General features: G+C 44.5%; 4 protein-coding genes and 2 pseudogenes across 7 annotated transcripts; 2 read left to right on the top strand and 4 right to left on the bottom strand.

Annotated features, from left to right (window-relative positions):
- Positions 1–39,636: 39,636 nt before the first annotated feature.
- On the bottom strand, positions 39,637–135,177 carry NUDCD3 (NudC domain containing 3; the record flags this gene model as incomplete). Of its 2 annotated transcripts, XM_084248448.1 has the most annotated exons (6): positions 39,637–39,747; positions 43,284–43,472; positions 60,242–60,385; positions 80,199–80,331; positions 129,142–129,452; positions 134,986–135,177. In XM_084248448.1, 6 exons carry the CDS (start codon positions 135,175–135,177, stop codon positions 39,637–39,639), a joined length of 1,080 nt encoding a protein of 359 aa, XP_084104574.1. The 2 variants fall into 2 exon arrangements, with proteins under 2 accessions (XP_084104574.1, XP_084104575.1); XM_084248449.1 differs by lacking the exon at positions 60,242–60,385.
- Positions 65,758–66,179, top strand: LOC311180334 (small ribosomal subunit protein bS18m-like; annotated as a pseudogene). Its single transcript has one exon. The product of its transcript is annotated as a small ribosomal subunit protein bS18m-like (transcript).
- LOC311179353 (large ribosomal subunit protein eL43-like) lies at positions 105,920–106,277 on the top strand (annotated as a pseudogene). The gene has a single exon. The product of its transcript is annotated as a large ribosomal subunit protein eL43-like (transcript).
- A 9,942-nt stretch (positions 135,178–145,119) lies between the features above and the next one.
- On the bottom strand, positions 145,120–172,489 carry NPC1L1 (NPC1 like intracellular cholesterol transporter 1; the record flags this gene model as incomplete). Its single annotated transcript, XM_084247741.1, has 19 exons — positions 145,120–145,295; positions 147,400–147,562; positions 147,638–147,751; positions 147,906–148,137; positions 148,328–148,478; positions 149,169–149,224; positions 149,369–149,489; positions 150,022–150,131; positions 150,311–150,501; positions 164,240–164,329; positions 164,619–164,756; positions 165,181–165,308; positions 165,476–165,590; positions 166,135–166,317; positions 166,747–166,875; positions 167,107–167,279; positions 167,702–167,802; positions 169,969–171,491; positions 172,394–172,489. The coding sequence occupies 19 exons, from the start codon at positions 172,487–172,489 to the stop codon at positions 145,120–145,122; spliced, it is 3,990 nt and encodes a 1,329-aa protein (XP_084103867.1).
- Positions 172,490–189,705: 17,216 nt separating this feature from the next.
- DDX56 (DEAD-box helicase 56) lies at positions 189,706–199,733 on the bottom strand (the record flags this gene model as incomplete). Its single annotated transcript, XM_084247740.1, has 14 exons — positions 189,706–189,783; positions 190,182–190,252; positions 191,583–191,688; positions 192,306–192,395; positions 192,533–192,606; positions 194,218–194,321; positions 194,427–194,540; positions 195,161–195,280; positions 195,913–196,157; positions 197,048–197,138; positions 197,261–197,431; positions 197,553–197,713; positions 199,402–199,563; positions 199,674–199,733. 14 exons carry the CDS (start codon positions 199,731–199,733, stop codon positions 189,706–189,708), a joined length of 1,647 nt encoding a protein of 548 aa, XP_084103866.1.
- Positions 199,734–204,412: 4,679 nt separating this feature from the next.
- TMED4 (transmembrane p24 trafficking protein 4) lies at positions 204,413–206,038 on the bottom strand (the record flags this gene model as incomplete). Its single annotated transcript, XM_084246939.1, has 5 exons — positions 205,939–206,038; positions 205,664–205,764; positions 205,382–205,507; positions 204,979–205,125; positions 204,413–204,562 (listed from the first exon to the last, which is right to left on the bottom strand). Exons 1-5 carry the CDS (start codon positions 205,946–205,948, stop codon positions 204,413–204,415), a joined length of 534 nt encoding a protein of 177 aa, XP_084103065.1. The 5' UTR covers positions 205,949–206,038.
- Positions 206,039–215,707: the final 9,669 nt, after the last annotated feature.

The following is a 215,707-nucleotide window of genomic DNA, read 5'->3' as shown; positions in this document are numbered from 1 at the left end:
CACACGCACCCGAGCTCTGCACACGCTGCACCTGCTCCCGCTCTCGCACACGCTCCCTGCACACGCACCCGCGCCCGCTCCCGCGCTGTGCACTGGCACTCGCTCCCGGCTCGCGCACCTGCTCCCGCACACGCATCCACGTCCTGCATGCGCACTTGCTCCCTGCGCACGCACCGGCGCCCTGCACACACTGCTCCTGCACCCACTCGGGTCCCTGAGCCCTGCACACGCACACGCGTCAGTGCCCATGCGCCCCTGGCTGGCACAAGGGCACCGCTGGCCGCCCAGCCAGCTTTTCTACTCCCTGCTGGCGACCCCCTTGCACACACACACACACACACACACACACAGGGGACTGCACGCAATGAACGTCCTTCTTTCTGCCAAAGGCCCACCTGGTGATCCTAGACCGCAAGAGCAGACTCGGAGCTCAAGAAGTGGGGGTAGGTGGTGACAAAAAGTGCCACCCTCCACAGGACTCATTCCTCACACCACCAGGAGGAGATGCTACCAGCCAGTCCTGCCAGTTCACTGCTCCACCGCCGCCTGGTCCAGTTCCCCTTGGTAGAGCTGCAGGGGAGCCTCCCAGACCATGGGTGTACACTAAGAAGGCTGGTGCTGGGAGGTGAGAGGTGGGGGCTACCTGCTGGCCATGGCCCCAGCCCCTCCCTCATTGACACTCGGGTGTCTGGAATGAAGGTGCCAGGAACCAGAGTTTGGAGCTCAAGTTGAGGGGCTGTGAGCAGAACAGGGGTTTCTCCTCAGTGGTTCAGGGGTCCTGAGAGTTCACAAGTCCCCTTGGCCAGGCAGGGAAAGACATTCTCCCCACTCCCAGCTCCAGCCCAGCGCCTTCCCCTTCCCTGGCCTGGGAAAAGAGGGTCTCTCCTGAAAGTCGCCTGCCCTGGAGCAGCCCGGGAGGAGGAGAAAGCACCAGGGAGGCCAGGCGAGGCTGGCTTGACCCCATTTCACGCTAAGAGCCTTTCCTCCCCACCCCCGTCAGCAGGCCCCTGAGCTGCCATCTAGAACGTGAACATCACAGTGAACAAAGAGGATCCACTGGGTTCTGGCACCCCCACAGTCCTCAGAGGGCACAGGACTTGGGTCTGTCCTGGCAAGCCCAGAGGAAAGAAGTTTCCAGCAGCCAGCCCTGGATTTGGGTCAGGCTCCCAGCCTGACATGAGCCACTTACTGTGCTGCCGCTTCCCCAAGCATGGGTTCTGGGCCTGTCCTGCTCATCTCTTTTACTTTGGCTTCCACCCAGTGCTGACCTCAGAAGCTACAATGAATGTTTCATGAAGAAAGGATCAAATGAATAGATTTTGGGGAAGGGGTAGCCCGGGCCTTCCCCTCCAGAATATGGCTGTTGGGCAGACTAGCAGTCCATGTGGTGAGAAGTCTCTGCCTGGAGTGGTTTTACAGACCCAACTTGCACCCAGAAGATAGCCAGAGGACAAGGAACACTCCAATAAAGGTGGAAGTCCCCCACTCGGGGCAGAGAGGCCCTGTGGAGTGTGTGGTTGTGATGTCAGCAGGGCAGAATAGGAGGGGAGCCCACCTCCTCAGGTAGTGCTGTGACCCAAGCACGCATGCACTGTCCTAACAGCAGACACCCATCTCTCCCTGGTGACGACGACTTGAGGGCCCTCGAGACCAGCATTAACTTGCTCTCAGGATTGTGTTCAGCCCCACAGGAGCCTCTCCTCACACATGCTGGGCCATCTGCAGGCTCCTTTCTGAGCTCCAGAAGGAGAAGGAAGCAGTCCCACACATGGAATGGAACACAATTAGCAAAAGAGCAAAATTGTAACCCTCGGTAAATAAGACTCTCCAGACTGCAAACCAACCAGCACACTGCTAAGATCACGGACACTCCTACTTGCACAAGTCTACTTGATGATAAAAATGGCATTAAAATCATGATAAGACCTGACATTGATTTGTTTACACGCATTCTACATATATCTCATTTAATTCTCAAACAATCCTACCAGGCATGTGCTATTATTACCCCACTTTACTACATGGGGCAGTGGAGACAAAGAAGTAAAGTAACTTCCCCAATGTTCCATAGACAGGAAGTTCCTGGGACTCAATCCCCAATGCTCCGCAACGCCCCTCTTGTCTTTTTCACAAATATACACCTACACATTCACATACTCTTACATTACACACTCACACATATATACATACACAGAGACAGACCCGTATATACATTCCCACACACACTCAGAGGCTCACAAATACACACGTGACTTCCTACAACACCCCTTTTCTGCCTCCCCCAAGAACACAGCGACATTCTGGTGGTCTGTTTTGCGATCATGCCCCTTGTTTGAGGAGACGTCCCATGACCAAAGCTTCACAGAAAGTCAGGGTCCCTAAAAGGATGCTGTTTCAGGTCCCCATTCCATTCACGTTAGTTCCAGGATCCCCAAGCAGCCCCTCCACTGAGCTGAAACATTAAAGGATGATGTGAAGCAATGGTGAGGAGGGCAAGGAAGGTTGGGGTGATCCGGGCACCACTGTAGGGCACAACTGAGCTACCAAAAGGATGCAGACTGTCCCTGCCTAAACAGCATGACCTTTTCCCCTACTCTCCAAACAACCCACTCCCCACTTCCAAACACTGCATATTCTATTTGACCACTCTGCTGGTACCCAGCAGAGTGAAAAGGCTGAAAGGGAGAAAAGCTGCCAGCCATGACTCCTTCTGGGGTCCCAGATCTGAGAAGTCCTCTCATCTGGCTTTTGCCTCCCATCCCTCATTCAGGAAGGGCCCTCTTCCTTCCCACCCCCATGACATCTCCGCCTCCCACCCTATCCTTTCTAGATGGCTTTCGTCAGTAAGGAGGGCTCTCCCTCCCAGGTGGCAGCTGGGGCGGGTGTGGGGAATATCGGTTCTGGAAGGTTATTGTTAGGACGGTCACCATGGCAACAAGCATCACATCTGCAGAGCTAAAAGTGCTGCACATGGTGCTCATTCTCCCAAGGAAAGCCATACCCTCCCCTGACCCCCCTGCAGGGGTTGCTGACATGGGAGGGATGTCACTGCCATCAGACCCAGACATCTGCCTAGAAGAGCTGGCTGTGGCTTTCCACAGCAGGAAGACCCTAGTTCATCAATCTCTACTCATCTGGACCATGATGTGGCACCTGTGCAGGACTCTGTGGCAGGCATGTAGAGGGATGATAATGGTAGAGATGGTGATGCTGGTGATGATGATTGTGATGATGGTGATAATCATGACGACGGCGGTGGTGGTAGTGGTGGTGATAATGTAACCCATAGCTTCAATTTACTATGCAGTCACTATATGGTGGAAACTCTTCTAAATGTCCAACTATCACAACTTCATATAAACCTCATAGCAACACAAGATAGAGGCTACCATTAGCCTCCTTTTACAAATGGGGAAAAGGCACAGACTGTATGATCAAAAACCAACTGGGTTCAGATCTTAGAGCTAGTCAATGGCAAAATCAACATTGACATCTGGGTCTGCCTGACTTTATAGCTGGTGCTTTTAATCACCATACTCAGCTCAAGGGTGGCCATTGGTCTTCTTACTATAAGATATTGATGTTCTTTGGCTCTGCCCAGGTGCTGGGTCACATCAGGGAATAAGAAGGACAGAGTGCTTGCCTTCACAGGACTGTCCAAGACCAACAAGAAATACCTAATAATGCTCTACAAAGATTTAAAACAAAGTGATTTGCTAGAGAGTGTCAGGGTGACAAATTCAGAGTAGATGCTCAGAGAAGTCCCATTTTAAGAGGTGACATTTAAGCTAAAATATGAATGACAGAGAGAGGCTAGCCTTAAGGGAAAGGGCATTGCAGGCAGGAGGAAAGGCTGTGCAAAGGCCCTGTGGTTGGAACTGGGTGTGTTTGAGAAAAGAAGGCAGAGAAGAGAGGGTAAGCAAAGGCACCATGACACTTCGTTGTTTGTTCCTCTGCATATCCTATTTGGTACCTGAGTCCTCAAGGAACTTGAGTCACCTAAATGATTAACAAGTAAAACAATAAAGCTAACAAGTAAGTCCCTGAGAGTGTCCTCGGGCTTATATAAAGGCTTAGCCCAAGCACATGCAGGCACATGTCCTTCTTTCTCACTAGGCATTCAGGCACAAGGTGGGCACCACTGTCAGGAAAGTACTACATTCTTGGGGTAGAGGGGTCACACTCAGAGGGACCTAAAGGGACCCCCCACTAAGACCACTCCCAGATCAGGGCTCAGCCCTGCTTCCACCACCTCATGTGTTCCCCTCCCAGGTCTCCAATGGGCTAAGACTCTCCTCCTGACTACTAGACCAGTGGCTCCTACTGTCTAATTCTACCACACCTCTCCTGGGTGGTGTCACTGCTGGAGTGTTGTGGGCCTGGATCCCTCCTGGAGATGTTGTGGGCCTGGATCCCAGGATCTTAGGCATTGTCCTAATCCAGCACCCTCTTATCCAATGCTGGGCTCACACAGATATCTCCATGAGCCAGGCTGACAGGAGCAAGTAGCAAATCACCAGTGTCCCAAATGGCCAGAGGAGGCTAGGGAGCACCTTCAGCTTGAACTTCTCTCACTGTAGACATCAGGGACATGTCACCAGGAAACTGCCTCCTACAGTGAATCAGGAGGCCCTACACCAAAGCCACTTCCAATGACCACCTGCTTACCCTCCACCTACAAGCACCGTACTCTCAAGTGAAGGGATGACTACATGCCTGAGGCTCCCAACACAGCCAGAGAGGACCTGCATGCACTAGCCCAGGTGCTTACATGAAACACAGGTTTGCATCTTTCTCCCCAAGCATCTAAAAATAGACACTTGGAGTCACAGGTGCTCAGTTCCATGTAGCCCTCAAGAGCCCAGGCTGCTTCTAGCTTTCTGCTCTTCCATCAGGGGTTGGCCCTCCTCCTGGTGCTTTGACATGGAGATCCAACCATCATGTCCACAACCCTAGTAGCCAGATAGAGAATGGGAGGATAGACAGAGGGCACTTATCAATTTTTGAATATAACACCCTCCCCCTGATGAACCATTGACCAGAATTTAATCACAAGATTTCACTTAACTGCAAGGAACACAGGGAAAAGCTCTTAACCCAGCTGAAATGTGGGCATCTATCACTGTAGAGGATGTGGAGAATGCCTTGGGGACAAAGGTGGTCTCTGCTAAAATCTGTGAGTAGGAACCAATGTAACACCAGCTCTGGGCTCTAATTCTAACCCCATTAGGACTCTTTGCTTTGTGACAGGAGCTAATACCTAATAGTTGTCAGGATTTACAAGTCTTGACAGATATGAATGAAGCAGGGTCCCCAAATTGTTAAACCTGGACCCTGCCCAAATTGGACTGACACTCAGGTGAGATGAGAGAGGGCTCATGGGCTGGAGGGCTTCAAGAAACCACTGCCAAAAGTGGCCTCAGTGGGGCTGAAGTCAAACTGCTACCCAAGGACACTAAAGCTGAAACCATGCAAAGCTAGGAGCGCCCCAATGTCACAGATGGTGGGTTCTTGCCTGCGCATTTATGACTGCAATTGCAGGACATGACTCAGGCTCAAGGTTCAACAACAGCAGGGTTTATTTACAAAGGTGTGAGAGAGATAGAGAAGTCTGGAGGGAGGAAAGAGTTAAAGGCAGGAACAGAGGCAATAGCAATGGTTTGAAGGTCTTGAATGTCAAAGGTCACAAAGATCATAAAAGTCGAAGTTCTCAAAGAGCAAATGTCTTGAAAAGTGAAGGTCTCAAAGGTCTAAGGTCTCTGCAAATGCCTTTGCAGAGGTGATACCAGCAATCTGAAGGCCAGGCCAGGCAGCTCTGGACACCAGACTGGTCAGCACCTACAGCAAGAGCACCAGGAGTTGGTGCCAGATGTGTCAGAGGCAGGGGCCAGTGTTATAACTCTTAGAGATGCTGGGCATACAGTCAACAGCAGAGCTCTTTTTAGAGACACCTAGCACAAGGCCAATGGTGTCATTCAGCTGGCGATGTCAGATCGGAGGTCAGGTCTGTGAAGGTGTGGTGCCAGAGGACAGGAATCAGAGATACAGTCCAATGAAGGTTTTCCCTGGAGACAGTCCAGACATACCTGACTGACTTTCTTGAAGCTGGTTGGAGCTTAGCTTATATGTTCTTCAGCCTGCCTTTCAAAACTCATTGGTCCCTTTTAGTTGATTGGCACCCATGGAGCTCCAATCAGATTGGATTTTGTGCTCATTGCTAGATCACTCAGGTTCAGGAAACAACAATGGGGCTTATTTAACACAGAGAAGAAACAAAGACTTGCTAAGCTACAAGTGGCCAGCTATCTCACCCCAAATAAAAGGCTGCTCATGTAAGATGGCACTGTCCTGTTAATGAGGGCCTGGAGCTATTGGCACAGTAGCAGTCAGGGGGCTAGGATCCAACTCATGGTGCAGCTGGAAGTGCTAACAGGTGGGGCTGCTGAGATGACACTACAGCAGTGCACAGTAAAAGTCTGAAGGTCAGGATGGACAATACCAGATGCTGTAACAGACACCACCAGAGGCAACAGCACCAGGAGGAGGTGCTGGATGACCAGAAGTGGAGGGCCACTCTCAACAATGACCTGGACACAGAATGCTGGTTACCTGTCAACAGTACTGGATAGCACAGGCCATAATGCCAATAGTGCCAGTCACTATCAGTTACCAGGAGGCAGAGTCAGACACATCAGTGTTAACAGCTCTTTGTGAGCTACTAGAATGAACCAATAGCACAACAGCTCTTTGAAACACCAGGTTGAGGCCTAGGGTACTCCTTTCAGGATGTCAGAGGCAGGGCCGCAGGCAGTTACATCAGCCAGGATACTGTGATAGTTTTCAGCTGCTCTTCTTTCTTCAGAAGTTGACTGTTGATCATTCTTTCTTCTTTCTTTGGAGACCAGGAACAGAATGCCCTAAGCTGCTTCCTGCCCTGACTTATATCCTCTTTCAGGGTCCACATTCTACAAGTTTGAATGAACCATTTTCAATTTTAAATGACTGATTGGGCCATTTAGCACCAATCACCTCATTTCATATTTTCAATGTGAATAACTAACTAATAAGCTGGGCTTGAATTTGATTGGTTTATTTAGCTTGCACCTGATTGGTCTATTCAACAATCCAGGTGCCAAATATAAAAAGGAAAATATGGTGCCTGCACAGACCTGAACTGCCATGACCTCAGGGCAAGTTCATGGACTAGAACTGGTCTCTATCCAGTGCCCAGTGTAACATAAATTGGGCCCATAGTGGCCCAGCGTGACATAAATTGGGGTGGGGGGAGAAAGAGGAGTTTCCCGGTAGCTTGCTGCAGCACTTGGACTCAGGTCCCAACTGCTGCAGGGCAGGCTCCACTGGAAGCCCTCCACATTGGCCTGGAACTCCACAGGCCTAGCTACTGCCTGCAGCTCTAGGGAGATGCAGTGCTCTAGCTGGCCCATTGGAGCTCCAACCTCCTCAATACAGCCCTGAACCAGGGGCTGCAGAGCTAGTTGTTGATCCTCTGCCAGAGCATGCTCCAGCGCAGGAAAACCTTGCCACTGCAGCCCCAGTGGGCTGCATGCCCTGGAGCAGCATGGCAGGAGAATCATTGCCACCCGCATTACTGCCAGCCTCTGCCGACAGCCTGATCTCCAGCGGGGCCACTGATGGAGGGCAGCAAAATGCTTGCACCTGCTGCCACCCACTGTGGGTTGTGCTTCCTGCAAGCAGGTTGCTTCTAGGGCCAGGTACTGGAGCCCAAGCAGTGAGAGGGGGGCGGGGATGGAGGGGGAGAGAAGGGAAGGGGGAAGGGGGGTGAAGTGGGGAAAGGGGTAGTATACTGGCACTCAAAAACCCAACTAGCAAGAAGGCTGGCCATCAGGTCCAGCCCATCCAGGTGGGCCTCCATGTAGCCATCCTGCAGCCTCCCAATGCAGGGCAGCCCGGGTGCTGCCCAAAGGCAGCACTTCTGGGTGGCTGGTAGGGAAACTCATGCTGCTGCCTCCAGAGCTTAGGGGCTCAAGTTCTCAAACCCAGCTTGTGCTGGAGGTTTGGGGGGGTGGGGGAGAGGCTGCCTGCAGGCAGCGTGCTATTGGCTGCAGGAGCTTCCTACCCACTGCTGCCACTTTTAGAGCAGCGCCCTGCCCAGTAGAGAAGCAGGGCGGGAAACCACCAGTGTTGCTGCCAGCTTTTCAGCTGCCTGCACGGCCAGCCCTCCAGCTGTACTCACTGGGGGGCCCGGAAGCGGCAGCAGAGCCAGCACATCCCACCATTCAGGCAGCAGGAAAGAGCAGGTTTCTCCCATGGCTTGAACCAGAGGGGTCAAGACTTGTCCATTTACAATCCCACTTATTTGATTGGTGCAGGTCAAATTATACCAGCCTGTCCACCTGACCATAACCAAACACTATGAGCTAGGGGGCGGGGGAGCCTCCAATTTTAGCTGTTTGATTGGTGCTGGTCAAGTTCCAGTTAAATTGGTCCATTTTCAAGAACATTTTCAATCCCATGCTGTCCATTTTCACTGTGATTGGGCTTCAAAACTGAATAGTAGGAGCCCCTTTGGCACTGATGCAAGTTTGAGCCTAATTGGCCCATTTAGCCCGAATCTGAGCGTCTGATTGGTCCATTTAGGATCCTGGAGCAGATATCAAAGACAAAAGCCTGGCCCATGCCCAGACAGGACCAGCACTGAGATCCGGGGCTAGCTCATGGGCTGGAAGGCTCAGAGGAGCCACGCCAGAGCCGGCCTCAGTGGGACCAGAGGTAAACTGCACCTGACACCCCGCAGCACCACCAGGTTCAACAATTTAGAGGACCCTGCTCCATAAACATTATAAAAGAAAATGTACACAAATAGGGGACAGCCACTTCAGAGAACTGTTTGGCAGTTTCTTATGATGTTAAACAAATGCCTTCCCTGTAATCTACTAATTTTTCTCTTAGGTATTTATCCAAAAGAAATAAAAGCATATGTCAAAAATAAAAAAATTTTGTACAAGGATGGTCATAGTAGCTGATACTGCAAGCAATGTAAATGTCCATAAACAGGAATGTAACTAGTAAATCTGTATTAATAAACAGGAAAGAATAGCTACTAATACTCAACAACATGGGTGAATCTCTCAGAACTAAAGTTGAACAAAATAAAACACACTGCACGATTCCATTTCTACAAAATTCTAGAACTAACCCATGGTTATAAAATCAGAAAAGTGAATGTCACTGCATAGGCTTGAGCAGTGCTGGAATTGGCTTAGAAGGGCCCAAAGAAACTTTCTGGGATGGCAGAAATGTTCTCTATTTTTTATGGTTACACATGTGTACATTGTACTTGTGTATAAACTTCGGCAAACCACAATCATAAAATCAGCACATTTTCATGTAGTTGTCATTTCTATGTCATTACATGTAACATGTATATAAATTATACCTAATTTTTAAATTGCAGGAAAAGTACATTGACATTGGTACCAGGTGTGGAGAATAGGTGTTCTTCACAGCCACATGGAACAGTTTCAGTATTAGGAGACAAATTTTAAAACAGTCTACAAAAACAGGAATGGGAGACACATAATAAAAATACAAATAACTAATGAATGCCAAATAAATTCACTTCACTGGAAATCTAAATTATAAACCATGGGGAAGGCAAAAATGAAACAACCCCAGACCTAAACGAAACCCCATAGGGACGCAACCCAGCAGATCAGAAAAGCAAAGAGCTTGACTTATTAGGAAACACGTAGGACTGCAAATTAAGTAAGTTAACAGTTCAAGATGCTGGGAGTCACCTCAGAGAAGCAACAGGTAGTGCCTAGTAAGTCCAAGCAGAAATTAATGAAATACAAAACAACCATTAGCATAAATAATCAATATACCAAAAGCTAGATCTTTGAGAAAAAAAAATTAACAGTAATATAAGCAAATCTTTGACAAGTCTAGTCAATAAAAAAATATACCAAAAACGTAGGTACACAGAGAGGGACAAGAGTTTAAAAAAAGAAAGACTAGGACCTCCCTGGTGGTGTAAGGGGTGAAGCAATCCGCAGCCTCTGCAGCACAAGTTCGATCCCCGGCCAGCCAGGGAGAAACCCACATGGCACGGCAGACCTCTGCTGTCTCACCCGCTGCTCCCCTCAGCAGTGTATTTCAGTCCATCTGCCTGTTCTGTTCCCCACTCTGTCTCTGGTGAATGCTCTCAACCCCCTGCCTCTCTGGCCTGTATCCCAGCTCTTGTATGCATAAATAAATAAATCTAAAAAAAAAAAAGACTATTAAAGAACACTATGCACAAAACTGGTCCAACCACTATGGAGAGCTGTGTGGAGATTTCTGGACCTACTAAACATAGAGCTTCCATATGATCCAGCAATTCCACTCCTAGGTATTTACCCAAAGGACACAGAAACATCAATTCCAAAGAGCACCTGCACCCCTATGTTTATAGCAGCACTATTTACAATAGCTAAGCTTTGGAAACAACCCAAATGCCCAAAAATAGATGACTGGATCAAGAAGATGTGGTACATATACACCATGGAATATTACTCAGCATTCAAAACAGATAAACACATGCAATTTGCAGCAGCATGGATGGCGCTGGAAGGGATCATGCTCAGCGAAATAAGCCAGAAAGAAAAAGAAAAATACCGGATGGTCTCACTCATAGCAGGAATCTAGAAAACTTAAATAAGGGACCAGGAAATTGAATAACTATAAGAAAGTGAAAATCAACAAAAATTATGAACCAGAGACAATTTTTGTGGGGTGGGGGGAGGGAGGGGAGGGATTGGGGTCAGAATGGAGGGGTTGAAATTGTATGGGGAATATAAAAATAAAATTTATTATTATAAATAAATAAATAAATAAATGAAAAAAAAACACTATGCACAACATTTATCAATAAATGGAAAAATTTCACTGGAATAGAAACCTTTCTAGGAATATAGAAATTACTCATATAAACTGGAAAAAAAGGGAGTAAAATACCATCTTCTCCTACCTTGCAGCATGGTAGGTGAAAAAGCTGGGAAGCTGGTTACTGAAGAGAAGAAATCTGAAGCCGAGAAGGCTGATGCTGGTGGTGAGGTTAAGAAGGTAACCTCAAAGCCAAAAACGTATAAGAAAGGGAAGCCCCGCTGCAGCCGAAACCCTCTCTTAGAAGAATTGGCAGCTATTCCCCACCTGGTATGTATTCCAGAAAAGTCATGTACCAGAGCTACAGCCAGGATTGGGGAAAAAAAGAGAGCGAGAGAGAAGATTCTTGCTAGTGTCACAAAACCAGTTTGTGGTGACAAGAATGGCAGAATCTGAGTGATTCTACTTCACAAAATGCCTAGATACTGTCCTTTTACGGTGCCCCTCACAAGCTGTGGAGCCACGGCAAAAACACTTCAGTCAGCAAGTGAGAGAACTGCGAGCTGGCATCACTCCTGGGACCATTCTGCTCATCTTCATGGTGCCACAGAGGCAAGAGTGTGGTTTTCCTGAAGCCACAGGGCAGTGGCTTCTTACTTGTGCCTGGACCTCTGTCCCTCAATCAGCCCCTCTGTGCAGGAGGCACCAGAACCTTGTCATCGCCACCTCCACCAAATCTAATAATGGCAACGTGAAGCTCCGAAGCACCTCACAGATACTTCAAGAAGCAACTGCATAAGCCCCAACACCGGGAAGGTGAGATCTCTGACACGGGAGAATTCGAGATTACCAAGGGGCGACAGGTTGATGAGAAAGCTGTAGCCTCTCAAATTCTGCCAAAAATCAAGGCTGTTCCTCAGCTGCAGGGTTCCCTCTGCTCTGTGCTTGCCCTCACAAATCGGTGATCTAAATTTTCTACAAAGAATCTAATTCAATAACTGATCCATTAAAAAATAATGAAATACCATAGAAAAAAATATCAAAACCATGGTGAACTTTGCACAATAAGAATGCTTTCAGTTATTGTTTGTACTTTTAAAAAATGTCAACAAGTATGTGAAAGAAGGAAAACAAAATGAGCCCTAGAGCTCTGACAGGGGGTGAGGCCGCCTCCTCACCAGCGCGCCTCAGCCCAGGTGCACAGTGAGCTCTCCCTACAGTGAAAGGTATAAAATGTCAGGAGACACCAGTGCTCTTTCCTTTAGTTTTTGCTCAGTTTTGTTTATTCTTGTGAGCTCAGAAGAAGCCGCATTCTCATCCCCCAGGACCACTGTCCACAGCGAGGGTTGCTACAGGCAGCTTGACACCGCCAGGAAGCAAGAAAGGCTCTGAGTAAGATGTACTCGCTGGATACTGGGTGCCCCGTGGGGCTCAGCTATTCAGGGTTTGGGAGGAGAGAAGGATTTGTAATAAAGATATGCACAGCAGTGCTATTTATAAACCAGAAAACTGGAAACAGCCCAAATCACCCCCCCCCATCCACCCACCCACCACCGGGACTGTCCTGGCAGCTTTACAGCGGAGGGGATGGAGATGCAGCCACGTGGCATTCGAGGAGGGAAGACTCCTTGGAGACAAGAGCCTGGTTCATGGGGGGGAGCCAAACAGAATGCAATTTGCACGCAGCAACTATAATTATGGGGCACTGCGGGACCGCCTCAGGTACAGGTGCCAGGCCATAGCGGGCAGAAAACAGCCAGAGAAAGTCCAGTAGGGGCACTTCTGTATGTGACGCTTGTGTCCCCTCACCGCTTTGCAAGTGAGGATACTAAGCCCTGAGCAGTGAACACAGCCCACTGCTGGGTCAGCCTGGCCTGAGAGTAGGAGAAAGAGGGCTGCGAAGGACCACTAAATAGTGGCAACAGCTTTAGGGTCATGGGCCTTGTTCAGGGGGTACAATGCCTCCCCCAGTGGAAATGGAGCAGAGAGGGGAGGTGACACTTGTAAGTGGCCTTGGAAGAGTAGAGATCCCTTGTCCTGCTGGGACTTTCCCTGGCCCTTCTCTGAGATGCCCCCTATATTTGGGGTCTCCAATTCTAACAATCATCACATGGGGGTCTCCTAGATGGCTGGACTCTCTTCCACCCTAAAATCCCTGAAGGCAGTGAATGGAGGAGTAGGTGAGACCCACAGAGCGAAGCAGCCCTGATCTTGCATTGGTGCTAGCTGAGGGTGCCTTGGCCTCTGTAAGTTACTGTCTTCATTACGCCTTCCCCTTAGACTCAGTAGTTTTGCAAAATGAGCAGCTCTCCTGCTCCTTTCCTCAGTCCTTGTCCCCACCTGCCACATGCCTCTCAGCCTCGCAGACCAACAGCAGAGTCACAGAGGAGGGGGGCTTTCTAGAGGAGGCACCACAGGGGCCTCTGATGAGTCTTGGCACAAGAAACCCCTCAGTGGCTACATCCGGGCTGGGACATGTGTTTGTTAATTTCTCTCTGTGGCTCCTCTCTGAATTCCCCTCAATCTCTGCCTGGCCAGGGATCAGCGATACTGTTGGACCTTGGCAAGGCATGGGCAGACTGGCTGGGCATGGACCCTTGCAGTAGTTATCCAGGTGTTGGACAACAGCTCATGCAAGTTTCCCTCACACCAGGCAGCTACCAGGCTTGTGGACAATGCACAACCCCCTCATTCCCACCCAGCCAGGTCGCTATCAAAGTGGCTGCTGCCTAGGGCTTTCTGCCTAGTTGTATACTTTCACAGAGGGCTATGTTAATCCTCCCTTTGCACCCTGGGTCTCCTGAATCCCCCTCACGTTTGCCTTTCCTACCACTATAACCCACAACTCTGAAAGAACTGGAGGCCACAGCCTAGAAACTGTACTTCTCTCACTTGCTTCATGATGCTAACAATAGCTGCCATTTATTAATAGCTGCAGCTAACAATAGCTGCCATGGTCTTCCCAGTATCCATTTGGGAGGGTATTTTGGGATCAGGACTTGGTGGCCACTGCAAGTAAGAAGCAAGACTGTGGGACCAAAGCTGTGTGGCCACTCCTACTTTGAGTTGCAGGATTGATTAGGTAAAGGCTATAGGTCGGAACTCCTGGTACTGCCACATCTTGACCTGCAGCATCAGATGAAGCTGGACCTGCAGGCCAGGTACAGATAAGAACTGAAGGTACAGACCAGAGATCATCAGTAGATGCAGTGACGCCACAGTTTAGTGAATGCTACCAGGAAAAGAAAAAATTCCAGTTATATGTCTTCCGGAGAAAGCCAATATTGAGGGGGTGGTCTGAGGAAGGACTAATCAAGATATCAGAAGAAATGAAGAGGATTGTGGGAGTCAGGGTTGAGCTGTGTTCAGGCAGGAAAGTACGACTGGGTTCTGGGGCTAATGGCAGAGGCTGTAATAGGTCAAGAAGGGTATTGGGGGACCTCCCTGGTGGCGCACGAGTTGAGCGCAGTGCTGTGAAGCTGTCCACAGCCTCTGCAGCACCGGTTCGATTCCCGGCCGGTCAGGGAAATACCCACATGGCGAGGCAGACCTCTCCTGTCTCTCCCACTGCTCCCCTCAGCACTGTCCTCGGTCCATCTGCCTGTTCTGCTCCCTGCTCTGTCTCTGGTGAATCCCCTCACCCTCCTGCGTCTCTGGCCTGTACCCCAGTTCTTGTATTAATAAAAATAAATTTTTTTTTTTAAAAAAAGGGTATTGGGGAGGGCATGAAGACAGAGCATCATCCTCTTCATCAAGAAGCTTACTTGCAACTTCCACTTCCAGACATTACACCATAAACATGAAACTGGAAAAAATGTATGAGACCATTGTTTTCAGTCAGTGGACAACAGACAATTTAAGACTGGAACTCCTGAGAGAAGGAAAACTTACAATCTCTCAGCACTCACTTAGGGATACTTCCTGGCTGTGACATAGAGCTGGAATACAGAGGTCACATCGACCTGAGGTGGAGACTAGAAGTGGGACAGTAGAAGCAGGAGCGATGTGTGTGGTGGGGCACTAGAAAAGAGGGAGCAGTTTGCAAGGCCTCCAGACCACATGCAGCAGCTGAGCCCCATGTCCCAATGCACTTGCAGGTTTATACACACACATACACACCTTCTTGCATTATTATATTCCACCAGGCGCAGTCTGCCTCCGGCCTTACTGAGATGGGTTCCAGCTCACAAGCCTGCCCTGATCTCAGGGCAAGTCAGGTCTATGCAGGCACCCACTTATATTTGGCTCCTGGACGGTAAAATGGACATACCAAGTGCAAGCTAAATTGACTGATCAGGTTCATTGTTACTTTGGTATTTAGATTGAAAATGGAAAATGAGCTGATTGGTGCTAAATAATCCAATCAGATGCTTAGGATGGAAAACAATCCCTTCAGGCTAATAGGATCAGGGACCTTAAAGGGGATGTAAGGCAGAGCAAGAGCCAGCTTGGGGCAGTCTGTTCCTGGCCTCAAAAGAAAGAAGGCTCAGCAGCCAACCTCTGCAGACCTTCACAGAGACCCAGCCACTGCACCTGCCTCTGGCACTGCCTCTGGCACTGCCTCTGACATTGCCTGCAAGGAGCACCATTGGCCTTCGTCCAGTGTTTCAAAGAGCTGTTGTGCTATTGGTTCATTTCAACAGCTCACAAAGAGCTGTTAACACTGGTGTGTCTGGCACTGTGTAGGGGCAGGACAGGATGGGCACAGGGCAGGTTCTTTATGATTCAGCAGACCGGGTAAAGGAGAGTCCTGGAGCCCTCAGTGGCTTTCTCAGGCTTTTATTGAGCTTTTATATGTAGTGCAGAAGCAAGGTATATGGCAGGCAGGGGTGCCAAGGGGCCAGGAGGCCAGCAGGCCTCCAGGACCCTGGCAAGTCTTCACTCTGGGCTTCTCTGGCCTTCTTTCTCCCCTTCTCTCCAGTTCTCTCTCCTGCTTCCGATTCTCTTGGTGACTATCTCAATACTGAGCCATGGCCCACAGAAGTAGAGAACACAGCTTACAACAATGTAACAGCTGCAGGTGCCCCATCAGGCAGGGCAATCCTAATGGTGGGAGGGCAGAAAAGCCTGAAAACCATTTACCCTACACTCTGCCTCCTAGTGACAGGTGGTGACTGGCACTACTGGCCGGTGCTCTCCAGCACTGTTGACAGGTGACCAGCACTTATGTCAAGGTCACCTTTGAGATTTGTCCACCACTTCTGATCAACACTGACCGCCTCCCAGTGTCACTGACTTCATTGCTGTCTGGTCCAGAGTCTGGTGCTATCCAGCCCAGCCTTCAGACTGTAGTGGGCTGCTGCGGTGTTACCACTACAGTGGTCTCACCGCAGCAGACCCACCTGTGAGCACCGCCAGCTGTGAATTATGAATTGCATCCTGATCCTTTGCTTGTAGGTATGCCACCAGCTGTGGGTCCTCATTGAAGGGTAGTATCATCTTGCACAAGCAGCCTTGTGTTTGGGACTTCCGGACTCTGTGGATACTATCTGGGGTGAGATAGCCAGTTACTCGTGGCCTTAGAAACTCTTTGTTTCCCATGTATGTTAAATAAACCCCAATATTGTTGTTCCCTGAGCTCAAGTGGTCTTGCAGTTGAGCACACAGGTGAGAACCCATAGACAGTGACATGTTCCCTACCTTGAAACTGTCCCTTGACCCTACTTAAGCACTGTTTCACTTAAAAATACTGGTTGAAATAAGACATTTAGACAAATGATACTGAGATACTCCTTTGACAGAGGACCTGCAATATAGTCATAGCTATGGATGTCTTCTGGGTGAAGGGACACGACACAGGTGGAACTGTGGAAATTCCATCCACAGTAGAGACCCTGGCAGAGAGGATCTTAACCATGTGATGGAAGTGAACATCACCAGGAGTGGGACAAGTTGACATTAAAGCATTACCTCTTCGTAATTTATGAGGAAACACACAGGAAGTAAAACAAAAGAAACATTCTACAAAGTTGCCAACCTATGGTCTTCACATTTTCAAGGCCAATTGGCAAGGAAAGACTGAAGAATTGTTCTACATAAGAAGAAACTGGACACACAGGACAACTAAATGCAATATGGGGCCCTGAATGCTGAGCCAACACAGGACGTTAGGGCAAAAGGTTAGCTTTGCATGGGGCCTGTGGATTAGATGGTGATATTAGATCAAGATGAATTTCCTCATTTTGACAGCTGTACTGTGTTTATATAGTGGAGGACTCTAGTGTTGCCCAAGGGCACAAAGGGATAATGAAAAACCATGCTTGCAGCTTATCAAACAAATAAGTCAAGAAAAATATTTATAGAGAGATTGATAAGGCAAATTTAGTAAAATGTTAACAATTGGAGAATTTGGCTTAAGAGAACATAGGAGCATTTTATACTATTTTGCAATTTTTCTGCAACATGTTCTTAAAAAGGAATCACTTCCTTGGGGCAGGGAGCAGAAGAGGGCAACAGAATGGATCAAAGGTCAAGGAAGGATAGTTATTTTTGATAGTTATTTAATAAAAATATTGTACTGAGGTGACTCAATACACTACCTTCACCCAGATTACGAAACAGAACAATATCTGCATGTTTCATATCCTCTCACAGTCACTAATCCCCTCCCACAGTGGCAGCTGCCATTGCAACCTCTACAAACATATTCATAGCATGGTCTGTATTGTGAGGTTTAAACAGCTGGAATTGTAATATATTTTCTCTTTGTGTATGGCCTTTTCCCTCAAAATTATATTGTGATTTTCAAACATGTTTCTGTGTCTAACAATAGCAAATTTTCATTGCCTTATCCCCTTCAATCTTGTGACAATACTACTATGCATCCATTATGCTACTGTGACTATCCTTGTTCCTATCTTGGTGTTCCTATCTTGGTACACATGTGTTCTTTGGGTATGTGTGAAATGCTCACCTCTGGTGGAAACAATCAAAAGTTTCCCATTGATTGTACCAAGTCACATTCTCATGGACACAGTGTAAGCGTTCTGGTTGCTCCACAATCTGGGTCTATTTTTTTTAAAGATGTGTTTATTTATGCATACAAGAGCTGGGGTATAGGCCAGATGTGCAAAGGGGTGAGAGGATTCACAGAGACAGAGTGGGGAACAGAACAGGCAGAACTGAGGAAATACACTGCTGAGGGGAGCAGCAGAGAGACAGGAGAGGTCTGCTGTGCCATGTGGGTAGCTCCCTGGCCTGCCGGGGGATCAGACTTGTGCTGCAGAGGCTGCAGATAGTTTCAGTGTTGTGCTTAACCCCTTGCGCCATCAGGGAGGCCCCAATCTGGGTCTTAACAACTGGGATTGTTAAGTGATCTTAGCTTGCATCTCCCTAGTGAAGCTGAGAACCTTCTCATATGTTCTTGGACCATAAAGCTATCCTTTTGTCATAAAGAGCAGTTTGTGTCTTTTCCTTACTGATTTGTATAATCACTCTGGATCAGTCCTTTGTCAAGATATATGCACAGCAAATATCTTTCCCCACTCTGTGGCTTGCCTTTTCACCCTCTTGCACTTTATTAATAGTGTCTTTTGAGAAATACAAGTTCATAATTTCAATGTGATCAAATTTATCATTTCCTCAGTGTAACTTCTATTTAAGAGATTACTACCTTCCCCCAAAATCACAAAGATATTCTTCTATTTTATTTCTATAGTTTTATTGTTGATCCCTCAGATTTAGTTCTACAATTCCTAGGAATTAAGTGTGTGTGTGTTAGTATAAAGCAGGCATCAAGATTGAATACATGTATTCAATTCACCCAGCAATAATTTTGGGAAAGGCCTTTTTTCCCCTTAATGTACAAATAAGTAGTAACTGTGTCATACATGTGTGGACCTGTTTCTGGACTCTGCTCAGTTCCATTGGTCTATTTGTCGATCCTTGACCAAGATCACCTGGGTAATTACTGTACCTTTGTAGCAGTCTTGATGTGTGCTAATATCAGTCTCCAACTCTGCTGCTGCTGTTCATCTCCTCCTGTTCATCTTACCTGCTCTTTAAAGAGGTCATTAAGTTAAAATTAGGTCATATGGATGGACAAAACTAGCAGGCAACTATAAATTAGAGACATTCAGCAGGGGAGGGGAAGAGAGAGGGATCAGAACAGGGGTGGGGGAGCACAAGGGACTATGGCGATGGTGCACGGGTGAATTGGTGGTGAGAATTCTGTGGGGACTACACCTAAGAGGAGAAAGTAAACATTGTACAAAAATGAACAATGATGTAAAATATAGATAAATATAGTAATTATATATTTTAAAAAGATATCTCACACAGGTTGTCACACATTGTTTGGGCAAATTAAGAGTATCCCATAGAGGGCCTCCTTGGTGGCGCAGGAGTTAAGACGCAACCTATGAAGCAATCCGCAGCCACAGCAGCAGGAGTTCGATTCCCAGCCGGCCAGGGAGAAACCCACATGGCGGGACAGACCTCTCCTGTCTTGCCCGCTGCTCCCCTCAGCAGTGTATTTCGGTTCGTGTGCCTGTTCTGTTTCCCACTCTGTCTCTGGTGAATTCTCTCACCCTCCTATGCATCTCTGGCCTGTCCCCCAATTCTTGTATAAAAATAAATAAATCTTTAAAAAAAAAAAAGTACCCCCATAGAACTTCACTAGCAGGGGACATTAGTAGCCCATGCCTGGTTTTTCCTGAACTTTTTTCCCATACGCTTTTCCCTTCGCTGACCTAATAAACTGTAATTGTGAGCATAACAGCTCTTTTGAGTTTTATGAGTCCTTCTAGTTGAACCACCAAGACCAAGTAGCCTTGAGGGCCCATGACACCTTGTTTTATATTTTTCCACCTCTTTATTGTCAACTTATCTGTATCCTTTCATTTAAGATATGCTCCTATAGCAATATAGTTTCATTTTTTAATCTAGTCTATCTTGGTCTTTTTCTTGGATTAGTAAGTTCATTTACATATAATATACTTCCCAATAAACTTGAATTTATACATACTATGTGAACTTTTAAAATTTATCCCACCTGTTTTACATTATTTTAATCTTCTCCTTTGTTGTCTTTTTTTTTGGATTTAGTATTTTTTTAATGATTCCATCACTCCTTCTATTAGCCTGTCATACATTCCTTTACTATTTATTATTTTATGATTTACTGTTTATATTCATTTACTATTCTTTTAGTGGTTACCCTTTATGAAACCATCCATCCCTTATTCATTGTGTTCTACCATACATAAGAATTCTTTTTTAATCCCTTCCCTTAAAACATTCTGTTTCCATTTCCACCCTCACCTCTTCTTCTGTTATTATTGTCATACATTATATATATATATAAACAAAAATGCTTATATATACACTAAACTATAAATAGTTTATATATACTAACTATATATAGTATATATACTATATATAGCTTATATATATACTAAACTATAAAATATCTATAATATATGTATATGATACATATATATATACTAAACCACCATAAGCATTATTGTTGCTTTATATAGTCAATATTCATTTAGATTTTTCCTTCCCATCCATTGCTCTTTATTCCTTCCTGAACTTCCATTTTTCTATCTGAGGCTATTTTTTGCCTAAAGATTTTCTTTTCTTCCTTTTTATTTTTTAGTGCAGGTATCCTGTTAATAAAGACTATCATTTTTAATTTTTATTTTTCCTAGAACATCTTCATTTCAACTTCACTTTTGAAGGCTATTTTTCTACAAAAGTCCATAGTGTTCTGGGCCTCCCCGGTGGCATAGTGGTTGAGCACTGGGTTGCAAAGCTGCCCGCAGCCTCTGCAGCGCTGGTTCAATCCCCGGCCGCCGGGCGAGAGTCCCACATGGTGAATAGACCTCTCCTGCCGCGCCCGCTGCTCCCCTCAGCAGTGTACTTCATCAGTCTGCCTGTTCTGCTCTCCGCTCTAGCCCTGGTGAATTCTCTCACCCTCCCGCACTTCTGACTGTACCCAGTGCTTGTATAAATAAATAAATAAATCTTTAAAAAAAAAAAAAAAGTCCATAGTGTTCTAGTTTGGCCATTCATTTTTTTCCCCAGACTTTAAAAATGTTATTTTATTGCCTTTTGACTATTCATTTGTAGATGTTACTTTGTAGTACTCCATTTTACTCTGGCTCCTTTAAGGGGCATCTTTATTAATCTTGCTTTGGGTTCATTGAGTATCTTGGATTTCTGAATTGATGGCATTCACTTGTTTTTAAAATTATCAACTATTATGTTCCCTAATATTTCTTCTGCTTCATTATCTTTCTTTTCTCTCTCTAAAACTTCAGATATAAATATTTAGAGTTTTGCAACATGATCCATATATCTTTTACACTCTTTTCTGTATTTTTAATCTTTTCTACATCTTATATGTCACACTGGATATTTTCTGCTATCCTATCTTTTACTAATCCTATCAATCTACCTCCACTAGTCTGCTCTTGAATTTCATCTTAAACTCATCTGTTGTATTCAGACTATTGAAACTACATTCTAAAATTTGTATTTTTTTTCCTCCAGTGAAATTCTCCATCTTAATCTATTTTCTTTAAAACATTAATAGCAGTTATTTTAAAGTCTATGTCTGGTAATTCCAATATTTGTGTCACCTAAGGAATTTTTCCTGTCATTTTTTTTCTTGGCATGTCTATTAATTTGTAATTGAATGTTGGACATTGTTCACTGACAAATTATAGAGGTTCTGGATTCTATTACTTTCTCTACAGAGTGCTCACCTTACCCCCCAGGGACAGCTAAATGATGGGTAGACACCTTACCCCAAAGTGACATGAGGCGAGGCTGCAGCCCTGTGTCATTTCACCTTAAGTTCCTGCCCTTCCTAGGACATAGCCCAACTCAGAGCTTGAGCTCCCATATTTGGTTCTTTATAATCTTGGGATTTTTGAAAACATCACTCAGCTTTCCACTGACTTTATTAGTTTCTTAGCCATTCACCATGAGCATTTAATATATAGGGAAAATTTTCAGGGGAAACATTTGGATTTAGAGCTTCCAGCCTCTTGAATTCTAACGATTTTATGAGGCCTATAGTCAAATTTTCTCCCCTGCGCTATGACCTTGCTGAAAGCTGCTCACTTCTTTGCCACTTAGCAGTAGTTTGCCCTATGCTCAGCTTCCAGGCCAAAGCGAGAATTGGTAAACACTAGAGGAGTAAGTGCAGGGTACCAGCTCACTTCTCCCCCATTCCCTCCTCTCTGGAAACATCACTCCTCAAAACCTGATTGTTTGCAGCTATTTGATGTCTTGAAACCAATTATTTTTTCATCTGAATTTTCTAATTGTTCTAATTGCCTGGTGGAGGCAGTGATCTGCCTAAGTAGCCTACCACACCTGGAAGCACAAACTCAAGGAAGGGACATTTTAGAGATCACATAAAATTGCATGTGTCTAGCCAGAGTAAAATGAATGCATGAAAATGATGAGTTCCCTCTTATTATGTGCCAGACTCTGTGCTAAATGATTACATGTGCATGTCATTTGATTTTTACAGCAACCTTATGAGATAGGTACTATATCTGCTCCCACTTTAGAGAGGTAGAAACTGAGGCTTAGGGAAGTAAATTAACTTTTCTAGACAATATGTCTAATGCCTGGATAAAAGATACATGTAACATAAAATTTGGCTTTACAACCATTTTTACGTGTACAATTCAAGTACATTCACAATGTTGTATAACAATCTGCTATTTTCGTAATGTTTTATCACTGCAAAGAGAAACTCTGCAATTATTAAGCAATAACTCCCTGTCCTCACACCCTCCATCCCCTAGTAAGGTCTTACCTATTTTATGGTGATGAATTTGTCCTCTCTAGACATTTCAAGTAAGCAGAATCATACGCTGTTTGTCCTTTTGTGTCTAGTTTATTTCCTTTGGTATATTTTCATCCATGTGGCAGCATGTCAGAAATTCATTCCTTTTTATGGCTGAATGAAGTTCTATTACATGCACATGCCACATTTGTTTAGCCATTCATCAGTTTATGCATGTTTCAGTTGTTTCCACCCTTTGGCTAATATGAATAATATTATTATGAACAATGACATACAAGTACCTGTTTAAGTGCCTGTTTTCAGTGTTTATATCTAGGAATGAAAGTGCTAGATCAAATGGTAATTCTCTGTAATGTTTTGAGGAATCACCAAACTATTTTCCACAAAAACTACACCATAGCACATTCCCACCAGCAACACGCAATGATTCTAATTTTGCCACATCTTTGCCAGCACTTGCTATTTTCTTTAAAAAAAATTATAGCCATCCTAATGTGCATGGTGTATTTCATCAAAACTTTTATAATCCCTTATTGACTGATGATTGAGGATCTTTTCACGTACTTGTTATTCATTTCTACTTCAGAGAAATGCCCACTGAAGTCCTTTGCTTCAATAGTTGGATTGCTTGTCTTTTTGTTACTGGATGGTGAGAGTTCTTTCTCCATTCTGGATATCAAACCCATTCTTCCATCCTCTAAGTTATATTTTCACTTTCTTGATAATGTCTTTTCATACACAAAAGTATTTAATCTTAATAAAAGTACAATGATAAAATTTTCTTTTGTTTTTAGTGCTTTCATTGTCATATCTAAGAAACCATTACCAAACCTGAATTTATAAAGATATATGTTTTTTTTTAGAGTTTTATGGTTTTTGTTTATATGTTTAGGTAATCAATTGATTTTGAGCTAGTGTTTGTGTATGGTGTGAGGTAAGGGGTGCAACTTCCTCCTATGAAACGGGAAAATTCAGAGACAGAAGTAGATAAATTGTTGATTAGGCCTGGAGAAGTGGGTGGGGGTGGGAATGGGGAGTGACTTCTAATTGGTATGAGGTTTCTTTTTGGGGTGATGAAAATATTCTAAACTTAGTGGTAGTGGTTGCATAACTCAGTGAATACACTAAAAACCACTGAATTGTACATTTAAAAGGGTAAATTTTATGCTATGTGAATTATACCTCAAAAAAGCTGTTATTAAAACAAACAAAAAGAACAGCTGGTGGCCCGTAGGAGGGGACAGGCCTGGCACCCCCACCTCCTGCTTCCAGGGGAGCAAGCATGCTGCCCTCCTGTGGCCTTCTGTGGCCACTGGCTAAATTACTGCACTGCCAGGGTCATGTTATAAATCAAACGCATAGCCCAGGTCCAGTTTTCTTTCTCCTTCACACATTTTAGGCAATACAGGATATTCTCTCATCAACTTTTCTACCATTTTGGCCTCAAGCCCAAATGCTGCTTTGGCTCCTTAACCCTGGCAAATCCATCACAGGAATGAAATAGGCCACAGATGGCAACTCCAGCACCCACCTCTCTTCCTGGGGGTAGATAGGAGACCAAAAGTAAATGAATGAGCATGGGCAGTCCCAGTGGCATCCACCCATGGCACTGTTAACACCAGCACTGGAGAGGTGAGTTCATGACCTTCCTAGACAAAAGACCTTTGATAACAGGAGCCAAAAAAGGAGAAAGAGGCTGGAACTGGGAAGGACTATGGCTGACAGACCACACATGGGTTCCTAGGATAGCCACCCCCTGTGTGACTGAGACCCTGGGTTGGGAAGAGAGGGCTGTCCAGCAAGTGCTGCTATTGTGTGGCTCCAGTGGCTATGTTCCCCTCTCAATGTCTCCCCTCTCAAGGTCCTGAGAGGCCTGAGCTCTGAGGAAGCAGAGTGCAGGACTAGTAGGGGTAAAAGCAGGGTTGGGAGGAGGTTCTAAAACTGATGTCTCCAAGGCCATGAAAAAGTAGACCCAAATGATAAACTCCCCAGGAGGCTGCACATAGCCTCTCTATCCTGGCACAGGATTGGGTTCAGCACAGAGGCCCAAGGGATCAGCTGACCCTAGTCTCAAACATTTGCAGCCCCCACCTCCATCAACTAGCTACCAGCAGACCTGCCTGGGCATTTTAATTTCGGTCACTAACACGCCTCTGTTCACTGTGGTCACATCAGCTGTTCTCAAGCCTTTCTGTGCAGATCCCATGAGCACCTCTACTTGGGATACTCTACCTGACTCCTCAATCCTTTGCCTCCCCCTCCAAGCACCATAGACCTCTAGAGTTCCCATTCCACCCCCTGAGCTAACAGAGTGCATTCTAGGCACCCCCTGCTCTCCTTAACCCTGACCTCTTCCTTAGGTGCTGCACAGAAACCTTGGTGACAGATGGAGACACTTTCCCCTGGAAGATTCCCTTAAGTGTCTAGTCTACCTCTTGGCCTTATCCCCCCACCTAGGATGCATAGTCCCCATGACTGCTCACTGTGATGTTCCCTGGCCCAAGACCACCCAGCAGATCCCTGGGCCCTCCCCACTGGGAATGCCAGCCCTATGTGCTACCTTTGCAAATTCTCCATGGAGCATGGACCGCCATCTGCAGGCTGCCAGCCTCCTGCAGTTCAGATGTGATACGCGTCCTATCTGTCCCCTCAAGCAATGAGAAAGAGCCTGTCTCCCTGTGCCTTTGTGAATGCCTGGGCCTGAGGCTGAGAGTCTGATTCTCAGGAAAAACTGCTTAGCCAACTTAGCACAAAATGGCAATTCTGGGGTTGAACTCCACCTAGCAACAAGGTTAGAAGCTGATTTTGCAAATGGGTATTTTTAACCAAGACTATAACAGCTGAGAAAAGTGGCTTCGTCCTTGTACCACCTGAAGACCATGCCCCCAGACACTCCTCCTGGCCCTATGCCCAGCACTGCCTTCCCCTGTCACTTGTAGGGGTCCCAAAGTCCTGAGTGAGGAAAGGTGTCCCCGAGAAGCTCCAGAGACAAATGTCAGCACCCAGGTAGGTCCCTGAGGAAGCCCCAGTCAGCCTGTCTTCCACTCCTTCCTCCACTCCTTTTTTCCCCTCATCCTTCTGGCTCCATCTACTAGAGCCCGGGCATTTCCATGGTAGGTCTCAACAGTCCCTGCACTTTATGCCCCATGAGATGGAGGGATTTGTGGGGCTAGGGTCCATGTTCCCTGTGGGTACACAAAGGCTCTTGATGCTGCAGGATGCTTAGCACCACTTGCCCCCACTTGTCCCCACTCTTCTCTGCCTCCTTTCTACCACCCTCACGATGACTTGAACCTTCTGGAAGCTGAGAGCCATTGTGTCTTTTGTGTGGGCTGCCACCTGTCAAGCTGTCACATAGGAGTCACTATGGCCTCTGGTTTTATAGAGAAGACATTGTGATGGTAAAAGCCCCAGAACTGGACTTTCAGGTCCACAACAATGGCCAGTTCCTCCCTCTTGGTGATAACAGTCACCCATAAAAAGACCTTGAAAGTGGGAAAGAAGAGGACAGACAGGTGAGGGACCTGAGAACTTGGGAATAACAGAGCCCTACATCTCCCGCATTGCCTTTTTATCTCCCACAAAGCCCAGGCTAGCAAACTAGCTTTGACAAAACAGACAAATAGCAGGAATGCTATAGGCCAAAGAGGATGGAGAGGAGAGGCCCAACAGAGTTGGCAACCAGATGCTGAGATGAGGGAGTACTGTGTCTCCCCAGCCTCCACTAGCACCACATGGAGTACCGGCATCACAGAGCACATCTGCCCTCGCAGGCACTGCCACTACTGCAAGGACTCTGAAAACTAATCACTGGGGCTACAACTCACAAAAGTAAGCCAGAACCAACCTGTAAACCTGAAAAAGACGACTGCCTGCTAAAACAGAAGGCCTAAATAAGGTTGAGTTTCCTAATATAATAATAAAAAATTCCAGAACACAATAGAAAATCCTTCAGCATACCAATTTGAATGAAAAAAGACAATTCATGCCAGTGCTAAGATAAACCAGATGTTGGTATTATCTGACAAGGATTTTAAAGCAGTGATCAAAAAGTATTCACCAAGCAATCACAAATCCTCCTCAAATAAATGAAGTAGAAAAGTGCAGCAGTTTACAAGTTTCTTTTTTTTAATTAAAAAAAGGAAAAATTATAGAACTGAAAAATATACTAACCAAAGTATTACTGGATAGTATAAGTGGAGATGAAAGAAGACAGAATCAGTCAGCAAACTTGAAGAGTAACACAAGATACATCATTCATATTACCAGACTCTCAGAAGTCAGGAGACAGAATGTGGAGGAAAAAATAATTAAAGAAACAATATCTGCAAAAGTTTAAATTTTAACAAAAGACTTAAGGAAAACCTAAAGAAACACACAGGAAGAAACATGTATAAACTTCAGAAAACTGAAGACAAAGAAGAAAAAACAGCCAGGGAGAAATGACACAATATTGAAAGGAACATCATTTGAAACAGCAGATTTCTCACTCAAAACCATGGCAGGCAGAGGTGAGTTACACATTTTTTTTTCAAGTACTAAAAGAACTGTCAGTTGCAAACTCCTTTCTCAGTGAAACTATCCTCAAGAATGCAAGAATATTAAGATATTTTCAGATAAAGAAAAACTAAAGGGATTGTTAATATCAGATCTATATTTACAGAATAGCTAAAAGTTCTCTAAACAAAAAGATGATGAGGAGGGTGAGACCTCCATCAATAAAAGGGTGGAAATAAAAATAAAGATCACTGACTGTTTTACTTCACGGATTTCTTTAATCATATTTTATGGCTAGGCAAAAAACTGAACATTATCTGACTGGTTCCTCAATGTAAAGGAAAAACTAAGATTATCATATTTTAAAATTTGGGAGGATAAAAGGATATTAACAGAAGTAGGGTTTCTACTTCACTCAAAGTGATTAAAAAAAAAAAAAAACTATACCAGGTAGTATAAGCCTTGTATACAAGTATACAAGCCACTTTAGTATACAAGCCACTAAAAAACTATACAAGGCAATATCCTTTAAAAAGCATTACAAATAAAATAAAACTGCAAAAACAATTTCAAGAAATCCACAGGAAGGCAATGAAAAAGAAACAGAGAAATGAGAAACAAAAGGAACAAACAAAAGACAAATAATAAAATGACAGAGTAAAAGAGCATATCAATAATTAATTGTATATAGTCTAATATACCAGTTAAAAGATAGAATCTGACAGAAAGGATTTTTAAAAATTATCTAACTATATTCCGTCTACAAGAAACTCACTTTGAAATACATTTAAGGGTTAAAGAATGATAAAAGATATATCATGAAAACATTAATCAAAAAGTTATTTTTATTTTTACTATTTATATGCAGGAGTGGGAACATTAAATAAAGATAAAGTAAACTTCAGAGCAAAGAAAATCACTTAGGGACAAAGGTGGACATTACATAATGACAAAAAGGTCAGTGTACCAAACACATGTAGCAACCTTAAATGTATATGCACCAAACAACAGAACTTCAAAATGCAAGAAGCAAACTAGTAGAGCTGAAAGGAGAAATATACAAATCTATAATTAAAGATGGGCAAAGGTACTATATAAAAATGATATGAAAACTGAACACAATTATCAACCAACAGGATCAAACAATATTTATAGAACATTCTCTCCACCTAACAACAGCAGAAGGTACATTCTTTTCACATACCCATTGACATTCACCAATATAGACCATATCCTTGGACATAAAACAAACCTTAACAAATTTAAAAGAATTGAAATCACACAGAGTATGTCCTCTGAAAATATCGAATTAAAGTAGAAATCAATAAAAGAAAGACAATAGAAAAATATCCAAACACTTGCTTGGAAACAACATATTTTTGAAAGAGGAAGTGTTCAAGAAAATCAAAATATATATAAAACTGAATGAAAAAAAATCAGAAGTTGCTAAATGTATCCTAAGCAGGGCTGAGAGGGAAATATGTAGAGGATGAGAGCCAGGTCTCTGCTATATTGTTGGTGGGAATGTAAGATGTAAATTACTCTAGAAAATTGTTTGATATTTCCTTACCAAGTTACCCATGCACTTAAACATATGATGCAGGGGAGGTCCAGCAAGATGGAAGTGAAGATACCACCTCCAGATACTCACAACTAAACTGCTATAAAACAAAGCCAAAAACCTCTGAGGGTGAAACCGAGGACAGCACACACTAAGAGCATCCTCAGGCAGGAAGTGGTAGGGAAAATGTAAAGTGGACTTAAACCTGCTTGGTAGGGAAAATGGAAAGTGGAAACAAGCAGGTTTAAGTGGTAAGGGGCAGTACACCCACATGAGAGAGGAGCAGCTGCTGTGCAGGGCCCCCTATGGATATTGACTCAGCACATGACTGCAAAGGGGCTCCTGAGACCCAGCATATCACTGAATAAGAGAATGCACAGCAGGCACCCATGCCAGAGGGCACACTGTTAAGAGAGCTGTAGGGGTGGAGGCACAGAACAAGGACTGCTGGCTTGAAGTTGAGGTTCTTTTTATTTTTAAAAATATTTATTTATTTATTTATTTATGCATACAAGAACTGGGGTACAGGCCAGAGATGTGGGGGGGAGGGTGAGAGGATTCACCAGAGACAGAGTGGGGAACAGAACAGACAGACTGACTGAAATACACTGCTGAAGAGAGCAGCTGGTGAGGCAGGAGAGGTCTGCTGCGCCATGTGGGTCACATGGCGCAGGGATGGAACTCACAGAATAGCTGTCACCCAAATAGGGTCAGAGCTCCTGGGTTTCCTCCCAGATGAGGCTTCTACTTGAAGTCCATGTTAAGATATCCAAAACACCTGCCACCACCCACCCAAAGAAAGGCTTGAATAAACTAGAGCTCAAGCACCTATCAGTAATAGGAGCAAACACCCCAGGATAAGACTCTGTGTGGGAAAAGAGAACAATCCTGGCTTATGACCCCACATAAGCTACAATCCATGTCCAGTGCTGCATCTAGTATTTAAAAATTGTCTGGAGTGGAAGCAGACACAAGTCTCTAAGAGACACTAAGACCAAGGGGCTAGCCTAGAGGAGGGGATCAGTGTGAATCCCATCACACAACTCTACCACCCACAGCACAGTAGGAATTTCTAATTTCAGAATCTGCTGGAAGTGAATCTTTGGTGCCCTACTGCCCAGGTCCTCTTTTACATATACTAATCCTCACCAGTACTACGCTCCTATTATTTCAACAGGTGCAAAGACTACCGTCTGAAAATCTATCCCTATTTAAAAAAATAATAAAATAAAATAGCAATGAGAACTTATGTCTCAATCATCACTTTAAATGGGGTATCCCTGGTGACCTAGAGGTTAAGTCTCAACACTATCACCTCTATGGCCTGAGATTGATCTCCAGCCAGGGAGCTACCCACATGTTGCAGCAGACCTCTCCTTTCTGGCCCACTGCTCCCCTCAGCAGTGTATTTCAGTAGATCTGCCTGTTCTGGTCCCCTCTCTGTCTCTGGTGAATCTTCTTACCCCCTTACCTCTGGCCTAAACCATAGTTCTTCTATGCAAAACAAATAATTTTTTTTAAATCACCTTAAATGTAAATAGTCTGAACTTACCAAAGATATTGAGTAGTGACTGGATTTCTAAACAAAGTCCAAGCTTGTGTTGTTCACAATAAACTCACCTGACCAACAAAGACATGCACAGACTTAGAGTTAAAAACTGGAATACAAGCAAATAGTTACCAAAAAAAAAAAAATCAGAAACAGTTATAGCTGATAAAATCTCCAATTAAAAAGGTAATAAGAGAAAGAGATGTACCCGATTATGATTAAGGGTCTAATACATAAAGAAGAAATAAAACTCATATATGCACAAATGATGGAACATCAAGATACATGAGACAAATAACAGAACTTAAAAGAGATATTGATAACAACACAGTAATACTAGGGACCCTTAATACTCCACTTACAACAATAAGCAGATAATAAGACAAAGCATAAATAAGGAAATAATAGCTTCAAATGAGGAGCTACACTAAATAGGTCCAAAAGACATCTACAGAATATTCCACCCCCAAACTACTCCATACATATTTTTTTCAAGTGCACATGGAACATTTTCAAGAATAGACCATATCTTGGGACACAAGAGAAATGTTTTATTAACAAAGATAGAAATTATACTTACTACTCTGAGTAATCATAATACCACAAAACTAGAAAGCAACTAGAAGAGGGAAAAAGGAAATTATGAATACACAAAAATTAAACAACATGCTGTTTAACAGCAACTGAATAAAAGAGTAAATCAAAATATAAATTTTAAAAAAGGGATGAATGAAAATGACATAAGCTACCAGAATCTATGGGACAAAATAAAAGCAGTCTTAAAGTGGAAAATAATTGCAGTCCAGGTCCACATGAAGAATAAAAATCCCAAATAAACAATCTAATAACACACTCAAAACAACTTGTATAAAAGCAACAAACAAGACCCAAAGTTAGTAGAAGGAAGGAAATAACAAAAAATGAGAGCAGAAATAAATAGAGATCAAAAAGACTGTTCCCAAAAAAGTCAATGAAATGAAGAGGTGGTTCTTGGGAAGATAGGAACACAAAAAGAAGAGATAAAATGTTAATAAACAGAATCACAATGGACAAAGGAGCTAGCCCAGAAATACAAAAGACTGTCAAAGAGTAACATGAATTTTATGCCAAAAAATTGGAGAACCTTGGAGAAATGGATACATTTTTTAACCTCAATATAGTCTACCAAGGTTAACTCCAAAAGAAACAGATGAAATGAACAAACTGATCACAACCATGGCAATTGAAACAGTTACAAAAAATCATGTGAAAAATAAAAGCCCAGGACCAGATGGCTTTTCAAATGAATTTTACCAATTTTTTAAAGAACTAATGCCCACCTTGCTCACATTGTTTTAAAAATTAAAAAAGGAATGTTCCTTAATACATCTCATAATGCCAACATTACACTAATACCAAAACCAGACAAAATCAGCACAAGAAAAATTACAGACCAAAATCCCTGAAGAACGATGCAAAAATTTTCAAAAAAAAAAAAAATACTAGCAAATCAAATTCAGCTCTACACCATAAGGATCACACACTATGATTAAGTGGAATTTATCCCAGGGAAGCATAATTGTCTTAACCTATGTAAAACCCTCTTGAGTTCCTCCCCTGCCTTTATTCTGCTCTGTGTCCTCCAGACAAGCCCATTTGGACCACACCCGAGCTCCAAACTTCCTGAGGTGTCAGCCAATGGGGTAAGATAAGAAGGTGCTCAGGGCACCCTTCCCTCCATGCCCTGGGACCCCATGTGCCTGCAGCCCCCCTGGATAAGCCCCTCCTATACAGGCTCACACTCTTGCTCATCATCCCTCTGGATCCCCGGACCTAGCATACCTCCAGCAACACTTGCTCTGGGGTCCTCGGAATCTTCAGAACTCAAGTGTTATGGCACATCTTCCTGCCAGGACCTGATGGAACACAGTTCAAATTCTCCAATTGGGCCTCCCCAGTGGCACAGGGGTTAAAGACAGCCACTGCAGCACCAGTTCGATCCCCAGCCAGCCAGGGAGCTACTCACATGGTGCAGCAGACCTCTCTTGCCTCACCCACTGCTCCCCTCAGCAGTGTATTTCAGTAGATCTGCCTGTTCTGCTCCCCACTCTGTCTCTGGTGAATCCTCTCACCCCCTCCCCACCCCGCACAACTGGCTTACACCCCAGTTCTTATATGCATACATCAATCAATCTTTACAAAAACAAATTCTCCAAGTTGAGTGCATGGCAGGCTGGGACTAGAAGGGACTTGGCTAAGGCCACACAGGGAGGGAGGGACAGGGTAGGTTGGAACCTGGAAATCAGGCTCATGAGTCATATTGTGTCAGGGAAAAGGTACAGATGACCATACAGGCCATGCCAGCCCACTACTGGGCAAGACTCAGGCCAGGGCAGCAGTAATGTCCTGCGGACAATCTATCCACTACCACCAGGCAAACAGGATTGTCAGTGCTGTCTAGGTCACAAGTGCTGACGCCCAAAGGAGTACTCAACTGCTGCAGACTCGGTGGCTTCAAACAACACAAAATTATCATCTCTAGTTCTGGTGGTCAGATGTCTAAAATCAAGCAGGGAAAAACCATTTCTTGCGTTTCCCAGTTTCCAGAAGCTGCCTGTCCTCCTTGGTTCATGGGCTCTTTCTCCATCTTCAAAATGCATCACCCTGACTTTGGATTCTATGATCACACCTGATTCCAACCTTCTGCCTCCCTCTTCTAAGAACCCTTGTGATGACAATGAGCCCACCTGATCATCCAGGATTGTCTCCCCACCACAGGGTCATTCACATCTGCAAAGTCAAGTCACTTTTATTATGTCAGATGACACACTGACAGGCTCTGGGAGAAGGGCAGGACATCTTGAAAGGGATGCATTATTCGACCACCGATACTCCCCAGGCCCAAGCCCCTTCCCAAAGCTCCCATCCAATGGGCTGAGAAGACAGGGCCACCAGTGACTTCACCCTGGGCATCCCTTTGCCCTTCCTGGGTGGAAAGATTAGGATGAGAAGCCACCTAAAGGGGAGGAGCTCCCAGCTTCCCCTCTCACAGAGGGGCCTCCTTGCTAATAAGTTACCTGCCTCTGGCCAGCCCCTCTCGCTATGGAGGATCTGAACCCCAGAGCCTGCCTGGGGGCACTGTAAACCTGAATCTCCCACTGACCAGAGAGAAAGGAACAGAAGGACAAGGATGGGGAAGGCAAGAGGGGAATCAGAAGGGGGAGAGAAGAGTGGATTAGGCCCAGAAACATCCTCTAGAGGCCGGGGGTCCCTGATGGGAGGTTGGGGTGATGCTGTTTGTCAGGATCTCCAGTGGCTGCCACCACTGAGGATGCAGCCAAGGCTGGCAGGGGTCCAGGTATGTGCCTAACTTGGGAGATGGGTGAAATGTCAGCGGTGTTCCCCTTCTGTTGACCCTCTATGGCGCTGGACACCCAGAGAGGGCTGCAAACTTTGATGGGCACATCCTGCCAAAAGTTGGTCTTATCGCAGCCAAGGAGACTGATGGCTCTGGGGGAGGTTGGGAGACCGCTGGTATGCTTGTGCCCGCGGTGGAGGTGACAATGAGAGACGTAGTTCCTTGGTGGGAACTGCCACCCTGCATACTTGGGCTGGGGCCTCCGCCTGGCACTGCCCTTCAGTGCCTCAGGTCTGCAGAAGAGCAGGCTGTATGGCTGCTCTTGGACCTCAAGATTCCCATCTTGAGGCTGGGGAGACCAAAGGGAGGGAGGGGGTGGTGCAAGGCAGGGTAGGGCTTAGCCAGGGAGGGAAGGAACTCAGCAGGGATGGAAGGAGGTAAAGGAGGGGCTCTGTGGCACTGACCCTTGAAAGGACTGGCGCAGTAAAGAAAAGGAAAGTCAGGCTAAGTTTCTCACAGGCAGGACATTTATTGCGCTCCTGGGCAGGCGAGGTTCAACCACCCCAATCCCCGCGAGGGTCGGGGTCGTGCTGGGATAAGGGCAAGCTTTTATAGGGTGGGGTCTGGCCTTGGAGGGAGGTGGAGAATGCAGAGTCGAAGTTGCTTTTCAAAGAAGTTTTTTCTCTCAGAACTGGTTGTTCTTCCAACGCTGCTTATCAAGGCCCCTGCAAAGCGGGCAGAGCTGGCTCCCGGGATGCAGGTGGCAGCAGTTTCAAGCTCCCCCACTCTGAACCCCATCTCTGCCCGGGCCTCGACCTTACAGCCCTCTGTAGGTGCAGTCTCTGTGCACCTCTTTCCTGGCCCCTTCCCCCACCCCCCAGTTGTCTTCTCCACAGGTACAGGTCCAAACTTCTTCCTGGAGTCCCCAGGTTTGGGGTCTAAATCCAAAACCCGACCCTAGCCTTCAAGACCTGCCCTTGTCCCTCCATTTCTGGGTCCTGGAGGTGGGGGTGGGGGCTGCAAGCACTGCCTGGCCCTTGAGTCCATCCTCAAATCTGTCCACCATCTTAGTGTTCTATCTGATCACTAACCCGGTTGAAAATCCCTATTCTTTACATCAGTGGCAACACAGGGTGGGCAGTGTCGTCTGACTGGCACTGGGGGTGTGGGTCCATGCTGACTCTGAGAGGGTACCTGGAGTGTTCTCCCTGACCTCTGACATGACACTGCAGAAACACAGCCTGCCTCCGCTAATCAAAGGGGGTAAATGAGTGCCCACGTCCACCATGTGCAGACCCTCTGCTAGCAGGGATGGATCAGGCCATCCAGCATGGCTGGGAGGCTGCAGTCCAGGCCAGAGTCCACTGCCAGGTGAATCCTGTGAAGACAACTCCACAGAAGGTGGGATGAGACTGGATGGAGTGAGCATCCGGTGATGGGGAGAGTGAATCCTGTCACCTCCCCCGACCAGGGGCTCTCTGCTAGTATCCCCAAGGACGCCCACAGCCAAACCCTAGAGATAAGGTGGACAAAATCCCCAAATGCCTTATTTCCCTTTCCTACCCAACTCTTGAACACCAGTCTTCATGTTCAAATGCACGAGACAGCAGCCTCCCTTTCTGGGTAGCAAGAGACTTATTGGGGGCACCACCCAGGCCCCTCTCTGGGCGGGGTGTGGGACTCAGGGGGCTCGTCCATGGTCCTGTAGGGGCTCATTCACATGAAAGGCCAACACACTAATATCCTCACCCCCAAACTCATTGCTTCACTGCTGTGGAGCGCCGGTACCTTCGGTTTCCCCAGCTGTCACGCGAGTGGGTGCTTCTCAGAGCAACAGACCTGTCATTTCTGGCCTTGTGGACTGCACCCTCATGGTGCACATGCTGCCCGACATCCACCGACGTCTGTGCTCCAGAAACATCAGCCACTGGCATCCCCGTGGGCGTCGCCACAAACTCCACACCAGCGACTCAGGGGGTCCCTAGTTAATGCTCTTTCTGCTCCCAAGACACAGAAATGGAGACATTTATCTTGAGAACAGAGAGAACATATGGGACCCTCAGCAGGACTGCAAGAGCACAGTGTTCTAGTTCCTCCTTCCCATTTTGCCTTTGCCTCCCTCCGCAGCGCTCTGCTGCATCTTGGCTGTGACCTCCTGTCTCCGCAGCCCTCCTGGCCCTGAGGGTGCTGCTGTCAATCTTCCCCACCTGAGGCACTAGTTCGTCCACGACCCCTCCCCAGCAAGTACCCGGGGTTTTCCCGTTTGTATTTACACCAAACTTTGTTCACAACCGCGGCATATGTACTGTGGGTCAAGCACACCATCCCTGGGGCCCGACTTTCCTCGCAGCAGCTCGTTTCTGGCAGCCCTGGCCTGCCCTGGATGAATCACCCCCATCACTGGGACTCCGAGGAGTGCTCAGCAGATCGGTGGCCACACCCATTAAGAAATGGCCGAGCGCCCTCCAGGATCCTTCTCTTAGAACTTCTGGGTCACCAGGGTTTCGGTAAGTGGTTGACGTTTGGCGGCCTCCCTCTATCCCATTATTTACCCAAGGATGGTCCCCCAGTGCCAGGCCTGTTCTGGGAAGATGTGGACAGCAGAGGTCAGGGAAATCCTGCCAGGACTGGGGACACAAGGAACCCACTGGGCCTACCCCCACACCCCTGCCCCGCTCTCCTAGACAAGGCAGGTTATGGACCCAGTTGGAGTCTTGGGGGTACCACATGCCCGCCACGAGTGGGTTGGACCAATGAGGTCCCATCCAGCTCTGCTTAAGATTTCCTCCTGCGAGTCAGGACTAAGGCAAAAAGAGCCCCAAATGAATTCCCTAGAAAACCCGTGACTGACTCCAGGTGCAGTTGTGTCTTGCAACAGTCTCCTAATCCCTCCTCAGGGAAGATGGAGGTGTTCTCAGCAAGAGACTTCCACCTTGTTAAGGCCTCCTCAGGCCCACCAGGCTTGCTGTCTACAGGGGGCGTGTAACAATGTCACAACACACTGACCCCCTCAGCACCAGCAAGACCAAGTCACCAGGAGTCAGGCTCTCCCAGGATGGGCCCCGGTCCCTCCTGATGTCCTCCAAGCAGGCAGCAGCCCACCAGACCCCACAGGCCAGGGGGAGCTGGGGAACAGCAGGGGAGCAGCACGCAAGGAGGCATCTGACAGTCTCAGCACTTACTTTCTTCCTACTATAGGCAGGTCAGCTTTCAGCTATACAGAACAAAATCAAGAAAAAAAACAAAAACAAAAAACAAGACGGCCTGAGGACTGAGCTGAGTCTGAAATAGTAACTTTTTCCGTAGTCCTGGAATTCTGACAGGGTTTGGCAGGTGAGGGCCCCAGACTTCCTACTAACCATGTCCGCGTGAGCATCAGCAACACTGCCCCAGTACCCAGGGAAATGCGTGACAGAACCCAGCAGGAAAAAAACTCAGAAATCCTGCCTCCCAGACCCCCTCGGCATGGGCTTCATGTCCAAGGCACTGGCGGAGTAGGCGATCTGCTTCAGTGGCCACCCTCTGACCAAGGGAGAGAGCGTGTTTATCCAGGGCTGGTCAGTTTCTGCTCCAACAACCCCACTCTCTTTACACACAGAAAGGCGCTGTCCCACCCTGGGCTGAGCTCTCGGCCAGCTGGCCCACCACGGGAGCAGACTGGAAGTGGGTGAGGGTCTGTTTCCCAACTGCCACCTCCCAAACACATTTCCACACAGAACAGTCCTATCTGTTCTTCCTCCCCCACAATTTAGGGGGCAGGTTATTTCTGGCCCTAGGGGTTGGTTTGGTAATGCCACTGTTGAGCCACTGAAGTATTCTTCATTCACTCATGATATGTTTGCAATACCCACTGGGCATCTGCAGGGCTAGAGGTGGGAGGTGGGAGAGCCTGATAGGAGGAAGAGGTGTCTCTGCTGTGCCCAGAGGGGCAGCCAGACACCTGGCCTCGAGTTTTGGGGCGAGGAAGTAAGTGAGGCACCTGAGAGCGTGTGGCTGAAGCCCCTGAATCCTGCATCCATCCCGGATTTTTAGAACCATTTGGCAATCAATGTAAGCGCTACAGGTACCATTCTTTTTTCCTTGTCAAAAGCTTATCAGTCTTCTGAGCTGAGTGAAGGCTAACCATTGTGCAGGCCAGATGGGAAACATTTTTAGGAGACATTTAGGAATTCTCCCTTTTGGCATGTTCTGCAATGCGGGCAGCAACTTCATATTAGAGGTCACATAATGACCACACGCAGAGAATTCTCTCAGTAGCAAATATCACACACAGATCCCAGAAGTGCTTAAATACAGATTTATTGCAAACCAACACCGGAGACGAAGACGACGTCACAGGCGGATACCCCACTTTCCTCGAACCTCAGCTGATGGAGTTCAGTGGTCATTCTGCTGCTGTCGTGTCTAGAGAGAGAAAACAGGCAGAGGGCACCTACTCCAGGGTGCTGGGCTGGTCATGGGTGGCAGCAAGGAGCACAGGGCAACCAGATGACAGTGAGGATGGCACAGGTCAATCACGTGTGTATAACCAACACCTCTGCCGCCCCCGAATATGCTACTCCCAACACCTGTGTGCCACTGTTACAGCAGGTGAGGGTGAGGGAAATGCAACAGTGAAAATAAAATCAGGCGAAAGGAAGACAACTGACCACGGGAATCCACAGCTCCAAAGTCTCCCAAATAACTGAGATGCAGGTGGCACACCCTAGCCCGTCACTCGGGAAACCCCACAGGCATGGCCAAGGGAGCAGTGAGACAGAGACACGCGGAGAGCAGTTCTCGCCCAGATGCCAGCCATGAGACCTTCTGTTAGATGGGATGACAGACCTGCAAATCTTGGGGCCCTAAAAAGGGGTGCTGGTTGTCCCACAACCAGAGTAGGTGACAAGTGCAAATAACAGGTTTCCATATTTCCTTGACAGTGCTCCCACCAGTCACCTGTGGCCCGTGCCTCCCTTGATGGCATCAGTCAACAAATGCTTCTTAGAGGACTGGGGATGCTTCTTACAGGACTGTCACTTACTGCCTGTGAGTCAGAAACCTACCCCCAAATTATTTCAATAAACCAGCTTCCATCTATCCGGGTGAAGATGAAAGTCTCCAGAAGGACCACTACCCAGACATGGGTCCTCCTCCCCCAGTGCAGTGGGCAAAGTCCACAATGGCAGGCTGTGGAGATCTTCGAGGTAACCACCCAACAGAGCGGCCCCATGGTCCTGGTGCCAGGCACAAAGGGCCCTGACTGGGGCACAGTCTCCAGGTCCTTGGAGCATAGGGGAGGAGCTATGAGCTCCCTGCAGAGTGATCTTGGCTCAGCATAATGGGATGCTGTACTTCATGGCCGGAAGGGACCAAGGCTGCACACTGCCAAGGGGCTGCTATATGCCTGGTCTCCTGAGGGTGCCCAGCCATCAGTGCACCCAGAACCAGCCTGAGAGCATCCAAGCAGCGCAGTCGGCTCACTGATAAGAATGGGCCCACAAGAGGAAAGCACTAATCAGGCAGGAAGAGAACCGATGTCCTCCTACATGCACTGAGGCCGCAAGAACTTTCTCCCAACATCCAGAACCAGCAAGCAGGACCTTGGTGTTCTCTGCTACAGGACAAGGCTAGGGAGGCGGCGCACATTTACACAAGGAAGAGCACGACTGCATGTGAGCCATCAAGGGGCAAGGAGTTTCCCCAAACAGCCCAGGCACGTGGCCCACCATTGCACACCTGCCCGTGCTTCAACAACCAAACCCGGCACCACTCCCTGCCCTCAAGCACGAGAAAAGCAAGCAGAGGTCTAACAGCAGCAAGCAGAGAGCAGGGCAACAAAGGGCTGCAAGGCCCGGCCCGGCGGTCTGCTGGAACGTCCCTCCTATTTTCCAACACCCATGCTCAGCATCGCCGAACAACCCCCCCCTTCTCCGGAGCAGTCTGGAGATGCAAGGCCAGGGTAAAAGCCTGGTTCTCCCCTTGAAAGAAAGGATGGTGCGGTGAACCAGACAGACAGTCCCTAGCAGGCAGGGAGCCAAGGGGCATGGCTGAGGCCCCTGGCTCCCCACTGGCGAGGGTTTCGGTTCCTTCGGTCATTAAAACTGCACAGCCCCTGGGGAGATGTTGAACATGGCCGGGTCGAATCGCTGGCCTCGGAAGGGAGAGCCTTCAGCGTCCCACCCCTTCTTCAGCATCTCATGGACTTTCTACAAACAGAAAATAGACAGAGAGGTTAACCACAGTCACCAAGCCTGTGTATCCTCAAGCAGGATACGCTCTGCTTCCTCAGGAGGACCCCATCTGGGGTGACTACAGACCCTCCACAAAACTATGCTTCCACATGCTAACTCTACCCCCACCCCCCACCCCCATCTTGCCACCAGTGAAGCACTACCCATCTTCATGTTCAGCTGCTATCCCATCTCACCAGGAATTCCAAATGCCTGAGGGGCCTAGAGACCATGGGACTGAGGTGTTGGGATACGGGGGTTATCGCTACCCCTTGGGGCTGACTGAGGTGCAGAGAGGGTTCCCTGCTCCCCTTCTCCAGGGAGTAGGCTGGCAGCATTGAGGCCTACACCCTCAGATAATCTGGGAGTTACCCAGCTAATGACTGACAGGGAGAAACCCACCAGGATCTGTAGTTCCTGGAGGCAGGATCATTGCTGCTGGGCTAGTGGTGCCAGCATGTGACCAGACCAAACCATCTGCCACTAGAGTAGCAACAGGCCAAGATGTGTGGCCTAGGTCAGGGGACTGCAGGTGCCTATGAGGGAGTCTCTTTGTGCCACAGGCTTTTCCTTCCTGCCCACTTCCCCGTATCTGCCCTCCTCACCTGGCCACCCTCTGACACAAAGTTCTGCTGACCTCTTATCTCAAAGTGAACAGACTGAGAGGTAGGGAAAATTCCAGGTGTCTGACAAGGCTGCAGTACTCTCCCTCTTGACAGGGACCTTCTTCTTTTTTTTTTTAAGATTTATTTGTATACAAGAATTGGGGTACAGGCCAGATGTGCGGGAGGGTGAGAGGATTCACCAGAGACAGAGTGGGGAGCAGAACAGGCAGACTGATGAAATACACTGCTGAGGGGAGCAGCGAGCAAGACAGGAGAGGCCTGCTGTGCCATATGGGACCCTCACCGGCCGGCCAGGATCAAACCAGCACTGCAGAGGCTGCAGACAGCTTCACAGCGCAGTGCCCAACCGCCTGTGCCACCAGGGAGGCCTGACAGGGACCTTCTTTCCGTATTATTAAACCTAAGTGTACAGCAGCAAGCATGTTGTAGTACATGTTAGGGACTAATCAATACTACTCCCACTTTGGAACAGAGAGCATACCCCCATGACCTTGGGGAAAACACTTGAATGGGGCACTGCCACCCTGCAGGTTGGCTGCTCATGCCATGGGTTAGGAGGCCAACCCAGCATGAAAGGACCAAAAAGGGCAGGCCTCCTGCTCCTGCCTGGTACCACTTTGAGCTCCCACCCAGTTCCCTTTGGTCTCTGTGGTCCCCTCTCATCTCTTGCACGACACTCCCACTCTCAGCCCCATCATCTGTCCAGTGTCATGGGTGGTCTAACAGGCACTCCAGTGCCAACTCTAAAGCAGAGCCCTCAGCCTAATCCCCCGACAGGTCCTGACCCAGAGGCCCTCAGGAAATCACCTACTTTCTTAAATTGCCCCTTTCCTCCCTGCAGCCCTCATCTGAGGCCACTGGCAGTTCTGATGTCCCTCTGGTTCCCAATCTCCTTTCTTTTGGGGACCTATTTCTCCAGGTTAAACCATCCGTGGTTGTATAACAGCCACCAAGCTCCACCCCCTTTAGCTCGCTCGCCACCAACACCAGCTCCTCATGCAGCTCCTCACACCTCTACACTCTTCTCTTGGTCCCAAACTTGCTCCCCATACTGGGCTTTCTCAAGGCCTGTGCGCTGTGAATGTTCCACGTGGAACATTCCTGAGTGATCAGACCTCATTCACAGGTGCTCCTCCTTGAATCCTCTAAGGCCACGAGTGCCAGACAGCAGTGCTGGCTCCAGGCTAGGCCACAGGGCATACTTTCGTCTCCAAATCACCAGAGCCCTGAAACATTGGCCTTCACTATCTCCAGTAAGGGGTCATCCAGGAGCAGGCCACTGGGTAAAGGGTTACTTTTTGGTTTGGCCACATGCATTGCCAACCCTTGGTTCCTGTGTGTGCACTGATGCCCCCTTCCCTCAGGTCAGTATACTGCCCATCACAGGGTCAGTCCTTCCAGAATCCTTTGACTCAAACCACAGAAGTCTTTCCATCAGGCCACAGTCTTCAAAGCTCTTCTTCAGAGCCTTCCTGAGCACCCAACCCCATGAGCAGGGACCCTTTTGCACCCACTTGGGCTTCTGAAGAATGTACAACCTCCCCACCCCCCACTCCTGAATCACTGTTCAGACTGCTCTTTCATCCGGGGCCATAGGCACATGCAGTGTAACTGAAGTAAAACTGGTGCCCAAACATTCTCCACGTCCCATACCCTGTGAACTCAGAGATTATAAGCAGAAACCACTTTCCAAGGAAACAATCAGCAAGAGGCCCAAGAGCTTCCCTGATGGCTGGTGGGTCCTGGCCTCTAGTCTGGTGATCAGGGAGCCAGATCAGGAGAAGATTCACAACTTGAGGGAGGGATGAGAGAGACTCCCAGAATCAGCTCAGGGATCAAAACCCACCCCTGCTGCTTGACCAGCAACATTCTCTAACATCTAAAATTAAATAAGCCCTCTTCTCAGGAGAGCCATAGAGTCCACGACCTAGTCAGCCCAAGCTGGGCTGAGTGCAGTAAGGACTCACTGAGTGCTCCCCTCCACATCTCCTTAAGCCTCACAGGAGCATGTGCCATCTGAATAAAATGAAGAAGGGAAGGATGGAAGAATAGGCACACCAGCAATGTCAGGGGAGGGGGAGACGCATAGAGCTGAGGGGGCAGTAGCACTCAGCAGCTGTGGGAATGAACACTCACAGGAACTGCAAAGTTAAGCCCCCTTCCCCGCATGAGAAACATGAGGATATGAATGGGGATGGGATGGAGGGTGGTGGTACTGTGCTTAACCTTTAACATGAAATCCACGTGTCCAGCAATCCACTCTCCCCCAGGCTAGGGCTTAGAAAGGTCTTAACATGCACACTACAGTGTGGGGCACAGGGAGTTAAAAATAACCTGAAAAGAGCAACCCTTTCTTCCCTAAATATCCACTCCGGGGATTAAAACAGAAAGAAAAAGTACACATCTAAATACTCTTCTTCTCTACTACAGGCTCTGGCTGCTCAGGAGTAAACCTCCTCCTCCTGAGTCTAACGTCCTCCTACCGCCTCACAGTCACCACACATGCTGACTTCTTTGGGCTCTGATATCTGAAAGTGAGTTGGAAGTGAATTCTTCCCGCATGTCCTCAGTGGTCAAACCTGCACAGGTTCTTCACCAGGAGTGGGCCTGGGTCTCCCCTCTTATGACAAAGGCCCTGCAGGGGGGGTCAAAGGAGGGGTTGATCTGGATGGTTCCAACATGGGAGGCAGGAACACACACAGTGTTACTAAATGACTGCCTTGAGGCCCTGCCACCTGAGCTCTCAGTCAGGAGACTTCCCACATCAGAACCCAGCAAGCAACTGTGCCTTTCAGTGAGGCTGTCTACACCTCACACAGCAGGTTCCCAGCAGCCTTGTGCCAGCTTGGATACTGGGAAGGACTGGGACGGACAGGGAGCTCGTACCAGCTCGTGGCTCTGTGGCTTGCCCTGCAGCTTCTGGTGGTAGTCGAAGGTGAGCCTGTCCAGAACAGCATGCTCCTCCTCGTCCACTGTGGCCATGGAGCGCTCCTTGTTGATCTTGTCAATGTCGATGTGCTCTTCACCCTCCAGGATGGCACTCCACCAGTACTCGCCCACCTTGTTCAGGCTCACCTGGGAGAGAGGGGCAGGGATGGCACAGGTGAGGAGGAGGCAGTGCTATTCAGTGGGCCTGGAAGGATGAGGGTTCCCAAAGGAGTGTGAGGACATAGGGAAGAGATCCCAGAGAGGGACACTGGGACACAGGGGATGGAGTCCAGGAGGACACTGCATCAAGGACCCAACACCCCAAGAATGATCTGATGGCATCTGGGTCTTCTCCGCCAGACCCTCTCAGAGGACAGTGCTTATAATGGGCATCACCACTCCACACCCACTCAGCCACCAGCATCCCAGCCCACTCAGAGCAAGGGGAGCCATTTCCAAGAGCTCAAAGATATCCACCCAATACTGGCCTCATGGTCACCCATGCAGCCCCGGGAAGCTCAACCCCGAATGTGAGCATCTGTCAACATCCCCCCTCCCTCCTGCATACTAGCACAGCAGTCATTCTGCCTCCTGGAACCTGAGGAACAGTGTGCTCAGCCCCATGATGAACTCCCCTCAACCAGACACTCAGGTACCCTGTCTTGCTACCTGCCCTGGTCAGGCTGGCTCTGAGCTCTGTGATACCCTCCCAGTTGCCCATCCTTGCTGGCACTGTCTGCTTTATGATGGGATGAGACTCTCAGTCATGACTCTCAGTTAGCAGGGAGCTAACATGAAGATAAAGAGCCAGCCATGGAAAGCAGTGTTCACTCACATGTGTGCCATGAGGAGGAAGTTACTTAGTGGCTGGTAGGAAACTGTGAAAAAGTAGACTTGCAATGGGCCCACACAGGTAACACCTGTGATAACCTGTATGTTCCTGGCAGGTATCACTCCAGTCAGAAGCAAGCAGGGCCAGTGCTCACTAGCTATGGTGCACAGTTTCATGCTGCAAACTACTGCCAGAGCCTACTGCCCAGAGGGCTCAGTAGGGCTCAGCAGGGCTCAGCCCAGGGACAACTTCAAGAGCCTAAGCACTCCAGAGGGCCAGGTTACAGAACCTCCAGAAAATTGCAAGCGTGGCATTAACATCAACATCTCAGCTTCTTACAAAAGCAACCGCCCCACTTACGATCCACCCAGGTGGATGTAGTGTGAAGAACCCAGGGATAGGGTGAGCTGGCAGCTTCTGAGTACCCCTACTGCTCATCCCATCAGATGAATAGTTTCTACCCTGCCAGTGCATGGTTTGAGGATGCCATTTAGACAGCTTCTTGCTGACTTTGCTCTTTAGTTAGCGTGTGGTGTCTGACATGGCCCTAGGAGACTCCAACATCAAGAATTTGGTTCTGTCCTTACTGAGCTGTAGAAAGCTTCCAAGTGGGAAACACATTCTGGTTTTGCTATTCTAGGAGAGGACACAGGACTATAAATTTCTGGAAAAAGAGACCCTTAAAGTTTATTTTACTTGGGTCTTCATTAGTTGTTCTGGTTGCCCGGATCTCTATCACATGTATTTTAGGAGGCTTGTATTTCTAACCTCAGAAATCAGCGCGTCTTGCATGGATCATCCAGTGCTGCAGGCAGCACACTACTCAGGCGAACGGCCCACCGAACAGTGCCCCCAAGGGTCAACCCAAACACGGCCCAGGGGCTCCATCATAGGTCCTTTTCACACAAACACAACCCAACACTTGCTTCCATGATACCTGTGTCCAAGGAGCAACCCCATACATGCACTCTGCAGGCCCTAACAGTTGGATTTTCTTCCTGTAACACAAGTGCCTGACTTAAGCTTTCTGATACCAAGGCATCCATTTTAAAAGGGGCTAACTCAAGCACACTGGCAGTCACAGGACTTGATAAAGGGTCAAGACACCTCACACCACTGAGGTGCCTTTCTTTTTCAGATCCTTGATTTAGATAACTGACCATTTGGGAAGTCATATGGTTTTCTTTTTTTTATCTGCGTTTTAAATTTCTAGTTGTAACGTTTTAAAATCACCAATAGAGTCCATAAAACCCTTTACCCCCCACCCCCGCCCTCAACCACAATGACAGAAGAACCCCCAAGTCTGTACTCATGTGCTCCTCTCTCTCCCAGCAACCTTGACGGGTGGCCACAAGTTTTTAATTCTATTTATTTTTGCTTGGAAGACTTGGGGTGGAGGTGCACAGGTAGTGAGAGGAGTCACCAAAGACTGAACAGGTAGATTTACTGAAATACACTCAGAGGAACAGCAGACAAGACAGAAGAGGCCTGCTGTGCCGTATGTGGGCTAGCTTCCTGGCCAGGGACTGAAGTCAGGCTATAGAGGTGATAGCGCTGAGACTCAACCCCAGGCCACCGGGGAGTCCCTATTTTTTTTTTTTTTTTAAGTTTGCTGAAGATTATTGCTGAAGAGCATCTTGAAATCCTAAGCAGCACAAGGACCAGCCCAAACAAAATATTGGTTTATTGATATGCTGAAATGGAAACAAAACACCCCAAAAAACCAAGAAGAATTCAACACTACCTTTATACAATTTGTGAGGTGAAATTCACATAAAATTAACCACTTTAAAATGAATAATGCAGTATACTTAGCATACAATACAAATAGTGTTGGTACAATCACCAACTCTATCTAGTTCTCATCACCCCAGAGGGACACCCATGAACACTGGCAGTCACTCCCACTTTATTCTTTTTTTTTTTTTAAAGATTTATTTATTTATTTGTACAAGCACTGGGTACAGTCAGAAGTACGGAAGGGTGAGAGAATTCACCAAAGCCAGAGCGGAGAGCAGAACAGGCAGACAGACGAAATACACTGCTGAGGGGAGCAGCGGGAGCGGCAGGAGAGGTCTGCTGCGCCATGTGGGACCCTCGCCGCCAGCGGCCGGGGATTGAACCAGCGCTGCAGAGGCTGCGGGCAGCTTCGCAGCCCAGCACTCAACTGCTGCGCCACCAGGGGAGGCCCACTCCCCACTTTATTCTAAACTTTCCCTTATTCCCAGCCCTTGGCAACCGTTAGTCATTTGTTCGTCTGGACCTTTCACAAAAACAATCATGAAATAGGGCCTCCTCAGTGGTGCAGCGGTTGAGCGCTGGGCTGCGAAGCTGCCTGAAGCCTCTACAGCGCGGGTTCGATCCCCGGCCACTGGCGAGGGTCCCACATGGTGCGCAGACCTCTCCTGCCGCCCGCTGCTCCCCTCAGCAGTATACTTCACCAGTCTGCCTGTTCTGTTCCCCGCTCTGGCTCGTGATTCTCTCACCCTCCCGTGCTTCTGACTGTACCCAGTGCTTGTATGTATGTATGTATGTATGTATGTATGTATGTATGTATGTATAAATAAATAAATGAATGAATGAATAAATCTTTAAAAAAAAAATCATGAAATATTTGTCTGTCTGTGCCAGCTTTCTGAACTCAGTAGAATGTCCTCAAAATCTAGCATGTGGTAGAACATGAAGAAATTCACACCCCTTTCAGACCGGTTAATACAGAATGGAGCTCAAGGAGCCACACCTAAAAATAACAACTTCGATAAAGTAGTCTGATGGGCTAACATTTGGTTTTAGTTTAATTATCTTCTTACTTTTTAAAAATCAGATTTTTGGAGGCATAGTTTGCATAGAGTAAAAGTCAACCTTTTGAGGATACATTCAATGAGCTTTGAAAAATATGCAGCCATGCAGTCACCACTGCAATCAAGTTATACCCCCAAAAATTCCTGTCCCATTTGCAGACAGTCTCCTTCACCCCCAACACTCCTGTTGGTCTCTGTCCAAAATGTCTGAGGTTCATGGAATCACATGGCCTCAATCTTTCTCCATGTGATGGTTCCTAAGTCCAGCCACACTGCATGGGTGTGAGGAGTTATTCCTGATATGGTGGGCCGTGGCTCACTAGTCATGCACCTGCGAAGCGGTTAACTATGAGGCTATGTGCAGGCCTCTGTACGAACACTCATTCTCATTCTCCTGGGTAAATAAATACACAGCAGTGGACTTGGTGGGTCCTATGGGAAGTGTATGTTTAGCTTTATAAAAAACCATCAAATTATTTTCCAATTAATTCAGCATTCAGAAGTCCCAACAGAATGCATGAAAAGTTCCAGTGGCTCCAAGTAACTGGCTGCACTTGGCAGTGTAAACTCTTTCCAGCAGGCACTCTAACAGGTATGAAGTGATACATCACTGAGGTTAAAATTCAAGCTTTCTTGGCTCCTGGAGGAGCCAGAGGTGAGCTGGGAAGTTTGCCCACGCCAGGCCCCTTCTGGCCTGCAGTCCAAACCCAGAAGGGGAGCAGGCACCCAAGACCGGGGCAGATCGAGCACGCAGAGGAGTGTGAACCAGCATCATCTTTTGAAAACAGGGACCTTTTTCAGTAAAGCCAGCTTGATACCAGCAGATGGCTCCTGGAAAAGCCAGAGGTGAGCTGGGAAGTTCGCCCAAGATGCCGGCCAGTACCAGCAACAGTGTCCCAATGCATACAGCAAATTAGAAAACAGACAGTAGGGAGTAGAAAAACCACACACAACCTAGCAATTCCTCAGGAAAAAAGCGCACCACAAAAAGAAAACCACCCCCCAGATTGCAATGACAGTAACTTGGAAGAACTTCTGAGCCTTCCAGAAAGAGAATTTAAAATTGGCGTGATTAAAAAACTGACAGAAGTCATAAAGGAAAACAATGATAAGGGAAAAATAATCAATGATCAGAAGAATGAAATTCAGTCCCTAAAGAGGGAAGTAAAAGAAATGCAGGAGATCAAAGAATTAATGGAGATGCTAAAGAACTCTGGGAAAAGCAATGAAAGCAGAATAGATGAAATGGAAGAACGAATAAGCACTCTTGAAGACACAGAAATAAAAAGAACCAAAACAGAAAAGGACAGAGAAGTACAAAGGAAAAAGACTGAAGAAAGACTTCGGGAACTATCTGACTCCATGAGGAAAGGAAATATAAGAGTTATAGGAATCCCAGAAGGAGAGGAGAGAGATGTAGGAACAGAGAAAATATTCAAGGAGATAATTGAAAAGAACTTCCCAAACGTGAAGTAGAAGCTGAAAATTGATATACAAGAAGCAAGAAGAACACGAAACTTCCATGACGAAAGGAAAAATACAGCAAGACACATAATAGTAAAGCTCCCAAGAATCCAGGACAAGGAAAAAATAATGAAGCTGACAAGAGGGAAGAAACAGATAACATTCAAAGGAAAACCAATCAGACTGACATCAGACTTCTCCAAAGAAACACTATGGGCAAGGAGAGAGTGGAGGGACATAGTCAACAGACTCCAAGAAAACAGATGCCAACCAAGAATAAATACTCTATCCCACAAAGCTCTCCTTCCTCTATGAAGAAAGAATCAGGACCTTCCCAGACAAACAGAAACTCTGGAATTTCATTACGACTAAACCCCCACTCCAAAAAATACTACAAGGAGTCCTAAAGCCAGAACCTCAGAGGGACAAATAACAACGAAAGAAGGCCAAAAAAAGTTATTAAAAGAATAAATAAATAAAATCAAAGGAAAGACAAACACAATGGCAAATACAGATGTTAACATATCAATATTAACTCTAAATGTAAATGGACTAAACTCTTCAATAAAAAGACACAGAGTTGCAGGCTGGATTAAGAAACAAAATCCAACCTTTTGCTGTCTCCAGGAAACACATTTAGCTACAAAAGATAAAAATAGACTCAAAGTTAAAGGATGGAAAACAATTCTACAAGCAAATGGACCAAAAAAGAAAGCAGGAACAGCTATACTTATATCAGATAAAACAGACTTCAAACTCAAAAAGATAAAAAGAGACCCCAACAGTCACTACATTATGATCAAGGGGACAATACTTCAAGAAGAAATAACACTCATTAACATATATTCACCAAACGAAGGAGCACCAAAATATATCAGACAACTATTGTCATCTCTGAAAACAGACATCAGAGAAAACACATACATAGTGGGAGACTTCAACACACCACTATCAACAATGGATAGATCAACGAGACAAAATATAAGTAAAGACACTAAAGCTCTAAATAAGGATTTAGAGCACTTGGGCTTAACAGACATCTATAGAACACTAAACCCAAAAAAATCTGAGTACACATTTTTCTCAAGCACACACGGATCATTCTCCAGGATCAATCACATACTGGGACACAAGACAAACATCAACAGATACACCAAGATTGAAATCATACCAACCATCTTTTCTGACCATGAAGGCATCAAGCTAGAAATAAACCATAAAAAGAAGGCAAGGAACTCTCCTACCTCATGGAGATTGAAAACCACACTTCTGGAAGTCCATTGGACTAACGAGGAGATCAAAGAAGAATTTAAAAAATTCTTTGAATTGAATGACAAGGAAGACACCAATTTCCTAAATGTATGGGATGCAGCAAAAGCACTAATAAGAGGAAAATATATAGCAATAGAGGCTCACATCAACAAACAAGAAAGAACTCAAAGAAACAAGCTAATCTTGAAGCTCAAAGATCTAGAAAAAGAACAACAAAAAACCCCAAAACCAGTAGAAGAAAAGAAATAATAAAAACCAAAGCAGAAATATATGAAATCAAAACTAAAAAAACAATCCAAAAGATCAATGAAACCAAGAGCTGGTTCTTTGAAAAAATAAATAAAATAGACAAACCCCTAGCCAGCCTCACAAAGGAAAAAAGGGAGAAAGCACAAATAAACAGGATCATAAATGAAAGAGGAGAAATCACAACGGACACAGCAGAAATCAAAAGAATAATCAGTAACTACTATGAAGTTATATGGAAACAAGTTTAACAATCTAGAGGAGATGGACAAATTCCTACAACTCTACAATCACCCAAAGCTAGATAAAGAAGAAACAGAACACCTAAACAGACCAATTACAAGCAGCAAAACTGAAATGGTAATCAAAAACCTCCCCAAAAACAAAAGCCCAGGACCTGATGGATTTACAAATGAATTCTACCAAACGTTCAGAGACGAATTAGAGCCTATCCTTCACAAACTCTTCCAAAAAATTGAGAAGGAAGGAATAATACCAAACACGTTCTATGTAGCCAACATTACACTAATACCAAAACCGAACAAGGACAATACAAAAAAGGAAAACTACAGGCCAATCTCCTTAATGAACACTGGTGCAAAAATCCCCAATAAAATTTTAGCTATCAGAATCCAACAATGTATCCATAAGATAATTCACCACGACCAAGTAGGATTCATTCCAGGGACACAAGGATGGTTCAACATCCAAAAATCAATCAACGTCATCCAACACATCAACAAAAAGAAATATAAAAACCATATGATAATATCAATAGATGCCGAGAAAGCTTTCGACAAAGTGCAACACCCATTCATGATAAAAGCCCTTGAAATTCTTGGGATACAAGGAACGTACCTCAATATCATAAAGGCCATATATGACAAGCCAACAGCCAGTATCATTCTCAATGGTGAAAAGCTGAAAGCATTTCCATTAAGATCTGGAACAAGACAAGGATGTCCACTCTCACCACTGCTTTTCAATATAATACTGGAAGTCCTAGCCAGAGAAATAAGACAAGAGAAAGACATACAAGGAATCCAAATAGGAAAAGAAGTCAAACTATCACTATTTGCAGATGATATGATAATACACATAGAGAACCCCAAAAACTCCACAGAAAAATTAATTCAACTCATCAATCAGTTCAATAAAGTGGCAGGATACAAAATCAACATGCAAAAGTCAGTAGCCTTCCTATACACAAACAATAAATCTGAAGAAGAAGAAATAAAAAAAACCCATCCCTTTTATTATCGAAACAAAAAAATCAAATACTTGGGAATAAATCTAACAAAAGAGGTGAAGGACCTATACAAAGAAAACTATAAAACACTGTTAAAAGAAATAGAAGGGCCTCCCCTGGTGGTGCAGTGGTTGAGCGCTGGGCTGCGAGGCTGCCCACGGCTTCTGCAGCTCCAGTTCAATCCCCAGCCGCCGGCGAGGATCCCATTTAGAAACATCAATTCCAAAGAACAACTGCACCCCTATGTTTATAGCAGCACTATTTACAATAGCTAAGCTTTGGAAACTGCCCAAATGCCCAAAAATAGATGACTGGATCAAGAAGATGTGGTAAATATATACCATGGAATATTACTCAGCATTCAAAAAAGATAAACACATGCAATTTGCAGCAACATGGATGGCGCTGGAAGGGATCATGCTCAGCAAAATAAGCCAGAAAGAAAAAGAAAAATACCGGATGGTCTCACTCATAGCAGGAATCTAGAAAACTTAAATAAGGGACCAGGAAAATGAATAACTATAAGAAAGTGAAAAATCAAAATCAACAAAAAACTATGAACCAGAGACACTTTTTGGGGGGCGGGAGGGGAGGGATTGGGGTCAGATGGGGGGGTTGCAATTGTATGGGGAATATAAAAATAAAATTTATTATTTAAAAAAAAAAATAGAAGAAGACACAAAGAAATGGAAAGACATCCCCTGCTCAGGGGGTTGGAAGAATAAACATTATTAAAATGGCCATCCTACCAAAAGCAATATACAGATTCAATGCTATTCCAATAAAAATTACAATGCCATTCTTCAAAGAAATCGAACAATTATTGATGAAATTCATATGGAATCACCAAAAACCCGAATAGCCAAAGCTCTCCTGAAAAAAAAAGAAGGGAATGGAGGCATCACACTCCCAGACTTCAAACTATACTACAAAGCCATAATCATCAAAACTGCATGGTATTGGAACAAGAACAGACACACAGACCAATGGAATCGAATAGAAAATCCAGAAATATTGGACCTACTAAACATAGAGTTTCCATATGATCCAGCAATTCCACTACTAGGTATTTACCCAAAGGACACAGAAACATCAATTCCAAAGAGCACCTGCACCCCGATGTTTGTAGCAGCACTGTTTACAAAAGCTAAGCTTTGGAAACAACCCAAATGCCCAAAAATAGATGACTGGATCAAGAAGATGTGGTACATATACACCATGGAATATTACTCAGCATTCAAAAAAGATAAACACATGCAATTTGCAGCAACATGGATGGAGCTGGAAGGGATCATGCTCAGCGAAATAAGCCAGAAAGAAAAAGAAAAATACCAGATGGTCTCACTCATAGCAGGAATCTAGAAAACTTAAATAAGGGACCAGGAAAAAGAATAACTATAAGAAAGAAAATATCAAAATCAACAAACAACTATGAACAAGAGACACTCTATGGGGGGGGAGGGATTGGGGTCAAAATAAGGGGGTTGCAATTGTATGGGGAATATAAAAATAAAATTTATTTAAAAAAAAAAAGAAAATCCAGAAATAAACGCACAGATTTATGGTTAACTAATCTTTGACAAAGGAGCAAAGAATATGCATTGGAGCAAAGAAAGTTTGTTCAATAAATGGTGCTGGGAAAACTGGGTCGCTACATGCAAAAGAATGAAGCTTGACTACTACCTCACACCACACACAAAAACCAACTCAAATGGATTAAAGAACAAGACATAAGACCTGAAACCATAAAATACATAGAAGGAAATATAGGCGAAACACTACGTGATATGCACATCAAAGACATCTTTACAGACACATCACCCAAAGCAGTGATAGTGAAGGCAAAGATAAACAGCTGGGACTACATCAAATTAAAGAGCTTCTGCACAGCAAAAGAGACAATAACAAAAACAAAGAGAAACCCCACCGACTGGGAGAACATTTTTGCACACAACACTAATGATAAAGGACTGATCACAAAAATCTGCAAAGAGCTGATCAGACTCAACAAAAACAAAGAAAATAATCCAGTCAAAAAATGGGCAGAAGAGCTAAAAAGAAACTTCTCTGAAGAGGTTATGCAAACAGCCAACAGGCATATGAAAAAATGTTCAACATCACTTGCAATCAGGGAAATGCAAATCAAAACTACCATGAGATACCATCTTACACCAGTGAGAATGGCACATATTAAAAAAAACTAGCAACAACAAATGTTGGCGAGGTTGTAGAGAAAAAGGAACTCTCTTACACTGTTGGTGAGAGTGCAAACTGGTCCAACCACTATGGAGAGCTGTGTGGAGATTTCTTGACCTACTAAACATAGAGCTTCAGTATGATCCAGCAATTCCACTCCTAGGTATTTACCCCAAGGACACAGAAACATCAATTCCAAAGAGCACCTGTACCCCTATATTTATAGCAGCACTATTTACAATAGCTAAGCTTTGGAAACTGCCCAAATGCCCAAAAATAGATGACCGGATCAAGAAGATGTGGTACATATACACCATGGAATATTACTCAGCATTCAAAAAAGATAAACACATGCAATTTGCAGCAACATGGATGGCGCTGGAAGGGATCATGCTCAGCAAAATAAGCCAGAAAGAAAAAGAAAAATACCGGATGGTCTCACTCATAGCAGGAATCTAGAAAACTTAAATAAGGGACCAGGAAAAAGAATAACTATAAGAAAGTGAAAATCAAAATCAACAAACAACTATGAACCAGAGACACTCTATGGGGGGTGGGGGGCAGGAAAGGGAGGGATTGGTGTCAAAATAAGGGGGTCGCAATTGTATGGGGAATATAAAAATAAAAAAAATAAAAATAAAAATAAATTCAAGCTTTCTTAATGACTAATGATGCTGAATCTTCTACTGCACTTTTTGCTAACTCATTTTTAAGAAACATTTTGAGATAATTTCAACCTGTAAGTTGTTGCAATTATTCAAATACAGAGAATACCCCTCACTTCCTTTTCTAGATCACCTAACACCGGCATTCTACCACTGCTTACTACCTGAGTCTGCATGCTCTCACTCTGTACAAGCAAGCACATGTGTATCATACAGTAAGTGCCTGCATTCTCACTCCGTGTGCAAGCATACATGTAACAGAATGTGTCTGCACCCTCTTTCTGTATGTGCAAATACCTGTATAATGTTCAGTCAATCACAAATGCTTTTCTGAAACCTCTTACCACTTTTATACCTACTATTCCAATAAGCACCTTCTTCTAAAGCCAATCCAATACTTAAGTGTAACAAACTTAGCTCATCTTCCTTCCTGCACAAGATCCAGTCCAAGGTCTCAGCTACATTAGTGGTCCTGTTCCCTTTAATCTGGAACATCCCACAGTCACTGTCTTTTGTAATTCTTTTTCCAAAGACTGGCCTCATTTTAGGTTCACCCAGTATTTCCTCCTGATTAAACTTGGGAGCATGCCAGTGGGACACTTCATGGGTGATGTTGTGCCTCACCACCCTTCCCCAGGCATACATAGGAACCCATGCAATCTAGGGTGAGACATGCACATGGGATGCCTTCCACCTGACTTCATATAGGGTAGTGGTCTCGCACCTTTTACCCTGCAGTCTGTAAGGACATTCTGAGACCTCCACGTACTGCTCTTGCTCATAATCCTCAGGTGCAGTGTCCACCAAGGGTTTCTGTCTAACCCCATCTTCCCATGAAGGCTACAGTAATGCTGATGGCCAGCTCCAGCAGGCACCGTGCACTGCCAGAAATGGCCTTCTCTTTTGTGATGGGGCCACCTGTCTCTCTGTAGTCACAGTGGCTCCTGGAAGCCAAACATATCAATGGCTCTCATGCATTCAGGTCCCCGATTACAATCGTGTGCAGTGTTGCAGACTTGTTCAGTTGGGGGTCACTAAGACCTGGGGGCACACCCCTGCATTCCTTGACCCTCCCTCATTTTTGGCATAAGTCACTAAATGTTCCACTTAATGGCCAGGTTCCAGGCCTACAATTGGTTTCTCAGAGAATCTCCCAGACTGCTGGTTGAATAATTTTCCCAAAATGTCCTCACACAAACTTCAAATTCAACATGAATAAACTTACCTCAGCACCCCCAATCTGTGCTATGACTCACCAACATTTACATGTCTTTCCTTCCTTAGTCACAGAACCTTGTTTCTATTCAGGGAGGCAATGTGCCTGGTAAAGACAATGGCTCCTTACAGCTGCTCATGGAATTGAGTGTGGGGCCAAAGAGGCATGCAGAGGGTTGAAGAAGGAACTTCTAGGGAGGACATGGAACCACTGGAACAGACAACAGACCTCCTAGGACCCACCAGAGGCAGTACTAGGCAGTCTCCTGGTTAATGACATTGTCGAATCTTTTTTTTAACCTGAAAAACTGAAGTGCTCATGGGTGAGGCATGCCCTGCTGTGAACACGGCTAGGAAGCCCCACTGGCCTCTCTTCCTCAGAAGGCAGAAGAAGCCACAAACTCCAAGCATGAGATGACCAATGGCGCTGAGAAATGCTCTGTCTACTGGGAGCACCATGCTCTGACTCTGCTCAGCATACCCCTTCTAGTTGCTAGATGACTTCTGTAGCAAGGACCCTGTCCATGCCTGGAGATTCAGCATAAAAGGTGAAGGATTCATATTTCAGTCCAAGGACTAATACCCAGGGCATAGGTTTTTGGCAAAATGCTAGCACAATTAGTCTGTAGCTTCCACCCTGAATTTAGGAAGAAGGATGGTAATGCATAATGATGTTCTCACAGGGATGGTTCACCAGTGAGAATATGTAGACTGTGAACCACTTCAGGGGGAAGCGCACATCCTCACTAGAAAACCAAAAGAAAGAGATAAACCAGCAAAGTCAAGCTGAGATGAATAAATCCAGTGTTGGTGGGTACCTGGGGATCTAGGGAAACCACAGAAAGACAGCATCCTTCCAAGAGAGTCCACAGCAAATACTCAGAACTTCAGTCAGCCTGCAACTCCACTTTTGAGAACTATTAACTTAAGGAAATAATCTAAATAATTTAAATAAAATTTTCACAAAAATACAGGTTCAAAAACCTGTCACACACTGGAGTGAGCTCAGACTGGTCAGGTGAACTCTGCAACTACCATGCTGATTTTAACGACTTGTGTGTGTATCATGTCAACAAATGGATCAGCTCTGCCACATACAAGCACAGGCTCATATAAACCACATGCTGTGAGAGGCCAGCGGCCTCACCTGAAGGACAATGAGCAGACACTGGGACTTCTGGGACAGAGGGAGGCACAGGAGAAGGGACTGGGGCTGTTGCCACGGCTGACTTCACGAATTCGTAACCAAGACAGGAGCTTGCCTGACAGTCAAGAGCCTCATTTAACATTCTCAGTGTGGGAAGGAGGGAGGCGAGACTGTCACACGGTTTTAGCTGCCACCCCTGCCTGCTCTGAAAGCCTGCCCGGTCATGTCAGATGTGGATCCACAGTTCAGGAAAGAGGGAAGATGGCTACGAAGCGAGTGGCATCTTTGCACAGGTCTGATGGGTGGTCAGGAGGTCAGAGGTTCAGATAAAGGACTCTGGAGAGGCTGACAGGCCCTGAGTCACTCTTCCTATGGCACTCATGGTGAGCCTGCCACATGAGGCCTGTGCAAGAGACCCTAGGGCAGCCACAACAAACATGGCATATTGGGCACTACAGACAACAAATGTGTCTTCTCAGTGTGGAGGCCAGAAATCAGTGTTATGGGGTGATGCTCCCTCTGAAAGTTGTAGGGCATGGCTTATGAACACGCCACCCCCATCTTTGCCTGTATTCTGAAGTGAAGATGTGCCTGTTTCTTCTAATTTCTCCCTCATTTTTTCTAACAAAGACACTTGTTACCAGGTTCCAGGTCCACCTGGATAATCCAGGATGATCTCTTCATCTCAAAATCCTTCACTTAATCACATCTGCAAAGATTGCAAGATGGGCCCTTGATTTGTTTCCTTAACCACCCAGGAATCTGGCACATAACAGTAAGTCTGAGAGTCAGCTCCCAGTCTCAACTGAGAACAATAAGGAGAGCCTGGGAGGCTAAAGTCAAGTGGCCAGTGAATGTGAGCTGAGGTAGAAAGCCAGGCTGGTGGTCACGCTCTCACCACCAGAGACTTGAGGGAAGCAGAGCCTGTCCCTCACAGCAAATATAAACACTATCTTTGTATATCAAAGCAATATGCTCGCTGAACTACACTATCACCTCAGATACATGAGCAGAAGAAAAGTTTGCTCCGAAATGTCACCAATAACTAAGTCAAGAACGTACCAAATTTGAGTTTCATAAATAGCAACGTTTCTGTAACACATATATTCACTAAACAGAGGCTGGGTCAGGAAAGAAAAGCTCTGCTTTGTTGTGCAGGGTTTGTGCTGACAGGAAATCTCCAGAAAAGGACTGGGATGCTTTTAATTCGTCTTCCTTTTACAAGTGGTGAAAAGCTGTGTTAGAAATGAAATGCCATCTACTCATGATCAAAATGACTCTAGAGAATGTGTTAAGAACTTGTGCAGCACCTGCACTCTGAGAGGGCTCTGTGCAGGCCTGATGGGGTAAGCAGGGAGGCTATCTGGAAGCCACACTTAGGGCAACCAAAAGCAGGTGCACCTCTGGTTGCTGTCAGTGCTGCCTACTTATCCTCAAGCAGCAAGCTGTTGGCAAAAGCAAACCAGAAAACTAAAGGCAGTGAGGGCACACCAGAGGAGGTTAGTTAGCCACAGAACCCACACAGGCCTGCTCAATAAGACCAGCAAGAGAAAACCATGCATCTGTTTCCAGATATCCACTCAATGGGGCCGCTTCTCACATGCCAGCCACACTCTCCTCTCTCCTCACTCCCCTCTTCAGGGAGCCTTTCAGCTGGAAGGAAGAAGGGAAGTGAATGAGGTGAGTGGACTCGGAGTCAGGCTGTATCCTGGGCAGGCTACTTATCCTCCTGTGGCCTCAGTGTCTGCACAAAGAGCTTACAAAGAGTTAAAAAGCATTCCAAGGTGCTTCACAGATCCCAGCCCTGTGTGTTCAGTAAATGGCAGCCATATTATAAGGTATTAATGCTCTGGCCACATCCACATTCAGACCAAGTGCACAAAATATAAAAAAGATAACATGAAAACCAACTCAAAATGGATTAAAGAACTAGCCATAAGACCTGAAACCATAAAATATATAGAAGAAAATACAGGCAAAACACTATATGACATCCACTTCGGTAACATCTTCAAAGACACATCACCCAAAGCAATGATAGTGAAGGAAAAGATAAACAGCTGGGTCTACATCAAATTAAAGAGCTTCTGTACAGCAGAAGAGATATTAACCAAAACAGAGAAACCCTACTGATTGGGAGAAAATTTTTGCACACAACACTAATAAGGGACTGATCACAAAGATCTGCAAAGAGCTGATGAGACTCAATAAAAACAAAGTAAATAACCCAGGCAAAAAATGGGCATAAGAACTAAAAAGAAACTTCTCCAAAGAGGATATGCAAATGGCCAACAGGCATATGAAAAAATGCTCAACATCACTTGTAATCAGGGAAATGCAAATCAAAACCACAATGAGATACCATCTTATACCAGTGAGAATGGCACAAATTAAAAAAACTAGCAACAACAAATGTTGGCGAGGATGTGGAGAAAAAGGAACTCTCCTACACTGTTGGTGGGAATGCAAACTGGTGCAACCACTATGGAAAGCTGTGTGGAGGTTCCTCTATCTGCTAAAAATGGAGCTTCCATATGATCCAGCAATTTCACTCCTTGGTATCTACCCAAAGGACACAAAACCATTAATTCAAAAGGACACCTGCACCCCTATGTTTATTGCAGCACTATTAACAATAGGTAAGCTATGGAAACAACTGAAATACCCAAAAAATAGATGACTGGATCATGAAGATGTGGTATATATACACAATGGAGTATTACTCAGCAATCAGGAAAGATAAACTCATGCCATTTGCAGCAACATGGGTGAAACTGATCATGCTCAGTGAAATAAGCCAGAAAGAAAAAGAAAAATATCAGATGGTTTCACTTATAGGAGGAATGCAGAGGATCCAAATAAGGGATGGGAGGGAAGGGAGTAATTATAATAAAGTAAAAATCAAAATCAACAGGCAACTATAAACCAGAGACATTCTGCAGGAAGAAGAAAGCACCCCAGCAGGAAGAAGAAAGAAGTTGATCCAAACCTGTCGAGCCCCCCTATGCCATAAGAAGCCTCCACTAGACACTGTTTTCTGATGAGGCCAAGGCTCTGACAGGCGGGAGCTGGCACACAGAATGATTTTTCTAACTAGGGCATGTACACCATTCACAGAGGTTCAACCCCTCAACTGTGCCTAGTCCACTGAGAACCACTTCAGTGTCCATATGCCTGTCTGAACTTATTAACCGGCATCCTCTACACTGACATCCCTAAAATTAAACCTGGTAAATTAAACCTAATATTTAACTTATTAGTTTCTGCCTTGACTGTAACAGACCACCAGAGGCTCCTAAGCGACTAAGGGGACATAGCCTGCTTGGACACATCATACTCTCAGGATGACCCTCCATTCCAAGATCTCATCTGTGGTCACCACATGTGGCCAGACGAGTGTCCCTAGCTTTATGTCTTGTCTTTGTTCTCTAAAAAGTCAGCTTTGCTAGCCTTAGTTTGTGTTCTTTCCTCTGGGACACTTTCCTACTTGCTGCACTGGGAGTTACTGGACCAAGGAGTCTGTTCCTTTATGCCATATGCCAGCAGGATCCACAGCACTCAAGAGTCCCAAAGTTCTGGCTGACACCAGTCCCGCAAATAAACCAGGTGGTGGGATTCATGGGGCCAAGACTATAGCTGCACCTGTGACAGTCAGTTAATGCCCACAAAGGCACCCTTGTGGGAATGGTGCACAAACTGCCTGGGAAGCTGCCCATCTTCTGGAACCCACAACTTCATTACTGAGTACAAAGTGGGTGTACTGGTCACCACAGTATCAAGGTGGGTTTAGAACTTCCCTGGGAGCTCAGACACAGAGACCCATACTTACCAAGACACACTTTCCAGGCTCCAGGCTCCAAAGAGAACTCTCAGTGTTGATCTTGTGGGTGAACTTCCCTTCCATGAGGACACGCTCCCCACTTTCCTCCAGTACTGCCACTCGGATGGAACTGCTGCTGAGAGCCACTGAGACCTGGAAGATAGGAGTCATTTCATGTTGTAAAGGTGGCAACAAGAGTGTTCCAAAACAGGAGCGATCTATGGTTGCCCAGGGGCATGACCACACATGGCAGGACAACAAGATGCAAAACTGTTAGTGGGGTCATTCTCAACCAAGAAAATTGTATCAACCAATTTAAACTTGAGCAGCCTTCATTCAGCACTACTATCTCCTTCAAGTAAAGTTCTGACACAGGGATTGGTAACACAGGGTGCTATGTGGAAACTGCTGGCTTTGTATCAATATCCCTTTTCCAGCCAAAGAAGATTGATTCCCACAACAGAGCAAAGGCAGGGCCAGTGTAGTAGAGGAGTGTGGCCCCCTCAGTCCCATCCTGCTGTCCACAGTGACTGCACACATACACTGTTAGCCTTGGGTGCTTCCTGCCATGTTTTGCCACACTGTCCCTATGGCCACAGTTCAGTCTTACCCAGGAGAGCCAAGCCAGTTCCCTTAGTTTTATGTCTTGCCTTTGTTCTCTGAGAAGTCAGCTTTACTAGCCTTAGCTTATGTGCTTTCCTCTGGGACACTTTCCTCCTTGCTGCATTGGGAGCTACTGGACCAAGGAGTTTGTTCCTTCATGCCATATGCCCTAGCCAGCAGGATCCGTAGCACATGTGCCCCAAGAGGTTCATCAGATCAGTAATTGGAAAAGGAAAGAAAACAAGTTTTGCTTATATTTTGTTTCACTTCTTTTTAAATTCTAAAATCTATGCATTCTAGAATATACAAATCTTTTTATAATAGTATTTACATACTACATTGTTAATGTAATAGACTTTGGAGGTGAGAATTTAGGCCTTTCTATCTGGTGTGTGGGGTCAAAACAGTTTGGAGATGGCCCTCCCATGTTGCTTGGTAAAGTCAATGCTCATTAAATGTTTATTAAACGCCTGAAAAGAAAACATTCACAGTAACACATTTTTCAAACTAAAGTTGTTTGCCCATGGAATCTGATTCTGTAACCTAACTGTATTTTAAATATCCATAAATAAAAGATGGGTAGAGGAGAGATGGTGTTCCCAAGTTACCATCACTAGGTGGTTTCACAGAGAAACTCCTGAGCTGTGACATGAGGGGAGGAAAGACTGAGGCAGAGCTACCACACAGGAAAAGTGGTCATACACACATACATGTGCACTACTGTCAAAGATTCTGTGACCAGGGACTTAACAACAGGTTTCATATGTGGACCCTGAGGGGCTACCTATGAGCTATAGCTCCACTTGCACCCAATTTCTAGGAGGGCTATTGGCTAGTTCTACAAAGGTAAAGCAAAACCCAATTTCAACCCCAGCTGTCCAAGGCAACAAAATACCAGCAAACATGCCAATGCCCAGTGCAAACAGACCCAGACACTTACTGGCCCAATCAAGTTTCCCTGCCTGGAAGTTTGTGTGCAGTGGACACCTGAGAGAGTCCCTCAGGCTCATTTTAACAAATAATATTCTCCCAGTCTGTCTTACATAACATGATAATTCCAAATCTGGGCAAGTACCTCACACTGCAGTGTCTTGCACAACAGGGGGAGGAGCCAAACCAAGAGGGAAGTCAGACAGGAGGTGTTTCCAGGAGCTAGTGCAAGATGTCACTTTGGGATAGGCCATTTCCTGATCTACTGTGACTCACAGAGCTGACAGGAACAAAGCAGAAGGACAACAAAAGAAGAAGTAGAAAGCTGGGAATCGGTAAGCTTTCAACAACTCTGTGGAAATGGAAGAAAAGGCACATGGGGACAGACAGTACAGAGCAGGAACGAGTGACAGGTCAGGATCTGGGAACCCACAGCCATGAATCAGTCCATGAAACAGCTGGGCTGGTAGAAGCCCCATCAGGAGGGACTAGGAACCTACTATCTGGCATAAAGCAATGGGGGGGGGGGGGCAAGGAAGGAGCAGCAGTCTGAGGCAGTGAGGACACCCACTCTACACAATGGATGACCAGCTGACCCTTCAGATCTCAGCAGTGGTGAGAGAAGCAGACTTCAGACACATTAATAGAGAAAACCATCAACAGCATCACATACTCAAAAGAATGGAGGAAATATATTTTTTAGAAACAAACAAAAAACCCAACAACAAAACTGACAGGGAACTAAGTATTGCATCCAAGGAGAAAAACCAGCAGCACGAAGACAGGTTAGAAGACAAAGATTACAGAGGAGAACGGGATTTTCTAAAACATTCCAGACTTATCTTCAGATAAACGAAAGGATGCCATATAGAACCAAAGTAAAATATTGGGGCGGGAGGGGAATACACTTAGAATTAAAATACATCAGCCAAAATAAAACTCTCAGGAGAGGGGCCTCCCTGGTGGCGCAAGGGATTAAGACACAGCACTATGAAGCTGTCCGCAGGCACTGCCTCATGAGTTTGATCTCCGGCCAGGGAGGTAATCACATGGTGTGGCGGACCTCTCCTGACTCCCCTGCTGCTCCCCTCAGCAGTGTATTTCAGTCAATCTGCCTATTCTGTTCCCTACTCTGTCTCTGGTGAATCCTCTCACCCTCCACACCTCTACCCCAGTTCTTGTATGCATAAATAAATAAATCTTAAAAAAAAAGGAGATAAAGTCTAAGAAAATAGAAACAAAAACCAGTCCATACAATCAATATGACATTCCAGAAACTATGACAGCAGCAAGATTGCTTTCTAACTGAAAGCTTGCTTTCTAACTGAAAGCTGTGAGGACTGGAGCAGAATAAATTAAAGATGACTTAAAAAAAAACTCATGACATTTACTAATACTGTGTATTTAAAATAAGGTCTTAAAAGTTCCAAAGAAAGAAAAAGTTTATTCACAAATATCCTAAATGGAATAATTCCTAGACCATAACACTGTTTGTAAAGATGAGAGAGCAATGCCTTCAATCTTCTCAGGGAAATTTTTTATTTTTAATTTCTTTTTTAGGGTTATCTATAATGTTTTATTTTGAGAGGGACAGATTAGATGAAAATATGTTAAAATTTGTTTAATCTAGGAAATATAATGGGTGAATATTATTTTATTAAAAACTAAATAAAATATCAAATACCTCTGCATGTGTTTTAATATTTAAACATAATGGCTAATTTTAGTTTTTTAAGTTTTTTTTAATAAAGTATCATTGGGCCTCCCCTGGTGGCGCAGGCGGTTGAGCGCCATGCTATGAAGCTGTCCGCAGCCTCTGCAATGCTGGCTCAATGCCGGCCCGCTGGCCGGCGAGGGTCCCACATGGCACAGCAGACCTCTCCTGTCGTGCCCACATCTCCCCTCAGCAGTGTATTTCTTCAGTCTGCCTGTTCTGTTCCCCGCTCTGTCTTTAGTGAATCCTTTCACCCTCCCGCACATCTGGCCTATACCCCAGTTCTTGTATAAATAAATAAATAAATCTTTAAAAAAAAAAAAAGTATCATTGCTTTACATCATTGTTAACATTTTGACAGTACAGGATTTCAGGAAAGCATTTTTTTTTTTTTTCAGAATTCTGTACATCTCCAAACTATAATAGGTGTGGGAGATTAAAATAGCTAAATTTTAAGACATTCAAGAACTCTGTATTTATCACATAATTTGTGAAGCAAATTATTTGAGGATATACTACAACAAAATGAGAATGAAAACTAAAACTTCAAAGGAAGATCTTGATTGAAAGAAGTTAAAAGATATAAACTTCTACTGATAAGTCAGTCCTGGAACTGTAATGTATGGCATGAAGACTATAGCTAACAGTACTGTATTGTATATATGAAAGCTGCTGAGAGAGTAGATCTTAAAAGTTCTCATCTCAAGAAAAAAAATTTACGTACATGAGATAATAGATGCTAACCAGGGCCTCCCCTGGTGGCGCAGCAGTTGAGCACTGGGTTGCGAGGCTGCCCGCAGCCTCTGCAGCACCAGTTCAATTCCCGGCCACCGGCAAGGGTCCCACAAAAAAAAAAAAAATAGATGCTAACCAAATATGTTGTGGTAATCATTTCATATTTATATATACATATTACAAATAATTATGTTGTACACCTTAAACTAATACAATATTTCGTAGGTCAATTATGTCTCAATAAAACTGGAAAAAAGGGGATCCAATTGTGATCCTCCCTAAAATGAATCTAATCTAGAAGTATAGTGAAAGGAAGTTCCAAGAAGAAAGTTGTATAGCAAAACTGGAAAATATCAGTCCAGAATGGAGGCAGAGGTTAGAGGGCTTGAGGACGGAAGCAATTTCTAGACAACACTTAATATAGTATTGTTGAGAGCTTGGATAATTTTGGTTATGATGAAAGTGTGCTGTTTTTGACAAAATAAAAAGGTAGCAAGAAACTCCAGGGAAACAAAAAAACTATACATGAAAGTTCTGATACGAAGAGACACTAGTGAAAATAATGGCTTAAATACCTCCAAAAAAGCTTTCTTCCCAAAAAAGTAACAAGATCATTGGCAAAACTGTCAAAATCAACTTTTTCTGAACTCTGGAAATGAACCAAAGGTTTACAGGAAACCAGGGATCATTTATGCAATAAAAAAAGACTATATCAGTAAGTATAGCACACTTCATGACATTTTAACCTGCCCAAGACATAGTCTCACTTTGCAGCTTCTTGTTAGCTCACATTTCCATTGTACCCTGGTATCCATTATAGAGAACATTAGGAGTTGTAGTTCTTTCAAAGCTCAATTCCCAAAGAAGTGTCATTATTTGACCTAAGTGATGGTTCCCTCCCTGGAAGACACCACTTGAAAGGGTGTTTTTGACAAGGCTGTTTTCACCACTAAGGAATGTCTGTTGAAAACAATTACAGGCAAGAATTTTAACTTCAGCTGACTGAAATGGTGGATAACAGCTGAGGGGAACAAAAGGAAATGCTGAGGAACATAATATAAGACCTTGAGGCTTTCAATCACTCAGAAATTTTCCTGGGAATCTAGAAGGACCCAGGAATGTGCAGAGCTGTGCACCTATGCAGAAAAAAACTAAGAAGGCCCTCAGCTCTCACCACTAACTGACTTTGAGACTGCATGAGCAGGACATTGAGACTGCATGATACAGAATTTTCAGCTGGTAGACAGTGTTGAAAGCATGCTCCAACATGTACATGGAGCACCTCAGCAAAGACAGAGACTTAAGGTAGGTGCTTAAGAAAATCTCTGTCCAATCAATACCTGACCAATAAGCTATTACCAAGTAGCAACTTCACCAGTCATACATAATAAAGAATACAGGCTTTAAAGGGTAGTTCAGAAAAGTCATCACACATATAAGAACAGCTATATCAAGTACCAAAAACAGCAAACCATGGGGAAAAGGGAGAATCTGATTTCCAGAGTTGCCACATTGTCATTTAAAATAACCAATTTTCAAAAGCATGGCATCTGTGCTTGCTGTTTGTAGTGGTCTAGGGAGGACGCACTTTTTAAAGACTACTGTTCGTCTCACATATCCGGGGACTCACACGGTGTTTTGGAAAAGTTATTCACAGTATCAACAGATAACAAGTAATGAGGACATGCCAATTCCAATGGAAAACTCTTATAAGGAGCCTTTTAAAAAATGTATCTTGTGTGGAAATGTGTAGATTATAAGAATGTACAGCTTTTGTCCCAGGTTATTTCTCCATTTACTGGATGCATTTATGGAAGGCACATAACAGGTCTTTGTGGGAAGAAACAAAAAGAAATCACAAAGGCAATAAAGAGAGTTCAAATAATGGGAATTATGCCAGTTACATGCAAGGATCCTACATATCTCAAAGACCCTAAAGTTTGTAATATCAAATATAGGGAGTGAATTATGTTATCAATAAAATTTAACATGAAAGGTTGTGTGAGGCTAATAATAATTTAGAGTCTAAGATTTAATAAGCTTTGCGTAGAAAGTATACTAAATCTTCTCAAAGTAAGTTTTTTTTTAATTTAAATTTTATTTTTATATTCCCCATACAATTACAACCCCCTTATTTGACCCCAAGCCCGCCTTTCCCCACCCCCCACCCCTCATAGAGTGTCTCTGGTTCATAGTTGTTTGTTGATTTTGATTTTTACTTTCTTATAGTTATTCTTTTTCCTGGTCCCTTATTTAAGTTTTCCAGATTCCTGCTATGAGTGAGACCATCTGGTATTTTTCTTTTTCTTTCTGGCTTATTTTGCTGAGCATGATCCCTTCCATTGCCATCCATGTTGCTGCAAATTGCATGTGTTTATCTTTTTTGAATGCTGAGTAATATTCCATGGTGTATATGTACCACCTCTTCTTGATCCAGTCATCAAACTCAAACTAAGTTTTTAATTTAATTTGAAAACTTAGGAAAAAATGTTTCAGGAGTGAAGCTTCCTCTTCATACCAATGAATGTTAAGAAAACGTAATTTAAAATGTTCTTACTTTTGGGGCCTCCCTGGTAGCGCAGCAGATTGAGCACAGTGCTGTGAAGCGTCCACAGCCTCTGCAGCACAGGTTCGATTCCCGGCTGGCCAGGGAGATACCCACACGGCGAGGCGGACCTCTCCTGTCTCATCCACTGCTCCCCTCAGCAGTGTATTTTGGTCAGTCTGCCTGTTCTGCTCCCCACTCTGTCTCTGGTGAATCCTCTCACCCTCCCGCGCCTCTGGCCTGTACCCCAGTTCTTCTATAAAAATAAATCTTAAAAAAAAAATTTAAAAATGTTACTACTTTTTACATGTATGAATAAAAAATATGGTGCCATAAAAATAAAATAAAATAAAATAAGCAATTTTCAGCAAAAATTATAAGACTCACAAAGAAATAAGAAAGGATGGCCCATAGATAAGGGTTTTGGAAAAGCAATCATAAAATCAGTCCATGAGGGAGTTTAGATATAAACTTAATAGAAAGTCTGTAATGTTATATTATGTATAAATTTTTTTATTTTAAATATGCTCAAAGAGTTAAAGAAAGCCACGTATAAAGAGCTACAGGAAGTTTGAGAATAATGTCTCATAAATACAAAATATCAATAGAGATGGGTAGTTTTTGAAAAAGAATCAAATACGAAAGTTAGGAATTCAAAAGTAATTGAGAAAAAAAATGAAGTGAAAAATCCACTAGAAGGTCTCAAAAGCAAATTTCAGCAGTTAGAAGAATTCACAAATGTAAAGATAGGTCAAATGACATTACTCAGCCTAAGACACAGAAAGAAAACAGAATTTAAAAAATGAACAGAGGAGGGCCTCCCTGGTGGCGCAAGGGGTTAAGCACAGCACTGTGAAGCTATCCATAGCCTCTGCAGCACAAGTTCAATTCCCCAGCCAACCAGGGAGCTGCCCACAGGGTGCAGCAATCCTCTCCTATCCTGCCGGCTGCTCCCCTCAGCAGTGTATTTCAGTCAGTCTGCCTGTTCTGTTCCCCTCTCTGTCTCTGGTGAATCCTCTCATCCCCCACACCTCTGGCCTGTACCCCAGTTCTTGTATCCATGAATGAATAAATCTTTTTTTTTAAAGTTTTTTTTTTCAGCAATTTTTTTTTAAATAGAGGCATGTTTTATTTATTTATTTATTTGTTGTTTGTTTGTTTATACATGCACTGGGTACAGTCAGAAGCGCGGGAGGGTGAGAGAATTCACCAGAGCCAGAACAGGGAGCAGAGCAGGCAGAAGGACCGAAGTACACTGCTGAGGGGAGCAGCGGGCGGCAGGAGAGGTCTACAAGCCATGTGGGACCCTCCTCCGGTGGCCGGAGCAGCCGGGGATGGAACCGGCGCCACAGAGGCCGCGGGCAGCTTCGCAACCCAGCGCTCAACCACTGTGCCACCGGGGAGGCCCATGAATAAACCTTTTTAAAAAATAAAAATAAAAAATGAACAGAGCCTCAAAATCTGAGTGACATCATTAAGCATATGCATAATGGCAGTCACAGGAAAGAAAAGACAGAAAGAATATTTGAAATAATAATGGCTAAAACTTTCTAAACTTAACCCCCCCAAAAAAATTTAACATCCAAGAAACTCAGTAAATTCCAAATTGAATAAATTAAGAGATCTAGACCTAAATGCATCAAAAGCAAACTGTTAAAATAGCAAGAACATTGAAAGCAGAAAGGAAAAAAGCAACTTGTCATATACAAGGGATCCTCAGTAACAGTTGGTTTCTTTAGAAAACCACTGGGTAAAGAAAACATGAAAACTATAAGGCAGTGGAATGAAGAATTCAACAGATAAAAGAGAAACAACGGTCAACTATGAATGTCATATCCGGCAACACCATCCTTCAAAAATGGAGAAATTAAGATATTCCCCAATAACCAAAACCTAAGGGAATTCATCCCTAATAGGCCTATCTTTTCTGGCAAAAATCCTACAAGAAAAACTAAAAATAGTCCTTCAAGCTAAAATAAAAGGATACGATATAAAACCTGAATCCATATAATGAAAAAAAAAAGTGCTAGTAAAGGTAAAAATAAAAGCATACATGTAACTTATTTATAACTCTTTTCCTCTCCTATTCTTAAAAGACAACTGCATAATTCACAAATCATAGCACAAAAGCACAAAGACAGGAATTTTATGGGAGTCAATATTTTGTACACATGGAAATTAAGGTGGTATTAATCTGAAGTAGTGTGTGCAGATCTTGCAAATGGGGTTACATCCTTAGAAACCTATCATATATCTAAAACACCTAAGTTGAAAATGTATTTGACATACCTAAACCAACCTTGCATCACAGTTTAGCTTAATGCACGTTATATATGCTCAGAACACTTAAAGTAGCCCAAAACTGGGCAAAATCACCTAACACAAAGTTTATTTTATAATAAACTACTGACTATCTCAATTTATTGTACTAAAAGTGAAAAACAGAATGGCTGTATGGGTTATCACCATTAAGAAGAACGGCTGAAAGCACAATGGGCTTTCTATAATTTTCAAACCATCATAGAGTCAAAAATTTTAAGTCATACTATTGTAAATTGGGGACCATCTGTACAATGTACATTGTAATCCCCAGAATAAACATTAAGAAAAGAACTTCAAAAAATAGTTTAAAAAAATATGAGGAAATTAAAATACTAAGCTAGGAAGAACACAAAACAAAGTAGTAATAGAAGAACAGAAAAACAAAAATGGGGCAAAAAATTTTCAAAACAAAGATACAATAATCAGAACAGTGTGGAACTGGCATAAGGTTATACAGACGAATCAAAAAGAATCCTCTCACTCTCCGCTACCTCCCTTGCCACACTTCTGGCCTACACCCCAGTTCTTCTACGAAATAAATAAATAAATTAAAAAAAAAAACAAAACAAAACAGGCTAAGAACTACAAATCATTTCTCTGACAAGGACTAGTATCTACAATTAAAACCAATCTTACAACTCAACAATAAAAAAATCCAATTTAAAAAGCAGGCTAAGGGGCCTCCCTGGTGGCCTAGGGGTTAAGTTTCAGTGCTATCAATGCTATGGCCTGAATTTGAACCCTGGCAAGGAAGCTGACCCACATATGGCACAGCAGACATCTCCTGTCTCACCGGCTGCTCCCCTCAGCAGTGTATTTCAGTCAATCCACCAGTTCTGCTCCCTACTCTGTCTCTGGTGAATCCTCTCACCCCCTCCCCCACCCCCCCACACTCTGGCCTATACCCCCGTTCTTCTACAAAATAAATAAATAGTGAAAAAGGGCCTCTCCAGTGGCACAGCAGTTGAGCGCTGGGCTGCGAAGCTGTCCACAGCTTCTGCAGTGCCGGTTCAATCCCTGGCCCCCAGAAAGGGTCCCACATGGTGCTCAGACCTCTCCTGCCGTGCCTGCTGCTCCCCTCAGCAGTGCATTTAGTCAGTCTGCCTGTTCTGCTCCCCGCTCTGGCTCTGGTGAATTCTCTCACCCTCCCACACTTCTGACTGTACCCAGCGCATGTATAAATAAATAGATAGATAGATAGATAGATAGATAGATAGATAGATAGATAGATAGATAGATAAAGACAAAGGACCGATTTCTCCAATAAACAAGAACTACTAGAAATCAGTAAGAAGGAACAACCTGACAGAAAATGGGCAAAAGATATAACCAGTTCAAAAAAAGACATGTAAAAAATGTTCGAATGACTCATATGAAAACATATATTCACACTAGCCCTAATGTAATTTTTCACCTAACTTAAAAAAGCCAAGAATTTTTAAAGTGTCTGATAGTATAGTAATATACTACCATCAGTAAGTTTGTAAAAACCACAGTATTGTACATCATTGATGGGAACTGTAAATTAATACAGCCCCTATGAAAGGCAATTTAGCAGTACCTATAGAAATTAGAAATACCTTTCAATACCATATACAATTCAACCTAGCAATTGCACTTCTTGGGATTTATTCTATAAAGAATGTGTATAAGTGAAATTTCTTAAAGGGCATTCATTGCTTTACTGTCTATGATAACAAAAGATTGGAAACACCACCAAACAATTGGAAACAACACCAATTACCAAGGGACTAGTTTAGTAATTAAGTCTGTCACCTCAAGGGGGCCAAAGCAAAGACTGAGGCACTGGATGTAAGGGCTTGGTCGACTTTGGTGCACTTGCATTCTCAGGGTTCTGACAGCCTGAGCCAGAACACATGGAAAACCCTATGTCTACCAAGACTTTAAAAAGGGTACCCACTGGGTGGCTTAAACCCTGAAGTAGCAAGCAGAAGAGAGCAGACTGCCCTGTCCGACTGATGCTGGAAATGGGAATGAGAACACATTATCCACGTTAAAAGTGGGAATGTGATAATAAACATTATATATACAAAATATTCTTTTGCACTTTCTATATGCCAAAGAAAAATTTGCCAAAATATCCCAGAAACTTGCTACTTGATGATTTAGGCTGAGGAAATTGGTACACAATAGAAAAAGGACAGAGGCAGGAAAGACTTTATTATACATTTTTATATTTCTGAACAAGCAAATGTGCTATGCATTCAAAAATTTAAAAATAAAGTAGATAAATGCAGTCTATTAGCCTTTTCTGTTATGGAAGTTTCCTATAATAAAGAGTCTTCCTACATTGTTTCTAAACTCGTTCTATGAAGGGAACACCATGTTAAGGAGCTTTTAGCACAGATTTCATCAGCTGCATCAAGTTCTGGGGCAAAACATCATTGCACAAGACAATTCCAAGGGCTACTGTGCTGTTCCCAAAGGTTGTCAAGGTGGGGACAGAGGCAGCATGCAGCATGGTCAGGAGCACAACAGGCAGCAGGACCTCATCAGTCAGCAAAGACCACCCACAATCTCTGAGAGGGAAGAGAATAATGAGGAGGAAATAATTCACCTGTCATTCAATGTCATCCAGTCATGACTTCGTTTGCAACACTATCATGACATTTTCCACTCAAAAGGCAATCAATTAAACAGGGTGGGGTTGGAGGCCAGGGTCCAGGTGTCTCACCTAAGGTCTGGGGTCTCAATGGCTTACATCTCATCTGAAAAATGAAAGGTTAGACTAAAAATCTGAGTTCATATCCTAGCATTAAATAAAATTCTGTGATTAAATGAAATGCCGACTTTTAACGTGCCCGCAGGCACTAACAATGACACATCTATACAGTGGAGGAAGCAAAGGACATTGTAAAGAAAAGACCTAACCAAGTTTCACTAAGGCCAAGACCAAAAGTTCATTTTGAGAAGTTTTTTTTCAGCTTCACCAGCAAAATAATTTTTTTTTAAAGTTGTATGTGAAATAAGAACACTTAACCATAAAGCATCATGTACTTCTCTTATTGTCCCCACTACAACGAAAAAGGGATCCTCAAGGAGAAAGGAGACTGACTAAAGAGCAGACCGAGCCAGGACCCTCCTCCCATTAGCATTCAGCGCCTCCCAATCCATCTCCAACCTGCACATACAGAGCTGCCCTCAAACCTAGAACCACTGTGACCTAGTTAGCTGAAGTGCTACAATCACAGCCACCATCATGATGACATCCGACAGGTGTCACAGACAGAAACCAAAAATAAACACTGCTGACGGGTGGCTATGACAGGTACCTCTGGGAGCAGCTGGGAAGGAGCCAGTCCAGAAAGAAAGTAGTAACTCTGAGAAAATACCCTTAGACCAGCAAAAGTAAGATGCAAAATAAGATGCAAAATAAACTTATTTCAAATTGTAAAGTGAGCCATGATTAAAACTCTTAGATCACTAAGAAACTGAAAGAACAGGAACTTTTAAGAGGTTACAGTATAATAAGAATGACATGGGTAAAAAATATTGTTGAAGGAGAAAAAGAAATTCTACCATGTAGGAGATGATGGAAGACCAATGCAAATTAAGTCAGCGGGTGTCACAAAATGCCAATGACTTATGTAGAAGTCTGTGTCTCTTAATCCTGGTGTGGCAAACACTCAGCTCCTCCACACATGTCCAGGCAATGGGAGCACTATTTCTGGATGTATTATTATTTATTTTTTAATAATCAGGCTGATTTTTCTTTTGGAGTAGTTTGCCCACCATCTTCTAGGTTGTAGTAGGTCTGGTGTTGATATTTAGCTTTTAGTAGGATTGCCGAGTGTATAGGTAAATAAATTATTAAAAAATGTTTGTTACCATGTTTCATTATTTGGCTAAAATTGTTGCAACTTCCTGGTGTAGCATATGTCTTTCAACTTCTCCATGAACTTCTAGAGCTTTCTCTGGAGGGAATGGTATTTGGCCCAACCAAAAACTATTTTCTTTCTCTATGACTTATGAGACCCAGGTTGCCTGATGGCTGTCATCCTATTTCTTACAGCCACCAGGGAAATCTTCCCATTGAAAAAGGTGTCTCAGGTGTATCTGCTGGAAATTGGGATTGTCAATCTCAAGATTCTGCTCTGCCACAAGGAGTGTGCTTTCAGCTTCCTGCCCTTTATCTATTGTCACTGAGGGACAGACCATCCCATCTGCTTCAGGTCCAGATCTGAGTCTGTATGTGATAGTCCCCTGGACCCAGGAAGTGCTGCTCTGGAGCGAAGGCCCAGGCAATGAAAGTCAACAGATTCACAGCCATCCAGGAGTGGTGTGGCCATGAAGAGCATCAACAAAGTCTGTTTGCACACCAAGCACTGTGCACAGTGTCAGGCTTTCTTATATAATAGGGTCTACCTGGTGGTGCAGCAGGTTGAGCACAGCGCTGTGAAGCTGGCGCAGGTTTGGTTCCTGGCCTGACAGGGAGATTCCCACATGGCGCGGCAGATCTCTCCTGTCGCACCCACTGCTCCCCTCAGCAGTGCTTTCAGTGTGTCTGCCTGTTCTGTCCCCCACTCTGCACCCTCTCACCCTCCCATGCCTCTGGTCTGTACCCCAGCTATGCCCATCTCACCAATAGACAGATCAACGAGACAAAAAATAAATAAAGACACTAGAGCCCTAAATAAAGACATAGAACTCATGGACTTAACAGACATCTATAGGACCCTGCACCCAAAAAAATCTGAGTATACATTTTTCTTAAGTGCACATGGATCATTCTCCAGAATCAATCACAAACTGGGCCATCAACAGATACATGAAGATCAAAATCATTCCAACTATCTTCTCTGATCATAAAGGTATCAAACTAGAAATAAATCATGAAAAGAAAACAAGGAACCCTCCCACTTCATGGACATTGAAATCCACACTACTGGAAGACCACTTGGGGAATGAGGATATCAAAGAAGAAATTAAAAAATACTTTGAGTTGAACAATAAGGAGGACACCACTTTGCAGAATGTATGGGATACAGCAAAAGCAGTAATAAAGGGCCTCCCTGGTGGCACAGATGGTTGAGCGCAGCACTGTGAAGCTGTCTGCAGCCTCTGAGTGTGGGTTCAATCCCAGCCGGCTGGGGAGAAACCCACATGGTGCAGCGGACCTCTCCTGTCTCGCCTGCTGCTCCCCTCAGCAGTATATTTCAGTTAGTCTGCCCGTTCTGTTCCCCACTCTGTCTTTGGTGAATCCTCTCACCCACCACACCCCTGGCCTATACCCCAGTTCTTGTATAAATAAATAAATCTTTAAAAAAAAAAAAGGCAGTAATAAGAGGAAAATATATAGCAATACAGGCTCACATCAAGAAACAAGAAAGAACTCAAAGAAACAACCTATTTCACATCTCAAAGAACTAGAAAAAGAACAACAACAACAAAAACCCTAAAGCCAGTAGAAGAAAGGAAATAATAAAAATCAAAGCAGAAATAAACTAAATAGAAATTAAAAAAACAATCCAAAAGATCAATGAAACCAAAAGTTGGTTCTTTGAAAAAATAAAATAGACAAACCTCTAACCAGGTTCACAAAGAAAAAAAAAACAGGAGAAAACACATATAAATAGGATTATAAATGAAAGAAGAGAAATCACAACAGACTCAGGAGAAATCGAAAGAATAATCAGGGATTACTATGAACACTTATATGCTAACAAATTCAACAACCTAGAAGAGATGGACAAATTCCTAGAATGATATAATCATCCAAAGCTGGACAAAGAAAGAGAACACCTACGCAGACCAATTATAAGCAGTGAAATTGAGGCAGTAATCAAAGCACTCCCCTAAAACAAAAGTCCAGGCAGGTCCAGATGGCTTCACAAATGAATTCCACCAAACGCCTTCAGTAGTGAATTACTGCCTATCCTACACAAACTCTTTCAAAAAATTGAAAAAGAAGGAATACTACCAAATTTGTTCTATGAAGCCAACATCACATTAATACCAAAACCAAGCAAAGACAGCACAAAAAAGAAAATTAGAGGCCAATCTCCCTAATGAACGCTGATGCAAAAATCCTCAACAAAATCCTGGCCAACAGAATCCAACAATCAAAGTGAAAATACACCATGATCAAGTAGGATTCATCCCAGGGGCACAAGGATGGTTCAACATATGAAAATCAATCAGTGCAATCCAACTCATCAACAAAAAGAAAAATAAAAACCATATGATCATAGCAATAGATGCTGAGAAAGCATTTGACAAAAGTCCAACATCCATTTATGATGAAGGCCCTTGAAATTCTCGGGATAGAAGCAACATACCTTAACATGATAAAAGCCATATACGACAAACTCACTGCCAACATTATTCTCAATGGTGAAAAGCTGAAGGCCTTTCCTTTAAGATCAGGAACAAGACAAGGTTGTCCTCTCTCACCACTGCTCTTCAATATAATACTGGCAGTCCTAGCCAGGGCAATAAGACAAGAGAAAGACATAAAAGGAACCCAGATAGGGAAAGAAGAAGTAAAACTATCACTATTTGCAGATGATATGATAATATACATAGAGAACCCTAAAAACTCCACAGAAAAACTACTCAAAATAATCAACCAGTTCAGTAAAGTAGCAGGATACAAAATCAACATACAAAAATCAGTAGTCTTCCTATACACAATCAATCTGAAGAAAACCATCCCTTTTAAAATTGAAAGCAAAAAAATCAAATACTTGATTTTTTCAAATAAACCTAACAAAAGAGGTGAAAGACCTATACAAAGAAAATTATAAAACACTGTTAAAAGAAACAGAAGACACAAAGAAATGGAAAGACATCCCCTGCTCATGGATCAGAAGAATTAACATTATTAAAATGCCCATCCCACCAAAAGCAATATAGAGATTCAACACTATTCCAATAAAAATCTCAATGACATCCTTCAAAGAAATAGAACAAATACTAATGAAATTCATATGGAACCACAAAAAACCATGAATAGCCAAAGTCCTACTGATGAAAACAAAGGAGAAAGAAGGTATCATACTTCCAAACTTCAAGCTATACTACAAAGCCATAATAATTAAAACAGTTTGGTATTGGAACAAAAACAGACTCAAAGACCAGTGCAACCGAATAGAGAGCCCAGAAATAAAACCACACTTATATGGACACCTGATCTTTGACAAAGGAGCAAAGAATATGAAGTGGAACATGGACAGTTTGTTCAATAAATGGTACTGGGAAAACTGGACCACCACAGGCAAAAAAATGAAACTAGACCACTACCTTTCACCGTGCACAAAAATCAACTCACAATGGATAAAAGAACTGGACACAAGACCTGAAACCAAAAAATACATAGAAGAAAATATAGGTAAAACATTACAAGACATACATCGCAAAAACATCTTTAAAGACTCATCACCCAAAGCAAAGAAAGTCAAGGAAAAGATAAACACCTGGGATTACATCAAACTGAAAAGCTTCTGCACAGCAGAAGCTATATTAACCAAAACAGAGAGATATCCCACTGATTGGAAAAAAATCTTTGCACCCCTGTCAACTGATAAGGGACTGATCACAAAGAATACAAGGAACTCATACAACTCAATGAAAACAAAATAAACAATCCAGTCAAGAAATGGGCAGAAGAACTTAAAAGACATTTCTCCAAAGAGGAAATGCAAATAGCCAATAGGCATATGAAAAAATATTCAACATCCCTTATATAATCAGGGAAATGCAAATTAAAACCACATTGAGATACACCTTACCCTAGTAAGAATGGCACATATCAAAAAAAAAAAAACAAAAAACAAGCAACAACAAATGGTGGCGAGGATGTGGTGAAAAAGGAACTTTCCTACATTGCTGGTGGGAGTGCAAACTGATCCAACCACTATGGAAAGCTGTGTGGCGGTTCCTCAGTCTACTAAAAATGGAGCTACCATTTGACCCGGCAATTCCACTACTAGGGATCTACCCAAAGGACACAAAAACATTGATTCAAAAGAACACCTCTACCCCTATGTTTATTGCAGCAGTATTTACAATAGGTAAAACCTGGAAACCACCCAAATACCCAAAAATAGATGACTGGATCAAGAAGATGTGGCATATATACACAATGGAATATTATTCAGCAATGAAAAAAGATAAACTCATGCCATTCGCAGCAACGTGGATCGAACTAGAAGGGATTATGCTCAGTGAAATAAGCCAGAAGGAAAAAGAAAATACCAGATGGTTTCACTTATAGCAGGAATATAGGGGAACCAAATAAGACATCAGTGTAAAAAAAGAATAACAGTACAAAACACAACAAAGCAAAATCGGACAATTATAAATCAGAGACACACTGCAAGGGAAGAGGAGGGAGAGGGATCAGAAGGAGGGTGGGAGGAGCACAGGGGACTGAGGTGATGGTGCACAGGTGCATTGGTGAAGAAAACTCTGGGGACTACACCTGAGGGGGTGGGGGAGAAGCAAATATTGTTTTAAAATGAACAATGATGTGGGCCTCCCTGGTGGCGCAAGGGGTTAAGCACCACACTATGAAGCAATCCACAGCCTTTGCAGCACAAGTTCGACCCCCGGCTGGCCAGGGAGCAACCCACATGGCGCAGCAGACCTCTCCTGTCTCGCCCACTGCTCCCCTCAGCAGTGTACTTCAGTCAGTCTGCCCATTCTGTTCCCCGCTCTGTCTCTGGTGAATCCTCTCACCCGCTGCATCTCTGGCCTGTACCCCAGCTCTTATATGCATAAATAAATAAATCTTGAAAAAATAAAATAATATAAAATAATCAATGAAGGAAGGAGGAAGGGGGGAGGGGAGGGGAGGGGAGGGGAGGGGAGGGGAGGGGAGGGGAGGGGAGGGGAGGGGAGGGGAGGGGAGGGGAGGGGAGGGGAGGGGAGGGGAGGGGAGGGGAGGGGAGGGGAGGGGAGGGGAGGGGAGGGGAGGGGAGGGGAGGGGAGGGGAGGGGAGGGGAGGGGAGGGGAGGGGAGGGGAGAGGAGAGGAGAGGAGAGGAGAGGAGAGGAGAGGAGAGGAGAGGAGAGGAGAGGAGAGGAGAGGAGAGGAGAGGAGAGGAGAGGAGAGGAGAGGAGAGGAGAGGAAAGGAAAGGAAAGGAAAGGAAAGGAAAGGAAAGGAAAGGAAAGGAAAGGAAAGGAAAGGAAAGGAAAGGAAAGGAAAGGAAAGGAAAGGAGGGAGGGAGGGAGGGAGAAAGGAAAGGAAAGGAAAGGAAAGGAAAGGAAAGGAAAGGAAAGGAAAGGAGGGAGGGAGGGAGGGAGGGAGGAAGGAAGGAAGGAAGGAAGGAAGGAAGGAAGGAAGGAAGGAAGGAAGGAAGGAAGGAAGGAAGGAATCAGCCTTCATTCCTATGACCAACCAGAACTAGAGCGAATGTGCTCATTTGAAGGATTCTATGGGAATGACCCCTCGTTACCCTGTCCAACTGGGGTTCTAAAGTCAACATGGCCAGGGGCCACTGAACCCTGGTGAGACCTATTGGGATGAGAGTGGGTCAAGGGAGAAAGGAAAAAAAATGAGTGGACAGTATTGCCTCAGTCAACAATGAATGCCCACAACTTCCCAATCCATGTCTACAAGGAGCCTCAAAGACTCGGACTCTCTTCTTAGAAAAAGCAATCATCTGACATTGGTAAGATGATGCATAGGTTTCTAAAGGCGGCCCTAGCCCTATCCAAATTCCCAAGCACTGGGCATACCTGTTCTAAGTAGATGCAGAAGAGTCAGGGAGAGCCTCAGACTAACCAGCCTGGATTCACATACATACCCAGACCAATACAAACATCACTGAGACAGAAACCAGCTGTACCACTTTACATGGCCATCATCCCCCAAACATGCTCACACAAACCAAGTTCCATTTGCACACTCTGAGGATGTTCTCTTTTTAAAATCCAGCAGGTCCTATCTTGACAAAGAGAAGAGTATGCTGCAGGGAGAACGGCATGAGCTTTAGAAGGAGACACAATTGAGTCAAAACACAGCTCTGCCACTTCATCTAGCCACTCATTCACCCCAAAACATATAGAGAGGGCTCACTGCTCCTGGCAAAACAAGAACAAGAGAGACAAAACAGTAAATTTTCCATGTCAACTTGGTAACTGAGTAACTTCTCTCAGCTTCAATTTCTCATCTATAAAATATGAAGGATATTACTTCCTTTGCAAGTTATAGGTTCTCATGAAGACTGACATAAAGACACAGTTTTGACATATATCAGAATTTTTTATGTTGAAGACTTTAATAATGTAATGTCCCATTTCACTCATTACATGAAGAATTTTTTTTTTCTCTAAAGCCTACCTTTTAACAATGACCTACAATCATGTTATTCTCGACAAGGTTCTTAAGTAAATCTCTCTCCCCCATTAAAAGGTTAAATTTCTACCCAGTGAAGCTCATTGAGAAGGAGGTATCAGAACTCAATCAAGCAGTTAAGAATTACAGCTCCAACCTGAGGTGGCTCCCTGCTCTGTACAAGAGCACAGGAAGAAGCTGCCGACCCTGCAAATGTTTCTGTGTTGGGTGTTGGGGTGGGGGTGGGGGGTGTTTTGTAGAAACTAAATGCAATCAATGATATAAAAAATATAGTAACTAAAAAAAAAAAAAAAAAGCTCAGGGGCTGTTCACACAGCACAGGAAGGCCAATTAGGCCTGAGATGGTCACATACATGATTTGATATGGCTTTAAAAGGTGGGTGGGGGCCTCCCCTGGTGGCACAGCAGTTGAGCGCTGGGCTGCGAAACTGCCCGCAGCCTCTGCAGCACCGGTTCGATACCCGGCCACTGGCAAGGGTCCCACATGGCGCACAGACCTCTCCTGCCGCCCGCTGCTCCCCTCAGCAGTGTATTTCGTCAGTCTGTCTGTTCTGCTCCCCACTCTGGTGAATTCTCTCACCCTCCTGTGCTTCCGACTGTACCCAGTGCTTGTATAAATACATAAATAAATCTTTAAAACAAAAAAGAAAGAAAAAAGGTGGGTGGGAGGCATGCTGATGACTGAAGAAAAGAGTGGTTTTGTGTTTGTGGCTGAAGAGAGAGATTAAGGACAGAGAAACAGGCCAGTTTGGTCTCCAGCACAGTCCACAGCTGACACCTGTGCCCCCAGTGGTTACCTGCCTGCCCTTCACCACGTGCTTGGGCACGGGCACCTTGAGCTCCAAATCGGTATAGTCCTGTGACCAGGTGTAGTTCTCACGCACAGCACCATTGTAGCTGTCAGGGTTTCTCTGGAACTGCTCCTGTCTCCTAAGAAAGAACAAGACGTGAGATAACAGCCAAGGCGAACATGCAGGAGAGGAGCCACAGATACTAACCACACACAGTTTCTAGGTCTAAACAAGTTCTACCTAAATCTTACCTGCTTTTGTGTCTCAAACTCCACCTCTATTCCTTTCTGACCCTCCTCCACAGGCCTCCCAGGAAATCATAGGGAAAAGGGGAAAAGTTTCAGAGAAAACCCTGAGTGCAACACCCTGGAGTCTGGGGAAGTCTGCCACAGCAGTCTACAGAGCAGCCTGTTCCTCTGCGCTTCTCTGGAGTTTGTAACTCAGACCAATCAACTAATCCAAGTGTCCTTATAAATCCTGGGGGCTTGTGAATGCAGTTTTTCATTACACTGACTGGCAAGTCTATCTTAAAAATGCAAAACAACATCAGCCCACAGCTGCTCAGCTTCAGTCCTAACCCGATGCACCCCCATCTTCTCTTGAACCAATAAATCATAACCAAGGTACTGTAAGCATTACAGTGAGCTTATAAGGTAGCCTAGAGAACCCCGTCAGCCAGACCCTGCTGTACATGCTCACAAACCCAGCACAGACGTGGACAGGCCTAGCTAAGAAGCTGATGTTAAAAAATACAATAAATATTTACCTTAATAAACCTTAGCAGCATTAATAATAGTAAAAACCCTATGTAAGTTTAGAGTCGCAAGTCCATTATAATGAGTGTGGGATCTAAATTAAAGACAGAAGCCTAATTACAGGGAAGGCAACACCAGATGAGCTCAAACATCCCAATAACAGGTGCAGTTCAGCGACTTTCCCAAGTCTCAGAGCACCCAACAGACGCAGCTAGAGTTGATACACAACTCCACTTGTGGGGTGACACTAGCTGTACATTCTTACATCTGTGCACATGAAAACACACAGAAATGAGCTGGGTGGTGTGAATCCCCTCAGCCCCTCACCCTTGGTCAGGAAGGGGTCAGGAGTGGTAGTGAATGAGGATATTCTTTTCTGGCTGAAGTTCAGGACCAGAACAAATTTACTACTCTGTATAACAGGCACAACTTGCATCGTGCAGCTGATTATAGGCCATGATCTCTCAGCTAATAATGATGGCTGATATGGGCTGAACTGTGCACCCCAAAATTCCCTTGTTAAAGTCCTAACTTATAGCACCTCAGAATGTGCCTGATTTGGAGAAAGGGTCTTTATAGAAACAATCCAGTGGAAATGAGGTCACTAGGTTAGGCCCTGATTCAAAATGTGTCCTTAAAAAAGGGAAGATCTGGACATGGAGACGCATGCAGGGGGACAATATTGTGGAGAGATAGAGGGACAAGATGCTTATGTGGTGATGGCAAGCAGCTGCAAGCCAGAAACATGGAGGACTGTCAGCAGTAGCCAGAAGTTGGAAGAAACAAGGTAGGATTCCACCCAGAGTCTTAATACCCAAGCTCGGACTCAGGACTCCGAAACTAGAGCAGGATGAATTTCTGTTGATCAAAATCATCCAATATGTGGTACTTTGTTACAGGAAACACAGTACTAAAAAATTAATGATAGTAAAAAATCCTGATGATAAAGTAAAAAAGACCCTGATGATAGTAAAAATCAGCACTCAATATCAGGAGGGCCACGCAGTGACCAATCAGAAAGGATACTACCCTAAACTGCCAGCAGGGGAAGCAAGGGAGAGACAGTCAGTCCCCGTGGGGACCAAGAGCCAGAGAGACAGCATGGTGAGGGGGAGGCAAGGAGATGACGAAGAGTCAAGGCCTGGACATGGACCAGTGTAAGTGTATTCAAAGACTGTTGAGGGTTGTGGGAATGCTTTCAACGTGCAATAAAACTGACTAAGGATATACAGCTTTTGTCTACTATAGATGCAGTTTTCTAAGAAATACTAGGACAGGCATTAAATCTACAGTTATCTCTAGGCAGCAGTGTAACCAGCAATTTGACTTTCTTCTTTGTACTTTTAATTATTATGCAGATTTCCTACAGTATACAGATACCTTTAACATCAAGATATTACCAGCTCTCTAAGAATGAGTGGACAGGAGGCAGCAATCTGTCCATACTAGTCTGTTCAGATTCTGACCCCAAAACAGGGTCCAGGGGACAAGGGCATAGTGGGTCATCTGCATCACCCACCCATGCATTTTGCTCCCCACTCCAGCACCTACACATCTGCCCACAGAGGTGCTTGAGCGTACAGGGAGTACCTCCCAATGAACACTGAGTCACAGGCAGGGGGCTGAGAGGTGGTTTTTCTCACTGCACAGCCTTTTTTGTATGGTCTTCTGAATCACGTGTGTATGCTACCAACTCAAAATACAGTTATGAAAATATAAGTAAAATACACAAATGAAAACCAACATGGTCCTGGCACTTGGCTGAGAACAGGAAATAAACACCAAGAACCCCCTCAAAGTGGAGGACAGCTCCTTCCCATGACACATGACTGAATCCTTGTTGCTGGTGTCCACATGACCCCTGAGAACAGAATGGGCATCTGGGTGCTCATGAAGGGGCTCTGGCCTGCAAGCTGCTCTGCTTGGACTAGGGGCACTTACTCTATAAGGACCAGCAGTCTCCTCCCAAGGGAGTCAGGCAAGTCACTCCTAGCACACTGTTGGGTGCTTTTTTTTTAACACTCTGAATCCACATTCTCTTTAAATAAAGTTGATTATTTCCAGCCAACAGTATGTAAAAATAAGCCTCCTGTCATGTGCAGGTGCTATGGGCCCCCGCTCGCATCCTCCCGTCCTCCCCAGCGACAGTCCATCCTTTCTGCCACCCCTGCAGCTGCTGGTTGAGTGCTGGGGTGAAAGGGGGGAGGGACGGCAGGAGGGGGGAAGGCTGGAGAAGGAGCATGAGTCAGCAGTCAGGCCTCACTGCAGTGCCCACGCCTGATGAGCAAATCAGCCCAGATAGCAAGGTCTTAACATACTAAAGGAAAAGCAGGGTCAGGTTTCTGCACCCTGCACTGTGGGCAGCTGTACTGTGGGCAGCTGGCATCATCTGCATTGGTGCGAGTTCTGCTCAGGCCTCCTGTGCTGCTGTAGGAACCAGAAGTCCTCTTTCCTTTCAGATTAGTGACTCTCCCAAGGTGAGAACAATTAGTGGTAAATACCAAGGAAGCAAATAAAAAGGGTTACGGGACCAACATACGATTTTTATCCACACAAAGAATGGTGAGAGCCCACACACAGAATGCTTATGACTCAGTGGGCAACAGGTTGTGGGCATGTCCAGAGGGGCTGTTCTGAAAAGGAAGAGGAACCGCTCCCCACTCTGAGGACAGCCTGTCTCCAAACCTTTACAATCACTTTCACAATATAAAGCAAAGGCCACTTCTGTGCATCTGCTTCGTCCTCAGTGGTGTCCAGGTATGAGAGCTCAGACCACACCTCGCCACCCATCGACGACTCTACTGCCCCTGCACCAATGGGAGGGACCAAGGCTTGTGTGTATCTATGATGTATGCTCATGTGCCTGTGCATGTCTGGTAAGTAGGTGTGTACACTGTGCTGTTATATGTGTGTGGTCTGCATCCAACTTGAGAATGTGTGTGGCGCACGTGTGGTGTGCAGATTATGTGTGCAAGTTTGTACATATGTGGTGTGTGCATGTGTAGCTGTGAGTCTATGTGTGATGTGTATAAAGCAGTTGATTCTCTCCCTTCAGGGACCCTCTCATCTCTTACAAATTTCCTTCTCTTGTCATTAATCCCACCACATGCCACACCTCGACGCAAAGCACAGAAGCTCCTTTCCAGTCAACAGAAATGGGCTGAGTATTTTCCTGGACCTCTGCATTTTCCCAGCTAAAATAAGCATCATTATAAAACCTGCCCAACTTTTGGGGTCTACTACCCTGCTTTTAGAAGCTTGGCATGGACGGTGCCCTCTCCACTCCTACTGTCCTTTGGCCCCAGCACTCTTTAAAGGCACATCAGCACCACAATGTGACAGCAGTGATGCCTGGACCCCTGACTGCTGGCCCCAAGAGGACATCTTCACCAGCCCCCTGTTACCAGGAGAGGGGCCCTCCCTTTCCAGGAGCACCTCCTGAAGTCCAACCCCTCTCCCCTTTTAAATGCCTGCAATTCTCCCCAGTATGGAAATAACCAGGTTCTCAGGCAATGAGAGCTGGATCACCACAGGGTCATAAGCGCTAGATTCAGACCCCTTCACATCAGACCTGGGTAGTCTGTGGTGTTTTGTCACCTGAAATGATGTATGCTCAAAATCCAACCCAGCTTAAAAAGGCACCAACCACGCAAACTTGAGTAGGTCAATCTTCTACACCTTGGCCCAAATGTAAATTGTGAACTCACAGCATCTACCCAAATGGTGTCCAAGAAGAATAAATGAGATAAACATGTAAGATGGCCAAAACAGGCCCTCAACATAGGAAACATTCAGGGTTAGGTCTCAGGGTTAGTTCAAACTTTCTAACTGGGTTAGAACAGAAGGCTCACTAGGCAACTTCTATGAATAAGGGGTGCCATCTGAGACACTTGGGGAAATAAGTTATGCATTTTGCCTAATAAATCTATACTTTTACCCTTAAGTTTCTTTTTTTAAAAAAACTTAACGTCAGTAATTCTTATATATTCCTGTATCACCAGTTTAACATTTACTACCTGTCTCACCAGGACAGCAGTGGGTCTGCCTCACCCACAGCAATCAGTGCCCCTGGAGAGGCAGACAGGTTCAGTCAGCCTAATCAACAACACAGTTCAACGAGGAAGGTCCCATAAAAGGGATAAATGAGCCCACAAAGGATCCCAACAAGTCAAAGATGGGACACTTCAAGCATCAACAAAGTCAACAACGGACTGAAACACATGCTATATTAAAGATTCATGAGCTCATAAAACAAAAATTCTTCTGGTTACCTCTGGTGATCACAACTCAATCTGAAAAAGAGTAAAATGATTCCCCAGGAACCAGATTTTCAGAAACCCAAGCCCCTCTATAAGGATTCCAGATAATAAATGAAGAAAGTGTAACAAAACAAGATTCCTATTCATAAATGCTAATGGAAAGGAAGCTTCTGGGCAACATTCCTCGATGGCTGCTGAACGCTAGGTGAAAGGTTAATGAGGATCAGCCAAAGGAAGGATGTGAAACATCACCAATGTACCCACAATCAGATTCAGGTAACTCCTGAGAAGGCCCACCTTGGCAGTAATCCTGTCTCAAAACTGTGGCTGAAATCCATCCCACAGGTCTGCTGGATCAGTGAGCACAGGGGCAAACAACATATTCATCAAAACTGTTTAAATGACTTGCCAAGACCAGCATTTGAGAAATTATAACAAAGTTCCAGGTTTCTGTTAAAAATAAATGGCATGTGATAAAAAGAGAATTGGAAAATCATTCTAAGTTCAGAGATTTAGAAGACAATAGCAACCAAATACATATTTGGACCTGCTGGAATGTTAATTTGAAAAAACTAACAGTAAAAGGACATTTGAGAGAAAATGTGTAGAGTGGACATTAGATGATCATAAGGAATTACTGTAAATGTGTATGTTACAATGATTATATTACATAAGTCCTTATTTCTTGAAGTACTTATGGGTAAATTTTTTTTACTTCTGCCATTTGTCCTAGCAAAAACAAAGTCTGGGGGCTAGGAAAAGGCAAACTCAGAATCACAAAATGCTGTTATGATAAAGTAGAGATAAAGTTCATTGCGCTATTCTCTCCTTTATGAAATTTTAAGAATCTGAAGGATTTGTCTTGGCTATGCACCCAGGAGTGGAACCGCTGGGCCAAAGGGTGTAGAGCATCCCACTTTAAACTTAAAAGTTAATGCTAGCTGACTTTCAAGTGATGCCCTAGTCACAAGCCCCAGCAGCAAGTACAGGGTCCTGTCAATCCATGGGATCATGCTCCACAGTCACAACACTGTCAGACTTTCTCAAGTCTTACTACTTAAATACACATAAAAATAGCATCTCATACAGTATCAATTCACATTTCTCCCGGATTTAGTGTTTACTGACCACATGATCTTGTTTCTGTGAAATTCCTGTCTTTCATTTGTGCTTTCCCTGTTTGTAGACGTTTTCTCTATATTTTTATAAAAATTCTTTGTTGGTTTTACAGTCTACAAATGCTTTTAAAGTATCCTCCAAAAATATTTGTCAAACACTGTCACGGTTTTAACATATGTTGAGAAAGTATAAACGTTCTTAGAAATTCCTCCATCCTCACAGGAGATAGAAACAGACCTAGTGACCACTGGACAGAAAACAGGGCGGGGCAGTAAAGTAAGATGGAGACACATGCAGACTCACCTTAGCCAGATGATCCAATTAACTCATAGCTTAGAGTCACGTTTCTATGACAGAACCCTGGTACGATGTGATTGGGGCATGTCACCTCTGTAACCTTCATTCCAAAATCCTTATCCCTGTCTGATCATGAGAAAACACCAAATCCAAACTAAGGAATAATCTATGATATGCCTAACTAGTGTTCCCCTAAAGGGTCATGGTCACAAAAAAAAATAATAAAAGACAGAGAAACTGTCACAGACTGCCCTAAAGAGCATGACAATTACATGTGAGGTGGTGTCCTGGATTCTGAAACAAAAAGGGGACACTAGCTAGTGGGGAAAACCAGAAAAATCCCAAAACATTAACTATACCCCTGCAACTCGTAGTAGCCAAGAACTCAGGACCTGAGGTTCAAGCCAGCTCAAGTTTGAATTCAAGGCTTTCACCTGTGCTAGCTGTATAGCTGAGCGAATTTCTCAGTCATCTATACAATGGCCAGAGGGTTGGTAAGAAATAGGTCCTATGCAGTACTTCACACACAGCAATCTCCCTCACAAACATGAGATTATTAATAATACAGAGCTGTTAACAGTTTCCTGCCCTTGATATTGAATTTGAGAGTCCCAGGTAAAAAGACCTGGCATCATTTTCAATTTCAGATTACTGTATCTACTCTTTTTTTCTTCCTTTTCCTCCCCATCTTCTATATTTTCCCAGTCCCACCAATTTTGAAAAGCAATTGTTTTCCTCTGCTTACTTCTCTATTGGTTGCCACTGTTCACAGTACTTGACAGTGTGAATTCTGGCAATATTTTCCCATTTACTTTATCTAAAAGGTTCTTATTTGTTGGTCCTGTTATTTATTGGTCCCCGTTTGGGGGGGCGAAGATGTTAGCAATCCACCAAGAGGGCGTTTCACAAAGAATAAAGTATGTTTGCACAATAGGCAGTATGTGGAAGGCACCAGTGTTGGTTGCCAAACTTTACTCAGTGTGGCCATCTTAAGGAATCTTGGACTGACTCATTCCAATATGGCTTCAGGAAGAAGATCCTTTGTTTTCCAACACAAGAGCCACCCAGTCTGCACTGAAACAGAGCCCACCTCCATGTCCTCAATGGCAAACTGCTTTGTCACCCACATGGCTGAAGGACTTGCCACAGAATCCTTGTGCCCTTGGGTCTCCCAGCTGCCTTCTGTTCAGGCTCCCCTTTGAGCTCTGCCTGGGGCTATCAACACAGGAGAGCTCTGGATGAGCACATTCTGGGTGCCAAGGCACAAAAAGGGGTTGTGGGCTCACGTGGGACTCATACCATGTGGGCTAGTGGTGCAAAGAGTTAACTAAATGAGACTTCAGTGGCCCTAGAGAGCCTCTACACAGAGATCTGCTAAATAACAGGACAGTGCTTGCTCCAAAAATAATCATAAAGATGTGTATTCAGGAAGGGAGGTGAACAGAGGCCTGGCAGGGCAGGTGAGACAGTGAGTACCCACCACCCATGGCGAGCAGGAACGTCAGAAGACAGGCCCATGATGCCAGGCCGCTGGTACCAACTTTAGTTCTGCATGGACTCATCATGTAACCGTGGGACTCACCCTAATCACCTCATCTATAAAATGGAAATGTATTAGTACCTACCTCAGGGAGGTTATTAGAATTACATGAGTCAAAAGACATAAAGCACTTGGAAAAGATCCTAGTTCTGTAAATGTTTGCTGTTGTTACTATCATCACCATTGTTGGGGCTCAGGGCAGGCTGCCCTAAAAGATGCCAAAATGCCATGGATTATTCTGAATTAAAGTTGCTTGAGAAAGACAAAGCGCAGAAAGAGCAGTGTGGCCCCCTTCCTCTCTAAATCTCCCATGTGAATGGTGTCCTCCCTTACGAGGAGATAGAAAGGCATCGTTGTCACCAAAGGCATCGTTGTCACCAAAAGCAGGATTGAAAGGCCTGTGTAAACCAACTGCTTAGTTCCATTAATTGGTACTCAAGCATAAGACTTAATGTCTTGTCAGTTCTTCACAGATGTATTATTTCTTTGTCTGAAAGGTATACTGACTGACTGCTTTTGCTCATTTTGCAGGTACCTTATTGTGGGGTCTCTTTTTATACAAAATTAAATTTGCTTTTCTTCTATTGATCTGCCTTGTGCCAATTTAATTATTAGACCAGCCAAAAGAAACTTTTCCTCCCCTAGACCATCATCCGTGCCATCACGGATCTGGATCATCAATACTATAAACACTGTCACTGTTACTGTCAGAGAAGCTTTTGGCCTAGGCAAGATCATTAGGGATTTTTAGACCAGGGTTCAGAACTTAAACAGTCAATACAGGCTGGAACAGGGAATGACATTATTTGACTATTTTAAAAGGATCTTGCACAGCTGCCCTGTGGAGACAAAAGGACAGCAGAAATGCCCAAGGGACTAGACAGGAGGTTGGTCAGCTGTTGGAGAGGGCTAGGTGTGGCAAGAGCCATGGAAGTGATGGGAGGACGTGTGCACAGAGGCTACTGAGAGCACCAGCCTTCAAGTGCACTGGAGCACAGTGGGAAGGAATGGCAGGAGTGGGAGGAAGGCATGAACTTCAGTGGACTCAGGATGAACCCCAACACTCGAACTGGGGGCTGAAGGTGAACATGGGTGGCATCCTTGTTCATGGTATGCCTCACCTTGCCAACCTCCATTTCTCAGCTGTTCATCTAATTCTTTCCTCTCACTGCCAAGCCTTCACCCGCACACAGGTGACATGGCAGCCACACACAGAGTAGGTATGTACTCATGTGTTCATCTCAAGCTTATTTATGCAGCCACACAGACTACTGTCATGGGTTCCCAAATGTGATTACAACCTTCCAGGAGGACAAACCATACCTAATATGTTATCTAACACACTGGAATGCAATTGGGACAAGCTTTGAAGAAATTCAATGTAAACAACAGAATTCATAAAATATATACATAAAAAGCTATACATTAATCTTATAGAAGACTTTTCCACTCATTTCCCTTAAATCTAGTCAACAAGTTTCAAGTTACCAACATCTAAGTTTTGCTTTCAATTTTACAAGAACACCTGAAGAACTCTAAGCCCAACTGTTGTGTAGTCCATTCTCTTTGACTATTATGGGTAAGCCTTCTGCTACCATGGGAGTTACTGGGTTGACAGGGGTCTCTGTTGCAGTTTGAGGCCCAGAGTAAAATTCTCCTCTGTAATGGTAAGCCCTAATATAAGCTGTCTGCATGCACCAGCTTCCTTTCATTATACCCTAAAACGTCTCTGACTGCAAGCAAAATTGTGCACCAGGAATTCAGGAGTAAACGCTATTAAATTCTGACAAAAGTAAAATTCAATCCAAGAGGTACACCAGTGAACTGAGATACATCATGGGCATTAAGGTAGATACAGGCAGTGCAGAGGGCAGGCACAGGCCCAGGCCCAACCAGCCATTTCTACATTCTCTCTGCCTGCAAGTGCCTGTGTTGGAATTAATCTGTTCTCTTTCATTCTTACACCAAGTTCCCACTCCTCTCTATTACTCAGGAGGACAGAACTCCAAACAGAGAAAGTAAAGGTAAAGTAGGCCTCTGCCCTCATCCCCCAGGGAAGGCAGCCAGGGAAGCACAATTTTCATTCCCTCCACAACGCCTCCACTCTCTGCCCACATCTGGCACCAGGAAAGGGTGTGCTTACAAGAACATGGAAGTGCTTCCTCATGAAAGAAGGTGCACAAACCAAACCCTTAATGATCTTGACATAGTTATGGCTAAGGAGCTCACTCTTCAATGGAATCTTACAGTAAATGCTTTTGCTGAGATGAAGAATAGCAAAGCTCCACTCCCAACACTTACACAAGAGTTTTGACATTTGTTGGCAATCCAGTAGGTATGGGAAGTGCTCCTGTTTCTTGCCAAGGGCAAGAGGTCCCTAAGCAGGCTCCTGCTCACATACCATCCCCTTCCTAGGAGTCTGTACCATCAATATCCCCTCCTTTCTTGCAGCCTTGAGACTTCTTAACCGCTGACTTGCCCTCACATATCCATTAATAATTCATCCTAAAAACTAGAACCTGTATTTGCCTTGCCCCTAACCCTAACCATAACCCCAACCAGTCTTCTTTTCAGGCAACCAGTACCTTCTCCCTTTCATTCCCAGCGAACTGTCCAAATGTCCTGCATCTTTTTTTCTCCACCTCATCTTTCAGCACACCCTGTGTGAAACGCTCTGGTTCTAGTGGCTTCCAAGTTAAGTTCAAGTTTGCCTTTTTGTAGTTTCAGAACCTATAATCCCTTCACAAAATATGGATTCAATGCCCCATCTTGAAGCCACAGTCCCTCTCTTTCCCTCCCATCTCGCTCTCACACACACACCCCCACCTACCTGGTTGCCTTTCCACCCATCTCTCTCTCACACACACACTCTCCACCTACCTGGCTGCCTTTGGCTGACCTCTCTCCATGCCCACCCCTCGACCTCCACACCACCTGTAAACGCCAGGGAACATCGTATTAATCCTGCTACTTTCACATACTCCTCCTTGATGCATACCAATAGTGGGATATGCCTCATCTCATCTACTGTACCTTGAGTTGGAAATAAGCTACCTCATTTTCTCTAAAACAATCCCCCCTTGTTCAGCATGAGAGAGTACATCAATGCTTTGTCAAGTTGTTAGGGGGAAAAGGATGTCCCAAAGCAAATTCCATATAGGCTTTGTGGACTCCACCCCCACCCCAGGTCAAAGCCAAAGACACTGGGAACTCCAAATCCCATCACCACCAAAGGGAAGGTGGCTGGGACCTGAGGGTGGGGTTAAGCAGCCAGGTGGATACAAAAGGCAGACACGTGGGCTTTGGGGGGCTGGCTCTCCATTTTGGGCTCTCGGCCAGCTTGCAGCGTCCGGTCAGCTCTGAGAGTGACTTTGGGTTTCCAGGTCGTCGGATCGGGTAGGACGCATTAAAGACTTTATTTCCCTATTTTCTCCCTGAGTTGTACCTTTTCCTTATTTTCTTTTTCTCTTGTAAATAAACCTTTTATTAACCCTTTTGTGTGTGTCTGTAGTAGAGTATTCATAAGTCTCTTTAAAGCGCGCGGGTGAAGACCCACAGCCAGGAACCCGTTTAATATCGGGGCTGCTCTATAACAGCTTGGCGCCCAACGTGATTTGCAATTTCACCCGTGGTTGACCAGCCCAAAGTAATTTTTCTTGCGTTGGTCACCATAAAAGCGCATTAGGTCTGCAGGACTCGCAGTGAAACTCTTTGTTTCACGTCTTGAAAAGTCCCCCCCCCCCCCCCCCCCCCCCCCCGCGCATACTGCCGTTGTGGGTGTGGTTTTGACCCAAAGGCGGCCTCAACCATGAATTTCAGCAGTTTAATCCCTAACTTGAGTTCTTTCAGTTTTTTTCCGGCCTTGAATTTAAGTAGCCTTTTTCCATTAAATATTACCACCAGTTTGATAAGTGTAAATAATTGGATTAGACCTAGCTTATGGCACGTGATTTTAATTCTGTATACATATATGAATGGTTTACAAGCCATCCCTTTGCAGTCTGTGCTTCTAGGTGTTTTTTTGGTAATGTGCATAGGCGCCATGTGCTACATTTTTGTTTCTATGAGAAGTAGTGGTTGTACTTCACATACTGAGAATGTGCTGCAACAAATTCAAGCTCTTAACTTAGCGATGAAACAACAAAATCAGGCTTTTGAGTCAGCTTTTCAAAGCGTGCAGCATCAAGTGCAACGACAAAATCAGACTTTTGAGTCAGCTTTTCAAAGCATGCAGGATCAAGTGCAACGACAAAATCAAAGACCTGGCAGAGTGGGGATGCCCAAAACCAGTTGTCAGAAAAATGGACCGGTCCATATGACGTTTTGCTAAGCACACATACTTCTCTAAAACTTGCAGGAATAAAACCCTGGGTACATCATTCCAGAGTTAAGAAAGCACCAGAAGGAACGGACCCAGAGACGAAGTCCCATTGGTCTTGTGAACCCATTGAAGACTTGAGATATTTATTTAAGAAACAGAAAGAAACTTGAATGTTACTGACTTCTTTTCCAGTTATTGTTGCAGGATACCCAAGAACTCGTTTTTTTTTTTTTTTTCTGAAGAAACCCTGAGAAGAAAAAAAAACTACCATGCTCTAACCAATCTCTTCCTTGCAAAGTTTAGGAGATGTGAAATAACATCTAGGATCATGCATATGCTGACAGTATTTTTTTTTCTTCCATACAAAGGTTTTTAATCTTGATTTTGTTATTTCCTATCAACTTTTGTTTTTTTTTTACTTTGAAGTTTTTTTGTTTCCCTGCTTGTTTTTTTATTGTTACTTTGGCCTATCAGACAAACTGCAGTTGCACGGGATATCCCACGCGTGATGAATGGTAACTAAAGAGCTCTTTGTGTCTATATGTTGTCTGTCAGTATGTCCTTGTGTCTAACCGTCTTGACCTCCAGTGATCGACAAATTGGTATACATGGTGCCCATAGATGTTGAAAAAAAAAAAAAAAAAAGTCTCCAGTTATGAGAAAAACAAAAAGTTATGGTTTGATTGTCAACATTGTGCTACTGAACTAAGCCGGTGCCTTCATAGAGATTGAATATTGTTGTTTCTGTTAAATTTTCTGATATTTATGGCAAAGCTTCCCACAAATCTAAATTCAAGTACAAATTTGGTGGCCTGTCATTTGACTGATGCAAGGAAATTTTGTGGAACCTCAGTAGAGCTCCTGAGACACTCCACGAAGTTTCTCCTTTTCCTCCTGGGAAAGCATTACATGAATTTGTTCTATTTGGCTTTTACCTAATGAAGTAAAACTGGAAGGGAAGCATTGCCGCTTGGGAAAATGGTAAAACTTTGGTATGTACAATATGTTAACAGTAGTATCGGGTATGTATGTAAATTGTCAATGGTGATTGTCACCTTGTAATATTGTATAATTCAATTGTTTCACATCTATAGAAATTGTTTCTGGAAATATAGGGAGAAAAGGTCTCAACAGATTCCTATTGATGGAACTGTTGAGAGTAAAAAAAAAAAAACTTTCCTACAAAGGACTCAATAGACCTGGAAATACACCTGACATTTACTAAGGTTTCTTTGACATACTGGAACTTTTTTTTTATGCATTTCTGTCCTGACTCCACGAAGTTTTTGTTTTGTTTTGTTTTGTTTTGTTTTGAGTAACCAGGATCTGCAGAAAGGTTGTAATTTTTTTCCAGCAAAACTAACTTGTCACATTTTCTCTCCCCTTGATACCAACACAGCATACAAATAGTGGTAGTAATTTTTGCTACTTATCTTAGAGTCTGTTTTTTTTTGCATAACTTCCATAGGGATTTTGTCTGTTTTAACAAAAAAATTGGACGCGAGTTTGATTGTGTGGCTTTGTGTGGAGTTCTTCCAAAAAGTTGAAACAGAGCTGAACCAAGAAGAGGAGAACCAGTTTGCCTTGTTTGTAGGGTTCCAGAAACCTCCAAAGAAGGTGAGGAAGCTTGCCTCCATTGGCAGGACTGGACAACCCGGCCAACGAAAATTTCCTGGTACCCTCGAGAAGAGGAAAGCCCAGGTGGAGTCTGATGAGACCAACTTTATACCTGAAGCCTACATCGACTGGATGCCACCGGTTCGCTCTGATCCTGTATGGAATATTTCAACAAAGCCAGCTAAACAAATTGCTGTTAGTTATTTCTACCCTGTGATTTTATGCAAAAATAGGAAAAATGGTTTAAAAGTAGATTTAGTTTGCAAACTTTTGCTTTGCTGTTAAAAGTTTGGGATCAAGGTTGAGAAAATTTGTGGTTTTTTTACATCAGTTGAACCATTTTAATATTTTTTTTTCCTGTAATTTTTACATATCTGCTGTCTTGTTTTGGCTAACACCTCCAGATTTTTTTTTGGCTTAAACTGATGAACTATTTTTCCTGGAGTGGAGGACTTTTGCTTTCCACAATGGACAAATACCTGGAGAGACTGGTTTTCTTTCACACTGGAACCTGACAAAATGTTCATCTGAGACTGCATCCCAACCTCCATATATTCGATCTTCATCACCATGGAAATGGTGGCAACAAGTGAAAGGGGGGAATTGTTAGGGGGAAAAGGATGTCCCAAAGCAAATTCCATATAGGCTTTGTGGACTCCACCCCCACCCCAGGTCAAAGCCAAAGACACTGGGAACTCCAAATCCCATCACCACCAAAGGGAAGGTGGCTGGGACCTGAGGGTGGGGTTAAGCAGCCAGGTGGATACAAAAGGCAGACACGTGGGCTTTGGGGGGCTGGCTCTCCATTTTGGGCTCTCGGCCAGCTTGCAGCGTCCGGTCAGCTCTGAGAGTGACTTTGGGTTTCCAGGTCGTCGGATCGGGTAGGACGCATTAAAGACTTTATTTCCCTATTTTCTCCCTGAGTTGTACCTTTTCCTTATTTTCTTTTTCTCTTGTAAATAAACCTTTTATTAACCCTTTTGTGTGTGTCTGTAGTAGAGTATTCATAAGTCTCTTTAAAGCGCGCGGGTGAAGACCCACAGCCAGGAACCCGTTTAATATCGGGGCTGCTCTATAACAAAGTCTCCTGAAAGTCCAGTATTTACTTGCACAACTGACCTCCACACCTCTTCCTCACAGTCTGGCAGACTTCTCCCCACAATCTGTTTCTGAATTATCCCTGGCGTTCTTTTGGGGGGGAAGAGGGCTTTGCTGTGTGTGCATGCATTCGCATAGGTGAAAGGTGTTTAACAGGGTAGTCTAGCACAGCACAGACGGCACACGCAGCACCAGAATCAGAGTATCAGCTCTGAGCTAAAGTAATGCTTCAAGAAGCTATGAGTTCCCTGGCAAGAAAGTGAAGAACCAGGCAAAGGATTCACATATCAGATCTCTTCAAAGCAAGGAACGGCTTTGAAAGATTTCAGATAAAGTAATATAATTTAGCGTTCTGGGGTCAAAAGAACCTGCTCACCATGGAATAGCAAAGGAATCTTATACAAGCTGCTCAGTTCACTAAGCCTCACTGCACTCACAGCACAGACTCAAGTGAGCAAAATGACTGGTTAACATTGCAAGCATTTACCTAGGTGTTGGCTGATCCAGTCCTCACCCCCAATTTACACACAGCAGATTGGACTACTCAGATCCAGACAATGCCAGGACCAGCTTGTGACCTTAGGCACCATCTGATTGGCCACACAAGCCCTGAGGGAGCATGATCAGACTCTCATGCTAACAAAAGACCTCGGGGGCTTGGTAAGAACATGGCCGTTTTCATGGCCTGACAACAGCTCAACTTGAAAGAGATGGCCACCCAAGAGAACAGTCAAAGAAACAATATAACACGGGAGCACTAAAGCCTCCTGGATTTTAGAGTCTGCTAATAGTACTTTTCCGTTCTCATTAGTTACAGGCTGCCAGGGAATTTTAGCTGTGAACAGAATGAAGACAGGCTGCAGAAACACTCCTACTATTTATAAAGTCTCTGCGTAAGCCAAATGATCCACCCTAATGGTCCCTCTGCATATAAATGGAGTGAGACCCTTCAGTCCCCCTTCGGCGAGGGATTGCAGAGACAGATGGGCATGATCCAGGCCACACGGCTGACCAGGTCCTCCCAGGTCCTCCTGCAGCCCTGGATGGTGAGTTGAAATCAGTGACACCCAGAATCACCATGCTGTTTTGCTTCCGCTGCCCATCCCCATGCAGCATATAAACAATTATCTTTCATTGCCTCCCCCAAAAAAGTGCTTCAGAGGAACATCTTGGTCTAATGTATAAATCAGCAATCCCCATACCACTATCCTTTAAATTAGCAGAACTAGATGCACTATCAAATGTAATCTTCTCATTGGACAAAAAATCTGAAAAGCAAGGAAATAAAAATAATACCTTAGGAATACAGCCCAGTTTTCAGCAAAGTAGATTTGACAATTTTATTTAGTGACTTATATAAAGGTCCTGCTTATAATAAGAACACTCACATATGAAACAAACGTCAGAACGGCATCTCTGACAGACAGCATTTCAAACAACAGTACACTTACTTAGCTAAGGAAAGGCAATTAGTCCCTACTTTAAAAAGAACCTTTAACAAGGAGGTACACTGCATTGCCCTGGGGTAGGACTGCCCTGGCAGTCACACCAGTTCCACTGCCACAAGTGCACCTACCAAAATCATTATTCTTTGTGGCATGAACACCAAAACAAAGTCTTCTGTGATCACTTCCAAAGGGAACACAGGCTTCTGCCAGTCTAAGACTAGTCATCCTCAAGACCATGCTCACATGGATGACTACCAAAACAGGACATCACTGTGAGACACCCAGCACCCAAAAAAGAAAAGGGTCAAGCCTCAGTTTCTACAGTGTGCCGAGCAGTGTGCCGAGCACTGCCTGCCATCTTCACACACAGGACACTGTGCCCTAGGGGATCATCAGCTCCCTCACCTTCAAAGTCCAAGAATCAGAGGCTTTCAGTCATATTCCTAAGCAGCTAAATTAAAATCAAGCCTTCCCTCTGGCGCTCAAGGCGAGTAGTCCACCAGGTGGCCACCCACTCCTACATGCTGCTCTCACAGTGCTTCAGTTTCCTGACACACAAATTGAGACTGCTGTCTGACTGTGTGTGAGTTCAGTCTCCATCCTGGATGACCTTCATGGGAGTCTTTCACTTACTTCATTGTACTCTGTCTCAATTTCAGGTGTAGCAAGCACAAAATGGAGTTTAGTGCTCTCTGCGCATCACAAGGAACACTGCTAACGCCCAGTCAGTATCACCAGAATACTGGTGCTTTGAGAGGCATGGGAAGCCTTTCTTTCCCTTAGTTAACTGAAAGTAACAAAACAAGTGTAGAAAAGAATTAAAGATGAGCTAAGTAAAAAGAATAGTCTTAAATTCACTGATTTGAAGATTTAAATACTATTAAGATGGCAATACTCCCAAAAATGTCCTCCACAATCAATATAATACCTGCTAATATCCTCCTCCCTCCCCCTAACTTCTTTGCAGACACTAACAAGCTGATTCTAAAATCCTTATGGAAATGGCAAAGGTCTCAGAATTGTCAAAACAGTTCTGGAAAAAAGAACAAAGTCAGGGGACTCACAGAGTTTCCAAATTTCAAAGCTTACTCACAAAGTTGCAGTAATCAAGACAATGTGGTACTGGTGTTAAGGACAAGACACAGAAATCAAAAAGACAGAACCAAGAGTCTAAAATATACTATCAAGGTCCTCCCTGGTGGCACAAGAGGTTAAGATGCAACCTATAAAGCTATCCGCAACCTCTGCAGCACAAGTTTGATGCCCGGCCAGCCAGGGAGCAATCCACATGGCGCGGCAGACCTCTCCTGACTCGCCCACTGCTCCCCTCAGCAGTGTTCTTTGGTCAATCTGCCTGTTCTGTTCCCCACTCTGTCTCTGGTGAATCCTCTCAAACACACCCCCACACACCTCTGGCCTGTACCCCAGCTCTTGTATGCATAAATAAATAAATCTTAAAATAAAATATACTATCAAATTAATGGTCAACTGGTTTTCAAAAAAAAGTGTCAAATCAATTCACTGGGAAAGAGCAGTCTTTTCAACAAATGCTGCTAGGACAACTACATATCCACATCCAAAAGAATACAGTTAAACTACTAGCTCACATAACACATAAACAGCTCAAAATGAATCAAAGACCTAAATATAAGAGCTCAAATTATCTTAGAAGAAAATATAAGAGAAAAATCTTTGTAATCTTCCATTAGGTGATGGTTTCTTAAGTACAACACAAAAGGCATATGCAAAGAAATACTAGGTAGGGCCTCCCCGGTGGTGCAGCAAGTTGAGCGCAGCGCTGTGAAGCTGTCCGCAGCCTCTGCAGCGTGGGTTCGATTCCCAGCCAGCCAGGGAGATTCCCACAAGGCACGGCAGACCTCTCCTGTCGTGCCCGCTGCTCCCCTCAGCAGTGCTTTCAGTCCTTCTGCATGTTCTGCTCCCCACTCTGTCTCTGGTGAATCTCTCACCCTCCTGTGCCTCTGGCCTGTACCCCGGCTATTGTATAAATAAAAAATAAATAAATCTTTTAAAAAATACTAGGTAAACAAGATTTCATCAAAATTAAAAACCTTTGTACTTCAAAGTGATACCAGAATTGTAGGTTTTCAGGTCTAGTCTCCCAGGCAGGAACGGACCTCAGGCTGCAGGGGCAGCGCTGAGTACCAGCCACAAGACCACCACGGGTCGGTGTCTCACGAAGCTGCAGCAGGAACTTTGCAAACACTCAGGCAAGCAAGCAAGGAGAGGCAGATTTGTTTAGAGAAAGAAAAAGTCGATTGAGGAGAAAAGGAACAGAAAGAAAGTGGGACTCCCAGGCCATGGAACCTGGCCAGGGAGGGGAAAGGAAGCCGAAGCAGAGCCATGTCTCAGGGAATATAGACCTTCTGTCCCTAATTATTCTAAAGCTCCACCAGTCTCTCTGATTGGTTAGTTCTCGGTGGTAGCACTCACTGCCTAAATGTCTCTGTGCCCAGAACTAAGTCTCTGTGTCCCAGCTCTTATCTTCTTTTCTTCATTGTCCTCTATTTGGAATGTCCTGTTGACCTTAGTCCTGGGGTGTTTGATTAGTCCCCTTTGGAATTTGTTACCCTGATCTCTGGAGTCTTCCTTAACTTTCCTGAAGCTGCCTAATTATCCCTAAGGTGCCCTCGAATTCAAAAGGACACTATCAAAAGAAAAGATAATTCACAGAATGGGAGAAATACTTGCAAATCATTTATCTATTAAGAATAGTATCCAGAATTTAAGGGGAAAAAAAAAAAACTCTACAAATTAACCCAATTTAAAAAATGAGTAAAGGATCTAAATAGACCTTTCTGCAAAGATATACAAATGGCTAACAAAAGCACATGAAAAAAATACTTTGCATATTTTTTTAGTCACTAGGAAATGAAAATTGAAACCACTAGGATGACTAGAATAAAAAAGACAGATAACAAGTGATAGTAGTATGTGGAGAACTGGAATAAATACAGTATACAATGGTGCAGCTGCTGTGGGAAAGTTACCAAAGTCCTCAAAGAATGAAAGAGTTACCATGTGGGTCCAGAAATCCCACTCCTAAGTATAAGTCCGAGAGAAAAGAAAATGTGTCCACGAAGGAACTTGTATACAAACTTTAAACGTTCATAGAACTATTATTCATCATAGATGCCACAAACATCATAGATGCCACAAATGCCCAACAAATGATGATTTAATAACACAATGTGGTGCATCCATATAACTAAGTCCTATACTCAGACAGTAAATGGAATGAAGTCCTCATACATGCTAAAATATGGAAAATCCCAAAATACATTATCTAAGTGAAAAAAGCCAGAAACAGTAAGTCACATATGGTATGATTCCACTTATCTGAAATGTCAGAACTGACAATCTCTGAGGCCAGAAAAGTAGGCTGGTGGTTGCCAGAGGAGGTCTGAGAGAAAATGAAGAGTGACTGGTAATGGGTACAAAGTTCATTTGGGTGATGAAAATGTTCTGGAGTTAGATAGAAGCAGTGACTGCACAAATCTGTAAGTATACTAAAAATACAGGAATGTATACGATAAAGGCATTTTATGATATGTGAGTTATATCTCTCATTTCTGAAAATCTCAGTGTGTATGTTACATGAATATACAGAGAAGTGTGCAAGGATATATACTCCAAGACAAGTTAACATCAGCTACAGAAGTAGGAGGGAATAAGAGGGCTTATTTTTATATGTGTTTGTAATTCACTTGGTATAGTGGACAAGTATTTTCTAAAGTTAAAATGATCTATTATTTTAAATAACAAATATAGTATTTTTTAATTGTAAACAAACATAAGATACAGATTTTGAATAATTTTTACTATATGCCAAACTTTCTAAAACCTGCTGTAATTACTTTTATGATTAATTAAATAACTGCTTTCCTAACTGTCACACAGCTGTAACACATTGTGGGAAAGATACCATTCCTAAAAAGCAACACAAACATTAAATATTTATTTGGGCATTAAGGGAACTCAAGAAATATGAAATGTGTATATAATTATCTTCATGACAACTTTCTTAAATAGACTTTAAAGGAAAAGAAAACCATGAAAAATGCAAAGATATACCTGCTTTTAAAAACCAATGACAGTAAAACTGAATCTTCAAGAAAATACATAGTTTCATCATAGTATCAATTAAAGACCCAAAAGGGTACAAGAGAACTTGATCAGACCAGATATGCCCCTTAATAGTTGTTTTTTCAAAATATTTACAGAAATCATCCTTTAGAAACAGAACGGTACATTCACTTACAATGTTAAAGAATGAAATTTCTATGCCATTTTTTTTTTTAATAGAGGCATGCTTTATTTATTTATTTGTTTGTTTGTTTGTTTTCTATTTATACAAGCACTGGGTACAGTCAGAAGCACCGGAGGGTGGGAGAATTCACCAGAGCCAGAGCGGGGAGCAGAACAGGCAGAAGGACCAAAGTACACTGCTGAGGGGAGCAGCGGGTGGCAGGAGAGGTCTGCGCGCCATGTGGGACCTTCCTCTGGTGGCCGGGGAGCAGCCGGGGATCAAACCGGCGCCACAGAGGCCGCGGGCAGCTTTGCAACCCAGCGCTCAACCGCTGCGCCACCGGGGAGGCCCAAGAATGAAATTTCTAGAATCTAACAACATAAAGGAATTAACTTACAAGAAAGATGTGACAAAATACCCACACAAAATGTAATGAATCAACTGGAAAAAGCCATGAATAAGACATGTTAATTTTTATTTGTAAAATTCTACAGAAGAGCAACACCCAGAGTCTAGTTACTTGAGTTAATTAACATAAGAAAACACCAATGATAAAACACTGCATAGAAAATGCGATCTTTCTTATGGTTAAAGAAATGCAAATTAAAGTGTTATGTATCACCATTCATGTTTTAACTGAAGTTTTCAATCCTGCTCATTGTTCATGAAGACCAAGTGGGCCTGTCACAGGAAAGCAGAGTAATAAGACAATTCTAAAGGTGGCCTATCCCACTGTTCACAGGTAATAGGCACTTGGCCTACCTGCAAATAGTACATCAAACTCGACCACAAGTACTTATTTATTTTCTTTTTTTTTTTTTTTAATAGAGGCATGCTTTATTTATTTGTTTGCTGGTTTGTTTGTTTGTTTTGTTTATACATGCACTGGGTACAGTCAGAAGCGCGGGAGGGTGAGAGAATTCACCAGAGCCAGAGCGGGGAGCAGAGCAGGCAGAAGGACCGAAGTACACTGCTGAGGGGAGCAGCGGGCGGCAGGAGAGGTCTGCGTGCCATGTGGGACCCTCCTCCGGTGGCCGGGGAGCAGCCGGGGATCGAACCGGCGCCGCAGAGGCCGTGGGCAGCTTCGCAACCCAGCGCTCAACCGCTGCGCCACCGGGGAGGCCCAAGTACTTATTTATTTTCATGTAGAAAGTGTGATGGAAAAGCAATTTCTGGAATCAGCATTTTCTGGTACAACGATATATCTCTTTATATCGATATCTACCATATACACTGTCTCCACCACTGAGAGTAAACTCTAAGGTTAGAGGCATAACAGTACCTGATATAATCAGATTATTTGTGCTGGAATAACAAAATTGTACTTATAAATAAGCTTTCCATTTTAGTGACATCTCAATTTTTACAGCTGTTTTAGAATGGTATCTGACAGTACTTAGTGTTGCATAATTAAAAAAGTTAAATTCTACTGGTTGATATGATTTTGATAGACATTCAATTAAAGCTATCCCCCCTCTAACCAGCCCTTATATTCTCTTGATTCTTTCTCCCACTTCCCTCTTAACATAAAAAAACCTCACTTCATTTATTAATATCTGAAAACAATCTCACCCTGGAAAATGAACCAGAAGTTGTGATCCAAGAGGCCCAAAGAGTTAAAAAAAAAATAATACCAGACAGGTATACACCAAGACACATAATAAAGCTGTTGAGAATGAGTGATAAGGGCAGAAGACTAAAATTATCAAAAGAGGGTAACCTATAAGGGAACACCAATCACACTACCAGAAAAACTTTCAACAAACATTACAAGCACAAATTGACAATAAAGAAATATTCAAAGTACTTAAAGAAAAACTTCCAGCCCAGAGCCCTCTATCCAAGACTCTTTTTCAAGATAGAAAAAAAAAAAAAAAAAAAAGTAAGGAGCTGCACTGAAAAGCAAAAACTAAAAAAATGTATCATCACCAAGCCACATATGAAAGAAATATCAAAGGGGTTATCATAAAGCAACAGAACAACAAATATGAAGGCAAAATAAACCTAAATTAGTTTACATGAAAGAGGAGGTAGAAAATAATAATGGAGGGCTTCCCCGGTGGTGCAGCGGTTGAGCGCTGGGTTGCGAAGCTGCCCGCAGCCTCTGCGGCATCGGTTCGATCCCCGGCTGCTCCCCGACCACCGGAGGAGGGTCCCACATGGCACGCAGACCTCTCCTGCCGCCCGCTGCTCCCCTCAGCAGTGTACTTCGGTACTTCTGCCTGCTCTGCTCCCGGCTCTGGCTCTGGTGAATTCTCTCACCCTCCCGGGCTTCTGACTGTACCCAGTGCATGTATAAACAAAAACAGACAAACAAATAAATAAATAAAACATGCCTCTATTTAAAAAAAAAAAAAAAAGAAGAAAGAAAAGAAAAGAAAAAAAAAAAGAAAAAGAGAAAATAATAATGGACCCTTTTTTAATCCAGTCAGAGACCAAATCACCCAATGTGTCAAACAAACACTCCAAAATAAACTAACTGGGCCTCCCTGGTGGTGCAAGGAGTTAAGACGCAACCTATGAAGCTATCCGCAGCCTCTGCAGCACAAGTTTGATCCTCAGCCAGTGAGCTTCCCACATGGCGCAGCAGATCTCGCCTGACTCGCCCACTGCTCCCTTCAGCAGTGTATTTCAGTCAATCCAGCTGTTCTGTTTCCCACTCTGTCTCTGGTGAATCCTCTCACCCCCACACCTCTGGCCTGTACCCCAGTTCTTGTATGTATAAATAAATCTTTAAAAATAAATAAATAAACTAACCTCACTAGAACGGTCAAACAAAAATTAATAGAAGTAACACAAAAGACAACAGAAATGGAACCTAATAAACAAAACATAAAAGGAAGTTCTCAAGAAAATAAAAAAAAAGACAAACCAAAACCATAACTAAATGGCAATATACACTTGTATCTCAATAATCACCTTAAATGTATTAACTGCTTGAACTCACCATTCCAAAGATGCAGAGTGGTTGGATGGGTTTCAAAACAAAGTCCAACCATCTGTCTGTTCACAAAAAACTCACCTTACCAACAAAGACAAACACAGAATTAGATTTAAAGGCTGGAAGACATTATACAAGCAAATGGCAACCAAAAAAAAAAAAAATCAGGAACAGTTACATCCGATAAAAAGACTCTGAATTAAGAAAGATAAAAAAAGAAAAAAAATGCAAATCCAAAAAAAAAAGGTAAAAAAGAGATGGGGGAAAAAAAGACTATATTACAATTATGAGTCTAATGTAACAAGAAGTAACTCTCATATATGCACCAAATAATGAAACATCAAGGTACATAAGATATTATTCTTTTTCTTTCTGACTTCTTTCACTGAGCAAAGAAAATTATTGGATGGTTTCACGTATAGGAGGAATATAGGGGAACCAAATAAGGGATCAGGGGAAAAAAAGACAAAACTAGCTGGTAACTATAAATTGGAGCCAATGGGCAGGGGAGTGGGAGGGAGAGGGATTAAAACAGGGGCGGGAAGAGCACCAGAGACTATGGTGATGGTTCAAGGTAACCTAGTGGTGGGTATTTTACCAGGACTAAAACTGAGAGGAGAAATCAAACATTGTACAAAAATGAATAATGATGTAAAATAAAAATATATATATATATTAAAAAAGATACATAAGACAATAACAGAACTTGAGAGATAACTAATAACAACACAGTAATACTGGGGGACCTTACAACAATGGACAGATCAACAAGACAAAGTACACATAAGGAAACAACAACTTAAAACAAGAGCCAGACCAAGCAGGCCTAACAGACATCTATGGACTACTTCACCTAAAAACTGCTGTGTACATATTCCTTTCAAGTACACTTGGAATATCCTCTAGAATAGAACATATCCTGGGATATAGGTAAATTGTTAATAAAACCACAACTATTGAAACTATACCTAGTACTTTGTGAACCAGGATGTCATAAAAATAGAAATCAACTTTAAGAAGGAAAAAAAACCTGGAAAAACATGAACATAAGGAAATTAACAGCATACCATTTAATAGCAATTGGATAAATGAGGAAATCAAACCACAAATTTTAAATATCTTGAACTAAAATGATGATACAAGTTACCTGAATCTAGGGGACACAGCAAAAGCAGTCTTAAGGGAGATGATAACTACAATACAGGCCCATTTAAAAAGTAAGAAATATCCCAAATAACCTAATGTCATACCTAGAGCATCTTGAAAAAGAGGAACAAATAAGGCCTAAAGTTAGAAGGAAAGAATAAAAGAGCAGAAATATAAATCAAAAAGATCAAAAAGACAATTGAAAAAAAAAATCTATGAAACCAGGACTTGGCTCTTTGACAAGATAAACAAAATAGATAAACCACTAACTAGGCTAGCCAAGAAGGGGGGTGGGGGGCACAGAGAGAGACAGAGAGAGAAAATAAGCCAAATCACAAATGGAAAGGGAGAAATCACTGCAGACAGTGCAGAAATACAAAAGAATATGAGATTACTATGAAAAACTATAGGCCAATAAATTTGATAACCTTGAAAAAATGGATAAATTTTCTAGAGCAACATAATCAACCCAGGAAGACTAACTCAGGAAGGAAAAGATGAATTATACAAACCAATCAAAAACACAGAAATTGACAGAGTAATAAAACAAATCTTCCGAAAAACAAAAGCCCAGGTCCAGATGGCCTCACACATGAATTTTATAAAACTTTTAAAGAAGGGCTAATGCCAACTTTGCTCAAATCATTTTTCAAAATACAAAAGGAATCTACACTAATATATTTAATGATGCCAACATTACCATAATACCAATACCAAAAGGCCAAAAGACATTAAAAAAATGTTCATGATCACGCCTAATGACAGATGCAGATTAAAGCTACAAGGAGATAATCATCTCACACTCATGAGAATGGAACCTATCCAAAAGACTCCCACCAAGTGCTAGAGAGACTACAGAGAAAAAGGATCCCTGTTGCATTGCTGGTGGAAATGTGAACTGGTAAAACCATTATGGAAAGCAGTCTGGATTTACCTTTAAAAATTAAAAATAGACTCTCTGGGCGCTCACCTAGTTTACAGCAACATGGCCAAACAAACCAAGAAGGTGGGGATCCTCGGTAAATACGGGACCCGTTATGGTGCCTCCCTTAGGAAAATGGTGAAGAAAAATTGAAATCAGCCAGCACACAAAGTACACTTGCTCCTTTGGTGGCAAAACCAAGATGAAGAGGTGAGCTGTGGGGATCTAGCACTGTGGTTCCTGCATGAAAACAGTGGCTGGTGGTGCCTGGACCTACACCACTTCTGCCGTCACAGTAAAGTCTGCCATCAGAAGACTGAAGGAATTGGGCCTCCCCTGGTGGTGTAGCAGTTGAGCGCTGAGCTGCGAAGCTGCCAGCAGCCTCTGCAGCGCCGGTTCGATCCCCGGCTGCCGGCGAGGGTCCCACATGGCGTGCAGACCTCTCCTGCCGCGCCTGCTGCAGTGTATTTCGTCTGTCTGCCTGTTCTGTTCCCCGCTCTGGCTCAGATGAATTCTCTCACCCTCCCGCACTTCTGACTGTACCCAGTGCTTGTATAAATAAATAAACCTTTAAAAAAAAAAAAAAAAAGGAAAACTGAAGGAATTGAAAGACCAGTAGAAATTCTACAATTTGGAACATTGCCAGCCTATAATAAATGGGTTAATTTATGTAAAAAATAAATTAATTAAAATTAAAAATAGAAATACTGTTATGACCCAGCAGTCCCACTCTCTCTTAGGCAGATATCCACAGAATACAAAACCATCAACAACAAAAAACCTGTATGTTCCACAATATTTACAGGAGTTTTATTTACAATAGCTAGGACAAGGAAGCAGTCTAAATCTCCTTCAATGGACAAACAGATCAAAAAGATGTGGCTCATACATAGCATGAAATATTACATCACCACAAGAAAGGATGAAATGCAATCATTTTCTTTTCCTTTTTTTTTTTTTGTGGGACCCTCGCCAGTGGCCGGGGATCAAACTGGTGCTGCAGAGGCTGCAGGCAGCCTCGCTCAACCGCTGCGCCACCAGGGGAGGCCCCTGAAATGCAGTCATTTTCAACAAAATGGAGGGGATCTGAAAAAAGTATATGTAGTAAATGAAATCAGAAAGATAAAAACAAATATTGGCCATCATACAACAGAGAATGAGATAACATAAAACACTTTCAAAAACTACTAGACATCAATAAACATGCTGAGGGCACTGAGATTGAGGGCGGGGCAGAGACAGGGGTAAAGGGATACAGGGGATGGTGACAGGGGAATAAAAGAAAAAAACTGTTGGTCTATATTTTTTAAAAATATGTTTAACTCCTTGCAATTACATTATTTTTTTTTTTTAAAGATGCACCTATTCATGCATGCAAGCACTGGGGCACAGGCAAGATGTGGGGGAGGGTGAGAGGATCCACCAGAGACAGAGCGGGGAACAGGCAAACGGACTGAAATACACTGCTGAGGGGAGCAGGAGACAGGAGAGGTCTGCTGCGCCATGTGGGTATTTCCCGGGCCAGCCAGGATAGAACCCACGCTGCAGAGGCTGTGGACAGCTTCAGCACTGCTTCAACCGCCTGCACCATCAGGGAGGCCCCAATTACATTAATTTCATAGATGCCTAAGTATACTAACTTTTATCAGCTTTCTGTTAACCTACCCAGTATAAGGCTTCTAATTCCAGTAGGGGGTAGAGGTATTAACAGGATGAGGGGTACCCTAGAACCCCCAAACCTGCCTGCCCTAAGTAGGTTCTGCTATCCCCCACATCAAGACAAAACACACTCTAGTGCATAAGACCTTTAATGGAAAGAAACTTTAATACAAGTAGTGTGTAATACAGAAAAGGGAAAGAACAAAGTTTCCAAATCAAGCACCCAAAGTTACCCATCCCCTCATAGGTAAATGCCCAGCCAAACAGGGTTGGCCTGAGGCCCGAAAGCCTGTTAAAATCTAAAGCACCTTCTGGTGGAAAGCCATAGAAAAGAAACAGGAACAGCCACACAAGCCTAGAAGGAAAAGAGCAAAATCAAATCAAGACAAAAAATACCATGTTAACCTCCCCACAGGTCTCTCACTCACATCCACTTCAACCAGTCTACAACCCAAGAAGCAAGCACAGCTTCTTCACATGTCTCTCTGCTCCATGCGCCTCCTCCAGGTCTTTTTCTTGCTCCCCACCTTTCTTCCTTTCTTCTCCAGTCTCCTCTCCAGCTTCTTCTCCCTTCCAGCTCAGTTCTACACTTCCTAGGTTGGGGCAGAGAACCTGGAAACCCCCCCCCCCTTTTCCTGGGGACCACCCTGTTACAATGGGGTGGTAGTTATGGGATATAAGACCAATATACAAAAAGGCAATTGAGTTTTGTTTTGTTTTTTTTTAAAGACTTATTTATTTATTTATACAAGCACTGGGTACAGTCAGAAGCACGGGAGGGTGAGAGAATTCACTAGAGCCAGAGCGGGGAGCAGAGCAGGCAGAAGGACCGAAGTACACTGCTGAGGGGAGCAGCGGGCGGCAGGAGAGGTCTGCGGGCCATGTGGGACCCTCCTCCAGTGCCCAGGGAGCAGCTGTGGGCAGCTTCGCAACCCAGCGCTCAACCGCTGCGCCACCAGGGAGGCCCAGACAAATAAAATTCTACTGAAATTGGGCTACATAGTCAACACAATCCCTATGAAATTCCACATAGTTGTAGAAATTAACATGCTAATTCTAAGACGTATATAGGAAAGAAAGGAATCTATAAAAATCAAAGAATTTTGAAAAGGAAATGCGAGAGCTTAACACTGCCAGATTTTAAAAGTTAATACAAGTCAAGATAGAATGGTACTGGCATCATTGCAGACATATAGACAACAAAACAGAATCCAGGAATACACTCACACATTTACAGTTAATTAATTTTTCACAAAGGTTACAATAATATCCAGTAGAGAAAATATAATAATTTCAAAGAATGTTGCCAAAATAATTGGATACCATGGGCAAAAACCACACAAAATTTGATCCATCACCTCATATCATACAGAAAAAATTAACTCAATGAATTATGTAAATGTGAGTGGGAGGAGAGGATGGAGGGAGCCCAATCAAACATGATGGATTACTGGGGCATTGGTGATGGGTATAGTATGAAAATGTGTATTTGCAGAGGCTTAAACCTACAGTCCCAAAGCAAATAGAATAATATAAATCAACTTTACCTCAATAAACATAACTGGGGCGGGGGGCGGAGAATGAAGAGTTAAAACTAAAATTTCTAAATGAAAACAAGAAGTGATTCTGTGACCTTAGGTTAAGTAAAGATTCCTATGCTAGTGCACCAAAATCATCATCAATAAATATTACCAAATTTGAACTTCACCATAATTTAAAAACTGGAAAAAAAAAACACACACACACTTAGCCTGCTTATGTGTACCTTCACCTCAAAATAAGAAAGGTAAATGTCACAAAATAATTCTTATAATGGAGCCTGGTTTCACAGAACTGAGAAGGTAGATGCAATATTGTGACTTATAAAACATACATAGTTGATTTTTCAGAAGACCAATATGTACTTCTCATGTTTGGTCTTTGATCTAGTTCCTTGCTCACACCTCCCAAAAGTCTTGGAATAGCCTGAGTGCAGCATGAAAAAGGTATCCTGTGTTATGTTAATGAGGTACCTTTTAGTTATCCTTAAGAATAGGGCCTAGTTGCCAGGAGAAACAACCACTTGATTGGAGGGTTGGAACTTCAAGTCCCACCCTCAGACCTTTTTTTTTGGGGGGGGGGAGGAGTGGGGATAGAGATTAAGTTCAATTGCCATTGGGGAATGATTAGTAAGTCATGCCTAGGTAAGGGTGCCTCCTAATAAAGACAAAAAGTGGAAGGGGTTTGGAGCACTTCCAGGGTGGGGAGCCAGATGGCTTAAACTTACCCTAAGCTCCAGGACAGAAGTTCCTTTGTTTTAGTGATACAGGGCAGCAAGGAGCACTAAAAACATCCAAGGACACTGCCGAATAGTTTACCAGTCACTGTCTGAGTTCTTCACCCACACACAATTGCAAGAGTACTCAGGCTCAGAGAACAATCACCAGGGAAAAGAGTTACTGAGGCCACAAATGGCCGTTTACCTCACCCAAAGCAGTGTCCAGTGTTTTCAAGTCCTAAACAAAAAGCAGCTAAGATGGCATCTTCCCACTATAACAGGGTGGTCCCCAGGAAAGGGGGAGGTTCCAGGTTCCCTGCCCCACCCAAATGGAGGGTGGAGCTGATCAGAGAGAGAAGAAGCTGCAGAGGAGACTGAGGAAAGAAGGAAGCAGGATGGAGCCAGAAGGAGACCTGGAGGAGGCGCATGGACCCGAGAGACACATGAAGAAACTGCACTTGCCTTTTGTTCGTGGGCTGACTGACACAGATGTGGGTGAGACCCATGGGGAGGTGACCATGGCGGTTTTTGTCTTGATTTTAATTTTGCTCTTTTCCTTCCAGACTTGTCTGGTGGTTTCTGATTCTTTTCTGTCGGTCCCCACTGGAAAGTGCTTTAGACTTATGGCAGGCTTTGGGGCCTTGCTCTGGGCCAATCCCGCTTGGGCAGACTTTTACCCACGAGGGGACGGGTAACTTTGGGTGCTTGATTTAGAAACTAGATTCTTTGCCTTTCCTGCACTGTTTCCTAGTTGTATTGAAGTTCCTTCCCATTAAAGTCTCATGTTTTGTGTTGATGCGGCGGATGGCAGAACCCATTTAGAATAGGCCAGGCTTGCGGGGTCTGGGCTGCCCCCTCCCTGCCCTGTAACACCACCACTGAGATCACAGAGCTCCTCTTCCGAACAATAGGTCACAGGCCCAAGACGGCATCTTCCCGCCACTGCGGACCTGGCACACGTGGCAGCCAGGCTATAGGCCAGGTACCAACTCACGAAGACAACAGAAGACACAATAGGAGATGCTCCTGGAGCTTCCAAGATATCCCAGCACAGCACCAGACAAGCGACACTCAAAACAGCTATAGTGGCCAAATGACCCGATAAACAGCCACATTCATGCAGCTCAGCGAGGTGCCTGGCTCCGGGTCTTGTCTTTTCTGCCAGGCTATAACAGCAGCAAAATTGGGAACAGTTTCAGTCGCTGCACCAGACTTTTGGAAGATCAGCATAGTGGGAGCTGAAGTCGCTGACCCTGGAATCGCTGAAGATCCAAAAACACTGAATCCCAAACGCTGAATCCTGAACACAGAATCCTGGGGGCTCCTTCTGCAGTCCCTTATATTTTTTATCAGAGTCTTCACCCCAAAATGCAATACATTTTAGCATTTTTCCTGGGGTTATCTATCCTCACCAGCAACCTCCTCCAGGGCACCACCTGTAACAGTCTTTGACTTCAGCTACTCATTACATTAGCACTGATGATCTACTGAGTTTCTTGAGTTCTGTGAGCCACTCTAGCAAGTTAATCAAACCTAGGAAGGAGTCATGGGAACCAGATTTGTAGCTAGCTGGTCAGAAGAACAGGTAAACAGTCTAGGGCTTGTGTGCTGCCTTTGAAGTCTAGGGTAGTCTTGGGACAATGAACCCTTAACCTGTGGAATCTGATGTTATCTCCAGTATCAGAACTGAGTTGAATCCCAGGACACCCTACTGGTATCTGAGAATTGCTTTTTGGTGTGGAGAGGCTACCACACAAACTCATACTGGATATGGGTCCAGAAATTCATTCAGGAGTTGACTAATCCTAGTTTTCACACTGTAAATAAAAGGATACTGAGCAGATCTTTAATAATCACTTCTGGAGATAAACTTGCAGGTCTGAAAAGCAAAACAGGACATAAGAAAGAGTACAGGTACCTGGCTATGTGGCTCTTCCTACAAAGTCCCCTGCCAGACCCTGTGTCCAAAAAGAGGGGCTCTTGCCAAAGCTCAAAGAACAGGTGCACACACAGTCCTGAGGAATGCTGCAGTACAATGCAGGACAAATTGCTCTATGCAAAACCATTTTCACTGCACTACAGAACTAAGTGGCTGAAAGGATCTCAGATCACTTGAGACAATTTTCTAATTTTATCTAGAAAAGAACTGACATGAAGTCTGAACAACCTGCCCACAAATACATGGTCTCTTTCCACTTCCTAATTCCTGACACAGGCTCAGCCTTAAAGCCTGTTCACATTTAGGTACACCTAAAAACAGTGACTTCCTGATGATGATTTCTGGTGCTTTGTTGCTGTACCCCAAAGTAGTACCCCAAAGACATCTCAAAATAAGACAGGAAGGATTTTCTCACCAAGCAAAACTACCACGTGACACATAACGTCTTATGGACAGTGGACACTACTTCTAAGACAGTCCGTGTGACAACCACCCTCTGGCAAAATCACAGATGGCAGTACCATAGACAGAAACACACCCTGAGCCAGGTCCCTTGTTCTCAGGTAGGTCCAAGTCTGAGCCAACAGCAATCACTCCAGGACACTTCAAAATTACCCAAGTCCTCTTTCAAAACACAGTCCCTACACTTTTTAACAGATGTTATTAAAACCACAGAACAGTTATTTCAGAAATGATAATACCAGATTCACATTTACACATACAAAGAGACCAAACGGATCACAGACATCAAGACAGAAAATGATAACACACAAGGGTCATTTTCACAAAATTATAGGAAAAAGCAGACATGAATTATAAGAAAAATGGGAGAAATCCTTTATAACCTGTACAGAGGGAAAGCTTTCCAACGCAAAAATTACTTTAAAAAATTATGTTATAGGGCCTCTACTGGTGGCGCAGGCAGTTGAGCGCCACGCTGTGATGCTGTCCACAGCCTCTGCAGCGCTGGTTCGATCCCGGCCGGCTGGCGAGGGTCCCACATGGCACACAGCAGACCTCCTCCGTCTCGCCCTCTGCTCCCCTCAGCAATGTATTTCATCAGTCTGCCTGTTCTGTTCCCCGCTCTGTCTCTGGTGAATCCCCTCACTCTCCCACACATCTGGCCAGCACCCCAGTTCTTGTATAAATAAATAAATCTTTAAAAAAATTATGTTATAAAATAAAGCATTTAAACATTTCTATTTGGAGGAAAAAACTTTCATAATCAAAGTCCATAGACAAACTACGGGGAAAATATTTACATTACTAATCCCCCAAATGCTCTTAAAAACTGAAGCTAAAAATAAACCCCAACAGAAAAATGGACAAAAAAGACAAACAGAATACTCTCAGAAAAATGATAAACAGTTGGCACTTAAATGCATGAAACTATGCACAACTTCACTGAAAAAAAGAAATAAACATTAAAACGTCAGCATGTACTATCTTTCAGGTGAGTAAAAATTTAAAGCTTAGCCTAGGGGCCTCCCTAGTGGCCCAAGGGGTTAAGCTCCAGCACTATGAAGCGATCCATAACTACTACAGCAAGTTTGATCCCCGCCAGGGAGCTGACCCACATGGCGCAGCAGACCTCTCCTGTCTCACCCTGCTGTTCACCTAAGCAGTATATTTCAGTCAATCCACCTGTTCTGCTCCCCACTCTGTCTCTGGTGAATCCTCTCACGCCCCCGCAACCCTGCACCTCTGGTGTGTATCCCAGCTCTTGTATGCACAAATAAATAAATCTTAAAAAAAAAAAAAATTTTAAATATATGAAGAAAATAAAGCTTAGCCTAGCATACGCTCTTTTGGCCCAGCTGTGAGGAACAGATCTCACACACTGTGGCAGGGATGCAGAAGGGGACTGCCTTCAGCAAGGAAACGTGCTTTGCTTATCTGAAGGAAAAATATATGCAGCAAATGCATGTGTGTGTGGTGGGGGAGGGGTGATAGGGAGAGGAGGTAGGAGTGGAGTTCCTGGGAAGCTTCCAGTTAGTTCTTGTTTGGGGATATCTTGTTCTGGGTGGTGATTCATGGCAATGTTCAGTTTGTAAAAATATATCAGACTGTACTTTGAAAACTGCACCCACTAGCAGATATGTGTGACTGTGTCAACCTGGTTAAGCTGGAGCCAGAGTCCCACATTCTCTTTCTATACAGTTCCCAATTAGAGGAGGCAGGAAACAGCAAAAGGCAGCAGCCAGGACTATCAGGCATGTGTAGACAGGCACAGAGAGAGTTTGGTGGGCTCCAGAAATCAACCCTATCACTTACAGTTAATTAGTGTGTGGAGGACAGAAGTCAAATTTACCAAGTGTTCCAGAAGCACTACACGTCTGGACACAAAGAGCCAGTTGACTAGGTATATGTGTGACAATAGCAGGGCCAGAATACCTCAGCAGTATGCAGAGACGCTTTGCTTCCTCTCAGAAGGCAAACCTTGTGCCCACAGGTGCATTCACTTAGGAAAAGGGGTACTAAAACGACTGCTCACTGAGCAGAAGGATGAAGAGTGGCCAGCATGTGGCTGAGAGTGCTTTTCTCCTCAGAATCTTCTCAAGGCTGCCATTTGGAGAGCACAGTTCAGGCAGAATGACATTTTTGATTTCCAATTTCTATTTGGGAAAGGAAAACAAAATGTTTCTGGATAATTCGCTACAGACCGCAAATCCCAGGCCTAAGTTGTAGTTACAAATGTGAATGAAGTCTGCGACTCAGAAAGTGATGTGCACTGGAGAAAGGCCCCTGAGAGACCTCAGTGAGCGGCAGAGAGAACGGGAGTGTGTGGGACGCAGGAGGGGGCCTCTGCAGCTGAGGAAGGAATGCACACTAAGCTGAGAGGAACACAGATCATGAATGAGCCCAGGATGGCTGCCAAGGTGAGAAGGGGTAAGGAGTGTCTGAGGTGAACTGGTGAAGGCAGAGGCCCAATCTCAGTAATAAGAAGCTGGAAAAGAAGGGCAAGGGTGGAGAGAAAGCACAGAGCACAGCATGTGATCTCAACAGTCCGCCAGGGACAGAGGACTGAGTGAAGAGAAGGCCAGTCATAAGGGAGGTGCCTGATGGCTAGGTAGACATATTTTCTATTCGTGTGTGTGTGTGTGTGTGTGTGTGTGTGTGTGTGTGTGTGTCTGTGTCTGTGTCTGTCAGACAGACAGAGAGAATATAAGACTTAACCTGTCTGAAAGTTAAAGGAAACGGAAAGAGGCCAAAGAAAGAAGAGGCTTGCAGCCCAGTCTAAGAGGTTCTGAAGGCAAAGAGGAACCACTGCGGTCTCCCCACGAACACTGAGGGCCAGTGTGTTTAGGGCAGGAACAACAGAAATCCACTCTCTGCCCTTCTTCCCAACACACATGCAACCCTGCTCATGGGACTGAAATAACTGTACCCACTCATTAGTGAAAATAAAACACTTCAAAATAATACACTTTCTAAATGAAATAAGGGGAATATAGTATCACCTTTCAGGCTCCTCCAAAAAATAACCACTCAAGGTAGCTTGAAAGGAAAGGGGTCTATGGTCCAGTCACTATGCTGGGTTAGACCTCACCTTTCCTCATTCCAGGAATGAGGGGAGCTCCACTGCGGGAGCTCCAGGAATGTTGTGCTCCACTGCGGGAGCACAACACAAACCAATGACTCATGACATCTCATAGAACATCAGTCACAGAAACATACTCCTTAACTAGCCCCCAAATTTCTACATCAGCTTCCAATCCTTATTATTCAGTGAACTAGCCAACTTTTGAAAGTGTTACTCCATTCCTTAGCTTTTTGATTGTTAAGACCTCAAGGCACCATTCTCCTGTAATTCCCTGAGAAATGAGGCTAAAGGAACACTTACGTCCATCACTGAACACAGGTGACACAGCAAGAGAACAGGGCAACACAGAGGTGAGTGCAGGTGCATTCTACCACGCTACCACTACGTACATTAAGTTAGAAAGCAGAGGGCAAGGGCTGCTGACGTGGGGGGTTGTATGTAGAAGCAGGACCATGTGGGACTCTCTTGCGCTCTATGCTCACTTCTGCTGTAAGGCCAAAACTGCACTAAAATACAGACTACTTTGTTTTTAAAGGAGCAGGAAAAGAGTGCGGAGGTGTATTTCCGCAGACCTCTCCTGAATGAGGCACTTGCGGGGAGCACCTCTCTGTGAAGAGGGGACAACTCAAGGCCCACCACACTCCTTTCTACTATTTTTATCATTTTAAGTAAATGCATGCAGCATTTTTTTCAAAACACCAGTAAAATAATATTTCTAAGGAAAAAAGAAGTAGCTTCAGGGTTGGAGGGATCAGATCTATAAATAGGCTGAGGCTGCAGCAATTAACACAAAGGCACAAAGTCAGGCAGAGACTCCGGCACGGGAGACAGAGTTTACAAAGAAATGACCACTGGAGCTGTTTGCTCAGTAGAACAGGTCTTAGAGACCCTGGCAGTGAGCTTGCACTTACACAACATGGGTCCAAGGTAAAGCTCAAAGGGTCACCCATCTAAGACATCAACCAGCATTGAGAATCCTGTCCTCACTTCACCATCAGCAGGGATCTCCCCAATGTTCTCATCAGAGATTTCAACCTGAACCTGAAAACTGTTGATAACGGTGAGAACTACCCATGCCACATAGAAGGCACTTATGACCTGCTAGAACAGAGAGGCTACATTTGTGGGCCCTCACATGGGCAACCATCCCCGTTCTTTTTTGTTCTGAGCTCTGGGAGGTACTTAAACAGGTTCTGCTGTGTTCCTTGTCTGGAGAATTTGGGGCTTGTTTTCCCTGGGGCAAGGAACAGACTTTTTGTTTCTCTTATTCAGGACCCAAGAGTCAGCAGGGAATGGGCAGCCACATGAAGCAAGTTAAGAAACCAGTTGAGGGCCTCCCCCGTGGTACAGGGGTTGAGCTCTGGGTTGCGAAGCTGCCCGCAGTCTCTGCAACGCCAGTTCGATCCCCGGCCGCCAGGCGAGGGTCCCACATGGTGTGCAGACCTCTCCTGCCACCCACTGCTCCCCTCAGCAGTGTACTTCGTCACTCTGCCTGTTCTACTCTCTGCTCTGGCTCTGGTGAATTCTCTCACCCTCCCGTGCCTCTGACTGTACCCAGTGCTTGTATAAATAAATAAATAAATCTTTAAAAAAGAAAAGAAAAGAAACCAGTCAACACTATACCCATTAAAATGCAGCACCCATCCTGCCTGGCGAGTGGGCACCAAGTCTGGGGTCAGCCCACAGGCACCACGGTCAGTGCCACCACCTTCAAAATGAGAGGAAACAAAGGCCCTGTAAGTTTGTTCTCCTGGGAGCATAAGCATCTGAAATAACATCCTCCTACTTTATTCGCCTTTCCCGGGGGATGCCCAGAAAATGCTCAAGTGCTTTTAGGTCACAACTAACCCTACCTACCCACTTACTGAAAGGCTCTGCCAAGCAGCTCAGAAAGCTCTCAGGAGCCCTCAGGCAGCACAGGGACACAGTGCTGGGAGAAGACTGCCTGGGGCACAGGGTCTCCTGGGGAGATACAGACTAGTTTCCATACCCAGAGAAGATTCCATCTAAGCACAAGTGCTCCTGTGTGTGGAGGGAGGGGGGGTGGGGAGAGGAGGAGAGAAAGGGGGAAACAGTCAATAAAGGCAGAAAGGAAAGGCTGTGCCAGGAGGAAAGAAGTTCCTTCCAACTCCATGACACCACACTACCACCCACAGACCAGCATGGGGCCTACTTAGAACCAGGACTGCTCATTTGCTTTGGGGACAGCATAGCAATCACTCCTGCCTTCCTCTCTCCCACCTGCCACTAGCTATAAAGCAGCTCAAGGAACAAGGAGGAGGAGGAGGCAGCCTTTCTGCAACAGTAGCCAGAAGACCCACCAGGCTGGCACTATCAAACCTCATTTGCCCCAGGCCCTGAGACAAACCTACACACTTATTCATTCCATAAATACTTGCTGAATGAAAGAACCAAACCTAGCACTTAGGTTTGTACTGAACACTCTCATTAGTGTCACATTTAACCCTTACAACAAGCCTCTAAGCAAAGAGCTAATCACCTTTACTTTCTTTACAAATAGAAAAATGAAGGTTCAAAAGATAAAGCAATTTGTCCAAGGTCAGGTAGCACGTCAACATGAGGGCTGACATATGAATGCAAAGTTTCTGACTCCAGGATTCACTTTTAATACATACCACAATTATTTTAAAGGAAGAAAGGTTGGAATCTGAAGTAAAAAGATGAACAGGTCAGTGTCAGAGGGTAAAGAAACAAACCACAAAATGGACACCAGGTGCCCAGATCCTGGGTTCTAAGATCTCAAGACAAAAATCAAGGTTGTGTAGAGAAAAGGCTGACTATCAGAGCTGGCACAGGAAAGAGGATGACTGGAACACCAGTGGTACAAAAAGAAGCGAGAAGCTTGGAAAATGATGTGGACGTGTCAAAAGGACAAGTCCACTTGCAGGGGCATGGAAGGGAGTAAACAAGTACAGCGGGATCCTAACTGGCCTCAGCATCCACACAGACACATCTAGACAGACAGACACAAACACACACACACAAAATCACACACATGAATGAGGAGAAGAAAGAAAAGTTCTTCCTTACATTATAACCCCAACAAATAAATGCAGAAAGAAGGGTAGAAAAAGAAAATCATTGTGGCATGAGTCACTGTTTCAGAAAAGACCAATCAATGTTTAGAGAAACAAGGTATTCACCTAGTCTCAAAGTATCTCCTAACAAGACACTTAATGCAAAAGGGAAAATTACTCCAGCAAAGAAATGAAGCAGCCACTACCACCATCTCTTTTGGCCCCTAAATTGGTTGTTAAGGAAACATCAGACAAAAACTATTTGAATGACAGCTGACAGCTTACCAGGAAAAAAATAAAAAGCTGGCATTCTAAAAGAGCCAAGGTTATGAGAAACAAAGACCAAGGAGGTGACCTCGACAGAGACAAGCTGTACCCCTAATGCAAAGTCAACACTGCTACACCCTGGCCAGGGGAAGGACATTATTGGAAACAGTGACAAAATCAGAACAAGGTCTTCAGATAAGCTAAGGCAGCCATTGTCTATATATAAAAGATGCTAACATTCAGCTCTGAATTAGCTAAAAATGAAAAGTCTGTTTTTAAAGACCACAAATAAACAAAGAGTTGATGAGAGAGTTCATGCAGGCCCTTGCTCAGCTAAGAAAGGACAAGCTCCACACCACTGTAACATCAAAGTCATGAACCAGACCCTCAGTGTTCAGAATCTTGGCTTCCACATCTGAATCCTTAGCTCATAACCAATCAGACATACCAGATACAGAACTAAGTCACTGAGGTGGCCTAGTCCACTGGTTGTCAAAGCATCTCTGAGATGAAGCTGCCCTTTGAATCAGGCTCTTCTCGAGGTCCTATCCCATGCTTTGGGCATCCCAGAAAGATTCCGCACTTCAAAAGAACGTTCGTAGGCTTAATAAAGACTCATGAAAGTCGGGGTTACTCCAGTTCCCTCAGAGTATAGCGCACAGAGATCAAAGCCTATGTGGACCAGGGCTCCAGAATGAGAGTCCTGGGCTATCCCTCGGGGGTTCATGCCACCCTGGGAAGCTTTACGTTTGACCTCGGTAAGGTGACCTCAGGACTCTAGAGTAGGCAGCTGAGAGAATGGCAGTGAGTTGCCATACAAGACAGAGATATGCATAACACACACAAATGCGACCGCCCTAAGTCTCTGAAATCATGGGAAAAAAAAAAAAAGGAATATTACTGGATAATGTTAAAAATCAAAGGTTTATCATTTTTGAACAAGATTTTAATTTGAATCATTCATTCATTTAGCTGGTTACTGAATGCCAATTGTGTGCCAAGGACATTCCAGGCACTGGAACACAGGTAGACAACAAAACAGCCCCAGCTTCATAGAGTCAGCATTCAAATGGGGAAGACAAATGCCAAGATGCACACAGTGACAGAAAAGTGGAGCTCCATCCCTCAGTCCTCCTCTGCCACTGTCCCTGCTCCTGATATCTCTGCTGAGAGAAGTAGCACAGAGGCCAAGGCACAAAGAGCAGTCTAACCAGAGACGGCCACCACGGGGCCACACCCAGGTCTCCCAGTTTCCAAGGCAGATGTCTCCTCATCTACGACCACGTGGTGTACACAGCAGCAGCTCTCAGTCCTCCGGGGTCTTCTCCATCTGCACTGACAGTCCTAGCACCTCATCTAGCCCGATATTTTAAATCTATCAATATGCTGATGCTTTTCAAATGTCCACCGCCAGTCTGCTCTTTCTCAACTCCAAACCTGAAATCAAGGCTTCTCAGATCAACTGCAGCTAAATCTGTCAACCCCCAGAACTGATCCTCTCCCCATGTTCTCTCCTAGGTTATCAACTCCAGGGCAACAAATTTTGAGGGGGAGGGAAAATGGAGTTATGTTTACAATTCTAAATGATAAAAGTGTATGTAATTTATTAGTAAATATAATTGTTTCTTAAATACTGTGATAAATATTAAATAGTATCTATCCCTATAAAATTGACTGAAAAACTAGTATTAAAAACCAGTATTGGTATACAGTACCTAATGAATAAAAACAATAAAATTCTACAAAAAAACACGTAAGACTCGACTAAGAAACATACCTGAATAAGTAGACAAAAAGGTGTAAAGGTGCCAATTCTAATTCAAAACACAAATTTAATGCATTCCCAATGGAACTTTCAACAGAATTTTCATAAGGAAAAGTTAATTTTCCAGGAAAGTCAAGGGTAAGGGGGAGATGAAACACTCATCCTACCAAGTATAAAAATAAATTACAAAAGTGGTCAAGAATGGTGTGGAGCTACCATTTAGCACTGGGGTGAGCCAGGTACCCAGTGTCAGACAGCCTGGCAGCGAGAAAATAAACTGGTACAATCTCTCTGGGGCCAATTCAGCAACATCCATCAAAATTACACATACTTTACCCTTTGACCAGTAATTCCTGTTCTGGGAATTCATCCAACAGACATTCATACACACGTTCCAAGAAACATGGACAGCATATTCACTGCAGCATCATTTGTAACAGCAGCAGATTGAAAACAAACTAATTACATCCCCACGGGAACCCACTAAACAATGAGGCTACATCCACAGGGTAGGATACTTTGAGTTAGTCAAGAGAAACCTTGGCTCCAATCAGAGTCACCTGGAAAGATTCTGCAACTCAGACATGCATGGCTATTTAAATCAGGTTTTTAGGGGCAGACCCAGGAATCAACAGACAGCCCCAGTGATTACAAGGAGACACAGAGGGTCACCGGGCAGGGGGAAATCAGGGCGGGCATTTGGAAGGCAAACCCAGGTTCCACTACTCAACACAGAACTGGCCCTATTCCTTTACCGTGAAAAAGGAGATGAGAAAGCTGCTTCACGGAGTTGTGAGGACAGTGACCAACTGTGCGTGCACCGGGCCACAAGACTGGGTCCCTGTCAGCTGCATGTCCCAACTCACAGTAACATACGTAATAGGGGAAATATGTACATATAAATATGAAGACTAAAAATTCTATAAAACATAAAAATTTTACAAAAGTAACTACTGTTGCTTCTAGGAAGAACTCACTTCCATTACACACTCTTGTAACTTTTAAAAATGTTTACTCTAAATCCAACTGCCAATTTACTATATACCACATAACAATTAGCAAAATCCAGACAATAGAAACTAAATATATGAACAAATTTTCTTTAAATTTTTTTTTTAAAAAATGAGGAAGGGCCTCCCTGGTGGTGCAGGCGGTTGAGCGCAGTGTGTGAAGGTGTTCGCAGCCTCTGCAGTGCCAGTTCGATCCCCACTGGCCTCCGAGCAACCCACATGGCGAGCAGACCTCTCCTGTCTCACCCGCTGCTCCCCTTAGCAGCATATTTCATCAGTCTGCCTGTTCTGTTCCCCGCTCTGTCTCTGGTGAATCCTCTCACCCTCCCAAGCATCTGGCCTGTACCCCGGTTCATTGGTTGATTTATAAAAACACTAAACATTCAATTCCAGAGAACCAAAAAGCCCACTTTCCCACCGTACACTACTAAGGGGCATGTCTCTGCTCCATACCTTTTCTGTTCCCTTCTCTCTTGTTAATGCTTTTAAAAAAAAATGAGTTTTTTATATAAATAAAGTTTTTAAAGTGTGAAAAAAAATAAAATAAAATAAAATAAAATCTTTTAAAAAAATTAAAATGGTACAGAAGAGGGCCTCCCTGGTGGCGCAGAGGGTTGAGCGCAGCGCTGTGAAGCTGTCCGCAGCCTCTGCAGTGCAGGTTCGATTCCCAGCCGGCCAGGGAGAAACCCACATGGCACAGTAGATCTCTCCTGCCTCATCCACTGCTCCCCTCAGCAGTATCTTTGGTCCTTCTGCCTGTCCTGTTCCCCACTCTGTCTCTGGTGAATTCTCTCACCCTCCCACACCTCTAACTGTACCCCAGTTCTTGTATAAATAAATAAATCTTTAAAAAAAATTCTTTTAATTAAAAAAATATATTCACAGACAAAGTGAAACGCTTCAAAACAATACAGGAAGGATGAAGCAGATGGTGCTGGATTAGCAATGAGGACCTACAGGTTCATTACATTCTTCTGTCTATTCTCATTTGTATTTAAATTCTATCTAATAACATGTATATATTACTCGCTCAATGGGGAAAAAAGCTAGCATAAAAAGTTATACTTTCCTAGTGTTATATAAAAATATTCAAATAGTAGCTGTGATTTTTGTTTTTATTAAGTATCTCTCAGATGACTGTGATAATAGTTGTTCTTTTCTTAACATAGCAAATATATCCATATTTAGTCCTCTGAACCCACAGAGCCATCTGAGCCAACTGAGCTTCAATTTCCAGGAACTCTGGCCTTATCTTCTAGCTATATGATTTTAAGCAAAGCATTTCACCACCATATATCTCAAAAAGCAGCAGTTTGGAGGTTCCCAAGATCTTGAAATGCATATTTCCAAGAATAAAAGTTCTGCAGGAGGTTCTTACCAGCCTTTTTCTTCCCCTCACACATGCTCCCAGACCAGTCGAAATTCTCACCTTCCCTAGAGCCAGGAAGTAAGCGAGTCTGGTGAGTCTATGCCCTCAAAGCTGAAATAGGTGGAAATAAACATCCATAAATGGATGGTGGATGAAACCCATGCTCAGAGGAGGGATAGTTACCTGCTGGGGTAGAGCAGAGGAAGGGACAAGATACCCTGGTTCAGCACCCAACACAGAGACACTGTTTAAGACAATAATTTACATTCTCAATGCTACTTTTTACTTTCTTTATCTTATTTTTAAAATAATTCTGTCTGTGCCTCCCCTGGTGGCGCAGCGGTTAAGCGCTGGGCTGCGAAGCTGCCTGCAGCCTCTGCGGCACCGACTCGATCCCCGGACATAGGCGAGGGTCCCACATGGCGCGAAAGACCTCTCCTGCCGCGCCCGCTGCTCCCTTCAGCAGTGTGTTTCAGTCAGTCTGCCTGTTCTGTTCCCTGCTCTGGCTCTGGTGAATTCTCACACCCTCCTGCCCTTCTGACTGTACCCAGTGCCTGTATAAATAAATAAATAAATCTTAAAAAAATAAAATAAAATAATCCCGGTTTTTGGGCCTCCCTAGTGGCGCAGGTGGTTGAGCACCGCACTGTAAAGCTGTCCGCAGCCTCTGCAGTGCGGGTTCGATCCCGGCCAGCCAGCAAGAATCCCGCATGGCTTGGCAGACCTCTCCTGTCTCGCCTGCTGCTCCCCTCAGCAGTGTATTTCATCAGTCTGGGTGTTCTGTTCCCCGCTTTGTCTCTGGTGAATCCTCTCACCCTCCTGCACATCTGGCCTATACCCCGGTTCTTGTATAAATAAATAAATCTTAAAAAATAATAATAATTCTGTTTTTCATTTATAAAGACAAAATTCAGAAGTGGTAGTGTCTTTTGTGCATTTCCACAGGCATCCTAGCACCAGCATAGGCAGTTATCACTGAGTTACCTACAGTGACACTTGCTGGTTGAGGGATGAACTACAGATCCATCAGGGACCCTGGACCAGATCCCCGAGACAGAGACCAAAAAGTAGGTGTCTGGGTTAGGAACTATGATGCAGGATGCTATCACTTTTGAGTCCCTCTTTCCTTCAGCAGTGCTCAAAATATCAACCAGCTCCCAGAAACCCAGAATTCCTTTGAGTTCTGGTTACCAGGTCAAGTACAATATAAACATCCAGACTTTACTTGCAGGGTCCTGGCAGAGATGGTAGGGCAGGAACAAGAATATAATTCAGGGCAGTTGTAGCTTTATTGTCTAAAAATCAGAATGATGGGGAAAATACATCAAATTAAATTCCCCTCAAATACCCCCCAAAACATTAAATGGTTTTATGTATTATAAAACCTTAAGAGAGAAAACTGACCCAATGTAGGCAGGGCCCAGGAAGGGGGAAGAGGTAACTCCAAAGAGGCAGGGACCTGAGCTGACAGATGCTTCCTCTGTCTTGACTTTAGATAGCAATGCTGTAAGAATGCACTTACAGCATTTGTTTAAAGTGTGTCACTTTACTGTAGAATGAGAGAAGGTAATGTCTGCTGTCCCTACTCTCCAATATTAGGCATTACCACCAGCAAATGTGTGGCAAACAAATCAACCATCCAAGACCTGAATTCTAAGTAACTGGTGCCTAGAATAGGCAGTGCTTCTGCGTGGTCATCTACACAGCAGCTACCTGAAATAATTAAATTACAAAATCCAAGATTGACAGTTTATAGAATAAATGATACTCCACACAGATTGGAGGGATTTGGGGTACCACTAAAAGTAGAAGAGGGAAAAGAATGGCTTCTATATTCCATTTTCAAATCTGCCAAATCAGTGCATTTCAGAAGAAAACTGAAGAAACTTAGACCACAACTACCTGTTTTGTTCATAGAAAACCAGCTCAGTAACTGAAGACTGAGAACAACCCAGTCCTTGGAAATGTTGGTTTTACAGCACCAGTCTATGGTTTCCAGAAACGTTAAATTCAAGTCTTCACTCTAATAATACTGGATAGAACTTGCAAAACTTAACTCCAATTCTAACCCAAAACACGACTTGTCAGTTCAACAACAGAAAAACAAGGTTTCCACAAGACAACCAAGGCAGCTGTTCTAATCTATAATAGCTGGTCTTCAGATAATGTCCTTTACTCAACATCACCTTGTTATGACATTAATGAGAAAAAAAGAATCCCAGCCAATGTTGAACAAAATGACATTATTCAAAGAGCTGGTCTCAACATAGGCAGTTTCACTTAAAGTCATAGTTTCCAAGAACCTATGATGTTAAATGAAGACATACCATACTCAGAAATAAAAACAAATCCCCTCTTTTAATAAAGATTTTTAGAAATGATGGAAAGTGCAAAAAAAAAAAAATCAGTAAAATATACTCATTGTAAAAAAATTAGAAAATATACTATGTGGCAAAGATGAAAATGAAAAACACTGATAACTGATAAACACTATTAATTTTTTCCATCCAGATTGTCTTCTCTGTGCATATACAATAAATTTTAAGTGTTTTCCCGATTTGTTATTAGTTTGAAGATTGCTTTTCTTAACATTTTATTATCAGAACATCTGAGTAAGGTAGGATTCAACCAAAGAAACAAAGCCAGCAGCAAAAATATATTGAGATTTATGTAGAGAATGGGCTTACATGATTGCAGAGACTGACTAGGCCAGTCCAAAAATCCAGAGAGCAAGCCATTGCGGAACTCTCCAGAAACAGGGCAAAGCTGCTTGTCCATGGGCTGAATTTCTTCTACCTGAGAGAACCCTTAGCTCTGCTTTTAAAGTTTTTCAATTAATTGACTAGACCTATTCATATTATTTAGAATAATCTCCCTTACATAAAGTCAACTGATTATGGACTTTAACTATATCTACGGAGCACCCTCACAACAACACTCAAATCAGCATTCGACTGAGTAAATAGGGATATAGCCCAGCCAGGTTAACATATAAAAGTGACCATCACAATATCTGTGTTAATAATCTTAGCATATTGGGGCCTCCCTGGTGGCACAAGGGGTTAAGATGCAACCTATGAAGCTAAGAAGCTATGAAGCCACTGCAGCAGGAGTTCGATCCCTGGTCGGCGAGGGAGCAACCCACATGGCACAGCAGACCTCTCCTGTCTCACCCGCTGCTCCCCTCAGCAGTGTATTTCAGTCAGGCCAACTGTTCTGCTCCCCACTCTGTCTCTGGTGAATCCTCTCACCCTCCACGCCTCTGGCCTGTACCCCAGTTCTTGTATGCATAAATAAGTAAATTTTTAAAAAAAACAGTAGCATACTTAACCATTCCCTTAGGGAAAATCTATCAATCCATCATTCCTCCAAAATTTTGTTGGTATTAAGTAGAGCTGGAATAAATGAAACTGAAATTTTGATATTCAATCTTCATTCTCATATCTAATTACTTTATAAAAAGACTACTGATAAAGCTACACACAGAGTTCAGAAAACTGTACAGAATCCCTTGAGTCTTTGGCAGAATACTACATTGCAAAGCACATATAGTATGATCACATGAGGCCAGTAGAAAACTCCTGGGTCACCAACCTGAGCAATACCCAGAGCTCACAGACAGGCATGTTTTAGAGCGGGATTAACCTAGCCCTAGAATGAAAGGTACTCTGGACACACAACCAACAAGCTTAAAAACAAGTTTTTGTTATGTCTTTCCACCCCTACCCCTTTATCTTTCTCTCCTTTTCTCTGCTATCAAGTTGTAAGCAGTAAACACTGATCCTTAACAAAATCTCATAAGACTTTCAGGATCAAGCAACTCCTGGCCAAGAGACAAAAGAGGAATCATCCCATACCCCAATGGTTTTGGATGAAAACTGGTAATAAAATCAGGTGCAACTCCAAGAAAAAACACTGAAGAAGCTGGGCCTATAAGGAGAACTACACACGAGATGGTGCACATATTTATGCTTCATCAAGATCACTAGCATCTTACCGTAGTACAGTGAGAACACCATGATTTACAAATGTTTAGGAAATTACTTTCTCTTTGTTTGTATGCTTCTGGTACCTAGGCTGGGTCAGTAATAAATGTGAGATCAGTAGCTTTTTTTTTTGGTTTAAATATTTATTTATTTATTTATACAAGCACTGGGTACAGTCAGAAGCACGGGAGGGTGAGAGAATTCACCATAGCCAGAGCGGGAAAAAGAACAGGCAGACTGACAAAATACACTGTTGAGGGGAGCAGCGGGCGGCAGGAGAGGTCTGCGGATCATGTGGGACCCTCGCTCGGCTGCCAGGGATAGAACCGGTGCTGCAGAGGCTGTGGGCAGCTTCGCAGCCCAGCACTCAACCACTGTACCACCAGGGAGGCCCTAAATGTGAGATCTTTGAGAAAAAAGAGGTCTAAAAGAACATACCAACCCGCAAATAAATTTACTGCCTGTAAAATTAATACTTAACACTCTTTAAAGGAAAAAATCAAAATCCACAAACACAACCACCTAACATTCACAATGTCTAGCTTCCAATATTGAATCACCTGACTTGTAATGAAGCAGGAAAATGCAACCCAAAATCAAGAGAAAATGCAATGAAGAAAAATGACAAACCATGAAATGACAGAGACAATGGAATTATCAGAATAAGATTTTAAATAGCTATTATAACTATATTAAACAATTTAAAGGAAATCAATGAGGGCAGAACTCAAAAACATAAAAAAAGGATCAAATGGACCTTGCAGAGCTGAAAAATACTTTATCTGAAATTTATGATGGATTGATGCATTTAAGTGACAATTAGACACTAAAAGAGAGAAGACAGTAAATTTCACTGAAGGCAACAGAAACTATTCCACAGACAGCACAATGAAAAGAGACTTAATGGAGACGAAGAAAACCAACCACAGAATCTGAAAGACACTCAAAATCCCCAAGCAAGCATAAACACAAAGAAAACCAAATCAAATCATGACCAAATAGCTGAAATTAATGAAAAATACCTTAAAAGCATGGTGGAATGGGGACCATCGCAATTAGGTTCACCCAGCTACCCAACAACTCTTCTCCGGGAACCCCATCATTCAGCTTAGCCTGCAGTCTTGCCCCAACTTACTTTACAAAATCTATTTCCCCCTCTAGTATTTTATGTCACTCCAAGCTGTTTACTTTGCTTCATTATCTAGAAACTACATTCAAAGACTCCCCCAAAACTGGTGAGGGGAAGAGGGAAAGTAGAAGGAGGAACAGAAGGGAAATTAAAACAGAGAAGGGATAAGAGGAAGAGCAGATTTCCCTAAACACAAAGCAGGCCGGCAACATCACACTGTCTTTCAGACACTGCCACAACTTCCACAGAAGGGAATGTCCGCTCCTTCATGCAAACAGGTGCAGGGAAGGGCCATATAACTAGTTCAAAGCATCAGGACACCGAACTCTAAAGATTAAATATGGGCCTCCCCGCTGGCACAGCGGTTGGGCGCTGGGTTGTGAAGCTGCCTGCAGCCTCCGCGGCGCCGGTTTGATCCCCGGCTGCTCCCCGGCCACCGGAGGAGGGTCCCACATGGCGCGCAGACCTCTCCTGCCGCCCGCTGCTCCCCTCAGCAGTGTGCTTCGGTCCTTCTGCCTGTTCTGCTCCCCGCTCTGGCTGTGGTGAGTTCTCTCACACTCCCACACTTCTGACTGTACCCAGTGCTTGTATAAATAAATAAATAAATAAATAAATCTTTAAAAAAAAAAGATTAAATAGAAGTGCGGCACGGGACTTGATTGACACCTGCCACTCATTAGCTGCATGACCTGGGCACCGTTCAATATTCACAAAAGCCTTATGAAGGAAGAGCTGTCATTATCTCCTCCATTTCACAAGGGAAAAAAATGAGACAGAGAAAGGCAATACTATCTGTGCAAGGGACTATATTTAGCAGGTGGCAGAGTCTAAGGAGGCTCTGGCTCTACAGTTCCCCCTATCAGATGGCCTCTTCAGGTATACATTAGACCTAGAGGATCATGGTTGCACAGTGCCCTTGAAGGGAAACAAAACATGAGTCAAGACCCTGAAATTAAGCCCCACACATGAATACAGGTAGGTCGAGAAGACAAGTATAACTCCGTGAGCCAAGTGTTCTAATTCTGGTGCTAACTTTTAATTAGTTGTGCAACAGTGGGCAGATTATCATCTTACCTTATGAGGGCGAAAATAGAATAATGGAGTCAACTGACCTCCCTTCCTATGTAACCCAAGTTCTGTGTGCAATTTACAAATATGAAGAATTAAATAATGAGATAAAGAGTTGGGGTGTTACAAAGAAATGCTTATGAACAAACCCAACCACCAGATGTCAGCGAAAAAGTTGACATTCTTACTTGGAAGGAGCTGGTGGTTCCCTCAGAACTTCAGCCGTACCAGCATCTGCTCCTGCCGGCGCTACCTCCCCCAAGTGGTGGGCCACATCCTGAACCGTGCCCTGTGGACCCGGAGGTTCTTGAGGCCCATCAGCATCTGTGGTGGAGTCGATCTCCACCTCCTGAACTGGGACTGGGACAGGGTCCTGCCCACCTGGAGCCACTGCCACAGCTGTAGCCTCCTCTTCTTCCTTTTTCCTGATTTTCTCCTCCAGCTCCTTTCTCCTCTTTTCATCATCCTGACGGGCCATGTGGTCAAAGGTTTTGAATACCTGAAATCAAACAGCAATGCAGCAATGAGTTCCTTACGCCACAGTAAGAATGAAGAAGCAGTAAATTAAGAGTGTTTCCATTGGCAAAAGAGAAAAGCACTTCCACTTCATCAAAAGCTGTACTTCACCAAAAGCTGCTGCACAAAACAGGAGTCCAAAATCAACAAAAATGAAAACTTACAAGGCAAGGTTCATGATATTTACACGTCTATGAATCCAACTTTTGAGTCTAAAGGATGCAAAACTAAGTAGTCTCATCTGCCATGTTTACAGCTGCCAGTCTTAATCAACATGCAAAGAACACTGTCCTCACTAAGAGTTATAAAGGCACCAAGATCTCAAGGCACCCAGTGGGAAGATGAAAATGTAGCTGAACTTCAATGAAAAAATACAAGCAGACTTACTGGACTGCTGCTGTCTCTTAGTGGGAACTGACAGGAGATGTGGGTCTTCAAAAGCTTGGAAATTCAGTTCAACAAGCATCCACCATTTGACTACAAATGGATCACAAAAAGTTCAAATAACAGCACTCACCCTCTAACAACTCAATTATGGTGTGTGGATTAGTCCTTAATTTTTCCTGGGACACAGTCAAACCCAGAAAATACTAGAAATCTCCACCCAAACACTACACAAAAACATGACATTTTACATGCATCATCCAAGGGCACACATGTGACAAATCTGACAGGACAAACAGTGATGAACACCTGTGATACCATCAGAATGAAGGAGCTATTGAACATTAACTGGGGAAAGAAATTTCTTAGAGGGGAGGGGTTCTGAATCAGACCTTGAATGAAAGGCTTATCTTCCACGCAAACTAGAGGAGGAAATGGCACGGCTCCAAGTAAGGCCCTCAAATAATAGCTCCTGAGTAGCTGAAGGAGGGAAAGCTGGGAGATCCACCTGGTAAAGTGGGTGGTAACAGACTCTTAATTCAACCCAGCAACAATGCTCCTGGATATTTGAAAATTCATTTCCACAAAAAACTGGAAACACATTTACTGCCGCTTTATTTACAATTGCAAAACTTGAAGTAACCAAGCCGTCCTTTAATAGGTACATGGATTAAACAATTGAGTACTATTCACTGCTAAAAAGAAATGAGCTGTCAAGCTATGAAAAGGCATGGAGGAAGCTTAAAAGCATACCAGGAAGTGAAAGATTCATCTTATAAGGTTACAAACTATATAATTCCAACTCTAAGGCATTCTGGTAAAGGCAAAGCTTTTCAAATTCACGTAGTAAAAACATCAGTGGTCAGGGTAGGGAGCACTGCACAGGCAGAGCACAGAGAATTTTTAGGACACTGAAAATACTGTCTGATACCACAATGAGGGACCCTTTTCATTATACATTTGCCCATACCCATGATGCAAACAACACTAACAGTGAACACTATCTTAACACTAACTTAAACTACAGGTTTAGATAACTATGATGTGTCCATGTTAACTCATCAACTGTAACAAATGTACCACTCCCGTGGAGATTTTTTTTGGTTTTTTTTTAAAGATTTATTTATTTATTTATACAAGCACTGGGTACAGTCAGAAGCGCGGGAGGGTGAGAGAATTCACCAGAGCCAGAGCAGGGTACAGAACAGGCAGACTGATGAAATACACTGCTGAGGGGAGCAGCGGGCAGCAGGAGAGGTCTGCATGCCACGTAGGACCCTCGCCGGTGGCCAGGGATCAAACTGGCGGGCAGCTACACAGCCCAACGCTCAACCGCTGGGCCACCGGGGAGGCCCTCCCATGATGTTAATAAGGGAGCCTGGGCATGTGAGGGGACAGGGAATAAGAATTCTCTTTATCTTTCCCTCAATTTTGCTGTAAACCAAAAGATGCTCTTTAAAAAGTCTTAATAAAAGTTAAAAATAAAAAAGATTAAATGGGTAGGAGTCAGTTTCCAAAAACTAGAATGTAAACTTATATTAAATAATCATGTTCTATGCACTGATCAGGAAAATAACAAAAGAATACTAATATTCTAAACTGTCAAATATTTTTACAAAAAACCACCAGGAGAAGATGCTATGAGGAAAACAGTACTCACATTTCAAAGATGAGGAAAAATAAGATTCAGAGAGGTTAAGTAACTTGCCCAAGGTCCTCCTACCAGCCAATGAAAAAAATAAAAATTCTCTAAGAAGCACCAAGCACTGAAAGGAGATGTACTGAAAAGGAAATAAATAAAACTCTAAGGCTAAAAACTGGTTATACTACCAGACCCACTTCTACTTCTTCAGAACCCTGAACTCAACTCACTGCTCTCTAACATCCATATTAATGATATTTAATACCCTTTGCTGACAAGATGAGTATCTTCTGATGCCCCAGATCTTCATCTTAAGTCCACCAAAAAAAAAAAAAAAAAAAAAACCCTATATTAAGGGTTCTGACCTACCATCTAGGAACCTCCCTCAGACTCTGGGATCTGTAATCCTTTACCTGGCCCTGCCTCCTCAAACCTGCCATCTATTTCACTTCTGATATCACTGTGGTTTTTCCTCTAGAATCACAGGATTATGGAGTTAGTCAAAACCTCTGTGACCTCCAAGTAACCTTTCCAAGATTTTCCAACAAGTTTTATGAGGATCAGATAGAGTTCTTTCCTGAACATCATGGCAGAAGTTGGGAGGGATACACTGGACTTCCACTAAGCAAGCTTTTCAAACTGAACTCCATGTAAACAAAGAGTATCAACTGCAATGAATGAAATGTCATTCTAAACTATTTTTTTCTTAAAATATATTAATATATTAAGAATGGAATGCAATTTTCACATATATCTTTCACACTGTGCAAACTATAGCCCTTCAAACTATGCATACACACTGTGGAAACCCTTAAAATTAGGAAGAAAAGATTGACAAGTCTTATACTACACCAACAGGCCACACCCTAAAATATTGGGGGAAAGCTTTTGAGTTCCAGAAAAGATCAAGCCAACACTCCCATCCAAACCCTCTTTGTCTGTGTTCTGAAAAGACCCCCCCAAGCACCCACCTCAAGTTGTAATGGCCACAGGAAGGGGCGTTATGCCTCTAAGTCAGGGTAGAGAAGAAAACCCCTAGAGGGAGAAAAGGAATGGTGGGGTCAAGAGTACACCTAACACCACTGAGAGGTAATGTTGTACCACATCAAGGCATTCAGTCTGACAAATATCCTAACATCCAAAGCCACAATGAAACTCTAGCACAGTACTGAATTCACCCTCTTAAGTCTTTACCCATATGGCTTCTGTGGGGGGCGGGGGGGGGGCGGGGGGGGGAACAGTTCCCTGGGATCAACCCTGATCTACCCAGTCAGAAAACTCAGAGAATGTTGAAATTCCTCGTGTGAGGCTGATGATAGGAAATCACTTGCAGATAACACTACTTAACCAGCTGATGGAAACCGTCCTTGGTTTCGGTGAAACTTACAGCCCAAGCCACTTCACTCCAATCCCCCATTGCTCCCATTCCTTCATGGGGATCATCACCTTCAGCTCTTGTCTCTCCCTCAAACTGATTGTTCCATCTCCCACAAAATCCAATCACATGACTCTAAAAGCCTGGGAGGCGGGAGGTGCTTCTGTCTGCAATCTCAAATTCAACTTGTCTAAAACCATATTTCCCCTAAACTCAGGTGACAGTTTAATTAACGCATTATCTACCATTATTCTACGTGCCCAGGTTGGAAACCTTAGATCATCTTTAATTCATCCCTCCCCTCCCTCTGCCCTGTGTCCCACTTCATTAAACTGGTCACCTAACATAATAGTCAATACATACTAGGTACTAAGTAAAGGTTTCTTTTTCTTCTACGTCTTTTCTGCAAGTTACAATCACCTTAGACAAAAGTTCCTACTCTTCTACGGAAAAGTTAAATAATAAAACAGAAAGACCTGAAATCAGAAAAATGAAATTTTCAGTTCCAGTCCTAAGATGAGTTTGGTCAAATGGGCTAGTCAAGCTGAATTGGTACCCTTGTCTGCCATACAAGTCAATCATATCGATTTCTCTCAAGAACTTCCATGAAAGCATTAAATTACCATAAGTTCCTGCTCAAAGCCATCACTCAGATGGCAATTAATCACTGAAAGGATGAGGATTAGCCTTAAATTCTAAAATATACTCCCATGCCCATCTCCTCATTTGACCACATTTTTACCTTGTTTCTCCAAGCAGGCGATGAGGAAAATACCTAACCAACCATAACCTGTAGCAAGACATCCAAAAGTAACCTACATAATAAACTGTAAAGTGCCAGAAGAACTATGGGAGGTATCATTAGCATTTCTATCTTCCCAGGTTCTTAGAAGCAGGCTCAATGCTTGACTGAGTACCTCCTTTCCATCCCATCAAAGTCTCAGCTCCCCTACAAAGTCGATCTTGATTTCTCAGCTATCATTTTTATTTCTTTCCTTCCACTGGGTTTTGTCACACCGCTATTGCTGTCTGTGTCATGCTCTTTTTTTTTTTTTTAATAGAGGCATGTTTTATTTATTTATTTTATTTGTTTGTTTTGTTTATACATGCACTGGGTACAGTCAGAAGCGCGGGAGGGTGAGAGAATTCACCAGAGCCAGAGTGGGGAGCAGAGCAGGCAGAAGGACTGAAGTACACTGCTGAGGGGAGCAGCGGGCGGCAGGAGAGGTCTGCGCGCCATGTGGGATCCTCCGCCGGTGGCCGGGGAGCAGCCGGGGATCGAACGCAGAGGCTGCGGGCAGCTTCGCAACCCAGCGCTCAACCGCTGCGCCACCGGGGAGGCCCTGTGTCATGCTCTTTTAACGTAAGTGTAACAAGGGCAGAAACCATTACTTCACCAAGCATATCACCAATGCATCGCCAACGCCTGTGGCAGCTGAGAGTGTAAACACATTCTGTAATACTTGCTTTTTACATTCCAAAGTACCCAGTCAACTTCACTGAATAAGGATTAATAGCACCTCAAGCATATATTACATTTCACTTGGGATATACAGACGTCAAATGTAAATTTAATAAGTGCTACGAAGGCTGTCTTTGATCTAGGAAGTCACATTTCAAGTAAGGGACCACACCCACCAATCAACACTCTCCCTTACACACCTAGTCTTTGTAACCCACTCCCTTGGCCTGTATGATTTCCATTCCCTGACTAGCAGCCCTGGGCACCACGAAGGATTAGGCGCTGAGGGGATCTTACAGAGCCCTAAGCGAGATTCTCGTTACTACTCCTGACTCCCAAGTACCTCCCGCGTCAGACAAGACTGCTCGAAAGCCAGTCCCACTCCCCCACTAGAGTAACGACATCAGCTTATTCCAGCCCCGGCCGCAAGAGGCAGGTCCAGGGAAGCACCTGAGAAAGAAACTGAGGCCGAGAGCAAAGGAAGGGACAAAACGTTCAAGAGGCGGACTCCTGGGACTGGAGACGCAGGTGGGAGCTCCAAGACACTGGACCGAGAAGGCCAAGGGAGGATGGTCGCGGCCGAACGCCCAAGTGGGGGATCTCCGACATGTGGCCAGGATGCGCGGGTGGGGCCTCCCCCGCCCAGCCCTCACCTGCAGCACTAGGGCCTGGGCGGCCCCGGGCGGGAAGCCCATGCGATCGGACGGGTGGCGCAGGAGGCGGTAGAAGTCGGTCTTGCGGTAAAGGAAGCCGAAGAGCACGCGCAGAAAGTCCTGGACATTGCCCACGTGCTGCAGGATGCCCAGCAGGGCCTGGTCGTACAGCTCGGCCGCTCCGGACTCCATGGCGTAGCCGGCCCGCAGGGAAGCTTGCTCACTGCGGGCTCGGTCTGACGCGGCCACTTCCGGCGCGCTGAGGTAACGGCTCCGCTGGCCTGCGCACCCGGGAAACTTCCGGTCCGCGCTGGGTCGGCCACCGCGGCACAGCTGCGCTTGGACAGCCCCGCCCGGCTACACGAGCGCTCCTGAGTGCCCTCACTAAGGAGCTGACGTGAACCCCAAGGGCTTCTAGGCGAAGGACAACACTGGCTGCAGGACTGAGGGCGCCTAGAGGCCATGTTGGAAGTGGGCGGAAGAGTGGTGGCAGCCTCGAGTGAGCAGGCGGAGCTGTCACGTGGTTGTCCAGGCACGCCGCTCTGTGGATAGATTCCCGCCTGGGCGTCTTTGGACAGCTTCTACAGGTGGTCAGAGAGGGAATGTGTGTTTGCCATTTGTGTGTCTGGCTAAGTTTAAGGTGCGTGCGTGAGTAAAAGAAAGAAAATGTGAGGTGAGCGCATGCTCGAATATTGAGTGGAAAGAGCAAGGCACAGTATCAGGTATGCATTCCTGAAATACACGTGGATGTGGTATGCATATGCACAGTATACGCAAATATGTGTCATATAATCATGTCCTAGTGTCACAGTATAATCTTCAAAAATTTAAATATAACTCAATGTGAATGTATAATGAACACCTTAGATTTTATCCAACATTTTAACAAAATATAGTGTTGTGTGATAGAAACTGCTTCAAAGAGCATTTGGAGGAACTGGCTATTTACAGACATGTTGAGAAAATTAATATTAGAGTAAGATTGTTCAGTTGTATACAGAGCTAACTGATGTCCCTCAAAGTTATCTTTTCTAGTGGATAGAAATAATTTGCATCTCACTGGACTAAAATCTACAAGTTAACATATACATAATGTATGGGCTCTAATGAATTATAAAGTCAAACTCAGATAAATTACCCTGCAACAGTAGTTTTGAAACTTTTGGCATTTAGAACCCATTTACCCTCTTAAAATTATTCAAGACTGCAAAGAACTTTTGTTTACATGTGTTATCCTTATTGAAAGTTACTATGTTAGAAATTTGGAGAGAAAATTTTAAAATGTTCGTTTTTAAATAGCTATTAAAAAGCAATTACATGTTACATTTTACTAAAAATTAATATTCTTCAAAGCAATAAAAGTTTTATGAGAAGGATAACAGTTTTATATTACTGCAAAGTTCATTACGATCTGCCTTAACAAGATACAAAGATTCTCGCATGTTTCTGCATTCACTGCATTACTGTATATTGTTTTGATTGAAGCATAAGAAAACACCCAATCTCAGAGCTACTAGTTGGAAATAAGGAGTATTTTAATTTTCAAATGAATGTCAGTATTATTTTTGAAACTACATCAAGACTCAATAAGTGGTGGTTTGGTGAGCACAGGGTTAGTAAGAGATAAGGAATTTTTCCTGTTGGTCCAGGTTATAAGGCATAGATCACCTTATACATGTAATTGCCCATAATTCAGACCTAGATGATATAACAATCATGCATATAATAAACTTTCATGTCCCCAAAGGTATGTTTTATTGCAGTTGACAGTAAGGAATGATTGATGAGACTGACTGAAAGGAGTAGAAACCAGAAGACCCCCTAACACTAAACAATACCATATAGCTTCAATAGCTGCCCCCTTTACAAGACAGTTTCTTTGGAAATGTTACTTTCACTGTCTCCTTTTGTCACTAGGAAATAAATAGTTGTTCTTTATGCACGCTATCTTGGCAATGTCAGTCCAGACATTGAGTTCAATTACAATTTCTTTTTTTTTTAAAGATTTATTTTTTATTTTTATTTATTTATTTGTTTGTTTGTTTGTTTGTTTGTTTATACAAGCACTGGGTACAGTCAGAAGCGCGGGAGGGTGAGAGAATTCACCAGAGCCAGAGCGGGGAGCAGAGCAGGCAGAAGGACCGAAACACACTGCTGAGGGGAGCAGCGGGTGGCAGGAGAGGTCTGTGCGCCATGTGGGATCCTCCTCCGGTTGCCGGAGAGCAGCCGGTGATAGAGCCGGCGCTGCAGAGGCTGCGGGCAGCTTCGCAACCCAGCGCTCAACCGCTGCGCCACTGGGGAGGCCCACAATTACAATTTCTTAAAGGTTAACTGCAATGTGAACTCTAAGACCATATCAGTAAACTGTTTCTACTTTTGTTAAAGGTACACCTCCATGAAACGGAAGTACCATTTTCCCTGTTCCCACTTTGGAGTACTAGTCCTAGTATGCCATGAACCACACTTCCTGAGCTGGTTTGCTACTAGGGATTAGGGACAGAACTAGGTGGCCACATAAACTATATAACATGGAAGGTGGGCAGCCCATGCTCCTGCCTCTCTAGTTTCGACTGCACCCAGGGACTTGGAGGAGACAAAGGCCAAGAGATACTTGGCAGAGGCAATGGCAGCCATTTTCTTTTTTTTTTTATTTTTAAATTAGATTATTTGACTTTTCTTTATTGAGTTGTAATAGCTCTTTTTTGACATTTTTTTCATATTTTTTATTTATATATATTTTACATCGTTGTTCATTTTTAAACAATGTTTGTTTTTTTTCTCCCCCAGGTGTAGTCCCATAGAATTTCCTTCACCAATTCACCCATGCACATCACCACAGTCCCCTGTGCTCCTCCCTTCTTCCCTCCGATCACTCTCCCTCCTCCTCCCCTGCAGGATATCTCTGGTTTATAATTGTCTGTTTGTTTTTGTTTTGTTGTGTTTTGTATTGTTATTGTTTTTTTCCCCTGATGTCTTGTTTGGTTCCCCTATATTCCTCCTATAAGTGAAACCATCCTATGTTGTTCTTTTTCTTTCTGACTTATTTTACTGATCATAATTCCTTTTAGCTCCATCCATATTGCTGCGAATGGCATTAGTTTATCTTTTCTTTTAAAGATTTTTATTTATTCATGCATACATGAACCTGGGTACAGGCTAGATGCGCGGGAGGGTGAGAGGATTCACCAGAGACAGAGTGGGGAACAGAGCAGTCAGGCTGACTGAAATACACTGCTGAGGGGAGCAGCAGGCGAGACCGGAGCAGTCTGTCGCACCATGTGGGGTTCTTGCCAGCTGGCTGGGATCAAACCTGCACTGCAGAGGTTGTGGACAGCTTCACAGTGCTGCACTCAACCGCCTGCACCACCAGGGGAAGCCCAGTTTATCTTTTTTGATTGCTGAATAATATTCCATTGTGTATATGTACCACATCTTCTTGATCCAGGCATCTATTTTTGGGCATTTGGGTTATTTCCAGGTTTTACCTATTGTAAACAGTGCTGCAATAAACATAGGGGTGCAGGTGTTCTTTTGAATCAATGTTTTTGTGTCCTTTGGGTAGCTCCCTAGGAGTGAAATTGCTGGGTCATATGGTAGCTCCATTTTCAGTAGTTTGAGGAACCTCCACACAGCTTTCCATAGTGGTTGGACCAGTTTGCACTCCCACCAGCAATGTAGGAGAGTTCTTTTTTCACCACATCCTTGCCAACATTTGTTGCTGCTAGGTTTTTTGATATTAATGGCAACCATTATCTTGATTTGCACTTTGATTTTGATTTTTGCATCTTTCCTTCTGCCCCAGCTCTCTGGGAACTGCCTAACCCTTTTCTTATGTTTCCCACCAGAAGATACCTTAAACTTATGGCAAGCTTTCAGGCCAACCCTGTTTGGCTGCACATTTGCCCACAGGATGGGTAATTTTCAGTTTTATTAGAAATATCCTTTCTTCTCTCTCTATGCACACTAATTCTTTTAAAATTCTATCACATTGGGCCTCCCCTGGTGGCACAGCGGTTGAGCGCTGGGTTGCGAGGCTGCCTGCAGCCTCTGCAGCGCCAGTTCGATCCCCGGCCACTGGCGAGGGTCCCACAAATAAATAAATAAATAAAATATAATTCTATCACACTAAGAATCTGCTTCCTTTGCCTTTGTATGGCAGATGCCTGGACCCCTTCCAGAGTATGTACCCCTTAACAGATTGGGGTCCCTGGGTAGCCCTTGGTTGCGTGCTAGCACTTTGGCATAGTAACATTGCCGCGGACCAGCACAGCAGTAGACGATGAGGCCGTCTCAGGGTTGAGAGAAGTGTGCAGGGTGGTCAGGGCGTCGGCGAAAGAAATGACAAACAGACACACTTCAAGAGAGTGAAAATCTGAGTGTAATTTTCTTTGAGTTGGTGATTAGTATATATATGTTTTCTAAGAGCATAGGAATGGCGAACATCAGTGAACGAAATCAGCTTGCTTATAGGTTTTGCTTATCATTGACAGGGCAGTGATTTACATCTGGACCCAGGCGCATTCCTAAGTAGTTAGGCTATTAATTTTTTGTTTGTTTGTTTTATGTGATTACTTTTTTGTTTAAACTACTCACTACCACTAAATTACTATTAATTAGCACGGGTGAGTTTTACTTTTCACAATGTAATATTTTTATCATTAAGATCAAGGCTAAGCATACAACAGAGAAATTATTAAGCTAACAGTTCTATTAATACACAGAGTTTAGTAACGTTTCATTTGAATTAGCCTAGTTATTAGATTTCGTATGTTCTTTTTTAATCAGCAACCAATGACCTTTTTAGACAGAGAAAGAGAAAAGATTTTAGAAAGAGAAAAGATTTTAGAGAGACAGTTGTATTAGAATAAAGTTTGTGGGCCTTGAGAAGGTGCGATAAGGTTCCCTGCGGTCAGCATTCCTGTAGTGGCTCCTGAGGGTCGTTTTGCTGTTCTCCCCCTGCTTCAGGGAGTTTTGCTGTTCTCCTCCTGGGCGCTGGTTCCTTGCCCAGCCAGACCTAGGGACCGTGGCGAAAGCCATTAGCCCTAAAGGTCACCGCAGGGGGAGGTGCAGCAAACATCTATTCCTGTCCTGCCCTTTGAATGGATCTTTTACATACTTGATTTTGCATTTGCCATGCATTCGTCATTTGAAAATGTCCACTGAATTATGAAGCTTTACCAAATGTTCACACATTTCTCTATGTTAGATCAAAAACTTAGTATCACTGCTGAACTCATACATGGAAACTTTAATTATTGGGAAACTCATAGAGACAGGATGCATGTTTTCAAAAATTCTAAATTTTGCTTGAAAACCTGAACGTTGTTATTGGCAATAAGTGCTATTTTCCTTGAAGTGATAAGCTCACTTCATTCTATCATTCTTTCAGATAAAAATGGTGTTCCATGAAAAGAAGTTCACAAGTGCTTTGCCTCAAGCAACCATTACACTGCAATATGAAACAAATATTTTATGTGTACAAATCTTTTCATCACACAGAATATTTAAAAGTTTTGCTCTCAAGTGTCAAGATACAATAAAATTAATAATTTTAATGCATCATCAGGAACATTCTTAAGTGAAACTGGCAATTTTTTAGACTACATCTGGAGTGTAAGGGAGTATAGCATACAATGTGTACTAGTGAGTTTGGTACCTGTGTTGACTGAGTAGTACTCCCTCTTCCCACTCCATCCCCAAATTCATATGTCCCCAATGTGATTATGTTTGGAGATGGAGTCTTTAGAGAGGTAATTAAGATTAAATGATGTCATAAGGGCGGGCCCCTGATCCAATAGGACTGGTGACCTTATAGGAAAGAGGAAGAGATACCAGAGAGAGCTCACTATCATCTTTCACTCTCTTTGAGTCTTCACAGAAGAAAGGCCAAGTAAGTCTCCAAACCTGGTAGCACCTTAATCTTCCAGACTCCAGAACTGTCAGAAAACAAATTTCTCTTATCCACCCTGTCTAGTGGTACTTTTGTTATAGCAGCCTAAGCAGACTAAGACATAGTCATCGCTTTGAAACATGCTAGGGCATCAAGTCTTAACTACCACCACTTTCCCACTGTCAGGATACAGGGGAAAATTCCCCACCCCCTGGGTTCTTCTTGGACTGTACAAGTATCCAAAGCAGCATTAGATGGGTTAGCAAAGGAAAATGAATTCCATAATGTGCGCATGGAAGAGCTACAGTGATTTTACTGGTCCAGTTTTCAGCCAGGGAGAAAGGTATATAAATCCCAAGTTAAAGGGCTCAGGGTGCCAAGAAGAGAGATGGGGGAGTCTTCACATAATAAGGAGAGCATGACATTATCTTTATGAATAAACTGATGAGTTTCTCAGATATATTCTGTCACACCTAGATGATACTCCCCCAAGCGATATTCTTCTAGATCTAGATCATTAAAAGGAGGAGCAGAGATTGCTTCCTCAATTAGGGAAAGGACAAAATCTTGGAAAGTGACAATCCCTTCTCTGCTTAGAGAAAAAGCAAGGAACTGAGGGAAGGAAAGAGTTTCTCCTTATCCTCCAGGGTCTCCATTGCTCTCAGCTCAGATAATCTGCATTCTTCAATAGTAAGTTTCTTCTTGAAGCCCTTAGGATCTTGATTGGTCTTAATATTCCACATACCAAGGTGACATTTATTGGAAAAGGCCTTCATTTGGACTTATTGGGAAAAGACTATCTGACCCTTTTAGGGAGATCCATGTCAACACAGCAATGCTGGAGAAGGTAATCAAAAGTATATGACTATTATTGACCTGGTAGTTGGACAATTAGAGGCTCTTCATCACCCCCACTGTACCCTAGATTGTGTTTTCCCTACTCCCAGAAGTGCCAAAGGACATATCCTTGAGATAAAATGTGCTGCTGAGAAAGGACAGAGGAGTCCCCTGAAAGAGTTCCCAATGACTAAGGCTAGAACAATTTGAGCATTCAGTAAAAATAAAATAAAAGAAAGCTGTGTTATATTAGAACACAGCACAAAATAAATATCACTTGCCACACTGATGTGTGTATATTAAAAATATTATACTCAATTACTAAGTAAATGGAGAAAAACAAACACTGTATTCCATTCAGAATTCCAAATATTTTATGTAGATATTTCTTAGGAAGCAGAACACAGCTCCCCTCCCTAAGTGTGAACTATGCAGGGAAATTGGGGACAGACACGACCTGGGTCAGGTCAACAGGATCAGCATCACCCCAAGATATAACATTCTCTTTTAAATTCCCTTCTGTTAACTGCTTTCTTTCATTTTAATGTTTAGTTCTTTTAACATTTCTGTACCTTTATTTTTGTATATGGTGTGGTAAAAATGTACCCTTATTTTGGGCCTCCCCAGTGGCGCAGCGGTTGAGCACTGGGTTGCAAAGCTGTCCGCAGCCTCTGCAGTGCCGGTTCAATCCCCGGCTGCTCCCCGGCCACCGGAGGAGGGTCCCACGTGGCGCGCAGACCTCTCCTGCTGCCCGCTGCTCCCCTCAGCAGTGTACTTCGGTCCTTCTGCCTTCTCTGCTCCCCGCTCTGGCTCTCCCTGCTCTAGCTCTGGTGAATTCTCTCACCCTCCCACGCTTCTGACTGTACCCAATGCTTATATGAATAAATAAATAAATCTTTAAAAAAAATGTACCCTTATTTTGATGGAAATGATTTGCTAACTGCCTACACCATTTGTTGAATGATTAGCCTTTCCTCTGATTTGAAAGGTCACTGTTGCCAGAAGCTCTCTTGTCTCTCAAATGGAATAGCCTATCTCTGAACTCGAGTTTGTCTTGGATTCCCTTAATTTACTGAGAGATGACAGGCTATTGAAACACTAGCAAACCAAAATTTGTACAATCCATAAGGGATCTTGTTCAATGGAAAGGGGCTGAAATAGGATGAAAGGGGTTTCTATTCAGGGTGGTGCTTCCTGACAGAGGTGCAGTGGTTGTGAGGTGCTGGGCCCACCGTGTGAGTTCAAGTCAGCTGTGCTGCCTATGGGCTAGCAAGTGAAGGTGATGGTAATGGCGTAGCAGGTATCCAAGCCTACCTTCTCCATGCGGACCAGTTTCTCCTACCACGAAGTAAATAGGAGACCTGACCTGGTCATATGCATGTGCCAGTATTCCTGAGTGGTCCTGTTGTCCTTACTGTTGGTGCTGGACAAGAATGTGAACTTTGTCAGGAACGGCGAGGACCTGCTTGTGCCAAAAGCCTGGGCAATGGCAAACTGGACCTTCTGCTGCAAATCGAGGTATGACATGTTCTGTGCAGGGATGTATTTTATCCCTGAAAGATCTATGCAGGTTCACAAACGGCTTCCTGACAGACAGGGCCCACACGTGCCTGTCCAGGATGGACACCCCTCTGGGAAATCCTCCCAAGGATAGCCAGTTCTTGGCTATGCTCAGAACCCCCCATGCTTCATCCCTGGTGATGATGGTATCAGTGATGTCCCAGAACACTTCCTAGGGGAGTAGCTTGCTCAGGGCACAGATGCTTAGCAACAAGGTGACCCTCAGGCTCCTCAGGGACATCCCTCCCCTGAGATGCCATCAGCCTGGCTGCAGCAGAACCTGGCTGCACAAGGGAGTAGTCCCAAGCATAGATGGAGCTGCCAAACTGTGAGAGGAAGAGCTAGAACAGGCTACTGGCTCTCCTTCGACAGGGTGACTTGTGTGATTTCTCCTCAGCCTATATTCCCTGTAACTCTCCTACTCCTTAGAGCTCCTGTCACTGGTTAATCAATGGCCCTCCCAAAGTTGGGCTAAAGATGCCTGGGGCATGGAACTCTTGTGAGGACCAGAGAGAAGATAGCAGATTCTAAAAATGTCAGCTTCTTTCCATCCCTTTTTCTTATCCTCCCTTCACGTGCCAACAGGCCTTCTGAGAACATGAGGCTCCTCAGCCAAATCCTGCAGGGATGTATAGATGCTGGGGCCCAAAGGGGAGTAGAATGTCCTCAAGGGGATCTGGATGAATGTTCCTTGAGACTCACCCTCTGTCCCTGCACAGCTCCTTCCCGGGAGCTGGTAGGGTAAATAGTGAGTCTTTCCTTCCCCCAAATACACCCCTGACTTCTCTGGCAGTGCCTACCTCACAAGCTTTACCAGGAGGGAAAAAGCTACAAGTCTTAGCACTGCTGAGCTCTCACTGTCCTTCTGGTTTGGGGAAAATTGCTCCCCACTCCTCACTACTTGAAAAGGGAGAGGGAATCCATGAAATATTATCTCTGCCATGCAGAGTACTAACCACTATACAATCACAGTGTACTACTTGCCGGGCAGCAAAATAATGTCTCCATAGATCACCCTCCTACTCATGTATTACTAGTGTAATTTTAAAAATTAATCCAAAACCTAGAGGCTGCCAGAATATGAAATGTGACAAGAAATACCATTTATTTCTGCTAAACAGAATACTGTGCACAGCACTAAACAAGTTGCTTTCCGCTTCTCTGTGACTTATGCTTCTTTAAGGAGTCTTAGATGGGCTGGTTTGAGACCCTGCCCTGGGCTGCAAGCATGGGACAGAGGTGGGTCGGCCAACCTTACCCCAGGACCTCATGGGCTTGCAGACACACAGGCTTTGACTGGCAGCAGTAGCCTTATATGATTGTTAAAGCTGGAGAACATTCTCCATGGGGGTCAATCCATGACCAGAGTTGTTTCTGAGAACTGTCACTGGGCTGGCCCTACCAGCAGGAGTTATGGCGGACTGAGCTTCATTGGTAAGTACCAATGTCTCTCCTCGGCCTCTATTGATGTGTGCAGTCCTGGGTGGGGGCATATTTTCTGTTTGCAAAGTGTTAAAGACTTAATGATTCCAAGTTGGGAAGTTTTTGCCAAAAGCGTTGAAGGAAGGAAAAACTGACTAAGTGGCAGCTGTGGAAGAGTTCTAAGTTTGGAACAGTGTAAGGAGTGTGTCCTTCCTGGACTCTCTGAGACCTAGGTCCCCAGAATGAGAAGGCAATCTTGTGCTTGAAAAGGTTTGAATACTTTGAAATCAGGTATCTGTGTTGGGGCTGATGGCCATAAGTCCTCTCCCAGGTCTCTCCCAGAGGCTGAGTCAAGGACTCTCACAAGGAACCATCATGTCCCCTCATTTTCATGTGGGTAGGCCTGCATAGGGGCTCTAGCTCCTTCAGAACTTCTGCCTACTGTCGACAGGTCGTTCAAAACTGTGATTGTCAAAAATGTTCTCATAGATGGACTGGGTCGTGCCCGTTGGGGAGGGATTCTTTGTGCAGGAAGCTGTCCTAGCTACAGATGCCTCTTCTGCCTTCTGTTCCTGCACCAGAGCTGTGTTGACATCAGGCCCTGCAGAGGGATAAAGAGAGAACACAGTTAGGGAGGCACCTCTGCTGAGAGGGGAACCCTGGCAGGTAGTGCAGGTCTAGGGTGTGAGTGCTGAGCCCTGAGTTCCTGTCACTGCACTTCGCCAGGGTTCCTATTCAATGTTGCCCTGAAAAGCCAGTAGCAATTTCAGCTGACATTTTGCTTAACCCCAAAAAATTCATCTGCCTTCCAGAGCAGCTCCCTACCATCTTCAGCATGCTTTTTTAGGGGAGCCCCCAGATCTCCCTCATGGACCTGTGAATCCTTTTCTTCCTTGAACAAACCATGCTAACTTCCACAGCAAGCTAACTTCCTTGCTAGGAGAAGCTGCTCCTCACCCTGTTGACAGATTCAAGGCAGGGAGGATGCCCTGGGGGCCTCTCTAGCTCCCTTTCCAAGATGATCCAGAGCTGCTCCTCCTTGCGCCCTCTTCCTTTCCACCCTCCATCTCCAACACACACATTCTCCTAAAGAGGATCAAGAAGTTCCTACAAGACTGTGGCACCAGGCAGGGGCACTGGAGCTGGAGCTGTGTGGCTTCCAACCCCACCCTGTTGACCAACTCTGTGACTGGGAAAGGAGTCTCAGTTTCCTCATCTTTAAAGTGGGAATGATCATATCACCTAAGCGTGTACAGATATGTTGGAGCACAAACACACCTTCCTACCGATATTTTCTCTAACATTACCATTACTGTTACCATCTAGGGTAGAAGGCAAAATTGAACTGCTCCCAGCTTGTCTATACTAAGAGGGCTCCTCCCCCAGAGGGCTCAGTTTTGTTTTGTTTGTTTGTTTGTTTTTAAAGAGGGTTCAGTTTAAATCTCTTCATTGGGAGTCTCCCTGGTGGCCTAGGGAGTGGGTTAAGTCTCAGTGCTATGACCTCTAAGGCCTGAGTTCAATCCCCAGTCAGAGAGCTAACCCGCATGGTGCAGCAGACTTCTCTGGTCTCGCCCACTGCCCCCTCAGCAATGTATTTCAGTAGATCCACCTTCTCTGCTCCCCACTCTGTCTCTGGTTGAATCCTCTCACTCCCCACATCTTTTGCCTACACCCATAAATAAATAAATAAATAAATAATGCATTTATTTATGCACAAATAAATCTTTTTTTAATTAAAAAATAAGTGTCTTCATTGGGGTAAGAGTGGGAGTAAATGGTTATGCTTAATGAGGAGGAGGATACCGAGAAAAGAACCCTTGCATGTGTTGCTTGTGGAAGTTTAAATGGAAAACTTTCTGGAGGATCTCAACAATTGGCATAAACAATCAGTGTTCACAGACTTAGACTTTCTCTAAGGAAATACTGGAAAATGAGGTCAAAGATTCAGTCACAAGAAGGATCATCACAGCATTGGCAAGAGTGCTCCATGGAGAGAGGGGCAAGGATTATTTTGTGAAATATTTGTTCTATTCCTGCATATCTGAGCCTGTGCCTGTTACACATCACCTCTCAATGTGAAATAAATTTCTTGCTGAGGGCCTCCCCTGGTGGCGCAGCGGTTGAGAGCTGGGCTGCGAAGCTGCCCTCAGCCTCTGCAGCGCCGGTTGGATCCCCAGCCACCGGAGAGAGTCCCACATAGTGCGCAGACCTCTCCTGCCACCCGCTGCTCCCCTCAGCAGTGTACTTCAGTCCTTCTGCCTGTTCTGTTCCCTGCTCTGGCTCTGGTGAATTCTCTCACCCTCCTGCGCTTCTGACTGTACCCAGTGCTTTTATAAATAAATAAATAAATCTTAAAAAAAAAAAAGATTCCTTAAAAAAAATTTTTTTAAATAACTAAATAAATTTCTTGCTGAAATTTAAATGGCTAAAAGTCCAACAATATGCAGTGGAAAAACATACAACCATTAACACAGTGTTCAAAACATATAACTGTTGACAAACAAAGATGTTTACACTCATTAAGTGCAAAACTGCAGTTTCCAAATGAAGAAGTACTGTGCGCTCATGTTTCTGGCAGTGGCTGTCCAGATGAGCAGTACTCTGAGTGCTCCTTGCATTTCCCCTGTGACTCACAGTCCCTTAGTTGTTGGAAGTGCCTGCAGGAAAAGCTTGACTGTGCACTGGCAGGAGACCTGGACACTCACCCAGGTAGCTGAGGATGACTGGCAGGAAGACCAGGCCATGCAGCAGGCCCATCAGAGTGATGAGGAGGTTGAGGCGGAAGAAGAAGATCTGAATGAGCTGGGCCTTGGCCAGGCCCAGGATAAGGATGCCAGGCAGGTTGGTCATGGCCACTCCAGCAAATACCTAGGGATCACAGGTGGATGTCAGGCTGGCCCAGGGCAGCCAACTGAGGACTTCAGTTGTGACCCGCCCACTTACCGCACTGCCCATGGAAATGGTGGCTTCCTTGGCCCTCTCCAGCCGGGTGGCTCTGGTGCTGACAGCAAAGGAGCGGGTGATATGAGACACGAACTCCACAGAAATACCCACTGCCTGTGGGCGGAGAGGGAGTATCCATCACAAAAGAGCCCAGCGGGTGGGGTTGCCAATAGGGGCACCTAGGCTCTAGAAAAAACCGGGAGTGTCCAATGAGGCTCATGCCCACCCATCCACCCCAGAGCCCCTATCCTGCACCCAGCAGGTTTACCATGACCAGGTTGATGAGGGACACAGCATTGTAGCTGATGTCCCACAAAACCATGAAGCCCACGGTGTCCACAAGGATCATGATGATGGTGAACAGGTTGAGGAGCCCGGAGCGAAGGTCTGCGCCCAGCAGGAGGCAGCAGACAGCGAATGTAGGCAACAAGCAGATGCTCAGCATGAAAAGGCCCTCAGGGATGATGGTCAGGTACTGCTCATAGAACACGTTGCTGATCCTGTGGGACATGGAGAACTAAAATTTGGGCAGTGTGGACCCCATGTCATTTCAAGACAAAAACTCAGGTTTAGAGATGGGCAGTCCTGGGCACAGGTAAGCCTCTCAGCAGAAGCCCATTTGGATCTCATGGTCACCTTTGCCAGCTGGTACCCTCGTTCCATCCCACCTCCCTGTGCCCAGCGCCTCACGTGTAGGGGAAGACCTCAAAGTCTGGGCTGGTGCCTGGCACCTTCCGGAGGTCGACAGTTATATTGGCTGCCAGCGCCCGAGATGCCCGCAGAGCTTCTGTGAAATCCCGGGAGTTCTTCAGGGGCCTGTGGTAGGCCATGAATCTCGAGGCTGGGCCACCCAAAGTCAGGGAGAGGAAACAAAGGTTAGCACCCAATCCAGATGCTCCCAGGGTGCACCCTCCTGGGGTCAGAGGTCTGCCACCACCATTTTAAAATTCTTACTAAATTTTGAGCAATGGGTCCTGAATATTGGTTTTAGCATTAGCTCTACAAACTCTTCAACGGGCCAAGACCTGAGTCCCTGCCCTGACTCTGATGTATGGAGCCTGAAGAGATCTTCCTAAGAGCCCAAAATCATTCCATGTGGTTTCAAAACATACATTAATTTAATTATTTTTCCAAAGTGCACATTCATATAGGAAGGACCAGAAAGGAACATAGAAAAACACAAAAGGTTGACATATCAGGCCTTGGTCTAGGCAATCATTGTGTAAGTACAATATTCACTCATCTAACCAGCTGCCCACAGCCCACGTCTCAGTGTGATTTGTGTATAGCAAGAAAGGGATGTGGGGGTGGCATCAGCAACTGACAGTGTGCTAGGGGAGAGGAGGGAGTAAAGTGAGGACATGGAGGTTGGAATGGCACCTGAGGACACAGCGTGGTCAGAAGTCCCCACGAAGGAGGAAGGAAACAAGATACAGGGCTGAGATGCTGTTGCCTGGGACTTGCCGACTCTCCATGGCCCCCCAGCACCCAAGCTGCCTTTGGTCCCCTTCCCAGGTGAGATAGTGCTTACCTAAAACAGTGTCATTGGGACCCAAGACCACGGAGGTGCTGTATGCTCCCAGGCCTCTGTGAGGAGAAGGCAGAGCAAAGGCTGAGCCAGGGACAAGATGCCCTCTGCCACCAGGCCCATAGCCTCCTCCCCATTACGTGTTTCCCCCACCCCCGGAATCCACACAGCAGCCTCCCCAGTGGAAGCCTGTCTCAGCCTACCCTTTGGAACACTTGATATTGGGCATGTCTTGCAAGAACAAGGGAAGGTACTTATAGAATTCCTCCATTGATGGACGGATGATACCTTTGTTGTTCACACAGTGTCTCAAGCAAATTGTGGCTGCAAAAAAAGAGGGATCTCTGGGTGATGGCATTCAACCCTTCTCCCCTCTGTTTCTACTATAGTCTCCCAGACACTTCCGCATGGCAGGCACAGAGCATGGGTCATTCTAAAGGGATTGCATTTGTCTCTAATTGTGGAAGCAATCCTCTCTCACTCCTACCAGCACATGAGGAAGGGAACTTTGGGACAGAATAATAGTCCCCAGGGGGCCTCCCTACTCCACTTACAAACAAAGGTACTTGGGGGTCAAGGCCATGTGCCAACCTCAGCTCTTACTCTTGGATCCTGCTGCCCCGAATACCAGTATGCCTGCCAGTATAGGCACAAGTGGGCTGAGGGAGAGCACCAGTGTGTTAGTGCTGGGCAGTAAACTGGACACTCACCCACACAGGTGTTCTCAACCAATGCCCCACCAGACCAACCATGCGGGAGGACAAAAGGGCATGAGAGAACCTCGCCATTCCTCTCTTTTCTCTTGCCTGTTTCCCCAACCTGTGGTGGCCATGACCTCCTGAGATCCTGTACTTACTGACAGTTGAGGGACAGAAATGACCAGTGGCATTAAGGCTGCAGCAGGGCCAGCGCAGCCAGTCGATGAAGTCATCCACCCAGGAGGAGGCAGGGATGGCCAAGTAAGATCTGAGGGTTAGAAAAAGAGGTCAAGGGGCAGGTAAAAGATGTAAGTCCACCCTGTGGTCCCGCTGGCACACCGGGCCTTCTCAGGCACATGGTAGCAGGTGTGAAGTAGGGTGGGCATGGAGAGGCAGGAAGGGGACTTGTAGGAGAGGGGGCACAGACTGGGTGGGCTGGACACTCACATTTCCGGGAATTCGGAGGCATAATGAATCTTCTGAGTTAAGGAGAAATTGTCACAGCCGGAACTGGAGCAGACAGCGTTCAAGCCCTCCGTGCTGGAGAAGTTGTAGCCCCCAGTAGTGACAAAGTATACAGGGGTCCCAATTTCAAAGTAGCGATTCAGAAAGTGGAAATAGTCGATCAGGTAAGAGTCCTGAGTGGAAGAAAGTCAATGAAGCTAGGGTCAGACTCCCCAAAGTGTCCACCCTAGTTCACCCTCACAGAGATACACACTCACCAAGGTACATGCTCACTGCAGTACACGCTCACAGAGGTACCCACTCCCAGATGCAGATCCTCACTGAAGTACATGCTCACAGAGGTACAGGATCATTATAGAGATACATGACTGGAGGTATATGCACAGAATTACAAGTTCCAAGGTACACACACCCAGGCATTATCACAGGTGCACACACAGAATACACTCATGAAGGTGCAAGCAAAAAAGCAGTATGTCCCACCTGACATGAACATATGAAGGTGCACACATGAAGATGCACATACACATAATTGTACCCCTTCCTATCATTCTCAATATGGCACAGTCATAGTATAACAGGCCAGTCTATAACCACAGCCCATATGCAAGTACATATGTAAAGATCATAGTGTGCACACCTGTGAGACCATACATTAGGTACCTTCATGGACTGCCTCCTTCTCCTGTTATAAAACCTCAGTGACATCTGGGAAGATGGTGGAGTAGGAAACACCTAGAATCTATCTCCCTACCCTAGACAACAACTACACTGGCAAAATCTGTCTAAGGTAACTCTTTTGAAATTCTGGACTCTATAGACGGCTTGTAGTTTCCAGCAGAAGACTTGGATACAAATCGTGGTTAATTATGATCAATTTCATGTAGTGACCCAGTTTTCCCAGCATCATTTATTGAACAAACTTTCTTTGCTCCATTGCATATTCTTTGCTCCTTTGTCAAAGATTAATTGACTGTAAAAGGGCACCTGCATCCTTATTTTTATAGCAGCACTATTTATAATGCTAAGCTATGGAACCCAAATGCCCCAAAATGGATGACTGGATCAAGAAGATGTGGTACATATACACAATGGAATATTACTCAACAATCAAAAAAGATAAACTCATGCAATTTGCAGCAACATGGATGGAACTGGAAGGGACCATGCTCAGCGAAATAAGCTAGAAAGAAAAAGAAAAATACCAGATGGTCTCACTCATAGCAGGAATTTAGAAAACCTAAATAAGGGACCAGGAAAAAGACTAATTATAATAAAGTAAAAATCAAAATCAACAAGCAACTATAAACCAGAGATACACTACAGCGGGGGGAGAGGGAGCAGGATCAAAACAAGGGAGATGGGAATTGTATGGGGACTATAACTAATATGAAAATGCATACATTGTGCAAAAATGAAAAATTATGTAAAAAATATATAAAATTTTAAAATGAGGAAAAATAAAATCCTCACCATTAATCAAAAAAAATTTTTTTGATCAATTTCAGCTCTTAGCATGGTAGCAGCTATCCACACCCTCCTCTAGCCCCTGACAGACACTAACACATAGATTCCAGGAGCAGTTTGCACCTGTCTCGGAGAAGCCAGAGTGGGCAACAAGTGCTGCATCCCCTAAATGTCCGACATCTATGTTTTGATTGCTGATTGTTACTGTTGATTTCAGTGGTTCAGACACAGAGGCAGGTTATAATAATTGTTGAGCCTCTACCACCTCCAGATGAAGTCACTTCCCAGTTGTTTAAAGGAAAGGGAACTGATTTATTGTCTTCCTTTTCAATTCCTCCTTTTTCTCCTGTTTGGAAGCCAGACATAAAAGGAATAGGAAGGTCAAAAGCAATAGCGAATACAGAGGGATTTAGACAGTCACTAGGCATACTCAGGGAAAGACATATATTCAGAAAAGACCTGAGAAAACTTTATTTTTTTTTTAATAGAGGCATGCTTTATTTATTTGTTTGCTGGTTTGTTTGTTTTGTTTATACATGCACTGGGTACAGTCAGAAGCGCGGGAGGGTGAGAGAATTCACCAGAGCCAGAGCGGGGAGCAGAGCAGGCAGAAGGACCGAAGTACACTGCTGAGGGGAGCAGCGGGCGACAGGAGAGGTCTGCGCGCCATGTGGGACCCTCCTCCGGTGGCCGGGGAGCAGCCGGGGATCGAACCGGCGCCGCAGAGGCCGTGAGCAGTTTCGCAACCCAGCGCTCAACCGCTGCGCCACCGGGGAGGCCCGACCTGAGAAAACTTTAACTTTACACTTCAGACTGATCCCCAACACAGAGACACCACCAAAAATCAAATTTTAAAAATAGCAAACATTGGGGAATGAGAGAATCTTATCTCCAGAATTTCCACCTAAGACATAAATGTCCATTTTTCAACAATGATGGTGACAACAACAACAAATCACAAGACTTGCAAAGACTCAGCAAGTTATGGTCCATGCCCAAGAACAAAAATTAATCAATAGACTCTGTCCCTGAGAAAGACCAAATGGTGGATGTATCAAACAAAGACTTTAAAATAACCAAGATGCTCAAAGAACTAAAATAAGAATGATCAAAGTCAAGAAAATAATGTTTGAACAAAATGCAAAGATCGACAAAGAGAAAATAAAAAAATATCCTGGGACTTAAAAACAGAATAAATGAATGAAAAATTCACCAAAGAGATTCAAAAGCATATTGAAGCAATCAAAGAAATAGCAAAAATGAAGATAGGACAAATGAAATGATCAAGTGAGGAATAAAAAAGAAAACAGAAGGATGAAAGGTGAACTGAACCTAAAAAATCCATAAGATGTCATCAAGTATTCCAACACATGTGCCATGACAATTCCAAAAAGAGATGAATATGAAACAGATTATTTGAAGACATAAAGGCCCCAAATTCCTAAATTTGATGAAACAAGTATATAAATATTCAAGAAGCTAATCATCCTCAAGTAGGATAAACTCAAAGACACCACACCAAGGCATATCACAATTCAACTGTTGAAAGACAATGATGAAAAGAATTTTAGGGCCTCCCTGGTGGCGCAAGGGGTTAAGCACAGCACTATGAAGCAACCTGCAGCCATCCCCAGGTGGCCAGGGAGCTACCCACATGGTACAGCAGACCTCTCCTGTCTTAGTCTCTCCTCCCTCAGCAGTGTATTTCAGTCAGTCTGCCTGTTCTGCTCCCCACTCTGTCTCTGGTGAATCCTCTCACCTTCCCCGACCCCCACCTCTGGCCTGTACCCCATTTCTTGCATGCATAAATAAATAAATATTTTAAAAAGCAATAAAGAATTTTAAAGACAACACACGAGTGGAACTTGCCATATACAAAGGATCCCCATTAAGATTATAAGTGAAAAAAAAAAAAAGATTATAAGTGAAAGGATTGGCGCGGTAAAGAAAAGAAAAGCCAGGCTAAGTTTCTCACAGGCAAGAAATTTATTGCGCTCCCTGGCAGGCGAGGTTCGCTGACCCCCGTGAGAAGTCGCATCTGTAGGGGAATAAGGGCAAGGTTTTACAGGGCGGGGGTCTGTCTGGCCTTGGTGGGAGGTGGAGAATGCAAAGTCGAACTTGTTCTTTCAATGCTGCTTATCAGGACCCATGCAAACTAGGCTGAGCCGGTCCCGGGATGCAGATGGGAGCAGTTTCAAGCTCCCCCCCTTCTATCCCATCTTTGCCCTGGCCTCGACCTTAGAATAAGCATATTAATCATCAGATCCCTTGGAGGCCATAAAGTAGTGAGTTTGTATATCAAGTGCTGAAGGAGTTGAGGGTGGGGGGAAAGGAACCCTGTCAACAAGAATCTTACTTCTGGCAAAACTGTTCTTCACAGCAGAGAAAGAAATTAAGATATTCCCAGATAAATAAACATTGAATGGGTTCATTACCACAAGACCTTCCCAGCAAGAAACGCTAAAGGAAGTCCTTCAGGTTAAAAATGAAGAGTGCAAGTCTCCCTCCCTGGTGGCACAGGCCGTTGAGTGCAGCGCTGCGAAGCTGTCCGCAGCCTCTGCAGCGTGAGTTCGATCCCAGACAGCCAGGGAGATTCCCACATGGGACAGCAGACTTCTGTCTCGCCCGCTGCTCCCCTCAGCAGTGTATTTCAGTCAACCCACCTGTTCTGTTCCCGACTCTGTCTCTGGTGAATCCTCTCACCCCCTGTACCTTGGCCTCTACCCCAGTTCTTGTATGCATAAATAAATAAATCTTGTTTAAAAATACCAACTTTAAAAAAAAAATGAAGAAGTAAAGATATCTAGTAAAGGTAAAAACACAAATAATTATAAAAGCTAGAATTATTGTAACTTTGGTTTGGCACTTTGTTTCTTATTTCTACATGACTTGAAAAACTAATGCTTAAGAATTGATTAGTCTATTCTTTGGACACACAATGCATAAAGATGTAAATCTGTGATAGCAATTATGGATAAAGATGCAATAGATCTGGGCCTCCCCGGTGGCGCAGCGGTTGAGCGCTGGGTTGCGAAGCTGCCCGCAGCCTCTGCAGCGCCGGTTCGATCCCCGGCTGCTCCCCGGCCACCGGAGGAGGGTCCCACATGGCGCGCAGACCTCTCCTGTCGCCCGCTGCTCCCCTCAGCAGTGTACTTCGGTCCTTCTGCCTGCTCTGCTCCCCGCTCTGGCTCTGGTGAATTCTCTCACCCTCCCGCGCTTCTGACTGTACCCAGTGCATGTATAAACAAAACAAACAAATGAATAAATAAATAAATAAATAAAACATGCCTCTATAAAAAAAAAAAAAAGATGCAATAGATCTGTATGAGAACAAAGGTTTTATGTAAACTATTGAAGTTAGCTAGCATAAATTCAAATTACAGTGTTCATAGCTTTAGGGCATATAATGTAACCCCCATGATGACCACCAAGAAAACAGCTATAGAATATTCACAAAGGAAATGAGAGGAATTTTTAAATTTCCCTACTACAAATCAACTATATACAAAAGAAGTTGATAATAAAGGAAATGAAAGACAAGAAGCTATAAACATGTAGAAAAAATAGCTTAATGGTAAAAGTCTCTTATCAGTAATAACATGGAATGTAAATAGCTTAACCTCATTGATCAAAAGTTATAGATGGCAGGATGGGTTTTAAAGACATGATCTAACAGACTCATTTGAGATCCAAAATAACCAGACTGAAAGTGGAAAGATGGAAATAGATATTCCACACAGATATATATATAGCCAAAAGAGATGAGGGGTGGGGCCTCCCCGGTGGCGCAGCGGTTAAGCGCTGGGTTGCGAAACTGCGCGCGGCCTCTGCGGCGCCGGTTCGATCCCCGGCTGCTCCCCGGCCACCGGAGGAGGGTCCCACATGGCGCGTAGACCTCTCCTGCCGCCCGCTGCTCCCCTCAGCAGTGTACTTCGGTCCTTCTGCCTGCTCTGCTCCCCGCTCTGGCTCTGGTGAATTCTCTCACCCTCCCTCCCGCACTTCTGACTGTACCCAGTGCATGTATAAACAAAACAAACAAACAAACCAGCAAACAAATAAATAAAGCATGCCTCTATAAAAAAAAAAAAAAAAGAGATGAGGGGTGGCTATGCTAATATCAGACAAAAGTGTGCAAGACACAGACAACATTATATATTAATAAAGCACTCAATGTAGCAAGAAGAAACATTTATGTATCTAATGATAGACCATGGACATTTATAAAGCAAAAATTGACAGAATTGAAGGAAGAAATAGAAAGTTTTATAATAATAGTAGAAGAGTTCAACGCCCATTCTCAGTAATGGGTAGAACACCCAGACAAAAAGTAAGTAAGAAAACAGAGGACTTGAATAACACAATGAACCAACTAGATCGAATAGACAAACACAGAATACTCGGTACAACAACAATAAATTATTCATTCTCCTCAATTACATGGGACATTCTGCACAATAAACCATATGTTAGGTCTTACTTAATCTTAATCTCAACATTTTAAAAGATAGATATCGTATGACAAATCACTTCTTACCACAACAGGATGAAATTACAAATCAATAATAATCAAGAAAACAGTAAAATTTACAAATTTGTGGAGATTAAACATAATACTCTTTTTTTAAAGATTTATTTATTTATGCATACAAGAACTGGGGTACAGGCCAGAGGTACAGGGGGTGAGAGGATTCACCAGAGACAGAGTGGGGAACAGAACAGGTGGATTGACTTAAATACACTGCTGAGGGGAGTGGTAGGCGAGAGAAGAGAGGTCTGCTGCACCATGTGGGTCACCTCCCTGGCTGGGGCTCGAACTCCTGCTGCAGTGGCTGCAGATAGGGAGGCCCTACACATAATAATCTTAACATAATGCTCTTTTTTTTTTTTAAAGATTTATTTATTTTTTATTTATACAAGCACTGGGTACAGTCAGAAGCATGGGAGGGTGAGAGAATTCACCAAAGCCAGAGCAGGGAACAGAACAGGCAGACAGACGGAGGACACTGCTGAGGGGAGCAGCGGGTGCAGCAGGAGAGTTCTGCGCGCCATGTGGGACCCTCACCAGCAGCCTGGATCGAACCGGCGCTGCAGAGGCTGCAGGCAGCTTTGCAGCCCAGCGCTCAACCGCTGCACCATGGGGGAGGCCCTTAACATAATACTTTTAATGGATCAGAGAACAAAATTACAAGAGAAATGAGGAAATACACTGAGATAAATGATAATGAAAACACAATATACCAAAACTTACATCATACAGTGAAAGTAGCATGGAAGTGTGATTTATAGCTAAAAATATTTACACTAGAAAAGAAAGATCTCAAATGATAAGCCTGAGATTACAACTTGTGGAACTAGAAAAAGAAGAGCAAACTAAACCCAAAGCTAGCAGGAGGAAGGAAATAACATTAGGATAGAGATAAGTAGAGAACAGGAAAATAACATCGAAAATCCATGAAACCCAGAGTTGGTTCTATAAAAATGTGAACAAAATTGGCAAACTTTCAGCTAGTTTGACTAAGAAAAAAGAAAGAAAACTCAAATTACTAAATCAGAATCAAAAGTAGGAACATTATTTCCAACTCTGAGAAATAAATTGTACTATCAATAATTGCACATCATGGGCCTCCCCGGTGGCGCAGCGGTTGAGCGCTGGGTTGCGAAGCTGCCCGCAGCCTCTGCAGCGCTGGTTCGATCCCTGGCTGCTCCCGGGCCACCGGAGGAGGGTCCCACATGGCACGCAGACCTCTCCTGCCGCCCGCTGCTCCCCTCAGCAGTGTACTTCGGTCCTTCTGTCTGCTCTGCTCGCTGCTCTGTCTCTGGTGGGTCCTCTCACCCTCCCGCGCTTCTGACTGTACCCAGTGCTTGTATAAAATAAATAAAAATAAATCTTTAAAAAAAATTGATCAAAAAAAAATAATTACACATCAACAATTGAATAACCTAGATGAAATAGACAAAATCCTAGAGATGGAAAAAAAAAAACTCTACCAAAGACTGAATAAAGAAAAAATAAAACCTTGAGAAAGGTAATAATAGTAATATAGAAACAGATGTGCAAACAACAATAAAAAGAGACAATAGCAAAATACACAGGGGAGGAAGAAAAGGATAGAATCAAATAATAAGTCAATGCCAGTACAGAAAAGACTATCTTAGATGTAGAAAGTTTGCTATAACGCTCATGGTAACTACAAAGCAGAAATCTAGAATTCTATTTCTTTTTAGAATGGAAAGAAACGCAGAAACTGAGAGACATACAAATGAAAAAGCAAACAGAAAAACATGGAAAAAAAAAAACAACAGAAAGATAGAAAATAGAATGACAGTAAATAAGCCTCATATAGCAATAATTACTCTAAATATGAATGATCTGAATTCACCAATTAAAAGCACAGAATAACAAATTGTATTAAAGAGCATGACCCATCTATATTTTCCATACAAGACACTCATTCACTTAAAACCTAAAGACAGGGCCTCCCTGGTGGCGCAAGGAGTTAAGACACAACCTATGAAGCTATCCACAGACACTGCAGCACAAGTTTGATTCTGGCAGGCCAGGGAGCAACCCACATGGCGCAGCAGACCTCTCCTGTCTCGCCTGCTGCTCCCCTCAGCAGTGTATTTCAGACATTCTGCCTGTTCTGCGCTCTACTCTATCTCTGATGAATCCTCTCACCCCCACACCTCTGGCCTCTACCCCAGTTCTTATATGCATAAATAAATAAATCTAAAAAAAAAAAACCTAAAGACAAACACAGTGAAAGGCTGGAACTCAAAATAGCATGGTATAGACTAGAGAGACAAGAAATAAACCCACACAAATATGAACAGTTATTCTTTGACAAAAGAGGCATGAACACACAATGGAAAAAAGGAAAGCCACTTTAACAAATATTGAGAAACCTAGACAGCCACAAGCAAAAAAGAAAAGTAAAAGAGACTACATCATACTTAATTTCATACACACAAATTAATTCAAAAAGGATTAAAAACTTGGATATAAGATGTGAAAACATAAAATACATAAAAGAAAACACAGGTGATACACTCCTGGACATCAGTTACAGAGTTGTTTTGGGGGACTCAACTCCAACAGTAAGGGAAACAAAGGCAAAAATAAACAAATGGGACTCTACCAAACCAAAAAACTTTTGTATAGAAACTTTGATAGGAACCATTATACAGGGCCTCCCTGGTGGTGCAAGGGGTTAAGATGCAACCTATGAAGCTATCCAGCTACTGCAACAAGAGTTCAATGCCTGGCCAAGGAGCTACCCACATGGCATAGCAGACTGACTCGCCCGCTGCTCCCCTCAGCAGTGTATTTCAGTCTATCTGCCTGTTCTGTTCCCCACTCTGTCTCTGCTGAATCCTCTCACCTGCCACACCTCTGGCCTGTACCCCAGTTCTTTATTTATGTATGCATAAATAAATAAATCTTTAAAAAAAAGAAAATGAATTGAACCTTTATGTTAATGTATAAAATGGTAATGAAGACATTATCCCATTGAGATTAAAATGACTTAAAAATTACCATTAGGTAGAGAGAGGGATGGGATGAGTAGGCAGAACACAGAGGGTTTTTCAGGCAATGAAAATACACTCTATGTGATGCTATAATATGGACACATGGCATTATACATTTGTCTAAACCCATAGAATGTGCAACACCAACAGTGAACCACAATGTAAACTCTTGACTTTGGGGGATAATGATGTGTCAATATTATTCATTTATTATAACAAATAAGCCACTCTGGTGGGGGTATGTGGAAAAGAGGCCATGCTGGTGCAGGGGTGGGAGCATATGGAAAACCTTTGCACCTGCTATTCAGTATTTTGGTGAACCTAAAACTGTTCTAAAAAATAAAATCCATTTTAAAATAACAAAAAACACATACTATTAGGGAGATACACCAAAATCACAATGAAAAATCACCTCATCCCTGTGAGAATGGCTTATATCAAAAAGACTAGAAAAAAACAAAGATGTGTAAAAAAAGGAGCACTCATCCACTGTTGATGGGAATGTAATTTGGTGTGACCTCTATAGAAAGTGGTATGGAGATTCCTTAAAAAAATAAAGATGAGGGGGCCTACCTGGTGGTGCAAGGGGTTAAGAACCAGCACTGTGAAACTGTCTGCAGCCTCTACAGCACGAGTTCGATCCCTGGCTGGCCAGGGAGCTACCCACGTGGTGCAGCAGACCTCTCCTTGTCTCGCTCTCTGCTCCCCTCAGCAGTGTATTTCAGTCAGTCTGCCTGTTCCGTTCCCCGCTCTGTCTCTGGTGAATCCTCTCACCCCCTGCACCTCTGGCCTGTACCCCAGTTCTTGTATGCATAAATAAATAAATCTTTTAAATAAATAAATAAATAATAAAGATGAGGGCCTCCCAGGTGGTCCAGGGATTAAAGTCTCAGCCCTATCAAGCTATTGCCAGCCACTGCAGCATGAGCTGGATCCCTGGCCAAGGAGCTACCCGCATGGCACAGCAGATCTCTCCTGTCTCACCTGCTGCTCCCCTCAGCAGTATATCTCAGTAGATCCACTGTTCTGCTCCCCACTCTGTCTCTGATGAATCCCCTCACCCCTGGACCTCTGTCCTACACCCCAGTTCTTACATGCATAATAAATAAAATGAATCTAAAAAAATTTTTTTAGAAAATGAAAATATCATGTGAGCCAGCAATCATTATTTGGTATCTATCTAAATAATATAAAAACATTAATATAAAAATATTTATGCACTCCTATATTTATACAATTATTCACAATAGCCAAGTAATGGAATTAACCTAAATTCCGAACAACAGATGACAAGATAAACAAAATTGTGGACTAAATATGCTCAACGGAATATATCCAGCTATAAAATAGATGAATAGAGACTTTTGGGCAAAATGGATGGATCCTGAGATGTTGTGCTAAATGAAATTAGTCAGAAAGTAATAGCTAAGCTTTGGAAACAACCCAAATGCCCAAAAATAGATGACTGGATCAAGAAGATGTGGTACATATACACCATGGAATATTACTCAGCATTCAAAAAAGATAAACACATGCAATTTGTAGCAACATGGATGGAGCTAGAAAGGGCCATGCTCAGCGAAATAAGCCAGAAAGAAAAAGAAAAATACGGGATGGTCTCACTCATAGCAGGAATCTAGAAAACCTAAATAAGGGACCAGGAAAAAGAATAGCTATAAGAAAGAAAAAATCAAAATCAACAAACAACTATGAAACAGAGATGCACTATGGGGATGGGGGAAAGGAGGGATGGGGTCAAAATAAGGGGGTTGCAATTGTATGGGGAATATAAAAATAAAATTTTTTTTAAAATCTTAAAAAAAAAGCAAAGACATAGTCAGCTACTTCTCAGTAGCATGTAAACTATTAAGCTGTCTAGAAAGAAAAAAAGAAATTAGAAAGTGAAAGACAGTACTGGACAGTTACACTTATTTGTATGATATAAATAACCAAAGAGCACCTTCTGGCTAAGCACAGCAAAAAAAAAAAAAAAAACTCTTAGACTCTTCTGCTTACCAGAAGGAGTAGAGAGGAGGGGATAGAGAAGGAAGGGAATAAACATCAGCACTGGAGTTCGGGTGGAAGGTAACTGAAGCATGTGTATATAATGACATGAAAAGTTGCACTCCAAAATTGTATAGTTATATAAAAGACAAGCAATTAATAATATCTGAAAAAAATTAAAATAAATAGAATAGAATAAAGCAACAAAAAAGGAGAAGAAATGGAAAATCTGAATGTAAAAACATAAAATACATAGCAGGAGATTACAATTATTTTCAAAAAATGTCCCCAAAAGTGAAAAGCTTCACTACCAAACATTTAAAGAATTAGCACTAACATTCCTCAAATTATTCCCAAAAAGCCGAGAGAGAACACTTTCTAACTCATTCTATAAAACCAGCATTGCCCCAATACCAAAGCCAAAAATCAAAGTATAGATGAAATTACAGAGTTGATTCAAAAATGGGAAAAGTTGAATAGACATTTCTGTGCAGAAGCTGCATGAGCGACTAAGCACTTGCAAAGATGCTCTATGTCACTAGTCACTGGGGAAATGCAATTCAAAACTAAATGGGATACTACTTCACTCCCATTGGGATGGCTACTATCAAAAAACCAGAAAACTGCCAGTGTTGGCAAGACTCTGGAGAAGCGAAAACTTGTGCACTGTTGGTGGGAATGTAAAATGGACAGTCCAATTGAAAACAGTATGGTGGTCCCTCAAGAAATTAAAATTGGAATTGTGATGGATTCAGAAATTCCACTTCTGGGGAGTAGGATCAAAACAAGAGTGGTGGGAATTGTAAAGGGGCTATAACCAAGACGAAAATGCATATATTGTACAAAAATGAAAACTGATATAAAAAATATACAAAATTTAAAAACCAAAAATAAAAAAATAAAAGAAATTCCACTTCTGGAAAAAAATTGAAAACAGGATCTCAGTGAGATATTTGTTCATATCAGCACTATTCATAAAAGTCAAATTGCAGCAACCCAAATTTTCATTAACAAAAATAGATGGGGTCTCCCTGGTGGCACAAGGGGTTAATCACTGCGCCATGGGGCAATCCGCAGCCTCTGCAGCACAAGTTGGATCCCGGCCAGCCGGCCAGGGAGCAGCCCACATGGGCACAGCAGGCCTCTCCTGTCTCGCTCTCAGCTCCCCTCAGCAGTGTATTTCAGTCAGTCTGTCTGTTCTGCTCCCCACTCCGTCTCTGGTGAATCCTCTCTCACACACACACATACACCCCCGCACCTCTGGTCTGTGCCCCAGCTCTTGTATGCATAAATAAATGGATAAATCTTTTAAAAAAAAATAGACAAAACATGACATAAATAGAATGTTACTCGACCTTAAAAAGAAAGGATGTTCCGACTCATGTTAAAACATGAGTAAACCTTGAGGACATTACGCTAAGTAAATTAACCAGACACCAAAAGACAAACACTGTATGATTCTACTATAGAGATGTCTAAAGAAATCAACTTCAAAAAAATATAAAGTAGAATGGTGGTCCCAAGGACTGGAGATGGGGAGAGAAGGGAAAGGAAAGTTATTGCTGAAGGATACCTAGTTTCAGTATTGCAAGATGAATAGAGTTACAGGGATGGATGGTGGTGACGACTGTACAACAATGGGACTATATTTAATATGACTTAAAGTCACTAAAAAAACAGTTACCATGGCAAGTTTTAAGTTACATATACTTTAGCATAATTAAAAAAAACTGAAAGGAATCAATTTTTTTAAACAAACAAATGTCCCCAAAGAAAAAGAAAAGGTGGTAAACATAAAACCTCAGCTGGGTCTTGCAGCCCCTCACCTCCTCCTTTCTTGCTCATCAGCTCAGCCCATCAGGCCCCTGATACCCTCTCTGAGGCTTTGGGGACCTCTTCTCCTCGACCCTTTGAGAAGCCCCCAAGACCACTCTAATGACACAGTTATTCTAGACTACTGCTGGCTGTGCCGCCTTCTCTTGTTCCTTACAGTGGCTGGAAGGTGCTATCCTGGCTGTCCTCTCTCCTCCCTTCTCATCTTCCTTCCAAGATTGTGGGACTTACCCCACTTGAGATGCCCAGTTACACCCAGCTCCACTCCTGGCTGCTCATTCCTGGACTCCTTCCAGTCCTCAGGTCCTCCACTCACACCTCCATTTCCATCCCCCAAGCAGGGTGAACTGTATGTCTGAGTTCCCACTCTGTACTCTCTGTTGAAAGCCTGGGCACATAGTTTTTCTTGTGCACTGTCTGCTCTCCCTAGCCACCAGCCCACACCACTTCTAGTTATGCATTAGACCAGCAGTGAGAGACCAATCATCTTGATATGTGGTTCCTGTCAAACCATGATCCAGCTGTTGGCTCAGCCCTCATTCCTGCCCCACACCCATGGTCACTCCCATGCCCAGGAAATGCTCTGTGACTCTCCCCTACTGCCCCCCAGTCAGTTCTGTCACCCTCGATGCCCTCCTCTGCAAATCCTACTTAGGCTCAGACCTCCTTTCTCCACCCAGAAGACCTCTCTTCCACCCAGGAGCATCTCAGACCCCTCAAGCAATGGGGGTCTTTCCTTCTCTGGCTATCTATTAGGGGACCCTGCTATGATGTAGGCTGCTGTGGCATCCAGGTCTGAGAAGGGACTGCCCAGGAGAAGGGAGGCACTCAAGGAGTTGTTGGTCACTCTGTCTGGACAGTCATCTCATGTGTCCAGCTCTTGGTGCCTGGTCATCTCCCTCATTTGACCTAGGATTGCAGTCCTTGTGGCTTCCCTCCCTGGGTCCATAGCGGTGAATAGTTCCCACCACCCCCACGCCCTGGGTCATGCAGTCCCACCTATTGTATGCTGTTCCCTGAATCCCAGGTGACTGAGAGTAAGGAGGGCACCCACCTGAGGTCACAGGCATGACTTACCTTGGGCAGGGCTAGCTCCTGGTCCAGACCCACGTTGATGTGGCACATGAAATAGAGACTCATTCCAAACAGGGCTACAAACAGCAGCACCTGAGGGGGGAAATGCCATGTGAGTCTCCCTGCACAACAGCTCCCTCACCATCTCCCAGTTTGGGTCTGACAAGGGTGTTGGGATGTTGTGGGAAGTGTTCTGGAGTTGGGAAGATTGGAATCCCAGCCACCCAGTCCCTCTCACTCCCCCATCCCACCATGCTTCACACCTAGTCCTGGGCAAGCTCCACCCCTCCAATGAAGGCCAAGATGAAATTCAATGCTTAGCAAATCCATCTGCCCCTAGGTGATGCGAGGTACCCCCAAAAGCTCCTCTGCCCCCACTTACCACAACCCCACGGGTGACCCTGTGCAGCAGGATCGGGGTGTAGAATTTGCGGAAGAATTTGAGCAGGAATCCCTCGCTTTGGCCAGGGAGAGTGAGCTTCTGGCTTCTCACACAGCAGCAGACATCTATCCGGGAGGCCTGAAGAGAAGCAGCCCCTCAAGTTGGTCCCAAAGCACACCCCAAGAGCCAGTTCCCTCCTGTGGGACTGCCACAGTTCAAAGGTAGCCTGTGTCAATGCCTCACCATGGAGACATGAGCAAACTGTTGTCTTTATTTCCTATCTTGAATATCTTTGAATTTTGCACCATCACAGAAACAATAGCTCTCTGTCAATCTCTAACTTTTATTTCTTAATCTTATATACTTTCAGAGGTTTGATCACACTCCCAAAAGGAAAATTACTGTTCTATGGAAAATTAGGGACTACATAGCACAAACATTCCAGCACAGAGTTCTCGTCCCTAACCCCACTCTCTGAGCTTTCTCTGTGAAGTGAAGCCATCCCTTTCCCCAGCCAAGAAGGGGGCCAGGGTCTGGCCCCCCATTCTGCCTACAGTCCTACCTCCTGCCTCTTGCTATCCAAGGAAAGCAGGGCCACAAAGGCCGTCATCTGCAGCAGGAAGTCAAGAATCACCGCGAAGCCAGAAGTCAGGGCAAAGGTTCTCACAGCAGGCATGGGAGTCAGGGCTCCTGGCATGTGGGGGAGAATCTGTCAGGGCATTCTGACTTCGGGGGCAGGAGTGAATCTCAAAGCCTGGGCCCCCTGATCAGACAGAGTACAGAGGAAAGGGTGGCGCCCTTGCCCTCTCCCTTAAGGACTCCCAGCGCCTGGTGGGGAGAAGGCTGCCCAGGCTCACCTAGAAAGAAACAGATGGCTTCGGAGAGGCTGCACAACAGCATGCTGGGGGCCACCCTGCCCAGAGCTCGGCCAATGTGGGCCTCCCGCTGCTCCCCAGGCCTCCGAGGGAGCCGCTGTGTAGGGACAGAACAAACAGGTTCCAGGGTCAGTCTAAGACTATATCCCTCACAGGCCAGCAGGGAGCTCCTCCAGGCGTTGCCAGAGACACAGCCAGGACTCGGGAATTGACCCCAACCTCTCCCAATTGGCAGCACACCCTACAAACGGTGTTATGTCACATCTTCCACTTCTCGCGGTCTGGCTGGAGAAACACTTAGTGTGTTTCAGGAAGTATATAACATCCTTACTCCAACACATCACTGGAACCCTAACTCTTCACTAGCAGGAGAGGTTAAATCAACTCTAACTTCTCCCTCCATGAAATGCCACATCGCAGCATAAGGACTAGAGGTGGCTCTGAAGTGCCGCATGGGCTCGCGGCTAGCACAGTCAGGTGACATACACAGTATGGATGCATTTATGTAAAAGATAGACTCAAAGCATTCCATTTTCTACAAGATTTGTAAACATGAACAAATGGGAAGAGTCTGTAAAAATTCCAGCCAACTGATGCAAGGTTGTGTCTGGGAGTAAGGGGTCAGAATTCTTGCCTCTTACCTGGTACTCAAGAACAAAGATGAAGATGTTGTCTGCACCCACAGCGAGCACCAGGAAAGGCACCACTTGAAGGATCACTAGGGAGGAGGGGATGCCCAAGTAGGAGAAGAAGCCCATGGCAGCCATGACCGATCCCAGGACCACGACCACTCCACCGAGGCCCAGTGTGACTTTGGAGTCCACCTGCAATAGAACCAAGCTCAGCCCCCTGGCCGCAGGGCCCTGCTGATACACCCTCTCATTCCAAGCCAGAGGAGGGAAGCAGGCAGAGGGTGGACTTGCTCAGTACCCACACATACTGGTACTCAGTGGTCAAGCCACACCGCAGAATCAGTCTCCTAAGGCAGATTCTCACGACCTGCCACATTGTAAGACATCTTAATCAACTTTGCATGAAACTAATTGAAAATAGAATGAAAAGGATGAAAATGTGATGAAAACAGGATGAAAACGTGTGTGACCTTTTGAAACTGAAAACTTTAAAGTATTATTACCCTCTGGAGGATCCACTCTGGGAGTTCTCACTGTACTATTTTGAGGCACTCTGACTAGGAAGGTTCTAGATTCCCCTATGGGCCAGCCCACCCTCACTGGGTCCCTCTCATCTCTCACCAGCACACGTTTCCAACTGGAGTAGCTGCCCAGGGCCAAGGCGATGTACAGGAAGATGACAATGTAGCTGATGGCAAAGATGGGCAGATCCTGAGCAGTGGTGCTGTTGATCTCATCCTCCAGGGAACGCTGTGGACACACACCCAACCCCCCACTGACTGTCCAGCTCAAAAGACTTGGCCAGTGGGCATTAATTGTATGACCCACTATAAGCTTAGCCTGTCACATCACCTTGTTCTCCTTAACAGGTGGTCACTGGCATAAGGTCACTCAAGAAGGGTGAAGTCAGGAGCGGAACACAGGAACCCACCCAAAGGCACCTAGGTTTCCCCCCAGATGCGGGGACCCTGGAGTCCCTACCTCTGCCATGAATGCGACCTGGAACATGCCAGCTGTCTCACTCTGGAAGGCTCTCATCTTCTTCAAGAAGCCCTCCTCCCAGAGTTTAGCCTGGGCCTGCCGCTGGTCCCCGGAAGGGTAATTGTTGAGGGAGAAGGTCATGATCAGGGCATCCGCCTCAGAATAGTTGTTCCCTGGTATAAGAAATGCTCAGCCACCCTCCAGTCACCCTCCAGCCCTGCCTCCACTCACCCACTCCAGCTGTCCCTGTCACCCAATCCCCACTCAAGACACACCCCTGCCTCCATTGCCCCCACCCCTCTTCTCCAAGTCCTTCCCCGTTTTCCTCATCAGTCATTGTATAACCCCCTACACCCCACTTCCCTCTCCCGGCCAAACATAAGGCCTTTGGGCCCAGGTACAAAACCAGATTCTGAGCAGCACATTCTGAGAAAAGAGGTGGGATAGGGCAGGTCTATGAGCTTTCTATAAGTTCCCCCACAAACCTGGCCACCCCCAGGCAGTGGAAAATCCTATCACCTCTCTTACCCTCCTACCCATTACTCCTGGCCCTTACCTTCCCCTCAATGGCCTTCCCCGGAGCCATCTAGCTTACCTTGGTAACCTCCCACGGCAAGGAAAGGGAAGACAGGAGCTCCATAGTCAGCCATGCAGCTCAGTTGCAGATTTGTGCTATCTGTGTAGGAGGCTGGGGCACTAGGAGAAGAGGGAGGTATTTTTCCGGCCACTCCAGCTGGCTTGGGCCCAGCACCCCATCCCACCCCAGGCTCATAGCACCGTCACCTAACTCCTAGGTCAGAACCATTTCTGCCAACAAAGTCTCACAGCCCAATCCAGAGTGGACTGCAGTGTCCCTGACCAGGAGCAGTTTGGGCTCTCTCTCCCCTCGCACCAGTCCACCACTCCAGACTCCATCATCAAGTCATCCCCACATGAGGAAGGGGATGATCATCACACCGAGTCCCCCAGGGCAGGGCCAGCCTGCGCAGCAGCACCTGAGAAAGCCATGTTGGCCCTCCTGCTGCCCTCAGCGTTCCCCTCCTGCCAGCCCAAACTCTTTAGGCCCAAGATTTGGATCTCTTTCTTTCCTATAGATAGTTTACCAGCCCCTGACCTTGGGGAAGACTCTATGCTGCAACTGGGCCCTTTCTGAAAGTGCATTTCAGGTTCCTGGATGAAGTTCTCTGAGCAAGTTGGTCACCAAATATCCTGGGAGTGCTGGCTGCTTTGTGACCTTGAGCAGCTCACCACACCCCTCCAAACCTCAGTTTTCCTGTCTGTGAAATGGGGAAATTCGAACCACACAAGAGAACCATCCAAAATGTAAATAAATTGAGTGAGAAGGGGCCTCCCTGGTGGCGCAAGGGGTTAAGCACTGCACTGTGAAGCAATCCGCAGCCTCTGCAGCATGAGTTCGATCCCCAGCCAGGGAACTATCCACATGGTGCAGCAGACCTCTCCTGTTTCACCTGCTGCTCCCTTCAGCTGTATATTTCAGTCAGTCCGCCTGTTCAGTTCCCCACTCTGTCTCTGATGAATCCTTTCACACACACCCCACTCCTCTGGCCTGTACCCCAGCTCTTGTATGCATAAATAAATAAATCTTTAAAAAGAAATTGAGTGAGAAGACTGTGAACCTGGGCTTGGAGCTTCCTCCCTGACCTGTCAGTTCTGAGGGCCAGAAGCACAGACTCTGGGAAACAGCCCAAACTCGGGCTCCCCTAAGGGGCAGAGAAAGGGCCCTGAAAGCCCTGACTCTTCTAACTCACTAGCACTCAAGCTGTGGTCCTGGAGAGACTTTCAGTGGACTGGGCTATTCAAAAGTATTTTTCATGCTAACAGTAGATGTTGTTTGTCTTTTTAACCTTCATTGGCCCCTGAGTATACAGAGTACCACAGTTCAGTGATAGACTTCAGACATTACAGAGAAATTTGCAAAGATGCAAGCTATTACCACCCATTTCTGATATTTTTTAGGAAAAAATATAGTGATTTTGTTTAGAAAATATAATGATTTTTCATTAAAATATGTTATCTGTGTCAACATATAATGGGTTCATAATTTTTGTTTGTAAAGAATTAATAAATATTTTGTCATTTCTCAGTTTCAATTTCTCACGTGGTAATACCAATGGATATAACCTTTACCCAAAGCAGAGCTCTTCGGTTTCTTCTATCTTCTGTCTGATTGTGTAGAGTCCCTAAGACTAGAACTTCTGAAGATCTCTGCTTCATTCCAACCTTGAGGGCCTCACTGCTGTCTGCTCACCTGCTCCCTCCAAGGTAGGGGCTCTTGAACCTTTGCATTTGATCTTAAGGTCCAACAGCTTCATTGGCATCCTATTTGCACCACGGCAGAGTGGAACCAGCCAGGAACCAAACCCCAAACAGTGTGAGGGCATGTGACAGCAGCTTGTACAAGGATACGTGGCCTCAGCTCGTGGGGCCTGAGGCCAGCCGGTCCCTACCCTAGCCCCAGAGCACTGTATGGGTTACTGATGGTCCAACAGGCCTGTGCGCAGACTTGGCACTGATGCAAGAGAAACAGACCAAGCACACATTTGAGCTGGGCCATCAGCTTATAACACTCAAAGCAATAATGTGCAAAGATGCTCCCTACTATGTCAGGAGCTCTACAGACCAAGTGAAATTGGGGTGGAGAGGCCCTGATGGCCATATGCAATCTGCTCCAGAGAGCAGAACCATACTCTATAAGCCAATGACCATAGAGAAAAATGATGCACTATAGCCCAGAGACTGAGACTCAGTCATGTGGGGTCCCTCAGGCAGGGATTCTGGACCTGGTTTGTGTTTCAGGAGACCCACAGGACCCCTCCCCCAGAGTCACAGTGTAGGACTCACTTGGCACAGTAGAGAAAGTGATCCCTCCAGTCCAAATGGTAGGTCTTCCCATTGACCGTCTGGTTGGCAGTGCGCAGCAGGCGTGAGTGATTGCTCTGGAAATACTGCAAGATGCTGTTGATGCAGCAGTCAGACAGACTGGCATTGTGTGGGTTGAGGGGGGCATAGCAAATGTCCTTCAGGGAGATGTTGCGCTTGTCAGTCGGTGACCACACCTCGAGTTGCCGCAGCTCCTCCTGCAGCTTCAGTAGCTTCTCGAGCAGGTCGGTGGCCAGGATCCCACTGAAGTTCTTGGGCCCCAGCTGAAGAGAGTCATACGAATAGTTGGGCCTGTTCAGAGCTGTCAAGATCACCTGATTGGTTCGGAAGAAGGGACCAAAATGTTGATCATGGAATTCCTTCTCCCGCCGAGCTTGGCTGTTGGGGGCCGACCACAGGTCCACAGGTTCAGTGGTTAGTTCTATAAAGGCTAGGCCTCCTGCTAAGGACACCACCACAGCAATGGATACCACCAGGATAGTCACTGGCCATGAGGCCACCCATGTGCCCCAGTTCTGGAAGAACTTGCTAAGAAGAGTGTGGGTGGAGAGGCTGAGCCTGTCCGAGAAACTTGTGCCAGTCTTAGGGTCTGGTGTCCTACCCATGCAACTTTTGGAGCCCAGGCGGGACCATACGAGGAAGACGGTAAGTAGAGCAAAGACTGAGCAGAGGATGATAATAAGGACCAGCCCACCTGCCATGCTTCCCAGGCGGAAAGTGGCATCCAGGGCTGATGGGTGACTGATGACAGGGCAGGAAGCAGCACAGTCCAGGCAGCTGCAGGCCTGCTGGTTTTCTCCGAGGGACACATTACAGGGTGGAACCTCACTGTCCAGAGGCTGTATCCCACCTCCTGGGCTCTCGCTGGACTCCAATAGGTGGAAGGTGATATCCAGGGGTGCAAAGTTATTATCTGTGTTCCCCTGGTAGTCCAGCCAGCGCTGAGCATTGCAGAAGACTGAGCCGTAAGCACCGCACATGATTCCCACAACCGTGGAGGCCGTCGAGGGAAACTGCACCTGGCTGCAGGAGTCATAGGTCTGCTCTGCAAATATGCGCTGGTAGAAGGCCTCGTAGGCCACCACGGCTTGCTTGGTCCCATTGTTAAGCGCACTTTTAGCCACACGGGTCACATTGATGAAGAGGCTCTGGTTGGGGCTGCAAGTGTTTTGGCAGTGCAAGTTCACGAAGTTTGCAGAGCAGACAGGGCAGCGGTCGGTGAGGGTTTTGAAGGTTCTTATGCTTTTCTCTAGGGAGTCCAGCTGCCCAAGGGTGCAGCAGGCATAGGTGTTATGGGGGTCCTTGACAAGTCTCGGGCAGAGTTGCTGTAGCTTCTTCAGGTGTTCACCTGTGACATGTCGGGCAGGTGTGTTGGACAGGCAGGCCACTTGGGCATTTGTTTGTACTTCTGGGTTTTTCCCACACTCATCATAAAAGGCACAGGTGCCGGGCTCGTGTATAGGCGTGTACGGCTGTCCCAGGGCCTGTGGAGCAGGGCAATGTTACCATGAGCCACCATGTTGGTCAGCACCACTGGGCAACTGACAGGGAAACAGATCACCAGGGAAGGCATGAGTTAGGAAAGACACAAAGCAGTGTCAGGTGAGGGGTGGATGCTGGGGGGCCTCAGAAGAGCAGTGGGGAAAGTGCTGAGATAGCACATGGAGTCATGTGGTGTTGGGGTGACAGGTGGACAGGACAACCAGGCCTTCATCACGAGAGTCTGGGGTCACTGAAGAAGAGCAGGCGATTTGATAGATCTGCATTTAACAAGGTCATGTCACACTGGAGGGTGGGGGGGACAGGTGGGGAGAATGGGATTGGTACGGAACTTACTCTGAGATCTGCCCAATGGGGCACTGTGCCATGTGGTCGGCCGCAGTGGTGTCCAAGCTATAGGCCTCATTCAGACGTCCCAGCCCCTCTTGGAGATTGTGGGCACAACTTCCCCTTATCTCACATGCTTGGGATCGAAAACCTTTACCCACCCTCTCAGACATGCAAGTAATTCAGAAACTTGAGAGACAAGAGCCCTGGATCTTCTCCCTACCCCAGATTCTAAATCATCTTTGGATAAGTGTCCCCCTGAACCTTCATCACCAGCATCCCCAGGACTGGATCCCCCTCAACTCCTCACTGGCCACCTCAGGCCATGACGTCTGTATTAGATCAGGGATAGGAGACTTGGACAGTTCAGAAGCACCTGCAACCCTCCTTTGGGGGTCTTGGATCCCCTCATCTGTCCAGAGTTTGGGCCCTCAGATCCCAGGCCCTTCCTCACTGTCACCAAGCAAAACCCTGGTCAGTACCAAGTTAGCCACCTGCCACCCGGCCCTGGAGCACTGATGGGAGGCAGTGGAAAGTGAAACAAGACAACAGGACTCACCGATTGCAGGAATAGGACACAGAGTAGCCAGACCCTCAGGCTGGTTTCTGCCATCTCCAGCCAGGAATTATCAGAGATGAAGCAGGGCCAGGACATGGGGACAGCCAACGGCTGGCTCCAGGGCAGGTACAATAAACAGGCTCCTTGCCAGAGACAACCTGGCGACCAGGCTCGGACCAATCAGGCTACGTCTGCCACAACCTTTGCTCTTGTTCCTCCCACTGTTTGACTCTATCCTCTTCAATGAGACTGCTGGTGGGAGTGCTCGGGTCTCTCTTTCACCCTCTTCCCAAAGCACCCAAATTTCTACTCCCGTTCCCCAGCACTCAGTCCCTAGCTCAGCCCAGCATTAAGCCCCCCAGTATGCCCAGGCTCCTCCTAGGATTAGTCCAGTTTTCACTAGGACACACCCACACAGCAGCGTAATTAATATTACCAGCCTGATAGGTACAGTGGTGGTGGAGTGACATGGTGATAGCAGGCTCCTCCTCCAGGTGGAAAGGGGAAAGATCATTTTTTTCAGTCTGACAGCAGACAAAGACTCTGATACAAAAGTCACAGCCCTCCTTTGCTCCCCTCTCTCTTCTGCCTCATCCTTCCTTCCTCTTGTTCCTTACCCAACCTGGCCCCAGGTAATCCTAGTGGATGACAGGTTGTTGCTGGGAACCCCAACCAAGTTACTAGGCCCCACCTGGGCCCAGGTGCAGGACATATACTTTCTGCTCCCTCCTAATAGGGAACTTAAAGACCACCCTTGCTATCACTGTGGCCAGGAGGAACCAGACACTGGCCACCATGCCAAGGCCAAGCTGCTAGGGGTGGTCTGTAGGAATGAATCAGCTGTCTCCCCAAGCATTGTATTTCATGACTCTGGCCTGACTCAGAGGGAAGCTACCCAATACAGGAAGGAAAGGCAGAGGCCAAGGATGAGAGAATTCACCAGAGTTAGAGCAGGGAGCAGAGCAGGCAGAAGGACCGAAGTACACTGCTGAGGGGAGCAGCGGGCGGCAGGAGAGGTCTGAGCACCATGTGGGACCCTCCTCCGGTGGCCGGGGAGCAGCGGGGGATCAAACCGGCGCTGCAGAGGCTGCGGGCAGCTTCGCAACCCAGCACTCAACCACTGCGCCACCGGGGAGGCCCGCTAATTTTTTTTAATATGTGCCATTCTCACTGGTGTAAGATGGTATCTCATTGTAGTTTTGAAGAAAAAATCAAAATCAACGAGCAACTATAAACCAGAGCCACACTACGGGGGTGGAGGGGAAGAGAGGAGGGATTAGGGTCAAAATAAGGGTGGTGGGAATTGTATGGGGAATATAAGCAAAATGAAAATGCATACAATGTGCAAAAATGAAAAATGATGTAAGAATTATGTAAAATATATATATATAAAAAAACAGGTTCAGCAGTGTCCCCTGAAAGTGAGTGGGGAGTAAGCCCACTCACTTGGAGGGACCCCTCCAAGGAACACATTTTCAAATGTGCTTGCCCACCTCCCCCTATGTTTGAACTCAAGCCCCCTCTGGCATTCACACAGTGGTCTACCCCGCCGGTCCTAGGTGTGTCCCAGGGGAGGCACAGAGCATGGGAGCACAGTCTTGTGGTCTCCAGCGTCTCCTATGAAACAAACAGGTGAGAGCACAGACAGGTCTGAGTAAAAGATAAGAACTGACCTAAATCTTGAGACCTGGCTCCCTCTGCACCTGATGTTTCTGATTCTGCAGCATCTCTGGACAAGATTTAAGTTGGGACCACAGTCTGTGCTCTTGTATCCCATTTTTTCTCTGGACTCTTAACATATATTTATGTTAATGATTCCTATGTCAATGATTCCTTCACTCTATGACTAGCACAGTTATCACTGGTTGTGTCCCACCAAGCAGACAAATCTCCCTTCTCCCATTGCCAGAGGCTAGGCTGCTTTCAGCAGTTCATTATTATAAGTAAGTTTTGGGTTATCATCTTTGTGCCTAACTATATTTTGCATAATAAACCAAAACCCAAGAGATGAGATTAGTGTGTCAAAGAGTACCAAGTTCATGACTATAAATGCACAGCTCATCAGCTCTCCTAATCTAGCAGGTATTGAGTAATTATCAGCTTCTTGCTTATTAGCAACTAAGGTTCAGTTGATGGACACAACTGATTCCCCAAGGGTTGAAACTCTTTCTTGAGATCATAAAACACAAAGGTGCCCAGTTTCCGGCTCTACCTTCACTGTGTATGATGTTAATAACTATTAATAGTTATTAACTGTTAATAAGTCCAAGCTGTTATTAACTGTTAATAAGTCCAAACTCTTGGTAGGCCAGTCAGCCCAGGTAAGTCCTGTTGTAGAGGGGCTGCAGGACAGGATCACTCACTGCCTTGCTCTGCTCCCCAGGAGCATAGAGAGGGTTTAAAGTCTGGGATGAAAGGTGAGGACCTGGGTCAGTCACTGGCCCAGGCCACAGCTAGTAGTGTGTACAGCATTCTGACTAGTGCCAAGTGAGCAGTCAGTCATAATCCCTGGCTCACTGGGATACCTAAACTACAGGCTGAGATTTGGGGTCTGTTCACCTGGTGGCACCCATCATCTTCCTTGCTTTCAGAATCAGATTCCATCTGGGGAAGGATTGTGCCCATACATCATCCTGATGAAAGGTGCTGTACCCTGTTCTTCCAGCCACCTTTGTGGTTAGCAGTGGCCCTGTGATATCTTCTGGTCAATGTTAAGATTTTTTTTCCCAATAAACCTTATTTTTCAGAGGAGTCTTATGTTTACAGAATAACTTAGCAGTAGGACATGCCTCACTTCATTCTCCCCACTAGTTTCTTCAGTTACTAATATCTTATGTTGCAACATTTGTTGCAATTGGGCCAATATTAAAACATGATTATTAACTACTGTTCATAGTTTACATTAGAACTTACTCTTTGCAGTGTATATTCTATGGACTTTGACAAAAGTGCACTGATATAAATCCAACAGCATAATAGGTCCCTGTCTAAAAATTTCTTACGTGCCACCTAGTCATCCTTCCCTCTCCACAAATCCCTGACAACCATATTCTTTGTGCCTACATTTTTTGGGGTGTGGTAAAATACACTAAACATAAAATTTACCATCTTAACCATTTTTAAGTTCAGTGGTATAAAATACATCTGCATTGTTGTGTAAACATCCTGGCCAACTACCCTCCTAAGTCTTTTCATTTTTAAAACTGAAACTTTCTACCTATTAAACAACTACTCCCTTTTGTCTCCTTGGTCACCTGAGGCCACTGATAACCGCCATTCTACTTACTGTCTGTCCCTATGAACTTAAGTTCCACTCTAATTTCCCCGTATAAGTGGAATACAGTATTTGTCTTTTTGTGACTGGTTTATTTCACTAAGTATAATGCCCTCAAATTTTCTCCATGTTGCAGAATTTTATTTCAAAGTTTGAATAATATTCCTTTGTATGGATATGCCACATTTTACTTATCCATTCCTCCATGGGTGGACACATGGTTGCTTCCATCCTTTGGCTTTTGTGAATACTGCTGAATGAATGTAGGTATAAAATACCTATTCCAAACCTTCTTCATTCTTTATGGTATATACCCAGAAGTAGAATTTCTGAATCATCACAATTCCAGTTTTAATTTCTTGAGGGACCACCATACTGTTTTCAATTGGACTGTCCATTTTACATTGCCACCAACAGTGCACAAGTTTTCATTTCTCCAGAGCCTTGCCAACACTGGCAGTTGTCTGGTTTTTTGATAGTAGCCATCCCAACAGGAATGAGCTGGTATCCCATTTAGTTTTGAATTGCATTTCCCCAGTGATTAGTGGCATAGAGCATCTTTGCAAGTGCTTAGTCACTCATGCAGCTTCTGCACAGAAATGTCTATTCAACTTTTCCCATTTTTGAATCAAGCTGTTTATCTTGTAGTTGAATTTTAGAAGTTCTTTATGTATTCAGAGTATTAATCCTTCATTAGATATTATTTGCAAATATTTTCTCCCATTCTATTGACTGTCTTTTTACTCTGTTGGTAGTGTCCTTTGATGCCACAAATTTTTAATTTTCATGAAGTCCATGAAATTTTTCTTTTGCTTGTCTGTGCCTTTGGTGTCATATCCAAGTCATCATTGCCAAATCCATTCTGTTAAAGCTTTTTCTTTATGTTTTCTTCTAGGAGCTTTACAATTGTAGCTCTTAAGTTTAGGTCTTTGGTCCATTTTGAATTGATTTTTATATATGGTATTAGCTAATGGTCCACCTTCATTATTTTATATTTGGATATCCAGCTTTCCCATCTTTTATTGAACGGACTGTCCTTTCTCTATTGGATGGTCTTAACACCCTTCTCAAAAAATCATTTGACTGTATATGTGAGGGATTATTTTTGGACTCTCTATTTTAGTACATAGGTCTATTTGTCTGTCTTTATGAAAGTACAACACTGTTTCCATCACTGTAGCTTTGTGGTAAATTTTGAAATCAGGACATGCTTTCTTCTTTGTGAAGATTGCTTTGCTATTTGAGGTGACTTGAGATTCCATATGAATTTCAATGGACATTTCTATTGCTGGGGGGTGTGAATCTTTGGGATTTTGATGGGGATTGCAGTGAATCTACAGATTGCTTTGGTATCATTGGCATCTGAACAGTATGAAGTTTTCCAGTCTGTGAACACTGGATATCTTTCCATTGACTTATGCCTTCTTTTCTTTCAGCAATGTTTTCTAGTTTTTATCATACAAGTCTTTCACCTACTTGGCGGAGTTAATTTATAAGTATTTTGATTCCCCATGATGGTATTATAAATGGACTTGTTCCGTAATCACTTTAGGGATTCATTGTTGGTATACAAATTGCAAGTGATTATTGTGTGTTGACTTTGTGTCCTGCAACTTTACTGAATTCATCTTTGAGTTCTAACCATTTTTTATGGATGGAATCTTTAGGATTTTCTATAGTAAGGTCATATCCTCCACAAACAGAGATGATTTTATTTCTTCCTTTCCAAATTGGATGACTTTTCTTTTTCTTGTTAAATTGTTCTGCCTAGAATTTCCAGTACTATGTTGAATAAAAGTGAAGGCAAGTATCCTGCTTTGCTATGGGTGTTGGAGGGACTACTGCTTTCCATCTTTCACCACTGAGTATTACATTTGCTGTGGGTTTTTCATAAATGACTTGATCATGTTGAAGTATTCCTTCTATCCTGGGTTTTTTGTTTGTTTGTTTGTTTGTTTGTTTGTAATCATGATAGGGTGTTGGATTTTGTCAAAGGCTTTTTCTGCTTCAATTGATATGACCATATGGGATTTTGCCCCTTTCATTCTGTTGATCTGGCATATTCATCCATCAGCTTTTGTGCTTTTCTCCTTTTATTTGAGGCATAAGCCCACTGTGTTCCAGTGTATAATCCTTTTCATGTGCTGCTGAATTCCACTTGCTGGTATTTTTGTCGAGGATTGTGGAAGGGATGTTGGTCTATAGTTTCGTCTATACTTTGATGTTTGGCTTTGGTATTGGAGCAGTCCTGGATTTATAGAATGAATTAGAAAGTGTTCCCCCTCCTTTTGACTTTTTGGGAATAATTTGATGAATGTTGGTATTAATTCTTTAAATGTTTGGTAGAATTCATCAGTGAAGGCATAATAAGGTCCAAGGCATTTTTACCAGGAAGTTTTTTGAATATTGATTCAATCTATTTACTGGTTGTAGTTGTTTTGCACTTCCTATTTATTCATGATTAAATCTTGGTAGGTTATATTTCTCTAGTAATTTATCTATTTCATCTAGTTTATCTCATGTGTTAGTGTGCATTTTTTCAGGTACTCTTTGTAATTCTTTTCATTCCTCTCAAACTGGGTTGTTTCTTTCATTTTTCATTTAATTATTTGAGTGTCGTCTCTTTTTTTCCCTTAGAATAGCCACGGTTCTATAAGTTTTGCTGGGTTTTTTTTTAATTTAATTTATTTTTATTTATACTAGCTCTGGGTACAGTCAGAAGCACGGGAGGGTGAGAGAATTCACCAGAGCCAGAGCAGGGAGCAGAGCAGGCAGAAGGACCGAAGTACACTGCTGAGGGGAGCAGCGGGCGGCAGGAGAGGTCTGCGCGCCATGCGGGACCCTCCTCCATTGGCAGGGGAGCAGCCTGGGATCGAACCAGCACTGCAGAGGCTGCCAGCAGCTTCGCAACCCAGCGCTCAACCGCTGCGCCACTGGGAAGGCCCTTGCTGTTCTTTTGAAGGAACAAATTCTTTCATTATTTTCTCTGTTCTGTTTATTTTTTATGTCTACTCAAATTTCATAATTTCCTTCCTTCTGCTAACTTTGGGTTTAGTTTGTTTTTCTTTTTCTAGTTTCTTTTTTTAATAATTTATTTTTATATTCCCCATACAATTGCACCCCCCTCATTTTGACCCCAAACCCTCCTTTCCCCACCCCCACCCCCATAGTGTGTCTCTGGTTTATCATTGTTTGTTGATTTTGATTTTTTCTTTCTTGTAGTTATTCTTTTTCCTGGTCTCTTATTTAGGTTTTCTAGATTCCTGCTATGAGTGAGACCATCCGGTATTTTTCTTTTTCTTTCTGGCTTATTTCGCTGAGCATGATCCCTTTCAGCTCCATCCATGTTGCTGCAAATTGCATGTGTTTATCTTTTTTGATTGCTGAGTAATATTCCATGGTGTATATGTACCACATCTTCTTGATCCAGTTACCTATTTTTGGGCATTTGGGTTGTTTCCAAAGCTTAGCTATTGTAAATAGTGCTGCTATAAACATAGGGGTGCAGGTGCCCTTTGGAATTAATGTTTCTGTGTCCTTTGGGTAAATACCTAGGAGTGGAATTGCTGGATCATATGGAAGCTCTATCTTTAGTAGGTTGAGGAATCTCCACACAGCTTTCCATAGTGGTTGGACCAGTTTGCACTCCCACCAACAGTGCAGAAGAGTTCCTTTTTCTATACATCCTTACCAACATTTGTTGTTGCTAGTTTTTTTAATATGTGCCATTCTCACTGGTGTAAGATGGTATCTCTTTGTAGTTTTGATTTGCATTTCCCTGATTACAAGTGATGTTGAAAATTTTTTCATATGCCTGTTGGCCATTTGTATTTCCTCTTTTGAGAAGTTTCTTTTTAGCTCTTCTTGTCCATTTTTTGACTGGATTTTTCTTTGTTTTTGTTGAGTCTCATCAGCTCTTTGTAGATTTTTTGATCAGTCCTTTATCATTAGTGTTGTGTGCAAAAATTTCCTCCCAGTCATTTACCAATCTCTGACTTTTTAAAAAGATTTATTTTATTTATTTATACAAGAGCTGAGCTATAGGCCAGAGGTGTAGGGAGTGAGAGAATTCACCAGAGACAGAGTGGGGAGCAGAACAAGCGGATTGACTGAAACACACTGCTGAGAGGAGTCGTGGGTGAGACAGGAGAGGTCTGCTGCGCCATGTGGGTTAGCTCCCTGGCCCAGGCCATCAATGGGTCTGCGTGGTGGTAGTACAGAAACTTAACCACCAGGGAGGTTCTTGATTGGTTGCTTTAGACCTTTGACTATTTCCCAGAGCTCCTACAAAGTTGGTTCTGACAGTTTCTGTGGGGGGGTTTTATGTTTCTGTGGAAAAACAACACCTTAGAGCTTTCTAATCTCCCGTTTTGCTGATATCAATCCTTCTGTGACCTTTTGCATCTTAACTTTTTCCTCATGCCTGACGCATGAGGTAAGATGATTACTGCACTTCCACACATCCCATCTATGTTCAGGTTTATGAAAAGCAGGGAAGGTTATAGTACCATGACATTTGCATATACCCTTCTTATGAAGAGGACAAGAGCCTTCACATTGGGAAGAGAGGATTCTAGGAAGATTTCAGAGTATGAAACATAAAGAGTCAGTCTCCCAAACTAGATAACAATTGTACTGGCAGACTCCTTATTTTGGAACTCTAGAGTCTATGGAAGGCTTGCAACATCCAGGGGAAGATTTAGGATATAAATTGTGGTCACTCAGCTCCTTTTTTTTTTTTTAAGATTTATTTTATTTATACAAGAGCTGGGGTACAGGCCAGAGGCGTGAGAGGGTGAGAGAATTCACCAGAGACAGAGCGGGGAGCAGGACAGGCAGAAGGACAGCAGACAGAGCAGCGGGCAAGACAGGAGAGGTCTGCCCTGCCATGTGGGTTGTTCCCTGGCTGGCCAGGAATCGAACCCACGCTGCAGAGGCTGTGCAGAGGCCAAGGACAGCCTCAAAGCACTGTGCTCAACCCGCTGCACCACTGGGGAGGTGCCTCAACTCAGCTCTTCACAGTAACAGCTACGTAATTCCACACCCCCCAGTCCCTTGGCAGACTTCTGGGCAGTATCCCTGGAGCAACTTATAGGAGCCAGAATGAACACAAAGCAAAAAATAAAACCCAACTCTCCAATGTGAGGGATTTTTGCTTCTTGTGATCCAGGGGTACAGAGAAAGAGGTGGGCATCCATTGTGTTACACCTCACTCACTCATTGTTGAAATCCCCTTTCCTTAAAATGCAAATCAAAACTACCATGAGATACCATCTTACACCAGTGAGAATGGCACATATTAAAAAAACTAGCAACAACAAATGTTGGCGAGGTTGTGGAGAAAAAGGAACTCTCCTGCACTGTTGGTGGGAGTGCAAACTGGTCCAACCACTATGGAGAGCTGTGTGGAGATTTCTTGACCTACTAAACATAGAGCTTCCATATGATCCAGCAATTCCACTCCTAGGTATTTACCCAAAGGACACAGAAACATCAATTCCAAAGAGCACCTGCACACCTATGTTTATAGCAGCACTGTTTACAATAGCTAAGCTTTGGAAACAGCCCAAATGCCCAAAAATAGATGACTGGATCAAGAAGATGTGGTACATATACACCATGGAATATTACTCAGCATTCAAAAAAGATAAACACATGCAATTTGCAGCAACATGGATGGCACTGGAAGGGATCATGCTCAGTGAAATAAGCCAAAAAGAAAAAGAAAAATACCGGATGGTCTCACTCATAGCAGGAATCTAGAAAACTTAAATAAGGGATCAGGAAAAAGAATAACTATAAGAAAGTGAAAATCAAAATCAACAAGAAACTATGAACCAGAGACACTTTTGGGGGGTGGGGGGCGGGAGGGGAGGGATTGGGGTCAGAATGGGGGGGTTGCAATTGTATGGGGAATATAAAAATAAAATTTATTATTAAAAAAAAAAAAAAGAAATCCCCTTTCCTTAAACTGACTTCCAGGAAATTTAAAGGGCCAATGTTCTCTATTTCCCTCCTCCCTTTCTTCCCCCATGTTTTCCAATTTGGGGACCCAGACATTAAAGATTAGGATATTAATTTTTTTGTGTTAATTAGGCAATTTTAGATTTTTTTTAACATTATGCATTTTTTTCATTTTCCATTTTTTAAATTTTTTACATCATTGTTCATTTTTTAAAAAGATTTATTTATTTATTTATACAAGCACTGGGTACAGTCAGAAGCGCGGGATGGTGAGAGAATTCACCAGAGCCAGAGCGGGAAGCAGAGCAGGCAGAGGGACCAAGGTACACTGCTGGGGGGAGCAGCTGGCTGCAGGAGAGGTCTGAGCGCCATGTGGGACCCTCCTCCGGTGACTGGGGAGCAGCCGGCATGACTGACACTGTAGAGGCTGCGAGCAGCTTCGCAATCCAGCACTCAACAGCTGCGCCACCGGGGAGGCCCCCATTATTGTTAATTTTTAAACGATATTTGCTTCCCCTTCTATGGGGTGTAGTCCCCATAGAATTTCCCTCCCCAATGCACCCGTGCATCATCGCCACAGTCTCCTGTGCTCCTCCTTCCCTCCCTCTGTTCCCTCTCTCTCCTCCTGGACAGAACACTGGACAGAAATTTGAAATGAGGGCCTCGCTGGTAGCGCAGCAGTTGAGCGCTGGGCTGCCAAGCTGCCCGCAGCCTCTGCAGCGCCAGTTCGATCCCCGGCTGCTCCCCAGCCACCGGTTGAGGGTCCCACATGGCACGCGGACCTCTCCTGCTGCCCACTGGACCCCTCAGCAGTGTGCTTCAGTCCTTCTGCCTGTTCTGCTCCCTGCTCTGGCTCTGGTGAATTCTCTCACCCTCCCGCGCTCTGACTGTACCCAGTGCTTGTATAAATAAATAAATAATCTTTAAAAAAAAAAAAAAAAAGAAATTTGAAATGAAAGAACACTGGACAGAAATTTGAACCTGAATGGAGAAGTAAAGATCCCAGTAAAATGGGCAATTATAAATGTTAGTATTATGGTAACAACAGTTTGTCACTACATTCTTTGTTTTCCACATGATTAAACAAAATGATAAATGGAAAGAAAAGGCTTATTAGTATAAAAGCTAATACTACTGTAACTTTGGTTTGTAACTCCAAATCTTGTTTTCTATATAATTTATGAGATTAATGCATTTGACATAATTAAGGGTTTATTTTGTATGTGTGTATTTTATTTTGTTTGTATGTATTTTTATAGGTGTGATTTTATATACCCCAACCAAAAGAATGGAGCTACTAATGGAGCAAAATTTTTTAATGTTATTGCCGTTAAACTGGCATAAATTCAATTCAGAGTGATAAAACTTTAGGATGTTAAACGTAACCCCCAAGGTAACCTCAAAGAAAATATCTATAGAATACACACAAATGGAAATGAAAAGAGAATTTAAGCATTACCCTACAAAATATCAGCTAACAGTAATACAGAACAGTAATACAGAAAATTAGAGACAAAAAACTACATAGACATGTAGAAGCATAATCAAAGATGTCCCTCTTTATCAACAGTAACTTTTAATGGAAATAGATGAAACTCTCCAATCTAGACAGAGATTGACAGAATAGATAAGAAATACATAATTCAACTACATGCAGTCCACAAGAGACTCACTGAGATCCAAAGACACCAAACTGAGAGTGGAAAGATTGAAGAAGATAATCCAGGCAGAGAGTAACCAAAAGAGAGGAGGGTGGCTATACTAATATCAGACAAAAGTAACTTTTAATCAAAACAGTTTACAAGACACAAAAAAAGATGCTACATATTAATAAAAGACTTAATACAGCAAGAATAATGTATATAAACACTTACGCATCTAATGACAGATCATGAAAATTTATGAAGCAAAAATTGACAGAGTAATAATAGGAGGGCCTCCCCTGGTGGCGCAGCGGTTGAGCACTGGGTTGCGAAGCTGCCCGCAACCTCTGCAGTACCAGTTCAATCCCTGGCCGGATGCGAGGATCCCACATGGCACAGCAGACCTCTCCTGCAGAGCTCGCTGCTCCCCTCAGCAGTGTATTTCATCAGTCTGCCTGTTCTGTTCCCTGCTCTGGCTCTGGTGAATTCTCTCATCCTCCCACACTTCTGACTGTACCCAGTGCTTGTATAAATAAATAAATAAATAAATAAATAGATAAATAAATACATAAGTAAATAAATAAATAAATAAATCATTAAAAAAAATTATGAAAAAAAAATAATAGGAGAGGGCCTCCCTGGTGGCACAAGGGGTTAAGCACAGCACTGAAGCTATCCACAGCCTCTGCAGCATGAGTTCCACGCCTGGCCAGGGAGCTACCCACATGGTACAGCAGACCTCTCCTGACTCACCCGCTGCTCCCCTCAGCAGTGCATTTCAGTCAATTTCCCTGTTCTGCTCCCCATTTATTTAAAGATTTAAATACATCTTTAAAGATTTATTTATTTATGCATACAAGAACTGGGGTACAGGCCAGAGGTGCAGGGGGTGAGAAGATTCACCAGAGACAGAGTGAGGAACAGAACAGGCAGATTGACTGAAATACACTGCTGAGGGGAGCAGCGAGCGTGTCAGGAGAGGTCTGCTGCACCAGTAGGTAGCTCCCTGGCCGGGGATCAAACTCGTGCTGCAGTGGCCGTGGACAGCTTCATAGTTTGCTCCTTAACCTCTTGAGCCACCAGGGAGGCCCCAATAAACAAATCTTTTAAAAAATAATAAAAATAATAGGAGAGTTCAATTTCCCACCCTCAATAATAGATAGGATACCCAGCCCCCACCCCCCAAAAAAGAAAATAAAGGGCTTGAATACCACAATAAAACAACTAGACCTAACAAACACAGAACAAGAGTGTTCTTGTTCTGCAACAAATTACACATTCTCCTCAAATACACATAGGATGTTCCGTACAATAAAGGCTTAGTCTTGATATTTTGAAAAGTAGATATTATATGATGCATCATTTCTGACCACAACAGAATGAAGTTAGAAAGCAATAATAGGAAATGGAAAATTCACAAATTTGTGGAAATTAGATATCACATTCTTAACAACAAGTGGGTCAAAGAATTGATAAGGGAAATTAGAAAACAGAGATGATTGAACATACCAAAACTTGTGGGATGCAGTGAAAGCAATGCTAACAGGAAATTTCATTTTTTCCTAAGATTTATTTTTATTTATTTACACAAGAACTGGGGTACAGGCCAGAGGTGTGGGAGGATGAGAGAATTCACCAGAGACAGAGCAGGAAGCAGGACAGACAGACAGACCAAAGACACTGCTGAGGGGAGCAGTGGGCAAGGCAGCAGAGATCTGCCGTGCCATGTGGGTGTCTCCCTGGCTGGCCGAGAATCTTCACAGCGTGGCACTCAAACCACTGCACCACCAGGGAGGCCCTCTAACAGGAAATTTTATAGCTATATATACTTCATTAAAAAATAGAAATATCTCAAATCAGCATCCCAACTATACAACTTACAGAAAAGAAGAACTAAACCAAAGTTAGCAGGAAGACAGAAATAAAAAGGATTATAAAGGGGACAAAGAAAAATAGGGGATTAAAAAAAAGAAAAAATTAAATGAAACCATTGGTTATTTGAAAAGATTAACAGATTGGACAAAACTAGCTAGACTGAATAAGAGAGAGATCTCCAATGACTAAAATCAGAAATGAAAGTGGAGGCATTATTACTGAGTCTAAAGAAACAGAGTTTCTGAGGCAAAGGCCATATTAGAGAACAGAGACAAGGATGCCCATCCCAGGCTGAAGGTTAAGACAGATTTTCTGGGCTGCGCCCAGGCAAGAAATCTTCCACAATCAAAGGTTGCCAAATTTAGCAATAAGAAGCAGAACATCCATCTAGATTTGAATTTCAGATAAACAACATTTTTTTAATTTATCACAAGTGTTGCATGGGATACACTTATGCTAAACAGTTACTCATTATTTATCTGAAATTTAAAACTACTCCAAGTGCAGTACTTTTGCTAACCATTCTGTCATTGCACCTCACAGATGGAGATGGGTTCAGAGAAAAGAAGTGATAGGTTGTACCCAGCTCTCTCACCTCAGGAACCCTCTGAGCACAGCAGCCCCCACACCACTTAACTAGGTGGCATTGGCCTGGTTATTTGCCCTCTCTTAGCCGGCTTTCCAGTCTGTAAAATGGGGGTGGGGTGTGGCATTGGCCTCCCTAAAAGGTAGTTGGAAATGTGGCCATCTCAGGCCCTGCCCTCAAACTGCCGAATGAGACCTGCTCATTAAAGCTATATGGACTCACCACACAAGGCACTGAGGTCGCTGCATAGAGTTGGGCATGTGGGGGCTCTCAAGCCTCAATGATACACCTCCAATCCCAGCCTCAGAACATTTGGAGGAGGTATTTTTTTTACCTTCACTTAAGACTCCAAAGGAGGCCAAGAAAATCATGGAGGCTCCCTGGAGGCCACGTTAGCTGGACAGCAAAGGCAGTTCTAGTGGCTGTTCTGAAGATTCCCTGATGTGCTCATTCTCTAGCTCAGCCTAGCCTACTACTCAGTGGGTTTGTGGATGAAGACAGAAGTCTAGAAATGTACCTGGCACACATCAGATGAGCTGGACTGGGCACCTTCCCCAGTGAATGACCATGTCTTCCTTTTTCATGCAAAAAAAGCTGATAAACAAGAGGAGTGATACACAGTCCCTTCCTCAAGGGGGATATCCTAATGCTTCTTCCCGGGGGAAAAGAGGATGGCATTTGGTGGTGATATTCCCCTGCACAAAATCGACTCCATCATCATTACCTCCTGGAGACAATGCTCCTAAAGACCAAAGTCCCAAGAACAACTAATTCCCCAAAAGCTGAGTCACTAATCCTCAGCAGATGTGGAGAAAGAATTAACTGGAATAGGAAATGCAATTGAACTGTTTTATGCTCTGGGTCCAGAGGTTTCTAAGCACTCTGTTCACCTCTTTATTATCACCAGCACAACCTAAGCTATCTAATCACAGTGTTCTTCTGCTCAAAAACCTCCCACACCTTTTGAATTTTAACACGACTGTATTAATCTTTTCAAAAAACAAATCAATTTTTCAGCCTCTGCATAATGTGACCACTTGGGTTTCTTTTCACCTCACGTATGCTGGGTCCCCTCCCTCCCAGAGCATTTGCACATTCTGTCCCCTCTCAGGATTGCTGGTCCAGTCCACCCCTCCCCACTCAGGAAGCCACCTTCTCTTGACCTCTTCTGCTGGGTGAGGCTTGTGTATAATTTGTCACATCCTGGACCTCCCTAAAGGGTGACTATCTCATGTGCTAGTCAAGAGCACTAACCACATTGCTTCCCGTCTCCAGCCCACCTGGGACTCCCCAACTATTGGCAGTGCAGGCAAATGCCTCTTGGTCCACAGCTTGGGGCACACGGAAGACTTGATTCTGCCTAAAGCTGCTCACATGCTTGGCTTTGTTCACCTCCACTAGACCCCAGTACACAACCTAGAAAAGAGCCAATTTTTGCCTACACACAGATGTGATTGTGTCAGTCAGGGTGGAAGTGATTCTAGCACTCTGCTGACTTCCCTGCACTGAGTCTGTGCGTCAGTCAGCCTGGAAATTGGCCACACTTATCTGATGCCCAGTGAACCTGTTTACAGAAGGCAGACGTTCAGGTTCCATTATGTTCATTAAAAGCCTGTCCAGGCTCTTGTTTGGAGGTGTTTGTTAAGGGCAAAGGTTTCCCTCCAGGACAGAGTCCAACTTCTGGGACCCTGTTTGTTATGTAAATGCCCCAAGCTAAATGGGGGTCATATGACAATTCAGGGTCCCTATACACCTTCCCTCTACAGGTTCAGGGCTTGGGAATACAACTCATCTCTCCACTGCCCCAGCCAATGCAGAGTCCAGTACCAGAGTCTGCCTAATAGAGTACATAGCCATGGCTTAGCTCCCAAAGTGTCAAGGATATACCCATCCCTCCAGTGTTGGTGAGAGCAGGCCTGTGCTGCTGTCCACAAACACTGCCCAGAGGGATGAATTGTTGCAGTTCATGGCGGGGGCACCACTTCAGACCAGACAGCAGCCTGGCCTTAGCTCCTTGCTCACCAGGGACTACAGCCCAGTCAGAAGGCTGGCTGAGCCTTATGCTCTCCAAATCCACCTCCTCTCCACAACAGAAGTGACACCCAACATGCACTGCTTCCAGAGATCCAGTGGGTGCTCACCAAGTGGCTGTCTTTGTGTCTATGCTCAACTTCATGACCTACTTCTCCTTAACACACTTGCACTTGAATAACAGCCAACTGCAGGATTTTTTTTTTTAATAGAGGCATGTTTTTTATTTATTTGTTTGTTTGTTTGTTTTGTTTGTACATGCACTGGGTACAGTCAGAAGCGCGGGAGGGTGAGAGAATTCACCAGAGCCAGAGCGGGGAGCAGAGCAGGCACAAGGGCCGAAGTACACTGCTGAGGGGAGCAGCGGGCGGCAGGAGAGGTCTGCGCGCCATTTGAGACCCTCCTCTGGTGGCCGGGGAGCAGCCGGGGATCGAACCGGCGCTGCAGAAGGCAGCGGGCAGCTTCGCAACCCAGCGCTCAACCACTGTGCCACCAGGGAGGCCCTGCAGGACTTTTTTGTTTTACTGGCTGCAGATTAGCACCACTCTCTGATAATCCCCAAATACTGTCCCCTTAACACAGTTGGCTCCCTGGCAATACTTGGAAATTAGCAAAAGAAGGTAATAGAGACTCCAAATCCAAGGTCCTAACAATCTCAAGCCCTATGCCTTACAAATAACCAGAGGTCCAATTCCCAGCAGACCCATTATGCTGACAGCTGCATTTTCTAAAATACTGAGGCTTTCCAGCTTCCTCCCACCTCTGCCTCCTCTCACCCAGTTCTCTTCACCTGGCTAGGGCAGGCCAGGCCAAGTAAGGTCTGATAAACTGGTGACAGTAAGACTGATCAGTAGAGGCAACCAAGAGTACCAAGTGTTGTCAAGACCCCTTCTCTCCTCCAACAGTAACAGAAATTGGGAAGCCCAGATTACAGGCTGGGACCCTCTTATTTGAGGCCCAGCAGCTGAGCAAGGAACAAAGGCATAATGTGTGTACATCAGCCCATCATGTGCCTTAAAACATGCATAGGTGGGGCCTCCCTAGTGGCGCAGAGGTTAAGACACAAACTGTGGAGCAATCCACAGCCACTGCAGCATGAGTTCAATTCCCGGCAGGCCAGGGAGAAACCCACATGGTGGGACAGACCTCTCCTGTCTCACTCGCTGCTCCCCTCAGCACTGTACTTTGGTCCGTCTGCCTGTTCTGTTCCCTGCTCTGCCTCTGGTGAATCCTCTCACCCCCCCTCCAATATCTCTGGCCGGTACCCCAATTTTTGTATAAAAATAAATAAATCTTATTAAAAAAAAAAAAAAACATGCATAGGTATGCTGACAGGAACAATTCTGGAAATGGCCCTAGCTGGCTGCCCCTGAAAAGCCAAGAGGCTAAATTTACAGCGGGCTGTATTTGGAGAGAGAGGTGTAGGCAGTAAGGTACATTTTCCCTACAGGCTGAACACTGTTTCTAAACCACAGGGGAGGGAGGCCAGGCTGGTTAGTCAGCCAGCCTGATCTGACAGTAGAGCCATTGGAGTGACTATGGGCTCAGCCAGACAATGGTGGAAAGTGGGTGTTTCCCAGGGTCCAAAGGCCCCATGATGTGGCATAGCCGATGTCTGCCAGCCAAGGAGGCACTACACGCAGCAGGCAAAGCCTGTCCCTGCCCCCTGGAAGCTGTTTCCAAATTCCCAAGATACTGGTGACAGCAACTTCCTATATGCGGGAAGCACAAAGCAGGGCACCTGGAATCTTTATTCTGTTGTTAAGGGACAAAATGGCAGCGTGTAGAGGCATAAATATGAGGATCACAGCTCTGCCTGTCGCAAAGGCAATCCAGTCAGCGTAGGAATACAGCTCCAGGAGTGAGAATCCTGCTTCACACTCTGTACGCACAGCCCTGGGGAAGGTCTGGGAACACAGCTGAGGCTGCCCAGATGGCCTCAGGAAGGATTCCCCAGGGCTCTGGGTTTCTCTCCTCTGTGCTTGAAACTACGCAGTGGGTTCTGGGTCTTCATCTTCTATAAGAGCAAAATCTCAAATTAGTTCGAGGAACTGGATATCTATCTGCCCAAACTGAAATAGCTACAGGAATTGGGTGGTGTTACTTGGTAAAGTCCTACTGAGGTTATCATATAGGGCAGCCCTCCAAGCCCCCATCTTCCCAGCCCACAGCAATGGGGAAAAAAGCAGGTCCTCTTTTGCTCTCAAAGTCATCTGTGAGCACAAAAGGAGCTTGGACAACTCTAGCTTGGACAAGCAGCCAAGAGTTCGGAGGCCAGTTCCAAGGGCCTCTCTCGTCCCTCCCAAGGGCAAGGTGCATGCACATTCCCAGTGCATGCACATTCCTTGTTCCTTCCAGGGACAAGATGGAAGGGGATCCTTTGGTAGCTGTTGTCAAGACCCCTAGAGGACCCACCTTGGTCTTCTTCGAGGACAGCTTTCTCCGTTTCTTATGAGGGTTGACAAGGCCTCGCAGAGTGGGAGGAACTAGAAAAGACATCTGCTATCAGGAGCAGCGTGTCTCCCAACCCCTTTCCTCATTCTGAGATCCCAGCAAGTGCTCCAGTTCTGACCCCAGTGCCAGCACTCCAGTTCCATATTTAAAGTACTAATAAGCACACAACTATTTATCACAGACACAAAAGACATAGTCCCACAGGTGGGACTATGGGGACTTAGTATAAATCACACTTTTATAGTATTCAAGTTTATTGCCATAAGCATGTAATAGAAGAAAAATATATACATTTTAAAGAAAGATACAGGTAAAACAGAAAAAGCCTGTGTAATTTCTTCATATGTTGCATACCACTACAAATTTATCTATCAGGTCACACTGGATCCCAACAAGCCTCCAAACGCCCAATGCATGCTTCTACCTCACCCTGACTTCGTGGGACAACCAGCCACAGGTTCTTGGTAGGCAACTTTGCTCCTATTTGACAGAAAAAATGACCCTCCCCCCATATCTGACTCCCTCGCTCCTCTCCCAGGACACCAGGACCCCAGCTGGTGTCTCCGACATTCAGTCACTGGGAAACCTGACCACTCGCTCTGACATTTTTAATTACCCCATCTATTTGGGATCCTTCTCATTTAATTCAAGTGTCTCCCACCATACCCGCTGGATCACTCCCATTCCTCAGAGACATTGCAGAAAGGGGGCCCTCCTCACTCTTTTCCCTTAATCAATTTTAAGCATCTCCAACATGAAAGTCACAGGTGTTCATAAAAGATGCTGCCACCCAGTGGTGTGGCATAAAGGATACATAAAGGGAACATGATACCAGGGAACCTCTCTCAGACTTCAGCCTTATCAGCATCACAGAAACGAGTTGGTTCCATGACTGACTGTTCTCTACCCCCCAAAATCTTCCCCACCCCCGCCCTGTTCTTCCCATAAGGCTCTGGGAGAGTGGCATTCTCTCTCCCTGCCCACTGTTCTAGACTCTAGCCACCCACTGCAGCACCACCTGATTGCTGATTCGTCTCCTCCAGCACAGGTAGCACTGGTTCCCTTGAGCCTCTACCACCCCTATGCCAGCCCACCCTTCCATTCACGGTGGCTGCCTGACCAATTATTGGTTCATTCTTTCACTGGGTCAGGCTCTGGAACAAGACCACCTGGCCTTAAATGCTGCATCTGCCACCAAGTGAGACAATGGCCGTCTCTATGCTATTTCAGTTTCCTCATCTCCATGAGGAAGATAGCAACACTTAGCCAGTGGGACTCACAGACAAGCTTAAGTGAGGGCTTACATTTCCATTAGTGTGTGAAGCTGAGGAACAAAGACCAGGCTCTTAAGCCCACACTCACCCAGGTAGTCAGGGACATGGCCCAGGTGAGGCTTCACCACCGCGGGGTGCAAGGGCAGGTCATGTCGAAGCAGTTGTAGGTCCCTGGGGTTATCTTCGAAATATGTCTGATAGGGAAAGAGATGCCAGCACTGTAGGGTCAGTGTCTCTTTTGTAACTTCACAAGGGAGCATTTAAATGTGTTTTAGAAGGTAAGAGGCAGGAGGTTTTTCTACATCTTTGTCCACAGGCACTTCTAGCCAGAGTCAGCTATTGATGCTGGCTTGCTCCCCTGTGGGTGCCCAGCACAGGTAGCGAGACCGGCTCTGGTTCACTCTCGCCTTTCTGTGAGGCACAGTAGCACACCATACCCTTCCTCATTTCGCGTCATCCTGGAGACTGTTCTGCATCACACACAACTTCCGTGTTCCTTTGTCTATCCTCATTCTAAGCGTGTTTAGCACATCCCTACCTTTGGGTAATAATGCTGTGTCAAACTTGGACATGTGTGATTACGTGTATTCACAATTATATCAAGGAAATACAGAAGCTGTAACCCTGCTGGACATCACAACTGTCTACCAGAGACAGCACCCATTCACCTTCCAAAATAAAAACATGCTGGCTTCCTTCAATTGCTCTTGGCCTGATTCCTTCCCACTTGCTGTCCCTCTCCACTCAACACTCCGTCAATCCTCAAGAAGAGAGAAGCTCTAAAGTTTTCCCCTTGGCCCTCCCCCCTCACCTTGAGCTTCTCTGAGTGCAGAAGTTCCTCTTTGATCTCCTTCAATCTTGCCTCTCGAATGGCTTGTTTAGTCACTGACCGCATGGCATCCTGGAGGTAGACACTGAAAATCAAGAAAGGAGGCTGCCCGAATTCTCCCTTATACCTAGCTAGATGTGCACAGCAAGGGTCCAACCCTGGGGTCCTAGAAGAATCCCCACCAATCCCTGCCCCTGTGTCCTGCTCACCCTGCAGCGATAACGGAAGCCCTCGATCTCCTCCATGCGGAACTGGTAGGGAAGCAGGATTGGCACCCTGTCCTCTGTGGAGAAGCAGCAAGGAGGGTCTCACAGACTAAGGTTCAAGACAGGGTGTGCTAGAGAACTCCCCTACCTTCCCCCAAGTCCCCCGGACTGATGTCTCACATGTAGCCAAACACTTGATTATCATGGAGTGCTCTCAAGGGGTTCTCCACAATGCCATGGACAATGTATTGTTGTCCTCATGTCCCTGAGCCTCAGGACCTGACCACCTGACTACACTCCTCCCTTAAGGCCACTCTGGCCACAAAGGGACCCCATGACAACCACCACAGGAGGGGGAGAAGCACCAGCGCCTCAAGTCAGTAACTGTTCTAAGCACTGTCCCTAAGGTTAAGCGGTGTAAAAGATTATCCAATACAACAAATGACAATGTGAGGATAGGTATCACCCACTCCAAATAAGAAAATTAGGACATAGAGGGCCTCCCTGGTGGTGCAATGGGTTAAGACGCAACCTATGAAGCTAGCCGCAGCCACTGCAGCACGAGTTCATCCCTGGCCAGGGAACTATCCACATGGCACAGCAGACCTCTCCTGACTCACCTGCTGCTCCCCTCAGCAGTGTATTTCAGTACATCTGCCTGTTGTGCTCCCCACTGTCTCTGGTGAATCCTCTCACCCCCAACACCTCTAGCCTGTACCCCAGTTCCTGTATGCATAAATAAATCTTTAAAAAAAGAGAGAAAGAGAATTAGGGCATAGAGACTTCTCCCATCTCCCCAGTCAGTGGTGTCTCTGGGCCACCTTCTACACAGAATCCAAAGGCTGAAGTGTCCTTATCCAGTCCCCCACCAAGGACAAGAGTCAGGTCCCCTGAAAAATCCCTGTATGAATCCTCTCTCCATAACCACCTAGCACTCCTCCACTGTCCTCTTTTTTTTAAAAAGGGATTTATTTATTTATGCATACAAGAGCTGGGTGCAGGCCACAGGTGCGGGTGGGGGGGGGGCGGGGGCGGGGAGGATTCACCAGAGACAGAGTGGGGAGCAGAACAGGCAGACTGACAGAAGTACACTGCTGAGGAGAGCAGCGGGCAAGACAGGAGAGGTCTGGTGTGCCATGTGGGCCAGCTTGCCAGCCAGGGATCAAACTTGTGCTGCAGTGGCTATGGATTGCTTCATAGTGCTGAGACCTAATCCCCTGCACCACCAGGGAGGCCCCACTGTCCTCTTCTTAAGCCTAGAATGCTACCATAGCTATACTGCTAGAGTTTGGCTTCACCTCTGGAAGGCACCAGTGCTTTGCTATTCAGTTGGTAAAGCATCCACTCAAGCAGTCCCCTCTTAGGGCCATCTCCTCAGATAGCACCAATCCCTTCCCCATCTCCCATAACCACCCCTTCTCCTTCAACCCTTCTGTTTCCTGAGCCAGATAATATGATTTTAGGTAATTACCTGACAACTCTGGATCCCACTTGCTCATCTGTGAAGGGAAACAGTGGCTACCACCCAGAGCACAACAAGGATGAAGAGTGGGATGCAGCACATGGTGATGAGAGCAAGTGGGTGGCTATTGGTTATACCAGAGTCCCTGTTGCCATCACCAGCACTAGTTCAAGGTGTCATGACAAAAGCTTGGCCTGGCCTAGGCCAAAGTGAATTAGGCACTTACCTCCACTGAAACCACCAAGAAATTCCTCGATCTTACTCAGGTGGGACTGCTCTGTAGGCAGTACAAAAGTCAGGACTGTGCCTGGGTTGTTGGCACGTGCTGTCCTGCAAGCAGAGACAACCCATCTGTGTCTGTTGCCAGAGTCCTTCAGGGTCCCCTCCCAAGCCCCTGATCCAGATGATTGGCCCACCACACCCCAGCTCTCCTACCTGCCAGCTCGATGTATGTAGGCTTCAGGGGTTGGGGGTAGATCAAAGTTGAGCACGGCACTAACATAATGGAAGTCTATGCCACGGGCCACACCTGCCTCTGGATCAGCAGCCCTGCAGGGAAACACCCTACCATCAGACAGACCCTTTCTCTCCTGCAGGTAGATGTTCTCATGTTTATTTGATCACCAAGAGCTCTAAACAGAGCCTTGTATGAAACCACAAAACTCTGACACATGTAAGATTCTGCAGGGTGAGAACTACTCCAGAGGTTTTGGGTGGTAGGGGAGGCCGGAGCTTTGACATTTGGCCAAACCCTTGCGCCAACCTCAGCTCTGGGGCAAGAGCAGTACTCACTGACCCCCAGGGTCCTCTGAGAAGCGCCCCTGGGTCAACTGGCCTATCAGGCAGAGACTGGGGTCTTCCCTCACCCTAGAAATATCTCTCCACAAGTCACAGTTGCATAACTAGTAGAAGCTGGGTATCTTCCCTTACAGGACAGTGCACTAGATCCCTAGCAGCCTCATCCTTCGTGATGCCCATAGAACAAATGAGCCCTTCACTCCCCTTCTCCACACCTAGGCAGCCAAATCAGGGCCTGTGGGTCTCTATGGATTTTGCTGCCAATCTGGCCTGGAATATCTGGTTCCATGCTCAGGCATTCTGGTTTCCATCATCTAAAAGGCTGAAAATCAAGTTTCTCTAGGGAGGGCTGGACAGAAATATAAACTTACTTGTCCTTTTTGGACCCTTTGCCCCTTCGCTTGCCCTTGACAAGGGTGCCCAGGACTTCGGTATCAGTTGCTATGACACAGTCATAGAAGCCTTGATTGAATTGTGAGATGATGTGGCACCTGTGGCACAGAGGCAGAAAGGAAAATTAGTTCCAACAAGCAAGTTGGAGGCCCCTCTCCCACCTCACCACCACAGAAACCATCTTTTGTACTTTTCTCTCTTCTTAAATTATTTCCCTGGGGCCTCCTGGGTGGCATAGGAGTTAAGTCTTAGCACTATCATGCTATCACCACTGTGGCCTGAGTTTGATCTCCAGCCAGGAAGCTCACCACATGGCCCAGTAAATTTCTTCTGTTTTGCCCGCTGTTCCCCTCAGCAGTGTATTTCAGTAAATCTGCCTTTTCTACTTCCCACTCTGTCTCTGGTGAATCTTCTCAACCACACCTCAGTCCTTCTATGCATGCATGCATAAATAAATAAATAAATCTTTTAAAAAAAATTATTTCCCTACCTAACCTTCTTGCCTCCATTTCCTCAGGGAGAAATGAAATAGTAGCTAGTTCAGAGTTAAAAAATGAGTAAGTAAATGAATACCAGTCAATGAATACCAGTCAAATGCTATGGTAGCATTCTAGGCTTAGTAGAGGGGACCCTCCCTCTACTAAATGCTAAGGAACAGAAACAGAAAATGAACCTTCCTTTTGTAATTCCATCTTCTACTTCTCTCAACCAAGACATTGAAGAGGCAAACCTGGAGTGCAGTGGGAGTTCTCCATTGAGCACACAGGTGGGAATACTAAACTGCTCCAGGAACAAACGCAGACGGTAACTCCGCTCCAGAGTGTTGACAAACAGCAAAGACTTGCCCCGAATCAAGGATAACTTGAGCAGGGCATACAACAACAAAAATTTATCTTCTTCCGTATCACAAACAATCTGAAATTGCTGTAACTGGTCTGGTCCTGGAAGTTGGGATTCCTGTAACTTGAGAGTAACCTGGAGGAAGATAGAATCTGTGGTCAGAAAAGGAGACGGAAATGCAAGCCACTGGCTTGGCAACCACAGTGGAAACATGATAATGCAAGAAACCCTGGGGTCCTTCCAACGTGTAATGTAAGAATTCAAAGCACTCTAACTGCTACAGTATATACAGATGCCGTGAAACTACACATAAATCATTTGGGGCACAGAACAAAGAGGAAACAGGCAATAAATGACTATACTGAGGAGGAAAGTCCTACAGCCACAACCTTTCTAAAATTAACATAAGGTGAGAACCTTGTTCCTACTGCAGAGGCAGCCTTTCTGCCCTTTGAAGAGCAGTCCTTGCTCTGGCCATTGGGAAAAATATGAAACCCTACAGAGAACATCTGGAACAAAGTGGTTACTTTAGATTGGAGCACTAGTGACTAATGGCTTCCACTGGCTCAGAATCTGGGATGCTAAATAACAATCCCCCCACGCCCCTCCCAGAACCCCAAAGGGTTCCTTTAGAGAGAGGATCGGGTCTCCCCGGTGGCGCAGCGGTTGAGCACTGGGTTGTGAAGCTGCCCACGGCCTCTGCGGCGCCGGTTCAATCCCCAGCTGCTCCCCGGCCACCGGAGGAGGGTCCCGCATAGCGCGCAGACCTCTCCTGCTGCCCGCTGCTCCCCTCAGCAGTGTGCTTCGGTCCTTCTGCCTGCTCTGCTCCCCGCTCTGGCTCTGGTGAATTCTCTCACCCTCCCGCGCTTCTGACTGTACCCAGTGCATGTATAAACAAAACAAACAAACAAACAAATAAATAAAAACATGCCTCTATAAAAAAAAATAAAAAAATAAACAATAGAAAGAGGATCAACTCCTTTGAGTATCACATGTCAGCAGCTCCACATCCATAGAGCCCTTACCGGATTATGAAGTACCAGTTCCTTGAGTGCTTGCACATCCTCGTTAAAAGTAGCTGACATCAGAAAAGCCTGGTAAATCCTGGGCAAGTGGCTAAAAGGAAACAGAGCCCCATCAGACTCTAACTCCAAGGATCTCTAATTATGTCAGCTGAACTCTGGCCACCTGGCTCTAGTCCTTAGTCTATTCACAACCCACACATACCTCTTCCTTACCAGAGAAGACTCTTGAGTTCTTCCTCAAAGCCAAAGGAGAAAAGAAGATCAGCCTCATCTACCACCAGCAGCTCCAGGGAGTCTCGCAGTTTCAAATTGTCTTGCTGCAAGTGGTTTAATATGCGAGATGGGGTCCCTACCACCACATCTGGTTTCTCCATCAGCACAGCTCTACAAGTAGAAGCAGCAGTAGTAGGACCTCAACCTGGACCAGCCATCTTTTTAGCTACACAAAAACCCAGTCCCACATTTCTGGGCAGCTTCACTGCCCTGCAGTCTTGCTTTCACCTACCTCTGAGAGGCTGAATCTTCAGCGGCTGAGACATTGGCCACCCGGATGTCTCGAGCACAGTAGGCAGCTAGCTGCTGAATCATGGACTGGGCCTGTCGTGCCAGTTCTTTGGTGGGCACAAGAACAAGACCTCTCACTGCTTGTTCTATCACAGGACCTGTCTGCAAAAACAGGAATTACTTTGTATCATTGTAGCCCCCTGTTGCTTTTCTCTACTTCTTCCAGGCAATCTGACCCCATCTTGTGACTTAAAAAGACATCTACTGAGGGCCTCCCTGGTGGTGCAGGCATTAAGACGCAACCTATTAAGCTGTCCGCAGTCACTGCAGCACGAGTTGGATCCCCTGCCAGGGAGCTGCCCACATGGCGCAGCAGCCCTCTCCTGACTCGCCCACTGCTTCCCTCAACAGTGTATTTTGGTTAGTCTGCCTATTCTGTTACCCTGCTCTGTCTCTGGTGAACGCTCTCACCCCCTCACCTCTGGCCTGTACCCCAGTTCTCATATGCATAAATAAATAAATCTTAAAAAAAAAAAAAAGACATCTACTGAAAGGGAGAAAATATCCACACATTATACAACCAACAAGGAGTTAATATTTAAGACACACACACAAAAAAAAACCTCTTTCAATTTAACAACAAAAAAAACCCAAACAACCCAAGCAATAAATGGCAACAGATCTGAAGACAACTCTCCAAAGAGGATAGCCAAAAGGCCAACACATAGGTGAGGAAATATTTAACATTTTTAAAAATGACAATGAGATAGTATTTCACATTCATGAAAATGGCATATATTATAAAAGATGCCCAACAAGTGCTGGAAAGGATGTAGAGGAAAAGGAACTGTTAAGATGGGAAACTGATGCAGCCATTCTGGAAAATGACCTGGAAATACGGTATGACCTAGCAGGCCCACTCCCGGGCATCTATCTGAAGAACATGAAACTATCAACTCAAATAATTACAGGCTCCACGATGTTTATTGCATTATTTCAGTATCTGGGACTTGGAAACAACCTTAGTGCCTACTAATAAAAGAATTGGATAAAGATTTACTATTATCCACATAATGCAATACTTGTCAGCCATAAGGAAAGATGAACAGTTACCATTTACAGCAAAACAGAAGGAGTTCGGGGGAATCATATGTAGTAAAGCAAGTCAGAAAGATAACAAACAAACAAAAAAGACATTTTCATATGTGTGAATAAAACATGGATGAATTGACAAAGCAAAATAATTATAAGCTTAGACATTCATAATCACAGTGATGTTTCTTAAGTAACAAGGGAGACCGCAGAAAAGGTCAAAAGGGTATCAAGGGATGGTGGTGGTGGTGGGAGGAAGCCTGTGGAGCACAGTGAAAAAGAAGTTACATAGTAGCTATTATATCTGGTTTAGTATCATTTTCACATATATTAACTAGCATGCTTTTGGTGTTAACAGAAACAAACTTAAGATAATAAACATAAAAAACCCCAACAACCCAAAAGTACAAATTAGCTGTGTTCTGACCCCAACCCCACTTACTTCTACCCACCTCAAAAGTAAACCAGAGGATTCTTTCCCCAGACATTTAAAACGTATGGATGATAGGGGTGGAGTTTCACAGAAATTCTATAAATAAGGCGGGTGGGGGGAGGGGGAGGGAAGAAGAGGGCGATCCCACCTATTTAAAGTGGAAAGTGAAAAGAAACGAGTGCCGAGGACCCAGTAGCAGTGCAGAGCGTTAGTCACAGCCCCGGGTCTTCCAGGCCAGCCTTCCCGGTAAGAGTCAAAAGAAGACCTGGTTCTTGGACCAGATTAGGGGAGGGGCACGAATTCCCCAGCGAGCAGCAGCACCCACCGCCTTCCTCTGGAGCAGCAGCTGCAGCATCGGAATGGCATAAGCTGCCGTCTTCCCGGAACCCGTGCGGGCCCGCGCCAGGAGGTCCTTCCCCTCCAGGGCCAGCGGGATGGCTTTCTCCTGAATCAGCGTGGGGCGCTGCCAGCCCAGGTCGGCGACGGCCTAGGGAAGACAAGGCGGGCTCAGGCGGCGCCCTGCCCACCCCGCCCCCGTCCCCGACGAGCCTGCCCTCCAAGGGGTCCATGGGCCGGGCTGCTCGACCCAGCGGGTACCTGCAGGAGCCGGGGGTCGAGCCCCATGTCTTGGAATCCCAGCACATCAGGGTCCGCCATGCCGCCGCCGCTCCGCCGGGCCACCAGGCGCGCGAGACAGGAAGTGCGCCACAACGTGCCGGCGGGTCAGAGCAGCAGCCAATCGGCGTCGGGGGAGCTGTGCTTTCCGGAAGTGCAGGAGCCTGGACTTCCTGTCTTCTGAAGGCGGCGCGACTGCTGGAGTTCTGTGGGCGGGCGGCGGGGCGGCTGCGTGGAGGTTGCCCGGGACCCTGGTGCCTTTCGCAGTCTCCCGGCCGCTTGGGTGCCCATACCCCGCCTTGTGGTTCTGCACTGACCACCCGGAATTGCGGGCAGTGCAGGGATAGCGTGATTGGCGACAGCTGAATTAAGTGGAGGCGGGGTGTGGCCCCCCCCCATCCTGACTGATGGATTGCCCGAAATTTAGGGCTTAACTTTCACGTAGCTCTCCTTTCAGTAGTAGCCTTGGCCTCATAATATGCTCACACTAAGTACACTCAGATTCACAACTGTAAACATGTAAAATTTTGTGGGGATACCCACCCCTCTTGCTGGTAGGAGAGCGAAGTCATTCTCATGACTTAGAAGTGACAACAGGCTCCATCATGTAGTCTATGCAGGAATTCTTTTCCATCTTTTCACACCAACAGGTGACCAAGAAGCCAGATAAAAAAGATAAGAAAATTTAACTGGATACCCAGCCTTTGTTTCTCTACAGTGCATAATGAAATTAAACCCTGCATTGCCTTCCTCTAGCATCAGCCTGTGTTTAAGTGAGGACAAAATAGAACAAGTGCCTCTCCTATCAAAAATTGATTCTGGGCCTCCCTGGTGGTGCAAGGGGTTAAGCACAGCACTGTGAAGCTATCCACAGCCTCTGCACACAAGTTCGATCCCCAGCCTGCCAGGAAGCTACCCACATGGCAGCGCAGGCCTCTCCTGTCTCCCCCACCACTCCGCTCGGCAGTGTGTTTCAGTCAGTCTGCCTGTTCTGTTCCCTACTATGTCTCCAGTAAATCCTCACACCCTCTTGCACCTCTGGCCTGTACCCCAGTTCTTGTATGCATAAATAAATATTTTTTAAAAATTAAGGTAGACTCATTTTCTACCTGTATAAATTCAAATTTGTGTTCATTGGAACAACTCTTAGAGTAATGTCTGTCAGACTGCTTCCCAGTATGAATCCTAACTTCGATTATCTAATAAACCCTAATAATGATCACTGAGACTATTTCCAGTTACAAAACACATGAATGTTTGGATATTCGTCTGTGGCTCCCTAAAAACAGATTCTGTCTGGGTGCATCTTGTACCCCCTGCCTTGTGCAGTGAAGTCTACTCTGTGCAGTACTGCCTTGACCGCCACCCACCACAAGCAATACGGTGCACTGGTAATTTCCTTCAGGAACAGCCATGCAGGCAGCACAGTGAAAACAGGTAAAACAAACTAGCAAGAGTAACAAATGACACTGGGTGTACCTGAATATTGCAGAGGTCAGTGAGGAGGGTTTGTTACCATCAAGGTCATAGGCATTGCAAAGGCCAGGCTACAACAATTGAAATGTATAAGGAGGAGGGGTGGAAGAATAAGTAGCAAGGAGGAGGAAGGTAGTTTGTCTGAGGTTCCCAAACCTGGCTTACCATCAGTTACTGCAGTTTGGTTTAAATAAGGATTCTTGGTCTCCACCCATGTTAGCCTCCTACTGCTGCTGTAAACTTAGTGGTGCAAAATGCAAATTTTTTACCTTACATTCTGTAGAGTAGAAATACAACACAGGTCTCACTTTTGGAAACCAAATGGACAGTTTCTTGCCTTTCCAGTTTGACTCATGGCTGCTTCTTCCAACATCAATGCAGAAGGTGAGTTGAGTTCTCATCTCTCTTTTCTGACAGCTTCTTTGCCTCTCTAGTCCACTTTTATTACTCTGGGACAGTCTCCCTATTTTAAAATCATCTAATTAGCAAGCTTAATTCCCTTTTTCTATGTTAGGTAACATTCACAGGCTCCAGGGATTAGGACCTGGATCTTGTGGGGCTGGAGGGGGAAGCATTATTCTGTCTGCCATACCACACAGACTGAACCTGAATGCTGCCCAGGAATCTATGTTGAGGATTTGCCCAGATCATCCTGTACATCCACTGATGTGGGCCCAGTTCACACACTATGGTAAAGTGAGATAGAAGCTAAAAAATGAAGACTGGGTACCCAGTGAGAGTTGGGGGAGTAGGTCAGATGATTATAGGGGATAAATAAAATAGTCCCTCCTGCCCCTGGCTTTATTTATTTATTTTTTGGGGGGTCTGTGGTAAGGTAGTAGAAGACTTTTTGGTAAGGATGTTATAAAGTGTAGAAAAGCAGATTTCAGAATGGAATTGGGTGGTACTTGGGAAAAATCACCAAGAGTATCCTGGATACAGCTAAAATGTTTTAACTTTCTTTTATGTCTATGAAAACTACACACCTGTACGGAAATCCTTGTTTTCCCAGTCACCAGTTGTCAGCCCATCACGTACCCGTCCCTACCACAACTACACCATCAGTATAAAGGTGTACTGCATCCCCACATTAGCCTGCATTCCACCCCTTCCTATCAAATTTCACAAGAAATCTATGCATATAACCTATTAGCATAATCAGAATGCACTTGATTATCTACTAAACATACCTGGTAAGGCCAGCTCCAGCTCCTATCTATAGTGTCCCTTTCTCCCACAGCCCAGGCTCCGGTCTCTGCTTTGCTGACCAGATTTCTAGTAATAGCCATGGAGCAGAAATGTGTCCCCTTCCTGACATGTCCCATACTCCCCAAGTCCAGAGGGCCACATAGCAAACTAGTTCCAAACTAGTTCTGATATTCTGTGTTAATTCTAACATGAAAAAAATTAGGAACTTTCAAAATCTGAAATCTCACCTCACCAGACTGTTATACAGCCATTCAGAATAAGAAATGAGGAGTATGTAAAAGTTTTAAATGCTTACAAAAATATTAAACAACCAAGCTTATGAAACTAAATTAACGTATTTTGGGCCTCCCCGGTGGCGCAGCGGTTGAGCGCTGGGTTGCGAAGCTGCCCGCGGCCTCTGCGGCGCCGGTTCGATCCCCGGCTGCTCCCCGGCCACTAGAGGAGGGTCCCACATGGCGCGCAGACCTCTCCTGCCACCCGCTGCTCCCCTCAGCAGTGTACTTCGGTCCTTCTGCCTGCTCTGCTCCCCGCTCTGGCTCTGGTGAATTCTCTCACCCTCCCGCGCTTCTGACTGTACCCAGTGCATGTGTAAACAAAACAAACAAATAAACAAATAAATAAATAAAACATGCCTCTATTAAAAAAAAAAAACTAAACAGCCTTCATTAAAAAAAAAAACTAAATTAACGTATTTTAAAACAAAAATAGATATATATTGAATGGAATAGGACATGAAGAGGAAAACAAGAAGGGAAAAATTTAGTTCTGTAAGTCAGATAAGTAGGAAAAAAGGTATTTTAAATAAAAGTAAAACCGTGAAACAAAACGTCAAGAATGGGCAAGTAGTCCTATTAAGCTTTACACAGCAGAAAGGCAGGAGGGAAGTGTAGTAAAATCTGCTTGAATTTATGATTCTGGGAGCCAGAGAAACAGGTACTTAATCTCCTCACAATTCCTTGTTGATGGGTCTACTTCATCAGCCTCTAAATGACTGCACAACCATCCTGCTTGTCCCCACACACAAGAGAATGTCAGGCCAGGTCCTAGTAACACAAGCCCAAATAGTACAGTCTACTCTGGGTCAACCAGAGGCAGTTAGGCCAGGAGCCTTTCTCCTGTTTCTCTTTGTGCCTCACCTCTACCCACAACCTCTTACTTAATTTCAAACACAGTTACTACAACATGTTTTATTTCACTGGAAAAAAAATCTGTATAAAGAACCAAATCTGGTTCCCATGGAGAAAACGTTTACCACAGCTTAAATAAGGGTTAAGGGACGAGGGAAGGTAAGGGTGCTGCCTCGTGTTGTTACTACCTCACTCTTACTCTGAGGCCCTGTGTGATGGAAATCACAGATGTTCCAGAAAATTCTCTGCTCAGCCCTCTGATGAAGCCTTGAGAGCAGAGGTGATGTCCACTTTCTGGGCAACAGCCCACTGAAATCCTGAGAGCTGCCATTGTAGTGACCAAAAATGTGTGGACTGCATTTGTATTTTCAACTAGTCATATACAGGCAGTAACACTTCAACTAGGAAGGAAAATATATAATTTATCCAAAAATAGTTCTAATATATAGAAAAACATTTCAATCCTCTGGGGCCAAGACCTGCCCCTTATTTACATTCACAAAGTCACTGAGTAAACCCAGGACTGGCAGGGGAACAAAGAGAGGAGTCTCAGTGAATTATTTTAGCCCCCAACTGCATAAGCAGATCCAAAGAGGTGAAAGGAACCGGAGAGAATTTTCATTTGCTCATTTTGTGATAGGATGAAGGCAAAAGTTGTAAGACTTATTCAAGGTCAGTTCCAACTCTTCACAAACCCCAGGACAGACCTCTGAAAGTTTGGATCAACGTCCTATGTCCTTGAGAACCAGTGTGAACAAGTGACTGATCTGAGTGTTTTGTTGCCATGGAACCAATGAGGCCTAAATTTTTTTCTCATTTTTCTCCCCTTGAAATCCAGATGGCTAAAGCACTGGGTGGGAAAAGTACCAAACAACTGAGATGAAAAGGAAGGGTCACACAGAAAGGACACTACACCAGCTTCTTGGCCTCAAAGAAGCTCTTAAGGTGACGCATCTGCCAGATGCCAGTGACGATGAGGATGACAGTCTGAGCAATAGACCACCACAGGACCCTCTGGTTGGTGCTCTCGCTGGTCAGACGGAAGCGCTCTTCACGATACTGCATGAGACAATGGACCCAGGATTAAATGGCTGGTATAAGGCCCCTCCCTCTTATGTAACTACTCAACTATGGAAACAAATGCCTTCTGGGATACTGCCTCAGCTACCATTAGGAGTGCCTTAAGGAAGTGATGTCCTATCTTTCCACAAGCATCTCTGCTAGGATAGAAATCATGCTCCTACCATTTCAAGCAAGATCCCATGTAAAGCGGACAACAGCTAGTTCTAGACTGTGAACTGTCCTCTGTTCACTTTATTCTATGGAGCTTAAAAGCATCCACCTAGACTGAAACCCTCCATTCCATTCACTGAACAGCTCATCTCCCAAGTAGGGAAAGTCCCAAGCAGAACTTCCAGCAGGTGTAGTGAGTTTAATAGTCAACTGCCATCCCAAGTACAGGGAGATGCTCTTACCCTTTGGTAATCCTGCTCCTTCTGGATCTGTTCCACCTGATCAAGCAACTGGCGGGCTCGGAGTTGCAGTTCTGTCAGTTTATCCTTAGCAGCAATCTCAGGATAGTTGTTGGCATGTTCCCCAACCTGGATGTCTAGGTGAACACGCTAGAAGGAAATGTGGTTGAGGCCAAGAGCCATAGGTCAGAAACACTGTGACATTATGGTGTCTGGGTAGTGAAGCACCTTGACCATTGGAGGCCATGCAACCCACTCTTGTCCCTGGGCTGTGGGGCAGAAGGGCAACATCTGTCCTCCAAATGCGACTGTACCACAAAGTGTCACAAATGAGCTCAGTCATAAATCAAAACTTTGGAACCAAGCAAGAGATTCCAAGTTGTGGCCAAAAAGAAAACTATCTCACCAATCTGCCACCAGCAAAGAGAGCCATCCTGGTAGAGTTGGAGTGCAGGCATATCTGATGGTCACCAGGAGTGTGCGAAGTGAAGGTGAAGCGGCCCTCGGAGCCATACTGCCGGGACAGCACCACCTGCAACACAGCGGTCAGTGAAAGGTCACACCTCTACTCTGACCTCTTCCAGGTTCGAGCTCACATCCTCTGAGCTGTATGGAAGGGCAGTTGAAGCAGTTTGCAAGTCACCTGTGCCATAGTCTGAGGCAGCTCAGACTACCATTAGGAGCCTACCTTGCCTTCGGGGTCTTTCACCTCCACGTGCATGCCCAAACCAGGGGTCGAGGGCAGGAAGACTTCCTTCTGCTTATCCCACATCTGGGTGCGGTAGTTCCCTGTGAAGCATACAAAATCCTCACCACCCGCCTTATCCGCACGGCCCACAAGCCCAGAAGCGCACCACTGCCGGGGGCTCCGGCCGTGGCTCAGTCGTCGCGGTCCGGCGGGGTAGGGAACACGGGTGCGTCATGGAACACACAGGGCCCTCTCCACCCTCGCGCCCTCCTGACCGATGACCATGGTCTCGTCGGGGATTTCCTCAATGAAGCAGCGCTTCTCAGTCTCGCCAATGTGGAAGTAGAGGCCCCGGGCTCCCGTCACGCAAAGTACGATCAACACCAGCACCTGCTGCCCCATAACCTGCAGCCGACTCTCCCAGACACCTGCCATGGCGCGCCCCCGTCGAGCGCGCCTGCGCCGGCCTCCCGGGCCACGCAGCAGGCGGAGCTGAAAGTGCGCATGTGCGGAAACGCCCGCCAGCGTCCTTAACGTCCTCAGGCTAGGCCGCGCGCCTGCGGTGTGTGCGCGTGCGCAGAGGTGCTCCTCTCTCCCTTGGCCTTTACCTCCGGGGAACGCTTATTGTTCGTCTGCCCCGCGCTGGCAATCTGGAAACGTTGACCCGCAGGGTGGAGGTTGTGTCGCGCTACCCCCTCAGGGGCTCTGATAGGGCTCTGATAGGGCTCCAGGGCGATGTGACGTTAGGGCCGCCGTCGCTGCACGTGACCGTTACTTTTGACTTCCTATCCTAGCAGAAGAGCAGGTGGGGTCGGGTGACATGCCGGGGCGGCGGGTGGACATCAGGAACCAGCCCCAGCAGTTTTGTTTTTGATGATACCGTAATTTCAGATTTTCAGGTCTAGTCTCCCAGCCAGGAACAGATCCTAGGCTGCAGCAGCCGCGCTGAGTCCCAGCTGGACCACGGAGTGTTGGTGTCTCAGGAAGACTCAGCAGGGACTTCGCTGCCGCTCAGATAAGCAAGAAAAGGCTAATTTGTTTAGAGAAAGAAAAGGTTTATCGAGGAGAAAAGGAACAGAAATAAAGTGGGACTCCCAGGCGGGTGGCCAGGAAGGGGCAAGGAAGCCGAATGGGCCTGTGTCTAGGGCATATTTAAACCTTTTTCCCTCTATTCTAAAATCTCTTCATCCTCTTTGTGATTGGCTCTCTCTGTCTGGCTGTGCTTCCCTGGGCAGCTCTGTCCAGTTTTACAGCTCTTACAGTCTTTCTTTCACTGCCCCTGTCCAAGTGCTTAAAATTTACCATCCTTATTAGCCTTAAAATTTACTGCCCTCATTAGCCCTCCTGGATTTCTTTGTCCTTATCTCAGAAGCTTTTTTTAACTTTCCCAAAGTTCTTGCCTGCACTGTCCCTGAAGCTGCCTAATTAACCCTAACTTGCCCTAGGACTCATTGACACCATTTACAAATTGAAGCAACTGGATCCTTTGACCAATATAATTCCCCACTTTCTGGATTTGACTATCTTCATGTCATTTAATATTTGTCTCATGTCTTATGTAAACGAGTAGGGAGGATTTACAGTAAATCAAAATGTGTTTCAATCCATCATAATAATCCTTAATGTTCAGTTTCCTAAAACATTTCTCATTTGTCCTTTTGACACACACTAGTATCTTTACAGTCTTCCTTTTTCTGTTTTGTGCATTTCCTTCCCTACACACAAAATAAGTCAGTTATCTAAGAAGAAATTCTGAGATTCACTTTACTTGGAAATGGTATTTTAATTTTGTATTTTTTCCATAATAGAGTGCCATGAAATTTGTCCTAATTTATGGTTAATCTTAAAGAGACTGCATTCACTGCTAGAGAAAACTTACCTTAGGTAATGTAATTGCCCAAGTCCCAAAACTTTTCCTCTCAAAGATGGTGGGGTAATTTTTGCCCATTGTCTAAATTGAGTACCTCTTCTTTCAACCAAAATAAACAAGTAAATATATGGCATGTAAAATGGAGATGTGTCGAGAAATATAAGGCCAGGAAAAGGATGGGAGAGTAGTGGGTTAAAAGGTAACCCACAAAATGACATGTAGTGTTCAAGAATTTATGAATGTGACATTACTTGGAAAAGTGTCTTTGCAGATGTAATTAAGGATCCCGAGATGAGATAATCCTGGATTATCCCCGTGGGTCCTAAATCCAATTATATCTTTTTATTCTTTGTGGGTTTTTTTTTTTTTTTGAGTGGACAGTGTACTTTATTGATGATATATGACAAGTTAGAGCTCCCTGAGCCCCTCCCCTTCTCCAAGGGGTCTGGGATGGAACTCTGGTGAGTTCAGGAGATTCTCAGCGTGCTGAGTGAACAGCAGCTGAGGGCATCATTCTTCCTCTTGTTCTCTCACTGAGGCTGGTGGTCCATGGGGCTTTCCCTTCTTGGAGGTCATGTAAACTATAGGCTTACCATCCTGTTGCTATAGCCACAAGCTTGACAATGTGGTCATTGAGGACAGTGCCAGCCCTAGGATTGTAGATAGAGGAGTGGGGGTCACTGTTAATGTTGCAGGAGACAATCTAGTTCTTGGGGTAGCCCAGGATACCCTGAGGGGCCCTGTGATGCTTACTTCACCATCTTGACATCTTTGTATTTGACAGCTTTCTCCAGGCAACAGGTCAGACTCACAATGAACACACTGGGTTGGGGACAAAAAGGTCATGACATTGAGCGTCCCACAAGGGATGACCTTGCCCACAGCCTTGGTAGCAGCAGTAGAAGAGTGTCTGGGCAGCCCCTTGGCCATTACACCATGTGGCCATCCCAGAGGAGCCATCCATGGTCTTTTGGGTGGCCATGATGGTATGAACTGTGATCATGAGTCCCTTCACAATGCCAAAGTTGTCATGAATGACCTTGGCCAGTAGGGCCAAGTGGTTGGTAGTGCAGTGGGCATGACAGACAATCTTGAGGGAGTTGTCATATTTTTCATGGTTCACGCCCCTCACAAACAAGGGGCATCAGCAAAGAGGGCAGACATGATGACCCTTTTTACCCTACTCTTCAAGTTAGCCCTTGTCTTCTCCAGCGTAGTGAAGATAATGTTGGACTACACAACCTATTTAGAACCAGCATCATCCCATTTGATGTTGGTGGGATCTTGCTCCTTGAAGATGGAGATGGGCTTTCCATTGATAACAAGCTTCCCATTTTCACCCTTGCCAAGGGTGAACATTAGACCATGTACTGAGGTCAATGAAGGGACCATTGATGGCAATAATATCCACTTTGCTTGAGTTAAAAACAGCCCTGTTGACCAGGTGCTCAATCTGGCAAGTCTGTTCACTCCAACCTTTACCATGGTGTCTCAGAGACACGGCTTGAACTGCATGCGAAAGTGGCTGTCTGTTGAACTGGGAGAGCAGAGAGCCTAACAGTAGCTTTTTAAGAGTTCTAAGACCCCTTACACCCATTAGGATAGCTACTTGGAGGTCATCAGAAAATAACAAATGTTGGTGAGCCTGTGGAGAAATTGGAACCCTGTGAACTGTTGGTGGGATTGCAAAATGATGCAGCAACTATGGAAAATATTGGGTTGTCAGAAAAGTCATGAAGCCTTTTTGCTGCAAATGGCACTAGAAACTACGTCATGATTTTTCTGACAACCCAATAGTATGGAAGATCCTCAAAAAACTACAGAATTACCTTATGACCCAGCAGTCCCACTTCTGAGTCAATTTCTAAAAGAATTGAAAGCAGGGTCTTCAAAAGATATATGCACACCCGTGTTCACAGCAGCACCATTTGCAATAACCAACCCAAGTCTCATGAACAAATAAATACGTAAGGGATAAACAAAATACACATAGTCTTGACTATCCAGCCTTAAAAAGAAATGCCCAACATATGTTACAACATGAATGAACTTTGAGGACATTATACTGGGTTAAATAAGCCAGTCATGAAGGGACAAATATATGATTCCACTTACATGAAGTTCTTACAGTGGTCAAAACCAGAGAGACAAAGTAGAATGGTGGGTGCTGGGGACTGGGGGAGGAGAGAATGGGGAGATCTTTAATGAGTGCAGAGTTTCAGATTGCAAGATGAAAAAGTTGTGATTTGTTTCACAAAACTGAGAATGTACCTAATGCCCCTGAACTGTACATGCACACAGAAATATGTGCATGTATGAAGGCACACACTGGCATGGTACAGTCATAAGTCAAGGAATGCTTGGAGCCACCAGAAACTGAGGGACAATAAAATCTCTCCCAGAGACTCTGCAGGTAGTATAACCCAGCTGACACCTTGATTTCAAACATCTGCTCTCTAGAACTGCAAGAGAATAAATCTGCTGTATTAATCTACCACAAGGTATTTTATGGCAATCACAGGAAACTGTGATAGGAAGTGTCTGGCTAGCAATAGCATGGGGAAAAATTTTAGAGAGGAAAGGAAGGCCCACTTAGAAAGTCCTATATGAGAAGATGCGGTATATATACACAACAGACTACTAAACAATCAAAAAAGGTAAAGTCATGCCATTCATGGAACATGGGTGGAGCTGGAAGGGACTATGCTGAGCAAAATGTCAGAAGGAAAGAGATAAATATCCAATATGGAATACAGAGAAACCAAATAAAGGGTCATGAAAAAGACAAAGCTTGCAAGATAACCATAGATCTGAGGCATCCAGACAGGGAGGGACAGATGAGGGGTTAAAACAGAGGAGGAGGACCTCCCCAGTGGTGCAGGGGTTAAAGCAGGGCTATCAAGCTATTGCTAGCCACCTCAGTACGAGTTTGATCCCCGGCTAGCCAGGGAGCAACCCATATGGTATAGCAGACCTCACCTGACTGGTCCATTACTCCCCTCAGCAGTATATTTCAGTAGATTTGCCTGTTCTGTTCCCCACTCTGTCTCTGGTGAATCCTCTCACCACCTGCACCTCTGGCTTACACCCCAGTTCTTGTATGCATAAATAAATCTTTAAAAAAAGGAGGAGGGAAGAGCACAATGAACTATGGTGGTGGTTCATGGGTGCTATGGGGGTGGGAGAACTATAGGGACCATACTGGAGGGGAGAAATCAAATACTGAACAAAAATGAACAATGATGCAAGAAAATAAATATAATTACCAAAAAAAGTCCTATGTGAGAGAGGCCCTAACAGGCAGATCGCTTGGACATTTGAGGATAGAGTGAAAGCCCCAAGGATGGCATATGGCTCATGAGTTAAGGAAAGGAAGGAGGCTAATGTGGTATAAAAGAGACAGGAGCAAATGGAGAAAAGGGTTGAAAAGGGGAAAGGAGCAAATGATGTCATAGATGGTAGCAGGGATGGAGATTAAGTTAACCTTTAGACCACTGACAAACGAGTAAGAACATTTTTGGGGGTGGGGTTGAGTAATGAGTGATTAATCTGACTTAGATTTTAAAGTTATTTTCCTATCCAGGCAAAAGATGGTCATTGTAAAATATAAAGATCATCAATAGGTACAAAATACTTTTGCAAGTAATGTTTGATTTGACCCCAATAGAGTCTTTTGCTCCATCTTGCAGGTTACAGGAAATTTAGAAGTTAGAGGACATCATGAGGGCCTCCCCAGTGGCACAGGGATTAAATCTTAGCACTATCACCTCTAAGACCTGAGTTTGATCCCCGGCCAGGGAGCTAACCCACATGGCACAGCAGACCTGTCCTGTTTCGCCCGTTGCTACTCTTAGCTGTGTATTTCAATCATTCTGCCTGTTCTGCACCCTACTCTGTCTCTAGTGAATCCTCTCACCCCCTGCATCTCTGGCCTACATCCCAGATCTTCTATGCCAAAATAAATTTTTAAAAAATTTTTAAAAAGAGGCCCTGCAGCTTCCATTTTCATTTTCTTGGAAGCCTTTTCATTTTCTTGGAAGCTAGACTGACATGAGGTCCAGTCTACCCAAATGAATTGCCAGTTACTGGAATGAAGCCATCTTGGATCTTTCAGCTCCAGAGGAGCTGCCCAAGCCAATACCACATGGAACAAAGATGAGCTATCCTTACTGAAGCCACCCTGCAATTCTGCTTCTGGGGGAAAATGAAGATGCTTTCTATGAACCAATATAGAAAGGTTTCCAGGATATTTTACTAACTTCATTTTTCAAAGGTTTATTTATTTATGTATACAAGAACTGGGGTACAGGCCAGAGATGGGGGGGTGAGAAAATTCACCAGAGACAGAGTGGGGGACAGAACAGGCAAACTGACTGAAATACACTGCTGAGGAGAGCAGTGGGTGAGTCAGGAGAGGTCTGCTGCGCCATGTGGGTAGCTCCCTGGTCAGGGATCGAACTTGTGCTACAGTGACTGAAGATAGCTCCATAGGTTGTGTCTTAACCCCTCACGCCACCAGGGAGGCCCTATTTTACTAACTTTAAAAAGAAAAATAAAGAAGAGTAAACAATCTTTTGTAGTAAACAATCTTTTTGTAGTAAACAATCTTTTGTATTTGCAGGAAAAACATTGGAAGAATGTATATCAAGCTAATATAAGTGGTCACTTATATGTAACACGGATATTTAGCCCATATACTCTAGCAAGGTTATACTGGTTAAATACAGAAATACTTTTGTCCCAATTGGTAAATGCCCACTCTCCAAGTCCTTGAATTTCCTCCATCTCTGCTCTCATACCAAGAAACCTAATTGCCTTATGCGCCAACAAATAAAGTAGCTGTAGCAGAGTAGGGAAGGGAGTCTCACAGGTCAATAAAAAATGAGGTGCAAGGTAACAAAGGTGCAAAAGAAACTTTGCAAACTAGACCTTTTACTATCTTTTTCGTTTCTGAATGTATTGCCTAATTAATAAATTTTTAAAAATGGTGGCAGTGCCACCACCATTTTCTATCATAGTACTCTGTTTTATGGATTTTAAACCATCAATTGCTATCTTTGTGGTTTACCCTAAAATGTCAGTTCCATGAAAACATAGATTCTGTCTCTCTGTTGTGTTCATCTCTGTATCCCCACCACCTACAATGAAATTGTATTGGCATAAATATTTGTTGAATGAATGCAGAAGATTTACTTTGATTTAAAACCATACTGAGGGCCTCGCTGGTGGCACAGCAGTTGAGTGCTGGGTTGCGAAGCTGCCCGCAGCCTCTGCAGCGCCAGTTCAATCCCCGGCTGCCAGGCGAGGGTCCCACATGGCACGCAGAACTCTCCTGCCGCCCGCTGCTCCCCTCAGCAGTGTATTTCGTCAGTCTGCCTGTTGTTCCCGCTCTGGCTCTGGTGAATTCTCTCACCCTCCCATGCTTCTGACTATACCCAGTGCTTGTATAAATAAATAAATAAATCTTTAAATAAAAAAAAAAGAAAGCATACTGAGCAAAATATGTGGGATGCAGCCAGGCAGTGCTGAGAGGGAAACTTAGTTGTCAACATCTACATTGAAAAAGAATGATGTGGGCCTCCCCGGTGGCGCAGCGGTAGAGCGCTGGGTTGCGAAGCTGCCCGCGGCCTCTGCGGTGCGGGTTCAATCCCCAGCTGCTCCCCGGCCACCGGAGGAGGGTCCCACATGGCGCGCAGACCTCTCCTGCCGCCCGCTGCTCCCCTCAGCAGTGTACTTCGGTCCTTCTGCCTGCTCTGCTCCCCGCTCTGGCTCTGGTGAATTCTCTCACCCTCCCGCGCTTCTAACTGTACCCAGTGCATGTATAAACAAAAACAAAACAAGCAAACAAATAAATAAAGAAAAAAACATGCCTCTATAAAAAAAAAAAAGAAATTAATATTAAAAAAAAAAGAATGATGTTGTCATGGGGGTGGGGGGAGGGGAGGGATTGGGGTCAAAATAAGGGGGTTGCAATTGTATGGGGAATATAAAAACAAAATTTATTTTAAAAAAAAAAGAATGATGTTGTCAATAATATAACTTTACACTTTGTGACACTAAAAAAATGGAGAAGAAAGCAAACTAAGCCCAAAGCTAGCAGAAGGAAACAAAGGAACTATACATTGAAAGAAACTGCAGATACAAAAAAAAAAAATAGAAAAAAATATTCTGTGTTCATGGATGAAAAGAACCAATATTGTCAAAATGGCCATTCTATCTAAGCCAATACATACATTCACTGAAATACTGACCAAGATTCCAATGGCATTTTTTACAGAAATAGAACATTTCTGTAAAATTTATACAGAACCACAAGACTTTAAATAGCCAAAACAATCCTGAGAAAAAAAGAATTAAAATGGAGGTATCAAGTACCCTGTCTTTAAAAATACTGCAAAGCTACAGTAATCAAAATATAGTATTGTGATAGTATAGTATTGTATAGTATAGTATAGTATATTGTGATAGTATAGTATTGTGATGAAAAAAAAGCACAAAGATCAATGGAATAGAAGTGAGAGCCAGAAATAAGACCATATATAAAATGACAACTAATTTATGACAAAGGAGTCAAGAGCATATAATGGAGAAAGGAAAGTCTCTTGAACAAATGGTATTGGGAAAACCTAAGTATTCATTATACAAAATAATGAAACTAGACAGCTATCTTACACCATATACTAAAACTAACTCAAAATGGATTACTTGAATATAAGAACTGAAACCATAAAAATATACAGAAGAAATTATAGATAAGCTCTTTGACATCAGTCTTAGTGATGCCTTTTGAATTCATCTCCAATAACAAAAGAAACAAAACAACACAAACAAATGGGACTACATCAAAGTAAAAAGCATTTGCACAGCTAAAAAAGTCATTGTTAAATCAAAAAGGCAGCCTTCCGAATGGAAGGGATACTATTTGCAAAACATATATCACATAAGAGGCTACTATTCAAAACAAAAAACTTACATAATCCAACTTAAAAATGGGCAGAGAATCTAAGTAGACAGTTCACCAAAGAAGATAAACAGACAAATGAAGAAATATTCTGCATCACTTATCACTAAGGAAATGCAAATCAAAACCACAAAGATATTTCACCTCATACCAATTATAATAGCTATTATCAAAAAGTCAAAAATAATAAGTGTTGGTGAAGATGAGAATAAAAAGGAACACCTATGCACTGTTGATGGAAATGTAACTTTACAGCCACTATAGAAAAAAGTATGTTGTTCCTCAAAAAATTAAAAATAGAGCCACAATATGATCCAATAATTATGTTCTGAGTATTTGCTCAAAGAATAAAAAACACTAATTTGCTCATCAGCATTATTCACAATAACCAAGATATGGAAACAGCACAAGTGCATAATAACAAATGATTGGATAAAGAAAATGTGCTACACACACGCACACATAATGGACTACTACTTAGCCATACAGGGAAAAAAAAGACAAAATCATGCCATTTGCAACAACATGGATGGCCCTTGAGAGGGTTATGCTAAGTGAAATAAGTCAAAGGGAGAAAGACAAATACCATACTACTTCACTTATTTGTGCAACGTAAAGAAAAACAACAAATAAACAATATAAAACAAAACCTTACACTCTGACACAAACAGTGGTAACCGTAACTCATTTTATGAAGCCAGCATTACCTTGATAATAAACTCAGACAAAGAAAATCAAATCACTATCTCTTATGAACTGATGCAAAAATCCTCAAGAAATACTAGCAAACAAGTCCAACAGCAAATTAAGAGGGTTACATACATCATAACCAAGTGAGTTTTATCTCAGGATACAAAAGTGGTTAATTTTATTTTATTTTTTATAGAGGCATGTTTTATTTATTTATTTATTTGTTTGTTTGTTTATACATGCACTGGGTACAGTCAGAAGTGCGGGAGGGTGAGAGAATTCACCAGAGCCAGAGCGGGGAGCAGAGCAGGCAGAAGGACCGAAGTACACTGCTGAGGGGAGCAGTGGGTGGCAGGAGAGGTCTGCGCGCCATGTGGGACCCTCCTCCGGTGGCCGGGGAGCAGCCGGGGATTGAACCGGTGCCGCAGAGGCCGCGGGCAGCTTCGCAACCCAGCGTTCAACCGCTGCACCACCGGGGAGGCCCCAAAAGTGGTTTTATATAAGAAAATCAATGTAATAGGTC

The sequence above is a fragment of the Talpa europaea genome (assembly GCF_964194135.1).
Source record: "Talpa europaea genome assembly, chromosome: 11".
NCBI lineage: Eukaryota > Metazoa > Chordata > Mammalia > Eulipotyphla > Talpidae > Talpa > Talpa europaea.
The sequence above is the reverse complement of the archived record's forward strand: the minus strand, read 5'-3'. Positions and strand labels throughout refer to the sequence as shown.